The 282,617-nt window shown below is 38.2% G+C and overlaps 2 protein-coding genes, 1 long non-coding RNA gene and 1 other non-coding gene across 5 annotated transcripts; 3 read left to right on the plus strand and 1 right to left on the minus strand.

Moving 5' to 3' along the window:
* Window positions 1–18,600: 18,600 nt before the first annotated feature.
* On the minus strand, window positions 18,601–19,488 carry LOC132342946 (uncharacterized). Its single transcript, XR_009491503.1, has 2 exons — window positions 19,352–19,488; window positions 18,601–19,160 (listed from the first exon to the last, which is right to left on the minus strand). It is a non-coding gene; the product is annotated as an uncharacterized lncRNA (long non-coding RNA).
* Window positions 19,489–19,683: 195 nt separating this feature from the next.
* On the plus strand, window positions 19,684–125,462 carry NCKAP1 (NCK associated protein 1). 2 transcript variants are annotated; one of them, XM_024979807.2, is made up of 32 exons: window positions 19,684–20,081; window positions 33,569–33,586; window positions 34,619–34,729; window positions 57,433–57,525; window positions 57,683–57,739; window positions 58,461–58,603; window positions 58,686–58,776; window positions 61,390–61,527; window positions 62,547–62,595; window positions 67,321–67,477; window positions 70,092–70,148; window positions 72,782–72,878; window positions 72,954–73,060; window positions 73,784–73,916; window positions 77,739–77,820; window positions 79,466–79,524; window positions 85,859–86,004; window positions 87,897–88,029; window positions 90,623–90,742; window positions 91,389–91,528; window positions 92,021–92,152; window positions 95,121–95,339; window positions 95,526–95,656; window positions 95,895–95,992; window positions 106,366–106,459; window positions 110,720–110,802; window positions 111,225–111,305; window positions 116,858–116,951; window positions 119,482–119,598; window positions 120,174–120,283; window positions 121,457–121,546; window positions 122,534–125,462. In XM_024979807.2, exons 1-32 carry the CDS (start codon window positions 19,974–19,976, stop codon window positions 122,648–122,650), a joined length of 3,405 nt encoding a protein of 1,134 aa, XP_024835575.1. In that variant the 5' UTR covers window positions 19,684–19,973; the 3' UTR covers window positions 122,651–125,462. The 2 variants fall into 2 exon arrangements, with proteins under 2 accessions (XP_024835575.1, XP_024835576.1); XM_024979808.2 differs by lacking the exon at window positions 33,569–33,586.
* Window positions 125,463–182,031: 56,569 nt separating this feature from the next.
* Window positions 182,032–218,766, plus strand: FRZB (frizzled related protein). The gene is given in 6 exon segments (NM_174059.2): window positions 182,032–182,766; window positions 190,281–190,328; window positions 207,869–207,934; window positions 213,918–214,122; window positions 214,511–214,574; window positions 217,535–218,766. Coding segments are annotated over 6 exon segments (978 nt in total). The 5' UTR covers window positions 182,032–182,288; the 3' UTR covers window positions 217,652–218,766.
* A 5,878-nt stretch (window positions 218,767–224,644) lies between these two features.
* On the plus strand, window positions 224,645–224,751 carry LOC112443719 (U6 spliceosomal RNA). The gene has a single exon (XR_003032131.1). It is a non-coding gene; the product is annotated as a U6 spliceosomal RNA (small nuclear RNA).
* Window positions 224,752–282,617: the final 57,866 nt, after the last annotated feature.

The raw sequence follows: 282,617 nt of genomic DNA on the forward strand, positions 1-282,617 counted from the left end.
GAGGAAGCAGGTTTCCTAAACTGTTATCCAGACAACTTTAGGCAGAATTATGACACCATACATTTCCTTTGAGAGTAATTCTTACTTTAAGCCTAACTCTATGAGTAAGTTCCTTTTAAATTATTTCCTGCCTTTGGAGTCCCACATCTTCTCCCACTGACCTCTTGAATGTTGACTCTCTTTAGTGAAAGGAAGCTTCCTCTTTCTCTTATCAGGGAAGATATGTCCCTATAGCACACCCTGGCCAGACACCAAAATTATCACCATTATTTTTTCCTCCTAACATAGTATGCCCTTTTCTGTCTTACCCTCAGCATGAAGCTGCCTACTGACCTTGTCCATTCTAGCAAAGAAAAAAAGAGGGACTGGAGAATTTGTATTTACCTTTTGATATAAGTACATTTTAAAAAAAGGTCTTTGCAGTCAGTGGCACTACATTTTTTGGCTCAACTAAAAGATGATGGAGTAGATCAACACATGGAATGCATACAAAGGGGATGGTTTTGACAATGGCCTTTTCAATCTATGAAAGGAACAGCTTTGGCATTGGGCTTTGTGGGTACCACAGGAGATACAAAGACTCCTGAGGGCAAAGTTCATTTTGGTCCCCACAGGTTAGTGGATTTTATGCCTTAAAAGTCCAGCTCTATCAGCCATTGTCCATGTCAGCCATTGTGGGTCTGGAAACTGCTGTGGTTGCCTTGTCCTGACCCCTTGTCAGACCACCAAAGGTCCAGGTTGCACTATTTGAAGGTCTATTTGGCCGAAAACTTAATCTCAGGTTATGATCTTTCAAGGGGCTTGAAAGATAGTTTAGTATTTCCCTCACTTTCTCTCTTCTGCTATAGAATCTGAGCTGAGGAAACGTATTGCTCTAATACCTTGTGTGTTGTATATAATAACTAATATGAAGAGTACATCATGTGAAATATCGGGCTGGATGAAGCACAAGCTGGAATCAAGATTGCCAGGAGAAATATCAATAACCTCAGATACATAGATGATACCACCCTTATGGCAGAAAGTGAAGAGGAACTAAAAAGCCTCTTGATGAAAGTGAAAGAGGAGAGTGAAAATGCTGGCTTAAAACTCAACATTCAGAAAACTAAGATCATGGCATCTGGGCCCATCACTTCATGGCAAATAGATGGGGAAACAGAGGAAACAGTGGATGACTTTATTTTTGGGGGCTCCAAAATCACTGCAGACGGTGACTGCAGCTATGAAATTAAAAGATGCTTGCTGCTTGGAAGAAAAGCTATGGCAAACCTAGACAGCATATTAAAAAGCAGAGACATTACTTTGCTGACAAAGGTCCATCTTGCTAAGGCTACAGTTTTTCCAGTAGTCATGTATGGATGTGAGAGTTGGACTATAAAGAAAGCTTTTGGACTATAAAGAAGAACCGACGGTTTTGATCACCGAGAAAGGCTTTCGTATCTCTCCTTGCGATTCTTTGAAACTTTGTATTCAAATGGGTATATCTTTCCTTTTCTCCTTTGCTTTTCACTTCTCTTCTTTTAACAGCTATTTGTAAGGCCTCCTCAGACAGCCATTTTGCTTTCTTGCATTTCTTTTTCCTGGGGATGGTCTTGATCCCTGTCTCCTGTACAATGTCACGAACCTCCATCCATAGTTCATCAGGCACTCTGTCTATCAGATCTAGTCCCTTAAATCTATTTGTCATTTCCACTGTATAATCATAAGGGATTTGATTTAGGTCATACCTGAATGGTTTAGTGGCTTTCCCCACTTTCTTCAATTTAAGTCTGAATTTGACAATAAGGGGTTCATGATATGAGCAACAGTTGACTCCCAGTCTTGTTTTTGCTGACTGTATAGAGCCTCTCCATCTTTGGCTGCAAAGAATATAATCAATCTCATTTTGGTGTTGACCATCTGGTGATGTCCATGTGTAGAGTCTTCCCTTGTGTTGTTGGAAGAGGGTGTTAGCTATGACCAGTGCATTCTCTTGGCAAAACTCTATCAGCCTTTGCCATGCTTCATTCTGTACTCCAAGGCCAAATTTGCCTGTTACTCCAGGTGTTTCCTGACCTCCTACTTTTGCATTCTAGTCCCCTATAATGAAAAGGACATCTTTTTAGCGATACCAAGGGAACATTTCATGCAAAGATGGGCTCAATAAAGAACAGAAATGGTATGGACCTGACAGAAGCAGAAGATATTAAGAAGAGGTGGCGAGAATACACAGAAGAACTGTACAAAAAAGATCTTCACGACCCAGTTAATTACGAGGGTGTGATCACTCAGCTAGAGCCAGACATCCTGGAATGTGAAGTCAAGTGGCCTTAGGAAGCATCACTACAAACAAAGCTAGTGGAGGTGATGGAATTCCAGTTGAGCTATTTCAAATCCTAAAAGATGCTGTGAAAGTGCTACACTCAATATGTCAGCAAATTTGAAAAACTCAGCAGTGGCCACGGGACTGGAAAAGGTCAGTTTTCATTCCAATCCCAAAGAAAGGCAATGACAAAGAATGCTCAAACTACCACACAGTTGCACGCATCTCACACGCTGGTAAAGTAATGTTCAAAATTCTCCAAGCCAGGCTTCAGCAATACATGAACTATGAACTTCCAGATGTTCAAGCTGGTTTTCGAAAAGGCAGAGGAACCAGAGATCAAATTGCCAACATTCACTGGATCATCGAAAAAGCAAGTGAGTTCCAGAAAAACATCTATTTCTGTTTTATTGACTATGCTAAAGCCTTTGTGTGGATCACAATAAACTGTGGAAAATTCTAAGAGATGGGAATCCCAGACCACATGACTTGCTTCTTGCGAAACCTGTATGTAGGTCAGGAAGCAACAGTTAGAACTGGACATGGAACAACAGGCTGGTTCCAAATAGGAAAAGGAGTATGTCAAGGCTGTATATTGTCACCCTGCTTATTTAACTTCTATGCAGAGTACATAATGAGAAACGCTGGGCTGAAGGAAGCACAAGCTGGAATCAAGATTGCCGGGAGAAATATCAATAACCTGAGATATGCAGATGACACCACCCTTATGGCAGAAAGTGAAGAAGAACTAAAGGGCCTCTTGATGAAGTGAAAGAGTAGAGTGAAAAAGTTGGCTTAAAGCTCAACATTCAGAAAACTAAGATCATGGCATCTAGTCCCATCACTTCATGGCAAATAGATGGGGAAACAGTAGCTGACTTTATTTTTGGGGGCTCCAAACTCACTGCAGATGGTGATTGCAGCCATGAAATTAAAAGATGCTTACTTATGACCAACCTAGACAGCATATTAAAAACCAGAGACATTGCTTTGCCACAAAGTTCTCGTCAAGGCTATGGTTTTTCCAGTAGTCATGTATGGATGTGAGAGTTGGACTATAAAGCAAGCTGAGCACCAAAGAATTGATGCTTTTGAACTGTGGTGTTGGAGAAGACTCTTGAGAGTCCCTTGGACTGCAAGGAGATCCAACCAGTCCAACCTAAAGGTCTGATATTGAAGCTGATACTCCAATACTTTGGCCACCTGATGCGAAGGGCTGACTCATTTGAAAAGACCCTGATGTTGGGAAAGATTGAAGGCAGGAGGAGAAGGGACCAATAGTTGGATGGCATCACCAACTTGATGGACATGTTTGAGCAAACAGGAGTTGGTGATGAACAGGAAAGGCTGCCATACTGCAGTCCATATGGTCACAAAGAGTCAGACATGACTGAGCAACTGAACTGAACTGAACACCTTAAGTACCAAGAGTTTATGGTGTTACCCACATCTCATTAAGCTGTTGATCTACTTGTTTTCATTATAGGGCCTACTTTGCCTACCAAGGCCTACTTTGTCATTCTCAAAAGCTAATAGAAGACCAAGAACTTTTGTCAAAATCCCCAGCTAGCAAGAGATACACAGGAGATTTTAGTTAAGACCTGTATATCCATGTTTTCTTTCACTGACATGGAATTGCTTAGAATTTTCTTGTAAATATTTCCTACTATGAGAATTTAAATTGTATCTAATCTATTTTAATATGAATAGTATCCTTGTGCACAATTTTTTTTTTAAGATTTTTTTCCTTAGGGAATACATCTGGGAGCAGAATATATGAGTGTGAGGAATAAATCTACCATATGACCCAGCAATCCCACTACTGGGCATATACCCTGAGAGAACCACAATTCTGAAAGACCATGTACCCTAGTGCTCACTGCAGCACTATGTACAATAGCCAGGACATGGGAGCAATCTGGATGTCCATCAACAGATGAATGCATAAAGAAGATGTGTTACATATATACAGTGGAATATTAGCCATAAAAAGGCATGAATCTGAGTCAGTTCTAGTGAGGTGGATGAACCTAGAGCCTGTTATACAGAACGAAGTAAGTCAGAAAGAGAAACAAATATTGTATATTGAAGCATGTGTATGGAGTCAGGAAAAATGGTATTGATGAACCTATTTGCAGGGATAAAATGGAGACGCAGTTGTACAGAATGGACTTGTGGACACAGTAGGGCAAGGAGAGAGTGGGACGAATGGGGAAAGTAGCATCAACATATTAATATATACACTGTGCATGTATGCCCAGTCGTGTCTGACTCTTTCCCACCCTAGAGACTGTAGCCCATCAGGCGCACGTGTGAAATAGATAGCCAGTGAGAGGTTGCTACATAACACAGGCAACCCAACTTGGTGCTCTGTGATGACCTAGAGGGGTGGGATAGGGGGAGCGGAGGGAGGCTCATGAGGGAGGGGATATATGTATAATTATGGCTGATTTGCATTGTTGTATGGCAGAAGTCAACACAACATTGTAAAGCAATTTGCCTTCAATTAAAAAATAAATACAGAAAGGAATACACCAACAAGCTTTTATTATATTTCAAAAAATCAAATAATGATCCTTGATATAGAGAGAAGAGTATATAAATGTGTGTTCATATTTAGAAGGTGTGGATATTTTGAATGTTCTTTATACATAGGTTGAAATTAATCTTGAAAAGGGTTACAGCACTGCATGAAAGTGCGCTTTTTACTACAAGAGCAGTTTAAACTTATTTTTCCCTGTTTTCCAAAGTATGGAGTCTTGCTGCTCTAAATTTTAAAGACTTCTTTTCTCCCCCACATTGTAAATTCATGGGGAAAATGCAGTTTGGATTTTGTATGTTATAGAGAGAAAAAGGCACTTGAAACCACAAACAATATAAAATTATAAAGATTAATATTTCTCTATTTTATTACAGCATTTTTTCTTACAATAGATCTTAGGCTTAACCTAAAATTTAATAAACAAAAATTAAATGAAGAGTATATTAATCAAGCTTATCAATATAATAATATCCCCAAAGCTATAGCCAGTACTGACAGCTCTTCTATGCATAGAAGAGCATTTTTGCTGTCAGTACTGGCTATAGCTTTGGGGATATTAGAAAAGGCAGAGGAACCAGAGATCAAATTACCAACATCCGCTGGATCATCGAAAAAGCAAGAGAGCTCCAGAAAAACATCTATTTCTGATTTATTGACTATGCCAAAGCCTTTGACTGTGTGTATCACAATAAACTGTGGAAAATTCTGAAAGAGATGGGAATACCAGACCACCTGACCTGCCTCTTGAGAAATCTGTATGCAGGTCAGGAAGCAACAGTTAGAACTGGACATGGAACAACAGATTGGTTCCAAATAGGAAAAGGAGTACGTCAAGGCTGTATATTGTCACCCTGCTTATTTAACTTCTATGCAGAGTACATCATGAGAAACGCTGGGCTGGTAGAAACACAAGCTGGAATCAAGATTGCCAGGAGAAATATCAATAACCTCAGCTATGCAGATGACACCACCCTTATGGCAGAAAGCGAAGAGGAACTAAAAAGCCTCTTGATGAAGGTGAAAGAGGAGAGTGAAAAACTTGGCTTAAAACTCAACATTCAGAAAATGAAGATCATGGCATCTGGTCCCATCACTTCATGGGAAATAGATAGGAAAACAGTGGAAACAGTGTTAGACTTTATTTTCTTGGGTTCCCAAATCACTGCAGATGGTGAGTGCAGCCATGAAATTAAAAGACGCTTACTCCTTGGAAGAAAAGTTATGACCAACCTAGACAGCATATTAAAAAGCAGAGACATTACTTTGCCAACAAAGGTCTGTCTAGTCAAGGCTATGGTTTTTCCAGTGCTCATGTATGGATGTGAGAGTTGGACTGTGAAGAAAGCTGAGCACCGAAGAATTGATGGTTTTGAACTGTGGTGTTGGAGAAGACTCTTGGGAGTCCCTTGGACTGCAAGGAGATCCAACCAGTCCATTCTGAAGGAGATCAGCCCTGGGATTTCTTTGGAAGGAATGATGTTAAAGCTGAAACTCCAGTACTTTGGCCACCTCATGCGAAGAGTTGACTCATTGGAAAAGACTCTGATGCTGGGAAGGATTGTGGGCAGGAGGAGAAGGGGATGACAGAGGATGAGATGGCTGGATGGCATCACTGACTCGATGGACGTGAGTCTGAGTGAACTCCGGGAGTTGGTGATAGACAAGGAGGCCTGGCGTGCTGTGATTCATGGGGTCGCAAAGAGTCAGACACGACTGAGCGACTGAACTGAACTGAAATGAACTGATGCTTCTTTGGAAACAGAAAAAGGAGAAACTTTTCTTAGACTGAATCAATCAAAATGATTTTGTAATTTTTCTTGTCAACTAGTGCAAATATCTAGCAAAAATTTAACACTAGCTGAAAAAAGTTTTAATAAACATAACACCAGGATTCTGAAAATTATCTGACTTTTAAAAATTGTTTTTGTTTACACCTATAAGCCAGTCAATCTTAAAGGAAATCAACTCTGAATACTCATTAGAAGGACTGATGCTGAAGCTGAATTTCCAGTACTTTGGACACTTGATGCAAAAAGCCGACTCATTGGAAAAGACCCTGATGCTGGGAAAGATTGAAGGTAGAAGAAGAAAAGGGTGACAGAGGATGAGATGGTTGGATGGTATCACCGATTCAATGGAAATAAACTTGGGCAAATTCTGGGAGGTGGTGAGGGAAGCCTGAGGAACTCAGGGAAGCCTGGCACACTACGGTCTATGGTGTCACAAAGAGCTGGACACCATTCAGTGACTGAATGATGATAATGATACATCAGTTAGAGAGTTTTTTACATAATCAAATTCCCATAGTCAAAGTTGCCCGAGACCAGAATATATGAAATGAGCACTGGATGAGTGCCAGTCTTCAAAGAATTGTGAATCACCTAGAAGAAAAAAATGTGATTGTTCAGTAGGTGGTTTATCTTTCTCTTTTTCAACCCAGTGACTCAGTACAATGAATGCACTGTCTGCATTCTTCATTTGCTTTTCAAAGAAATCAAGATTTAGGAAGCCCGACTCATGCAATGGTGTATCACATGCTATTAGCTCAGCTTCAGTTTGATAGAGAGATATGTATTTAACTGAGCTTAATAAGTTTGACCACTTGGTTTGGCTATTGCTAAGCATGTTACTTTGATATTTATTCTTAGAGTCTCCTCTTTAAAAAATGTTTCTAAAAATTACCATCAAGCACCATGAAAATAAAGTTAACTGCCAATAAGAATTCTGTTTATAAGCCCAATTCCTTTCTGAAGGAACAATAAATAGTTGTCTTCTAAAAATAATTCAAAATGATCTCTTTCAAGAGTTTCCAATTATTTATGGTTTATATAATATTTATAATCTAATTATATATTATTTATTATATAGATTAAATAATTCTAGTTTCAATTATAGATACATTAAAACCCTTTACAGTCAAGTTGGGGAAAATGTTAAGTGTCAAAGCTGGATAATGAATATATATGAAGCCTTTATAATCTTTATATTTTTTATATTTGAAACAATTTGTAATATAAAGTTAAACTTTTAAAAATCTTACAATAAAGGTAGTGACACCACTTGAAATAAAAGAGATATAAAAGAAAAAGAAATCTTTCACATAAATTAAACTAAACTGTCACCCATGGAGATAAGAAAAAAATCCCTTAATCTTAATTTTTTATTATCTTTTTTGAAATGATCTTATTCCACGAAGAATTTGAGGCAGCTCACTTAACTCCGATAATTGTAGTCAAGTCCATTATTTTGTATCAAACATTTAATGTTAAATGACAGTGGTGGTATTTACTATATATTTACTTTTTGCCTACCTGAAAAAGCAATAGCAGTGTGGAACACAGGCAAATGTACACTGCAAAGAGGAATTTGCCACTGGGCATTGAGGTCAAGAGAGGGGACATTTCATTAATAAGAGTATATTGTCAGCATTCAAAAACATAAATGTCTAGGTATTTGAAAACTTAACTAATACTGGATTTTGTTGGAATTTATTGCTTTTTCCATTTTTGTGATCCTTTCTTATATTCTATGTCTTTTTCTTCGTCATGTTAAATTTTACTTCTTATTAATCCAGTATGAATAGAGTGTACCAGCGACAGATTTCCAAATGTGCTGCTTTATACAAAGCTGCTTTGAAGGCTGAAAAGCTGGCTGGGTCTGCTTTAGCAGCATGCTTCTGAGACTAAATTTACAATTTTTCTGCATTCATTCTGAGGCAGACTGACTACGGCTTATGTAATGTGCAGAAGCCACAGAATCTCTTTAAGACATTATATATTTCATTAAGGAGGCAGCCAATGCTATACACATATAGCAGTAAGAGAAAGGGAAAAAACTTAGAGCAAAATAGCAGTTTCCTTTGCACCAAGCTATTTAGTCAAGGTATTCAACTGAAAATAAAATCAAATCATTTAAGTTTCATGCGTTCAGTTCTTTTTCCTACTTTCTGTTGGAGGTGCCAAAGTCTGGCACCAGAAGGAGGCAGATAAAGCAGGAACTTGAGTAATCCAGCTACAGCGGGATATTTAGTCCTGATAAGGATGTTGACTACAAAGTCTACACTTTCATCCTGCGGAAAGATTACCAGAGAGTCAGTTGTTATGCATTGAACTCATCAGGAAAGAGACACTTTTACATTCTGAATGCTGGTCTGAACGTTTGTTTTTCAATATTTATGTCAGGTTAAACCTGGACATTTAACACATGATTACTTTGGGTATACAACTCCTCCTCCTGTAGCTTTTTGGATGGACTTGTTACAGTCCAGAATAGTTCTGAATCTTTGGTCTGTGGGCCTTATATAGGCTTTAATGAGACTGGAAGTTTGTTAAAATTGCACTAAAATTTTGTATATTTTTATGGACAGGATGCCTAGTTTTGTTAGATTTATGTAGCATCCATGATCCAAAGCTAATTAGGAACCTTAATTAGAATCAAGAATTAATTTGGCCTATAAAGACCAAAATGTAAGGAAAAGATGATTTCAGCTTTATTTTTGTTCTGCTTCAACTCCTTGGGGGAAATGAGTAAAGACGAGTTGTTAGCTTCATTCCGTTCTTCTGATTCAAGTCATGAGCCTTAAGTCTGTCACACCCTCTCTTAAAACAAGAGAGTGAGCTACACTAACTTTGTTTTTTCCAGAACTGGTTGACTACCAATGTCCCCTTCTGGTGTTTGGAAGTACTATAGTTTGTAATCTAGCAGTTGCAGTTTTAGCTAATATATTAGATAACAGAATGACTACCATTTTTAAGCTAATATACTAGATAACATAAATATTTTCTATTTATAAATACTTTCAACTTACAAAGGTCAAACTATTCTATAATTAAAATCTGACACATGAAAGTATTTACACATACATATGCATATGCTAAAGTTTGTTTGAACATTCTCCTAATATTGTAAATGTAGAATCTATGACATGAAATAAGTAAACAAAACTTGACACTAGCTGTGAAACATGGCTTTCTTCTTTTCACAAACTTAAAGTTAATTGTTCATCCTATTATTTCAAGTGTAGCACAAATAAAGACCACTGGGAATGGGAGAGATACACAAAGTGTGGAAAATTTAAATAAATTCTGATTCTAAAGTTTTGTGGGGAAAATAGTAATCAATTGAAGTAATTAGAAATAATGGAAGAAACGGGAAAAATGTACCATACATTTTTACCATACAAATAATCTAGGTAGGACAAATAATCTACCATACAAATAATCTAGGTAGGACAATGAATATTCATAGCTTTAAAGCAAGGAAACAGTAGCACCTTAGTTTGTATGATGGTGGTTAAGTAACACTGGATTTGAATTAAAGTGGGTATAGAAAGTTGAATTTAAGCATCAGTGAACACTTGACTTATTGTAAACATTTAGACTTCAGTGATATTTTAGTAGGGGAAAATCATCTTATAATGAGTTTATAATATTTAGCATAATGTATATTTTATAAGAAAAAATTTAATGTCCCTAACATTTGCATATAATCAACACTTAGAAGCTTAATGATTATGCTATATGTCTAACATGAAATAGAGGAACTGTCTTTTTCAGAAATTATTACTTTGAAATAGGAATTTGTCAAACAAAGCAATGCTAATACAATTAGACAAGTTTTTAAATTTTTTTGGTTGAGTCTTAAAACACAGTTAGCTACATTATTCTCTAACCACTACTCCCAATTCCTTTGCCACTTTTTCTCTCCATAGCACTCACCTAAAAACAGAAAAATCTACAGCTCTTCATTCCTTTTGTGCCACATACCAATGTAGAAAATCACACAACTGGGCAGGCTGGGACAATAATAATAATCACCATAGTAGTAACAAGAAACACTTATATTCACTGAATTACACAAGGTACAGTCCTAAAAATTATTCCATACATTCCTCAGACAATCTAATAAGTACAATAATCTTCATTTAAGGTGAAAAATTGAGGTTCAGAGTGCTTTAGTCACATGTCGAAGATCCAAGGTAAGTGTGAAAACCAGGATTCCAGCTCTGTCAGTCTGATCCCAGAACCTAGGCTTTTTTTTCTGCTAAACATTCAATATTTGTGACACATGACCTCCCTTTTATGCTGATGAACTACTTCTAATTATTGAGAAAATAGAAGTTATGAGAAAACTTTCCTATCTTTCCCAAACCAATTCTGCTGACCTACATCAGTGTTCTCATTAAGTGGTTAATAGCCTGAGCTTTGCCCCTTACCAGCTGTGGGCTTAGGAGCAACTTCTTCATCTGTTTAATAGGAATAATAAAGTGTTCTTATTTCAGAGTTTGTTATGAAGATGAAGCACATTAATACATGTAAGACACTGGAGCAGAGCATGACACAATGCAAGTACTCAATAAATGTTATCTAGTATCATTATCTTGGCTTTTCCTGGAACTCCCAGTCAAAATTAGTTTGTTTGTTTATCATCTGATTCCCCTTCATTTCCTTTCTTCCTGTTCTGTCAAAGCTTCTGTACCTTCGATCATCCTTTCTGTCTGTACTGAGTTATAAATCTCTCCCTCTTTACAGGATAATCTGACAACTTCCACTGAAAGTAAACAGAGAACCCTCCCTGGACCCCTCTGGCTACTGCCCTAGTCTCTGCTGCTAAGTCACTTCAGTCGTGCCCGACTCTGTGCGGGTTCCCTTCAAACTCCTGTTCAGTCTTCTTTGCTGACTCCACTTAACTGTATTTGATTCCTAAAGTCAGAGTTCTTCAGGGCTTTGGACTAGATCCTAATTTCCTTTTAAAAATAATCTCTCCAAAAATGATCTCATCTATTGCCACGATTCCAAATATCATCCATATTTTGATGATCCTAAGTTTGTACTCCTAGTCTAGGCTTCGTGGAGGTCCAGTTCAGTATGTTCGATATTCTTCCCAATTTTTGTAAACTATTTATCTTTCAGTTCAGTTCAGTCGCTCAATTGCGTCCGACTCTTTGCGACCCCATGAATTGCAGCACGCCAGGCCTCCCTGTCCATCACCAACTCCCGGAGTTCACTCAGACTCACGTCCATCGAGTCAGTGATGCCATCCAGCCATCTCATCCTCTGTCGTCCCCTTCTCTTCCTGCCCCCAATCCCTCCCAGTATCAGAGTCTTTTCCAATGAGTCAACTCTTCGCATGAGGTGGCCAAAGTACTGGAGTTTCAATCTCAGCATCAGTTCTTCCAATGAACACCCAGGACTGGTCTCCTCCTCCAACCAGGATGGACTGGTTGGATCTCCTTGCAGTCCAAGGGACTCGAAAGAGTCTTCTCCAACACCACAGTTCAAAGGCAGAAATTCTTCAGCGTTCAGCTTTCTTCACAGACCAACTCTCACATCCATACATGACTACTGGAAAAACCATAGCCTTGACTAGACGGACCTTTGTTGGCAAAGTAATATCTCTGCTTTTTAATATGCTATCTAGGTTGGTCATAACGTACCTTCCAAGGATCTTTAGGGTAGACTAAACGTAAAAATATAAGCTGGAAGTTGGATATCATCATAGGCTTAACCTGTAGTTTAACTCAAGCTTTGTTTTACCATTGTTTTTTGCCAATTTTACACATAGCATTCTAGTATTTTAAAATACTTAAGACCAAACACCAAAGATCAAGCAATTAGTGTGTGTATACACTGATACATCATCTACTATTTGAGTATGTCTAGGCACAATACATTTCTAAAGCAAAAACAAAAAACTCACGAATCCTTTGTACTGCAAAAAGAACCAAGAAGAATTAAAACCAATCATAAACAGAAATTATTCATTACATTAGAGTTTTTCCACAGAAAGAACCTGAAGTTCTTTGAGTGATTTTAAAAGGAAATTTAGTTTGCAGAGCAGAAGCAAACAAACATGTGTAAAGTGCATTATCAATATCTCGCAGGCTATAAGATGAATTTAATCGGATGTGAATGGTAAAGATCAAGGCTGTAATTAATTTCTCATTGTTTTCTTTTTGAACTTTTCAGATCAGTTCTGTTTTAGGCATGTCTTCTGCTAACTACTGGAGACATCTTCTGTTTCATTTAAACTTCTCTTGGTTACTCCTTTGCAATACCAAGTTGCAATCTCTGACTAAGTCCTAACTCCTTATTCACTTACTATAGATACTGGGATACTGTTGCTGCATCTTTCCCTGTTCACTTTCTTAATCATTTTCAGTTGTGTAATTTTCATACCTTATGGTCTTTGAATATGTAGAACACAACTTGAAGTATTGATTTAGCATGTATCTTATTGTCTATCCTTTTTATGACCATAGTTAAACTACAGTGAGATCTTCTACTGTCCTTTTCAAAGTTCTTCACCCAAAGTTGATTCTTCTGTCTACGGTATGGTCCAACTATATGCAATCTTTAGAACAGCTTAAAAAAGTAAAATTTCCTTGCAAAACTCCATTTGTTTCTTGTTTACATATGCCTAATCTTCCCCACAGCCTGACCCATTTTTCACTTTCTGCGCTCAGTTTTGTTCAAAGTAGGGGCTTCCCTGGTGGCTCAAAGGTTAAAGCATCTGCCTGCAATGTGGGAGACCTGGGTTCTATCCCTGGGTTGGGAAGATCCGCTGGAGAAGGAAATGGCAACCCACTCCAGTACTCTTGCCTGGAGAATCCCATGGACGGAGGAGCTTGGTGGGCTACAGTCCACGGGGTCGCAGAGTTGGACACGACTGAGAGACTTCACTTTCACTTTGGTCAAAGGTAGCAGTTGGTTTCACAAAAGGAAGGGATGGGGAACCGGCAAAAAAAACACTCTATGTCTACTGCTTTATTTCTAGGCTTCTCAGAGAAATTTGGTCATACATTTCTAGTCATATATAGCTACCTGGTTTGTATGTGAGGAAAAATGTTGCATTTGTCTTTAAGAATTAGGGGAACATTAATTTTGACAGGAGATATCCTAATCGAAGATCTTTACCCTAAGAACCTTGAAAGAAGATCTTTGTCAATCTGTCTCTCTTTCTGCTCTAAATAGGGAAGCAACAGAAGGCTGGGTGACTAAAAAAAAAAAAAAAAAAAAAAGGCAAACTGAAATATACTTCAGAATTAGGAAAAAGTGTCACAGAAAAAAATTACCAGAAAAATTAAAAAAATAAAAAGAAACAAAAAAATTTAAAAAGTGAAAAAAAAAGAAGGAAAAAAAAAAGACAAACTGAAAAAAAAAAAAAGAAAAAAAATTACCATTCTAGCTTCTGGAGGAGGCAAAAGCTAAAAAAAAACACATAAAAAACTGATATATTGGTGTGGGAAAAATATAGCCGAGTCTAGCAGTTAATTGAAGAAAATTTAACCAAGGGACTGTTTAGGAAGGTTTGGGCAGAGTTAAGGAACTCTCCAGAAACCACAGAATCTATTCATCGGATGCATGACAAATTTATGCCATCCAGTTTGCCGGTTAGAGCACAGTGGTTAAGAAGATGCATGAACTTTGGAGTCAGACTGACAGAATCTAATACCAGCTTTATCACTTTCTATGGGTATGACCTTCTGTAATTAAAAATAAAAAACTATCTGTATTTTAGTTTCCTCACCTGTAAAATGAGGATGATAATATCTCAAAAGGAATATTATCCTCTGAAAATATTTAAAGAATACCTGGAGAATCCCCATGGACAGAAGAGTCTGGAGGGCTACAGTCCATGGGGTTGCAAAGAGTCAAACACGACTGAGCACATTAAATTGAGAGAGGCAGATGAGAAAATGTAACTCAACTAGTAGCACCTGACACATAGTGTGAAAAACACATAAATACTAAATTGGATTACTAGTCCTTATTTTGGAGAAGGCAATGGCACCCGACTCCAGTACTCTTGCCTGAAAACTCCCATGGACAGAGGAGCCTGGTAAGAGTCGGACATGGGACACGGCTGAGCAACTTCACTTTCACTTTTCACTTTCATGCATTGGAGAAGGAAATGGCAACCCAGTCCAGTGTTCTTGCCTGGAGAATCCCAGGGAAGGGGGAGCCTGGTGGGCTGCCGTCCATAGGGTCGCACACTGTAGGACACGACCGAAGCGACTTAGCAGCAGCAGCAGCAGTCCTTATTTTACTCTTAGTAATGATACTATAATGTTGACCACAAGAAATATTATTTAGGATCAAGTTTGGTTGTGAATAATTAAAAAAAAATCCCAGCTAAAAGAAGCTTAAATAAAACTTCCTGTTTCACACAAAATCCAGAAATCGAACGGGGAGGTTTGGTATGATAGTTCTGCTCTAAGAAGCCCACTTACAGCTTCCATTTCTATGTTCTGTCATCTCAGAGTGGCCATTGTCTTCAGGGATTGAGATAGTGGTCTCTGTGTCCTGTTTCATGTGGCAGAATGAAATAAGAGGGGAAGACTGGCAAAAAGAGAACACAGCAGTCTCTTAAGGTTCTTGAAACTTATGTCCTAGTGGCAAGAACTAGCCTGCAAGGGAGACTGAGAGATGTAGACTTTATTCTAAGGAAGAAGGAGACACTGAAGGATAATTAATAAAGTCAACAACTATTTCAAATTATCTTTATTATCCTCAAGTTCTCAAAAGTTACCTTTAGTTTTCCCATTTTTTTCTATACTTCTTCCGCATTGAATTTTTTTTTCTCCTGCTTTAGCAATCACAGGCCTACATATTTTCTGTTCTACCTTCAACTTTATTTGTTCTTTCATGTATGTGATGGGCATTCGTTTTAGAATAATCCTTAGGAACTTTGGGCTTCACTGGTGGTTCAGACAGTGAAGAATCTGCCTGCAGTGCAGGAAACCTGGGCTCGATCTCTACATTGGGAAGATCCCTTGAAAGATGGGAATGGCAACCTACTCCAGTATTCCTGCCTAGAGAATTCCATGGACCGAGGAGCCTGGCAAAGAGCTGGACATGCCTGAGCAACTAAGTCATGTGAACAATACATACACACACGCTTAGGAACTTTAGGAACTTCAATTTGGGGCTCTTCTCTCTAGACTTCTCTCGTAGCCCTGTAGCTCAGGCTGCTTTATATCAGACTTCCTCGTGTATGTACAGTTCTATGCTTACCCAGTATGTGAGCTGAAAAAAAAAGTGAGTTAGTTGCACAGTTGTGTCCGACTTTGTGATTCCATGGGCTGCAGCCTTTCTTGCTCCTTTGTCCATGGGATTCTCCAGGCAAGAATACTGGAGTGGGTTACCATTTCCTTCTCCAGGAAATTTCCTGACCAGGGGATCGAACCGGGTCTGCTGCACTGCAGGCAGATTCTTTACCAACTGAGCCACTAGGGAAGCCCAAGTGAAAGTGAAAGTTACTCAGTTGTGTCCTACTCTTTGCAACCCCATGGACTATAGTTCATGGAATTCTTCAGACCAGAATACTGGAGTGGATAGCCATTCCCTTCTCCAGGGGATCTTCCCAAATCAGGGACCAAACCCAGGTCTCCCACATTGCACGTGGATTCTTTACCAGATGAGCTACCAGGGAAGCCCAGAATGTGAGCCAGGGAGCTTAAAATCTATACCTTACACAGCTTCATATCTCCTCTCAGAATAACATTATTTTGTACATTTTAAGTGTTTATTGTTCAAACATTTACATTTAAATCCATCCAGAATTGTTACTATGAATGATCAAATATTTTATAACACATATATAAAAAGCTATATGTCATATCCATGATTTGTTTCTGAAATTTTATAAGTAGGGTTTTATAACTGAATCATTGTAAAATATATTTGTGGGTCACAAAATATAATTCTATTATGAATTCTTCTATAAAGCCAAACTTATTCTTCTTCCAATTTATATATTTTCCAGTTTGGGTTTTCAAATGTTTACTTTCCTCACAGTGGGTACTTTTATACTTCTCTCAAGAAAAAATAATTTTTCAAAACACAGTTTTGTAACTTCTAGTCAGATTTATTGATATACTTTACATACAGTATATTCACACTTTTTAAGGCCTATTGGTCTACGCTAGCTAAATTTCTATGATTACTGCAAATAAAAAGCTATCATCTACTTTCTAAATCTCTCTGAAGCCTTATGTTCTAGGGACAAACAGCAGAAATCTCTTAACTGAAGTGAAACAATTTGAAAATCTTTAGGACCAAAGGAATTGTGAAGACTATGCTTTATATGATGAGGGAAATAAAATTGTCAATCACGCTTTTTAAAATTTATCTAATCTTTTCTAAGTTTCCTAATCATTTTTAAAAGTTTCTGCTTTTCCAGAAAACAGTAGGAAGAAAAAAATCTACAAGATGGGCAATTTTTATAATAACTTTATAGGCTGATTCACATGGTATGACGTATTTTCAAAGACTGAAATACTGAGAAGAAATATAAAAGGACATATACTAATTATACTTGCCATAAAATCATATATGCATAGGAAAATACATGATTATTACCTTAGCACTTCCAATAAACTTTATATTATGCGTGAGCTCAGTCACGTCTGTGGTGTTTGACTCTTTGTGATCCTATGGACTGTAGCCCGCCAGGCTCCTCTGTCCATGGGTTTCTCCAGGCAAGAATACTGGAGTGAGTTGTGGGGTCCTCCTCCAGGGGATATTCCTCACCCAGGCATCAAACCCAGGTTTCTTGCATTGGAGGCAGATTCTTCACTGCTGAGCCACCGGGGAAGCCCACTTCACACTACACATATGGGTAAACTTCAAAAGGGTTGGCTCAGTAACAAAATCCTTTTTGATGCAAAATGTAGAGAAATGCAAGAATTATGAATACTTCACTTACACCTAATATAAATATTCTATTCAATCTAGGACCAGTATGTCTAAAAGTTAGTTATAATAAAAATTCAACAATGAGACTAGAATCTACAGAGCTCTCCCTCTATCCGGTGCTTCTGAGTTATAAGCAGCTTCAAGTGTTCAAGTTCATATGGAATCATGATAGTTGCTTTTCTAAATGACAGCTGTGTTCAAATTTTAATGTGGCACCATTTTATTGTTCTCTCTAGACAGCACTTTTGAAAAACTGCTGCTGCTGCGTCACTTCAGTCGTGTCTGACTCTGTGCGACCCCACAGACGGCAGCCCACAAGGCTCTGCCATCCCTGGGATTCTCCAGGCAAGAACACTGGAGTGGGTTGCCATTTCCTTCTCCAATGCATGAGAGTGAAAAGTGAAAGTGAAGTCGCTCAGTTGTGTCCGACTCTTTGCTACCCCATGGACTGCAGCCCACCAGGCTCCTCCGTCCATGGGATTTTCTAGGCAAGAGTACTGGAGTGGGGTGCCATCGCCTTCTCCGATGGAAAAACTAGAAAATGATATAACCTTTCTATGTAGGACTCTAATTCTGTCTGGTTAAATTTGCCTTTGGTCCCTGAAAAAAACACATCTTTACTCCCCACCCCGCTCCCTACACCCTCTCCTTCCCAGGTCCGCCCTCACTATCTCAGGTTCCAGACTCTTACCTTCTCTAAATTAATATTTAAACTATTAAGTTGGAATGCAACCAGATAAATTAAATCCCCCCAATATGCTAATAACTAATACTAGCTCAATAGGTGATCTCTCTGAGGTGTTTGTATTAAAAAACCTTCATTCAAGTTAATTTTGTGTATAGGATTCCAAGTATAATGGCAGGTAGGATTTTTCGCTGAATGTAGGACTCTTTTCGAAGCTCCTTAAATCAAGTTCAGTCTACTGCCTTGATCTTGTAATATTAAAACGAAAATTTCTGAAGGAACTCTACATACACTAGATTTTTAAAAAGTTTCAGAATATATTCCTCACAATTTCCTTTCCATAAAGTGTTTTGATCAATCCAATGACACTTACTTTTGTAATGTCGTTTATTGAAGGTGGCAGAATATTTTGTCACTTACTTAAAAATTAATACATCAAACGAAATTAAGGCGAAAAAATCCATCAAAACAGCTTGACTCCTCTTTGCTGGAGTTCCTCACCCAAGTCAATGACATAAGTCCTTGGTTTTGCTCACTTTTGGAATCAGAGGGGGCAGCCTTCGGGTGTGACTGGGAGGTGTTTGATCAGGAAAAAAAGGAAAAAAAAAAATATGGAAAAGCAGAATGTTGCCAAGAAGGGGTGGGATTTGGGGTGGAGGCCAGAAAAAAAATAGGAAAGTTCCTTCATGCACTTGAAGAAACATTTATTTCTGCCTCCCTCAGGCCAGGGCCTCTTCTATTGACGTCTTCTCCGGAGGGGTAATCCCGTCGACAAATGTCAGATTCTGATTATCTGAGGAACTTGAGTCGCCCTCGCTTCCGACCCTCTCTCCCCTGAACTGCCTTGAAGCGGGGGAGATAGGCTGGAAAGGGGAGGAAGGGAGAGGCGAAGGCCGCCTCGCAGAGCACATCTGCTGTGTTCAGCCGGAGCGTCTGTCAAGCAGTGGGAGGGAAAAGCGCATGAAGCCACCAGCCCACTCGGGCGAAACTCGCCAGAAAAAAAAACCCGCCCTGCCCCCGCCCCCTCCCCGCGGGCTTCTGCTGGTTTCTTTAGGGAGGCGGTGGAAAGGCAACTTTTGGAAACTTGAAAGCGGAGGGGTGTGTGGCGGACAAAAAAACGTAACCTCATCAGGTCGGGCTTAGGCTTCCCGGACAGTGGGCGGGCCAGGCCGGGTTGGGTCGCGCGTGGAGCCGGAGCCGCGTCCCGAGCGGCGGCTGCAGCGAGGCCGCGCGAGGCGGGCCGAGGCCCCCACCCGCCCCAACTAGGCGCAGTTCCCCGTCCGGCCTCGCGAGGGCGCCGGCGCGGCAGATCAGGTGACCGACCGCTCGTCCGGGGCTGCGGGGAAGCGGCCTCGTTCTCAGCCGCCCGAGACGCCGCCGCCTCCGCCACACCTAGTGGAGGAGCCGGGGAAGGCGGCTCGGTGGTGGGGGCTGGGGCGGAGAGCGCCGGGGGTGGGGACGGAAGGGCGGCGGACCGAAGGCAGGACGCTGCCGGGGCACGGGCTGCGGCGGGGAAAGGGACGACGAGGCGTCCGCCGCGGCTCGCTCTGTCCTCCCGCACGGGATTGGGGCGCGAGGGCCATGGGCGCGCTCCCCTGAGGCGGAGGTCACGGGCGGGAGGGGAGGAGGCCCGACCGAGGTAGCTGCGGAGGCCGTGGGCCGGTGACTGGGTGCGAGGCCGGCGGCGCCGGCCCCACCATCGCCACCGCCGCCGTCGCCACCACCACCACCACCACCGCCGCCACCATGTCGCGCTCCGTGCTGCAGCCTAGTCAGCAGAAGCTGGCGGAGAAGCTCACCATCCTCAACGACCGGGGCGTCGGCATGCTCACCCGCCTCTACAACATCAAGAAGGTGCGCACGGGCCGGCGAGGCCTCGGCGGGGCCGGCGGGCAGGCGGAGGCGGGATGGAGGGCAGGGGAGGCCTGGGCAACGGGGGCGGCGGGCGGCGCCCGGGGCAGAAAGCACGGCCTCGCGGCCGCAGGCCCCACCGGGGTTGCCGGGATGCGCCGCGGCCTAATGCGGAGCCCTGGCGTCTCTCCCGCCGGCTCGCGGGCCGGCCAGGGGCGGAGAGCAGCCATTTGCCCGCTCCCAGCACTGGGAACTGGCCGGCCCGGCGCGGGGTGAGGGGCGCCGGCGCCGCTGCCGCCCCCTCCTCGGCGCCCTGGCCCCCGGGCCCCCGGAACTGGGTCTGCACGAAAGGGAGGAGGATGGATGAGATCCTAGGAGGGGGATAGGAAAACTTGGGTGTTCCATAACTGAGATCGAATGGTAGAAATCTGGCGGAGATGGTAGCAGTTTTTTTTTTTTTCCCCCCCCCTCAGTTCTTTTGGATGTAAGTGGGAATGTAAGAAGGGAATGGCTCATTTGGATGAGCCCTGCATCTCCACCACTTGGCCATTTTATTCTGGATTGCCAAATAAAAGCCATTTAAGAGTGTGTTGACGATTTAGAAGTATTTCATTTTGAAGGTGGAAAGGAGGTGGTAGTGAGGGTGGAACCAGTTTTCTCCTGAAATACTTTTGGGTTGTGAGTCACTAGGACAGGAATAACAGCCTTCTTCTCTCTTTTCTCTTTACTCCTCCTCATCTTAGTTTTTCCAACCATGTCGATAATACCGAAACATCGTTTCTTAAATTTCTTTACGTTCGGTGTCTATACAAAATAAAAGCTGTGATCGTGTTGCTATTATGCTGATTTTATGGTGTAGTCTGATCATTTGAGTAGCTCTAGCTAATAGGCCCATTGAACGTCTTTACATGGCTTTCGCAAGATTAAGGAATGGAAGGCTGAGTTGGAGTTAAGAAAAATAGGTTAAAAGAGCAAATATTACATTAATTTACTTTAGAAAAGAAAGACCAGAATTCTATTCCTTTTAAAGCAAAGTTAGTAAGTTTTTAGTAATTTGATAAAGAGAAAACTTAAGATTTTTTGATGCAAGTTAGATCCTGACAGTTTCCAGTGTGTATTTGATGTTATATCTTAATAATTATTTTTTTTTTGGCTTTTTAATGCATTCTGAATATTTCCTTTTAGTTTAATCGTAGCAGTAGAGTTGTAGCCCTTGTAAATTAGGGCCCCTGAAGAAAAAAATACTTAAAAATTCGTATGATGGGGTTCAATATAAAACTGACCTATTTCAGCAATTTGATGTAAGACACTGAAATTCTAGAGGAGAAGTCTGTCCTGGTTTAATAGGGATAAATTTTGTGCAGCGATGGCTGTGTTCCATTGGCATCCCTGAATATGAGGATTGGTTGACTTTAAACCTAGTGCACTCTGGAGAGTAAAATGCCTCTTCACACTTAATATTTTGTGTGACAGGAGCTCAGGGTCATTCCAGTGAAACCCTCTGCATTTACCGAGAAGAGACTTGGTTATAAGTTTATGTAAGTTTGTAATAATTTTAGATAGTATTACTTACAGGTTCATTGACCTGAACTTTTTTGTGAGATGCTCTTTAACTTGGAAATTCGTTCCTATACGATCTTTGTGCAAAGAAACAAGCAAGACAAACGTCGCTAAAAGTTACTAGACGTGTGGTATTGTGGTTAAAGGAAATGGTTATGATGGTTTCCAAAAGAGGAAGTGAGAGTAACATCAAAAGTGATTCGGGTATTTAGGCAAAATTCCTCTTTTTAAAGCATTCGTTACACATTTTTATGGCATGAAAATAGTCGGATTTTACAAATTTCATCTTCATAAATCATCTAAGATTAGACTAAATTCTAAGCGTTCAAATGCTTCAGTTCACTGCCTTTTCTCAAAAGCCTTTTTTTTACTTCCTCTTTTGAGAAACTTTAGGCTCTTGCATTATTGAACTAGTACAATTTAAAGTGAGTTAATCATTATATCCAAGTGTCTAATATTTTGAATTATTGAAATGTTATATTTCAGCACTTAACACATTTATAATTTCTTGAGAAATACTTCTACCTTGTCTGAGTGATTGTGAGTTCCTGCTCAGTGGGGACTGTGTTACTCATTTTTTAATTACTACCACTTGAGGTCTTATGTGGTCCATGAAGCTTTCAGTTAGGACTTGTTGAAAAGGATGAATACATTATGCATATTATGTATGTATGTATATGCAACATATATATGAGTGTGTGTGTGTAATCTTGCTCTAATTTTAATAATAATAGCTTTTGATCTGCCCTCCTCATGTGATTTTATATACAAATACATCAGATGGATTTTGAGTTTTTCAGCCTGTATAGAGCTGTGTATAAAGGCTGGCGTGTCTTCCTGGCTGACTGGGATTGAAACATTTGTTCAAAAATCTTGCCCCCAAAAGTGAATAAGATCTGTTTACCATGTGTTTATAAGGTTCGTGCTGTCTACATTTTTATGGCAGTATAAACCCACGTAATCTTTTCAATCTCAATCTCTTATAGTCCTCAAAAAAAAAAACAAACAAACAAAAAACCCTTCTACCGCATAATACATGTCTGCCAGTCATTTACCACATTTTCATTAATTCGTGTTTGCATTAGATTGTCTATCAGATCTGATTACTGTTTCAACTAAAAGTCTGCAATGGCAATATTTTAGTGAGCATATAGAGTGAAAAATATTTCAGTGACTTAGGCATCAATAAAATAACTTTGAGTTACTATAACCAAGAATAAGAGGCTTTAATACTTAGGGGAATGTAGCATGGCCCCTGAAAAATATTTTGCTTTTTGAAATAAAATTTTATCAATTGAGTAATTTTTGATATCTTAATATGTACAGGCTGGAGAAGGAAATAGCAGCCCACTCCAGTATTCTTGGCTGGGAAATCCCACCAAGAAAGGGGCCTTGTGATTATAGTCCATGGGGTCTCAAAGGAGTCGGACACCACTGAGTGATTAAACAACAACGAACAAATATGTACAGGTTATGAAAATTTTAAGAATTTGTAATCAAATCAGAGATTTAAGAAGATGTGAAGGAGGATTTTAGGGGAAAAAGGTAAAGGTGGTAGGTAGTTTACATTTAAATTTGTTTATTTCATAATGTCATAATTTTTTAAAAATTAAAAATGTCTTCCCTTTTTTGGAGCTAATACTACTACCCACTTATATAGTGACTTTTAACATTTCAGGCTACTTGTATATCACTCATTGTGATATGGCAGGGCAGTGTGGTGAAGTAGAGAGTATCAAGCCAGAAGTTAGGAGACCTGCCTTCCAGTCTTCAGTATGTCACTGAGAGTTTTATAATATTGGGTGGGTGTCTTGACTTCCTTGAGCTTCGTTGTTTTTCATCTGTGAGATGGGGGAAAATTAACTGAAAGGAGCACTCAAGTCTGTTCCAACTCTGATTATGTTATCTTTACAAAGTAGAAGTTAAGACCCATTTTAAACAGTTTAACTGAGCTCAGTTTAGTTTTTCTTAATACAGGGATGGTAATACATGATCTGTCTACTGCACAAGATTGTGAAGATAAAAAATTATAACAATGTGAAAATAGTTTAAAACTTCTATGAATGTAAGATGGTATTTGTTTAGGACTCTCAGTAACTTTTGGGAGCAACATTTGTTTTTTTCTGAAATTTTACTGCTGTTTAGCAAACACATAGACCAAAATTCCAAAAAGGAAACATTTTTTAGCTGAGCTTAATTTTGTGTGTGTGTGTATGTTTATTCCTTCTTACTTTTTTCTATTTTTTCCTACACCATCACCAACATGAACTTGATAATTCTATACCAAAAAGGTCTCAGTTAATACTTTTCGTATTTTTCATCTTGTTAAATTACTGCCTCAATTCTAAAGGACAGAAAGGTGAAAATACCTATCCAGCTATTGCAAACTTCTTTTTAATGGAGTATTTTTATTACAGGCTTTTGCCCGTGATTTTGGATAAATTTATTTTATGAGTAAAGAAGTTAATAGCAGTGTAAAATTGAAAGTCTTTACCTGATATCTGCTTATCTAATGGAGGTAAAAAAAAATGTATGTGAAGTATGCAATCAGGGTAAAGAAAGGGGAATCAGCTTTAGTCTTCCCTTTCAGTGTTACATTTCTCTTCATTTAAGGGCCTTACTTTCTGTGTGGGTTAATCAGGAGAAGAAAGCATGTTCAAAGATTGGATTCTGGCAAGTTGTAGAAGTACTGTTAGTACCTATAAGATTTTTTCCTCAGGGAGATTTTTAGTATCAAAACCTTTAAACATGTTAAGAAAGCATTGTCTCTCCATCATCTGTATTTAAGTTATATATATATATATATATATATATATATATATATATATATATATATATATATATATATATATAAAACGTATATATTTATGTAAACAAATCCTACTTCCTTACTTTTCAAGGAAGCTGCTTGTAAAAATGAGGATTTAATAATTCTGTTTCTTGTTATACTGGTTGGTAGGCTGAGGAGATAAAGATCACTGAAAAATACTTGGGAAAGAGGCTTATTTTTATTATTTTTAAGTGGCAGTGGTAAATTGTCCACCTTTTGTTTCCTTTGTGGAATTGTTAAATAACTTAAATAATAAATTTTTTAAATGATTACAGAAGGAATACTTGTTATTGTCAAAAACTCATATGACTTCAGAAATTCTTTGCCTGTTCATCTCCCACTTTTAAAAAATAAGCTGTGTATGTGAAGTGAAGTGAAGTTGCTCAGTTGTGTTCGACTCTTTGCCACCCCATGGACTCTAGACTACCAGGCTTCTCTGTCCATGGAATTTTCCAGGCAAGAATACTGGAGTGGGTTGCCATTTCCTTCTCCAGGAGATCTTCCCGACCCAGGGATTGAACCCGGGTCTCCCACATTGTAGGCAGACGCTTTACCGTCTGAGCCACAAGGGTATACATATACAATTTTTTGTACAAATGCTAACATATGTGCATGTATATTTTATTGTATTATGACTAAAATAGATTATTTCCAAAAATGAAGAAGCAGCATGGTACAGTTTACATATAAATGAAATTAGGATTCTTAATCTGTTGCTTGTATATTTATATTTTAAGAAAATTAAAAGGATGGACATATTTAGTTAGCTACATGCAATATGTGGAAAATGAGGAGGCTCAGATGAGAAAGTATTGGTATTGAAAATTTTTGTCTTTACTGGCAAGGGTGATTGAAAATTTAATTTGTATTCTTGTTTGATAATTTACTTGCAGTGTTAGTGTTAAGTAAATTCCAACAGTAATTTCAGATCATGTTCAGTAGGTGTACATTTATATGTTAAAAATAGTTTTCTCTCTTTGTTGTTGTTCAGTTGCTAAGTCATGTCTGACTGCAACTCCGTGAACTGCAGCATGCCAGGCTTCCCTTTTATGTCTTTCTTTAGCAAAAAGAACATGTAATAAAAGTAAAAGTAATGCTGGCTATTTATTGAATCTCTATTATATCCTAAATTAAAAATTTTTTTTCTTTTAGTTGTCTACAGATCTGTGATTTATTCTCTAGATCTGTGATTTATTCTCTAGATAAAGCGGTTGAATTTGGTTAACTTGTCCAAGTCTTACTCTGAAAAATGAAAGTTTGGATTGACTCCTTTCTTTCGTAACTGCTAAGTCTGGGCTCTTAATTTATTTTTGTCATTAGATTATAATCATTAGTGAAATTTTTCTGGCACATATAATTTTGAACACACAATAATCTTAACCTAAAAGAAATAGGCAATTATAGAAATAATTTTCTTATTTACTGTAGACTACTTTTATATGAACTTTGTATGGGTTTGTTATGAAAAGTCATTGAGGTTATAATTAACAGTCCACCAGTGATTATTAAAGACTTCTATTTAGCTTTGTAGTATATTGAAATGAGAAATAGTTTAGAATTGGGAAATTTAAAATTCAATTTATTGACATTTTGGGGAACTTGTAAATATTTTATATTTACTTTTTATATTATATGGATTTTTTTCTTTGTGATTATTTCTAAAATTAGCCCATGACATATTAAAAGCACAAACTGAGAAGACTAACCATAGGAATAACACTAAGAAAACTGAAAACTAAGAGAAACCCTTGCTTGAGGGAAGAGCACGTATAAGACAGGAAGAAGGTGTGAGCTCAGACAGTGAGACAGCGCTTACCCTCCTTCATTGTAAGGATGTGTACAGGCCTCTCTTCACTGAAGAGGCTTTGTCTCTTGAGATTTCAAATATACATTCTACATTTGGATTTTTAAAGTCAGATGGCAACTTTTTTTTTCCATTGAAAAACCTGCATGAAATAAAAGAAATGCCATTAAGGAAGTACAACCAATAAGTGTGTTTCTTTCTGTCTTGAACTTTACAAAATTAGTACTATTCTTTTCTGTTCCCAAGATGTGTTTTTTTGTTGACGGGTTTTAATGTTGTCATTTTAGTAAATGTAGTAAGATCTTCTTAATTTTGATCCTATTAGGAATTTGCAGTATTGTAATTATTAATTTTGACTCACTTAATATGACAGAGAATCTTCTAAATCATGTCTTTAAATACTATTGTACTGAAATGTTTTACTTCAATAAGTTAAACTTAACAGTCTCTTAAATTGCAAGTTTATAAGGAGAATTGAACAGCAGAAAATGGCATATACATCTTGAGAACTGAATGACAGTAACTTTTATTTGAATCATTAACATTTTTAATAATTTTGAAATATATAACGGGTTAAAGTTTTTGAAGGAATATCTTGTTTTAAGTATTGGAAAATATCTTCTTATTGCATACTTGATTATTTTAGATACTTGACAGTAATAAAATTATATCTTTAATAAAACTTTGGAAGTCATATGATGAGCTGTTCTTTCAGTTAGTAGCAAATATTGGGAGTTTTCATTCATTTGTTGAAAGGCTTCCTGGACACTGGGAAAACAAGTTACGATACAGTCTCCAGTGCCAAGAAATTCATATTGTAGTGGGTGAGACAGATGTGTAGATAATTAACTAAAATGCAGTGATTAAGTGTTGTTGTGGGTGTCTTGAGAACGGAGTTAAAGATTCCTGTCTGGGGAAGATGGGAAGAAGAGATAGTGACTTTAGTGCTTGGTTTTGAAGTATGAATAGAAACTTCAGCTAGGCAATGACAAGGAATAGTCAGTCATTCAAGATTCCAAACTTTTGTTCAGTAGAATATATAAAGATATAAAATATATAAAGTTTTAAAATCCTGTATTAATCCTTTTTGCTGGCATATAGACTCTAAACTTCTGTTTTTTTTTCCCCCATACTTGTAGCATTCTGTGGGTTGAGAGGGCTAGATTCTGGATAAAACCTTGGTACTTTGTTTTTTTTTTTTTTTTTTAACTTCGGACAAGTTGTTTAATCTTTCTGAGTTAGAGTTCCTTTATTTATAAATTGAGGAGCCCCTTGGTTCTTGGTCAGAAATACATAACATAATCATTTTAAAAGGTTTTTAAAAGTACATCTGGATCATGACCCAAATCTACTGAATAAGCAAAAGCCCCTGAAGTTGTTCTGAAAAACCACTGAAATAAGTAAAATTAACTTTTTAATACTTCTGATTTCTTTTTCTGATAATTGCAATGATTAATTTTGATTTTGAGGGATAACTAAATTCCTGGAATGCTCGGCTGCACATAGACTCTGTACTAGCAAAACCATCTACAGGGTGCTTATTTGCTCTCAGCTTCTCGTACACTTCAAGTTACATTTTTTGGTTTTCTAAGCCATGTTAGTCTTACTGACTCTAATTCTTGCAATCTTAGATATTCCTGTTTTCCCACATGTGGAATACTCTTTAATTAGCATTATAAAGTTGAGAATTAAATGGGTTAATTCACAAAGTGCTAATATAGTGCCTGGCACGAGTAAGACGTGAATAGATGTTGGGTATTTCTGGAGCTTGAAACATAGTGGGCAATTACTAAGTGTTCACTTTTTCCTAATAAATCTAGGTCTATACCATCTTTAGGAACATTACTTAGTTATTCCTTTTTACTGCCTGGTATTATAGTTTGATATCTACTTACTGCTAATATAAAATAAGTATTTGTTCTTCAGAAGTATGTTTCCCAGCAGTCTTTTAAAGACCAACTTCTTTTAGAATATTAACAGTGTAACCACATATAACCTTTACTCTTTGTTGGATATAAACTGAAATGTTTCTGTATATGAGAAGCTGAGAAATGTTTGAAAACAGTAACATAGACATCTTTTTGAGTATTGAATGGTAATTAGAAACTTTGATTTATTAAAATTTTTAATAAAGAATTTTGAAATATATAATGAGTCAAAATATTTATTACTTTCTGAGAACTTGTCCTTAGGAAACAATAATCATAATATTTATATACCTTTAAATCAGCTATTATTGACTCTATAAGAGATCATTTATAAAATTACATTAATTTTAAAGCATTTCCAGTAATTTCCGTTACTTTCCTATCAAGTTTTTTAATCCAAACTATAGAAGTGGGTTACTTTTTTTCTTTTCCTGCCCCCTTTTTTTTTTCACCTACCCAATCTCAAGGGGGAAGTTGCAAGCAGATTGATTGGCCAAAATGTGGGTGATATGCATGAAAAAAAAATGAAAAATTTAATCAGTATTATTAGAATTGGAGGCTTGTTTTGGTCTTGATAGGTTGTTTTTTTTTTTAGATTTTTTTTAATACTTACTGGAAAGTTGCACACTGAAATTCATTATTTTTAAAATTAGAAAATAAAAGAGTTATAGGCAAGTTGCTTTTACAATCCATGGTCTTAAGTGATGTCCATTTTTCCTCTAGGCGTTAGTATCAATTTGTTGAAGACTCAAGGGAGAATTTTAGTCCCCTTGTACCTTCAATTTTGCAAAACCTGTTTTAACACAGGTTTATTATTTCTTATTTGTGGAGTAAAAGTTAAAATCATCTTTCATCTTGATCACATTTTGTATTTTTCCCTTTCCTAATACAATTCAGGTGAGGCTGATTTCTTTCCTATACTCTCACAAATAGCCTTCTCATTCTGATCCCTGGCACTTTGTTCGTGTTTTTTTCCAATTAAGTTACTGTATTAAAATAAATTATTTTGTTCTATAATATTTTGGCAAAGGAATGTATTTTAAGGTAGAGTGGAAATTAAAAAATAAAATTGATTGAAGTAATCAGATTTTTTTCCTTTAATAATGATTACTTCAATAAAAATTTTGAGCAGCTGAGGAAATGGAACAATTTTTACTTATTTTTTTTGGTGTATATATTTTTCAGTAAATGTTTTTAGTGTTTTTTTGTTTGTTTTGTTTTTAGTGTTTTGAAATACTTGAGTACTCAAAGTTAGTAATCATAAAGCCCTGAGCAAGTCACTTAATTTCTGATGCTCCTTTTCTCTCTGTTGAGTAAAGATTGAGATAATTTCTAAACCAAGATGTTTTACATGCAACAGATGCCTAGTAAATGTTCCTTTTACTCTTGACTCTTATAATCCTTACTGTTTTGTTTTCTCTTGATTGTTGCTTAATCTCTTATGCATAGAGGACTGTTTGTATACTTTTAATTTTTATTTTTTAAACATCGTGGTAAGGAAGTTCTTGGAAAAATATGTAGCATTAACCATGCAAAGTTAAGCTGTGGTACATAATCTGTATTGTGACAACCCAAGGAAAGACCTTGGAAGGGATTTCAGTGGTAGATTTGGCAGGAAAATTTGTTGAAAAGTCATACTTTAAAACTATATTAAGTCTGATTTTGAGGTTTTTAATCAAAGATGTTTATTTTGTGGCCTGAATAAAATAATATGTGGTTTTCTGAAACGTCTTTGTTGTTTATTTTGGATAATAACATTATATTTGTGTTTTGTGAAAAAAATGAACTAAGGAATACTAAATTGACAACACTAACATTAATTTGGTTAAATGCATGATCTTTTTTGATAATTAGGAACTCATTATAGATATCCATCTGTTGTGAAAAGTTCTATTTAAAAAAAGAAGATAATTAAAACTTATAAGAATTTGTGTGTCAGGCACCTGGAATAAGCACTTTTTGTGTATTTTGTCTTTTAAAAATCTGAACAACCTACCTTATTAAGTAGGTAATAATAGTATCCTTAATTTATGGGTTAAAGTACTAAGGCTCAGGGAAGCAACTTGCCTAAGGCTGTATGGGCTGTGATCCACTTAGAGATAGTTATTGATTATTACATTTAAGTACTTCCTTTAACACTAGTATAATTTTATCTGCCAGATTAGTCTTAGCTTTGTTAAATTTAAAGATAATTAGAATATTCATGGGAAATAAAGTTTCAGTTCTGAAAACTGGAAATTTAAGTGTATAAATATTTAAATTTGCTTTAGATCTTCTGGAATTTTAAATTCTGATATTTATGCATTATGCATTTATGCATTATGAAATCATGCTGAGTAAAGATAAAATAAGGATTTAGAGTGGTGCTTTTTACAATTCTAAAATTACAGATATAGTTTAGTTTCCTGTTTGCTTCTTGATGAAATATCCCTTTTAGCCAGTTATTGTTGTTGTTTTAGTTGCTAAGTTTGTCTGACTCTTTTGTGACCCCATGGACTGTAGCTCTCCAGGCTCCTCTGTTCCATGTGATTTCCCAGGCAAGAATACTGGGGTGGGTTCCTATTTCCTCCTTTGGGGGATTTTCCCAACCCAAAGACTAAACCTGAGTCTCCTGCATTGGGAGGCGGATTCTTTACCACTGAGCCATTTGGGCAACCCCTTAACCAATTATGCAAAAGCTTTTTTTTTTTTTTCCCTCCTTTTGTAGAGCTATGAGATTCAGGGGTTTAGACAAAATTTTGTCCTTTACTCCCCTTTTGTTTTTTTTGGAGGGTGGGGTGATGGACAGGTTAGATGTACTCTAGTTTAATTGAATATATCAAACCTTTTGATTCAGTCTTTGTGGCAAGCCTTTCTGGAATATATTAGTTTAAAATATACTGATAACTAAGTATAGTAGTATATTCAATTTTTTTTTTTTTTCCTTTCTTTTTTCTTTTTTGGCTGCAACTTGTGGCTTGTGGGATCCTAGTTCCCCAACCAGGGATTGAACCTGGGTCTTCAGCAGTAAAAGCTCAGAGTTATAACCACTGGATTGCCAAGGAATCCCCTATCATTTTATTAAATATGTTATTTCAAAGGGTAATACTTTTAAGAGTGAAAGATGAGTTTTGTGTAATGTTACTGTAGGAGGAAGAGGTAAGAGTTTTAGGTGTACCAACTGCAGGCCGTGTTTTTAAAATACAGGTTATTATCTTATGATTTCTTTGTGTTGGTGTCATTAAAATGAAAATCTTAGAGTGAAGAAGATTTAATCTCTATAAACTGAGACATCTGGTTAGTTGGGATATTTGTATTGGGATATTTGCATTCTTTCAGTATGGTAGGACATTGTTCTTCAGTTAATTATTAAGAATGGCTTTTTGCCAAGATGTAGTTACCTAAATACTAGCTTTTAGTCAAGTTTTGTTTTTTTTCTTGCACTTTTTTTTTTTGCCTGAGTATTTGCAAATGTCTCTATTGGTATCTCGAGTAGGTTGATTTCAGAAAAAAATAAAATGGTGCCTAGTACTCTTGTATAGTGTCTGTGAATCTTGTTTTTTTATTGGCATTTTTTGAGTGAATGTAGTATGCCAGATACCCTTAAAAATTCTGCTCATATGCACACACACACCCATAAGCACCCACAGATACTAATCTAATGGGCAAAAACTTTTTAGGGTAGATTGCAATTATGATTTATTTAACAGATGAAGAAACTGAGGCACAGAAAATTACTCGTTTATGGTTATAGCTAGGAGCCAGGATTTGAACATGGACAGCCTATCTTATAACTCATGTTCTTAACTACTAGGCTACTCGTTTTCTATGAGTAAAGCAAATTTGGTTATGTTTAGACTTGGGGTATATAAAGAATAAATGATTGGAGGAAAGAATCTTAGTCATTATTTCTAATTCTGTTTACTATGATAAAGACTATTCAGTGGTTACTATTCACATAAGACTTTTACTTAGGTAATTATAATTGTAGCTATTAGGTAAATACTGATTTCCCCATTTACACATGAAGAAATTGAGATTAGGAGATGTGTCGTAATATATTCAAGTATGGATCGTCCCATGGATAGTAAGTGGTGAAGACTGAAATTTAGTCTTCTCTTCCGGGGTCTGTGTTCTTCATCTTTATGGCATACTGTCTCCCAGCGTAGTTTGTTTAAATATGGCTCAGTGAGGAGTGTGGGAAAAGGTTAAATTAATTCCAAGGAAAGACCATATAACCACTTATTTTTCCACTGAAATGAAATTCCATTCTTTTTATTTTCTGGGCAGTAAGGAAGAGCTGTTTATATACAGATATATCTTATTAGTTACTTGATTAAATTCTTACACAATAAAATTCGTGATCTCTGGGAATGGGTATGGTAGTCTATTATATTTTATTAGTTATTTCACTTATATTGTTAGAACGAATAACTGAATTTTAAAATAATTAGAGTATGAAAGATGATACATAATATTTAAAAAGAATTTGGAATCACTTTAGTATTCTGTACTACCTCAGGCATGTTCTTGAAACTTGGTTTTCATTTTATCATTGATACAAGGAATTGCTAATATGTAGCTATTTCCATTGGTACAAATTCTTAGTTATGTGGCTCTCAGTTATTCCTATATATAATATTTTGGGGGATGTGGGTTAATTGGAAGATTAATTTATGAGAAATAGTATTTTAAGCTAGTTTAAAAAGCTGACTCTGAGGAAAAGTCAGATATATTAGTATTTATGATATTGAAATGAAATTTATACAATAGCTTTGTGTCAGTCTGGTTAAAGATTATGAAGTTCTAAATTTCTTATAGTTAGTTTTGTTTTATCTAATTATGTTTGAGAATTAAGATAATTCTTACTCCATTCCTATTTCCTTTTGGAAAATATAGGAATTTTTGCATTGATTTTTATACTTGGGCTTGGTAAGGAGTTAGTTGATATTTGAAAAACAGTTGGAATTTGAGCTAAAGTGCAGAAGTCATCCAATAACGACTTATTTTTATTCTTGGCTACCGTTTCTTTTTAAGGTATGTAAAATTTCACTGATGGTTTTGCTCCTGTTTTTATACTTGCATGTAGTCTTTATTTTTCCTTCTAGTATTATTTTTAAGTTATTTAGAAAGAGCACCAAGAAACTGACATGGTTGTACACCTCACAGTAGTATTTAAATATATATGAATAATATAAACTCTATAAACTTACTGTGTACTAAAACTTGCTGCTTAGAATACCTTTAAAATTGTAGCACCATATAGTTTCCATCTTGTTTTGTTATTCATAGTCTGCAGTGCATAAGTTCTCTACTGAAACGTATGTCAGAGTTTGACAGTCATTGTTTACAAGTAATTTTCTCTCTTTTTATTACAATGCTTCCCCAGCAAGGACAAGTTTGGAAGGTTTGCAAAGCTTTTCACCTTCCCTTTGCCCGCTTGCCCGCTTTCAGATCAGTTTCATGTTTCATAACTTCTCTTTCTGCAATCCACAACATAGCTATAGTAAACAGTGAAAAATCATTAAATTACAGTATTGTATTTCCTCACACATAATAGATAACTTTTCAAAGGACATACCCTCTTTAAAATACAATGAAGTTAAGTAGAAATGTTACCATTTTAGTAATTCACTAGGAAGCAGTTAATAATGTCACAGAATGAAACTGAACAGTATTGAAGATTATTCTGTATTGCTAATAGTTCAGATAAAAAGTTCTTTCTAATAAAAATGCCTTACATTTGTACAATGCTTTACAGTTTAATACAGAGAAGGCTGTACTGCTGATGTGGTCAAAATGTAAACATTTCCATTTGTTCTGTGCTTATGAGATATAGAATAGATGTAGATTTCATTGTTTGAAGTGCTGCTGGTATGATGGAAAACAATGTTGTAACTCAGATTTTCGGCAACACAAGTTAATACTATAAGGCCAGTTTTAGCGCCTTCCAGTTCTTTTGAACTAGGGCTCTTGTATTTAAAATGTTTAGATTGAATGAGGAGAACATTTTGGAAAAGACATTTAAACATAAGCTTTTATTATATAACACATAGAAACATTTCTAGTACTCTTATTGAATATTTAATTTTGTCATACTTTATTAGCTTCAGATGAATACAATCCTACCTCAAACCAAGAATTTTTTTTTCTTTTTCTTTTCTTTTTTTTTTTTTAGGTTTGAGCTTTTTCCTTCACTGCTGTTCTGCGCTAACTGCTTTGAAACTTTCCATGCATTTTTTTTCAGTAGAAGAACATCTCTGTACTGTCTCCCATTGCATATTTCAGCTGTGACAATCCCTGCACTTTGCCTATTCATTTTATCACCTGCTCACCAAAAACAAGTATCTCTCTAATTTCTGATTACAGATTTGCTATTATTTTTTGGTTTTAGAAAAACGATGCATTTCACTTTTTTTTTATTACTGTTGTTTTATAGGCTTGTGGAGACCCCAAGGCAAAACCATCCTACCTTATTGACAAAAACCTGGAATCTGCTGTGAAATTCATAGTCAGAAAATTCCCTGCTGTAGAAACTCGCAACAACAATGTAAGTCATTTAAATTTATATATTACTTGATTTTAGCCATCTGTAGTGGAAGTAATGGTCAGTACTTGAAGTAGCTCTTATTTATCTAATTCTTTGTATTCTGAATATATAAACTATATACATTAAAGGCTTTTAGAGATAATATTCTTATCTCAGAAATTGGTGGAAAAAACAATTGAGCTACATTGCCATTTTATTATAGAAAAATAGGATCTTAATTTCTTACATATACTTATTCCCTTTCAAGTTGCAACAAAGAGTAAGGTAATAGATATGTATATATTTTCAAATATTAGTATTTGCATGACCAAGTTAGGGACTTTTTTCTTACAGTCATAGGTTTAACTTTGTCTTGAAGTTAGAAAATGTCTTCATAGAGCTTGTATTGTTTTTCATAATTAGCTGTTTAACTTTAAAATGTATTTCTTTTTATAATTGAGAAAAACTTGTTACATTAAATAAGATAACAAGCTGATGGTGTTAGGATCTTTATTATTCCATATTACATTTCCTCAGACGGTAAAGTTTTTCATAGTATTATATTGAAAGATGGTAACATTTAGAGTCTTGCCAATTCCTTCACATATCTTTTGGTAATTCTTTATAACAACTGCTGTGAATAACTCACTTTAGGAAATTAGGGTTATTTTTCACCTTACTGTGGTCTTTTCATTTAAATTTTGTTGACTTGGACTCTTTCTGCGTGTCTTCTCTTTTTCCTTTTTTCTCTGGTGGCCTTATAATTCTTTTCTCTTTTTCTTAATGTACAAACTTAGTCTAGAAATTTCCTCTTACATACAATCTCCCTACTTTTGAGAAGCTCTGCTTAAAAGATATTTTGTCATCTTGTGGTTTCTTCAGATCATGTGTATGTTCATTGAAGATTTGTATTTAGCCTGTTATTCAGCTTTCACTTAAAAATATTCTAATGTGAAGGAAAAATACCAGTCAGAACTAACAAAATAAGTCTGAAGTGCTTTTTAAATAATTTTTTAAAGTTTTATTTTAAAAGTTTTCTGTTTTTGTGAATATAGGTTAATAGAAGTCTTTCTTTTCGTTTCACAGAAGATTTTGTTTTATCATTGGTATATTAAGATATCACAGTTAGTTCCTGATTAGATATGAATAACTGAAAATGAACATGTCTTCAGAACACTATTATTGTGTGGAAAACTCTTTCTTCAATTGTTGATATTAGTTCGCTAACTCATCTGAGAGGTTATATATTCACTCTAAAAGATTTTATAATGAAATCTGTTTTACATTTAATTTTATGCTTCTCTTTCTCATGGCTTATGAAATCTGTGATATGAGCTCTTCAGAGAATCTTTTCAGTTTAATTTATATGTGTGTGAAAATTTCTGTATGAGAATAAGCATAGTTCCTTGATACAAGACCTTTTATTAGAAAATTAGCAAGATCTGATTAAACATATTTCATATCAGTAAAATTTTTTGTTGAATAAGTTGATAATCTTTGTTCTTGATTTGCTGGGCATGCTGTTTACAATAATACTAGGTTTTTGTTATTGTTGTTTGTTTTTTAATGTTTATTTTTCAACTTTTGTAGCACAAAATTGATTTTTAAAATAACTAGTCAGATATGATTCACATAGCATACAGTTCACCTGTTTAAAATGTACAATTCAGTGGTTTTTAGTTCACCCACAGAGTTGTGTGTCCCAGTGCCACAGTCAATTTTAGATCATCTTTGTCATCCCCACAAGAAACCCAAGACCCATTAGCAGTCACTCCTGCCAGTATCCCCACCACCCCAACTCTGGGCAAACATGAATCTCCTTCTGTATGCTTGCCTGTCCTGTAGATTTTATATAGATAAAATAAATAATGTGTCTTTTTTGACTGGCTTCTTTCACTTAGTATAATGTTTTCAAGGTTTATTCAGGTTGTAGCATATATCAGTACTTCTTTTTATTGCCAAAAAATACTCCACTGTGTGGATATATCACCTTTTATTTATCCATTCATCAATTGATGGATGCTTGAGTTGTTTGTGCTCTTTGGGCTATTACGGATACTACTACTATGAATGCTTGTGTAAAAGTTATATGGACATATGTTTTTTATTTCTCTTGGAAATATATACCTAGGAGTAGAATTGCTGGGTCATGTGATAATTCTATGTTTAACCTATAATATCAATTATACACCATTGTTAAATGTTATCTCTACCTGTAGAAGGTACTCTGGTTGTGTTGTTTGCAAAGTCTGAATTTTGTCCTACGGCCTTTACAGCTATTCTGTGTAATGCCCTTCTGCTGTTTTTTACACGCTAAAGTACTGTGTGTACTGTTTGTGAAGTTTGGTGATCTTAGTTTTAAGAGCTAAAATCCTCTTAAGTTCCTAGTGAGTTTGGGTTAGGAAATGAGGGGTTTCATCTTGTAATTTTTTAATTCTAGAGAAGTGGTTAATAGAAGTATAAGGACAGGGAATGACAGTAGTGTCTGGGATGATCGGAGCTTACCGATTTCTGGCTAAATACACTGAAGAAATGGTATTGACATCACAGTTGCCTTTTTTCTCTTCTTATTCCTGGTCTTTGGGCCATTGTAGAGATATGTGCTATAGAACATGCTTGTATTATCTCAGGGATCAAGGAGAATTACTGATGAGCAGTATTTCTGTTTTCATGCATGTTACACAAGCACCACTTGTCCTCAATTTCAGAAAAGGCAGTCACAGAAAGATTGTTTCAGTAGAAAATTCAGCAAAGTTTTTGCTTTCAAGTTTCTAAAATGATCCTTACAAAAAAGCCAGTCTTATTTTGCAGCGAAAAATTGTTGATTTTTTTTTTATTGTTTCTCAGGTATCTGCTCTTGTGCCAGCTCCCATACTTTTAAATCCAGTAGAAACTGGGAGCACACAGATATCTCGTATACAGTGAAGGAGGGCAGTGCCAACTAATAGGATTGGTTCCTAACATGGCTTCAGTAGTGATGATGTTGAATCTGTTGAGTCACTTTTACTGTCTTGTGTAGTTGTGACCAGTTGTAAATTTACAAATTCTATCCCACCCCCAATTTTGGACGTAGGGAGAGTCCATACCAAGGAATGTGATTTTTTTTCCTGGATCGTGGTGTTGAATTAAATGCCCTATATGCTTCAAAGCAGTCAATTAAATAAAATTCATATAAATAAAAGCCAGTTTTATTATAGCAGCTACTTAATTGAGTGTCTAATATATGCCGGGCTATATATATAAAATATATATGTGTGGAGAAGGACATGGCAACCCACTCCAGTATTCTTGCCTGGAGAACCTCATGGACAGAGGATCCTGGAGGGCCCATGGGGTCACAAAGAGTCAGACACGACTTAGGACTGAACAGTGTGTGTGTGTGTGTGTGTTTAATTAAGATTTATTTATTTATTTTTGGCTGAGCCAGGCCTTGGCTACTGTGAGTGAGCTTTCTGTGGTTGCTGCGAGCAGAGGCCACTCTCTAGCTGCAGCAGGCGGGCCTCTCACCTGGTGATTTCTTCTGTTGTGGCGCATGGGTTCTAGGGCAAGTGGACTCAGTAGTTGGAACGCATGGGCTTACTTGCTCCTTCGCATGTGGAATCTTCCCGGACCAGGGATCAAACCCATGTGCCCTTCATTGGCAGGCAGATTCATAACCACTTGACCACCAGGGAAGCCCCTGGCTATATATTTTAATAGGCTTTATAGATTTTCTTATTTAATTTAGATAAGGAAAACATTTCTGAGCTGAGAGGTTATTTGTCTATATCATATCTTCCATTATTTTGAAAGTATAACTGTCAAATGGATTTATGGTTTGTTTCTCATAGATTTCTTATGAACATATAGAGGGAAATCTGTTATTTCCCTGGATGAAGAAAAGAGTAGAAACTCCTTATTTTATCAATAGGTAAAAGTTGTTTTGCCCAAGAAATTCTTAAAGCTAATGTTCAGGTGTATATTAAAACTTTTAAGAAATTTTTTTCCTAAACTTCTAAAAACAATTCCCCCCTTTTTTCCTATGCTGTATTTACATCTAAAAGCTAGTTTAAAACTGTAAAAATATCTGGCTCAAAAGTATCATTAAGGAATTTTCTTATTTATTGTACATTTAGTATAAAACTTTGGATTTGATTCCCAAATTCAGGAGAAAATGATATAAATTACTGTCTTATGTATGTTCAGTTAGGTCTTAACTCCCTAAGAATGAAGACATTATTAGTGAGTGGGGTGGTACAATAATACAGGGATTCTGGACTTAGGTATAGGCCATTATTGAAATAATTTGAAGTTAAGCTTTCAAACTTAGAGGAATATTTGTGTTATACTTATTGTTTATTTCCTCTTTCTTGGAGCACAGTATTACAAGATGCTATTATATGTAACAAACATTTTTAATTAAGTAGCTTACAAAGTCACTCAAGACAAGACAGAGCAACTCTAAAAGTGTCATAATTTCATCACAGTTTGTTCAGAGGCACAGCGTTAAAGCCTGTTTTTAGACACCATTTTATCCCTAGTGCTTGGCTCATGAGAGACAGTAAATAACGATGAGTAAATGAACCTGATTGATAAGCTTTAACTTAGCTAGCTTTCATTTATTCAAATATTGTCTATAACTATGTCAAGATCCAAATTTACCAGCACTTTAAAACACTTTATATTATTAGCTATAAAAATAATTGTACTTTTTAGTGAAGCCCCAGCTTCTTAAAAGCATAAATGTGTTTTGGGGGTATGGGGAGGCTCTTGACACATGCACTGTGGTTTAGTCCGGAGTTAGAAGGAAAGGGTAAGGAAACTTGCTTATTCCTAGTTAGTCTCTAAAATGGGCATTACTTGTCTTGTCATGGCTGCCATCATGGTGATACTATATTGGTTAAAGGGATGGACAACAAACCAAAATTTGAGTTTTGGTTTTACCACTCAGCAGACTTGTGTAACACATTGCTTTTGAAAAATGGAAGCTTTTATTTATATTACGTCTCTAACTTTTAGGTCTGCTTCACTTTTTTTTCTACCAGCTGTTTTCATGTAGATATTTCTCAATGACCTTTTTTTTCACTTCCTGCAATATATGTATGTAAGAAAACATTTTACTTCCATGGCTTCATCTAAATAGTATATCATCAACTAAATAATACGCTAGATACTGTACTATCTAGTAATATACTGTGTATAGTTACACTTTGGACAGCTTCACAACCTGAACATCACACTTTGTGTCCAGTGTTGAACACATGGTTATCCTGCATTCTGTGTCTTTTCTGTATTCTTTGTTTTGAATCATTACAATTCACTTGGTTACCTAAACCTAGAACCTTCAGAAACCCCTCTAACTTTTATAAAATGTTACACTGGTCGTTGAGGGTTTGTCACTTTTAATACTGTCTTTTAATGTCTTCTGAATGTATCCTTTCAGATCTGTGAATCCTGCTCTGACAAGTGAAGTGCTGTAATGATCCCATCAAGGCTTTTCACGCCTCCCAGTCCCTCCTGTTACTCCCCTCCTTCCTTTCTTCCAGCCTCCACTAGGGGAAGCAAAACAAAAGTAATCTCTTTATTTGTGAAACCTCACTCCTGTTTTCCGTGCACCCATCTTTCAATCTTGGTCGACTTGGATGTAGTAGGCTAGCAAATAATACTTTGATTATAGAAGGAATCATCTTACAGTAAAAGTAATGTAACAGTTTTGATGATGTATACTTTTTTAAAGAAGTATGTGTGTATCCTCATGGAAACTTAAAAGAAATGCTTGATTTTGACTAAAATTCAAGAAATTTTAATACAATGAGAACTAACTTGTGTCTATATTCTTTTTTAAAAGTGTGATCAACGTTCAATTAATATCTCTTCCACATGTAATTTCTAGCTTAAATAAGAAAGAAAATTAATAAAAGAGTGAACCCCTCAATAGAAAAAACAAGTAAACCTTGCTTTGATATATTTAAAAACTATTTGAAATAGGTCAAGTGCTGGCAGGAATTGCATCAGCACTAAAGACCTACCTAAACTGGCTTTTTTTTTTTCTTTTAATTTTTACCACGCTAACATGAATATATCATAATTAAATAGTCTAGAAGAATTTAGGATGAAATGTGAGGGTATGTAATCCTATTCCAGTCTTTCCTATCCTGCTCATATTTCTCAGGGGAACCTATATTTTTAGTATATCTGGAGGTTACCTCCAGAACTATAAGAAATATGCTCATTCTTTTATATATTTATTTGCCAACTTTAGATAGCATCTGTTAATTCTTTGCTATAAAATATGAGGGTTTAGCTCATTGTTTCCTCCCCTCCTCTATCCTCTCCCCTCTTCCTGATGTTTGATGTTTTTTTTTTTTGGTTAATATTTTTATTTTGTTGGTTACTTCCTTTTTAAACTTTAAATAGTGTATTTCTCTATATTTATAACATCAACCTTGGTCATTTTTACTTTCATGTTTCCAGAATTGTTAATGCTGTCCTTTGGTCCTGTAATCATATAGTGTTCTGAGATTAAATTATATGCTGATTCTAAAAGTTAAAATAATTGGCAAAGACCTGAATGTTTGATTTGCGTTGCTTCACTCCATTATCACACTTTGGACTTTCTTAGAAGTCCAAATAATATAATATGTTTATATGACATGTATTTATATATATATTTATTATCAAAATGAAATGGATTCTGTCTTCCAGAACTATTTCACAGTTAAATTTGTTCCATAAATAAATATTATTACTTTCCTGAATTAGTTTTCTTTATAGAATATTAAAATTTATCCAGTCTAAAATTCATGCCACCTTTCTATAAGCTTTCCTTTTTTTCTGGAGCCCACTCTCCTATAACCCTCTGCCTTCCAACTTTCCTCTGGACAATTTTCATAAGCCTGCTGCATAGCTTTCATCCCGGGATATATTTCTCTTTATTATCCCAAGTGTATTGGTTCTCACAGAGCCTTTGACTGTGTAGATCACAGCAAACTTCGGAAAAGTCTTCAAGAGATGGGAATACCAAACCACCTTACCTGCCTCCTGAGAAATCTGTGTGCAGGTCAAGAAGCAACAGTTAGAACCGGACATGGAACGACAGACTGGTTCCAAATTGGGAAAGGAGTACGTCAAGGCTGTATATTGTCACCCTGCTTATTTAACTTATATGCAGAGTACATCATGAGAAATGCTGGGCTGGATGAAGCACAAGCTGCAATCAAGGTTGTGGGGAGAAATATCAATAACCTCAGATATGCAGATGACATTACCCTTATGGCAGAAAGTGAAGAAGAACTAAAGAACCTCTTGATGAAAGTGAAAGAGGAGAGTGAAAAAGCTGGCTTAAAACTCAACATTCAGAAAATGAAGATCATGGAACCCGGTCCCATCACTTCATGGCAAGTAGATAGGGAAACAAAACAGTGAGAGACGTTATTTTTGGGGGGCTCCAAAATCACTGCAGATGGTGACTGCTGCCACGAAATTAAAAGATGCTTGCTCCTTGGAAGAAAAGCTATGACCAACCTAGACAGTGTATTAAAAAGCAGAGACATTACTTTGCTGACAAAGGTCTGTCTAGTCAGAGCTATGGTTTTTCCAGTAGTCATGTGTGGATGTGAGAGATGGACTATAAAGAAAGCTATAAAGAGCGCCAAGGAATTGATGGTTTTGAACTGTGGTGTGGGAGAAGGCTCTTGAGAGTCTCTTGGACTGCAAGGAGATCCAACCAGTCAGTCCTAAAGGCAGTCAGTCCTGAATATTCATTGGAAGGACTGATGTTGAAGCTGAAATTCCAAGTATTTTGGCCACCTGATGCGAAGAACTGACTCTTGAAAAAGACCCTGAATCTGGGAAAGATTGAAGGTGGGAGGAGAAGGGGACGACAGAGGATGAGATGGTTGAATGGCATTACTGACTCGATGGACATGAGTTTGAGCAAGCTCTGGGGAGTTGGTGATGGACTGGGAAGCCTGGCGTGCTGCAGTCCATGGGGTCGCAAAGAGTCAGAGACGACTGAGCAACTGAGCTGACTGACTGATTGAACTTTCACACTGAATTTGATAGAGTTTGGGAATCCCCTGAAATTGTGTACAGAGTTGATGTGTCAGTGTATTTTTCAGCTTTTGTCATATTCCCAAGGGTGGTTCTTGTGATCCCAAAACACATATGTTTTAAAATCACCTTATTTTGTGTCTTGTGCATTGTATGTTCTAATTATACTAAACTACAATAATAAGGATGCTGTCAGTTATTCGGCAGATAAAAGGGCCAGTGAGCCTTGTCTTGGGGTTTCATAGCATAGTCCCCAAGGAGATGCATTCCTGCCATTTGCAATTATTTATTCATTTCCTTAAAATTTCCTAAAGTTATATCTTGTCAGTTTTTCAGCCATCTTCCAGATGTTGTTAGCTAATCCCTTTGACTGCAATGATGATTATGATTTCCTTCAAACAGCAAAGTATGTTACCAAACCTAGTGGTATTGTTGATCTTTAGTTTTGTTTTCTTGAGTCATTTCTTTGAAGGGGCCTTTGGCCACTTTTAACCTGGTATCCTTTGAGTACCTTTGACATGGTATCTGATTATTGTTTTTCACGGCCAGTCCAGTTTTACCTTTTGTCAAATCAAATTATTTGCCAAGCTCTAAAATCAAAGATAGCAAAAGGAACTATAAGGAAATAAATAACAGATGTTGCAAAATATTTGTTTTACTTTTGTTCTTCTTAGCACTCATCTTGGCTAATACTGTTTTAAATACATACCCTAGTGGTCTTTGGCCAGGAATATATGGGATAGTATACTGTGTTAGCCCTCATTTTCCTCATTGGGGGAATAGACTATTTTTAAAGCAGTATTTTATTTGGGGAGAGGTATTTGTACACTTTGATGGCACAAATTGTCATTCTTTCTCTTGTCTCTAGCCTTTTGTTATTTTTATTATCTAGAAAAATCTTTCTCTACCATATTCTTTGACTAGGCTAATTCTACTTGTCTTTCAGGTCTATCCTTAAATGTCACCATTTCGGAGAAGCTTTTTCTAACCCTTTCTAATTAGGTTAAGTACCGCTTGTATGTGTTCCCATAGTTTTATTTATTTAAAACATTTACTGGGTGCCTTCTATTAGCTGAGTCCTATTCTGGGAGAGGGAATCCAGCAGCAAATAAATCATATCACTGGTCTTGTAGGTTATACTCTTCTGGACAGAGATCGGTTAGAATAGGAATATATTGCCAGGTAGAGATGCGTTCTAAAAAGAACGAAGAGTGACAGTGCTGCTGCTGCTGCTGCTGCTAAGTCGCTTCAGTCGTGTCTGACTCTGTGCGACCCCATAGCTGGCAACTCACCAGGCTCCCCCGTCCCTGGGATTCTCTAGGCAAGAATACTGGAGTGGGTTGCCATTTCCTTCTCCAGTGCATGAAAGTGAAAAGTCAAAGTGAAGTCGCTCAGTTGTGTCCAACTCTTAGCGACCCCATGGACTGTAACCAGGCTCCTCCGTCCATGGGATCTTCCAGGCAAGAGTACTGGAGTGGGGTGCCATTGTGTTCTCCAGAGTGATAATGGGGATATGCTAATTGACTTGACCTGAGAAAGGCCTTACTGAGGAGACAGCAGGGCGGAGATTTAAAGTTAGGAGGATGTGAGGTGAGCTGGGGGAGGAGCCTTCTGTGTTTAGCGAGCAGCACTGGCAGAAGCTCTGGTGGAAGCATACCTGGCTTGTTCAGGGAACGGGAGGTAAGCCAGAGTGCCCCCTGGGGAAGGAGCTGGGAGATAGTGGTAGGAGATAAAGACGATGGTTGAAGGGGTAGGCAGATCATAAAGGGCTTTCTCAAACATAGTAAGGACTTTGGTTAGTTACTCTTGAGTTGAGATATTATTGTAGAAGAGTAATAGAGGAATGAAGTGATATACCTATGGTCACTGTGGTTGCTGGATTGAGAAATAGTCTGGAGAAAAAACAGAGGTAGAAACAGAGAAGCTGATTAGGCAATTTGTAGTCATTGAAAGAGCTGAGTGTGGCATGGCCTAGGGTGGTAAAGGTGAGAAATGTTCATATTCTGGATGTTTTGAAGACAGACCCTACAGTATTTGCTGATGGATTTGGTATGGGGTATATAAAACAGTGAGAAATTTAAGACCTAAAGTTTTTCGATTAGGAAATATCAGGATTTACTGGGATGATGAAATAAGATTATTTAGGGTTCGATTATAGAAGGGATAGTACTCAGTAGCTCAAAATTAGATATGTTAAGTTTGAGAGACCTACTAGAAGTCTGAATGGAGATGTTGAGTAGCCAGCTATATATATAAGGTCCGGCTTGCTGCTGCTGCTGAGTTGCTTTAGTCGTGTCCAACTCTGTGCGACCCCGTAGATGGCAGCCCACCAGGCTCCCCCTTCCCTGGGATTCTCCAGGCAAGAATACTGGAGTGGATTGCCATTTCCTTCTCCAGTGCATGAAAGTGAAAAGTGAAAGTGAAGACACTTAGTCGTATCCAATTCTTGGCGACCCCATGGACTGCAGCCAACCAGACTCCTCCATCCATGGGATTTTCCAGGCAAGAGTACTGGAGTGGATTGCCATCTAGGCAAGCATTAACCTAAGAATCAAGATGAAGAGGCATTATTGAGAGAGAGGAGGAGTCGCATAATCACTGAGGAGAGTTGGGAGAGGGAATTAATGGTGAAAATGGCATAATGTTGCAACTCATTTAGGGTTGGTGATAGTGAATTCAGGTTGAGATGGAGTCAGAGCATAGGTATAGGCTTTCTCCTATTGTGGGTTTTATCTGGCAAGTATGACAGAGGCAGAGAGTTACAAGGGAGTAATATAATGATGGGCCGGTTGATCTTAAGATGGATAAAAGGGGAGACTGAACATGAGATGGTATGTTTTCAAGAAAGAGTAGTAGAGTGTGTGGGTAGGAGCTCCCTCTGAGTTCAAAGAATTGATGAAGGTAGGGTACCCTACCCTGCCTGGGCTTTCCTTGTGGCTCAGTTGGTAAAACATCTTCCTGCAATGTGCGAGACCTGGTTCAATCCCTGGGTTGGGAAGATCCCCTGGAGAAGAGAAAGGCTATCCACTCCAGTATTCTGGCCTAGAGAATTCCATGGACTGTATAGTCCACGGGGTCACAAAGAGTCAGACACCACTGAGTGACTTTCACTTTCAGGGTATTAAGTGGGTATTAGGGTGGTATTAGAAAGTGGGTATTAAAAGATCAGGTATCAAGTGGGAATTATTCTCTCATTGACACCACTTCACGCTAACTCCAAAATCTCCCAAGAACATCAGATGTCCAGGAAGGTCAGAAAGAATGCAAGGCAGCTTAAGCATCAACTTTATTCCTCTTTACAGGCCTCCTGATTGAGGCAGTCTAATATGAGCCTCCACTCTCCGTCATCATGTAATCAAGTAACAAAAATAATCCTTGAGGGTAAGGCCCTCTTTAATTTTCTCCATCTTGCTCATCATCTTTACTACCCTTTGAAGCTCTGACCTTTCTTGTTGTAGTCTTTCTCATAGCATTTTGTGTATGGGTTGTTTTTTCCTTTAAACTTCTTTTATGTTATTACAAGTTGATGAGAGTCTCTGTCTTGAAGGGAAAGTGGGAATTAATCATCACAAATTTTCACCAGCTTTGAACCTTGCACCTGTAAGTTAGTTGTGGTATAACCAGATTTTAAAACTGTATATACCTTAAAAAAAGGAAGAGTTACCTGTAAACCTACATAAATATTCCTCACTAGATTGTATGTTCATTTAGGGCCAGGGTCAGCATTTTATTCATAGTTTTATCCCCAGCTCCTCCAACAGTGTCTGACAATACAGTATCAGGTTGGGGTATTTGCTGAATAAATACATAGTATATAATTGCAGCAACTTGACTCTTATCTAGAGGTTACTTTTCTTATCACATGCCTCTCTGAGTTGCACTTGAGAACTCAGAAGGAAGCAATACCACTTCTAGGAATCTGTCAAGAAAAATGAAAGTACTTTACATGTCCACACATGGCTATGTTTATAGCGGCATTCATTGTTCAAAATAGCTTAAAAATGAAAGTAATTCAAATGCCCAACAATTGATGAATAAACTAAATTGGTATATGCATTTAATGGATCACTATTTAGCAATTAAAAGGAACAAGCTACCAACACATGTTATAGCATGGATGAACTGCAGAAACATTAGGCTAAATGAAAGAAGCTGGTTGTAAAAAGTTTATATATGATTTCATTTTATAGGGTGTGTCTGGAAAAAGCAAGTTTATTGAGGCAGAAAGCAGATCAGTATTAGGACTGGAGGCGAGAATGGTATTAACTGAAAATGGGCACAAGAGAATTTTTTGGGATAATGTAAATGTTCTAAAACTGGGTAGGGTTGGTGGTTGTACAACTCTTTATGAATTTACTACAATTATTTAATTTTCAGTTATTTAATTGGTAGATGAATTTATGATATATAAATTATACCTCAGTAAACCTGTAAAAAATAATTATTTTGAGTAACCAGAAATAGTAGTTTATAAAAAGTGAAGTTTATTCAGAAATAAGCTTTTCGGTTCTCCCTGTGCCCAAGCTTGTTGAGTTTACCTAGGTAAAGTTGTGAAAAATATATTTTCCAAAGCATTGATGTTAGAAGGTACTTTCATCAGGAGTAAATGATAATTGATAGGAAAAGAAATAAAAACTTTAAAAGGTGAAAAGTATGGCTGGCGAGGACTCTGTAATGTGGTCATGCTGCCTTGCATATGTCAACAGCACATGAGGCTGTCTTGACATAAAAGTGCAGTATAATTATCCGTTACAATTATGACGTCTAACGAGTAAGAAAAGCCTAACTTATTTCTCTATACCTAGGTTATGAAAACAAGCTAATCACATATTTGAAAAACTTTTAAAGACTGTTATTAAAATTGAGTGTAAAGGGATTAGCTTCATTTACATTTTCATTCATAATGGAAAATGGTGCCTTTAGAATAGGAAAGACTAGAAATCTCTTCAAGAAAATTAGAGGTACCAAGGGAACATTTCATGCAAAGATGGGCTCAATAAAGGACAGAAATGGTATAGACCTAATAGAAGCAGAAGAATTAAGAAGAGGTGGCAAGAATACACAAAAGAACTATACAAAAAAGATCTTCACAACCCAGATAATCATGATGGTGTGATCACTCAGCTAGAGCCAGACATCCTGGAATGTGAAGTCAAGTGGGCCTTAGGAAGCATCACTATGAACAAAGCTAGTGGAGGTGATGGAATTCCAGTTGAGCTATTTCAAATCCTAAAAGATGATGCTATGAAAGTGCTACACTCAATATGCCAGCAAATTTGGAAAACTCAGCAGTGGCCACAGGACTGGAAAAGGTCAGTTTTCATTCCAGTCCCAAAGAAAGGAAATGCCAAAGAATGCTCAAACTACCGTACAGTTGCACTCATCTCACATGCTAGTGAAGTAATCCTCAAAATTTTCCAAGCCAAGCTTCAGCAATACGTGAACCGTGAACTTCCAGATGTTTGAGCTTGTTTTAGAAAAGGCAGAGGAACCAGAGATCAAATTGCCAACATCCACTGGATCATGGAAAAAGCAAGAGAGTTCCAGAAAAATATCTATTTCTCCTTTATTGACTATGCCAAAACCTTTGTGTGGATCACTATAAATTGTGGAAAATTCTGAAAGTAACGGGAATACCAGACCACCTGATCTGCCTCTTGAGAAACCTGTATGCAGGTCAGGAAGCAACAGTTAGAACTGGACATGGACCAACAGACTGGTTCCAAATAGGAAAAGGAGTACATCCATTGAGGCTGTATATTGTCACCCTGCTTATTTAACTTCTGTGCAGAGTACATCATGAGACATGCTGGCCTGGATGAAGCACAAGCTGGAATCAAGATTGCCGAGAGAAATATCAAAACCTCAGATATGCAGATGACACCACCATTATGGCAGAAAGTGAAGAAGAACTAAAGGGCCTCTTGATGAACATGAAAGAGGAGTGTGAAAAAGTTGGCTTAAAGCTCAACATTCAGAAAACGAAGATCATGGCATCTGGTCCCATCACTTCGTGGCAGTTAGATGGGGAAACAGTGGAAACAGTGTCAGACTTTATTTTTCTGGGCTCCAAAATCACTGCAGATGGTGATTGCAGCCATGAAATTAAAAGACGGTTACTCCTTGGAAGGAAAGTTATGACCAACCTAGACAGCATATTCAAAAGCAGAGACATTATCTTGTCATCAAAGGTCCGTCTAGTCAAGGCTGTGTTTTTTTCCAGTGGCCATGTATGGATGTGAGAGTTGGACTATAAAGAGGGCTGAGCGCAGAAGAATTGATGCTTTTGAACTGGGTGAAGACTCTTGAGAGTCCCTTAGACTGCAAGGAGATCCAACCAGTCCATCCTAAAGGAGATCAGTCCTGGCTGTTCACTGGAAGGACTGATGCTGAGGCTGAAACTCCAATACTTTGGCCACCTAATGTGAAGAACTGACTCATTTGAAAAGACCCTGATGTTGCAAAAGATTGAAGGCAGGAGGAGAAGGGGACGACAGAGGATGAGATGGTTGGATGGCATCACCGACTCAATAGACATGAGTTTGGGTAAATTCCAGGAGTTGGTGATGGACAGGGAGGCCTGGGGTGCTGTGGTTCATGGGGTTGCAAAGAGTCGGGTACGACGGAGAAACTGAACTGAATTGAGGTGAATTGTATTGTCCTTAACACAGTGTGATATCTTTTATAAAGATGTTAGACCTGACTGACCACACTATACTGGGGTATATAATTAGTGCTTTTCTAATACTTAAAATTAGTTTCATCAGTTTGCGTTATTTCAACCATCTTGTAACCAGAAATCTTAGATTTCCAAGATTTTTCCTGGTGCAAGTTATCGTGCTCAGGTAGTGAAATAAAGACTATTTTAATTTCTTTTATTAAACTTTATATTAGTCTTGTTTTCCTACCTAGTGCTATATAACAGACCACCTGAAATCTTAATAGACTTAAAACAGCAACAACTTATTTCTTATTCTGAGGTTGGTCAGGCAGTTCCTCTGCAGGTCTCACCAGTCTTAGGTCACAGCTGAATTCATCTGGTGGGTGGCTGAGGCATGGGGCCTGTTGGGATAGCAGCATGTTGAACCTGTCTTTCAGTGGGATACGATATTTCAAGCTTGCTCATGACACTTCAGGACAGTGTCCTAAAAAAGAACAAAATATGAAGCTATAAGGCTTTGTAAGTTATAAGAGTATCATTTTCCTTGTTTTCCATTCGTCAAAGCAAGTCTCAAGGCTCCCTGAGATGGTAAGGGTGGGAAAATAGACTCATGATGAGAGGAACAGGAAAGTTCTATTGCAAAGAGGCATGGATACAACCTTTAAGTTTTTTGGTGTTTCGGTTGTTTAAAAAACAAAACTCTGCTTTTCAGAATTGAACAGATGCCAATATATACTTGAAAAATGTTGCTTTAATGTATAAAATGAACAGGTTGAATTAGAGCTCTTAGAAGTTCAATCTGTGAGATTGATGAAACTACAATTAAATAGAAGTATTTTCTGAGAAGAAAATAGCATTAGCTTTACTTATTCCTATACTCCTTTTGTCATTGTATGGCAACTTGAATTTTGAAGTGTATTGAAGAGGTATGTTGAACTTTGAAATTTGATTATCTATATTAACGTATTACCCTTTTCTAGTCTGTTTCTATATTTGGAAAATGGTAAGAATGTGCCTTGATTGGGAAGATGACAAAAATTCTGGAGGTAGATGAGGGTGATGGCTGCACAACGATGCAAATGAACTACACACTTATCAAATATGACCTTAGTGATATATTTCATGCTGTGTTTTACCATAATTTAAAAAAATTGAACCTTGAAAAGCAGTTATGAAGATTGTTTAGTAACAAATATTAAACACTCAATCATGCATTTTTATTAGGTGTGTTAGGAAAACTTTCCCTAGAATTTACTTACTACCTTTTGCTCAGAAAAATGCATTTCTGAAATAGTGAATGCCAGTAGAATTATTTGTATATGATAAAAGGAAAGTTTGATAAGGTCCCATGAACCTTTTTAAGAAATGACTAATCTTTGTGTTAATTTGGATTTTCATGTACTCTTAGGAGATTTATGTATATTTGATATGAGTATGTAATTCTCTTTAGATGTTTCTCATTTTTTATCCTGTAAGGACATAATGAAGTATTTTACCCAACAGAGATTTATTCAGGGGATTAAATCACCACTCTGTATTAGGATACATGAACTCATGAGACGTGAATTGATACTGATATTGCATTCATTTATAGTTAGCACTGCAGTGTAAAAATTGATTTCGTGATTTTTCTGTGGAGAAACTTGATCATTTATTTATTTATTTAAAGGATATCTGCTACGTTCTAATACTCTAGACCTTGGAGATAACAGCATGAAATAAAACAAACCTTGCCTCTGTGGAATTTCAATTCAAGTTGGGATGTGAGACGACAAAGAACTAAAGTGAATAAATAGGTACTTGTATTTGGAGATAAGTAGTAGGAAGAAATAGAAAGCAGGATAAGGAATTAAGAGAGTAACGTGAGTGAGAAGATTATCTTAGATAAGTGCTCCACAATGGCTTCTCTGAAGTGAAAGATTGAGCTATGAGAAGTGAAGAGCATTCCAGACATGGTAACGAGCAAGTGCAAAGGTGTGGGGTGGGGCCAGCCTTGGTGAATTTATTTGATGAGCACAGCATGTGGACTGGTATGACAGCTACTGAGAGAATCTGGAGGAGTGTGAGGGGAGATGAAGTTGTGGAGACTGGCAGGGGTCCTATTTAGATTTTATTGAGACATTGATAAGGACTTTGTATTTTAAGTATGATGAGAGACTATTAGAATTTTTTTAAAGCTCTTTATTTTGAAATAATATTAGACTTGAACAAAAATAGTATAATGAATTCACGTTATACTCTTTACCCATTGTTAATATCTTGTATTGCTGTTGTTCAGTTGCTATGTCGTGTCCAGCTCTTTGCGACCCCACGGACTCCATTAGTTGCTCAAACTAATGTCCGTTGAGTCAGTGATGCCATCCAAACATCTCATCCTCTGTCGTCCCCTTCTCCTTCATTGGGATCCTCTCTTCAGGGTAGTGTGTTGCCTTGAAATGTCCACTCTCCTGTTGCTATGTGGAGAAGACTGAAGAGGCAAGAACAGAATACAGAGACCAGGCAGGAGGCTGCTGTGCTATGAGTGTTGATTACAGAGTGGTGGCAGGACCGTTCCTTAAAGGAGGTTTACCAAATAGTCTCTCTGCACTCTTATTTTAAAAAACCTGGTTTAGAATATCTACTAAGAAATTGAACAACCAAACTTCTGTACTTGGTTGTTTTTTTAAGAGGAATAAAATACTTTAGTATATTTTAGGTCAAGAAAAGCTGTTTATTATGCATAAGCAGTTTAGATGATGAAAGAATAATTGACATAGGTGAATAAAGAACTTGAGTCACTTTCCTTTATATTGAAAGTCTGTGAGTTAGCTCTCTTTGTCATTGGTTCCTTATCGTAATTTGTTAGTATCTTTTCTCTGAAAGAATAAAAGTTAGTAAATACTAAATTTCAATCAGTTTAAAAAATTATTTATTTGTGGTTGCACTGGGTCTTCGTTGCGGTGCACAGGCCTCTTCTCTCAGGGCTTCTCTTGTTGCGAGCACCAGCTCTACGTGCATGGGCCTTGTTGGTCTGTGGCATGTGGAGTCTGCAGACCAGGGATCTACTTGCATTGACAGGTAGATTCTGCGCCACCAGGGGAGTCCCTCTATCAGTTTTTAAGATACTTATATTTTGTGTAGAAAATGCTTTTTCATTGTACAAAGATTAATTACCAGTATTTTTCATTGAAGAGATATGATCTTATTTTGTGATCTGCATGGCTGTTTATCCTGTTTATTTTGTTTTTACTTTGAATTTTAAGAATAATGGTCCACAGTTAAAAACTTTAATGAAAGCACTGTACAGATATTTTGGTAATATATTTAACCCATGTATCCATGATATGCTTTTAAAGTGTTAGCAAATAGAATCTTACCTTCTCAAAATTGTACTTTTCTATGGTCTATTACTGATTATATTCTTAAACCATTTCCTACTTTTTATTTACTATGAAATAATGAGATGGGAGGTAGAGGACTTGTTCTGGATGTTGAACCTAGAAGTTAAATACTTTTTGGTAGTGTCTGCTCTCTTTCACTTTAAAAATGAAAATGGAATATTTTTTGCAGTTGAAGCTCAAGAGTTGTAGACACTTTTATTCTTTGTTGTTATAGTTGATTTTTCACGTAGAACTTTATGGAATTTATTTTTGATAAATAGGGAACATAATTGTAACTTTTTATAGAGATGTTGAGAGGATCATGTAAAATACTTGCACACTTTTTGGAACTACCTGCGAAAGAGAGCATGCTCAGTTAATATCAGCTCTTTTTAGGATACTATGAGTAGTATTGAGATTATTTTAAATAGCTTTATTTTTTGCTCATTTTGAAGAAGTGGTTTGTGAGTGTCTTCTGTTATTCACTTATGAATTAATGAGCAGCTTCTGGGTGCCCTGTACATTGTCTTGGCTAAACTGCCCACATCAGCTCCCATTTTAATATTGAGGGTATTAGACTGTGAGAGGTTAAGTTATTTAGCCATGATTTCACAATAAGAGGTGGGCTGGCTGGTGTTAACTTACTAAAATGTTATCTGACACTGCCATATAAAGGTCTTTTTCTTTTTAATTTTTAATTTATTTTTTTAATTGAAGGATAATTACTTTATAGAATTGTGTTGGTTTCTGTCAAACAGCAACATGAATCAGCCATGGGTATACATATGTCCCCTCCCTCTTGACCCTCACTTCTATCTCCCTCTGCATCCCACCCTTGTAGGTTGATACAGAGGCCTGCTTTGAGTTCCCTGAGTTATACAGCAAATAATGGTCTTTTCAGTTTGTTCTAATCACTCATTTGATAGATTTTATATTGGATATTTTTGTGCACAGCTGTATGATACAGGCTGTGGAGTTTGGCACACTGCCTCACAGTGCTGGAGAGAACTATGATACAAGGTAGAAAGTGATAATTATTAGAAACTGTACACATTTAGAAGAGGGAGGTGTTATTTGCATCAAGGGAAGCAGTTCAGTCAGGGATGGTTTCTTGAAAATGGGGTTAACATTTGAATTGAGTAATTTAGGAGTAGTGAGATTTGGACATGTATAAGTAGAGGAATTTGGACATATCCATAGAGGAAACAGTAGAGAAAATGTGAGATGTTTATATACAATAGTGGATAGTTTGTTTTAGCTACTTAGTATAGTCTGTGAATAGATGTAGGGGAAATTTAGATTGGAAGGTATATTTAGACAAAGGTATGTAGAGCTTTAAAAACTTGAATAATTATTTTGAATTCATATATAATTAGTTCAGTAAATTTGTTTTAACCAGTGTAGAGGCTTTGTTGATGTTGTTCAGTCCCTAAGTCATGTCCAACTCTTTGCTACCCATCAACTGCAGCATCCCAGGCTTCCTTGTCCTTCAGAATCTCTGAGTTTGCTCAGACTCATCCATTGAATCAGTGATGCCATCCAACCATCTCATCCTCTGTCGCCCCCTTCTTCTCCTTCCCTCAGTCTTTCCCAGTGTCAGGGTCTTTTCCAATGAGTTGGCTCATCACATCAGATGGCCAAAGTATTGGAGCTTCAACTTCAGCATCAGTCCTTCCAATGAATATTCAGGGTTGGTTTCCCTTAGGATGGACTGGTTTGATCTCCTTGGAGTCCAAGGACTCTCAAGAGTCTTCTCCAGCACCACAATTGGAAAACATCAGTTCTTCGGCACTCAGCCTTCGTTAATGGTCCACCTCTCATGTCCATACAGACATTGGACCATAGCTTTGACTATACGGACCATTGTCAGACTACTAGAAAAACCATAGCTTTGACTGTATGGACCTTTGTCAGCAATGTGATGTCTTTGCTTTTTAATATTCTGCCTAAGTTTGTCATAGCTTTCCTTCTGAGAAGCAAGCATCTTTTAATTTCATGGCTGCAGTCACCATCTGCATTGATTTTGGAGTGCAAGGAGAGAAATTCTGTCACTGTTTCTACTTTTTCCCCTTCTATTTGCCATGAAATGATGGCACTGAGTGCCGTGATCTTAGCTTTTTGAATGTTGAGTTTTAAGCCAGCTTTTTCACTCTCCTCTTTCTCCCTCATCAAGAGGCTCTTTAGTTCTTCTCTTTCTGCCATTAGAGTAAGTATCTGCATTTCTGAGGTTGGTATTTCCCCCATAATCTTGATTCCAGCTTGTGATTCATCCAGCCTGGCATTTCACATGATGTACTCTGCATATAAGTTAAATAAACAGGGTGACAATATACAGTAGAGGGTAGTTATATACAATTTTGGGGAAATACATTGTAATGAGAAATTGAGACCATGATGAGATTTTACTGTTAAAAAAGAAGATGGGAGTGGGGATGAAATCCCCCCACCTCCGTGTGAAATGGTAGGAAGAACACTTTATTAGGAGTATGGATGTGAAATTTTAATCCTGGCCCATTCATGTTAACTAGGTATAAAACTTTGGGGAAGACTCTTTTAAGTTCTGTGGGCATTAGCTTCTTAATATGCGAAATGAGAATTTGTATAAAAGATCATTAGGGCCCATAATAAGATGGTAATCTGTCATTTTTTGTTCAAACTAGACACCAAAATTGAAAGGAGGCACTATAAATATAAACCCAGCAGCAACCAAGTTGTATTTTTGCTTTTTATCCTGTTAGGAGTTTACTTTCACCTGTTACATTTCAAAATTAAAATTTAAAGTACTGAAAAGCAGGGAAAAGGATTGATATCAATTATAAATGTTAAATGTTGTTGAACAAGGTAAAGGTAGTATCATCTGAGGGAATAGAATCATTTTAAAATAAGTATCTGCTTGATGTTGTGAGTGGTAATGATTAAAAGTGTGCATGCTGCCACTGGTGCTAAGTCGCTTCAGTCATGTCCGACTCTGTGGGACCCCATAGACGGCGGCCCACCAGGCTCCCCAGTCCCTGGGATTCTCCAGGCAAGAACACTGGAGTGGGTTGCCATTTCCTTCTCCAATGCATGAAAGGGAAAAGTGAAAGTGAAGTCGCTCAGTCGTGTCCGACTCTTCGAGACCCCATGGTCTGCAGCCTACCAGGCTCCTCCGTCCATGGGATTTTCCAGGCAAGAGTACTGGAGTAGGGTGCCATTGCCGTCTCCAAAAGTGTGCATGTAAATATAGAATTGTTTTGAAACAGATATATTGTTCAAAATAAAATCAACTAGTAACACAGCTAAAGCTAGAACAGTTACACACATCACTGTAAGTATATACCTCAGTTTGCCTGGTTTTAAGGGGAAGTAGAGTATAACGAAGTATAAACTTTGTTTATACTTTTTTAAAAATGTCCTCACAGAGTCGGACACGACTGCAGCGACTTAGCAGCAGCAGCAGCAGCAGCAGCAGGGACTGCAGTATTTAGGGTACTGTATAGTAGTAGAGTCTACCAGAACGCTGTGCTTGCTACTGTAAATAGCCTTTTAATAGGTGTATTTTTAATCCTTTGATGTTATGCTTACTGTTAAGAATTTTCTGACTTATCATAATGTGTAGAGGCACCCCTACCCCCAACTCTCCTGTGTTAGGTGTCAGTAAGAACTGCAGGAGGGTCTTAAAACTGGATGGCCTTTGATAGCCAGTTTGATATTTTGAGCCATTTTCTCATATTTTCTGGTTTTTTCATGTCCTAGGTAAATTATATTTAACATGCATTCAGATCACCTGGGTATATTGTTAAATGGCAGATTCTGATTTGCGGTGAGGCTGAGATCCTCCTCTTCTAACAAGTTTCTACATGATGTGGACATTTCTATTCTGTAGACTACATTCAGAATATCAGATAGTTCTAGATGATTGTGTTGAAGTTTGGCAGACTTACGGTTTACTGCATACATGTCCAGTATGGCTGGATTCTATCAGAAGTTATATTAATAGTTGTTTTAAAAGAAAACTTAGGACTTTTGTAAATTTAATAATACAGTTGATTGAAATAATGTTTGTCTTTTGTATTCACATTTCCCTCTTCATATGTTTATGCGTCTTAACTCTAGTTTTGCTTCTTTGTCATTTCTTTTTTGTTGTTGTGATTTTTGCTTTTCTTTAATGTATTATTGTGTTTTGTGGATCTGGTCAGGGAACCGTTACTGTATTTTATGTTTGTATCTACATTTTATTTTGCATGCGTAACGTGGCTTTGCCTGGATGTTCTTTTTGGTAAGTTCCGAATTTATAAAGCATATTGTTTTTTGTAGTGTAAGTTATAATATTTTTCACCTTCTTTTCTCCCACTTTTAGTAATGTGATCACGCTTATGAGTTGCTTTCAGTTTTTTTTTAAGAGTTCATTTGATAGTTATTTTTTTCCTAACACTTTCCAGTTTTTCTTAATAGTAGTGCAGTTTGGTACTAATCCGCTTTGATTCGTTTTATAGCCTCACACTGTCAGTTGCTGGCCACTATTTAGAAGTTGCTGTTTCAAGTATTTTGGTTTTTTAAAAGAGCCTTAATCATCTAGAAATATTCTTCTAAAAGCTTGTGCTTTCATATAGCAATCATAAAAGAAGATAGTTTGTATTAAACGTAATAATTTTGTTCACAGTAAACAGTGCATTCTAATTTTGTTTTCACAGCAACAGCTTGCACAACTGCAGAAAGAAAAATCAGAGATTCTGAAAAATCTGGCATTATATTACTTCACATTTGTAGATGTTATGGAATTTAAGGTACGTATTTTAATACATACAGTTTAATATTTCAGAGATAAATTGGTATTTGTTAATTGTATAAAATGTTCTGTCACTTGTGGATAATAAAGTATGTTTTTTCTGAATTTAGTAGTAGTCATATAAGTAAAAGATTAAAATAAACTTTTGTTTTCAGGACCATGTTTGTGAATTGCTGAATACTATTGATGTTTGCCAAGTCTTCTTTGACATTGTACGTATAATTTTCAGAAAAATTTCTAATTCTTCTCTCTGCTTATAGTAGTAGAACTAAGGGGATCAAATGCTTTTCTTTAGAGATAATTTATATAATTAGTATATAAAATTTCAGCATTGAATTTGGCTTTATTTTTTAAGGTAAGGAGTTATACTGTATCTCTCTTTTTACTTATTTGATTGTCATTGAATATAAATCTTGTACATATTGGGAAATAGTTGTTAATTTTAGTATTTTATTTTAATAGGCTCAATTTTAAAAGGTTACACAAATAATTTTTTCTCCATAAAAGGCATACTTGATAAAATCTTTCTTAATAAGACAGTTTCTAGATATAAGAAATCAGTGAAAAACATCACTGAGTTAATGGTGAACCTATTCATTAACTTAATACTCCTTTTTTCTTACTTAGTGAGAATTGCTTCCATGCTTATTATTCTGGTTTTGGCTATTCTTTTAAATTGTTAGCAGTTTGAATAGGGTGATCACCAACTCTTTTTCATCTGTAAAATTGTGTTACAAGCACAAAACTATTATCTGTAACTCCCAAATTTTAGACATGTTTTTGGTGAAAGGAATTAGGTAGAATTTCAGAAATGGGGATAAAATAAATAACTACAGAAAATTATTAGCTTCCAGTAGCTGCCATGAAGATTCTTTTGTGTGTGCTTAAAAGTTTGTGAAATAAAAAGTTGAATTTAATGTTTTTTTCTCTTAGACTGTAAACTTTGATTTAACAAAGAACTACTTAGATTTGATCATAACATATACAACACTAATGATACTGCTGTCTCGAATTGAAGAAAGGAAGGCAATCATTGGATTATACAACTATGCTCATGAGATGACCCATGGGGCAAGGTATACCTGCATTAAAGAAATCTGTGTGAAGTTCTCAATTTGATGGCTTACAATTCAGTGATATTTATGTGTCTGTTTTAAGTGACCGAGAATACCCACGCCTTGGTCAGATGATTGTGGATTATGAAAACCCTTTAAAGAAAATGATGGAAGAATTTGTGCCCCATAGCAAGGTAAGAGCTGGGTTTTAGGTGTGCTTCAATAGGCATATGAGAGCTTTAGGGTGGATAGAGTGATAAACTGCTTCTAAGAAAGAAAATCTTAGTGAGATATGATTTATAGTTATGTATGGTTTTATCTAATTGTGAACCAGAGAACTCCTTAATTATATCCAGAATCATGAATGGAAAGTCTGGAATATATTGATCCATTGTAGTTTTTAGGTTCTCTATAGGATATAGAGTTAGTGAAGTTTAGTACCTGAGAATGTCTACTAGACTCATATCAGACTGCTTCGTTCTAATCCCAACTCTGACAGTTACTGTGTATTATTGGGCAGATTACTTAACCAACTTCACTGTATCTCAGTTTTCTTATCTATAAAAATGCAGTAATAGTAGTCCTACTCTATATGCTGTTATGAGTACTAAATGAGTTATTTTGTGCAAAGTGTTTCCACACATAGTATTTGATAAATCTTAGTTATGTTATTAGAATATAGCCTCGTAATGAGAAAAAATTGCAGGAGTTTGTGATAATTTGAAATGTCTGTCTTTTATGATATATTAAAAAATAGTTCTTAATGAAATAATTTTGGTTTAGGGTCATGCCATTATAATGGCTTCTCTGAGGGAGGGCTAGTTCCTTAGCATGTCAAGGAAGTTTATAGGTATCCTCATAAAGATAAGGAAATTGAGGACTGGAAGTGGTGTGATGAAGTAAGCCATTTGGCAGCAGTTGTGGCAAAACGAGGGCTGGGGTATTAGAATCTTGGTTCATTGTTCCCTTTGAATGATGGGAGTTAGGTTTTAATAATACAGTGTTTTATATGAATCTGTGCTTTATTTTTTTGACATACAGTTAGCAGCAAGAATTTTCCTTCAGTTTTCTTACTCCCATGAAAATTCTAAAGATGCATTTCCAGTTTAATTTCTCTGCAGAGCTATATTATACCCACAAATTTATGTAGATTTAATGTTTTAGAGTTAGTTGTACCATTAGCTTGGAAGAGTCTAGTAGATGATACCAATTTTGAAGTAAAAATCAGCATTGTAGATGGAAGTGTCAGGGTGTTAGCACTTTTCAAAGTGCTAAACAGATCATCACTACCTGTCTCTTTGATTTTGTTAGTGCTTTTACCTCAGCTACTCATCTCTTGTTTTTTCTCTGGATCTGTTTCTAACTTTCTGCCAATCAGATATAGCTTTGCTTTTAGTTACCCACTTCAAATTTGGCTCTTTTCCCAGTTAAATGATAAACATTTATTTTAAAGGCTGTTATATCTTTATTTAGGGCTTCCCTGGTGGCTCAGATGGTAAAGAATCTGCATGCAATGCAGGAGACCCAGGTTCAATCCCTGGATCTGGAATATCTCCTGGAGAAGGGAATGGATACCCTCTCCATTATTCTTGCCAAGAGAATTCCATGGACCGAGGAGCCTGGTGGGCTACAGTCCACAGGATCACAAAGCGTCAGGCACAACTGAGCAACACTTTCACTTTCACCTCATATATCTCTAAGTTCTCCATAGCCATTAGCACATACTAGACTGTTAATAATTACTTGAGGAGAATTGTCTATTTGGATTAGATCAGTATTTTCCTAATCTTGATTTTTCCAATATTCTATGATATCTCAGGGCTTTGATGTTAATAGAAAGTCACTCAGTTGTGTCTGACTCTTTGCGACCCCATGGACTGTAGCCTTTCAGGCTCCTTGGTCCATGGAATTCTCCAGGCTAGAATACTGGAGTGAGTAGCCTATCCCTTCTCCAGGGCATCTTCCCAACCCAGGAATTGAACCCAGGTCTCCTGCATTGCAGGCGGATTCTTTACCAACTGAGCTACCAGGGAAGCCCAAGAAAGACCACCATATATTTACTAGGATTTGTTCAAATTAATTTTAAAAATTATTCAAAATCACTTGGTGCAGTGATAAAAACAGTTCCTAGGTTTTACTCCCAGACGTTCTGGCTCAGGCAGAGCCCTGGATTTTCTTTTTCTGAACAAACTCTCCTGGCAATTTATGCATAGCCAGATTAAAGGACCACTCTGTACAGAATTTTTAGGAACCAGGAGTGACTAGCAAAAGAGTTAAAAGCAAGCAAGAAGCAAATGAGATGAAATCATTAATAGACTAAATGGCAAATAGAAATAATTTATTGAGATAAAGTACAGTGGATCATTTTTAGAAGGCATTCTTTGAAGAAATATGAAACATGTGGAGCTCTGTTAACACTTAGTCATATAACCTTAAGTACCACTTTTTCTTGCAGTGAGCACTATTGGAGTAGAAAGTGATACACAAAAGGGTGACGCTAGACTCTGTGTCATTTTTAAAGTAAAGATCACACGATTGCCCTACATTTTCACCTTTAAGAAAGTAACGTGATTTGCTGAGCTAAGCTTTAGCTGAGGAATGCAGAATCTATGTAACTTTCATGAAATTAAAACCAAAAATCTAGAGCATAACTGGAACCCACCTCAAGTGTCACATGGGGCATACTTATAATGAGGCTCTTTTTATGATGGTACAGTTAGAAACACACAGCACTTGTAGCTGGAAATTAAATGGAAAGTAAAAAAACCAACTCATTCTTCAACTTTCTGTTTTTCTGTTTTAATTAGTCTCTTTCAGATGCACTAATTTCTCTTCAGATGGTGTATCCTCGAAGGAACCTTTCAGCTGACCAGTGGAGAAATGCCCAGTTGCTGAGTCTCATCAGTGCCCCCAGCACAATGCTTAATCCCGCACAGTCTGACACTGTATGGTTCTGTACTTTCTTTTTTGAATGAAAAGAGTAAAATTTTTTTTTTTTTAAATCAAGCAATGCTGTTGCACTTTTTCTTCTAATTAGTATTAGCCTGTCAGTGAAGTTTATTGTAAAATGCTCATTGTTTACATTGTATTATTCACAGTTTTTTAATTTCTAAATGCTGATGCCGAGTACAGTTAGCAGTATGAGTTCTTTTAAGGCTTAAAAATTTGCTTTGTTTTCTTATGGTAGAAAATTTGGAAGATTCAGAAAATTAGAAGAAAACAAAAATCACCCCAAATCTTACAGACTTACTAGAGAAAGTCACTATTGTATTCTGTTAAGTTTCTTTTCAGTCTTTTTTCTGTGTATATAAACAGAGATGTTATGCATATGGAGAATAAACACACATAATTACTGACTTGGGTGATATAGTGAGCATCCAGGCACATACTTTTTTTTTTTTAATAAAATTTTATCCTTTGAAATACTGCAAACTCTGCAGTAAACTTGGGAAATTTGGAAGTAGTTATTTACTAAATTGAAAACAATTTAGCAACCGTGTTTTTTAAAGAGAAGTTTCAGTGTGTGTGAATTTGAAAGAGGCACAGCTTTCTTTTTTTTTTTCTGGTTTGGAAGCTTCCAAATTATGTTTATTCCAACTTACCCATGTATCTGTCTGGCCCTTGTCTTTAATTACAGTCCCCCTGCCCGCACCCCAAGGCACACACTCCCTTCTCCAAGTAGCTATGATCTTCTCGAATTGATGGAAACCCTGTGTTTTTCATTCAAACTTAAACTCTTCCAAAAGACTGTTCTATACATCTGAGAAAGAGGCACCGCTTTCATTGTCTTTTATGGACTGCGGGTATAAATATAGGTTATAAAACTTGCATCCAGTTTTTCAACTATGTTGTGGTGGTATTTGAACCAAGAATTGAGTAGTCAGACTTCTTAGAAGGAAGAGGAGGAGTGACTCAGTGCAGAATTTTTTCCGTTAAATCACAAATTTATATTTTCTTTTTTAAGATGCCTTGTGAATATCTCTCTTTGGATGCCATGGAAAAATGGATTATCTGTAAGTAAAATTGGTTAGTTTTATGACTGTTCCTCAGATTTAAGTTTTAGAAAGAAATAACAGTACATGGATTGCTTTAATACCAAGCACTGTGCTAAGCCTTCTGTGTGCATCATCCAGTCCTTATATTGATCTGGTTAGAGTAGGTTGGTCTAGTTGATAGATGAGGAATTAAAGTTTAGTCCACATGACAAGTAAGTGACAAAGAGGACTTTCAAGGCTCGTGGTCTACATTATATTGCCTCTCAACAAGGCCATCAAAAGTAAATTTTTATTTTTAATCATTTTCTTGGTACTGCATTTATTCAGTTGTTTTGGTTTTTAAATTATTTTAGTACATATAATAGACATCTCATATGTTTGCATGGGAAATAAAATTACTTGTTTGCATGCCTACAGAGTTCACAAACTATGAGAGAAATAGACACACAGATACCGTATAAATGAAAACTGCTATAATATAATTTTTTCTACCACCCCCAGGTCCACTTGCAGAGGGGAATAATTTTGAGCAGTTTGTACTTTTTAGTTCTTATAGTTCTTGTTTCTTAATTTATTAACATTTAGGTATTATTTGATGACTTTTTATTATACTGTTTCTAAAACTGGTGAATGACCAATTTTTCTTTCTTAGTGATTTTTGGACTGGTACTTTTTTATAAAATACATTGAAACTGAATTAGTGGAATTATCAGAAATAAAATAATAAGCAAAGATGAAATAAAAGCCTACATTTTAATTATTAGATTCAATATTTAAGTGTTAATCTAACAATTAAATATTTAATCTAACAATTTGATTGTTACTAGGTTTCTACCCCTAAGTTGCTATCAGTGAAAATTTTTCTAAATGAAAGTTTCTAAATACTCTGAGTTCTATACTTAATCTCATGCACTGGCGGTTTGAGTAATGCTGTTACTAGTAAGAAAGAGGAAGAATTTAACACACGTTGCCTGTCCTTAGCCATTTTTATTAATTATAACTTTTACATTGATCAGGTTTGTGATCCTTATATTTTTTTCTGTAATGATTGTTAAGGTTTTTATGCTTTTGTGGATTTAAAAAGACAGCTTTCGGAGTATTAATTTTGCTCAAAAGCATGGTGATCCTTGATTGTTTTATGTTTATGGATATATGGATGAAGAACCCATGTGATTAGTAGTTAGGTGGCTTGAGTGACCTCTGATGTTATATAGAACTATTTCTATCCAGTCTCTACCTTGAAAGTGTTCAAAGTGTTAGTCGCTTAGTCTTGTCTGAGTCTTTGCAACCCCATGGACTGTAGCCCATCAGGCTCTTCTGTCTATGGAATTCTCCAGGCAAGAATACTGGAGTGGGTAGCCATTCCTTCTCCAAGGGATCTTCCCGACCCGGGATTGAATCCAGGTCTCCTGCACTGCAAGCAGATTCTTTACCATCAGAACCACCAGGGAAGCCCAGTCCCACTACTTAAATGGGAGTAATGAATGCAAGGCTTTGTGTAATGAGCAGTGAGGTGAAGTCAGAAGGCAGAATACCCTAATGGAGGATGCCTGGGCATGGAAAAGGCAAATTAATTCGGGAGAGCTGCAACTGCCAAAAGTCAAGACAGTTTGCTCAGTTTTGCTGCTTTCATTTATTTGAGCCTTGAGTAGAATTTAATAGAGTTACATCAAACTTTGCACTTCTCTCTCCCTCCCACTTTTTTTTACTTTTCTGTTTTTGACACCAATTCCTGCACTAGAACTTTCTATAAAAGATAGTCTATTTTCTTTACAGCTTTGCTGTAGGTTAGTTGAAAGAGTAGTAGTATCACCTTGAAACTTATTAGATATGCGGAATATTGATTTCCATCCTAGGACTTCTGATGAAAAACTCTGAATGGATCCCAGCAACCTGTGATTTAATAAGCCTTCCCAGTGATTCTGATAGGAAGCCAAAGTTTGAGAATCACTGGTCTAGATTCTAGCCTGGGGCTAAGGGTTGTTGGGGGTTCCCAGGTGGTGCTAGTGGTAAAGAACCTGTCTGCTAATGCAGGGGACATAAGAGGTTTAATCCCTGGATTGGGAAAATCCCCTGGAGAGCATGGCAGTCCACTCCAGTATTATTGCCTGGAGAATCCCTTGGACAGAGGAGCCTGGCGGGCTACAGTCCTCAGAGTCACAGAGTCAAACACTACTAAAGTGACTTAGCACGTAGCATGAGGGATGTTGAGGGTCTGGAATGTTGAGGATCCAGCTCCTTTGAATGCGATTTCACAGTAACTTGGGGCTTCCCTGGTGGCTCAGACAGTAAAAAATCTGCCTACAGTGCAGGAAACCTGGGTTCGATTCCTGGGTTAGGAAGATGCCCTGAACAAGGGAATGGCTACTCATTCCAGTGTTCTTGCCTGGAGAATTCCATGGACAGAGGAGTCTTGCGGGCTGGAGTTCATGGGATCATAAACAGTCAGACATGACTGAGTGACTAACACAGTAACTTTATACAGTAACTTATCCTGGTACTCTTTTCAGGATTTGTTCTTACTTTATTGACTGTACCCAGATGACTCCTTATGGAAGATCTCTTTTTAAATTAATAGTACAGTCTTTCTCTCTTCAAAGATTTTCTCCAACTTTCTTGTTTAGTATTGATTTTGTCTTATTTCCTACATTTTTATGACTGAAAAAAAATTTTTTTTTCCGTCCTTTTGCCAAGAACTTAGTGGGGAAAGGAGGTTAATGTGTGGTTTAGTTAATAGACTATCTTCCTAATCTTGGGCTATTTTAATTTACCTTTTATTGACCTTATAATAAATGAATATACTTTATAATATAACCCATGTCTTATGTAAGTAAAGTTTACAATGACCCATAATGACACTGATAATATTCTCAGAGAAACTTTTATTATCAACAGAAGTGTTATGAGTCTAAGTATAAATTGAGGTACAAGACACTAAGTGAAATCTCATTTTAGTAAAGGGATTAGAGTATCATGTATCAGTGCATGAGGCAAAAATTTTCACAGAACTTCTCTTGAGGATTGTAAAAATTTCCATAAAGGTGTTTTGTTTCTTTGGTTATGTACCAGATCAAATAATTAGATTTGCATTTAGGGACCCTAAGTATAAAAAACATCTTAATATATTTCAGGGATTTTTAAGGAAGTTATTAATAAATGTACTTCTGTATGTATAATCCTACAATATATGCCTACCTAAAGAGTTAGTTTGCCTGTGTAGTGGCCCTTTGAAAGGAATATTTAAGAATAAAAGATGCAGGGCAAGTTAAATGTTAGTGATTGAGAAGTTTAAAGATTGAAATGACTGTTGAGAATCAGAGGGAAATCTTACAGAAAATAGAATTGTTCTTAACTGGCCCAGCATGATACCTAGTTTATAATAAGCATTGAGTACATGTTCTAGGAATGAAAGATGAGGTTTTATGGCTTTCCTCATAGCTCAGTTGGTAAAGAATCTGCCTGCAAGGCAGGAGACCCCGGTTCAATTTCTGGGTCGGGAAGATCCGCTGGAGAAGGGATAGGCTACCCACTCCAGTATTCTTGGGCTTCTCTTGTGGCTAAGCTGGTGAAGAATCTGCCTGCAATGCAGGAGACGTGGGTTTGCTCCCTGGGTTGGGAAGATCCCCTGGAGAAGGGAATCTTCTACTCACTCTAGTGGGTAGAATCTACCCACTCTGGTATTCTGGCCTGGAGAATTCCATGGACAGTCCATGGGGTTACAAAGAGTCGGACAGGACTGAGCGACTTTCACTTTCTAGGAATGAAAGATGAGGTTTTATGGCCTCTAATAGAGGGTCAGGGAAGACCTCAGTAAACATACAGGATTACACATTTTTGAAGAATTTCTAAATCAGATGACCGAAGGTAAGGTACTTAAATTTATAGAATAGAGAGCCATGGAACATACTGAAAGAATATTGGCCTTTAAGGGTAACTACTTGAGGAAAAGTCTGGTTCTAGTACTTTATTAGTGTGACTGTAGGCAAGTCACTGACCCTCATTTCTTCAGTTGTAAAAGAAGGATACCACTGGTCTTTCCACTCTGTGGTAATCTTATCAGATAATATATGTCAGAAGACTAAATTAGTACAAACTATAATTTGCTGTGAAATTGTGACATGCTATTTCATTTCCTGTAATGACTTAGAAGAGTAGCTTTTTTTTTCAGTTACTGTAACAACTGTAAGGATAATTGTATATATGTAAATTGGTAGCTTCTGATCTCTAGCTTAAAATACCTTTTACTCATTTGTTAAAGTCAGTTAAAAGCACTGGTTTTGCAAAGTACTACTACTACTAAGTCACTACAGTCGTGTCCGACTCTGTGGGACCCCGTAGACGGCAGCCCACCAGGCTCCCCCGTCCCTGGGATTCTCCAGACAAGAACACTGGAGTGGGTTGCCATTTCCTTCTCCAATGCATGAAAGTGAAAAGTGAAAATGAAGTCGCTCAGTCGTGTCCGACTCCTAGCGACCCCATGGACTGCAGCGCACCAGGCTCCTTCGTCCATGGTATTTTCCAGGCAAGAGTACTGGAGTGGGGTGCCACAAAGAACAGAAAATTATTGAAAAAGAGAAATATTGTTGCCATCTTGTATGTATATGTATTATTACCTGTCACTTAAAAGCCTCAGTTTAAGTGACTGTATTTATGTTTCTTATTTTTAAAAAGCTACCCTGTAAACTCAAATAACCTAACTTAGGAAAACTTTTTATTTTCTATTTCTTTTCCTTTTGTTTCAAGTTGGCTTTATTTTGTGCCATGGGATCCTAAATACTGATGCAACAGCACTGAACCTTTGGAAGCTAGCTCTTCAAAGTAGCTCTTGCCTCTCTCTTTTTCGAGATGAAGTTTTCCACATTCATAAAGCTGCAGAAGACTTATTTGTAAACATTCGAGGGTATGTCATTTTCAATTATTTTGTCTTTTTTGGAGAAAAGTAGTGAGTGGAATATGTGTTGATGTTCTAGGGTAGAGAAGACTCACATTATGTGAGAAAATACAATCTGTACCAACTTGTCAGTCAAACCAAGTATTTTTTAACAATGATCCTGATGTTTTTTACAGGTTACTTCACAGACTGAAGTATCTGGTGTTTCTGCTGTTTCAAAATTTGTATTCTAGGAGAAAGAAGATATGATCTCTTTTGTGTATCATTATATGGTTTTAGACATAAATATGACTGAAAGCACAATGTACATTTTAGGAATTATGAAGTTTTTAGAAATGTATTTTAGAATGCAGTGCATTTAAAAAAGTGTATGAATCAATCAAAAATACTTCATTAATTATTTATAGCCATTGCAGAAGTCAGACCACTGCAAAAAGGAAATCATGTTTCCTTATAATGAGGAAGTATTCCAACTGACTCATTTATACTCATTCCTTGTAACACAAATAATTCTTAAATTTGTTCCCTTGGAATTTTTAATGCTTGCTTTTTTTTCCACTTTTGGTTCTGTAGCCAGTATATAAAAACAAGTTGAACTCACACTTGGTAGCCTTTATAAAATCTTTTGAAATTAGGAGTATCTAAAATATCTTGGGATCTATTGGACCTAAAAATATTGAATAATTGGGTTGGGTTTGTCAGCTTCATGGAAGTGAAATTCCCCTACATTTATTTCATATCCGATTCAATAATGTCCTAAATGAAATTCAGATTTTAAAAAATGTATTAGTTATTAAAATGTAAAGATATGTCTAGTACTGACAGTGTAAGCCAGTATACCATCTCAGATTTTAGTATGCATATGAAGTACCCTGGGATGTGAATTAAAATCCAGGTTCCTGGGCATCACCCCTAACCTCCTAAATCCCCTGTATCTATATTTTGGAGAGGTAAAGAAATCTGCCCTTTTCTCCCACCGCCTCCCCCCAGTAGTTTATTGAGGTAAATTTACAGACAGAAAAATGCATAAATTTTAAATGAACAACTCAATAATTTTGTGTACGAATACTGCTGGTGACCCCTTAGATCAAGATACAGAATATTTCCATTGTCCCCAGAAAATTCTCCTGTGCCTCTTTCTGGTCAGTACTGCTGCCCCTGGTCCATTTTCCCCTAGCCTACACAGGTGGTCTCTGTTTTGATTTCTGTCGCCATAAGGGATTCTGACATTCTCATGCAGGTAGGCTCTCAGCCATAGTGTGAGAAACGGTACCCTCTGTATTTTTCAGCTCTCAGTTTACTTTTTATTTTAGATGGTGGAGTACCTGGAAATATCCTAGTTGTGAGCTTTGTCATTTTCAAAGTGATTCAGAACAAAAATCCTGAAACTTATGTCTTAGCATATTGACATCCTCTCTGGGGAATTATATTTAAATATATGTAAACACTTAGAACCAGAGAGTTTCTGAATATTGAGTGAGCCTAAGGTATATATGGTACAGATAAGTTTAATGGCTTCATGAAACCAATTGTCTTTTCATTATACCTTTTTTTTTTTTTTTTCCTGGCCACTCCACATGACTTGTGGGATCTTAGTTCCTAGACCGGGGATTGAACTGAGACCCACCACAGTGAAAGCACCAAGTACTAACCACTGGACCTCTTGAAATTCCTTTGCTGTGCTTTTTCTGTGTTAAATTTACCATTTAAGAATTTCTGTATTTAAAGTTGAAAAGTTTTAATTTTTTTTTAAATCGTGAATGAGTGATCCAATTTAAAATGTGGATTATAGTAATTAACAAGTCAGACCATAAGTATGAAAACTCATAATTTATACAGATCAGTGGTTACAGAATTACGGCATTTGCTTAAAGAATACACAAATCTTAGCATACTTAATTTAGAAATTGAAGTTCTTGGTATAAGTGGTTAGGAAGATAATTTTTCTTTAACATTTTAGGAATTTTGAATTTTTATGTATTTAGTAGCCAGGAAATTAGCATATATTTATTAGAGTTTATTTTATAGATGGCACCTTTAGACTATTTGATGCTTGTATTCAGTGTCTTCTATTTTAAATGTTTTTTTAATTTGAAAAAAATGTGCTTTTTAAAAAAAATGGTGAGTAATAATCATCTGTAGGTCTATCCCTTAAAATAATTTAAAGTAATCAAATGCTTCCCTGCTCCAGTTTTCTGGACCACCACAAAATTTCTGTTCCTAGTATATGTGCCTTGAGAAATTTTTTTATGCTTATGAGGTAGCATAAAAAGCCAGAAGTAATAGCTTTTTCAGCACTTGCAGTTTTTGGAAATCACTGTTCATTATTTTAGAAGTATAATTTAGTGTCCCTATTGGAGATTTAAGAAAATAAAAGTCTGCTTTGTGAATTTAATTTTATTACTGAATTTTAATGTAATACAAGATGTATTATTTTAGGAAGAGCCAATGGGGTACTTAAGGTGCTCAAAATGATGTGGGTAGACTTCTTCCATGTATTTCCAGTTTGAGAGCCAGTTTTTCTTGTTGATAATAAGACATTTTTAGTTGACTAGTATTTGACTAACTTGTTTTTACTGTTATTGACCAAAACTTCCAATTTTTTTTTTTTTTTGGCTCATAGGTATAATAAGCGTATTAATGACATAAGAGAATGCAAAGAGGCAGCTGTGTCACATGCGTAAGTGGTTTTAACTTATCTGTGAAACTTTTGATCAAGAATTCCTTTCTTAAAGCATTATTTTGCTGAAGTGAGTGCAGATTAATGGTGTGTGAGATGTGGCAGTAGAAGTAGAGGACTTTCAATCAATGAGAAACATGTTTATAACTGTATATAGTCATCTTGGTATTAGTATGGACAGATTTTTAATATTTTTTAAGTGTTAACATGCTCTTAAGGAATACCATACAGAGGGATTTATTTTGGTGTCATTCCTTCTCTTATTGCTCCTATGCTCTGGTACCAATACTTGGCAAGTTATGATGATTTTTGTACTACTTCATGTGCACTCCCCCCAATGGTGTTTATTTTTCAAAGTATGTAATCCCATACCTTTCCCAAATATTAGTAAATATATTTTATTAGAAAATGTAGATAACTTAAACTAGATATTAGTGTATTTAGAATGTTTGAACAACTTTTCAATTTTCTCAAGAAATAATTTGGTAATTTATTTAATTGTTACATGGTATACTTGTATAGAATATCTTCTTTAGTAAGTCTAGGTACAGTAGAGATAACACTGTCTGATCCATCAGTATTTCTACAAGGCAGAGAAAAGATAACACCACAGTCATAGGTGAAAATATAAAACTACAAGAAATTTTAGAATTTAGGCTTAGGCTATAACATAGATATTAGGAATTTAAATCATCTTTATTTATTGCTAACTGAACTGAACTGATAGTTTATTATTTCCTCATGCATGTTTTTCACCCAAATAAAGTGCTTATATAGTAGTAATTCTTATCATTCATTAACATAGTGTTTCTATCTTCTCTTGATGGTAATACTCCTTGCAGCAACCCTGTATAGTAAAATAATCAAAACATTACCCACTTACTATTTAGATACTACACCAGATGAGCTTATTATTTTCAGTAAGTAGAAAGCTTGTCGTTAGAATTATGCTAACATTGTGAAAGTACTGTATGTTAGATATCATGAAAGATACATCTTGAGTCAGGTGTCCTCATCCCTGTTTCTTGATGAGAGTCTGGAGCTTAAGAGAACTAGAACCTAAGGTCACATAGGTAAAGGTTGGATTTTAGTGTGTCTTCAAAATTAATCTGTGGTGTCAGAGTTAAATTTCTCGTGTTGCATATTTCTTTTCCTTAGAATTTTGGCATATAATAGATGTGTTGTTCAGTCTCTCGGTCGTGTCCAACTCTTTTTTTACCCCGTGGACTGCAGCACAGCCAGGCTTCCCTGTCCTTCACTATCTCCTGGAGTTGGCTCAGACTCATGTCCATTGAGTTGATGATGACTTCCAACCATCTCATCCTCTGTCACTCTCTTCTGCTCCTGCCCTCAATCTTTGCCAACACCAGGGTCTTTTCCACTGAGTCGGCTCTTAGCATCCAGTGGTCAAAGTACTATAGGAGCTTCAGCATCAGTCCTTCCAATGACTGTTCAGGGTTGATTTCCTTTAGGATGGACTGGTTGGATCTCCTTGTAGTCCAAGGGGTTCTCAAGAATCTTCTCCAGCACCACAGTTTGAAAGCATCGATACTTCGGCACTTTGCCTTCTTTATGGTCCAACTCTCATATCCGTACGTGATTCCTGAAAAAGCCATACGTTTGACTACGTTTGACTATACGGACATTTGTTGGCAAAGTGATGGCTGTGCTTTTATAATATGCTGTCTAGGGTGGTCATAGCTTTTCTTGGAAGGAGCAAGCGTCTTTTAATTCCATGGCTTCATTCACAAACTGCAGTGATTTTGGAGCCCAAGAAAATAAAGTCTGTCACTGTTTCCATTTTTTCCCCATCTGTTTGTGGGGTGTCATTTTTTTGCAACTATCTAAAGTTTAAAACTTTTTTGGAATGATTTATATTTTGAACAGTATGAGGAGTTGGAATATTTGGAATATTCTTTGATTTTTTTTGTTGTTGTTAATTTGTGAGAATAAATTTTTTCTAATTTGTATTTTATTTTTAAGATACCCATTACATGAATATTTATGATTATCCTTTCCTCATCTTTCTTTTTGAACAATAGCACCAAATAGATTTCATCCCAGTACCTTAATGAATATAGCTTTGATTTAGTCAGTTTTAAGTCCATAGGGTTGCAAAAGGAGTCAGACATGCCTAAGTGACTAAACAATGATATATTTAATAGCAATATACTTAATAAAGGAGGATATAGATAATCACTTATTTATTAAGGTATATTTATTGATTCTACATGGGAGTGACAAAAATGTATACAATAAAAAAAGTGCTTATTTTTAAGGATTTCACAGTCCATTTTATAGAGTTCTAGGCTATATGGTACTTAACTGGCAGAAATTCTTCAGGATTAGACATCTCTATATTGGGAAATACTTTTTGAAGAGTTGGTCTTGAAGTTTGATAGGATCTTAATTAAGAGGTAGAAGTGAAAAAAGTTACCATAGCAGCACAAGAAAGGCAAGGATAAAGACGAGATTGAAGAGTCATTTAATGACAAACACATAGAAGATATTTTTAAGGGTTTCTGTTTCCTAAGAAAAGTTTGGAAGTTGACTCTGAAATGATGTTAATTAATTGCCAGTAATAAGTTTAGTAGAAACAGATAAACTCTAATGGTGGTTGTCTTTTCCTATAGTGGTTCAATGCACAGAGAAAGACGCAAGTTTTTAAGGTCTGCACTGAAAGAATTGGCTACTGTCCTCTCTGATCAGCCTGGCTTGCTGGGTCCTAAGGTAATTGATTTAATTCTTGTTTCGGCTACAACAAATGTGCCACATTAAAATTAAAAATTTTTTTTTTCTTATCAGGCACTTTTTGTTTTTATGGCATTATCCTTTGCCCGTGATGAAATTATCTGGCTACTTCGTCATGCAGATAACATGCCAAAGAAGAGTGCAGATGACTTTATAGATAAGTAAGTTAGCAACATTAAAAAAATATATGTTTTGTATATTTGCTTTATGGGCTATGGAATTTAGGGACTAAAGTAAAATTATTTTGAAAAACTTGAAGGCTTTTCATGTTTGTCATAATGGAGGGAATATTTAAAATACATTGTTAGGTGATATGAATTAGAATGCAAAGTCAACTTTAGCTTTGAATTAAAGCTGAAATGTTTTATCACTAGAACTCTAGGTTGTTGCAGAGGTGTGTTTTTGTGCTATAGTATTTCCTATAGGATTCATGTTTCAGAATTATTTATTACACAAAAATTTGAATAATAATCCTAACGGAGTTACAGCTGTGTCATTTGTAATATATTTTTTCTTATTTTAGTCCACAGTCCCTCAACAGAAGTTAAATGAATCAGAGAAATAATAGCATACACAAAAATCTTACTTTTTCCTAATACTCTAACCTTCTTTTATTTATGACTTTTTAATGATACATTTATGAATTGTCTTAATTTTATTTTTATTTTGTATTTTCCTTTATCAGTTTTTTATTCTTGCTTTTTTGCTTTCCATAGTTTCTTTTTGTATATGAGATAATATAAAAAAGAAAGTAGTTGACACTAAATATTTAACAATGCTTTTTATAAGGAAAAAACTTGATGTAGCAATATCAAAGGCAATTCATATTTTCCTTGATAGTAAGTGAATTTAATTTTTGAAATGTTTTTTCTTAAATAAAAAAGGCACATTGCTGAATTAATATTTTATATGGAAGAGCTTAGAGCACATGTAAGGAAATACGGACCTGTAATGCAGAGATATTACGTGCAGTACCTTTCTGGCTTTGATGCTGTTGTCCTCAATGAGCTTGTGCAGGTAAAAAACTGAAAGCATTCTCCCTTTTGTTTCTTATTTCCCTCCTTTCCAATAATTGATTTATTTGCTCAGTAAACATTTACAAAAGTAATCTTGTGTCTCATGGTGAAGTCACAACTGTAAATAAGTCACGGTCATATTTTGCCAAGGGGATCATTATCTAGAGCAAAGAAAACATTTAGTTGTATTCCAGTGTGATGGGCATTATGCTTAAGGGTGTATAAAGCTTAAAGTGAACACATGCAGGGAATAATTCTTTACCTTGGTGGGTGGAGGTGTACAGTAACCAAATTATAGAGGATCTTCAAAAGAGAAGGTTAGTCATAAATCAGATTTAATATTTAGGAAAATCACCATGGCTTAGTGTGGATGAGAAATTACTGGGGGCCACATGAAAAGTCAGAGACAGCAAAAGAGCAAAAGACTCTTGAGAGTCCCTTGGACAGCAAGGAGATCAAACCAGTCCATCCTAAAGGAAATCAGTCCTGATATTCATTGGAAGGACTAATGCTGAAGCTGAAACTCCAATCCTTTGGCCACCTGATGCGAAGAACTGACTCATTGGAAAAGACCCTGATGCTGGGAAAAATTGAAGGCAGGAGGAGAAGGGGACGACAGAGGATGAGATGGTTGGGTGGCATCACCGACTCAATGGACATGAATTTGAGTAAGCTCCATGAGTTGGTGATGGACAGGAACGCCTGGCGTGCTGCAGTCCATGGGGTCGCAAAGTGTCAGAAACAACTGAATGAGTGAACTGAATCTAAAACTATTGATTTTCCCCAGAAATAACCATACTTTGAAATCCTCATTTTCTTTCAAACCTACCTAAAAATGCAAATAGGAAGAAAACTGTTCATGTAATTGTTTACCCTCAGTTATAAACAGCTTACAGTTTACTATCCTAGTTTATTTCTTCTTTTATCCACTAGATGGAGCTCATACGCTTCCTTTCTAGAATGTCTGTTAAAAGAAGGAATAGAAAAGCTGCTTTTATCCAAAGCAAAGTGTTACTGCTTTGCTGCAGTTGTTTTTAAAAAACTTTTTATTTTATATCACAGTATAGCCAGTTAACATGTGGTAGTTTCAGGTGGACAGCAATGCAGTTTTTAATTTTTTAAAAATTGTTATTAAGGCAATGGCACCCCACTCCAGTACTCTTGCTTGGAAAATCCCATGGACGGAGGAGCCTGGTAGGCTGCAGTCCATGGGGTCGCTAAGAGTCGGACACGACTGAGCGACTTCACTTTCACTTTTCACTTTCATGCATTGGAGAAGGAAATGGCAACCCACTCCAGTGTTCTTGCCTGGAGAACCCTGGGGACGGGGAAGCCTGGTGGGCTGCTGTCCATGGAGTCGCACAGAGTCAGACACAACTGAAGTGACTTAGCATAGCATACATACCAGATAAATCAAAGGCTACTGTGCTGTCACAGTCTAAAAAGTAAGTCAACTCCTGGCTTTGTGGCGTTTGAAGTTTGCTATGACTAACTGGATATTTATTAATTTTATAGATTGTGTTAAAGTATTAAAAATTTTAAGCTACTCCATGTCTTTTTGTGTCTTATATTATTTTAGCAATACTGAGAAAATTTTAGAAAATTTTAGAAAAGGCAGAGGAACCAGAGATGCCAACATCTGCTGGGTCATGGAAAAAGCAAGAGAGTTCCAGAAAAACATCTATTTCTGCTTTATTGACTATGCCAAAGCCTTTGACTGTGTGGATCAGAATAAACTGTGGAAAATTCTGAAAGAGATGGGAATACCAGACCACCTGACCTGCCTCTTGAGAAACCTGTATGCAGGTCAGAAAGCAACAGTTCGAACTGGATGTGGAACAACAGACTGGTTCCAAATAGGAAAAGGAGTACGTCAAGGCTGTATATTGTCACCCTACTTATTTAACTTATATGCAGAGTACATCATGAGAAATGCTGGACTGGAAGAAGCACAAGCTGGAATCAAGATTGCCGGGAGAAATATCAATAACCTCAGATATGCAGATGACACTACCGTTATGGCAGAAAGTGAAGAGGAACTGAAAAAAAAAGCCTCTTGATGAAAGTGAAAGTAGAGAGTGAAAAAGTTGGCTTAAAGCTCAACATTCAGAAAACTAAGATCATGGCATCTGGTCCCATCACTTCATGGGAAATAGATGGGGAAACAGTGGAAACAGCATCAGACTTTATTTTTCTGGGCTCCGAAATCACTGCAGATGGTGATTGCAGCCATGAAATTAAAAGATGCTTACTCCTTGGAAGGAAAGTTATGACCAACCTAGTTATATTAAAAAGCAGAGATGTTACTTTGCCAACAAAGGTCCGTCTAGTCAAGGCTATGGTTTTTCCAGTGGTCATGTATGGATGTGAGAGTTGGACTGTGAAGAAAGCTGAGCGCCGAAGAATTGATGGTTTTGAACTGTGGTGTTGGAGAACACTCTTGAGAGTCTCTTGGACTGCAAGGAGGTCCAACCAGTTCATTGTAAAGGAGATCAGTCCTGGGTGTTCATTGGAAGGACTGATGCTAAATCTGAAACTCCAATACTTTGGCCACCTCATGCGAAGAGTTGACTCATTGGAAAAGACCCTGATGCTGGCAGGGATTGGGGTCAGGAGGAGAAGGAGACGACAGAGGATGAGATGGCTGGATGGGATCACCAACTCGATGGACATGAGTCTGAGTGAACTCTGGGAGTTGGTGATGGACAGGGAGGCCTGGCGTGCTGTGATTCATGGGGTCGCAAAGAGTCGGACAAGACTGAGTGAACTGAACTGAGAAAATTAATTTCTTATTTTTCTGATACAGTAATAGTAGCAACAGCAATACTGATACTAGTATTAATAATGGACATTTATCCATAGTATATTACCAGCTCTGAGGGTAGGTATAGTGAAGAAAAAAGACCCTATGTGACTTGATCAGTATCGCACCGTTCATGAGTACATGTGTAATAACACATTCAAATAACACTGTTTAAATGTGTTAAATGCCTGAGCTTTTTACCACCCGCAAGTACAGTATTTACATGCATAGTTTTTTAACCATTTGCTAGGATTTAAATTTAAAACTAAGATAACTTGTGAAAATAGTTCATTGTAATATTGGCTAAAATGGTAACTTAAATTTAAATTTTAAAATTGTGGTAAAGATGTATGTAACATTAAAGTTGTCATTTTAACTATTTTTAATTGTACAGTATAGAACTCTGTGTGCATTTACATGGTTGTACAGGTCTTAATGTTGTGAAAACTATGGTTTTTGTGAGCTAATAAGCATATACTTTTTTAAAAAGTTTATCATTTAGCATCTACTTCAGATATAGTTTATTAAATACTCACTTTTTAAGCAATTTTCAGAGGGCTTTTTTTGGTGCTACTTTTGTTGAGGTAAAATTTATACATGATAAAAATCACTTGTTCTAAGTGTACTGTTTTAATTTGGACAGCTGTATACATTCATGTCACCACCACCAGTCAAGATAAAGAACATTTCCAACATTTAAAAATTTTCTTGTGCACGTTTGCAGTTGATTCCCTCTCTAGATCCTCAACAACCCGTTGTCTGCTTTTTTGTCACTTTTGCCTTGAAAAAAAATTTTTTTTTCATGTGAATGAAATCATCCTTGTTTTTCATTTGTTTTAGTTAGCATGTTTTTGAGTTCATCCATGTTACTGTATGTATAAACATTCCAGTTTTATTTATTGCTTAAAAAAATTCTAACTATGGATGTATCAGTTTATCCACCTACTAGTTGATGGACCTGTGAATTTTTTCCCAACTAGATGTTTTTAATAATTATTTTTATCACTTTTTTTTTTCCAGAATCTTTCTGTTTGCCCTGAAGATGAATCAATCATCATGTCCTCTTTTGTTAACACTATGACTTCTCTAAGTGTAAAACAAGGTAATAAGTCTTTTAAATTGAAATGTATTTTCTTGCCATTAGGTTTTCAAATTCTGTTAACGAGGAGAGGACTTAGCAGTTAGTTTTTATAGTATTACTTATCCTACTTTGGAGCATATTTAATCTCTTCTCTTTTGTTTTAACTTTGCTCTGAAGCAAAGGTTTCGAAGATGGATGTGTGGTGATATTTACAAGAAGTATAGCTTGACATTTCTTCATATTCAGCTGGAGGCAAAATGGTATTTTTGAGGCAAAAGGTATTTTGTAATTATAAAAAAGAAAAATGAGCACCCTATATCATAATAAAGTTTATATTACGGTCCAGGCATTACCTATGACAGTAATCAATGAAATGATTAATCTGGGCAAGCACTTTATATATATTATCTTATTCAATCTTCATCAATGTTAAAAAGTTGTTAATTACTTTTAACACATTTGGAAACTTAAGCCTTAAGGCTTAAGGTTAACCTTAATTCAACATGGTTTGCCCACACTTTTTTTAACAGATACTAAGTTCTAGAATAGGAACTTAAGTTCAGATCTGTCAATCTCAAAAGTTGGTGTCATATCATAGACTGCCTTTCCATTAGTTGAATACTCCTCCATTCCAGTAGACTGGATATTTTAGTTTTATATTCTTTAAATAAAAACTATCAGAAACCTTCAAAATTTCTGAGTAATAAATTTGTTTTATCAAACTTAATATTGATAAACTTATAACTTGATAAATTGATAACTTGATAAACTTATAAATTGATAAATTAAGTTAAACATACTTATATAATGAATCTGCTATAAACGTGCCTGATGATATTTGGTTAAAATAAAGTTACTTTGTGGGACTTCAGCATGCTTTCCAAAGTTTCTATTCACAGGATTCCTCATGCTCTGTTTTAGGTACTTTTGAGTTGACATGTAAGCAAAATGAGAATCACGGGGTTTAGAGAGAAATCTGTACACTACCCTTCTCTTAGCACAGCTGCCTCATCACCTTTATAGGATATGAGAATTATTTCACTCTTAGCTATCATTTTTAAATTGTCGTAAAATAGAATTTACCACATTACCATTTCTAACTATGTTTAAGTACTTAAAAGTGTACAGTTCAGTAGAGTTAAGTGTATTGACATAGTTGTGCAATAAATATTCAGAATTTCTCATCCCGCGAAATTGAAAATGTAGCTATAGAGTAACAACTCCCCGTTTTCCTTTCACCCAGCCCCTGGAACCACTATTCTACTTTGTTTCTATGAGTTCGACTATTCTAGATACTGCACATAAGTGAATTGTACAATATTTGTCTTTCTATCACTACCTTATTTCACTTAGCATTCCCTCAACATGTCATCCATGACATGACATCCATGCTACAATATTTGCTCCCTTTTTCAGGCTGAATAATATACCATTGTGTGTATATATGATATTTTGTTTATCCACTGTTTATGGACTTTTTAGTTACTTCTACTTTTTGGCTGTTGTGAATGCTGCTGCTGTAAACATTGGTGTACACAAGAACATGGGTGTATTCTTTTGTATATACGTCCAGAAGTGGAATTGTCCTAGCCCTTAAATTTTAAAGTGTGATTTAAGTTATTGGAAAATATTAATTAGCTTTGTAATCTTTTTTCTGTTACTGTAGTTGAAGATGGGGAAGTATTTGATTTCAGAGGAATGAGATTAGATTGGTTTCGATTACAGGTAAGAATAACATTAATTTTCATTGTCGTTCTGTTATTGAATACCTCAGTTAACATGAGAGCATAACTTAATATGAAAAAATATTCCTTGTATACCTATTGAAAAGACTTCTTTTGTATTGTTATAACTAACATAGTCTTTACGTCAAGGAAAAACCTTTTTTTAATGGAGATATTATTGACATTTAACATTATGTTAGTTTCAGGTATGCAGCAATGATTTCAGTATATATGTGTATTTTGAAATGATCAACAATAAATCTAGTAAATATTCATCACCATATGTAGTTACAAGTTTATTTTTTTCTTGTGATGAGAATTTTTAAGATTTACTCGCTTTACAATTTTCAAATATATAATACAGTGTTATTAATTATAATTATAGTCACCATCCTATATATCACATGAAAGACAATGAAAGTGTTAGTCACTCAGTTATGCCCGACATGGACTGCAGTCCAACAGGCTCCTCTGTCCATGGGATTTTCCAGGCAAGAATATTGGAGTGGATAGCCATTGTCTTTTCCAAGGGATTTTCCTGACCCAAGAATTGAACCCCAGTCTCCTGCATTGCAGGTAGTGTCTTTATCATAACAGGGAAGCCCATGTTGTTCAGTTGCTCAGTTGTGTCCAACACTTTGCTGTTGCAGCAAACCGGGCTTCCCTGTCCTTCACCATCTCCTAAAGCTTGCTCAAACTCATGTCCATTGAATCGGTGATGCCATCCCACCGTCTCATCCTCTGTCATCCCCTTTTCCTCCTGCCTTCAGTCTTTCCCAGCATCAGGATCTTTTCCAGTGTGTCAGCTCTTTGCATCCGGTGGCCAAAGTATTGAAGCTTCAGCGTAAGTCCTTCAAATGAATATTCAGGGTTGATTTCCTTTAGCATTGACTGGGTTCGATTTCCTTGCAGTCCAAGGGACTGTCAAGAATCTTCTCCAATAGCACAGATTGTAAGCGTCAATTCTTCAGTTCTCAGCCTTCTTTCTGGTCCAACTCATCACATCTGTACATGACTACTGGAAAAACCATAGCTTTGACTAGATGGATTTTTGTCAACAAAGTAATGTCTCTTCTTTTTAATAGGCTGTCTAGCTTTTCTTCCAAGGAGTAAGCATCTTTTAATTTCATGGCTTCAGTCACCATCTGCAGTGATTTTGGAGCCCAAAATAATAAAGTCCCTCACTGCTTCCATTGTTTCCCTGTCTATTTGCCATGAAGTGATGGGACTGGATACCATGATCTTAGTTTATTGAATGTTAAATTTTAAGCCAGGTTTTTCACTGTCCTCATTCACGTTCATGAAGAAGCTCTTTAGTTCATTTTTGCTTTTTGCCATAAGGTTGGTGTTATCTGCATTTCTGAGGTTATTGATATTTCTCCCCGCAATCCTGATTCCAGCTTGTGGTTCAATCCAGCCTAGCATTTCGCATGATGTAGTCTGCATATAAGTTAAATAAGCAGGGTGACAATGTATAGCCTTGAGGTACTCCTTTCCCAATTTGGAACCAGTCTGTTGTTCCATGTCTGGTTCTAACTGTTGCTTCTTGACCTACATACAGGTTTCTCAGGTGGCAGGTAAGGTGGTTTGGTAGTCCCATCTCTTGAAGAATTTTCCACAGTTTGTTGTGATCCACACAGTCAAAGGCTTTGGCATAGTCAATAAAGCAGAAGTGGATGTTTTCCTGGAATTCTCTTGCTTTTTCTGTGATCCAGCAGATGTTGGCACTTTGATCTCTGGCTCCTCCGCCTTTTCTAAATTGAGCTTGTACATTGATTTAAGTACTGTTGAAGCCTAGCTTGGAGGATTTTGAGCATGACCTTGCTAGTGTGTGAAATGAGTACAATTATGCAGTAGTTTGAACATTCTTTGGTATTGGAATGAAAACTGACCTTTTCCAGTCCTGTGGCCATTGCTGAGTATTCCAAATTTGCTGGCATATTGAGTGCAGCACTTTCACAGCATCATCTTTTAGGATTTGAAATAGCTCAGCTGGAATTCCATCAGGTCCACTAGCTTTGTTCATAGTAATGCTTCCTAAGGCCCATTTGACTTTGCTCTTCAGGATGCATATATTTATTTTGTAACTGGAGGTTTGTATCTTACGACTGCTGTACCCATTTCATCTACCCCTGACTCCCTGCCTCTGGGAAACACCAATCTGTTGTCTGTATATGTGAGTTTGGATTTTTCTTCTGTTCATTTTGGTTTGTTTTTGTCATTTTAGATTCCACATGTAAGTGAGAGATCATATGATATTTGCCTTTCTCTGACTTCTTTCATTAGGCACAATACCTTCAAGGCCCATCTATATTGTCACAAATAGCAAGATTTCCTTTCTCTTTTCATGGCTGAATAATATTTCTAGTTATGTGTGTGTGTGTGTGTGTGTGTGTGTGTGTGTGTGTGTGTACCCCATAATTTTTTTATTCATTCATCCATCAGTGGACGCTTGGGTAGTTTCCATGTTGTGACTATTGTAAATAATGCTGCAATGAACAAAGGGATATAGATGTCTTTTTGCGTTAGTGTTTTCCTTTTCTTCAGATGAATACCAGATGTGGAATTGCTGGAGCATATGGTAGTTCTGTTCATAGTTTTTGAGGAACCTCTGTACTGTTTTCCACAGTGGCTGCACCCATTTCCGTTCCCACCATTGATAAACAAGATTTCCTTTTCTCCACATCTTCACCAACTGTCTTTATATATTACCTTTTTTATAATAGCCATTGTAACAGATATGAGTTGATAATTAGTAATGTTTTAAGTAACTTCCCTGAAATCGCAGAGCTGATTAGTGGGAGATCAGGGAAGAATACTTGAGATACTTGAGATATATTATACATTATTTTCTTCTAGTTAAAAATAAAGTTTAGAAATTAACATTTTCTTGTTCAAAAAAAAACACGAAACAGTATGTAAGTCATGCTTATTAAATGACTGAAAATAGAATTACTGTGCCAAAGGATACATACACATTAAAAAATTTGAAAGTCATCGTCACAAAGTTTGAACTGTTTTCAGCCTCTTACTCTCAGTTTGTGGGAGTTCCTAAACCAACATTTATGTTCAGAGAATTTTACAGATTTAGATGACTTTCAAATACCCCTTATTGAATACTTCCAGAATTATTAGACTTACTCATTTGAAAAATTCACTTGAGAATTTTACCGTTGTCTATTGCAGTCATACAGCAATGTTTGAAGCTTTAGAGTGAGCATTAGGGGTATAGAGTTGATATATCCCTTTGTGAGAATGTTTTGTTTTCCCGTGGCCTATAGATAGAATGCTCTAATGACATCGCTCTCTCTCTTCACATCATCTTCCTTCTTTGTTTATCTCTTTGTCCAAATGTCTTCTTTTTATAAAGACACTGTTCATACTGGATTAGAGTCCATTTTAATGATCTAATTTTAACTTATGTCTGTTAAGACCCTACTTCCAAATAAAGTTACATTCTGAAGTATTAAGGATTATGCTTTCAACATATCTTTTTGGGAATGACAGTTCAATGCATAGCATTGCTCTCAACCATGATTAGGACAAATAGTCACTCAACTCCTTTCTGTTGTGTATTAGACTCTCACTTTATAGTGAGAATAGGTCAAAACATACCAAGGATGAAAGTAATGGGACATAAAACTAAGCCTTAACTAGGAAAAGAGGACACAAATGCAAGGTAGAAGGCAGTGTCCAGAAACTAGGATGTTTGCATAGATGACTAACAGCAAGTCAACTGTTAGGGTTTCAAGATCACAGACTAGGCTACAGGATGTGGGAGATAAAATACTGACAACTTACATAGTTGAGTATAATCCTCATTTGGATATTTTATACATCTGGCTTTGGAGACAAGGCATAAAAGATAGGGAAAAATTAAATGGTTTAAAAGCTTAAGTTAGAATGACAGAGTATGATTATCAGTACAGTGACAGAGTATGATTATCAATTAATTACAGTTTTCTTAGGAAGGAGAAAGTTGTTTTTTCAAGTGGAATTACTAGTAATGGCTTTGTAGAGAAAACAGCTTGTTACCCACGCATTGAAAGATGGGTCAAGTTGGAGTAGGAGAATCATTTACACAGGAAAGGGCAAGAAAAGAGCCTTCTTAATGTAAAATATTACTACAGGAAGAAAAATATCTTCACAAAAGATATGAATGATCTGAGTTTGATCAGTGATCTGGTAGAAGGATAAGAGTTACTAGGTGTAAGTGTATGGCCAGAGAGAGATGTAGAGCTCTGTATCACTTCTTGAGTAGGGCAGGGCTAGAAGAATAAGCCTTTAAGGGAATGTGATAGTACGCTTTGTTACCGTCACTGGGGTCTTTGGAGTCTTAAAAGAAGAGTTCTCCCTCTCTACATGTATTCTCTGCCATTTTTTCTCTTCCTAAATTAGGATCTCATTCTGCTGTTTGTTCCATTAGTCTCTTAAGTATCTTCAGTCACTGATTCTCTTTGCCTTCTAATTTACTTGGGTAGTTCATATTTTAGACTTTTATTTAAACCAGTTTTTTTTTTTTTTAAATGACGTGTGTTTCTTCTTCCACTGTTGTCAAGCATTTCAAATGAGTTTTTAATTAAATTGTCTCATTTTGTCACCATCCATTTCATCTGAATTTATTTTCACAGTACTTTAATTCAGAATTTTTAAAATTATTCTCAGCTAGTGGAAGTCTTTATTGAACTCATGGCCACTACTGGTTCCTCTTTGTACTTTAAAACTGATGAAAGGTAAATTATACTTCCGTTAGACTTAGTTTGTGATGAATGTCCAGAATACATCTTGCCATTACTGTATTGCCATCACATTCTTCATTTTCTCCCTTTTTCTGGTAGAAGACACAAACATCAAATTATAGAGCTCTGCTTTGTGATGCGCCTGCCTTAGTGAATGGTAACCTCATCTGTGTAGTGACCTTTTCCCACTGGAGAGACTGAGATTTGATTTTTATCTTACTTAAAAGGCAATAATTGTTTAGTCTTTTACTGTTTCATGGGTACTAGCAGAAGACATGGGGCTCCTGGATTAGAGACAGAGAACTTAATTCACTGCACAGGAAGTGCCATGAGCATCCAGATATATACATTATTTTTCCCTTGCTTTCATGTCTTTTGGGGGTAGTGCAGAGAGACCCAGATGAATGCTGTGTATGCATTGGGCACGTCTTAAGCTAAGGAGGACTGAGTTTGAGGAACCCTCTGTTTCATCATCAACAGGAAGCATATTTGCTCTTTGTTCCAGAGGGACACATTACTTTCTTTCTCAAGTTTGGTAGCTGTAAGGCCTGGAGAAATGGCTGAGATAGTGAGTGGTCTGGGCTGTGCTTTCTTGGCGTATCCAGCAAGGTGTGTAAGTACACGTGAGATTCATGAAAGAATGCCTCCCAAAAGCCAGGACCGTGGTCATCAACCATAATTCTTGTGTTGCCTACCATGTCTAGTCATTCCCCTGATTAAACACTTTTGAGCTTTACCACCCTGGACCATCTCATTATCCTGTCCGGATTGTTACCACCACTGCCTCCTAAGAAGCTCTGCCTCCTGTTCCCTCTCCACTCCTCTCTGTTTCCACCTCAGCATAGAACAATCTTTCTAAGCAGTTATTATCCATCACACAGACTCTTTGGTGATTTATCAAAAAGTTCAAATTCTTCAGCATGATATATGATGTTTATTCTGTAGGCATCCCTCGTATTGTTTTCCTTGCTTGTGAAATGTCCACCACCCAAGGGCAGGTTTTGTTTTCAGTGCGTTGGTACCTCTTAGTGGAATTTCTTTCCCTCACAACCTGTCCTGATGGTTTTGGTTAAGACCTGTCGCCTTTTTTATCAACTTAACACTAATTTTACCACCTTCAGAATGCTTCTCTAGAGTTCGTCAATTAGTACGGTGTGTTATGCTCTCCAGTTTTTAATGATTCAGTATAATCAAAAACCTTCCTGAGTCAACATGTGCAGTACTTAAGTTTCATCTTACTGTTTTGAATATGTGTTTTATCTTGAACTAAGTCGAAAACTTCTCTTGGTAGGGACACCATGTGACAATTCATTGTTTTGTATCTTTGATATGTAGCTTCACTTGCTTTAGGAGTTCAAGCTGAATGACCCATGTATTAGATTCTGTTTTAAGAATAGTATTTCAGTTTACTGTAATAAAGAAATTCTTGATAGGAATTTTAAGTTTGAATCACGGTAGACAGTTTTTAAAAGATGATGTTCTTAATAAACTTTAAATATTCTTCAATAGTGGGTATTTTTTCTTTTTTCCTATAGACTTGGTCTATACCTGAAGTCATTACCTAAACTACATTTGTTTCTTTCTTTACTTTTTCAGGCATATACTAGTGTCTCTAAGGCTTCACTTAGCCTTTCAGATCACAGAGAACTTGGAAAGATGATGAATACAATAATTTTTCACACAAAAATGGTAGATTCCTTGGTGGAAATGTTGGTGGAAACATCAGATCTGTCCATATTTTGGTATGTTGTAATTTTCTTTAAATTAGAATTTGAAATTTTTATTATCCAAAGATGTGTTTCTTGATTACGTTAGTGTGGTGCTTAAGACAGTTTACTAAGAGATTCTAAGAATCAAGGGAATAGAGAACAACCTGCCAGTAGTGAAGTTTACTATGTTGGGGTTTTATGTCTGTTTTTAATTCTCTATAGGAGCACCTTTTACTGATGTGAATTTGTTTTTTATGCTTTCTTTGAAGAAGTGAAAAACAATCGCTTCAAATTGTGTCATTAAAGGAAAAAAAATTTGGACTGGGGTCAACTAGAGCAAATGTTGGCAATTAAATACCACGTGGTTTCCCTCTGTAGTATTGTTAGATATTAATATTGTGATAATGTGGTGACAGTCCCCTCCACTGTGCTCCACTCTCCTTTGCTTCTGTTATAAGTTCTTTTGTTATTCTTAGTAGTCTGCAGCTCCTCCTTTTCTCCCCACATTATGTGGTTCTTGAAGGAGGTCAAGTTTTTGTTTCCTTAGTGTCTTAACAGAGTAAGTGCTTAATAAGTATTTCAATGAATAAGTGAACTTGATTGTGATAAAATTAATAAACAGTGGTGTCAGGACTCAAACTTAAGTATTCTGATTTCAAAGCTGTACAGTGTCCACTCTGTTTCTGCTTCTTGATCTTTTTTCCTTTAGGGAAGCTGATGAGAATAGCGTGGTAGGTAGGTTCCTTTAATTCTAAAATGCTGAAATACTCTCAGTGGATAGTGGTAGTAGTTTCTCTGTATTGAATAGATGTCATTATGAAAAGCTTGTGAATAATTTTGTTTTGGGGAGAAAACCAAAAAAAAAAAAAAAACCCTGATTTTTGCAGTTTGTAGTGGGGCTTTAATTAGCAGTTTTGCAGAAAAAATCCAAATTACTTGGCAGGGAAGACATAAGGATCTCTTAAAGGAACTCAGGAAATATAGTTATTATGTAACAAGTTTGTAAGAGTTTTAAGATTTGGAACCCTATCCTATTGTCTGACCCAGAGGCTACCTTGAAAAGAAAATGTAACATTTTATGTTTAGGTATTTTTGAGCTGTATATTGTAAAAGAAGGATACAGCAATTAGAAATTCCTCTTCTGGGGACTTCTTTGGTTGTCAATTGGTTAGGACTGCGTACCCCCAGTGCAGGGGACCCAGGTTCTATCCCTGGCCAGGGAACTAGATCCCACATACTGCATTGAAGACCAGAGATCCTGCGTGCTGCAGCTAAGAACCAGTACAGCCAAATAAATTAACTTCAAAAAGAAAAAAATAAATTCCTCTTCTCTTTCCTGGAAATAAGGCACTTTGAATAATGTTTAAAACTTGCAAATTTTCAGTCATTTAATTAATTTATATTCATACTTGGTCTTAACCACATTCTTACTTTGTCACATCCAAAATAAAGACATGTTTACTACTTCTGTTTGTTTTATTATTCGAAGTGTATTAAATCTATATTTTATCACCTCATACTCTTTTAGATTTAACATCTCTTCAATCTGGTAATAATTTAAAGTTGATGGTGTATTATTGTTTAATTGACAATATTTTTCTTAGTGGTACATAAAATAATGGTATTTCTTACAATTGATAGTGACTCAGCTTTGATGACTTTTGATGCTGTAAGGTTCGAGTGGTATATATTCAAATGCCATAGATATGGTTTATTTTCTCTTTAACTTTTATTTTTAAATGCGTTAATGTTATAGAAATAATATTTTATAACTCTGAAATGGTTATTAATATGTAAGAGAACTCTTTGGAAAAATAACTTTTCCTACGAGAATAAATGCTACAGTTGGTAATTTTCATTTACTTGAATCAAATTAAACTAACTATAAAAATTATGATTCTGATTTTTAATTTGTTTCCTTATAGTTTTTATAGTCGTGCTTTTGAGAAGATGTTTCAGCAGTGTTTGGAGTTACCCTCTCAATCAAGATACTCAATTGCATTTCCACTACTTTGCACTCATTTTATGAGTTGCACACATGAACTGTGTCCAGAAGAGGTAATTTCAGAGTAGTATTGGGATTAATATAGTATGCAGAATAAGCTACTCCAAGCATACAGCTGACCAAATTTCACAAAGACTCACAAAGTCATAATTACCTAACCTACTTGCCCACCTAATGTATCTCTGTGCAGAGTCAGAAGAATGCTTGATTAGGCATATGATGTAATATTTATTTAAATGATTGGATAAATACAGATACATGTTTCTAAGAACACATCACAAAATCACTTGTTATTTAGTCATTCAGTCGTGTCTGATTCTTTTGATACCCCATTGACTGTGGCCCGTCAGGCTTCTCTGTCCATGGGATTTCCCAGGCATAAAGCCACTTGAAATTAACCTTTATTAAAATAAATAGTGAGTCAGGCATTAATATTATGGTAAAGTTACGTATAATGAGTGATTTTTATATGCTTAGTTTTCTCTGAAATGCTCATTGAAAATACTTGCAAATTGAATGGAGACATTGCTGGCTAAATATAAGCATTTCAAAGAAGAATTTCACTGACTTGTTAATATAATAGATACAGTAAGTAAAATTGAGATTTGCCGGTGTTTGTAAGAATTCACATACTGGCACACACAGTTACTGAGTAATTAAAGTACTCTGTAGTTTTGCACATACCAAGTATCTATCAAAAATGTACTCTCAGTATTTCTTCTAATCGTCCAAGAAGAAAAATAACTCTTAGTGAGTATAGTAAGTATATATTAAAATTAAGTAGTATTAATGAGGTGGATGAAACTGGAGCCTATTATACAGAGTGAAGTAAGCCAGAAAGAAAAACACCAATACAGTATACTAATGCATATATATGGAATTTAGAAAGACGGTAACGATAACCCTGTATGTGAGAGAGCAAAAGAGAGACAGATGTATAGAACAGTCTTTTGGACTTTGCAGGAGGGAGAGGGTGGGATGATTTGGGAGAATGGCATTGAAACATGTATAATATCATATAAGAAATGAAAAAAAAATGATTATGACATGTATAAACCCCAAAGGACATGTCTTGGATTCTAATAAATTTCTGCACCCCTCAAAAAAAAAAATAGCTTAGTGTTGAATCCTTTTACTTAGAACTACAGAACTTATAGAAAAGAAACTTACAAAGAGCAGTAGCATTATTATTATCTTTACGAATTGTTACTGCTAAGTTGCTTCAGTCGTGTCCGACTCTGTGCGACCCTATAGACGGCAGCCCACCAGGCTCCCCCGTCCCTGGGATTCTCCAGGCAAGAGTACTGGAGTGGGTTGCCATTTCCTTCTCCAATGCATGAAAGTGAAAAGTGAAAGGGAAGTCGCTCAGTCGTGTCTGACCCTCAGCGACCCCATGGACTGCAGCCTACCAGGCTGCTCCGTCCATGGGATTTTCCAGGCAAGAGCACTGGAGTGGGGTGCCATTGCCTTCTCCCTTGTTTATGCTAGTGGCTCCTAAATCTATATCTGCAGCCCAGATCTTTCCTTTCAAGTTAGATTTTCTCTGTACTGCAACCTAGGTATTTTTAGCCATCTGAAGTGTAACATGTCCAGAATAGAATCATTAATTTTTCCACATCTACCCCAACTTGAAACCTTTTCTGTTTTTGGCTCTACTCTTACATAAGTATTCAGACTCCTGCCTCTTCTTACCTTTGAAGAAGCCCCATTATCTTTTGCCTGGATGATTGTTACTGCCTCCTATGTGGTCTCTGCATCTGCCATTATCCTGTTCGCAGCACAGAGCCCGAGTTATACTCTAGTTGTTTTGCTTTCCAGTCTCAGCATTTTTGAGCCATTGAAGAGAAGTAGTGAAGTCAGATCTGCATTTTAAATAAATTAGTAAGTTTGAAGCAATGCTAGTTCAAGTCCTTTTTTTCAGGAAGAAGGGATGTATTATCTTTCAGGAGTCGGAATTTGGTTAAACAAAATCCAAATGTCTATGGTAGGTTAGTTTTTATAAGAGATAAAAGAGATCTATAACATCTCCCATCTTCACTTCTTATGTAGGATAGACTTGAACCTTATTTTCTATGTTTATTTAAAAACTTTTAATTCAAATTAGTTCAGTCGCTCAGTTGTGTCCGACTCTTTGTGACTGCATGGACTGCAGCACGTCAGGCTTCCCTATCCATCACCAACTCCCGGAGCTTGCTCAAACTCATGTCCATCGAGTCCATGATGCCATCCAACCATCTCATCCTCTGTTGTCCCCTTCTCCTGCCTTCAGTCTTACGCAGCATCAGGATCTTTTCCAGTGAGTCAGTTCTTTGCATCAGGTGGCCAAAGGATTGGAGTTTCAGCTTCAGCATCAGTCCTTCCAGTGAATATTCAGGACTGATTTCCTTTAGGACTGACTGGACTCTCAAGGTCTTTTCCAACACCACAGTTCAAAAGCATCAGTTCTTTGGCACTCAGCTTTTTTTATGGTCCAACTCTCACATCCATACATGCCTGCTGGAAAAACCATAGCTTTGACTAGATGGACCTTTGTTGGCAAAGTAATGTCTCTGCTTTTTAATATGCTTTCTAGGTTTGTCTAGATTTGTTAATTCAAATTACTTTGTTATAATTTTTATTGTTTTTGTTACTATTTTTCTTTAACAGAGACATCATATTGGAGATCGCAGTCTTTCCTTATGTAATATGTTCCTTGATGAAATGGCCAAACAAGCTCGAAATCTCATCACTGATATTTGCACAGAACAGTGTACTCTTAGTGACCAGGTAATAATTTAAATGTTTCCTTACAGATGGGAAAATTGTCTTGAAGGCAAGAAAACCATCTCTTAGCTGGGTTTTTTTTTTTTTTTTTTCCCGTTTTTAATCTTATCCTCAAATTCTCAGTAAATCTCATTACCTCTTATTATGAAGCTCTGTTGTTAGGTTTTTAAGAAATGTCCCACTGTCTTTAGGGTTATGGTTTAAAATCCAGCCTCTAGCTTGGCATTCAAGTCCCTTCCCAAGGTAGCTCGAACATCTCTCCCCAGCATTTTATGCTCCACTACTGAGTCATTCTGATGAGGTTCAGAGCACATTGTGTTCTATCATAGTTTTGGTCTTCATAGGCCATTTTCCTTTCAGTAAAATGTTATTCCTCGCTGCCTGGTATTTTTTTAATTTGTCCTTGAACTGTAGCTTTGATATAACTACCTCTATGAAATGTCTCTTCACACAAGATTTCCCTGTTTCTGTGTTTTCCAAGCTGAATGGGCTCTCCAAGCTGGCTAGGTAAATGCTGCGTCTCACTTATTACCTCTGTTCTTAGTGCTAGTATATTTGCCGCATAGTCTGGGTTTAGCTAAGGTTTGTTTCAGTAGTTAATGTTTTCGGAGTAATTGGTATGTATGATTTCATTTATTTTTAAATTTAGTTATTGCCCAAGCATTGTGCCAAAACCATCAGTCAAGCAGTGAATAAGAAGTCAAAGAAACAGACTGGTAAGAAAGGGGAACCTGAAAGGGAAAAACCAGGAGTTGAAAGCATGAGGAAAAACAGGCTGGTCGTGACCAAGTAAGCCATCCACTATTACTGTATCTTTTTGTTACAGGTAGAAGAGGTTTTTTGGTTTTTGTTTTTCCATTTTTGTATGGCATTAGTACTGAGGAAATGCTAGTAATTGTAAATTCTTCATTTCCCAGTTGTTAATGTTTTTTGACATTTGTGAACTTGATTAGCCAGTTAGTGCTTATTTAATCCAAAAGTACTTATTTTGGATTTTTGAAGAAAATACATGTAATAGATGTCATTTTTTTAATATGTTGAATATTGAAGGCCAAGAATCTGTCTAAAAATTTGGAGGGGGTATACTATAAGCAATCTGTAATTTCAGTTTATTTGAAATTAGATGTCTGACACTATTTTGGCATCTTGTTATATATTGAACATGTCAGTTTAAGAGAGGAAAAGTTGAATTTTGCCATTACTATTCTGATATGAAATTAATTTCATATTGCTATTATGAGATGTTAATTTTTTTCTTTACTGTTTATTAATGTTTTTCAGCCTTGATAAGTTGCACACTGCACTTTCCGAGTTGTGTTTCTCTATAAATTATGTACCAAACATGGTGGTTTGGGAACATACCTTTACCCCACGAGAATATTTGACTTCTCATCTGGAAATCCGCTTTACTAAGTAAGAAAGAATATAAACTGTTTTTTGTTTGTTGATTAGATTAATGAGTTTTTTTAATTTATTCTTCATATCTATGCAGTCTTTACTTTTATGAGGGAAAGCATTAGTAGAAATGGTATATAAATTAGTAAAATTGTAGTATGAAAAAAATAACTGGTAAGTATGAAGAATAGTGAACTGGGAATTACTTAAATTACCCAGTCTTATCCCACACTTATTAACTCGTTGTAACACCGGAGAGGCTAGTTAATCTTTGTGAGCCTTAACTTCCCTGTAAGAAAAAGGACAGTTCAGTTCAGTTCAGTTCAGTCGCTCAGTCGTGTCCAAATCTTTGCGACCCCATGGAATGTAGCACACCAGGCTTCCCTGTCCATCACCAAACTCTCTGAGCTTGCTCAAACTCTCATCCATTGAGACGGTGATGTCATCCAACCATCTCATCCTTTGTCGTCCCCTTCTCCTCCTGCCTTCAGTCTTTACCAGTGTCAAGGTCTTGTCTAATGAGTCAGCTCTTCACATTAGGTGGCCAAAGTATTAGAGCTTCTTGAGCTTCAGCTCTAGCATCAGTCCTTCCAGTGAATATTCAGGGTTGATTTCTTTCAGGATTGACTGGTTTGATCTCCTTGCAGTCCAAGGACTCTCAAGAGTCTTCTCCAGCACTGCAGTTCAAAAGCATCAATTCTTTGGCGCTTAGCCCTCTTTGCTTCCTTTATGGCTCAGCTGGTAAAGAATCCGCTTGCAGTGCGGGAGACCTGGGTTCGATCCCTGGGTTGGGAAGATCCCCTGGAGAAGGGAACTGCTACTCACTCCAGTATTCTGGCCTGGAGAATTCCATGGACTGTATAGTCTATGGGATTGCAAAGAGTCGGACATGACTGAGCGATTTTCACTTTCAACCTTCTTTATGGTCCAACTCTCACATCCATACATGACTACTGGAAAAACCATATCTTTGACTATGTGGACCTTTGTTGGCAAAGCAGTGTCTCTGCTTTTTAATATGCTAAGAAAAAGGAGAAGATTGGAGCAAATTGGTATACGTCAGCTGGCAGGTGGCAGCCCAGTAGGATCATGGAATCAGTTTAGAAAGTTGTAGTGAACATTTAAAGAAAGAAAAAAGGGAGGAAAGGAAAGAAGGAAGCAGAAATAGGGGAAAAACTCAGTGCATTGCATGTAGTAAGTAGAAATATTGTTTCACAGAACTTTTCAGTTAGGTATATATTTGTGTGTACTGAGTTGGTGATGTTAGCCACATATCGTATAGCAGGTCACAGTCAAATGTGTGAAAACCTCAGGGTTGGATGAACACGAAACTCTTGTGAACTCCAAAGTATGCTGTTATGCCAATAGAATTCTAGACCCGTGAGGCACTCAATTCTAATTAGTTTAATAAGTTATGTTTCTTGATATTTTATGTAACAAGTCAGAAATTTTGTAAATGTTGCTTCAGCTTTTTTCTAAAGTTACACATTTATTTATTAAAGAAAATATTGATTGATTCAATACATTTTTCTTAAAGGCCTTAGAGCAATTTATGAAAGAAATTTTGCCAAAGGACTTTCAAAAGGTTTGGCTAAAGGTTGTGGTCACTAACAAGTATTTGTGCCTTATGTGTAATATTGTGTGAAGAAATATGAGTAATAATAAAACTGTATAAAACTCAGAGCTGCAACAACTATAGAAGAAAATAGAATATGTAAATAGGCAGTAAATTGAGTGTCAAGTCATCAGTTGCTTGGTGTTGAGCATCAGTCTGGTGTTGAGCAGAGTCTCTTGCTCTTCTTTAGTAAGGAAGGCATCCTGACAGTGAAACCAAAACTGCTTCAGCATTTAGACCATAGGACATTACGCTTCTGATACTTAGCACTCTCGGCTCGGTGGATTGGTACAGTGTTGTATGGAAGGTAGGGTTCAGTTTACAGCTCCCTTGTTTTCCTTCTGTAAACAGTTGGTCCGTTAATCCACAGAGAAGCAGATGTTCTTTTTATCAAACATCTACTTAGTGATCAGGTTCAAGGCAAGGCTGTATACTTGTTTACCTGGGAAATATTTTTATGCCAGAACAAATAGCTTGTGAGTATTAGTTGATTGATTTTTGCTGATCACTTGCACACAATCGTAAAGACTTAGTGGCTGTGTACAAGGACAGCAGTTTTCATCTTGAGTTGTTCTTCTGGGACTGTTACTAGTCATGGGGTTTGTCTGTTGTCTTTATGAATTTATCCTTACAGATTCAAGTCTAAGATCTTTATAAATCTAATGATTAGGGAATTTTAGGGTTTCCCTGGTAGCTCAGCAGTAAAGAATCCACCTGCAATGAAGGAACCACAGGAAACACAGGTTCGGACCCTGGGGTCAGGAAGATCCCCTGGAGGAGAGCATGGCAACCCACTTCCAGTATTCTTGCCTGGAGAATCCCACGGACAGAGGAGCCTGGCGGGCTGCTGTCCATAGGGTGGCAAAGAGGCAGACACAACTGAAGCGACTTGGCACACACGCATGCATGCACTTCCAAAGTGACCTTGATCAGTTTACTTGAGTTCTGCACCTCAGGTTTGTTCTTTCCTCTATGAAATGATGGTGATAACTGCATAGCAGGGTTATTAAATATGAAGACTGTAGGTAATATATTTAAGACCTAAAAACTACTGGTGTGTAACAGTGCTAAAGGAATTCAAGCTGTAGACTTGAATAGTCCATTTACTTGCTGGAGACCACATATCATGTTAAAGGAATATTTAAAACCCTCTTTCTTCTTAAATCATTTTTATTGCTGATGCCCTTAGTATTTTTTTAATCACTTGCATCCCCATTTCATTCCTGTATGTCTACTAGGTATATTCTTTTTTAAAGTTGTTGCTTTGGAAGTTAATGATAGTAGTAATTTCATGAATTGTAGATTGAATGGCCTATTTACAGAAATACAAGAATTAGAGCTTTTTAATTTTTTCTACCATCCCCGCTCCAGGTCAATTGTTGGAATGACTATGTATAATCAAGCCACACAGGAAATTGCAAAACCATCAGAGCTTCTAACAAGTGTAAGAGCATACATGACTGTACTCCAGTCAATAGAAAACTATGTGCAAATTGATATTACAAGAGTATTTAATAATGTTCTTCTTCAACAAACACAACATTTAGACAGTCATGGAGAACCAACCATTACAAGTCTGTACACAAATTGGTAAGAAACATATTCAGAAATTTGGAATGATAAAAAGTTTCTTTGTAATGAATGACTTACAAAAGTATTTTAAATGGATTAATGCTTGTTCATGTTATTAGTTAACTTTAAAATTATATGCAGTAATGTATACCTTAATAAATTTTTAATTAAATTCTCCAGTTGCAAATTTACTCTTCTCCTTAGGTATTTGGAAACTTTGTTAAGACAAGTCAGCAATGGTCATATAGCTTATTTCCCTGCAATGAAAGCATTTGTGAACTTACCTACGGAAAATGAATTAACATTTAATGCAGAGGAATATTCTGACATATCAGGTGAATAATACTCTGGCATATTTTAGAGAATGAAGAAACCTTGATTCTTTTGGGTTTTGATTCCATTATGACTATTTTCATTCAATTATATGGATAATCAAAAATTAATTTTAGACTTACCTAGGCCTTTATGTTCTTTCTTATTCTAGAGACTTTTCTTAGAGTTTTCAATTAATAATTTGCTTCTTAAATTTTTTTTTTTTGGTCAAAGTATAAAATTAATTCCATTTCCTTTCAGAAATGAGATCATTATCGGAGCTGCTTGGCCCATATGGTATGAAGTTCCTAAGTGAAAGTCTTATGTGGCATATTTCATCACAAGTTGCTGAACTTAAGGTAATACAGTTTTTATTGATTTGAGCTTTAAAATATTTCAAAAATGTGAACAAACAAACCTAGAGTGTTAATTATTTTAACCTGACATAAAGTTGTCATGAAATGAAACTATATGAATTTATATGAAATTTATAAATTATGCAAAATTACAGAGCTAGCAAGTTCTTTCAGTAGCATCTTCATTTGCTTCTGTTTTACAAATGATAAAGCAGAAAGCCTAGAGAGGTGAATTGACTGGCTAAAGGAGACTGAAACTCAAATTTCTTGACTGTTAGTCGTCTTCATTCTGTTGTATTGTGATGCCTTTCTTCCAATAACCATGTTCAAAGTTCCAGCCAGTCATCTGTTTAAATTTGTAGTTTGAATGTATTACTTTCCACAGATTCCAATATAAACATTGTTAGGTTTATTGTTTTTTTTTTGCTTTTTAAAAACTTATTTATTTTTAATTGGAGGATAATTGCTTTATAATACTGTGTTGGTTTCTGCCACACATCAACATGAATCATTCATAGGTATACCTTTGTCCCCTCCCTCTTGAACTTCCCTCCCACCTCCCACTGTTTGTTTGTTTTTTTATTATTATTATTAGCCAGTCTTTTAAATTATCTTGTGCCTTTTAAACTGGATGAAAAATGTGCATAGCATTTTAATAAACATGTGAAAGAGCTGAAGCAATGTTTTAAGTAATTCTAGAAGTCTTGTAAAAAGATCTCAGGGCTAAAGTGGTTTATACTGAATGAGTCTATGGAACAGCTATCTAGTTTTTTAAAGAATTTAAATTTGTGCCACCAAAATTTTTGAATTTACAGACAAAATAGGAAAGACACGTTTAAAAATACGGCTTTTTCTTTGTGAAAGTTTTTTGGTGGTTACTTGTGCCTTCTATTTTAAATTACTTAAGAATATGGTGTATAGGATTAATAAGTAGCTGGCATTTCAGGTGTAGCACCCGAGAAGTCTAAATGAGGTCATCTGATTTACTGAAAATTGGGCAAATAGACAGGTGAAGTCAATTCCTGCAAGATTAATGTTTTGCTGAGTGAGTAGAGAGCAAGACTCAGTATAACTAAAAGGAGAGGCAGTATTACTCAGTGGTTAAGAACGCAATCTTTCAAGTCAGGCTATCATGGATTTTGGTCCTGTCACTTAAGAGCTTTGACTTTGGGTTGAGAATCACTTTAAGTGATAAGTTTCAGCTGCTTAGGTACTCAGCATAGTCCCTGACTTAGAATAAGAACTGAGTAAATATTTTAGTATTCATCATGTCATTATCCTCTCACTTCTTTAAAAGAAAGATCTGCAATTCTTGGCTAGAAATCAGCCTTTAGTTATTTTATAATGTGGATTTTAAATGCACAGATATCATACCTTATATAGTTTTAAATACACAAACATTGCACTTCTAGTTTTGGTGCTTTGCTTGCTTTACAAACAGTGTAATTCTTACTTATTAGACTAATCCCTCTGTAAATTCATGATCTCTTTTCCATCCTCCTGTTCTCTGGCAGCACATCTGTCATCCCAGTCTACTTTCTTCTGCTCCTCTCAGGATGAGATCATTGCAGAATTATGGTCCAGTTATTTAGCTTTTGCTAACTGTTGTTTGTTTCAGACACTTCCAGAACTGTTAGTGTTTTTATTGTTTCTCTGCCATTTAATGTGGCAGGTTAAGCAGTATGATGTGATAATAAAAATTGGCCTATACATACCTGTGAGAGTTGAAGGCATCTGATGTCCTTAACAGTGTTGTCAGGTGCCAAGAGGATCTGGCCTTCCACTTTTTCTCACATTTTTTCACTCTTCATCCCAGCTGGCCTACTTGCTGTTGTGTCATCTCAAAGTACTGTTCCCTGAGATACTGTCTTATGTATCTATGTATCTATGTAACATTCATATATTTTTCAGTTATCAGAATATCCTTTCTTGACCACACTTTTAAAAATAGCAACCATTACTTTCTGTTCTTTTAATCTAGCTTTATTTGTGACCTTTCATGTCATGCATCTTATGTCACTTTCACTAGAATAAAAACTTAATTAAAAACTCTCTTAAAACCTTGGTGCTAAATTAATGTCCAGCAGATAGAGGTGCTTGGTAAATATTTGTTGGGTTCAAAAATAAAAACAGGTAGCTTTCCTGATTTTTTACTGTATTCTAGGACTTTTCTAAGCTCTTTACATGTATTTTATTAACTCCTTTAAATCCTTAAAACTGGTATTGTCCCTATTTTATAGATTAGAAAAGTAAAACCAAGAAAGATTAACTTGTCCAAGCTGACACGCTTAATATATAACTAAATAAATTTGATCTATATATAGAGTCGCCCTGACTCCAGAGCTTATACTAGTACTGTGCTCCACTGTCTCAAAACATGAAAGAGATCTTAGCAATCACCTAACCTACTCTTAGCTAGTGCAGAAACATACATTTTTCTAGGTGGGTGAGTTGATCTTGAAAATGAGGCAATCTCATCAATTACTCTATATTTCTATTTATGTTTATATCTAAACTTCCCTGGTGGCTCAGCTGGTAAAGCATCTGCCTACAATGAGGGAGACCTGGGTTCAATCCCTGGGTGGGGAAGATCCCCTGGAGAAGGCAGTGGCAACCCACTCCAGTACTCTTGTCTGGAAAATCCCATGGACGGAGGAGCCTGGTAGGCTACAGTCTATGGGGTTGCAAAGAGTTGGACAAAACTGAGCGACTTCACTTTCACTTTCATATCTAAATAGTAATTTTTGATTGGCCCTTACTGTTACCTCAAGACGTAGAGACTGCCTGTAATAAGATGACCCTTCACATGTTTAAAGCAGTTTTTAATATATTGCATTTCTCTTCTAGTCTCACTCTCTTCTGTCACAAATTCTCTTGTTGGTGTTGCTTATAGAGAATAATGCCTAGAACTGAGAATAAACTTCAACTTCAACTACAGATCTGATTAGTGAGAGTGCACTTACTTACCCTGGACACTGTACTTACTAGATAATGTGTAGCATCAGCACTTTATGTAGCTATAATACCATGCTGTTTTCAACTTGGAATCAGATACCTTTTTTTTTTCCCTTTCTCTTAACCCTTCTTCCTCCTCCTTCCTCCCCCCTCCCCTTCACTCCCCTCTTTTGTTTTCCTACAGTAACTTGAACCATGGCTTCCACATCTGTGTTTTTTTACAAGGTTGTTGTTCAGTCACTAAGTTGTGTCTATCTCCTTGCGACCCCATGAACTGCAGCACGCCAGGCTTCGCTGTCCTTCACTATCTCCCAGAGTTTACGCAAACTCATGTCCATTGTGTCGGTGATGCCATCTCAACATCTCACCCCTTCTCCTCCTGCCTTCAGTCTTTCCCAGCATCAGGGTCTTTTCCAGTGAGTCGATTCTTCATATCAGGTGGCCAAAGTTTGGAGCTTCAGCTTCAGCATCAGTCCTTCCAGTGTATATTTTCAGGGTGATCTCCTTTAGGATGGACTGGTTTGATCTCCTTGCAGTCCGCGGGACTCTCAAGAGTCTTCTCCAGCACCACAGTTCGAAAGCATCAGTTCTTCAGTGCTCAGCCTTCTTTATGGTCCAACTCTCACTTCCATACATAACTCCTGGAAAAACCATAGCTTTGACTAGATGGACCTTTTATAAGATAGACTTTATTTTTAGAACATTTTATGTTCACAGCAAAATTGAACAGAAGGTGCAGAGATTTTCCATACATGCCCTGCTTCACATGTGCATAACCTTCGCCGTTATCAACATCCTCTATCAGAGTGGGTACATATTGTCATCATCAGTGAACCTACATTGACATACTATCATCACCTGAAGTCCCAAATTTACATTAGGGTTCTGTCTTGATTTGTGCATCTTGTGGGTTTTAACAAATGTATGACATGAAAGTCACTCATTGGTGTCCAACTCTTTGCAACCCCATGGACTATAGCCCACCAGGCTCCTCTGTCCATGGGATTCTCTAGGCAAGAATACTGGAATGGGTAGCTGTTCCCTTCTCCAGGGGATCTTCCCGACCCAAGGATCAAACCCAGGCCCCCGCTTTGCAGGGGACCATCTGAGCCACCAGGAAAGCCCGGGAATACTGGAGTGGGTAGCTGATCCCTTCTCCAGGGGATCTTCCTGACCCAGAAATCAAACTGGGGTCTCCTGCATTCCAGGCAGATTGTTAACCAGCTGAGCTACCAGGGAAGCCATAACAAATGTATGTTGTCCTTTCAGATTGACTTTTTTTTTTATTTATTTTTTATTTGAAGGAAAATTGGTTTATAATGTTGTGTTGGTTTCTGCTGTACAAGGACACAAATCAGCCTTAATTATACATACACCCCCTCTTTTAAGCCTTCCTCTCCTCCTACCATCCCATCCTCTGGGTCATCACAAAGTGCCAGGCTGGGCTCCCTGTGTTCTTAGCAACTTCTCACCAGCTATCTGTTTAGTAAATGACAGTGTATGTATGTCGCTACTTTCTCCATTCATCCTACTCTCTCCTTGCGGACTCTCATCCGCAAGTCCCTTCTCTACATCTGAGTCTCCATTCCTTACCTGCAAATAGGTTCATCAAAACCACTTTTCTAGATTCCCTATTTGTGCATTAATATACAATATTTGTTTTTCTCTTTATTACTTACTTCACTCTGTAAAATAGATGCTAGGTTCATCTGCCTCACTGGATATGACTCAAATGCATTCTTTTTTATGGCTGAGTAATATTCCATTGGATGTATGTACTACCTCGTTATCTATTCATCTGTTGATGGACATCTAGGTTGCATCCATGTCCTGACTATTCTGTAAATAGTGCTGCAGTGAACATTGGAGTACATGTGTCTTCAGAATTGTGATTTTCTCAGGGTATATGCCCAGTGGTGGGATTGCTGGATCATAGTAGATTTATTCCTGTTTGTTTGTTTTTAAGGAATCTCCATGCTGTTCTCCATAATGGCTGTATCAGTGTAACATTCCCACCAATGGTGTAGGAGGGTTCCCTTTTCTCCACATCTCTCCAGCATTTATTATTCATAGATTTTTTGATGATGGCCATTCTGACTGGTGTGAGGTGATACCTCATTGTCGTTTTGATTTGTATTCTCTAAAAATGAGTCACGTTGAGCATCTGTTAATCTTAGTATATACAAGACATACAGATGGTTTATTGGCCATCTGTATGTCAGAGAAAAGTCTGTTAAGGTCTTCTGCCCATTTTTTGATTGGGCTGTTTGTTTTTCTGATATTGAGCTGTATGAGCTGCTTATATATTTTGGAGATGAATCTTTTGTCAGTTGTTTTATTTGCAGGGTTTTTTCTCCCATTTCCGCCCATTCTGAGGGTTGTCTTTTAATCTTGTTTATTAATAGTTTCCTTTGCCCTGCAAAAGCTTTTAAGTTTAATTAGGTCCCTTTTGTTTATTTGGTTTTCCACATCTTATATTTTGTATGATACTGTTTTTTAGACCTTTATTATTTTCATAATTTTTCTTGTTATTGTTCATTATTTTTGGATCTTTTTTGAGTTCAGATTTTTCTCATGGTCTCTTAGTAATCTTTTTATAAACTTAACTGTCTTAGCTATGTCCTTAATTGTTAATGTTATCAAGTATATTCTTATTCTTTAAATGGTAAAAGCTGATGTTTTAACATTTCTCTTTTATATCTCGGAGTGACAGTATTTTCTTAGATATTAAAATTTAAAGTTCATGTAATAATACTATAAATAATGTTGACTTCTTTTTGAATACTATGGGTTTTCTGACTCGCGTGTTATTTCTTGGCTGGGTTCTTTTTCAGATATTTGATAGTATTAAACCTGAGTTTAAAAGCTAGTCAAAAGAAACTTTTTGGGTAAGAGTTTAGATTTATTATCTTTGGAGATATATCAGTGTGAGTTAACTTGGGTTTCTCATTAAATGTAATATACCCCAAAACCAAGATGGTTTATAATACTAAAACTTTTTTTCTTTAAAACTTCTGATTTTAGTAATCTTCTTTGTGATTTTCCTTACTTGACATAAGTTTTCAGTTTACCTTCATAAAACCTTGCATATTTTATTAATTGTAAGACTTTTAGAAAAACTACATGGTTATGTTTTGCTGTTTAGGAGCTTTATATTTTTATTTTTTTGCTTCTCAGCACTAAATCATGATTTAGTTAAGCATTTTTCAGAAGCGTTCTTAATGTGGTCAGCCATAAATATGAAAGCTTTACATTTCCAGCATTGTGCCCGTTATCATTTAGATTTCTGCAAAACAAAGCTAGTCCTAAGGATTTAGTTATCTGGAATTGCACAGCACTTTACAGTGGTTTTCTTAGAGATCATTCTTACCAATCCCAAGTTGTAATTCAGATTTCTGTGAATGTAACCACTTGTGTATTATTAAGAACTGGAGGTATTATTCATAACTTTGTTTTCTCAGCCTCGGTGTACTGAGGCCTACTTAGTGTGTATTCTTATATTTTATTCTATAAGAAATATTATGGTCATAATATAATGGTGTTTCATATAGACAAGTTCAGTTTGTTTTACACTGTTGTATTTTATTGAGATAAATCTCCTCGTACTTGTTTATCAGTGCTGATTCTAATTTTATTTTGGCATTTTCAGTGTCCTGTAAAATTACTTTGCTTAGAATACTGAGTTTATAAAATTATATTAATAGAAATAACACAGATTTTTGCTTCCAGTACGGGTAGGCTAGATTATTTAGGTCAGTTCTTACCTTAAGGACAACTTTTTTTTAAAAATGGAGCTAGATAGAGGTAGGAAGAAAGGAAGGAAGACAGACATCTTCTAAAGAAGAGCTAAAAAGACAGTGAGGTGTTTATTTCTAGACCTTAGTTCCCCAACTAGGGATCCAACTTGTGCCCCCTGCAGTAGAACCTGGAATCCTTATCACTACACCACCAGGGAAGTGCCCCTGGAAGCCACTTTTGATGTGAAGACATTTGCTAATTTAGAAGTAAGATTTGTAAGATCCAGCTGTAGTCTTGGTGGTCTTGTGGAGCAAGGAGCTCTATAATCAAAACCCAAGACAAAGCCTACCCAAAGTGGGAGTGGAAAGGAATCCTGCTTAATTTGTCTTTCACCTTCTTTACCTGATATTCCTGAATGTAGCGTCCTCTTGTCAGCATCACTTGAGAAGTTGGGTGTGGAAGATGCCCCAGACAGGCATATAATGACCCTCTTGTTATCAAATCGAAGTCTTCCTTTCTATGCCACTGCCTACAATTTCTGAGCCCTCCCTAGGTTCCAAGGCTTCCATTAACTTGCCTTCTGTGCTTTATCTCCCTTAAAAGAACTTAACTACTCAAATTTCTCACCTCTACATATTCTTTGCTCCAGGTTTCGTCTTCTAGAAATTTGTTGGGCTGTCTCATTAGGTCTTGTTTCCTCTATTGTTTCCTTTGTTATTGTAGATTTATGCCTTTTTAATTTTTTTCCTCATTTCAGTGGATTTTTGGAAGAAGCAGAGTTTAGACATATATAGAGATTTTTCTACATTTAATCAGCATTTCATGAGGTTTACATACTTGTTTGAACATTTTTATAGGAAAAATTACAGATAGTGAATCAAAGAGTATGAATATTTACATTACTTTCTGATATTATCAGATATTCTTTGGAAAAGATTGTTAACTCACACTCTGCACGTTAAAGCATATTGGTGCCAATATAGCATTTTAATCTTTTTTGAAATTAATGAGTACATTGTTTTGGGAGATTGTAATATTTTTAAGATAGTTCTGTAACTTTTTAGCTTTCATTTTCTTTTTTTTTATATTTAAACTGACATAAATATTATGTGGCTGCATCTTCTTTTTATCTTTAAGTGAACATTAATTGACTTTTAGTTTCTGTTTTAGCTGAGGACCTTTTTGTTTCAGAAAAAGTTTGTGGGCCAATAAAATAAATTTAAGGAAAAGTTTCTTTGTATTTAATGTGGAAGTCGCTCAGTCATGTCTGACTCTGCGACCCCATGGACTATACAGTCCATGGAATTCTTCGCTAGAATACTAACGTGGGTAGCCGTTCCCTTCTCCAGGAGATCTTTCCAACCCAGGGCTCCCACATTGCAGGTGGATTCTTTACCAGCTGAGCCACCAGGGAAGCCCCTCTATATTTAATGGTTGTGAATAAATCATGTCAGAGACATAGTCAACACTACGCATGTGTACTAATGATAAAACGCATTTATTACTTTCTGTAGAAGAAAACCAGTCTGCATTCCTACTAAAATTCTTGGGGTATTTGGAGTTGTGCCCATCAAGTCAATTTCTTCTTCCAGTCCTGCTAGAAGAATTGTTTTGACATTTTACAGATCATTTCTTCTGTAGTTCTTCAGAGTCCTAGAAGGTGTTTTTTTTCAAATGAAGTAAGAAATTTAAATATGAATTGTGCCAAGAATTCAACACTTTAGAACAGAAAACCAGCATTTTTTTTTTAGTAGTCTTGATTTGTTTCACTTGATTAATCTCAGGTTGTTCCATATCATTTAGTTACAATTCCTAGTATTAGTTTTCCAGCTTTGGGGCCCTTTGTCAGAGATAATCATTCATCATGGCTTTAAATATATAGAAAACTCTGTTTCAGGATGCAATTGAGAGAGAGAAGAAATTTATATAAACTATACTTTGTCAGGAAGAGACATCATTAGCTTTTCAAGAGTAATGTGCAATTAAATACTTTATGCTGATTGTTTTTAAAGTATGGTATCCAGATCAGCAGAGGCAGCCTTGCTTTGAATCTTAATTAAAAACGCACAATTTTTGGTTCTTCCTAAGACCTGCTAAATTAGGACCTGTGGGGTTGGAGCCCAGCAAGTCCTCCAGATCATTCTGATGCACGCTGAAGATCAACAACCATTTCTTTAGAGTTTAAGAACATGGATTTTAAAATCAGACATACCTGAATTCAAATTCCACTGTTTAATATCTGTAACTTTGGGCAAGTTACCTAACCTCTCTGAGCCTTAGTTTTCTCAGTTGTGAAATTGTGGACTGTCACCTCCCTCATTTGGATCAGGGTAAATGGGATTGTTTGTAAATTGCCTAGTAGAGGAAGTTAAAAATGATCACCGTATCTATTTAAATATATACTATTTTGTTTTATTGATTCTGAAACAAAATTACCCTATATTAGTATTTCTGAAATTATATGTGTCTTATATGATTAGAAAATATTGTGTCAGTTTAATTATTAGAGTTTTTTTCTTAATGACACATAAAATAATGGTGCATTTAAAACTCAATGCTGTCTGTGATTCACTGATACATGATATTATGTTCAAGATGTATGAACACTGTCGAGCTTGGGCATATATTTGAGTGTGTATTGACTGATGAGACAAGTATTGAATTGGCCTCAGAGAGAGCAGGCAGTGTCTCTAATTAGACACTGTAGAGGTTGAATTTAGCAAACAGTTGTGACTGGAACTGATCATCTGAATATGAGTAAAAGCAAAAATAATCCAAAGTGTAACATAAAATTCATACTGGTATAAGAAAAATTATTTTTATAGATTTTCCATATAGTCTTTTTATGCTTCCCTTAAATCTCTTATCATCGGCCATTGGTTTTTAACACAATTCCTGTGGCATTTTAACAGTATGCTTGCAACATCTCCAAACCTAGACCTGCTGAGTTGACATATCCAGGCTTTCCAAATATACAGATCCATTATTTCTGCCAGAATAAAGTTAATTATATTTGTTTTAGTTATAATTTTTAAATGAAATTACTTTTTCCAGTACTGCTTTTAAGAAAAGAATTCTTTAATATTAGAGTTGTACTTTTCTTAATTAGCTATCCTTCACTCCCTTCCCTCTCTTCCCGTTTCTCAGTGGTCTTGGAAGAGGAGGTAGATGTTGACATTTCTGTTTAGTGCTGGGAAACTTTACTCTGTTTATAATTTTTATGAAGTGGTACCCTACCCCTATGGTTTTCTCCCTCTGTTTTTATGTATATCATCCAGTGATGAGCTCTAGGCTATCTTTAGCCAGCTTTAACTTTAGCAAGTTCTTTTTGTTTTGGTTGGAATTTATTGCTTTCTATATCCACTTTGGTGTCTGCTTTTTATTGTAGGTGCTGTACTGTGTCTAAGCATAAGATAATCCTTTATCCTACTCCTTATCTTTATTGCTTTTTCCTGAACTCCTCCCTTTTGAATTTGCAAGCTGAAGGAAAACATTAATTTTATTTAATTTTAAGATTCTTTTAATGAAAATAATAAAAACAAAGCATAGAGCATCTGGATTTTCTATATCGTTTTTTCTACTTGCCAGTTGTAATTACCAAGCATGTTCTTGTCTCATCAACCATAAGGAAGTCTGTGCCTGACCTAAGATCTTTCTTTTCTTGTTTTTTTTTTTTTTCTCAGAAACTTGTGGTGGAGAATGTTGATGTGCTAACACAAATGCGGACCAGCTTTGACAAACCCGACCAGATGGCTGCCCTCTTTAAAAGATTATCGTGTGGGTAACTCATGCTTTTTATAAGAATTAAGAAGATCCTGAAACTCAGTCTTTATTAGTTTTTGCTCAGATGTAAATACAAGTAGTAAGTTATGAAAAGCATTCTTCACTAGAACATTTTAGCAGTGAAAGGATCTTTTAAGTGAATGGCTTATCTGTTTCATAATTTTTTTTTACCATACTCTTAGTATCACATATTAAATATTTGATATCATTATCAGTTAACTCATGAACCCATTAAATAAGTTAATCTACATTAATTTAGACCAAAGGAGATTGAACTTTTGGGTCTGTAACTTTCTAAAAATCAGCATTATTGAGATATAGCTTGTATAAGTAAAATGTGCATTTTAGTGAACGAGTGTGATGGTTTTTGACAGATGTATACATCCACATGGGCTTCCCTCATAGCTCAGTTGGTAAAGAATCTACCTGCAATGCAGGAGATCTGGGTTCAATTCCTGGATTGAGAAGATCCCCTGGAGAAGGAACTGGCAACCCACTCCAGTATTCTTGCCTAGAGAATCCACATGGACAGTGGAGCCTGGCAGACTACAGTCCATAAGGTTGCAGGAGTTGGACACGACTTAGCAACTAAACCACCACCGCCATAAATCCACATAACCATTACCACAGTCAAGATGTACGTCAGTCTGTCAGTCAGTCAGTTCAGTCGCTGAGTCATGTCCAACTCTTTGCAGCCCCATGGAAGAACAGTCTCTTCACCTCAGAAAACTCATGATTCCTTGTAGTCAGTTTCATACCCCTTGACAATGACTGATCTCATTTCTATCACCATAGAAATGATAAATTAAGATTGCCTGTTCTGTTGTATAAACAGTGTATACTCTTTTGTGTATTTTGTTGAGATTCACCTCTCTTTGTTATGTGAATCAGTAACTTGTTCCTTTGTATTGCTAACCTAGGATTCATTGCATGAAAACCTGAGCCTCCAACTTAAAAAATTTTTTTACATATCTTCCTGATACTGATTCTTTGTTCGAGATATATTGTGAAATAACAGTGAATCTTAAGTGTTTATTAAAGTATGTTTATCCAGTTAACTATTTTAGATCCACTTCAGTTAATTTCATCTGCTTTTTGTCCTTGAACTCAGAGTTATAATTAAAAACTAAAAGTCACACTTCCTATTGATTCAATTTAAAAGCCTTTCCAACTTTAAAGACTTAGTGAAATCCTGAATAAAATACTTTCTATATTTGAGAAAACCAGAGAGTTTATTTTCCCAAATAAAAGATAATCCTGAAGTAAATTAAAGACATGGATAGAGTTTATGTACTTCCCCTTTGATATTTTTCTTTTAAGTGTTTTGCAGCTATATCAAATTTTATAAAACTATAAAATGACTTAGAGAATCACTTTTTTAGGCTAGCTTATCTTGCTTTTAAAAATGCAAACTTATTTAATTAAAATTAATATAAAACTAAACTACAGGAACTTCCCTGGTGGTCCAGTGATTTAAGAATCTACCTGCCAATGCAGGGACATGGTTTGATCCCTGGTCTGGGAGGAAGGGCCCACATACCATAGAGCAACTAGGCCCATACACTGCAGCTATTGAGCCAGTGCGCTGGAGCCTGTGAGCCACAACTCCTAAGCCCACACTCTGTAACTTCTGAAGCCCGCATGCCTGGAGCAAGTGCTTCCCAACAAAAGAAACCACGGCAATGAGAAGCCCAAGCACCTCAGCAAAGAGTTGCCACCACTCGTCGCAACTAGATATAAAGTCCATGCACGATAATGAAAACCCAGAGCAGCCAAAAGTAAATAAAAGCAAAAAAACGTCCCACTAAACTACATTTCAGGTTGCCTTTTACAGCAGATCAGCCTTTGCCATAGCTTTAGAGGGAAAGCAGCAAAAGAAGTTTTGGAGGTGATGAAACGTTGTCACTGTGGTGATGATGATAAGTAGATCTACACATGTTAAAAGTTTTTCCTAGAGCTGTACACTGAAAGGAGGAAAAGTCAGGTTTACTCTTGGGAACTTTAGGAAATGAAAATTTTAAAACAAAAAAGATTGACTTGGTAGCATTATACAGAAGAGGAGTGTGAATGAATACTATTATTTAAATCCCTATCTGATCTCTTTTCTTCATTGGTCTACTGTATACTTATATTTTCTAGTATGCTTTACTTTATCCTTATTATTTTTATTTTTCATGTTTCTTTGTTTTTTAAATACTCATTTGACTACCCAACTGGCCTTACTGGCCTGAATTTCATACTAATAAACAACATTCTGACTATATCATCTGGTTAGAGGCAACTAACCCACTGCAGGTCCAATTCATGTTTACTATTACTTTTAACTCTCCTATTTGTTGAAATGAAACAAAATATTTTTTGTGATTTGGAAAAATAAAAGGCCTGCTAAAGAGTGATCTACTTAGGGGATAGAGAAAGCTACTCTTTGAGTTGAACTATTTTCCAGAATACTCTTCTGTCTCTAATCTCGTTTTTACCTTTGTGCTAAATTGATGTACTTTTGTAGCAGTTTGATTTTCATAGTCAGCTAACATATTCTTTTAAATACCCTTAAAAAGAGAAAGCTATGTAATTTATTAAAAGTAGCTCTGGGAAGTTCCCTGATGGTCTAGTGGTTAGGTCCTTTCACCACTGTGGCCCTGGTTCAGTTCTTGGTGGAGGAACTAAGATCTCACGAGCCACACACTGTGGCCCCCCCCACCAAAAAAGCTCTGAATTGGGAGGCAGTCTGCAATTAACTTTTGAGTTTTTCAGAATTTCTGTGTGACTTGAACAAATTTATTTTATTTATTGAAACTAAATTAAACAAGATTTCTTACTGTGAAGTTTCTCAGAACTTTTAATATGTTATTGTGCATATTTAAGAGGACTTTATAGATGCAGTCTTTGCAAACTTTGTTAAATTCTGGGTAACATCCTTTGGGAAGTATATGATTGTATCACACTACTTATTTTCTGATTGCTTGCCTTATTCTCTGTATTCTTTTTTCTGGGTTTCCTGTCCTGTTTTTTTAGACTGGCATGCCCCTTTGTTCTCACTCTTCCTGAATGCCCATAAATTGGATGACATATTCTTAGAGAATCTTTTCTTTTACTCTCTTTCTTTCATCTTTTCTGGATAGTAACAACTTCCTAGTCTCATTTCTTGACTAATTATTTCATTAAACATCCTCTTGTGTTCTGGGTCTTAGGCACTCTGCTGAGTCCTATAGATAAAAAGATTAATAGGACTTTGCTCATGTGGAATTTGTATTTGTGACTTACATTGTTTTGTTAACACTGCTATTTTGATTGTCATCACATTTTGGTTTATTTTATGCTTTTTCATGTGTAGTAATAAAAGATGCTTATGGTAAAGATTTAAACAAACCCCACAGGAGGTAGGAAGTCAAAACAAAATAATTCATTCCTACTGCTCAAAAGTATAACTGCAGTTAACAGTTTCTCTATACATCTGTCTAGCAATTTGTTATATATATACAAATATGTGTGTGTGTATATATGTTTCATATAAATAGGATTCTGTTTTCTTAGTTTTCTTGACAGTGCCTTTAAATTGTTACTTAAGGTCTAGGTTATTGTTCTACTTGTATCTGCTTTCTTATTACATAGTATAGTGCCTTGTGTATGAGGAGTAATTCAATAAATGTTGGCTTTTTAAAAATGAAGGTATTTATCCTTCTAATCCTAATTTCCCTTGATTTTATTTAACCAAGTTTTAATTTTGAATATAATGGTAATAAACTTCAGAATAATGTTCTCTAACCAAAATGTAAATGATCAAATCCATTCATAGTCTTCAGAAACCTGGTCTTATTGCTTATGATCTACATAATTATTTTTTGTTTCTGGACTCGGGACCTCAACATGTAGCATCTCCTAGTTCCAGGGCCATTTGATTTTAAGGATCCACTCTGATACAGCAGCTTTTTCTTTCCCTAGTCTTTCTTCTCCTCCCTCCCACCTCTACGATTACTGTGATAGGATTATACAGGAGGCTACTTACAGGATTATTTCAAGATTCTGATGAACCATCTAAGCCATTTTAAAGAACAGTGTACTCCACTGAAAGTAAACAGTAATTTCCTTAGTTTTAATATCAACTTTCAATACCTTTGCCTTTTTAATCATTTGTTGTACTCAAATTGTTTTTAATTGTGCCTTTTGTCATGGGCTTTTATGACAAAGAGTTTTTCCAAGGTTAAGAAAGAATCCAATTCACTCTCTTCTCTTTTCTCCTTCCTTCACACTTAGCTGTTGACAGTGTCTTGAAGAGGATGACAATAATTGGTGTAATTTTATCCTTCCGATCACTGGCACAGGAAGCACTCAGAGACGTAAGAAGCCATTTTAAGTACATATTCTATAGCCAAATAGTCCTTTTTAATTTCTCAGAAATTAAAAGTAACTTTTACCATTTATAGTTGGCAGTATTATAACTAAAATTCCAGTTTTCATAGTTTATGTGAAATAAAGCATATAGAAATCGTAGTTACTATTTTTTGTTTTGGTGATATAATTCAGGAGATCCAACTTGCCTGGATATTATGCTACTTTTCCAACTTTTTCTTCATTAACGCATTTTCCATTTTGACTATACTCAATTTGCCATCAAATGCATTCCATTAATGGGTACATTAGAAAATCATCTGAAAATAGACAGTAAAATAATTGTTTGAAAGCTGAAAGTAGTTGAGTGGTAACATTTCATAAATTTAGAGATTGCCTTTAAGAAATAATTGCTTGTTTTCCTGCCTAGGTCTTATCCTACCACATTCCTTTTCTTGTCAGTTCAATTGAAGATTTCAAGGATCACATTCCAAGGGAAACTGATATGAAGGTAGTAAAACTTCTATTTGTATTTTACGGTTTCTAAAATGGCATATTTAACTTATATATGAAGTGAAATTTAGTAAATCCTAAGCTATTATAAAGTTTAGAGTAATGTGTTAACATTTTTGCCTTTGAAAATGCGTCTTTGAAAGCTCAGCACCAAAATACTATATAGGCATTTTGAAAGTCGGTCTTCCTTGATCACCTCTAGCAATGTAAAATGGGTTAATATCAGTCACCTTTTTTTTCTTTTCAAAAAACATATGTCATATTTCCTCTTTTATTATATAAATATCAGTTTAACCTTGTACTATAAGAATGTAAATGTTTTAAGAGGATCTTTGTTATTATTTATACAAATTCACAAACAGTACAATTAATTGATTAAGGTCTCTGGGTTTCTTTAACTCCATGGTCTCACATGTTGCTGTGGAGGATTCTAAAAAAATAAACAAAAAACCCCAACAGAAAAATATACATCCTACTCAGAAGTGATTTTTTTTTTTTAAAGCCACAAGTCCCAACCCCCATCAAAATAAAGAAAGGCGTATAATCCTCTATTTAGAAACAGAATTTTAAAAAACCCACCAACACCTGTTTTATTAACAGAATAGCCATAAGACATGAATTTCAGTCTCCTCCTCTTCACACCAGGGCCCCAGGCCTCTATAAGCCAGCTCCAGCCCCTCTGCTCCCTACAGGAAGCCTCACTGTGACTTTTTCGTGGGGAAGTGTGGAAGAGAGGGAGGGCAGGGCGGACGGAGGCTTTGCATATATAATCATCATTTTCAGGACACAATCTGCATCTCAAGACAGACCCCCCCCCAAAAAAAAAAACAAAAACCACAGTCCAACTCTCATGTCTCCCACACATTTGTACTATATAAATTAAGTCAAGATTTAGGAGCACGGTTGGGTCTTCAAATGCTTAGAAACAAGGAGAAAAAGAAAAATAAGAGCCAGAAATGTGAAGTGGGAAACACCGGATGGATGGGGTTTGGGAAGAAGCCAAAATGAAAAAGAAATACAAACCCAATGGGCATCTTCCTAGTCCAGGCACACAATGTTTCAGTCTCAAAATATCTCTCTTGTAGAACTCCAGGGCTTCAGAGAAAAAAGTAAACTAAAACGAGTTAGCCTGACACATGTGTGTGTGTGTATGTATAATTTATATAATATATATACTCAGTAGAAAAAGATAGACAAGTTGATGTCAAGTTTCTTAAAAAAAAAAACAAAAACAGACAATATGAATGAAATGAGTATGAGTAACAGAATGCTGTCAGGAGCGATGAGGCAAGACTGGGATAGGTTACAAAGTGTAAGAAGGGTGAAAAGGCTATTGTAGTTGGGTTTGCTTTTTTATATTTTGAAATAAAAACCAGATCACAGTATTCAAATGAAAGCTTAAGTGAAGGCACACATTTTCCTGAGCTCCCTAGGGCTGGAGGGATTGCTCACCCTCATCCCAACCCCCACTTCGAGGTGCACAGTAGCTCAGTCCCTCCTCCGGGAGGAGTGGGTGGTTGGCAGACTGTCCAGGAGAGGGGCAGGGGTTGCAGAGGTGGACACCCCCCCCCCCCACACACACACACAAGAAGTGGGGAGGGGAAGGGAGCCAGGGGCTTCCGGTCATCGCCCCACCGCGTCCGTGGCCGGAGGGCAAACTGGGCAGGCGGGACAGACGGATGCTGCTGGCCTCACCGGACCTTCTCACTGTCCATCATCACCAGAGGCCCAGGTTGATGCTCTCCAGGCCGTTCTTGGTGATGCAGGTCAGTCACCTTTTCCTTAAACTGATAGCTATTTATACATGGTCATAGTGAAGTGAAGTCACTCAGTCATGTCTGACTCTTTGCCACCCCACGGACTGTAGCCTACCAGGCTCCTCAGTCCGTGGGATTTTCCAGACAAGAGTACTGGAGTAGGTTGCCATTTCCTTTTCCAATACATGGTCATAAGCAGAATGAAAAAACCAATGAAATGAGAGTTGTTGTGTTTTAAATAAAGCTAAGTTCAGCTTTTTAAAATTGATGTTAAAAAGTCTTATAAAAGGATGTTAATTATGGGTTATAATTTTTAAATTAATATCCTGTTTTAAATAGAAAGGTTAGTAACCTTATGAGTCTTCATTTTGAAGATTTATTGGCAGCGAAATACAGCCACTGACTGAATCACAGCAAGTATTTACCAGTGGTTACACATCTAGAACAGGCTTCCCAGGTGGCGCTAGTGTGAAGAATCCACCTAAGAAACGCAGGTTCAGTCCTGGGTTGGGAAGATCCCCTGGACTAGAGCATGACAACCCATTCTAGAATTCTTGCTTGGAGAAGCCTATGGATAGAGAACCCTGGTGGGCTATGGTCTATAGGGTCACAAAGAATTGGACACAACTGAGGGGACTCAGGACACATGCATGCACACACATCTAGTAAGTGAGCTATTTTATCCATATTTTCTAAATTTTCATGTTTCTTAAAGATTATTATTCTTAAAGATTACTATTTCTTAAAGATTATTATCTTCATGTTTCAGAAAGATTATTTTGTTTTGTGTAGTTTGAAAAGCCTTGACTTTAAAAAGTTATTTCTAAACTTTTTGTCTGGTGTTCAGCTGTTTTCTCAAATTTATTTTTGAGGCTTTTATCACTTGTTCCATCCTTCTCTTGCTCGCCTCACTTTGTTACTTTTCCCCTCTTCTCATCCGGATCCTGTAAGATGACCAAATTTTGCTGTGTACCTTCTCACATTTTCTGATTTGCTCTGTAATTATTCTTCATGAAAATCCTGGCTTTTTATATTTCTGCCTTTTGAAATCTATTTATCTTAAAGCCTGATTCAATTGCCATCTCCTAAGAAATATTCCTGAATCCCCAAGTATTCATTTCTTCCTTTTCTTCCTTTTAGTATTATCAGAGAACTTTTTGTTTGTTCATTGTAAAATTAAATGTATTCAACCTTGTATTATAGCTGGGTTTTTACAGTTAAATTTATATTAGATTGTAAAGCTGTTGTAATATCAAAAGCAATCCTGTTTAGGTAGTTTCTGAACTGAAATGTTGAGCAGTCAGAATATCCTTGAGATCCATATGTGATACCAAAAAACACTAGTCATTAGAACTTGCTTTATACGGTTTTAAATTAGTACTTCTTTAAAAATTATTTTAATAAAGAATTTACTGTATTTAGATATACAACATGATTAGGCACTGAACTATGGTAATTTTTAAAGTATGGACATAAACATAAGGTCATTAATTTTGATTCATTTTTTTTTCTCATACCTTTTGGCTTGATCTTGCTCTTACACCTATGTTTCCAAGAAAAATAATAGGTTTAGAATGATTCTATTGGAATTTGTCACTGCAAATACACAAGTTTTGTTTGGCCTGATAGTATAAAGTTATAATCAGCAACACATACACAGTACTAAGTCAGCTGTTCACCGTAGTTCGTTGTACTGTATAGTTCCTTCTTCAGCCAAGTTTTTTAAATTCTCTAGAGGTTCATAACATTGTACAGGAGACAGAGATCAAGACCATCCCCATGGAAAAGAAATGCAAAAAAGTAAAATGGCTGTCTGAGGAGGCCTTACAAATAGCTGTGAAAAGAAGAGAAGCAAAAAGCAAAGGAGAAAAGGAAAGATACAAGCATCTGAATGCAGAGTTCCAAAGAATAGCAAGGAGAGATAAGAAAGCCTTCCTCAGCAATCAATGCAAAGAAAGAGAGGAAAACAACAGAATGGGAAAGACTAGAGATCTCTTCAAGAAAATTAGAGATACCAAGGGAACATTTCATGCAAAGATGGGCTCAATAAAGGACAGAAATGGTAGGGACTTAACAGAAGCTGGAGATATTCAGAAGAGGTGGCAAGAATACACAGGAGAACTGTACAAAAAAGATCTTCATGACCAAGATAATCACGATGGTGTGATCACTCAGCTAGAGCCAGACATCCTGGAATGTGAAGTCAAGTGGGCCTTAGAAAGCATCACTATGAACAAAGCTAGTGGAGGTGATTGAATTCCAGTTGAACTATTTCAAATCCTGGAAGATGATGCTGTGAAAGTGCTGCACTCAATATGCCAGCAAATTTGGAAAACTCAGCAGTGGCCACAGGACTGGAAAAGGTCAATTTTCATTCCAATCCCAAAGAAAGGCAATGCCAAAGAACGCTCAAACTACCACACCATTGCACTCATCTCACACGCTAGTAAAGTAATTCTCCAAGCCAGGCTTCAGCAGTATGTGAACCGTGAACTTCCAGATGTTCAAGCTGGTTTTAGAAAAGGCAGAGGAACCAGAGATCAAATTGCCAACATCTGCTGGATTATGGAAAAAGGAAGAGAGTTCCAGAAAAACATCTATTTCCGCTTTATTGACTATGCCAAAGCCTTTGACTGTGTGGATCACAATAAACTGTGGAAAATTCTGAAAGAGATGGGAATACCAGACCACCTGACCTGCCTCTTGAGAAACCTGTATGCAGGTCAGGAAGCAACAGTTAGAACTGGACATGGAACAACAGACTGGTTCCAAATAGGAAAAGGAGTACGTCAAGGCTGTATATTGTCACCCTGCTTATTTAACTTCTATGCAGAGTACATCATGAGAAACACTGGGCTGGAAGAAGCACAAGCTGGAATCAAGATTGCCAGAAGAAATATCAATAACCTCAGATATGCAGATGACACCACCCTTATGGCAGAAAGTGAAGAGGAACTAACGCGCCTCTTGATGAAAGTGAAAGAGGAGAGTGAAAAAGTTGGCCTAAAGCTCAACATTCAGAAAAGAAAGATCATGGCATCTGGTCCCATCACTTCATGGGAAATAGATGGGGAAGCAATGTCAGAGTTTATTTTGGGGGGCTCCAAAATCACTACAGATGGTGTTTGCAGCCATGAAATTGAAAGACGCTTGCTCCTTGGAAGGAAGGTTATGACCAACCTAGATAGCATATTCAAAAGCAGAAACATTACTTTGCCAACAAAGATCCAGTCAAGGCTATGGTTTTTCCAGTGGTCATGTATGGATGTGAGAGTTGGACTGTGAAGAAAGCTGAGTGTCAAAGAATTGATGCTTTTGAACTGTGGTGTTGGAGAAGACTCTTGAGAGTCCCTTGGACTGCAAGGAGATCCAACCAGTCTATTCTAAAGCAGATCAGTCCTGGGTGTTCATTGAAAGGACTGATGCTAAATCTGAAACTCCAATACTTTGGCCACCTCATGTGAAGAGTTGACTCACTGGAAAAGACTCATGCTGGGAGGGATTGGGGTCAGGAGGAGAAGGAGACGACAGAGGATGAGATGGCTGGATGGCATCACTGACTCGATGGACATGAGTTTGAGTGAACTCTGGGAGTTGGTGATGGACATGGAGGCCTGGCGTGCTGGGAGTCATGGGATAGCAAAGAGCTGGACATGACTGAGCGACGGAACTGACTGAATTGAGTGTTCTTATAGGCAACTCGAATTTAAACATTCTGTATTTTTTCTTACTAAAGTGAGATTTCTCAGAAATTTGTTGGTATGTTTCTTACTCTAGTTTTTATATTTTTTAGGTTGCAATGAATGTGTATGAATTATCATCAGCTGCTGGATTGCCTTGTGAGATTGATCCTGCCTTGGTGGTAGCTCTTTCCTCACAAAAATCAGGTAAAATACATTAGTAATTATGTAGTGGTCTTATTAAATAACCTGGGCAACACAAATATAGATGTAATACTTATCTGTTCAAGTGTCTGCTTTATATCAGTGAGTTTTTTTGTGTATTTTTTTGGTAGTTGGAATATATCAGTGCAGAAAATACCAAGATCCTTGTCTACTGGAGCTTATGTTATAGCACCGTCATCACAGAGATTAGATATTTAAGTATTAAGACTGGATAAGGTTATTAAGCCTATTTAGTATGCAGAGGTGAAGAGGATCAGAGTCTGAGTCCTGGGCCATCTTCATGTTTAAGAGTTCAGGGAGAAGAGGAGGAACTACCAAAAGAAAAACTGAGAAGGAAGGGCGTGTGAAGGAGAAGACAAACCAGGAAAGAATCACTTCCATTTGAGTGGAAAGGAAATGGCCAGCTGTGTAGAATTAATAGGTGTGACAAGAGCAGTGTCAGTGGAGTCCTAAAGGCAAAAAGCTCACTAAAGAGGGCTGAAGAGAAAATAGGAGAAAAGAAATTAGAAATAATGAGTATAAAACAACTCTCTTGCAGAGTTTTACTGTATAAAGGGGAGCAAAGAAATAAAACTGTAGTAGCTAGAGGCAAGAGTAAAATCAAGGGAAGGATATTTTTCAGATGGGAAAATAAGTGTCTGCTGATGGAAATCATCTAATAGAAACACTGTTGTCTAGAAAAGGGTGTCTTGGGAGTTCCCTGACAGTCCAGTGGTTAGGAACTATCCTACAAGCTGTGGCATAGCCAAAAAAAGAAACCGTAATATGTAAATTTTTTAAATGTATAAAAAATATGAAAGTATATCCTATTTTAATTGGACTAGAGCTACTTACCATAGAAAGTCTGTGCATTATTATGTAAATATTTAAAATATTTTAAGATCAGCCCTTTAAAATGTCTTACTCAGAATTCTAGTTTTTTCCACAAAGTAAAATGTTTCATCTGTTTCTGGTACTAAAATGCCTTCCCCTACTTCCTTGGATGTAACATGGTGTTTGACTAAGTTCATCAGTTCTTTTTTGATTTGACATTAGTTTTGTTTCATCACTTACGCAATATGTTAATTATAGTCACATGGATAATTATTGAGACTAGCTTGATTTACCAGGGCTGTATTTTTTATAATCATCCAGGTTTAAAAAAATTTTTATTAAAGTGTATATAATTGATTTACGGTGTTGTGCCAGTCTGCTGTACAGCAAGCTGACTCAGTTATACACATAAATATTCTTTTCCATTGTGATTCATCACAGGATATTGAATATAATTCCCTGTGCTATGGTAAGACCTTGTTGTTTGAAAGTGAAAGTGTTAGTTGCTCAGTCATGTCTGATTTTTCGAGACCCCATGAACTGTATGTAGCCTGTCAGGCTCCTCTGTCCATGGAATTCTCCAGCAAGAATACTGGAGTGGGTTGCCATTTCCTTCTCCAGGGGATCTTCCTGACCCCAGGATCGAACCTGGGTTTCTTGCATTGCAGGCAGATTCTTTACCATTGAGCCACGAGGGAAGCCCATCCCATGTTTTAGATTCCACATATATTATATGGTATATATTCCACATGATATCATATGATGTTTGTCTTTCTCTTTCTGACTTCCTTCATTTAGTATGATAATTTCTAGTTGCATCCATGTTGCTGCAATTGGCATTGTTTTGTTCTTTTTTATGGCTGAGTAGTATTCCCTTCATCTATTGATGGATATCTTTATCCACTCATCTGTTGATGGACATTTGGATCGATATCATGTTTTGGCTATTGTGAATAGTCATAATCAGCTAGATTTTTCAAATATATTCTGACTCTTGTCTTATGTTAAATTCTTAATTATATATAGTTAGTAGAGTGACTCTCAGGTGCCAGATAAGTGAAGTACCTGGATAACACACAGATTTTAGTATATGGATACAATAAATGTTTTAGATAAATTATTTTACAATAAATAATTAAAACGTTAGGACAGTGTTACTTATATTCATTTATGACTGGTTCCTCCTGTCTTCTAAAATGAAGAAGTTAGAAATCCAGTTTTTTTTACACATTTATATCTTTTTAATAGTAAATATCAGATCACATGTATATCTTTTAGAAAAAAAATGAAGTTTTTTGGATGATTTGGCACAGTAAGTTAGGAGATAAATTTTCTATACTGAAACATAGAGTTTTCCTATTAAATAATTTATTATTAGTTATCAAGTAGAAGATTTTAGGATTCCAGTTATTCTAAATATATTTTTAGTCCTGTAACCTTACAATTTAAAAAAGAAAAAGGAAATTTTGCCTTACTGTTTTTTTAGATGTCCTTGAAATATGCTTAACAGCTTGATAATGGCTGATACTATTGTGTATTATTTCTATGCATTCTATATTTCTTGTAACAAAATCATAATCAGCTCTATAGAGAGTAAAATACATAAAAATTAAAATGTGATTTTTCTGATTTAGATCATCAACTCTTAACTAATCTTGAAAGAAATACCTTGATGTTATTTGTAATTTTTCTGCCTTAGAAAACATAAGTCCAGAAGAAGAATATAAAATTGCCTGCCTCCTCATGGTGTTTGTGGCCGTTTCTTTGCCCACACTGGCCAGTAATGTGATGTCTCAGTATAGCCCTGCTATAGAAGGTAATAGTAGTTTGTTTTGTCATTGGGAGAGTTATGAGTTTTGATATAGTAGGTACTTTTCAAGTAATTGTGCATTTTTTTTAACACAATAAGAAGTGGATTAAGTTTTGCTACTTACTAGATGTGTGATCTTAAAAGACTGAATTTTTCTTTTTCTAAGCCCAGTTTCACATACACATATGAAGTGTATACATGTGAGCCTATGGGTGCCTGCATGTGTATGTGGCAGGGGATAGTGAAGGGACTATCCAACTCTTAGGATTATTTTAAGGATTGAATGGGGAAATGTTCTTAAAGCAGCTAAGCACTTAATAAGTTTCCAAAACAGTGTAAAACTGATGTATGGTTTCTTTTAGGGGTTTTTGAAAATGTGCCTGTTTAATACAGCAATGGTTGTTGCTCTCTTCTACACTGTTTTTAAAAGCACTAGTTCTCATGAAAGTGAAGAGAGGGCAAGGCAGGTTATGCTCCAACTGTTTTTAATCATGCCACTATTTATGTAGATTATAAAGTCATTAGAGATTTGATATTTTGGAGTCACACAGAAACCACAAACCCTATATGCACTTTCTCAGGGCACTGCAACAACATACATTGCTTGGCCAAAGCCATCAACCAGATCGCTGCAGCTTTGTTTACAATTCACAAAGGAAGCATTGAAGATCGGCTTAAAGAATTTTTGGCGGTATGTATAATCAAGCAAAATTCGTGACTTTTTTTTTTTTTTTTTTTTTTAGAGAAAATTAAAAATCACAACTTTGGGGTGTAACAAAGTAAATTCTCTTTATTTATTTTTGGAAGAAGAAACAGGTAAAAATAGGGTATTAAAATCAAGGAGCAGTTAGCTTAGCATTTTTCCCCTTTGGCTTAGCAGTCTCTTGTTTCTAGAGCTCTGCAATATGACTTTTTTTTCTGAGCTGATGTTTGGACTGCTCTAGAATTTTGCCTAGTGTTTGAAAGAGAACAAAACAAAACAAAGAAAGATAGAGGCAAAGGATGAATGTTCCCTTTAAAAGGATATATTTTATTTATTTCCATTTATTTGGAGAAAGTCTGTGAATGGAGACAAACTCTAAGAATACTACTCACTGCCAAAAGAAAGTAGTAATGCTGACTCTAGCCTCATGAAGTATTGCTCTTAGTTTCTGTGGTAGTGTAGCTCTTTCTTTCCTGTATCAGCATACCTTTTCATATTTTACTTAAAAGACGCACTTATGATATAAGAGCACTAGAATATTTGCATCTTTTCAAGTTACAAATCCTGTTAGCTTTTAAAAATTCTTTTTTTAATTTTTAAAGCAAATGTAGTACTAATTGGAGAATAAAATAACATCTATTTCAAAGAAAACAGTATTAAGAGTTAAAATTTTTCTTTTTCATTTTATTTCCTTCATTCAAGACCTAATGTCAATCTCACTGTAGTAGTATTAACTCAAACTCAGTGTGAAATTTTCTTATTTAGAAATTAAGAAATACAGTTAATACAGATGTTGGGCAGAGAAAAAGGAATTTAAATTGTTGTGGTTATTTTTTTTTTAACTTGTTCTAAAAAAAAATCAGTTTTAAAGACCAGTAAAAATATTTGATTAACCAAATATTTATTATTCCAATAATTATTATTGGAAATCATTCTAATAATTTTTCAGTATCATTTATTATCTTTGTGTCTGTTTATACCTTAATAGCTCTTAAATTGTTGCTTGAAAGTATGGAACCTAAGCTCACCTTGTTATTGAAATGTGTTGCAAGTTGAAGCGTACTGAAGATAAATACACTGTGAAAGTTTTCACTATAAATATATAGTGAAAGTTTTATTTTAAAAAAACTTATTTACTTAAAATGTATGTATACTTTTAAGCTTGCATCCTCCAGTCTACTGAAAATTGGCCAGGAGACAGATAAAACAACTACACGAAATAGAGAATCTGTTTATTTACTGCTAGATATGGTAAGTCTTATTTTAATTTTTGTTAATCACAAAAAGGTTCCAGTCACTCCTGATAGTATTTTCTTGGTATTTTAGTCATTAAATAGTAATAAGAGTTGATGTACTTTTTTGACAATTTATAGTCACTCCACCCAAGCCACACACTTTCTAATAATCGCTGAAAAGACTGCCATGTGGTAAGGATCTCAGAAAACAACAGAATGAATCACCATTACCTGTAGAGTGTTCTTTTATAAATAGTTTTTCAACCTATTGGGAAACACTCAGGCTTTATATTTTCCAAGTCTTCCTAGTTTCATCTCTTCCTAGTTTTCTGAATGTTCTATTTTCTGACTCCATGTCACCCATCTAATAACATTTCTTACAACCTTCTGTGCCTAGTCAATTCCTTCTCTTTACTGCCATGAAGCCAGCTGTGCTTGTTTCTGTAGTGTGATTGTTTCCTCACTTAGAATACTTTCCTTTATCTGCAGAGGTCTGTGTCTAGCTTAACAGTGGTTCCACAGCAGCCTAATAATGATTCCACGTACTTGTAGCTCAGATGCCTTTTTTAGATAGACTTTGATTACTTTAGCCTACATTGATTTTTCTTGTCTTTTGAAAACTCTAGAATTTAACAGCTTTCCACTTAATCATAGATGGTCTGAGGTTTGATTTGGCTTTTTAGCTTAGTGTTGTGTTACCAATTAGACTTGATGATATGGACCATATTTTAAATAAATGGTATATTGTTGAGGGCAATACAAGTGCTTGGTATTTCCTGTTGATTAACTGATTTAATTGAGAAGTAGTGATTTAAAATGTTTTAATGCATGCACTATGGCACATTTACATTTCAGATTTTAAAGTAAAAGTAAAGTACTTTAAAAGTAAAAGTAAAAATTTATGTGTTCCCAGTAAGAGCAATATAAAATTATTCCTTACTCATTGTCAGTAAATGTTTCCATTATAAATAACTTGAATTAATACATTTTTGGAATTTTTCAGATTGTGCAGGAATCCCCATTCCTGACAATGGATCTTTTGGAATCTTGTTTTCCCTATGTCTTGCTGAGAAATGCATACCATGCTGTCTACAAGCAAAGTGTTACATCCTCTGCATAAAAGAACTACTTATTGAAGACAAGCACGCATTTTTGTTGCCTCTGTTTTATCTGTAAACTGTGGAACTGTTTGACCTTAAGACCTGAAAAACAGTTTTGTGGATTATAAATTTATTTCATATGGTTGTATTTTCTGATCATCAATTTCTTAATATGGTTGTACTTCAGTATACTTGGTTGATTTAGGTCGCACATTTACGGAATTCATTGAAATTATTCTAATAATTTTAGAATATCATTTGTTTGAAAAACATACATTCTCTATGTTTTTGATATTTGATAATGAAAAAAAACCTTTGCTTGTTTATTTCTGAAAAATAATTGTATTTAGTGATTATTTTAGATAGTGATATTATAGCATTCATCGTGTGTAAATTATTTCATATAGGGAAGAGTTCTGACCTGTACCTATTATGGTTCTTATTGAAAACAAAACTGGATGTGCATTTCTGTGATGTTATGAATACATTTCTACTTTATTTTGAAACATTTGCCAAACTAATTACTATAACACTGTATAACATTAAAAGTGTTCATGGACTGCTTAGCATTAGAAGCAGACTGTGTCCCCAAATTCTAAAACAGCAGCAAATGATGTTGCTTGTATAAAGCCTAATAATAATTTTTAGACTAATTTCCACAGTGCCCTGTTGGCGTTAGCACTACCATTGTACCCTGCTGTATAATAAACAATCTTAGACATTTATCAACTGTTGATACAAATGTTAGTCCCTAACCACTTTTTATATGTTTTAAATTTTTGAAATTCAAGTGTACCTGCCGTAACAAAATAAACACTAGACTATCACATTTTGAATGATTTCTTTTTGGGATCCTCAGAAATTTATTCAGTAAAATGGAAGTTTTTTTGTTTAAACTTAGTTTAAAATAAACTTTAGTTTATTTTAGGTATATCTAAGTAGCACATTGATACTAGGTCACCTATTATAAGATTTGCTTAAATGTTTTGAAACATATTCCACTAGAAAAAATATTAAAATTAGAAAATAAAGTTGCATAACATTTTTTAAAAGTTAAGCGCTAAAAGGAAACTTGTGTGCCATTAGCTTGCTAATTTTTATCAGTAAGAAAATGGACAGATTTATTTGAAAGATTAGGGGAAAAACACGGAATGATCACAGAACTAATGAAAATGTTGAGAACTGCTATATCGGTCAGTAATGAATGAGAAACACATAAAGAGACTATTGCTTGGCAGCTGGCATGGAAGGCAGAGCACCTCATTTAATTTGAAAACTAAGTGGATGTTTTGCTCTTTGACTAGCATTGTAAAGACTTTCTCATGAGCTGTGTATCTGGATATCATAGAGCTTCTGTTGTTCACAGCTTCTTATATATACACTGGTAACTTGTGTTAAGATAAAAGAAAGCTACTGTGAACTTAGTTATAATTTTTTTGTAGTTCAGATACTGGAATGAAATTGAAGTGCCACAAGACTATATTTCTATTTTGTGTATGGTTTCTCCAGTTTATATTTAAAGCAGGGAATAGTTGTCACTATCTGTTGAAAATTTCCAGTGGTCAGGAATTTTTTAATGACATAGTTTTAGATTTGAAATAACCTAAATACACAGTAAACAGTTGAAAGTAAGATTAAATGCTGTTTGCTCTGAAATACTAGGATCCTAGAGCGGTAATAACTTGTCAGTAGTAATATCCTCGAAGGTAAAGCAGGCATTTTGAATATATACACTTCCATTGGGGTAGTATGTGGAAGGGTGAAGACATTATTTACCCCTCTTCAGGTGAAGAGAAAAGTCACTCTTTCATAGTCCTGTCAAGTTTATCTTGCCCCAGTTTTTTTCTCATATTCCTAAACTGACTGACTAACTGGTGTACTACGGGATTGTTCTTTGCAGAGAGTCTTTCTACTCCTCCCCCCAAACAAATTTTTAAATAAAGTTAAAAGTAGATTGACAACTCCTATTTTTAACATCTTGTTTGTCTTAACTTTTCTCATTTTCTTCTGAATTTATACTGCAACATACTGTTTTTGTTGTTTTCTCTACAGTAATGTAATCATAACATATATACTTGCCTGTAATCTATTTATTTCACTCAAGTAGAAAAAGTCTGCTATTTGATATTCTTTTTAATGCCTCCTTGTATACCATAACTAGTTTAAAAGTTTCTTTTGGATGAACATTTAGGCAGATTTCTTCTTGTTCATTACAGGCATACCTTGGAGATATTGTTGATTCAGTTCCAGGCCTCTGTAGTAAAGTGGGTATCACAATAAAACGAGTCACATGAATTTTTTTATTTTCCAGTGCATATAAAAGTTATGTTTACACTACACTGTAGTGTGTTAACTGTGAAATAATAGTATGTCTAAAAAAACACATACATTAATTTAAAATGTTTCATTGTTAAAATCATGCTAGCCATCATCTGATAACGCAGAGTTACTACCAACATTCAATTTATAAAAAATGCAGTATCCGCGAAGTGCAATAAAGGAAAGCGCAATAAAAGGAAGTATTCCTGTATTATAAATAATATCTTGGTGAACTTGGGCTTTTATCTCCTTAAAAATAGCATAATTTCTTACAAGTAAAATTGCTTGGTGGAAGGGTGTATACATTTTAAACATATTAAATTTCCCTCCAATGAGATTATATCAGTTTTACTCTTACAGTTGTGTATTTGAGTACAATTTCCTCCTGTGGTAAACTGTTGATATATACCAATTTTACTGTTGTTGATGCATCTTTGCCTCTTTAAAAGATGAAACATAAATGTTTTAATTTGCATATCTTTGCTTATTAGTAAAGTGGAATATCTTTTTTAAGTTTGTTGTTTTTATTTAATGGATTACTCATTTTCAAGTGGAATGGTCCAAAGATTTTTTAAAAATGCTAATGGGACACGTTTGCGTGTTATTTATGTGCATGTATTTAGAATTGAAAACACCCCCCCAAACAATATTAAGTATAGTGATATGACTATTAAAATATAGTGCATAATAATTAATGTTAGTATACAGCTACTCTGATTACTGAATTTTAATTGACCTTTAGGAGTATAAAGCATTATTTTCAAATCCGAACAACATTGCTATAAAAGGGTATATACCTGTTAAAGAATGAAGGGACTTCCCTGGTGGTCCAGTGGTTAAGACTCCAGGCTGCAATGCAGGAGGCCTGGGATTCAAACCCTGGTCAGAGAACTAGATCCCACGTGACGCAACTACCATACGCTGCAGTGAAGATTGAAGATCAGACCTGGCACAGCCAAATAAATAAAAATACATTTTAAAAAATGAAAATATATCCAATTTAAGTATATAAACTACAGAGTAGATTGAAATTATGCTAGGACACTAATTCCTTAATTCTAAATTTAAACTGTTAAACAGGTGCATTTTAAGTTACGCAGTAAGCTAATTCCAAAAGGTACTCTATATGTAGGAAACTATCTAAAAATTTTAACCTCATTTCTCAGATATGTCATTTTGAAAACTTTATGTTCTCAAGTAAAAACATCTACCAATCAATGACTAATTCATGTCAATGTATGGCAAAAACCACTGCAATATTGTAAAGTAATTAGTCTCCAATTAAAATAAATTTTAAAAAAAATTACCAATCAAAAGGTGAAAAGCTGTAAGGCTTTCCTTGCCTTTCATACTGATAGCCTGGTATACATACTTTAAAGAAAAAACACTTTCCCCCTAAATTGATATAATTAATACTGACCTTTCAAATTACCAATAAAATAGCCAATTAAATCACATCCTGTAAAGTTTACTTGTAAAGCTCTTTATATTTTAATGTGCTTGCTAAATTTGTGTTTCTATCATTCATTCCAGCACAGACTTCATTTTTTGGAAAGTTCCCTTTTTACGGAATACTTTGGAACCTAGGTAAAGTGGCCATTTTGTTATTAAATATTCAGAGGAAATAGAAATCTACATCATATATTAAATGTAATTAAGAAAGGAAATCACTCCTTAGCTGTCATTAATCCATCTTCTCTTTATTTACTGTAATTACTATTTTTTAGATAGAGCTAATGCAGGATTTCTGAGCACAAAGTGTCCTCTCTTCAGTCGGTTTGAGAGCACATGTCTGAACTGTTGACGATGAAAGAGATTACCCCTGCCTTCCAGGACCTTAGAGTGAACTTTGTACCGGTTTAAGTCATAATTTAATCAACTGTTTGTTCTATTGTGCTAGTGTCGCCAGTTTCTTAAACCACCGCCTCCCCCACCCCAAATAGCAAAATTACTATTCTCACTACCATAGGACTAGGGCTCTGGTGTTTATTCAGGAGAAAAAACAGTTGGGAACTTAGAGTTAAGGGAAGATTGAGTCCAGAAAACTAAGTCAGAACCTGGCTTTATGGGTTGTAATTGGCACAGTGCTATGGTGATAGTTGTGAGAGTCTGATGCAGTTGAGTAAGTATTGGCTGATGCTGTGCTTGGTGTGCTTAGTCGCTCAGTCATGTCTGACTCTACGGCCCCATGGGCTGTAGCCCACCAGGCTCCTCTGTCCATGGGGATTCTCCAAGCAAGAATACTGGAGTGGATTGCCGTGCCCTCCTCTAGGCGATGTTCCCAACTCAGGGATCAAACCAGGCTCTCCTCATTGCGGGTTGGATTCTTTACCATCTGAACCACCAGAAAAGCCCAAGAATCCTGGAGTGGGTAGCCTATCCTTCTCCACGGGGTCTTCTCGACCCAGGAATCGAACCAAGGTCTCCTGTGTTGCAGGCGGATTCTTTACCAGCTGCACTACCAGGGAAGCCCAGGTATTGGCCAGATGAGATCAGTGTAGTTTAAAGTAGCAATCCCTTACCAAGCCTGTGTTTCCTCAGTTATTACAACAGTGAAAAGTGAAAGTGTTAGTTGCTCAGTCATGTCTGACTCTTTGTGACTCAATGAAAGAGGGGCTTGAGGGGCTTGGCGGGCCTGGGTTGCAGAAAGTTGGATGTGACTGAGCAACTAACACTTTTCACATTAAAACAGTACCTTAGAGTTAAAATAAGGTGTTCCTTCCTTTCTGTTAGACTCCTATTCCTTTTGTTTATTCAACTTATCTCTTAATTTTCCCTTCCTTTTCTTTACAAGAGGTAACCATGGAACTTGACACACAGGCTTCCCATGACTTCCATCCTGGATTCTCCAGTTAGTCATTGGCAGTCTTCCTAATCATTTTCTTCTTTTCTGCTAATTAATTCATTCAGCAAATATATATTGATTCCTGGGTATAATAGCAAAATAAAGAAGTTTCCACTTTACACTTAAGTTCTCATCTTAACGATGATGGACAGAAAAGGAGGAAACTTCTGATGGTGATAGGGAAATATACGGGATGATGGGCTGAGGAATCAAAGAGCTGCTTGGGGGCACCACTTTGGAAAGTGTCATCTGGGAAGGCCTCTATAAGACCTGAAGGATGAAAAGAAACCAGAAATGGACGGAACAGTGAAGGTAAAGCCCCAGAAGGCAAAAACAAACTTGGCATACATGAGAAGTAGAAGTATACAAATTAGTATTTCATAAGGAGAGCTTGACAGAGCCTAATTTGGCTAGCTAGAGCTTTTCCTTTCTCTGGTCTGCCTGTCTTGCTTTGTTCTTTGATTGTATATTAAGAGTTTACAGATCCAATCAAGACAAGTAGGTTATAAAGAAGGAAATGAACTGAACTTACAAATGCTGTGTCATTGATACGAGAATGATAAAGTCTATTATATACCATCAGGTTTTCTAAGCCAGGCTCAAGTTCTATCAGACAGTGAACCATAATCTGCTAGTTAATGTGCATGAAATCATGTACACCTTTCTATTACAATGACTTGCCTCTGGGAGACTTCACCTGTGTTATTTGTAAAGACTTGTGAATGAATAATCCTTAAAGTAGTGTAACTCATGTATGTTTTTCATCCCTTTTTTATAGTCACTTGAGCATGAACCATCATTTCATTTGTTGTCTTGCCCTGAATTTCAAAACAGACACTTTGCTTTCTTTTTTCTAAAGGTACACTATGACCTCTTTCTCCCTCTTTGGGGAAAAGAATCAGTTTGAAATCTTAAATGTTTTAATCTTTAGTGAGAAATGATTTTTGAGTTATTTGGTCCTATTGAAAAATATTTATTGACTTATTTATATGCACAGTTCAAAAGCATCAATTCTTCAGCACTCAGCTTTTTTCACAGTCCAACTCTCACACCCATACATAACCACTGGAAAAACCATGGCCTTGACTAGACGGACCTTTGTTGGCAAAGTAATGTCTCTGCTTTTGAATATGCTACCTAAGTTGGTCATAACTTTCCTTCCAAGGAGTAAGCATATTTTAATTTCATGGCTGCAATCACCATCTGCAGTGATTTTGGAGCACCCCCCCAAAAAAAGTCTGACACTGTTTCCACTGTTTCCCCATCTATTTCCTATGAAGTGATGGGACCAGATGCCATGATCTTCATTTTCTGAATGTTGAGCTTTAAGCCAAATTTTTCACTCTCCTCTTTCACGTTCATCAAGAGGCTTTTTAGTTCCTCTTCACTTTCTGCCATAAGGGTGGTGTCATCTGCATATCCGAGGTTATTGATATTTCTCCTGGCAATCTTGATTCCAGCTTGTGCTTCTTCCAGCCCAGCATTTCTCATGATGTACTCTGCATATAAGTTAAATAAGCAGGGTGACATTATACAGCCTCCTTTTCCTATTTGCAACCTGTCTGTTGTTCCATGTCCACTTCTAACTGTTGCTTCCTGACCTGCATACAGGTTTCTCAAGAGGCAGGTCAGGTGGTCTGGTATTCCCATCTCTTTCAGAATTTTCCACAGTTTATTGCGATCACACAGTCAAAGGCTTTGGCGTAGTCAATGAAGCAGAATTAGATGTTTTTCTGGAACTCTCTTCCTTTTTCCATGATCCAGCGGATGTTGGCAATTTGGTCTCTGGTTCCTCTGCCTTTTCTAAATCCAGCTTGAACATCTGGAAGTTCACGGTTCACGTATTGCTAAAGCCTGGCTTGGAGAATTTTGAGCATTACTAGCGTGTGAGATGAGTGCAATTGTGCAGTAGTTTGAGCATTCTTTGGCATTGCCTTTCTTTGGGATTGGAATGAAAAACTGACCTTTTCGAGTCCTGTGGCCACTGCTGAGTTTTCCAAATTTGCTGGCATATAGAGTGTAGCACTTTCACAGCATCATCTTCAGGATTTGAAATAGTTCAACTGGAATTCAGTCACTTCTACTAGCTTTGTTCATAGTGATGCTTTCTAAGGCCCTCTTGACTTCACATTCCAGGATGTCTGGCTCTAGCTGAGTGATCATACCATCATGATTATCTGGGTCGTGAAGATCTTTTTTGTACAGTTCTCTTGTGTATTCTTGCCACCTCTTCTTAATATCTTCTGCTTCTGTTAGGTCCATACCATTACTGTCCTTTATCGAGCCCATCTTTGCATGAACTGTTCCCTTGGTATCTCTGATTTTCTTGAAGAGATCTCTAGTCTTTCCCATTCTGTTGTTTTCCTCTATTTCTTTGCATTGATCGCTGAGGAAGGCTTTCTTATCACTCCTTGCTATTCTTTGGAACTCTGCATTCAGATGCTTATATCTTTCCTTTTCTCCTTTGCTTTTTGCTTCTCTTCTTTTCACAGCTATTTGTAAGGCCTCCTCAGATGGCCATTTTGCTTTTTTGCATTTCTTTTCCATGGGGATGGTCTTGATCCCTGTCTCCTGTACAGTGTCACTAACCTCCGTCATAGTTCATCAGGCACTCTATCAGATCTAGTCCTTTAAATCTATTTCTCACTTCCACTGTATAATCATAAGGAATTTGATTTAGGTCATACCTGAATGGTCTAGTGGTTTTCCGTACTTCGTTCAATTTAAGCCTGAATTTGGCAAAGAGGAGTTCATGATCTGAGCCACAGTCAGCTCCCGGTCTTGTTTTTGCTGACTGTTCCAGACCACCTGACCTGCCTCTTGAGAAATCTGTATGCAGATAAGGAAGAAACAGTTAGAACTGGACATGGAACGACAGGCTGGTTCCAAATAGGAAAAGGAGTATGTCAAGGCTGTATATTGTCAGCCTGCTTATTTGACTTCTATGCAGAGTACATAATGAGAAACGCTGGACTGGAAGAAACACTAGCTGGAATCAAGATTTCCGGGAGAAATATCAATAACCTCTGATACGCAGATGACACCACCCTTATGGCAGAAAGTGAACAGGAACTAAAAAGCCTCTTGATGAACGTGAAAGTGGAGAGTGAAAAAGTTGGCTTAAAGCCCAACACTCAGAAAACGAAGATCATGGCATCTGGTCCCATCACTTCATGGGAAATAGATGGGGAAACAGTGTCAGACTTTATTTTGGGGGGCTCCAAAATCACTGCAGATGGTGATTGCAGCCATGAAATTAAAATATGCTTACTCCTTGGAAGGAAAGTTATGACCAACCTAGATAGCATATTCAAAAGCAGAAACATTACTTTGCCAACAAAGGTCCGTTTAGTCAAGGCTATGGTTTTTCCAGTGGTCATGTATGGATGTGAGAGTTGAACTGTGAACAAAGCTGAGTGCCGAAGAAATGATGCTTTTGAACTGTGGTGTTGGAGAAGACTCTTGAGAGTCCCTTGGATTGCAAGGAGATCCAACCAGTCCATTTTAAAGGAGATCAGCCCTGGGATTTCTTTGGAAGGAATTATGCTAGAGCTGAGACTCCAGTACTTGGGCCACCTCATGAGAAGAGTTGACTCATTGGAAAAGACTCTGATGCTGGGAGGGATTAGGGGCAGGAGGAGAAGGGGACATCAGAGGATGAGATGGCTGGATGGCATGCATCACTGACTCGATGCACGTGAGTTTGAGTGAACTCCGGGAGTTGGTGATGGACAGGGAGGCCTGGCGTGCTGTGATTCATGGGGTCACAAAGAGTCGGACACAACTGAGCTACTGAACTGAGCTGAACTGATAGAGCTTCTCCATCTTTGGCTGCAAAGAATATAATCCATCTGATTTCGGTGTTGACCATCTGGTGATGTCCATGTGGAGAGTCTTCTCTTGTGTTGTTGGAAGAGGGTGTTTGCTATGACCAGTGCATTTTCTTGGCAAAATTCTATTAGACTTTGCCCTGCTTCATCCCATATTCCAAGGCCAAATTTGCCTCTTACCCAGGTGTGTCTTGACTTCCTACTTTTGCATTCCAGTCCCCTATAATGAAAAGGACATCTTTTTTGGGTCTTAGTTCTAAAAGGTCTTGTAGGTCTTCATAGAACCGTTCAACTTCAGCTTCTTCAGCATTACTGGTTGGGACATAGACTTGGATTACTGTGATATTGAGTAGTTTGCCTTGGAAACGAACAGAGATCATTCTGTCATTTTTGAGATTGCATCCAAGTACTGCATTTTGGACTCTTGTTGACCATGATGGCTACTCCATTTCTTCTAAGGGATTCCTGCCCACAGTAGTGGATATAACGGTCATCTGAGTTAAATTCACCCATTCCAGTCCATTTGAGTTTGCTGATTCCTAGAATATTGACATTCACTCTTGCCATCTCCTGTTTGATCACTTCCAATTTGCCTTGATTCATGGACCTAACATTCCAGGTTCCTATGCAATATTGCTCTTTACAGCATCAGACCTTACTTCTATCACCAGTTACATCCACAACTAGGTATTGTTTTTGCTTTGGCTCCATCCCTTCATTCTTTCTAGAGTTATTTCTCCACTGATTTCCAGTAGCATATTGGGCACTTATCGACCTGGGGAGTTCCTCTTTCAGTATCCTATCATTTTGCCTTTTCATACTGTTCATGGGGTTCTCAAGGCAACACTACTGAAGTGGTTTGCCATTCCCTTCTCCAGTGGACCACGTTCTGTCAGAACTCTCCACCATGACCCGCCCATCTTGGGTGGACCCACACGGCATGGCTTAGTTTCATTGAGTTAGACAAGGCTGTGGTCCGTGTGATTAGATTGACTAGTTTTCTGTGATTATGGTTTCAGTGTGTCTGCCCTCTGATTTGGCAAAGACTCTGATGCTGGGAGGGATTGGGGGCAATAGGAGAAGGGGACGACAAAGGATGAGATGGCTGGATGGCATCACTGACTCAATGGACGTGAGTCTGAGTGAACTCCGGGAGTTGGTGATGGACAGGGAGGCCTGGCGTGCTGCGATTCATGGGGTCGCAAAGAGTCAGACACGACTGAGCGACTGATTTGATCTGATCTGAACGTTAAAAAATACCCATCATAGGATGTAAGTTCTAAAATACATGACTAAATTGTACTCCAAAATTATATTTTGTTATATAAATTGTATTTAAAAATTGTAGTTCACCTTTAGGAGTTTTATAGTTCCTGGTCTTATGTTTAGATCTTTAATCCATTTTGAGTTTATTTTTGTGTATGGTGTTAGAAAGTGTTCTAGTTTCATTCTTTTACAAGTGGTTGACTGGTTTTCCCAGCACCACTTGTTAAAAGAGATTGTCTTTAATCCATTGTATATTCTTGCCTCCTTTGTCAAAGATACAGTGTCCATAGGTGCATGGATTTATCTCTGGGCTTTCTATTTTGTTCCATTGATCTATATTTCTGTCTTTGTGTCAGTACCATACTGTCTTGATGACTGTGGCTTTGTAGTAGAGCCTGAAGTCAGGCAGGTAGATTCCTCCAGTTCCATTCTTCTTTCTCAAGATTGCTTTGGCTATTCGAGGTTTTTTGTATTTCCATACAAATTGTGAAAGTATTTGTTCTAGCTCTGTGAAAAATACCATTGGTAGCTTGATAGGGATTGCACTGAATCTATAGATTGCTTTGGGTAGTATACTGATTTTCACTATAATGATTCTTCCGACCCATGAACATGGTATATTTCTCCATCTGTTAGTGTCCTCTTTGATTTCTTTCACCAGTGTTTTATAGTTTTCTATATATAGGTCTTTAGTTTCTTTAGGTAGATATATTCCTAAGTATTTTATTCTTCTCGTTGCAATGGTGAATGGAATTGTTTCCTTAATTTCTCTTTCCATTTTCTCATTATTAGTGTATAGGAATGCAACCCGACAGAAATCACAGCAGGATCCTCTATGACCCACCTCCCAGAATATTGGAAATCAAAAATAAACAAATGGGACCTAATTAAAATTAAAAGCTTTTGCACAACAAACTATAAGCAAGGTGAAAAGACAGCCTTCAGAATGGGAGAAAATAATAGCAAATGAAGCAACTGACAAACAACTAATCTCAAAAATATACAAGCAACTCCTGCAGCTCAATTCCAGAAAAATAAACAACCCAATCAAAAAATGGGCCAAAGAACTAAATAGACATTTCTCCAAAGAAGACATACAGATGGCTAACAAACACATGAAAAGATGCTCAACATCACTCATTATCAGAGAAATGCAAATCAAAACCACAATAAGGTACCATTTCACGCCAGTCAGAATGGCTGCGATCCAAAAGTATACAAGCAATAAATGCTGGAGAGGGTGTGGAGAAAAGGGAACCCTCTTACACTGTTGGTGGGAATGCAAACTAGTACAGCCACTATGGAGAACAGTTTGGAGATTCCTTAAAAAACTGGAAATAGAACTGCCTTATGACCTAGCAATCCCACTGTCGGTCATACACACTGAGGAAACCAGAATTGAAAGAGACAGGTGTACCCCAATGTTCATCGCAGCACTGTATATAATAGCCAGGACATGGAAGCAACCTAGATGCCCATCAGCAGACGAATGGATAAGAAAGCTGGGGTACATATACACAATGGAATTTTACTCAGCCATTAAAAAGAATCCATTTGAATCAGTTCTAATGAGGTGGATGAAACTGGAGCCTATTATACAAAGTAAGCCAGAAAGAAAAACACCAATACAGTATACTAACGCATGTATATGGAATTTAGAAAGATGGTAACGACAACCCTGTATACGAGAGAGCAAAAGAGACACAGATGTATAGAACAGTCTTTTGGACTCTGTGGGAGAGGGAGAGGGTGGGATGATTTGGGAGAATGGCATTGAAACATTCATAATATCATATATGAAACGAATCACCAGTCCAGGTTCGATGCATGATACTGGATGCTTAGGGCTGGTGCACTGAGATTAGGGGGATGGTACGGGGAGGGAGGTGGGAGGGGGGTTCAGGATGGGGAACACGTGTATACCGTGGCAGATTCATGTTGATTTATGGCAAAACCAATACAATGTTGTAATTAACCTCCAATTAAATAAATTTATATTTTAAAAAATGTGTCTATAGTCGACCCTTGAACAATGCAGGGATTAGGGATGCCAACCCCTGCACAACTGAAAATCTATACAGCATTATAATCTGTCCTTCAAAGCAGTGGTTCCTCATCCACCAGTTCAACGTACCTTGGATCATGTAGTACTGCAGTAATGCATTTACTGAAAAAAATCAGTTTACAAGTGGACCCGTGTTGTTCAAGGGTCAACTGTATTTATATTCACAATAGCTATAGGAGCCCAGCAGAAGAACTATGCAAGGTAGTTTGCAGGGGGCAGTATCCAATGGTCACAGAGAAAGATTTTATTTTGAACTGTCTTTTTTTTTTTTTTGGCCATGCCATGCTGCATGTGGGATCTTAGTTTCCTAACCAGCAATGGAACACATGTCCCCTGCAGGAGAAGCAAGGAGTCTTAATCCCTGAATCACCAGGGAAGTCCATGACTTTGAACATTCTTGACTATCAAATTTCTATATAGGAAAGATTCAGAGTAGCAACTTAGGTGGTAATCAAGGCTACAGACAGTACATTCTGGAAACTGGTCTATAGAAACAAAGTCATCATCAGATTGAGAAAAAGCAAATTGCATTCACATTAATGGGATCCTATTTCAGAGATATAAAATCTGGGCCTTTTTTCTTCTTCATGCTATTTCAATTATTAGTTATCCATTTACTCAGCTTCTTCCTTTCACACTTTAAGCTACAGAACCAACAACCTGAGGATTTTAAACATATTTTGACAATGTATTACTTTTTAAATGGCTTATGGAAAGCTGATGGGCACCATCAATAAATCTGACCTGATCTCATAAGTTTGTCAAGATTAGCACTTAGGGGCATATTCCAGACTCTCCTAATTGCTTCACTTTGTCCCTTAAAGAAAAGGAAAAAAAAAAAAAATTAAACCATCTACTTTGCTTTACCGTCCAATGTTTATATCTTCCTCGTTCTCCTGCATGCTTTGCTTCTCACCTACCTCTTCTCAGTCCCTAAGGGTCCCACAGCATCTCCAGGATCCGGCAGCTGGAATCTGTGTCATCACTCTTTATTATATCCTGAAACCTGCTAGAAACTCACGTTTAACCACAGCTCTTGCTTCCAAAGCTTCAAAATCCAGGCAGCTCCTGCACTCTGAAATTAATAGGACAATGAAGCCCTCCTAATGATATGATTCATAAAAATGGAAATGTCATGGGGAAATTGCAAAGTTTTTAATACTACAGAGCAAGTGTCACAGAGCTCTGTGACAACCTGGAGGGGTGGGATGGGGTGGAGGTGAGAGGAAGGCTCAAGAGGGAGGGGACAGATGTATACCTTATGGCTGATCCATAGATATGCCATCCATGTATGGCAGAAATCAAAACAATATTGTAATTATCTCTCAATTGGAAATAATTTTTTTTTAAAGAAAAAAAATTGTAGTTCAGAATCATTTATTTCTCAGTTTTGTCAACTGCCCAATTGCTCCCAGCCTCATGTTAAACTAATTATTTAAGGTATTAAATAGTTACTGTCAGGTATACAGCAGAGACCAACTCATGATTAAGTTGCTATCACATCATTAACTCCATTAGTTAGTTAACAACAGTTCCTCTTTATCTCCTGGATTTAAAGTTTTGGGGATCAGTGGTGATGATAAAATTTTATTACTCTCACAGACTGAAACTGTGCACTATTGGATAACATTTTCAAAAGCAAACCTGAAATATGGTGCCATGTTTATTTTTCCTAATGTTTTTTGCATAGCTTTTTTGCATCACACATTTGATTGAGAAAACAATTGTCAGTAAATGTAGGTTCTAGCAATGTGGCAATGAAGCGATGTGACTGGCTGTCAAGATAAAAATATGGCTTTGGAATTTCAAGTTACATATCATTTTTAGTTGCATGCACATTCATACCAATTTCAGCATCTTCTCTGCAGTAGAAAGAGGATCCTTACAGCAAGTATCAAGTAAGAAATACTTGCATTCTAAATGCAAATCCATGCTTAAACTGATGGATAGAATTCAACATGTAAAGCACACGGGGAGATTTTCACTCCAAGTTACATCTAAAGTTTTTATTTGAAAGAGAACATTCAATGATTAATTATAAACCGAGATGCCATGCTAATTAAGTATGACCATAACCTTGTGTAATTAGTTACATAGTCATTGATTGTACACAAGCTCTGGGTGCCAGAAAGCACACACTGAAGTAGGCGTTCAGGTGTTACACCTTGCCAAGGCTGAATGTGGAGCAGATAAGGTACAAGTTCTGAGGCAGAAGCTGAACTTAGTTCATTCCTAGTTCTTACCTTCAGTCATAAATGTACAAGGGTCCTTGTGTGCAGCTGAAGCAAGGCCCAGCTGGCAAAACTTGAGGTGGGAGCCAAGAGAAAATTTGACCTTAACTGTTAATAGGGGCTTTGTCCAAACTGAAAATTTTGGCTAGGGTAATCGAGAGCTAATGTTTGCTGAGAGATCCCTGTTTACCAGATACTGCAGTATAAGTTTTATCTAATTTAAACCTCTAAGTATCACTCATTTTGTTTTCACAGTATCCCTACGTGATGATTATTCTCATTTACCAGTGTGGATACAGAAGCTCAGGGAAGGTAAGTAACCTGACCGACTCACACTGCAAGGAAGTAGCACGGCCAGGATTTAAATCTGGCCCAGAGCTGTACTCTTATCTTTGCATTGTCTCTGATATATGAGTGGGCTTTTGTTTTGTTTTTTTTTAATCCAAAAGTATTTAAAGCTTCACTAATTTAACTGCAGCTCAAGGAGCAGAAGAATAACCCTTACTCAGTGCTTACATTGTGTCACTCTCAATGCTAGGCGTTTTCATGTTCTTTAGTTATCTCATTTGATCTCCAAACCAAATTACTCAGTAGAGATTATTTTCTGAATTTTCATAAACAAATGGAAAGCTGTCTCACAGCTTTAAATCCCTGGCCCCGGTGTCACAAAATTATTTGGGTGACAGCACTAATAATTAAAATTATTCAGTGATGGCTATTGGATTTCTCTCCTATTTGTTACTCAGTTGCTCAGTCTTGTCTGACTCTGCAACCCCATGGACTGCAGCACGCCAGGCTTCCCTGTCCTTCACCATCTCCCAGAGTTTGCTCCAACTCATGTCCACTGAGTCAGTGATGCCATCCAACCATCTCGTCCTATGTCGTCCCCTTCTCTTCCTGCCTTCAGTCTTTCCCAGCATCAGGATCTTTTTCAGTGAGTCAGCTCTTCACATCAGGTGGCCAGAGTATCGGAGCTTCAGCTTCAGCATCAGTGCTTCGAATGAATATTCAGGGTTGATTTCCTTTAGGATTAACTTGCTGTCCAAGGGACTCTCAAGAGTCTTCTCCAGCACCACAATCAAAGGCATCAGTTCTTGCCTCTACTTCTACTATATTGTGCACTTTACCAAAACAGTGAAAACCATTTTTCTGGGTAAAGAACAGTGAGCTTGTTCTTCGTGGCATTTTCTGTCCTTCATGACAGAGTTTACCTCTACACTTTCTCTCTGATCCTTCATAGTTTAATCTCTACCAACCCTAATTTCTTTCCTAGTCTGTTTTCATGCTCCCCTGCCTCTCCAATATGTAATAGATAGTATGTCATATTTACCAATTTTGAAAATACTCATTTTCATTTTGAGGCTCAAACTCATGTAGTATTTATACTTTCTATGTTAAGAGAAATTATATTTTAGTGAATTTGTGATGCTAACCCAGCTATTGACATGAGATCCTACCTCGGAATAGTCAGCATTTAGTGTAGTATTACACTTAGTGTAGGGAACCCTGTAAACGTGACTGATTAAATGATTCTGCATGTATGAAAGATGACCTTATCTTCAAAATAATAGCTAACATAATACTTGAATGAAAAATATGGCAGTGGTTATAATAAAGGAGAATTTTAGTCTTTTTACCTAGATAAAGCCTTAGAAATTAGCTACTTCAAACTACTCAAGGGTTAAGTATACCAAAGTTGCATAGAAAAAGACTGGAACTAGGATACTGTCTTCTTGATTCTTGGCACTGTGCTCTTTGTGCTGTGTGATACTGCTTCATGTAGTCTTAATCATAATGAGCATTCACTGGTTCTTGGTAGGGTTTTAGGGGTTGATGTGTGAAGTGTGATACCATGTCATCAAATTAATCTGGGATTTGAATCCAACTCTCACTTATAGATGAATTGCTTGACTCTTCTGATTTTGTATCCTTAAATGTAGAATGGGGTTAGTAACTATTGTAAGAGCTGTTGTGAGAGTTAAACAAGATTATGTATACAAATCAATGACATTGGAGCCTGCCACACAGGAATTCAGTTAATAGTGGTTATTTCTCTGATATTATTAGGCTATTTGGTTTTGTTTCTTATGAAATTGCCTTCTGAGAGTTCACTTTTTTAGGAGTAGTATAACGTCACAATTTCCATTCATGAGAATGGATGTTTTTGTGTCAGGCTAAATTCTAGCTCCGGTTTGAAAGTCACTACATTGTCTTAAATGCGAAAAAAAATTTTCTTAATCTGCTCTATACTGTAATACTTTATACTGTATTTTTGTATACTACACACAACAGATGTAAAGCTTGTATTTTCAAATATCATTGCAACATCTAGAACAATTTCAACAACTGCTCATTGAAAGCCTCTATTTTTCTTCATGTTGTTTCCTATGTCTGTCTCTTATATTCATCACCTCCCTTTCCTTAGCATGTCATCCTCTCTTTTTAACCTTGTAGGTGCCTTTATTGTTTACTTACTTTATTACTTACTGAATCACATTGTATCTGTTGCATGCCTGTGTCTTCTTCAATTCTGGGAAAGCCTTAAGGTCAGGTCCATGTTTATTTCATCTTTCAGTTTAGTCATACCCCCAACCATGCCTAGCCTTCAGAAAATATGCTGTCAGATAGAAAAGACTGATGGCTAGACAGATACTACAGAACTCCATTGCTAATGATACTCTGCTTTATGATGGGTGCAAGTAGTTCTTTTCCTCTTGATTCTTATGGAGGAGCACAGCATTATTAGTTACAGTAGGTGGGGGTTTCTAGCACCCAGAGCAGAGAGAGCTCAATGGTGACACATAAAGTGGTTTCTGTGATTTCTCCTAATGAGGTGATTCACCTGTCCAGAGTATCTGGGGGAGAAGGAATCTGAGCTTCTTATATAAATAGGCATAAGAGTGGGAGCACTGGCAGAATATCAAAAAGGTGTTCCATGTTATAGGAAAAAAAAATTTTTTTTAATTTAGAAATTAAGTAAAATTCCAAGGACAAAGGGGTTACCCAGGTGGAGCTTGTGGTAGAGAACCTTCCTGCCAGTGCAGGAGACGTAAGAAACACGGGTTCAATCCCTGGGTCAGAAGATCCCCCAGAGGAGGGCATGGCAACCCACTCCAGTATTCTGGCCTGGAGAATCCCATGGACAGAGCAGTCTGGTGGGCTATAGTCCTGGGGTCATACAAAGTCGGACATGACTGAAGTGACTTACCACGCACACACCAAGGACAAAGAAGAGGGACCATCAGAGAAATTACAGAGTGACTGCTCAGGTCACTGTCCTGAAATAGAGACATGATCCTTTCAAGTGGTGACTGACCTCTAGCTGGAGTCAGTACTTCATAAAAGAGGCAGGAGCTTTGAGACACTTAATTGTAATCTTATCCCTTTTCAGAAATACCTCCCATACTCAAGCTGGTCTGATGGTCTTCTCATGTCACTATGCACAAGGATTAGTAGACCTTGAAATGTTATCCTATCGGTATAACTTCACATCTAGTCTCAAGATTGCACTGGCAATTAATTCCCTTGGCATCTGATCACACAGTGAGGACCGACCAGGCTCGTTTGCTTCCAAGACAGCCAAATACCCTTGAAGAATAAATGCCTCTGCTGCCGGAGGTCACAGCACCCAGAAAGTGTTTAGAGGAAGCAGCTGCTGACCTCTCCAGTGAGTTCTGCTATTCTTGTCATATCAGAGCCTAAGTCCAACGGTTGCTGGCAATACCATGACTTCCATCTGAAAGACCACACAACTCAATATATTCTCTTCTGGAAAAACAGTCTGCACATTGATTCTGCACAATGTGACAGTGGGAAGATAGTTGTGGTGTTTTAAGAACAGCTTCTGAGTCCCTCAGGCTACGCTATGTAAATCTCTGGTAGGAATTTTGCTTTGCTTCCTATATTAACCTTATTGTTCCATTGAGGTGAAAGTTCATGAAAAGTTTACACAGGATGAACCTTCATAATGAGTTTAAATCTCTCTGCATGTGAGAAGGAGGAGACACCTTAAAAATTACCTGTATTCCTAGGGGGTGGGGCGGGGAACACCCCCGAGTACGGTGGAGCATGTCTCTGCCAGTTTAATATCCGTAGAGAAAAATGGCTGATAATAATAGGCTACAGGGGGCGGGCGGTAGTGCCCCATGCGTCCTGAACCGGAGGCTGTTGTAGCTCTCTGAGGGGCATCTGTAGTGGGGTTCTTTCCCCCTGTTCCTTGGCGGAGCGCAGCCTCTGTCTAATTGCTGTGATTTCTTCCCCCTTCCCATCAGTACTCACCCGGAGAGGTGGATAAAATCCAGGCAGTCCAGCTGAGGTGGAATTCTGGGGGCGTTGACCAGAGGTCTCCATTGCTGGGATTGGAGCCTGCCGAAATGGCGGCTCTACAAACTCCAGGAGAGCTGGTGGAAGAGCAGTGGCTGCTGCAGGAACTTCACATTACCCTGGATCGGGCATTAAGGCGGCCTCCGGTCCTGGTGGAGCACTGAGAGGCAGGCGCGTCATTATCCAGTATGGGGGAGGAGTCAGGTCATCCCCATCCAAATCCTATAGAATTTTCTGTTTTATCATGAGTCAATTTTTTTGCCATTAATATTTTTCCCTTTCCTTTCTGGATACAGAACCTTGTCCAAGTAGGAGGGTCTTGAGCTAACCCTAGCCTGAGTGAATATATGGATATTGATCCAGGTGTCCTGGCTCTACTGTGACTACTGTATAGACTGCGTCTACTCTTTTTAAGTTCATGGTGTCCTCTGGTCACCATCCTAATCCCACAGGGGGCCATTCGACCTCACAAAGTATGTGGACGCGGTTAGGCATCATCTTCACCCCATTCGATTCAGTTCAGTTCAGTTCAGTCGCTCAGTCGTGTCTGACTCTTGTGACCCTATGAATCTCAGCACACCAGTCCTCCCTGTCCATCACCAACTCCCGGAGTTCATTCAGACTCATGTCCATCGAGTCAGTGATGCCATCCAGCCATCTCATCCTCTGTTGTCCCCTTCTCCTCCTGCCCCCAATCCCTCCCAGCATCAGAGTCTTTTCCAATGAGTCAGTTCTTTGCATGAGGTGGCCAAAGTACTGGAGTTTCAGCTTTAGCATCATTCCTTCCAAAGAAATCCCAGGGCTGATCTCCTTCAGAATGGACTGGTTGGATCTCCTTGCAGTCCAAGGGACTCTCAAGAATCTTCTCCAACACTACAGTTCAAAAGCATCAATTCTTTGGTGCTCAGCCTTCTTCACAGTCCAACTTTCACATCCATACATGACCACAGGAAAAACCATAGTCTTGACTAGATGGACCTTTGTTGGCAAAGTAATGTCTCAGCTTTTGAATATGCTATCTAGGTTGGTCATAACTTTCCTTCCAAGGAGTAAGCATCTTTTAATTTCATGGCTGCAATCACCATCTGCAGTGATTTTGGAGCCCCCCAAAATAAAGTCTGACACTGTTTCCACTGTTTCCCCATCTATTTCCCATGAAGTGATGGGACCAGATGCCATGATCTGTGTTTTCTGAATGTTGAGCTTTAAGCCAACTTTTTCACTCTCCACTTTCACGTTCATCAAGAGGCTTTTTAGTTCCTCTTCACTTTCTGCCATAAGGGTGGTGTCATCTGCATATCTGAGGTTATTGATATTTCTCCTGGCAATCTTGATTCCAGCCTGTGCTTCTTCCAGTCCAGCGTTTCTCATGATGTACTCTGCATAGAAGTCAAATAAGCAGGCTGACAATATTCAACCTTGACGTACTCCTTTTCCTATTTGGAACCAGTCTGTTGTTCCATGTCCAGTTCTAACTGTTGCTTCCTGACCTGTATACAGATTTCTCAAGAGCTGGGTCAGGTGGTCTGGTATTCCCATCTCTTTCAGAATTTTCCACAGTCTATTGTGATCCACTCTTCTTTAAATTTTTAATCATGCACTCCAATATAGTTGCCTTAGATTCACTTCCCCCCATCTTGCTTACCTTCTCGGACCTTCTTCTACTTTTTCTTTTCGTTCTGTCTACGAAGTTCTCAGTACCCTATGTACTTCTGATATTTCCACTCAATGACACTTAAATTGCCATTCTGCCTCCTTCCTAATTGGGGTGAGAAGAGCCTTACCTGCCAGATGCCAGAGGGAGAAGGGGGATCGGTGTGTCTTCACCTGCTGGTCAGCACAGCCGAACCAGAACACGTGATCCAAGACTGTTTCTCCTTTAACTTTTAAAGTCCATTCTGCCTTGGTGAGCTTGATCAGGTGTGAATGAAAATACAGATGGGTTAAATATCCCACGTCCCAGGCCATCTCTGGAAAAGCCAATTCGTATTCACTTATGTATCCCCCTCCTTCTAGCCTGACAATTCCGAGGGGGTCAAGAATTTCATAGCAGATGGAACACCTCCTTGGGGAGGACAGAATACGAGCACACTAAAACCAAGTTTCTTCTCCTAAAATCCTCTGGCAATTGCTTGGTAATAATTTTCCCCAAGACAGCGTGGACACCACCTCCTAAATGACCTTCACAAATTTCCTTCCTAAGCCCTAACACACTCGTCAACCTGTGTACCAAGCAATCATTGCCACCTGCCTATTCCAGGCTCCTGTGGGTCTGTGCCCCTTCTAATCCCTCCCAGGGGGGTTATCAGGCCCCCTTTTCCACCCTGCTGGGTGGGTTCCTCCTCACCTGAGCGCTCAGTTCCCTGCTGCCGTCCACTACCTGCTAACATGAAAGGTCCAGGCATTGAGAAGCAGAATCCTTCCAGAAGGGCGAGGCGCCTTCCCCCCTCTAGAAGATTCGAGCTGCAAGGCCTCGGAGTAGTCCCAAATGGGACTTGTCTCCGCAAAGTGAGGAGTTTCCCGGCCCATGCACCAAATGTTGTAGCCACGTGTTCCGGGAAACAAACTCAGAAGAACAATGCAGATAGTGGAGTGCAGTTTATTACACCAGCGGGCCCAAGGCAGAGTCTCCTCTTAGCCAAGGACTCTGACCAGTCTTTCTGAAAACCTTATATACCCTAAGTGTACATGCCCTAACCCACCTCCCCCAATTCCCTGAAACTAGTCTGAGCAAAGGAAAAGAAAGATACAATCAAAGTTAACTCGTGATTCATATGCCTTAAGCCTAGGTAGTCAACAGTGAAAAATTATCAATAGGCCTGTGGTCATACCCCAATAAGCATAATAGACTTTATGATTCTTTTCAGTTACACAGATAATTAGGGTATTCTTTTAGTTAACAGAGAGTCTAGGTATGAGCCCTGGGGCTCTTCCATCCGGGAGGCCTGGTTTTCCAGTTGGTATGTTGTTTCCATAGATACTGGGCATCTAGCTCAAAGTCCACCCAAGTCCAGCCCAAGATGGAGTCCTGCTTTCAAGATGGAGCCTGTTCTGTCTGTTTCCTCCTTCACTATAACTGTTAGAATATATATTATTTATTCAAGTGACTAAGGAGTGATAAGTATTTTATCAAGTTACACTGTAACATTCAGGTTTCATCTGTATTCTGGATAATTGGCCAAGAATTTGTAACTCCATACAATGGGGAAAAAGTGTATTAACTTGTAACAATAAATCACTGAACTTACTAAATGTAGCTTTCCTAATTCATATTTTCTGTGTTATGCCAAAAAAATAGTATCTCCCTCAAATACATGAGCCGTGCCATGCAGGGCCACCCAAGATGGACAGAGCATAGTGGGGAGTTCTGACAAATGGAGAAGGGAATGACAAACCACTCCAGTGTTCTTGCCTCGAGAACCCTATGAACAGTAGAAAAGGCAAAAAGATATGACACGGAAAGATGAGCCACCCAGGTCGATAGGTGTCCAATATGCTACTGGGGAAGAACAGAGAAATAGCTCCAGAAAGAAGGAAGAGACTGGGCCAAAGTGGAAACAATGCCCAATTGTGAATGTGTCTAGTGGTGAAATTAAATGTCCAATGCTATAAAGAAATTTATTGCATAGGAACCTGTAGTATTAAGTGCATGAATCAAGGTAAACTGGACATGGTCAAACAGGAGATGGCAAGAGTGAACATTTTAGGATTGGAATGTAAAAGTCAAGAGATATCTGGAGTAACAGGCAAGTTTGGCCTGAAGTATAAAAGTAAGCAGGGCAAAGGTTAACAGTTTTGCCAAAAGAATGCACTGGTCATAACAAATATCCTCTCTCAACAACACAAGAAACAACTCTAGACATGGACATCACCAGAAGGTCAATACCAAAATCAGGTTGATTATATTCTTTGTAGCTGAAGATGGAGAAACTTGATACAGTCAGCAAAAACAAGACCTGAAGCATGTGGCTCAGATCATGAACTCCTTATTGCAAAATTCAGGCTTAAATTGGAAAAAAAAAAAAATAGGGAAAACCACTAGGTCATTCAGGTACAGGTATAACCTAAATCAAAGCTCTTATGATAATACAGTGGGGGTGATGAATAGATTCAAGGGACTAGATCTGATAGAGTGCCTAAAGAACTATGGACAGAAGTTCATAGCATTGTACAGGAGGTAGTGACCAAAACTATCCCCAAGAAAAAGAAAGCAGGAAGGCAAAGTGATTGTCTGAGGAGTCCTTACAAATAGCCAGGAAAAGAAGAGAAGAGAAAGGCAAAGGACAAAGGGAAAGATATACCCCACTGAAGGCAGAGTTCCAGAGAATAGCAATGAGAGATAAGAAAGCCTTCATAAGTGAACAATGCAAAGAAATAGAGGAAAACAAATGAATGGGAAAGACTAGAGATCTCTTCAAGAAGATTGAGATACCAAGGGAACATTTCATGCAAAAATGAGCATGATATAGGACAGAAACTGAAAGGACCTAACATAAGCAGAAAAGGTTAAGAAGAGGTGGCAAGAATACACGGAAGAACTACACAAAAAAGGTCTTAATGACCAAGAGAACTGTTATGATGTAGTCACTCACCTACAGCCAAACATCCTGGAGTGTGAAGTGAAATGGGCCTTAGAAAGCATTACTACCAACAAAGCTAGGGGAGGTGACAGAATTCCAGCTGAGCTATTTCAAATCCTAAAAGATGGTGCTGATAAAGTGCTGTACTCAAAATTTGGAAAACTCAGCAATGGCCACAGAACTGGAAAAGGTCAGTTTTCATTCCAATCTCACAGAAGAGCAATGCCAAAGAATGTTCAAACTAGTGCACAATTGTGCTCAATTCACATACAAGCAAGGTAATGCTCAAAATCCTTCAAGCTAGGCTTCAGCCCTACGTGAACTGAGAACTACTAGATGTACAAGCTGGATTTAGAAAAGGCCAGAGGAAGCAAAGATCAAATTGCCATCATTCATTGGATCATGAAGAAAGTGAGGGAATTCCAGAAAAAAGCATCTACTTCTGCTTCATTGACTACACAAAGCTTTGTGGATCACAACAATTTGTGGAAAATTCTTAAAGATATGGGCATACCAGACCATCTCCACCTGCCTCCTGAGAAATCTGTATGCAAGTCAAGAAGCACCAATTAGAATCATACATGGAACAATGGCCTGGTTCAAAATTGGGAAAGGAATATGGAAGGCTGTATATTGTCACCTTGCTTATTTAACTTCTTTGCCAAGTACATCATGTGAAATGCCAGGCTGGGTGAAGCTCAAGCTGGAATCAAGATTGCCAGAAGAAATATCAGCAATCTCAGTATTCAAATGATACCACCCTTATGGCAGAAAGTGAAGAGCAACTGAAGAGGAGTCTCTTGATGAAGGTGAAAGAGGAGAGTGAAAAAGCTGGCTAAAAACTCAACATTCAAGAACTAAGATCATGGCATCCAGTCCTATCACTTCATGGGAAATAGATGGGGAAAAAAGTGGAAACAGTGACTGATTTTATTTCCTTGGGTTCCAAAATCACTAGGTATGATAGCTGCATCCACAAAATTAAAATATGCTTGCTCTTTGGAAAAAAAGCTGTGAAAACCTAGACAGCATTTTAAAAAGCAGAGACAGCACTTTGCTGACAAAGGTCTACATAATCAAACCTGTGGTTTTTCCAGTAGTCATATATGGATGTGAGAGTTGGACCATAAAGAAGGCTGAATGCCAAAGAATTGATGCTTTTGAACTGTGGTCCTGGAGAAGACTCTTGAGAGTCGCTTGGACTACAAGGAGATCAAACCAGTCAATCCTAAAGGAAATCAGTCCTGAATATTCATTGGAAGGACTGATGCTGAAGCTGAAACTCCAGTACTTTGGCTGCCTGATGAAAAGAGCTGACTAATTGGAAAAGACCCTGAGGCTGGAAAAGATTGAGGGCAGGAGCAGAAGCAAGCAACAGAGGATGAGATGGTTGAGTTGAGCAAACTCTGGGAGATACTGAAGGACAGGGAAGTCTGGCAGGCTGCAGTTCATGGAGTCACAAAGTCGGACACAACTTAGCAACTAAACAACAACAAATGCATAATTTTTTACAGATCATTGAAAAAGAATATTGTACAAAAGAATTGTTCAGTTCAGCTCAGTCGCTCAGTTATGTCGGACTCTTTGCGACCCCATGAATCTGAGCACGCCAGGCCTCCCTGTCCATCACCAACTCCCAGAGTTCACCCAGACTCACATCCATCGAGTCAGTGATGCCATCCAGCCATCTCATCCAGCATCATTTCCTCCAAAGAAATCCCAGGGCTGATCTTCAGAATGGACTGGTTGGATCTCCTTGCAGTCCAAGGGACTCTCTAGAGTCTTCTCCAACACCACAGTTCAAAAGCATCAGTTCTTCGGTGCTCAGCCTTCTTCACAGTCCAACTCTCACATCCATACATGACCACTGGAAAAACCATAGCCTTGACTAGATGGACCTTTGTTGACAAAGTAATGTCTCTGCTTTTGAATATGCTATCTAGGTTGGTCATAACTTTCCTTCCAAGGAGTAAGCGTCTTTTAATTTCATGGCTGCAGTCACCATCTGCAGTGATTTTGGAGCCCCAAAAAATAAAGTCTGACACTGTTTCCACTGTTTCCCCATCTATTTCCCATGAAGTGATGGGACCAGATGCCATGATCTTCGTTTTCTGAATGTTGAGCTTTAAGCCAACTTTTTCATTCTCCACTTTCACTTTCATCGAGAGGCTTTTTAGTTCCTCTTCACTTTGGCATAGTCAATAAAGCAGAAATAGATGTTTTTCTGGAACTCTCTTGCATTTTCGATGATCCAGCAAATGTTGGCAATTTGGTCTCTGATTCCTCTGCCTTTTCTAAAACCAGCTTGAACAACTGGAAGTTCACGGTTCACGTATTGCTGAAGCCTGGCTTGGAGAATTTTGAGCATTACTTTACTAGTGTGTGAGATGAGTGCAATTGTGTGGTAGTTTGAGCATTCTTTGGCATTGCCTTTCTTTGGGATTGGAATAAGAACTGACTTTTTCCAGTCCTGTGGCCACTGCTGAGTTTTCCAAATTTGCTGGCAAATTTGCTGACAGAATTGTTATAATGTGCTAAAAGATGGCATTTGTATCTCATTGGCATGTGGAGAACTAGTGTGAAACCTCTTTGATCTCTGCTGGCATTTTAGCTGAAAATATTTGGACATCTTTTTTGGCAGTAGCAAAGAGCACTCTAGTGGCTGTTTATAGTGGTCAGTTTTAAGCAACAGATAAGATAGTCTTTGCTGAAGTCAGTTCATTAATGCATAATAGGCAGTATGTTGCCTTAAAAGCAAATGCATATTTTTCTCATATCAAAAAATCCCCCTGGTTTGGCAACATCAAAGATATTTAAAAGTGGTCTACATTTTCTTTTCCAGTTGATTCTGTGTTGAGAATACTTCAACCCTTTGAGTTTTAGCAGTTTTTTTTTAATAAAAGGAATCGTTCATGATATAGTTGATACTGTAACTACTCAGATGTCTCAAACTTTCAAGGGCTAAGTACATTTGCTGATTTGTTTTCATTTCCTTTTCCAGCTATTAGAATTCAAATACATGAAAAGTCTTGTTGTGAAAAATGCATAAATAATGCAAGAGTCATCTTCAAGTGGGTTGTCAGAAAGGGTACAAATTATTTCTTTCTAATACAATTATGAAAACTTAAACTGAAAAAAGTATAACTGTCTCAAATTTATCCAGGCAGTAATAAAAGAGTACATGAGGGAAGGTTTCCCCTGAAATATGTTTTTTAATTCAATAACGTGTTTTCCCCCCATCTTTATTGAGTATAGTGACATATAACATTATGTAAGTTTCAGGTGTAAGAAGTATTGGTTTGATACACTTAAATGTTGCAAATGTATATACTGCAAAATGATTACCACCAGAATATTAGCTATCACCACCATCATGTCCCATAATTATCATTTCTTTTTTTGTGGTGAGAACATTTAAGATCTACTCTCTTAGCAACTTTCAACTACATAATACAATATAATTAATCATTAGATTCTAAGAATTTGTTCATCTTATAAGTGGAAGTTTGTACCCTTTGATCAATATCTCCCCTTTGCCCTGTCCCCATCATTGCCTGGTAATCACTATTCTAATCTCTGTGTCTATGCCTTTAGCTTTGTTAGATTCCACATGTAAGTGATATCATACAGTATTTGTCTTTCTTTTTCTGATGTGTTTTGCTTAGCATAATGCTCTCAAGCTTCATCCATGTTGTCACAAATGGCAGCACTTCTTTCTTGTGGCTGAATAATACTCCTTTATACATATACACCAGAGATTACTGTGAATAGTTATATGCCAACAAATTGGCTAACCTAGAAGAAATGCATAGATTTTTAGAAATATATGCCTATCAAGACTGACTTATAAAAAAAAGATAAACTAAACAGATCCACAATGGCTAAGAAGATTGAACCAGTAGTCATGCACCTATCATGCCATGTGGCTCAAAGTATCTCAGTTCCCCAACTAGGGATTGAACTTGGGCCATGGCAGTGAAAGCTCAGTATCCTAATCACTAGGCTACCAGGAAAAATCACTCCCTTTATCTTTTATGAATATGCTGTAGGTTTTTGCTTTGTGGCTACCATGAGGCTGACATAGACCATCTTGTACCATCATATAATAGTCTACAGAGATACCAGTTTAACTTCAATCACCTACAAAAACCCTTTTACCCCCCCTTTTATGTTTTTGATGTCACAGCTTACATCTTTTTATATTGTATATCCATTAAGAAATTACTGTAAGTATAGCTTTTTAAAAATATGTTTGTCCAGTATCTTTTCGATTAAAGTAGTTAACATACTGTTATAGTATTAGAGTATTCTGAATTTGACTATATGTGTAATTTAACCAATGTGGTATATACATATTTTCATATGTTTCATGTCACTAATTATCACCCTTTCATTTCAGCTTGAAGAGTTCCTTTCAGCATATTTTGTAAAGTAGGCATGGTGGCGAAGAAACTTCATTTCTGAAGGGCAGTTTTGCTGGGTCAGTTATTCTCGATTGGCAGTTTCTTTCTTCTAGTACTTCGTATACAGGATTTCATTCTCTCCGGGTCTTTCAGATCTGTACTGAGAAATCTGCTCTTAGTCTCTTGGGGTTTCCTCTCTATGTATTTGTCTATTGGATTCTTCAGTTTGCTCAGTGTATTCTCCAGCTCCACAATTTCTGTTTGGTTCATTTTTATGTTTTCTATCTTTCTGTTGAACTTCTCATTTTATTTTTCTGTTGTTTTCCTAATTTTGTTGAATTACACATCTGTGTTCTTTATAGTTCTCTGAGCATCTTTAGAACGATTATTTTGAGTTGTTTATTGGGCAATTCTTGTATCTCCATCACATTGGGGTTTGTTACTGATGGCCTACTGTGTTCCTTTGGTGGACTCATGACTCCCTGGTTCTTTATGATCCCATATAGGCTTTCATAGATGTCTCTACATTTAAATAACTAGTCACCTCTTCCAGACTTCATGGCTTGATCTCAGCAAGGAAAGACTCACCTGTGGGTTAGGGTGTACTGTGTCCCTGGGTCTAGTGGTACCGAGTGTGGGGACACATGGTGGCAGTGGGTCCAGGGCTGCATGATGTCTCTTTGGCTCATGCTGCTGAGGTCCACCACATGAACAGCTCTGTGGTCCTTGGGAACACTGTGGGAGTCTGCAGTGGCTGCCCGAGCTGTTGGGCTCCTCAGTTATCCCTCTAGGTCCAGAAGCTAGTGACCAGGCCAGACAGTGATGGTGGCTAGAGCCAGTAGTGTGCATACAGCTGCCTGCTGCAGGTGCCTGTGGAAAAGCTTGGTTCAGCTGCAGACACACACCTAGTGGTGGGGGCCAGGGTGGGCAGCAAGGGCTGGAGGAGACCCTGGCTGCTGGTATGCTCTCCTGTGACTACACAGTCTCCCCACTGCAGGGAGGACAGTACTGGAGGTCAGGCCAGGAGTATGCAGGTGCACAGCTAGAGGGATTAAGTACAGGTAGTGTGGTGCGGTTGTGCAGGCCAGGGTTAGAAGACAGGGCCTGACCTAAGACCACAAGCTGTTATGGGGACCTTGGGTGTCAGCATGCCCATCAGTGGCTGTATTGTCCCCCATTGGACGTGGATACCGGTGGACACTGGTGACAGGTGTCAGGCTAGTGGTGTTCAAATACAAAGCTGGAGTGGCTTTATGAAGTACACTCTAGGAAGAGGATGTAAGCTGTGGGGTCTAGGCTGGCATCTTGCACTCATGTAGCCACAGAGGCCTGGGCCGGCCACCAGTACAGTCACTTTAAACCATGACTGCTTTTCTTCCTTGTTCCTAACTGTCTGTATGTGTCTCAGCTTTGTCAGTCTCTGGGTGGGGGTGAAACTGAAATGGGACCTTCATAAGGTACCCCGAAGGCTGGGGGAGGTGGCGGCTCACTCTCTCCACTCTTCCTTTCCTGGTGAGGGGAACTGTTTCTGGTTGTCCTCTTTTCTTTCTAGAAGTTATCTTCTGGCTCTGAGTAATGTTATCTTGAGGAATGGGATAATGCAGGCAAAATGAAGCTTCCTTCCTTCCCTTGTGAGGTTATTCTCGAATTTTTGCTCTCCTACCTTGCTGAATGGACTCCAGTGCTCTCCAGAGCTGTTTCTGTTCCCAGAGAGCTGGCCAACTGCTGATCTTTATTGGGGAATGGAGGGTGGGGCTTTCTGCATCACTGTTTTGGTAAAATCTTTCTGGCCGTCACTTCAGAGAGTTTGTGACAAAGGCCCTGTACTTACACGTGTGTATGCTTTTTCCTAGAGAATTAATTCGTATTGTTCATCAGATTTTCAAAAAGGCTGGGGAAGAGGTTAAGAATGATTACACCATATGACATATAAAGTATTTCTTAAATGAATACTTGCATTGGACTCTATTTCTTCTTGAAAGATTTAATATGCACCATTTCTTCTAGAAAGATGTCTCCTTTAGAAACTCCTCAGCTAACAAAGGTGAAAGTCTGTTATTTCACTCTCAGCAAATGACTAAACATAAAAAAAAAAAAAAAAGTTTTATTTCCCATGAAGAAGGAATTCATAGGGCCTGGACTCCATCTTAGGCCTGTTCATGCTGATCATGCTCGGCCACCTTTCCAATGGACTCTGAACTCTGTGTTTAGTGCCTATGAAAACAACAACAGAAGGATAAGACCCCCTCCAGACAGGGGAACCTTGAAGATCGTATCTAGGTGACTCATTGCCTAAGAGAAAACATACGCTAATCACCCCTTCCTCCAGACAGGCCATAAATTTTTCTGTATCTGTCGGAGTGTAACCTCGGATTTATTGATTATTGGCTAATTGTTTGACTGTTTGAGCACATGAGCACATAGCACGTGAATGATGGGGTTATTGGGGTTGTATTTTCTTTGGTTTATGTAAGTCTCAAGGAATTTGGGGTGGTGGGTTCAGCACGTACACATGGGGTATAAAAGATTTTCACAAATGCTGGTCAGGGTCCTTGGCTAAGAGGAGACTCTGCCTTGGGCCCGCCGGTGTAATAAACTGCACTCCACTATCTGCATTGTCCTTCTGAGTGAGTTTGTTTCCCGGAACGTGTGGCTACAACACCCAGAGCTCCCTGCTCCCCTTTTCTGGAATCTTTCACATCTGAGAAGCAAAGTACTCCTGAATGTCACAGGGGCTACACAGACAAGCTGTGGCCCCAACACTTCAGGGTCATTGTCCCTCCAGATATGCAGTCCTGGCTGTGCTGTAGTCAGGGACACAGCCGTCTGGGTCTTCAGTCCACACAGGCCCAACTCTCGTGGGGCACTCTCTCTCATTTTTTAGTGCTTTGAGAGCAAATTTAATAAAGGATACAGAAAATTCCTGGTGGGCTACTCAGATCCCAGGTGCCATCTGTTTTGGTGGTCATGGGGCTGTCCACTCTGATGCCTACCACACCCTGCATGGTGGGGGCAGCCTCCAGATCCTGAGCAGCTCCAGCTCCTGTGGAGCTCAGGCTTCTGATAGGGTGTCAGGACTGCTCTCTCCAGCCTGTGCTGGATCTCCAGCCCCACTGAGGCCCAGGTCCAGCTGCAGAGCCTCTGGCTCCTCCTGAGGCTGTGGGAGGTTGAGGAGGGCAAGCACGCAGCAAAAGCAAACTCTGCCCACTCCTGTACTTCGGTGCTCTGGCACCTTTTGCCCCAACAGTCAAGCGTCCCATGGTTGAAAAAAAAAAAAACAAAACAAAAAACTCCTCCATTTCTCTCTGCAGCAGCTGGTTCCTCTTTTCTGCATCTTCCCATGCCCACTCTGAGCTCCTCAGCTTCATTCTGTCTGGCTCTGCTCCTCAGCCAGCAGCTCTGTTTCTTGGTCTAAGGAAGGAACTGGTGAGGAAGGAAGGCTAGAGGAGGGGGGGACAGGAGGTGGCATAGGCTGAAAGCTTCCAATTGTGATAACCTCACTGAATTGATCTAGAATGAAAACTTTTTTTCCTCCTAAGCTGCAAGTATTTGAAATGCTCTCTGGTGTCTTTGGGGTAGGAGATTAGCATAACTTCCTTTTCTCTCAGTCAGGTCTTCCAGCCTCCCAGTGGGGTTTCTCTTTGAAATAAGAGTCGAGTGTGTGGAAAAGATTCAGGAGCAAGGCTTGAAGGCCAAGAAGAAAAGCAACCAGCCTATTTCCCATCCAAAGAGTAACCAGATACAGCTGTAACATTAGACTGAAGTGCTTGGGAAAATGATTCTTATTATTATTTATTTAAGAAACAAATGTAGATTGCTGAGGACAGGGCCTAAATCTAGCTTTGATGATATAGTTCAGTATACTGTGTAAAATTTAACAAGCTAGTTGATTTATTTCCTTAGGGAAAAAACTTAAAATTAATCTTAAAAAAAACCAAAATGATTATATATCAATTTAGAAATACAAACCAGAGATTGTCAAACACCCAGAGGATACAATAGACTTATGGCCCATTCCTATTTCCTTCCGTATTGGCTACATTCAAGTTTGAGCAATTACTGAAGGAAGTTATAATTCTCTGGCATTTTGACTACCTGTGGGAGCTATAATAAGATCTCAGCTGAAACAGGAAACATCCTATAAATCCTCCTTGTATGACTGGAATTGAACGTAGTTTATGATGTTTGCAATAATCATGTAACTTTGTTGGGGGCAACAAATAAATTACCTTGTAAGTTACATATTACCAAATAGCCTCTGCTGAATAATACCCTGTTTTGTATATTTGTCACCTCTTTGTAACAGCAGCCTGTGTCTGCACTGTAGTTAACACACAATCAACTGTGAGATATTGAAATGAAGAGAAAAGAGGCATTTAACACTGAGTTTGTGAAAGGTTATATGTAACAGGATTTCTCATGAGCAAATTATACCAAAAAAGATACACTACATTTTCTTAGTTTGAATAGAAAAAAGTTAGGTGACTTAAAAACTAGGGACTATGTCAAGGGAAGGGAATATGGTTTATTGGCTCAATATATTTTTTCAAGGAATTATTATTTATGAGCCTGAAGGAATACTACCCCTTGTCTTTCTTTTAGCTCATTCAAAAGAATTTCAACATAGTTATTCTTTAATTACTATCCCTGGAAAACTAACCTTGAAAAAAGAAAGACAAAAATAAACTATTATATTTCTTGAGTCCAATTCATTTGAAAACCCTGTATTGGAGTTACCATATATGTGGGTTTGAACCAAACTCTTTTTGTTCAAGTCAGTCTACGCAGTTCAGACTCAGGATACCTGTAGTGCCAGTCCCGCCTGACTTTGCACCTCCAACCTATGACCTAAGCAAGTTGTTGTTGTTTGGTTGCCAAGTCGTGTCTGACTCTTTATGACTGCAGCACATCAGGTTTCCCTGTCCTTTACTATCTCCTAGAGTTTGCTCAAATTCATGTCCATTGAGTTGGTGATGCCATCCAATCATCTTATTCTCCGTTGCCCCCGTTTCCTCCTGCCCTCAATCTTTCTCAGGGTCTTTTCCAAACAGTCATCTCTTTACATCAGGTGGCCAAAGTATTGGAGCCTCAACTTCAGCATCAGTCCTTCCAATGAATGTTCAGGACTGATTTCCTTTAGGATTGACTGGTTTGATCTCCTTGCAGTCCAAGGGACTCTCAAGAGTCTTCTCCAGCATCACAGTTAGAAAGCATAGATTCTTTGGTGTTCAGCCTTCTTTATGGTCTAACTCTCACATCTGTACATGACTACTGGCAAGACCATAGCTTTGCTATATGGACCTTTGTCAGCAAAGTGCTGTCTCTGCTTATTAAAACTCTGTCTAGATTTGTCATAGTTTTTCTTCCAAGGAACAAGTGTCTTTTAATTTCATGGCTGCAATCATGGTCCACAGTGATTTTGGACCTAAACAAGGATGGATGTAGTTGAAATGAGTTGTGCAAGTGAAAAATCAGAATTTCAGTATCAGATGTGTTGAAACACAAATTCAAACATTTTAACAATCTGCATCTGTTTTCATTCATGATCCTTGCTCTGAGTGTTGTACAATTCTAGCAAGGGATTTTGTGAATCAGAGAACAGACTACAAAGCCCAGAAGCTACAGGACTGTTAGCTAATGGGTTCAGACTTAAGTAAAATGCTTTTCTGCAGAGTGTCGAAGGGATGCTACCTCATGACTGTATGCATTATGAATAAATTAGGGAAGGCCCCGTAAAAATAGGGGGAAAACCTACAAATCACACTCAAGAAAATTAAACAATAATAAAGAACCCCTTGCCTGAGACCTTTACACTGACCCTTTAGGATATCTGCATTTCTGCTCTATGTGCTGTTGTCTAGAGTATACCGTAGCTTAAATGATAACACAAAAATTCAGTAATGATTCCTGTATTATTTTGTGCATAACACCTAGGCCTTCTGTCGTTATCAGGCTGAATCCCAGTCTTCTATAGCTGAAAAATAACACTTTCCTATTTATTTCTTTACAGCATTCTTAAGAGCCAGCACTCTACAGAGAGGATATTATACTAGGAAAGCTCGACTCTTAATGTATTATTTCCTGGTGGAGATAACCACTTTTCCTCCAACTGAGGAGGCAGTCTTAGGCGGACAAAACAAGGAGGAATTGGATGCTAAAACGAGTTTTGCCTGTGCTCCCGTCATCAGTACTTAGGTGGACAGCTTGACCCCATTTTGCTTGCCATGTAAAGGTAGAGGGTAGAATTAGGGTCATCTTCGTTTCAAAAATCTAAAGATGTCTCCCAGGTGAATTTAGAGTACATAAAGCATCCACTAAATGCCCCTTTTATCATCTTTCAGCTCATGAGAGGTGCACATTTGTATGAAAAGTCTGATTCCTCAGGAGGTCCTAGGAGGTCAAAAGCTGCTAGTACAGGTCTTCCCTATCCAAGGCCTGGGATGGTGGCTGTGACTTGGTTCCCATGTCACCAGGCCCTAAGGCACAGGAGATCTACTCTGCCTGCAGCAAAGCCAAAAGGGGCATGAGACTACATTAATGCAAGTTGGGCTTGGAAAGTGTAAACACATAAAAATATGCACAATTTTTTTCTTTTAGAATAAGTATGGTACAGTCTGTTAATTGGTTAATATATGATTTTTCTTCTAGTGTATTCCACTTAAATAATTTTTACATGTTATAAAGTAATACTTGTTTATTGAAGGAAATAATATTTACTGAAGAAAATCCATATTTATTCAGGAAAAATACAGACAAGGAAAAAACACAAATGTTAAATCACCCTAAATTCCATGTTTATTAATATGGAATTAACATTTATTTTACATTTTTATCATTAACATTTTATCTAGATACAGATAAAAAAGATATCTATATATATAATATACATACACACGTGTATATGTTTTAGAGCTGTATGCATTTCTATATCTATATTATATCTACATCTACCCCATACATCCGTTGATCCATTGATCTCTTGATCTAATTATTTCAGTATCCATATGTACTTACTTGATATCACAATACTCACTGTTCGATAACTTTTTAAAACTTAACATATCATGAGCATTTTTCCATGTCATTTTCCACCACTACTGTGTAGTCTACTAAATCATTTTGAATGGTTCAATTCATAGTATCCCATGTGCCATACTTTTACCAATCCCCTGTTGTTTTATTAAGGCCCATCTGCAGAAGTAAGCCAACATTGTAAGGCTTTCAGCAACACTGTCCGCAAATGGTCTCTTCCTATTTCTGCTTCCACCTGCAGGATTTGAAAGGGCCTGCTTCCACGCCTTATTACTGAACATTGCTCTAAAACTCTTAAAAGGTGTTCTTGTCTGAACAACTCAAAGTATCACAGACATCCACTTAACAATGTCTTCTACTTAGGCAAGGGAGTGAAAAGGGTTGTTATTTTAGTGAAAAACATTCAATATTTGACTGAAGTAGGAACTAAGGGTAGGTCAAGCAAAGACCATGAATTGACTCCTGATCAGCTGACTTCCCAGTTATATTTCTTTCATTTTAGCTATATTGCCAGAATTTCAGTTAACTGTATATTCAAAGAACTGTTATTTTAGTTGAATGTCATGGTTCATTTTGTAGTAGTAATACATTTTTTCAGTTCAGAGTTTCAAAATGGATTCAAAATGGATTCTAATTTAGTTCAGGGCAACTTCAGGACGAAATAGGCTTTTAAGAGACCTGTAAAAAGAAACTAAAATAAATTCCTAGATATCAAAATACCCCTTAAGTCAAATTGGTGAGTATAAATTAATTAAAAAATAGATTAAATTTCTGACAATACCCACTGAGTTAAGAAAATTATACTGATTAGAAAATGCATTGAACTGAACACAAAATATTTGGAAAATAGCTTGAAAGTTTTGCGAAGTCTACAATATATCAGAATTTACTCAATCCTAATTTTGTTGCATTTTCAAATATTAACTTCTGGTATTTAAGAGTACCTTCACAAACTGAGAAGAACTATCTCTAAAGGGCTGCTATATAAAATATATAGTATAAATGCTGTGTACTGAAGGATAGATTTACTCTAGGAGTTACTGTAAAATGGAATAATCTGCATTTGATTGATATAGAATCTCAACAAAAACACATAAAAATTCAATATGGGAAGGAAGCATTTAACGATAGGGGTAGGCACAATCTGGGTGGAGATAGGTGTCCCCTGGTGAAGACCTGCCATTTTTGCATATGCACTTACCTCTATTCAGTTTGTCTTCTTTGATCCTCATCTCTGACTTCCTTCTTCTATTTCCCCTTTTCTATATATTTTAATCTTTTCTTGCTTTTTTCATGTCATTCTTTATTTTAGGTTATCGAGCTTTCCATAGTCTTTTCCAGTGGAGGAGAAAGAGGGAATATGCTTCTAATTGTGATTCCTTCTACTAACTCACTTTATCTCCAATGGAACATTCCTGTGTGTTTCTCTCAAACAGGTAAAAGTATAATAAATATAATAAATGAATAGACAGCATCACTAACTCAATGGACATGAGTCTGAGCAAACTCAGAGACGGTGAAGGCAGGGAAGCCTGGCATGCTGCAGCCCGTGGGGTCATAAAGAGTCGGACACGACTTAGCAACCGAACAACAACAAAATGTATAATGGAAGGAATCCTTAGTACCCTTTTGCCCGCAGCATCATCCTTCAGCTGTAGGTGTAAAAAGAGAATACTGTCCTAGAATTAGTGATATTAAATGGACTGGGTCAGGGGTCTGAAAGCCCCGCATCCAAATCCAAACCTACTATTCACCAGTTCCTTGCTAGGGGACTGACTTAAAACACAGCGTCTTAGAATTAAATAAGATAATGTAGCTCCAGCATTTAGCACAGACTTTGGCATACAGAAAAACATTTTTTAGGAGGTGAGATAAACAATCATTTGGGACTCTATTAAGTATGTTGACTCCACTAGGTGTTACTGGGAGTTACTTTGCCATCTTACAGTTAAACACCATTCCACTGACTGCAGAAAATCCAGTGTTTCCCCACAAATTACCAAGGAGCTTATGGTCATGGTGCCCTATGGCTCCAGTCTCAAGCTTCTGTCAAATTATGTTTTAGGGACTCACCATCCCATGAAAGCGTCCATGTTTTGTGACACTTTCATCCTGCTACCCAGTGATTTTTTTTTTTTTTTTACTTTGCATGCACACACAAAAATTACTCACAAAAGATATTTATTTGTATGTGGAAAGCTTGACTGAAGTTTCTGGTAAAGGGATTTATATTATAGACAAGTTAACTTACAAATGAATTGTTGGATACTCTTCATTTTGAAAGTTCCTTGGTCGTTTTTGAAAAATTGGCTTTAGTTTCTGTAAAATGATGATAAATAGTAATATCTAAATCATAGGATTGTGGTGAGGACCGAATGAGATTAACCATGAAAAACACTTAGAACAATGCCTGGCGGGAAGTGGTGAGCTACTGCTTCCACTCTTACTATTGTCATCACTGTTATTATTATCTGCCCAGCTGCCATGTGGCCTGGCCGTCCTCTCCCTTCTTTATCTTCTTTCTTCTGCACCCCCATTTATGTTTGTTGTCTTGGCAGCTGCTGACCTTTAGCTCTGGCATTCATCTGAGGTGGCTGTGAAAACATTTCCTAAACTGAGATAGTTTCCTTTCTAAGGAGAATTCTGCAGCTAGCTGTTAAGATAAATGCATTGGCAGTTTTTTCGCCTACAGCTTATATATTTTAAGCATATAGAATAAGTTTGTTTAAGAAGGTAGGCTCCAGATATAGTGTATATCAAGGTCAAATTCATCCCTGTTTCTTATACCTACTAAGTATTCAGTATATTTGTTGACCCAATAGTGTGTTTCCTATCTTTGTACGAGAGTGTACACTCTTTGATGGCAAGATTGTGTCTGACACATTCTGATCTGACACAGAGACTTTCATGTAGTGGATGTAATAAATATCGACTGATTGACTCCTTTCTCCACCATCATGATTGACTCTTTTCCTCGCTGTCTCTTTTACAAAACTTTCAGAGTCAGGTGATTTCTGGCCAAGAAACAAAAGCAGAATCATTTCATTCTCCTCAAACTTTACATGAAAATTCATAACACAGTCAGGTGAATCCCCAAGAGGAGACACCGATGAAGAACCAGGCTGAATCTATAAGGAATTGTACATCCGAGACTCACATTTATGGTGTATCAAGGTCACTAGCATTTTACCCTATCAAGCTAAAAAAATGCCACTACCAGTACAGTTGGACATATTTTATCGGGAAAATACTTTTTTTAATTTATGCCTCTGCGCTAATAGGTTGGTTCAGCAATAAATATGTGAAACCTATTGTATAAAAAAATATGAATAGATGGAACAATATTGAATATATATTCAATTCCAAGGAAGAAAAGTACTTTTAAGAAGAGCCAGCAATTTTTTTAAGGTAGCATGGAAGTTTTAATTTAATGGTTCTCTCATAGAAGGAGAGGAAGAGGTGATGATGACGATGCAGAGAGACCACCCATCTGCACCAGCTGAGCCCATCTGCAGAGGGCGTTCTGCAGATGCCTTGCTGCAGCTCAGCTCCCAGCTGCACAGGAGCTGAAGAGACCTGCATGGGAGCAAGTGGTCTGCAAGGTTTGCAGTGTGTGTGCGTGTCTGGGGGCATGCGTCTGTGTGGACGAGCATGTCTGTATGCGATGTGCAGCGCAGGGGTGGGTGGGTGTTGAGGAGGTGGGGTGAGGGTGGTACTCTTTTCATCCTTGTGTCTAGCTGAGCCTCCTTTGGACAGCTTTGGATGCATTTGGCATTTTAAAAACCTTGTAAGTCTCCTACCAGCCTCAGGCCTAATACAGTTTAGGGCATTTTATTTGAAAGAGGACATTTACATAATTCTTAGAATCCAAGGATTAATCTTTATCATCTGCAAAAACCAGGAATTTAACACGTATTCTGCTTTTCCTGACATTTCCTGAGATATCCATGATATTGCCTGAGATATTGCCAAAGAATGTTCAAATTACTGCACAGTTGCACTCATCTCACATGCTAGCAAAGTAATGCTCAAAATTCTCCAAGCTAGGCTTCAACAATACGTGAACTGAGAACTTCCAGATGTTCAAGCTGGATTTAGAAAAGGCAGAGGAAACAGAGATCAAATTGCCAACATCCGTTGGATCATTGAAAAACCAAGAGAATTCCAGAAAAACATCTGCTTCATTGACTACGCAAAAGCCTTTGACTATGTGGATCACAACAAACTGGAAAATTCTTGGAGAGATGGGAATACCAGACCACATTACCTTTCTCCTGAGAAACCTGTATGCAGGTCAAGAAGCAATAGTTAGAACTGGACATGGAACAGGAGACTGGTTCAAAATTGGGAAGAGTATGTCAACATTGTATGCTATCACCCTGCTTATTTAATTTTATACGCAGAGTACATCATGTGAAATGCTAGGCTGGATGAAGCACAAGCTGGAATCAAGATTTCCAGGATAAATATCAATAACCCCAGACATGTAGATGACACCACCCTTATGGCAGAAAGTGAAGAAGAAATAAAGATCCTCTTGATGAAGGTGAAAGAGGAGAGTGGAAAAACTGGCTTAAAACTCAGCATTCAAAAAACTAAGATCATGGCATCCAGTCCCATCACTTCATGGCAAATAGATGGGGAAATAATTGAAACAGTGACAGGCTTTATTTTCTTGGCCTCCAAAATCACTGCAGATGGTGACTTTAGCCATGAAATTAAAAGAGACTTTCTCCTTGGAAGAAAAGCTATGACCAACCTAGACAGCATATTAAAAAGCAGAGACGTTACTTTGGCAACAAACATCCGTCTAGTCAAAGCTGACTACTTTGACTACTGGTTTTTCTAGTAGTCATGTAGGGACGTGAGAGTTGGATCAAAAAGAAAGCTGAGTGCCAAAGAATTGATGCTTTTGAACTGTGCTGTTGGAGAAGACTCTTGAGCGTCCCTTGGACTGCAAGGAGATCAAACCAGTCATTCTTAAAGGAAATCAGTCCTGAATATTCAGTGGAAGGACTGATGCTGAAGTTCAAACTCCAATACTTTGGCCACCTAATGTGAAGAACTGACTCATTGGAAAAGACCCTGATGCTGGGAAAGGTTGAAGGCAGGAGGAGAAGGACGGAGGATGATATGGTTGGATGGCATCACCGACTAAATGGACATGAGTTTGAATAAACTCTGGGAGTTGGTGATGGACAGGGAAGCCTGGCATGCTGCAGTCCATGGGGTCGCAAAGAGACAGACATAACTGAGCGACTGAACTGGGGGGAAAAAAAGTGTAGAATGAGGAGTGAGTTATTTGTGTGGTGTTTCGTATGATAGAATAACAAATGGCACTGGTGAGGAGGAAAGTCAAGGAGAAAATATAGAAGGAAGGAAAGAAGGGAAGAAAGAAAAGGAGGGAAACAAGGAAGAAGGAAGAGAAAGAGGTATGTTGTGGGGGAGTGGGATTCTGGAGCCTGCTATGAATTTACTCAGTATTCACAGTGGTGAGAGTAGGGTCTGGGAATGGAAGGGGATCAGATATCTGGTTACTTTCTTTTGTTTTTTGAGATGTAATTGACATATAACGTGTTAGTTTCAGGTGTACAGCATAGTGATTTGATATTTGTATGTATTGCACAGTGATCACCACAATATGTAATTAACATCTGTCACCCAATATAGTCAAGATTCTTTTTCTTGTAATGAGAAACGTTCTCCTAGCAACTTTCAAATATGTGATACATTGTCATTAACTGTAGTACCGTGTTGTACATTATAGCCCTATGATTCACTCAATTTGTAACTTAAAGTTTGTATTTTTGCCGGACATTTTCTAATTATGGCATTGCTTCATTGGATTCCAAGGGCCACAGAATCCAGCTGTCCTGTCTGATCTGTTCATCTCTGTAAACTCCTGGACTAGAGCAGTGCCTACAATAGAGTAGATACTTTATGAATATTTGTCCAATGAACAAATTAAGTTTTTTCATAAAGACATCACTTTATCTTTGTTTCCCATATTTAAAATAAACAGTTCTCTTCACCCAGCATGCTAACTTGTGGCTGAAAGACTCACAGAAAGGGCTGAGCTGACCTCACTTTTCAGGAATCCCAAACCAGGGAGGGTAACAGGAATCCCTGGGCTCCACCTAGACGAGGCACAGATCACAGACCCGTTTACCCTTTCCAGTCCAGGAGAAACAAACAGCAGAAAGTCTCGGAGAGAGAATTTCCAATTTAGCTGTGCCAATCCCTCCACACACCCTTTGTAGGAAACATGAAGGTGATCTCCTTGGTCATGAAGGTACTGCTGGCCAAGGTGATTCATCCAAAGCCAGAAGTCACCTCATTGACAAGCAGTGGAACGATTATTACACAGAAAAATCTATTGTTAGTTCCATAAGTTTCTATGAAGATTATCTCTTACGCAGAAAAGAACGGGCAGTTATTAATTACTTATTTCCTTTGATGAGAAAATACCAGTATTGAGTTCAGAATGGGGCAGGTGGGGGAAATGTCCGTGTTATATGTGGGAAGAGCAGGTATCATTAAAAGAGAGATACTTGGACAGGTAATGTGCCCACCTAACAAAGGGGCGGGGCATTTTTAGGATGAGGAGAGGTACTTTCTCAGACAAAATTAGTGATCATCATAATAGCTAACGTTGATCAGACCAGGCACTGTCCTAATTGTTTACACATTTATCTCATTTAAACCTCACAGCAACCTCATGAAGCCAAATACTGTTAACATTCCTGTTGATAAGAGGGAGAATGAGGCTGAGAAGGGTTGACACACTTACTCAAGGTTACAGTGTATTGCTGGCCTCCTCTATTGATGAATGGGGGAAATAGGCAATTTGGTAAGCTCCAACCCCAGAAATATTAAAATGAAAGGCTAAGATTTTAGGCACTTAGGCTTCTATTCCAGAAGTAAGTTGGTAAGCATAAACCTGGGAGCATGACTCTTAGCAGTTGCCAACTTTGTAACCTCTGATGTTGCCTATTTTTGTTATTCCTCTTAATCCCTGTCAAACGTTCATTTTACAATTTTAAATGAAGTGAACTGGACAGCTTATATCTAGAAGCAGTAAGGAAAATTGAGCTTGGGACCAAGAGACAAGTTAGGGATGGTGGCTGGGTCCCTGGAGTCTGTTGGGCAAAGGAAATCACAGGCACAGGCATGTAAAGAGGCCGTGGAGATGAGCAGATAATTCCAGGACATGAGATTATGTAAATCATGGACGCAGACTCAGGCATCTTTGAGAGAGGTTGTGGAATACTCTTTTCTGAAGGTGTTTAGACTTGGGGCTTATTTCCTGGAGCTCTGTCTTTATATTATCAGTGAAAAGGACATGTGGTTTCATGTGTCCTGGCCACAGCATCTGAAATATTCTGTCCCCACACCCACTCCAACTACTCAGACATAGGATACTGCTTCCCCTAGACTTGCTTATGAAGCATTGCTAAGAGTGCTTAAAGAGCTGTAGAAACAAGTACTTTGCTTATTAAAAATTTTATTTGAAAAATGATGGGAATATTATGTAAACACTATTTATCCCATCTTTGTATCATCATGGTATAAGGTAAGCAGCTAAATTCCTCCTCCTGCTTGCACACACATTTAATTCTGCTCTCCAGGGGAAAATATTTTATCCTTTCCATTTTATCCTTTCGTCCTCATTTTATCCTTTTATCCTCATTTTATCCTTTCCAACTTGTTCCTACAGAGACTTGGATGTTTTTGTAGATGTTATTTTATCCTAAAACTGCCTTTTGATGTCAGAGGAGAAGGAACTATTATGACCATTTTACAGATCAGGATATTCAGGCTTAGAGAAGTTCAATGACTCACACAAGGTCATTATGTTGGTATGACATGGAACTCAAACCAGTGTGCCTTGCTAGTGTTCATATTTGGTGAGGGTACCATAGTAAATAACTTCTCAGTGTTACCATTCCTTTCTATAACAATCAATAAAGACTTCTTCACAGTCACTCATTCACTAATTCACACAACAAATATTTTTTGAGTGCCTTCTAGGTGCCCATTGTAGGTCCTACAAGAAATAGTCAGATCACTACCTGTGTTGAGCTTACCTTCTAGGGGAAGAAGATAGATAATAATGTAAATATATAGAGAGAATATTAACAAGGTGCTGAGTTAGGGAGAAAAAGAAAGCAGTGGAAAAGGGGGGATAAAGAGAGACACAGGATTGGGCATTTATCTTTTTAAATAGGGTCATCAGGGAAGTCTTCCTTGAGTTCACATGTAGGCAAAAACTTGAAGGAGGTACAGGACTGAGTCATATAGACATCTGGAGAAAGAGTACTCCAGACCGAGGAATCAGCAAGGGCAAAATCCACGAGTCAGGAGCATTTCCGTTCCCAGTATGTTCAGGAGAATGTTCAAGGGAATGTATGTGGTGGAGTGGAGTGAAGGAGAGAAAAAACAGTAGGAGATGAAGTCAGAGAGGAAAGGGGAAAGTAGATTCAGCTGGTCTTGGGGACTGCTGGAAAGATTTTGATGTTTACTTTAAGTACAAATGAAAGAAGTGTAACATAATCCAACTTATATTTATAAAGGGTTGCTTTCACTGCTGTGTTGTGATTAGACTGGAAGGGACAGAGTGGAAGCAGTGGGACTGGTCACAAGGCTGTTGTGATCATAGACTTGTTCCGCTGTTCTAACAGTTGAGGTGATGAGACGTGGTCTGGTTCTTTATATATTATTTTGACGGTAGAGACACAAGGTAAAATGACCCCTAGGATTTTGTCTTGAACCCGTGGTAGGATGGAGCTATCATTAACTGAAATTGAAAAGATTGCAAGTAGGCCAGGTTTTAAACTTTTTTTATTCTTTCCTTTCTTTTTTGGCATGGTAGTGGCAAAACATCAGAGCACAATTTGGGGCATGCCAAATTTGAGGTGTTTACTAGATATCGAAGTAGAAATGTTGAGTACATTTCAGGGTCAAAGTCTGAGCTAAGAGACATAAATCTGAGAGTCATCAGTTTCTAGATGGAACACAGAAGTTGTGAGATTGCATGAAACTGCCAAGGGAGTTAAATACAGAGGAAATACGGGGGTCAAGGACTGAGTCCTGAGGTCCTCCAACATTAGGAAATGAAGGAGATGAGGATTTCAAGGATCATCTCTCAAATAGAAAATACACCAAGACTCTCCTGGGTGTCCAAACAATCTGTCGCCATCACCTCACTCATACCACTATCATCACTTCCATGACCGTATACCTCTTCTATGATGTCGATCATGTGAACTGGATCTGCCATCGCAGTGCTGTGCAGAGCAAGTTAACGTCTCACCTCTTTGCCTGTCCAAGAGAGCAGTAAATTTGCTGAGTGGAGAAATTTCTTAACTGACATTCACATAACAAGGAACACCTCTGACTGTACTACTATCACACGTTGGTCCAGAAAGGGCTTTGCTCTGGATTAGCATGCCTCAAATAGAGAAGCTAGTAGAAAAACATTCTATTCTTATTTAGATTATGAATACTAATCATCTACTATGGGGCCAGCACAATACAAGGTATAATGGGGTACATGAAGAGATACTATATGGCCCTCAACCTTGAGGCATCACAAGCTATTACATGCCTCTATAACAAGGGATAATCTGATTAAGTGATGGAGTCATACGTAAGTATAGTCACTGGTTGCCAAGATTGGGGAAAAGTTCATGAAGGTCATCCTTATCCAACTGCCTTCCTGGAGCAGAGAATATGTATTGAGAAAGAGCTGTGTGTTGGCTTGGATGAAGGAGTGGGACAAGTTCTGTGTAAGGGACATGAAGAGACCAGGATCAAGGGAGTCTTGGGGTGGTGGTGGTTGGTGATGGGAGCACGGCTTGACTGATGGGAGAATGTCAAGGGTCTGGCTATCCCAGACTAAAAGTGTTATGACAAAAACTTCCAAGGGTAAGCCTCAGCTCCAGCCCACTTCTTCAGTTCAGTTCAGTTGCTCAGTCATATCTGACTCTTTGCGACCCCATGAACTGCAGTATGCCAGGCCTCCCTGTCCATCACCAACTCCTGGAGTTCACCCAAACTCATGTCCATCGAGTCGGTGATGCCATCCAGCCATCTGTCATCCCCTTCTCCTCCTGCCCCCAATCCCTCCCAGCATCAGGGTCTTTTCCAATGAGTCAACTCTTCACATGAGGTGGCCAAAGTATTGGAGTTTCAGCTTCAGCATCAGTCCTTCCAAAGAACATCCAGAGCTGATCTCCTTTAGAATGGACTGGTTGGATCTCCTTGAAGTCCAAGGGACTCTCAAGAGTCTTCTCCAACACCACAGTTCAAAATCAATTCTTCAGCACTCAGCTTTCTTCACAGTCCACTTCTCACATCCATACATGATCACTGGAAAAACCATAGCCTTGACTAGATGGACCTATGCCACTTTAAAGAGGGATTTGGGGGGAACTGGACATCAGGACTCTGGGAAGCTTCTGATGGTAGATGTGGAAGCTGAGTAGCACCACTGAACTCCTGGGTCTTCCCTTAAGTTCAGGATGAGAGGCACAGAAGGTGATGCTGAAGGACTGTTTTATTTCATCCCCTCACTCCCTACTAGTGTTAAGTTTAACCTCAGTAGGAAAATGTGTTCTTAATTAAAAAAAAAAAAAGCTTTCTTTTTTATATTGAAACAGTTTTGAAGAAAAAGAAAAAAAAGGTTGTTAAATTAGATAAAATGACACATATTCTTTGTTTTACTTATTTATTTTATGTACTCACCCTCACAACCTACATTTATTGAACATCTATTCTGGGAGATAGCGAGCTGAGGACACACGATGGATGGAGCATAATTGCCTTACTTCTCTGCAGGCCTCTGTCTTGTGCTCACATCATTTATCTTATAGTTGGAATATTTTCTGGTAGGAAAAAACCTCACTTGAGTGTGTGCCCCATCACATCCACTCTCATAACCTTAAACAGGGGTTCAGTTTAATTCAGCCACTCCCCGCACCTGTGCGCCTCAGAGGAGAAAGTAATGAGCAGATATTCTGTTGAATAAAGCCACGTTGTTCTTTTTGTTGCAGTCAGTCTCAGGGCTGAAACCGCCCTTGTGCTCATGCTCAAAGTTACCAGCCTGCAGAAAAATCTAGTCTAAACTTGCTTAGTTTTATAATTTTATTCCCATAACAAGGGATGTTTTCCATTGAGTGGGAAAGAGGCATAAGACATTTATTTGGTGGGATAGGTGGTTTTAAGACTTTTCTAGTCAAAGCATTTTGATTCCATGATTAGCAACATCAGATTTTCTTCTGAAAGCCTTATTCTGGGACGAGCACATTGAACTTCAGAATGTATTTTAAGTGCTGTAATTGCTCTAATAAAAAAAGATAAACACTGTGACCATTTCATAAGTTTCAGTGTTCACATTATTTCTTTGACACCCAACAAAGCCAAAAGGAAATAAATGAGCTCCAGAACTTTCGGCATACTTCATCTAAAATGTTTTTTGTTTGCTTTCTTAACACTTAGGACCATAACTTCTGTATTATCCATTTAGGACTAGGTAAGTGCAGCCACACTGACTTTAGCAAAAGCTCATTCTTTTTTTTTTTTTTAATTGAGATTTCTGGGTCATTTTCAAAACATTACACTAAGGAACCTTTAAATGGTAGCAATATAAGTGTTTTGTTTAAGCTTAGTCATTTGATGGTTCATGTCTGTCTGAAAAAGACTCCCTAATATGGGTCTACCAAATATCATCAAATACACAAAGTAACTTAAATTTGTAGTTCAGTATGCCATCTTAAAACAAAATGTCAGTCCAGGAGAATTCTCACGTCAATGTAACATTTTATGGGTTTCTATAAAATGTTTAATGTGAATAAGTTATTTTAAAGGCTTCAATTTTAGGTTGGCATATTAATCAAACTGTAATGGAAAGTCTAACTCTTTAAAATTTTTCTAATTAGTTTACTTTAAACCAAATGGACTTAAAATTGGTTGTTGATTTGAAGAGCTGTATAAATTACATGTTAAAAATCCTGTTTTTAAAAACAGAATGGAATAAAGAGTTGTATTTTGTTCATTTTTAATCCAATTGCAAGCCTCCTGTCTTGCTGCCAAGATAAAGGCTCTAGGCAGCTCTTAGCCACAGTTGATGGCATTATTCACAAGTAGACACTGTCTCATCTTCTCTAGAGGCCACAATAATGAGACACGGAATCTACTTCCATTTTTATGGTACTTGACTTGTCAAATCAGAGACATCTCATCAGGACTAGAAAGAGGGAAAGAGGTGGTGTTGATAAATGGCTGATGAAGTTGGCATGGAAGTTTCTTACACTCTGTTAGTGCAACTGATTGCAACCCTGGATAGTTTATCTGCAGGTCTCAATGACATGTTTTTTCCACTTCTTCCTTCTCCCCTAAATTATCACCGTCAGTGAAAAAATTAGTATATACTTTGGAGCTACTGGAACGATTTAAGCTATATAAATTTAGTTGAGAGTCGGTTTATCATTGAAAAATTGATTTAAAAAGCCCTAACACCACCCCTCAGAGAAGGCAACGGCACCCCACTCTAGTTCTCCTGCCTGGAAAATCCCATGGATGGAGGAGCCTGGTAGGCTGCAGTCCATGGGGTCGCTAAGAGTTGGACACGACTGAGCGACTTCCCTTTCACTTTTCACTTTCACGCATTGGAGAAGGAAATGGCAACCCACTCCAGTGTTTTTGCCTGGAGAATCCCAGGGACGGGGGAGCCTGGTGGGCTTCCGTCTATGGGGTCGCACAGAGTCGGACACGACTGGGGCGACTTAGCAGCAGCAGCAGCAACACTACCCCTAGACAGCCAGATAAGTAAAAATTCAAATATATTATTTTTATCTTCATTAGTCAAATTTGTTTATTAACATGTAGATTCAATCTAAGGGCTTAAAATATATACATAAAATTGATCTAAAATAAATAGAGAATATAAAAAGAAATATAAAGATATACCTATATTTGTGTATGTTTACTTACATATACTTGGTGAGAGAAAAAAGAGAAGGGGAGAGAAAGAACTCTGGGTCTGGCAAGAAAGTGGGGCTTGAGGGTCACAATTTGGAAGAGTTATGTGTCCTCTGGAATATTTGCAAATGTAAATAATTTCAGACCATGTCTGCTTTCAAGTACAGAGACACATTTTGAAGTTTTTAGTCTCCTTTTCATCTCTGCTTCTCTTATATTTTCTCTTCCCTTAGTTTGAAAGTTATATATTCTTCTGCTGTTTTTGTAGTGGTCACCTGAAATTTTTTTAAAGGATACATTTAACCTAACACAATCTAATATTAATGATTAGACAACCAAAGTATCAGTCCACATGATAAAGGATTTTGTAATATCTTAGCACCGCTTACCCTTTCCTTTGGAATTACACTCTATTGTTAACTAGTAAATAAGTATCTATGGGTGGACATTCTCTAAAAAAAAAAAGATTTGGGGGAGCTAAGAATTCAACAGATGTGCATTTTTTATAAACAATTTATAAACTAATTAATAGTGAAAATGTATAGGAACTGTTACCTCTCAGGCATTAATATCTTGTAACCATTATGTCTTGAGTTGAGCCTTAGTTCACAGGCCCATATGATCATGCTTGGAATTCATTACTTTTATTAGTGGGGAGTGGCAAATAAAAGAAGCAGGAGAGTCTTAGTGACAGTAAATGATAAACCTGGTGGGATATATGCTGAATTACAAGCAGATTTACACAGAAGCTCAGCGGTTTTCATGGATCTTACCCCAGAATCTTATAATATTTTATTGCTTTAGCCACAGTATAGATTGGATTCCTGAATAGTACTCATATCATAAAAAAGGTGTAACACAATTTTGGCCTTGTAAAAACATACAGTATGTCAAAAGCACTTTTAATCCTAGGCTTTTTCCAGGGGTAGGGAAAGGGTTATTCAGCACACCGTCTATTCCATCTTATATTTCTGTAGTACTTAATCTCCAGGGCATTTTTGTTTATAGGTAGGCAAAGAACAGGCAATATAAGAGGAAAATTGGTTGAGGGTCATGGCACACATGAGAAAAATTTAAATGGTGAGAGTTGAAGTTCTGGTAAATAGTACTTTATACTTACCATCTGTGACCTATTTGTTCTTTGTAATAATTTTTATAAAAATAAACAATGTTATTAATACGAGTAGGACTTTGATGTGGAATCATCTTTTTGGGGTTGTATCCCTTGTGGGGATGTACTGCTGGGGCACTGCACAGAGGTGTCATTCCTGTCCCTGTTATAGAGGAACTAGTGGGATGAAACTAGACACCGGGGAAATCTTGAAGGGGGTTAGTACACAAAGCCCTCTCTTACCAATCCAAATCAGGATTTCAATTAGAAAAAAAAAAAAAAACTTACAGAGCATCAGAAGAGAAACTGTTGGATATGATTACCAACAAAGTTGATTGGAGAACATGACTTTATATATAACTTTTGATTGCAGGACTAATAAGAATTAAATCCTCAGTCATAGGAGTGCTGGGCCATTGTAGGCCTTCCCTGCAGCGGCTGTACCACTCTAGAAGTGACCAGATTGGTCATCAGAGGGTTTGAAGATTTCCAAAGCAGAAGGAAAAGCCCAGAAGGTTTCTGCACTCAAGGTCACCAGGAAAGTGGCTCTTCTGGTCAGATTCCTCCTGTTTTCAGTCCTGGGGAGGAGGACAGTTCCCCCCTTTGAGGAATTATCTTCTTGTTTCCCCACTAGCATGAAGCTGATCCCTAGGATCTTTCCAGCCTGTCTTTGCTGCACCTCTTTTCATTTCCTTTGTTCTTCTTCCCTGCCTGGGGTGGAGGGGGGCTCCAGGGGCAGCTATCAAATATTTTTTTGTCTTAATAATTTATTTCAATCATGTAGCATGGCCTTAGGGATATATGCTATTTGTTATGTTGTTCTTTAGTCACTAAGTCATGTCCAACTCTTTGTGGCCCCATGAACTGAACCCCTCCAGGCTCCTCTGTCCATGGGATTTCCCAGGCTGGATCAGGTTGCCATTTCCTTCTCCAGGGAATCTTCCCAACCCACGTCTCCTGCATTGGCAGGTGGATTCTTTACCACTGAGCCACCAGGAAAGCCCCATTTATAAATGCAACAATGGAACATATACTTTGTATATTTTGAGATCTATATATGAAATCACACAAACCTTAGTTCTCTATAGTCAGGAAAGTTGAAAATATGGAATGTGTGAATACCTACATCCTAAACTGTTTAGAATAAGTTCATTCATAAAGAAAACCCACACATTGTTATTTCCCTGGAGGCAGCAATAGCTAGATAGAAACCATGGACTGACTGTCTATTTGGATACTTTTCTCTTTCTAAATGTGATTGAACTTTTCTATGTAAAGTAGTTTTTTGATTGCCTTAGTCATAGTCTTACTATAAATCAAGTGTTACAATTTTATGGTTTTCTTGGTTCTTCGAGTTGGACACGACTGAAGTGACTTTGCAGCAGCAGCAAATACCTTAGGGAAAATCTTAGCCTGTTGTTGGCTTGACCACATTCTTCAGAGAAAAAATGATCTCTCAAACAAAATGCATAGCAGATGTAAAGCATGCAAAGTTTCCCACCTAACCTTTCACCATAAATGATATTTTTAACACTAAGCAGCACCCACTAAGTGACTGATGTGGTGCTGCGTGACAGAGTTCCTTGAGGCGTGTACCACCCTGGCAATTATGGTCTTACAGATACTTCTAGTTAAAATTTTTTATACCAAGAAGAGGAAATGTGATCTTCTGTAAAAAGAATATCCATGGATGATGTGGGGAAAGAAGCGAAAACAACACAGACCTATAATTTGGTAAAATGAAACATGTTACCTATATGACAAAGAATCATTTCAAATGTACACAACTTAGGCTCTTATTATATAAAAAGTGACTAAATAAATATATACTGAGGTAGGAGGTAGATGCCCCACCCCCTCAGGATAAAGCGATTGGATATTCCCTGTGGACTGAAATTAGAAGACAAGAATAGCAGGACAATTAAGAGAGGAGGCTGGGCCCTGCCCAGACCATATAGTTCTCATTCTCCAAGTCAGGAGACCTTCCCGACCACACCCTCACAGAAAGGCTCCTTGGAGGCCAAAGCGGGTTGATGTCAAGGGATGTTCTACCCATAAACCTTTTCAGTAAAATCCATGTTGACTAAGAGTTGTGTGCACATACATGGGAAGACACTGAGATATAGCAACTATGGACTGTAAAACAGGCAAATCAAAATGATTGTCCAAAGGAGACTTGGAAGAAATACCTTCTAAAAGTAATTCAGACTTCCACGAGGGTGCAACTTGGGGACTCTCCCTCTGAGTCTGCCTGTCTATCCACACATATTGTACTCTTTTTCCTCTTAATGAATACTTTACTTGTTTCACTACTTTCCATCTTATGGGAATTCTTTTCTGCAAAACCAAAGGGCCAGCGCCTTGGTCACTGACCATTGGTCTAGTGGCTGGGATCTGGTGCTCTCACCACCATCACTCAGCTTCAGTCTTTGACTGGGAACCCAAGCACCACTCCAAGCCATTGCAGGCCGAGGTCACCCATGATCATATACCAAGCAGAAAATATGTTAGGGAAATGTAAGCAGTTTTTCGAGAGAAGTTTACAGGTACTATCAAAAATGCCAACTTAACTCATTTTCCACCTGCCGTTTGTATCCAAGCCTCACCTCCCAGGCCTCCTCCTTCCTCTTCAAGTTTGGGGCCCATCTGAAGAAAACGGTGATGTTTGTGGTTGAGCTTATAAGGTGGTGTCATCTAAACCCCTGGAAGAAGAAGGTGTTCTCTCTTTCTGCACTAAGGGACCAATTTCAGGACTTTATCAACCTCAACCCAGAATATCCTTCAGATCTAGTGTAAATCTTCTTTATAATGTTATAACTTAGTCTTTCCTCAGTTATGATATAGGACCAACCATTATATAGTTCTTTCCATTTTGTAGAGAAAACTTGTAACCCTGTACATTTTATGATGGCCCAGACTTTGCTTTGTTTATCATGTCATCTCTACAGCTTAAAACCAGCACTTAGAAGGCAGCAATATGTGTTCAATGAATGAATGGATTCATTAAAAGAACAATATTCTTTTAAACTTTAGAGATGATATTCTACCTCCTCATCACTGCCAAATAGAAGTTTCATTGTTTCCTCTTTATCCTGTTTACTTTGGTCCAATTAGACACAATATTCTAGACCTTGATAGCTACGTTGTCATTGTTAATCACCATCACTATCATCATAGTCAAAACCATCAGACCATTTATGTTGTTTATAAAACAGTATAAATGGACTCCAGTGGGCACTCTACTACAAGATCCTCTTAAACACCTAGAATTTGTTTTCATTCAAAGCTTACACAATTTAAATGGTTTTAGTTTCAAAATTGATAAAAAAGGAAATCTAAGAAAAGGGACACTATTTCTCACTCTTACAAAATATTTAAAGAATTAAATTGTTTTTGTTTGACAATTACTAGTAAAAACTAGTCAAACTCTGAATGTCTATCAAGAGAGATGAAGGATTTACCAAATGTCTAAGCTTAGAAGTATCTGGATGATCTGAATCGATCGTCAGGTTTTTACCTTTATCAGGCCAAGGGAAAGAATGGCTGATTTTATGTCCCTATCTCTGTAGAAATCTTTCAGCACCTATTTCTGAAATTCTGATGAGCATTTATTCTTCAAAACTAAAAAAAATATTTTTTAAAAAATTATTTGGCTTTAGTTAATTGATACAGTTGCCAAGTTGGCAGAATCATGTTCTCATTATTTATATACCTATGGAAGAAACTGAGTCATCTTCCAGCTTAAATATGATATGTACAGCTCACATTGAACAAATCATAGATGACAGAGGACTCGCAGGATTATCTGACCAGGATTTGAACCTTTGCCCTCAGCAGTGAAAGTGGAGTCCTAACCACTGGACTGTGAAGGAATTCCTGGGTTATTGCTTCTTATTGATTTTTTTTTTTTTTTGCACGATTTCTAATCTTGTGGGGATCATTTTAATGCCATTTTCTAATGTGGCCTTGATGGATACAGTCAGTTGCTCAGTTGTTTTATAAATAAGGTTGCAATGACGTGTGTGCTACTTGACTTCTCCATCACCATAAAGAGGGAGCTGAAGAGTAATTCAAGACGTCTACAGATAGAATAAGATGAAAGATGTAGCAAAACATGTGTGTCTATTCTAGAGTAAAATGATAGAAAAGGTATTCTAGAAATCATCTGCAGTTAGATATTGTCGAAGGGAGATTAGAAAGAAATCCAGGATCATTTGGATTTCAACTGACAGTAGGCACAGGGAGGGCAAGGAGGTTTCCTTGGAGGTGTCCCATACCGTCTCTTCTGGATTCCCAAATCCTTTTAAGCTGTTTGCAAGGTTTGTAAGATTTTAAGGGATTGTGTAAACTGATATACTTTATATAGGCACTTGGTGTTTTTAAATGAATGAAACACATACACGCTTTCAACAGAGAAGAGGATGGTGTAAAGAGAAAGAATATTGAACCAGGCACATTTAACCACCAGTAACTGAGTTCATGACTTTACATAAATGATTTTATCTCTGAGTTTTCCCTTCAAGTGAGATAGGAAGGGCTGGGAGGTTAAGGAGGAGGAGCAGGTGGGTGGGTGATGTTGCTGAGCTTCATTCATTTACTGAGATACTATGGTTCCTTCTGGAACTTCTTTGAAGCTGGATCTATGGTTCTTTTGTTGCAATCGGAATGGAATGGTGCTATTTTCCTTTAGAAAAGTATATTAGGGTCAGAAAGCCAGCTGATTTCATTGTCAGGCCTCACTGGGGCTCTGAGGACAACCTTTGAATAACTAACTGAGGCATCGAGTCCTCTCTACCCTCTACCTCTCTTCAGAGTGTCATTAGCTGTTAGGCTGCTTTATAGAAATTTTGTTTCAAAGTCTTTGTGACAGAAGACAACCAGGAGATAAAAATCATGAAATCTCTTTAGCATGTAAAGTTTGCTAAAGGTAAATCAGAGCTAATACCTAATTAAAAACGGTGATATTCACTGTTCCTGGACAGCAGTATCGGCATCACTTGGGAACTCGTTAGAAATGCAAATTCTCAAGCCTTACCCCAGAACTACCAGGTGAGAAACTCTGAATGGGGCTCAGCAGTCTGTGTGTTCAGAAGCCCTGTAGGGGATTCTGTTGCACATTACAGTTTGAGAGTCTCTGCCCTGATGTTGATATAGCTAACAGGTGGGGTGTCTTATTGGGTTGCTTGGAGACTGGAAAGGTCAGATCTTCCCAAAAAGGAATTACAAGGTCTGCAGAATAGCTCAGGTAGAGGCCATAAAGCAGGAAGTTCTCCCTGTTTGGAGCTCAAGGCTTTGCATTCTATTCCTGGGCAGCAAAGCCAGGGGTGGACAACCAATATGGCTGGGTTCAAACAGAGACCCAGGCTCACAGAGAGTCCTGTCTATCTTTCCCATTTCCCAGCTCCTTTCTGCCCAGGAAGAAGCTGGATTGTTGAACTTGTGAAGAGCATGGAATCAAGTCCCGCTTCCAACAGGCCCTTAGCCAGCTGTGGAAGCTTTGGGAAATTCCTTCATTCCTCTGAGCCTCAGTTTCTTCATCTATGGAACCTACACCTCCAGCAAAGCATGGTGTGGTTTACATGCCTCACTCATAGTAAGTACTTAATAAAGACTAGTCCCCTTGCTCAGCTCACACAGAATGAGAATGGTTGCAGTCATTCTGACTGCTCAGTGTCTGAGCTGCCCTAGTTGTTAGTTACTCCACACGTCAGCCCCACACTTTTCCTTAACAGGACAGCTGTGGACAGCCTTGCAGACTGCTCCTGGGATAAGTTTAACGTGTATTTAACAGATGAAAATAATGTTAACATTTAAATGACTGACAAAACAAGATATTGCAAAAATTGTTTTAATTGGTCAAACTTAAATTTTTGAAAAATGACTATTTCACAGTGATAACTTCTAACAAGATCTTTTTCTGATGTCTCCACAGGAACCCTTGTCAGGAAGTTAAATGGAATGGCATTACCGTGGTGCCAGAGGCATTTTAAGAATGATTGGCTGTAACTGTGCCTGAATATAGTTTCTAAGCAGTCATTGAGCCCTGAATTGATCCACAGGCTGAACTAGGTTCGAGGAGGCTGCAAGAGCCAGGTGCCACGAGGTTACTCTGAAGTGCCCTCATCCCTGGAAGAGACCCCTGGATGAGCCTTGGGGAGTCCTTCGAAGTCCTAGAATCTGGTTTTCATAAGATCTTTTTCAGCAAGGTATTGGTATCAACAAGTTGAATTTACCATCTTAATGACTTCCTCAAATATAAAATCCACTGCATAAAAGTGACTTTTATCCTTAGTTTTAAAATGTGAGTTGTTAAAGATCCCTATAGCTATGCCCATCAAAATATCATTTAAAAGTTACAATTCTCCAGCTTCTTCTGTGTGGCCTACAGATTATCTACCTTGAAATTTCTTCACCAGATAGGGAGAAATACCTCAAGCTGTCTTTCATGTACAAGCCCAGGAGCAGTTTTACACAAAGATCAGTGTTCTCTCAGTTAAACGCTGGTTAAATAAAACAGTGTAAAATAGAATCTGAGAGAAACAAATTACCTAAGACCTGTTTCCTCCAGGGCACCAGGTTTCAGCCTTCCTTTAATTTTCTCTTGTTGTTCAGTCACTCAGTCGTGTCCGACTCTTTGTGATCCCATGAACTGCAGCATGCCAGGCTTCCCTGTCCTTCACTATCTCCTAGAGTTTGCTCAAACTCACATCAATGATGCCATCCAACCACCTCATCCTCTGTCACCCCCTTCTCCTCCTACCCTCAGTCTTTTCCAGCATCAGGGTCTTTTTCCAATGAGTTGGCTCTAGTGTGGGCCAATTTGAAGGCACTCAGCTTTGGTGGGTCAGCTCATCCACTAGCGGAAATTATGCCATGTCTCACTTGTTTCTTTCATGTTCCCACTGCCTACTTTTCAAACTTGGCTATTGTAATTTACTCAGTTTGTACTGTACTTCTCTATAAGAGAAGATAATATTTAAAATATTGCATTCTAAGTTCCATCAACCAACATTTCTTAAATGACTATTTCTAAAGAAATAGAAGATGAAATCTCTTCTTAAAAAAGAAATACCTACTATTTAGCAAGACAGAGCACACCCAGATGGAATAATGAATAAAATTTTTTGAAGCAATAAATTGGCAAGTGCTAAAGAATAATTTGCAAAAAAATAAATAAATAAATAAATAAAGAATGATGTTCAAGGAGAACTAACTAGAAAAATGAACAGAACCAGGCAGGGTACTCAAAAAAGCTTTTGAAGGCCAGTTCAGTCAGTTCAATTCAGTTGCTCAGTCGTGTCTGACTCTTTGCGACCCCATGAATCGAAGCACGCCAGGCCTCCCTGTCCATTACCAACTCCCGGAGTTCACTCAGACTCATGTCCATTGAGTCAGTGATGCCATCCAGCCACCTTATCCTCTGTCATCCCCTTCTCCTCCTTCCCCCAATCCCTCCCAGCATCAGAGTCTTTTCCAATGAGTCAACTCTTCGCATGAGGTGGCCAAAGTACTGGAGCTTCAGCTTCAGCATCAGTCCCTCCAAAGAAATCTCAGGGCTGATCTCCTTCAGAATGTAGGCATATGAAAAGATGTTAGCATCTTTTCTTTGGGATTTTTATATATAATACACATAATATAATATAATATATATATATATATATATACACATATATAATGGAATACTACTTAACCATAAAAAAGAATGCAACATTGCCCGAAATATTGCCATTTGCAGCAACATGGATGGACTTAGAGATTACCTTACTAAGTAAATCAGAAAGAAAAAGACAAATACTACATGATATCACATACGTAGAAACTAAAATATGACACAAATGAACTTACTTATGAAACAGACTCAAAACCATAGAGAACAGACTTGTAGTTGTCAAGGGGATGGAGCTGGGGGAGGAATGGATTGGGATTAGCAGATGTAAACAATTGTATACAGAATGTGTAAACAACAAGGTCCTACTGAATAGCACAGGGAACCACATTCAATATCCTGTAACAAACCATAATGAAAAAGAATAGGAAAGAAGATACACATATATATGAATCTCTTTGCTCTATAGCAGAAAGTAACGCAACATTGTAAATCAACTATACTTTAAAAAAATTTTTTTAAAAGGCTTCTAGGAAGCAGTGAAATTTATTTTAGATTTTGACAAAGACAAATTTGGATTAGAAAAATGTTGTGAGGGTACATGTTAGACAAAGGAGATATTTTACTTTTGTGCAAGAGAAGGAAAACACACTTTATTTCAGATAATTGTAGAACCATTAAACAACTGGCTCATTCTTTTTCTCATGCTGTTAAGATATAAGATGAATAGAAAAATATATTTATCAATCTATTATATCTACTCCTCCCTTCTAAACTATTGAAAATCCCACCTACATTTTCTTTACAGAGCCCACAAATGCTCTAATATTGACTGTTTTTGTTTCTTCCCCTAAACGTTACTTGCTAAATCTTTTTTCATCTAATTTATTTATATAGTTTTTGGCTTACTTTTGTTAAATGATACAAAATAATTGTAGACCAGGCAAAGTTTGTATACTCACTTAAATGTCTCCCTATCTAACATCTGTTTTTTTTTTTTTTTCTTCTCCTAAATGGAAGAAACTTTCTTCTGAAATAATTTACTGCAGTCCCAAATGGCTGTTTATGGTCATTTTAGAGATAAAATTCCATAAATTCAAGTTAGCACTGACATTTTATAAGTGCTGTCATGTCAAAGCTGGGGAATGGAAACCATCTCACTGGGTTCTCTAAAGTGGAAGCATCTTTTGTCTGCTTATTACTGACTGTGAGAAATGGCCGGATTAAAGCCTCCAAATGTTTCAGTGATGCAGAGCAAAGGTGACTTCCTGTTTTGTTTTAGGGTTTGTTTCCTTCTCTTCTCAATGAAGGCTGTGTTTTCTGACATTCTGCAATCTTTTTGCTCAGTGATTTCCCATTGAAAGGGCAGGGTAGGAGGGCCTCTGCAGGTCATTCTATTTACAATATGCCCTGAAAAGGGAGGAAGCGGGGAGAGGGAGGGAAAGAGGAAGCTCATTAGTGGAAGGAGCAGACCAGGAGGGGATCTGTTTTCCATTTTCTTTTCTGGATTGAGCTCATTTGGATGGAAAAGATATTATTGTTATCCTTATCATCATTATCATTACCAGTGTGGTCTAATTTTCCTACACGTTTGTCTCAAGTGTGAGGTGAATTTATTGGTAGAAGAGTTAATAAGTGCCATTTTATTTTAGTAAAATCAGGGGTGGGTGGGTGGGGGAAGCCCAAGTACTTTAAAGCAGTTTTCACTTTGAAGCTTAAAATGCAAAACTCAAAAGTTTTAATTCTGCAGTGCAAAAGAAAAAAAAGAAAAAAAGACCTGTTACTTGCTTCTCGTGGCCTATTTGTAATTATGTACAGCGTTTCTTCTCTTTTTATGAAAGGCGATTTCCGCCCACACCCCCCCTACCCCGGTCCCCCACACCCCGCCACCACCTAGTTATTGAAAATGCAGACCTCTGCAGTCAGGAGTTCTGGATTGATAAGGCTCCATCATCGCTGCAGGGGTCCCTGTTTTCTGCGACTTGGACATTTTTCAAGAGACGTTGCTTAAGTCTTCCCCCTCAGGTCTTTCTGCAGAGCCGGTAATCACAGAGGCGAGGCTAGAGGTTGCTTAAAGGGAATACCTCCAGGGAGCGTGGGGCTAGGGTGGGTTCCCAAGTAGGGAACTGGGGGCACTCCTTCGTGGAGATTTGGGGTGGGCTCTTAAGTGAGAGGCTGGGGGCTCTCCTTTGGAGCCGGGGATAGCGGGGTGCGGTGCTTCCTGGTGTGGGTCGTCTCCAGTCCGCTCTGTCTCGGGTTATCGCATCCTCTCTGCTTTTGCAGGCTTCTCCTTCCTTCGCCTCAAAACCACAGACCCCTTCCCGGGAAGGGGAGCGGGCGCTTGGAGGTCTGGGACCACACGGGGGCGGGGCTGCCTCTCGCTCCTGGAGGCTGGAAAACCTAGAGCAGCGGATCCGAGGCGCAGACCTCCCGTCGCGGCTCCTCGGACGGGTCCCCTCCTGCCAGCGGCGGTCGCTGCAGCAGCCGCAGCTCACACCAAAGACCCGCAGCTGGGTCTTTTTGCTCAGCCTACCAGACTTGCAAACTCTTACTGCACCCTAGTCCTCCCTTAGGAGTCTTTGCCCTCTCGTTACCCCCTCCTGCACCCCCCCCCCCCCCCCGCCCCGTCCTCCTCCTCACTTGGGAGACCTTCATGCTTCTTTTAGCACCTTTTTGTAATCCAGGGGACGTGACACCCCAGAGCTCCAACTACCTCAGCTGAATTCTACTTTTTTTTTTTCTCCCTCGGTTCCTCTTGTTTTCGTCTCATCTGCGAAGTCGGACGCTTCTGCCAGAGGGAGCGAGGAATGAAATAGATGCCGCGGCCCCAGAAGTCTTAGACGTCGGCAAAGAGCAGCCGGAGAGGCAGGGGCGGCGGCGGCTGGCGCTCGGCGCAGCTTTTGGGACCCCATTGAGGGAATTTGATCCAAGGAAGCTGTGAGATTGCCGGGGGAGGAGAAGCTCCCATATCATTGTGTCCACTTCCAGGGCGGGGAGGAGGAAACGGCGGAGCGGGCCTCTCGGCGTTCTCCGCACTGCTGCACCCTGCCCCATCCTGCCGAGATCATGGTCTGCGGGAGCCGAGGCGGGATGCTGCTGCTGCCGGCCGGGCTACTCGCCCTGGCTGCGCTCTGCCTGCTCCGCGTGCCCGGAGCGCGGGCGGCCGCCTGTGAGCCCGTTCGCATTCCCCTGTGCAAGTCCCTGCCCTGGAACATGACTAAGATGCCCAACCACCTGCACCACAGCACCCAGGCCAACGCCATCCTGGCCATCGAGCAGTTCGAAGGTCTGCTGGGCACCCACTGCAGCCCGGATCTGCTCTTCTTCCTCTGTGCTATGTACGCGCCCATCTGCACCATTGACTTCCAGCACGAGCCCATCAAGCCCTGCAAGTCTGTGTGCGAGCGGGCCCGGCAGGGCTGTGAGCCCATCCTCATCAAGTACCGCCACTCGTGGCCGGAAAGCCTGGCCTGCGAGGAGCTGCCAGTTTATGACCGCGGCGTGTGCATCTCTCCGGAGGCCATCGTCACTGCCGACGGAGCCGGTGAGTCCGACACTGCCCAGCCTGCCCCGACTCCCCTGCCTTCCAACCGCTCACTTCTTGGAGTCCTTGTTACTCCCATTTACTCTGGTTCTGTGGATTCGGATCACTTCGCTTAATCTCTGTCTTAATTACGCCTCTATCGAACACGGTGCCTTTTTTTCTCTCTTCTCACCTCCCTTCTAAACCGATGAAGTCTATTCGTACAGGCGATCTGTCTTTCTAAAACACTCAAGTTCATTCCACTCCCATCACACTTCTGCTCAACACTGCCCCTTCACTTCCGCTCTTTACATGTCCTAGTAACCACATATAGGGTGCTATTTGTTTATAATCACTGAACGTTTGTGCGTTCTCAGCCATCAGTTTTCTCTATCCCTCGTGTTTAGCTACTTGTAAAGACTGTATGGTGAAAACAGAAAACTGAAGCACCGTTTTCTTCTTATCATTAAAAATGCCAAGATAATTTCAGTAACCTTACCCCAACCCACAGATGTTAGTGGTATGTGTTTGCTCAACATCCAATTTGAGCAATTACCTTCACCTTAAATTTTCCCCTCCTTTCAATGAGATAAATTGTTCTTCCATTCCAGACTGAAATAGCTGTGAAACATTGCTATGCACTGCTAATTAGCTTCTGAGACTTGCTCCAGCCACAAAGCTGGTGAAGTGAAATTGCTGGGCTCTTTTCACATTCCCACATGCCTTCAAGTCATTTTGTAAATGACATATGGATGAAAGGAGTTATATTTAAGGCATGTTATCATCATACACTCATGTAATGTTATTTTTAATCTCACCCCTTATCCCACTCTTATGCTCTGCAAATAATTTGTCTTCAGTACCTTTCTGTGTGTGCATCAACCACAGATTCCTTTCAATCTTCCCCTACTGTAAAACCTTATTACAGTTCTGTGTTAAATGGAATCAATCACGAGTTGTTTTCTCACTAGTGTTTGATCTAATTAGGACAGTCATAACTCTTAAGAGTCCAACTAAACCTAGTTCATTATGGTCCATTTAATTCTAACTCAATGTCATTCCTACCAATTACCCGAAACTCGAAAACTTCACCCTTCACATACTTTAAATAAACCCCATCTTTTATGACTGGTCCTCTTTCACACCCTCCCCAGATCAACTCTGCCCTTAGGTACCTCCTTCTCTGTTCATTTCTTGGGCATCAACTTTTTCTTCTTTTGCCTCTCAACTTGTTCAGCCTAAGCTCATGTCCTTAGTCCATTCCTAGGTGAACAGTTCTTGGTCAAGGAATTGATTTGGAAGAAATGCTTTCTGTGCACAGTGACCCACTTAACATAGAGGACTAGGGAGGGGAAAAGTACTAGTACAAATAGCTGCAAAACCAAACTGAAAAGAAAGATTTCCAGATTTTTTTGATGGTCACCTCAATTTATCACCTTTGACTATACCTATTGTTGTCTTGATTTTAATAATCAACAACTGATTAAACAAATCACAAAGAAATGTGTTTCTTATTTATCTTTGGGCTAAAAGAGCACTTGAGCTTTTATACTCATTAATGTTATAGGCTGTACAGATGCTGGGAAAGAGCTGCCCTGGTCTGTCAGGCACTTAGATCAGTTAAATGCAAACACTCCTCTCAGGCCAAGGGCTAGGAATGCGGTGGCCACGGTTCACACTGAAATGCATTCCTCCTCCTGCTCTGAAACCTCTCCTAGAGATGGAACTCAACTGAGAGAGGTTTGGCAAAGTTAGGGGCTCTCAAAAGCCATGGTCAGTATGGATAGGGAGCAGTTTCCTCAAGTGTCCCTGAATTACCTATCATCGTGGACCAAATGTAGAACAATTGCCTCATTGAAGCACTCAAATAAGACATGCCTGGAAACAATTTGTCAGTCCATGGGACCTGATTACTAAGCTGCTTTAAAAGGCTGTAATGTGCTTTGCTGACAGTTGCCCTTGCTAGAAAAAGAAGTAGGGGTAGGTGGCAGTTGGAACCGTTTGTTGGTGATGTTCTCCCTTCTCCTTCCCCTATCCCCCAATGTGAATCAGAGACTGTGGTGGCAGGAGGGAGCTGAAGGGGAGGGGGCAGGGAACGGAGTGGTGGATTCTAGCCTGAAGGGTCCCCTGGCTTCCAAGGCTGCAGCTTGCTGAAAATTACATTCCCTATGCTGGGTCAAACTATCAGGCACCTGGAATTACTTAAGAACTACCACATGTGGCCAGTTTAATTTACGATGCAATATGCGCCTTGCTTCAGTGGGATATGATAGTTCATGAAGCAGGATTTTTTTTTTCCTTCCTCTAAGTATAAACAGAGTTCCTATGTCTTATGCCTAGAATCTAGCAGAATATAAAAATGAGGTCTCCCTGAATAAAATAGAACCACCTTTTACATACCTTCAATGTCAAGAGGATTTTCAAATCCTACCATTTACACAAATCTGTTCCCTTGTAGGGTATTATGACTCCACCAACAAGTTTAAGGACATTTTACAAAGCAGAATTTTATTGAATGGGATATGGCTTCAGTCTACTTTTTGTTTTGAAGTACTAAGGGCAAGCAGGTTTTTATACAGAAAATATCCTATCCTCTTGATGATTACTAATAAATTCACATTAAATTTATTTTTTCTACATTTTGTATTTATTGTAGACCTGTGACTGCATGTACACCTGCTTTATCTGTGATTTCAGTTCAGTTTAGTCATTCACCCAGTTAATAGTCAAATATTTAATATTGTATGATGAATAAAGGGTATGGGCGTGGAGTGGGAAAGACCAGATGTTGAATCTTGACTCTGCCTCATATCAGCTATTACTATAGGGCAGTTGTATAGCCTCTCCAATGCAGAGTTTTCTAATCTGTGACATGGGGACATACTGCCTACATCCCATGGAGATGGTGAAGATGGAGTTAAACAGCATCTGTAGTATCTCATGCATAGTTAGTCCTCAACAAATTGCTGCTGTTGCTATTGCTATTTTACCATTATTATCATTGGTATTAAAATTTATTTTTTTGTTTATTTGGACAAACCTAGTCTGTTGGTAAATGCAGATAGAGCTTAGAGCTTTTGTCAGTTCAACTCTGGGAAACAAGCTTCATACTGAGAACACCCTGGGTAGGCCAGTCTTATTTCTTCTGAATATAAACTTAGTATTTCATTTTACACGAATTGACCTGGACCTTGGGCTCAAGAACAAATCCCTTTGGGAGCAATAGGAATAAAGAATGAGCTTGACGGATGTCTGTTAATTACAAACAGTTTATCTCAGAAATGAAGACATTGAGTGTTTAAGAAAATGTATGGTATGATATTTCACCGCAATTATACTGCCCCCTGGGTTGCCATGCCAAGGGCTTTATAATCGCTCCTCAGTCACTGCTGCTTTTTGTCCCCCAGCTCTTGAGCAGCACATTTCTCCCAGCCCTCTCTCGCCTGGCAGAGCTGCGCCAGCTTTCACATGCATGCACTGCTGTTTAATCATTTCTCCACTTTCTGGGGAACAGGCAGCCTTTTCTTTAGCCCTGGTCTACAAATATTTGAGGGGCCAAATAGCAAGAAGGGAGAATTATTTAGTGTGATATGAGGAGGAAAATGGAATGGAAAAGGGGAAATGGAAATTTTAGGGTAAGACTTCATTGTGTGAAGTTTTGAAAGGCACTCTGGATGGGGCTAGGAAGGAGTACCTTAGAATACAATGATATTAAATTATGTTTATAGCTAACACAGTTATCAGTGGTAATGGGATCTTAGGTAGTCTCCAAATTGTATATTAATAATTCTTTTCTATCTTGTTTCCACAAAATTCTAAATAGTTGCTTGCTACACATAGCAAAATTGACTAAGTTATATTTGTCCTTTCTCCTACTAGGTGTATGGAAAGAGGAGACCAATTACCACCATATAGATAGAGAGTTTTGAATGATTAAAAATTGGCCGTATGTCTTCAGTTTAAAGAAAACCAGTTTTAGAGTTTTGGCCCTTAGTTGGAATCCCAGATTTGCCATTAATGGTATACTTTGAGGGACTTCCCCTGGTGGTCCTGTGGTTAAGACTATGTGCTTCCACTGCAGAGGGCGTGGGTTCGATCCCTGGTCAGGGAACAAAGATCCCATATGTTGCATGGTGCAGCAAAAAAAAAAAAAAAAAAAAAAGTTATACCTTGAGCAAGTCGTGTGGCATTAACATAGAGACTGTGAAGAGCAAAAGAAATAGCTATATGAAGTGAATGATAAAGGGTAAGACAACAGCAGTGTGATTGGGAAGACATCATTCTCAGACCAGGAATCATTACTGGCCAGAGAATAAGAACTAACAATACTTAGTATGTGGCATGTGCTGCTTAGTATGTGATGCATATTAATTTCTTTAATTCTCGTAATAACTACATGGTAGGTACTATTACTCCTATCTGCAGAAAGGGAAGCTGAGGGATATAGAGAAGCTAAGTGATTCAAGTCCATAAAACTATTAATAGAAGATTCAAACCAGGACCTGTTCTAAGTTATACTTCCTCTCTTATGAAGAAACAGGTGATGTTAACTGTACAGAGAATCGGTGTCTTTTGACCATCAGAAGTGCTTCCCTGATAGCTTAGTTGGTAAAGAATCCTACTGTGAAGCAGGAGACCCTGGTTCAATTCATGGGTTGGGAAGATCCGCTGGAGAAGGGATAGGCTACCCACTCCAGTATTCTTGGGCTTCCCATGTAGCTCAGCTGGTAAAGAATCCACCTGCAATGCAGGAGACCTGGGTTCAATCCCTGGGTTTGGAAGATCCCCTAGAAAAGGGAAAGGCTACCCACTCCAGTATCTTGGCTTGGAGAATTCCATGGACTGTATAGTCCATGGGGTTGCAAAGAGGTGGACACAACTGAGCGACTTTCACTTTGACCATCAGATTTCAGTTATAGTAACCCTTTTGTTTTCATTGTATTTTGATTTATATGTGGCTTTAGAGAATGGAAGGCAACTCTGGACAATGAATTCCAAGGGATAAGAGATTAGTACTTCTCTGCACTTCTGAGACAGGAGAGAACACACATTCTGTACGCTCCTGTCTATCCCTGAGCTCCTCCGTCTCTGCAGTCCCCAGAGTGAACTCCTCATTTCCTTACCTTCATAGGGCTGTTCTCTTCTAGTATTTTCTATATTGTTAAGGGGCACACCCACCCATATTCCAGGTCTGAAGGCAGCCTTGCTTCCACCTTTTCTTTATGCCCCACATTCAGTCGGTATCAGGTGCTTTAGGTCAACTCTGAATACAATTCCCTCCCCTTCTTCTCTAATGCTACTTTCTTTGTTTGGACCTCACCATTTCTTCCATGGATTGTGGAGCTAGAATGATAATGGGCTTGCTGACCTCCAGTATGGCCCCTCCATGTTCCAATAGGGTGATCATTATGAAATACAAATCTATTGTTTAAAATTTTCTGGTATCTGCCACTAGCTTTCCTGATTTCATGCCTTCTTACCCCTCTAGTTTCCTTTCAGTCTACTTTGCTCTATTAGCCCCATTGGAAGACTTGTAGGTCCCTCCACTCCACGAGTGCTTTGGTTTCTCGCCCCAGACTCCGGCACGTGCTATTTTCTATTTGGAAAACCCTCTCTTTTTCCCCCAGCTCCTTCTTAGAACTCTTCTTCTGGAAACCTCTATGACACCTACTTGAAATCCGTGGGGCATTAAAACCTGCTAGTAATACCTACTATTTTAATTTAGGATAATTTGTTAGAATTCCTAAGTTTAACTTTCTGAAAACAGGCTTTTTTTGGATTAGTTAGAATCAGAAAACTTTGGCTTTCTCTCTTCTAATTCTAATAGCTGATGTCTAAGCACTTTAAAAAAAATGTAGAAACATTTTCCTATGAATAAGAATGAAAGAAGAAAACCAAACTCCTAGGATCAGCTGCTTTAAAGGGGTTTTCATTTTCCGAGAGAAGAATTTTTTCAGTTTTATTTGAACTTGTTGACATTAAACAATTACTTTACATGTGGGTCAGTATACTTTTTTAATTCACAGAGAGATCATCTTTGTATAAATCATGTGCACATTTTCCTAGGATATAGCTTTTTCCTTATTTTTTATTTATTGTTAATTTTTGGCTGAACTAGGCCTCTGCTGCTGCATGTGGGCTTTCTTTAGTTGTGTCCAGGGAGGCTGCGCTCTAGTTGCCGTGCGTGGGCCTCTCACTGCGGTGGTCTCTCTTATTTTGGAGCGTGGGCTCTGGACGCCCCAGCTCAGTAGGTGCAGCGCGTGGACTCTTGAGCATGTCCGCTCCAGTAGCTGTGGTGCACAGGCTTAGTTGCCCCACAGCGTGTGGAATCTTTCTGGACCAGAGATTGAACCCTTGTCCTCTGCATTGGCAGGCGGACTCTCAACCACTGGACCACCAGGGATGTCCTTTTCTTATGTTTTTCTTTTTCGTTTTTGGCCACACTGCACAGCTTGCAGGATATCAGTTCTCCCACCAGGGGTTGAACCCTGACCACAGGAATGAAAGCCCAGAATCCTAACCACTAGGTCACCAGGGAACTCCCTAGGATATAGATTTTAAAATACCAGCTGATGATTACTAAGCCTGGGAAAGTAATCCATTAATTGTAGTTTTGAGTGTTATTGTTTTAAACTGGTGTTATACCTTCTGGTTTCATTTATTCATGATATGACCTATGAAGAAAAAGGACAGAGGAAGAACATTATTTTCTACTAGGATAAACAGAGGCATTAAACTCATTTAACACAAGGTATTAATGCAAATGGAAAATGCTGGTGTAAGTGTACTGAATTGTACTCACTTATATGTGAGTAAGAACATATAATTATGTACAGCATAATGCTTTGTTGGGGCAGTCAGTATTATTCATTAGAGGCTGCTTTCTTAACTAGAACAAAGAAGAACTTAACATAATCACCATTTTCATTACCATTAATCATGTTACCATTTTCTGGGATTTGGGGATCTTAAAAAGAGTCAATGGCAAATTTCCAATTATTATTATGTCTATTAATTGCACTGGCTTGAGTAGTCCCTTGATGGTAGACTTCCTTTCTGCTAAACACCCGTTTAGTGTGCGCTTAACCAGGAGCACAGGAACACTTTCTGCACATTTTCCTTAAGCACTAAGAATTAAAATGTATGCCAGTAAAGTGTGATACATCTATTATTGAAAAGGTGTATTTAGTTATTGTAGCCATCACGAAAGGTGTTGGGTGAGTACCTAGTATATGCTTAATTGTTGGAAATTTTCATGAAACTCAAAAACTTTGTTTATTAAATCCAGAAATGTATCCACAGTTGACAAGGATTCAAGAGTATATCAGCTTTCAATCACATGAAAGAATGCATCTTGTCCTTATTTGACCTACAAAAGATAGTGTCAACCTCACGACGCGAATAGGAATCCATTTCTTTGAGACACCTGGGTTGTTATCCAAATCAGCTTGTGACTGAATTAGATTTTAGTATGAGAATTCTTGAAATAATAATGAATGGTATGACTCTTACTGTACTCTATCATCTCCTTTCAGATTTTCCTATGGATTCCAGTAATGGAAACTGTAGAGGAGCAAGCAGTGGTGAGTATACCAGAAAGATATCTGGTTTTCGCTTGTGGTCAGCAGACTAGTCTTGATGTTACCTAGATATTTAAACCTCATTTGGGGACGTTTGTGCCCTGCATGGGCTTCCCTATTAGCTCAGTTGGTAAAGAATCCATCTGCAATGCAAGAGACCCTGGTTCTATTCCTGGATTGGGAAGATCTGCTGGAGAAGGGAAAGGATACTCACTCCAGTATTCTGGCCTGGAGAATTCCATGAACTGTATAGTGCCCCACATATTAAATGTAAACTTATTAAAATGTTCCTTTGTTTGTGTTAATTTTATTTTTTAAATTAATGATAAAATTTGATCTTTTATTTCGGTATACAGTTCTTTGAATTTTAACACATATTTAAATTTGTGTAACCACTAATCAGGATACAGAACAGTTCCATAACTTCAAAACAAACAAAAAACTCAATTGAGCTCATCCTATTCCTTTATGATTACAAGCTTCTCCCACCCTTAACCTCTGGCAATCACTAATCTGTTTTTCATTGCTATGCTTTTGTTTTTTTGAGATTGTAGTGTGCATGGAATGATAGAGTATGTAACTTTTGGACATTGGCCTCTTTCACACAGCAAAATATCTTTGAGATTTATCTAAGTTTTTGCATGTATCAGTAGTCCATTCCATTTTGCTGCTAAACGTTTTATTCCTTGGATATATTACCATTTGCTTGTCCATTTATGTCTTAAAGGATATTTGGGTTGTTTCTAGCTTTTGGCAATCATAGATAGAGCTATTATAAACATTTGTGTATAGGTTTTTGTGTAAATGTAAGTTTTCATTTCTTTAGGGTAAATATCTATGAATAGGATTATTGGGTTAAATGGTAAGGGTATGTTGAACTTTATAAAAGAACTGCCAAGCTGTTTCCAAAATGACTGTTCACTGTTGCACTAGCAACACTTAAGCGTTCCAGTTGCTCTGCATCTAAGAATGGCTCTAGCTGCATTTCACAAATTTTGAAAGGTTTTATTTTGGTTTTTCTTCAGTTCAAAATGTTTTATAATTTCCATTTAGACTACCTCTGTGACTCATGCATTATTTAGGATTGCATTGTTAAATCTGGTGCTGTTTGGAGTTTTTTCTGTTCTTATGTTATTAATTTGTATTCTAAATTCCATTATAGTCAAAGAATATTATTTGTATGATTTTAGTTGTTTAATTTGTTAGGGTTTATCATATGACCCAGGATATGCTCTATCTTGATGAATGCTTCATGAGTACTTGGGAAGTATGTATTCTGCAATTGTTGGATGGAATGTTCTTTAAATGTCAAGTAGATTATTTGATTCTTGTTAGTTTTTTGTCTACTACGTCTATTGATCACTGTGAGAGAAGTGTTTACGTTTCCAAATATTGTAAATTTTTCTATTTCTCTTTTCAGTCTGTCAGTTTTGTTCCATGAAGTCAAATGTGATACTATTTTGTGTGTATATATTTAATATTTGTATGTCTTATTGGTGAATTGACCCAATGATGTACTGTTCCTCTTTATCTTTGGTAATTTTTCTCTTTTCTAAGTCTATTTTGTTTTGTGTTAATATAGCCACTCCACTTTTCTTTTGGTCAATGTTTGCAAGGTATATTTTTTTCTATTCTTTTTCTTCTAACATATCTGTATCATTCTGTTTTAAATAAATTTCCTCTAGACGTAATATAATTGGTTTTTAGGTTGGTGTTGGTTTTCTATCCATTCTGTCAATCTTTGCCTTTTGATTAGTATGTTTAGATTATTTACATCTGCTGTAATTACTAATATGTTTGCGTTTAGTGCCTTTATTTTATTTGTTTTATGTTCGCTCCCTCTCTTTTTCATTCCTGTTTCCTATTTCCTAGCTTTCTCTTGGGTTATTGGAATGCATCTCTCCATCTTTCTCTCTCACCCTTGTGAGTGTGAGTGTATACACACACACAAACACATCCACGTATGTGTCTGTGTGATATATATCTTTCCATAGGACAATGTTATGCTTTCTCTTACAACCATTAATGTCTGTTTCAAACATAAATATGTCTAAATAGCTCAAGAGGAGAAAAATGGCCTACTGTATTTATACAGATGTTTATAATTTCTATTGTTCCACCTTCTTTCCTGATGTCCTAGGCTTCGTTCTGGTATCATTTTCCTTATGTCTGAAGAACTTCCTTTATACTTAGAGCAGTTCTGCTGGCAGCCAGTTCTATCAGTTTTCTTTCATATAAAAATGTCTTTATCTCATATGCATTCCTGAAGGATATTTTCACTGGATATAGAATTCATTTATACTATTTCAATTATTTCTGTCCTCACTGTTTCTCATGGGAAATTGGTTGTCATTGAAATCATTGTTCTCCTGTAAGTAATGCATCAGATTTCTGGCTGCTTTCAATAATTTTTTCTTTGTCTTTAGTTTTCAGCAGTTTGATTACAGTATATTTAGACGTTGATTTCTTTGGGTTTATACTATTCAGGGTTAACCTAACTTCTTGTATCTGTAAGTTTATACCTTTTCTCAAATTTGGGAAACTTCCAGCAGTTATTTTTTTCAAATATTTACTTTTATAACACATTCTCTTTACTTGTGAGTATATGGTTATATGAATTTTAGATCTTTTGGTATTTCCCATAGGTCCCAGAGGTTCTGTTCATTTTCCTCCAGTCTTCCTCTATTCTTTAGGTTGGATAATTTCTGTTTGTATTCCTTCAGGTTTATTGACTTCTTCCTTGTTATCTCCATTTTGTTGCTGAACTCATCCAGTGTATTTTAAATTGTCAGTTATTATAATTTTTTAAATTAAGATTTTTCTCTTGATTCTTTATGATATCTTGAGTTTCTTTGAGTCTTTCTATCATCTGCTTCATTGCAAGGGTATTCACCATTTACTTTTTGGAGAATTTTTAGAAAACTGCCTAAAGTCATTGTTGGATAATTTCAACATTTGTGTCATGTGATTTTTTTTCCCCATACAAACTGAGATTTTCCTGGTTCTTCATATGCAGAATAGTTTTTTCTTATATCCTGGACATTTTGAATATTATGTCCTAAGACTTTGGGTCTTTAAGATCATATGGAGAATGATGCTATTTTTTTTGTTCTGGCAGCAGTCAACCTAACTTGATTTAGGCTGCAAATTCTGACTAGTCTTCTGAAGACTGGTTTCCAAAGGCATTTGTGGTGCCTTTCAGGCCTATCCCATGTGTGCAGACTATTCAGTGGCCAGTGTGAGATCAGGGCAGTGATTTGTACCATAGATCAGTTTTCAAAGTCCATTGTATACTTTTTAGTGTCAGAGTCAGCATACCCAGGAGTGAGCCCAGCAGTTCATAAATATTTCCATGGGATCATTTCCCAAGCTCCTCCCTCTCCATAATTGTCTCAGTACTCTTCAATTTTGGGGGGCTCCCCCTTTTGGATCTTTGGCCAGAAGGCTGGGGCTTTGTGTATCCCACTCTGTGATGTACTTCCTGTGACTTCTTGCGTATCGGGGGCCCAGTGAGGACAGAGCGCTGGGGCTCGCCCCAGTCGGAAAGGAGGGCTCTCCTCCGGCAGCGTTCTAGGCGTCTGAGGACCTCCCTTGCAGCAGCTGCTGCTGCCACCACTGACCCAGGATTGCTTCACAGATGGGATGGAAGCACTGGAGTGTTAGGAGACCCCTTCCCACTTCCTGAGTTAGAACCGGAGGGCTTTTTCTAGAGGACTGTCTGCATGATATCTACTTCCAGGCCGTGTTGAAACCAGGTGGGAAGGTACTAGAAGTGGAAAGAATGGCAAATGCACCATCGGTTTGATGGTGCTGGGCTTCTTTCTCAAACTTTCTACTCCTGTTTACTTTTCAGAGTCCTTGAGGAGCTACTTCTCAAATTCTGTTATATAACTGCGTTCAGTGGGAGAGATGGGATGGAGTCTACTTACTCCATCTTTCCATAAAATAAACCCTTAAATGGAGTATAGCATATGTGCAGAAGAGGAACAAATCCTAAGCATGCATCCCAGTGCATTTTCACAAAGTAAACACTCTTATGTGGCCACTGCACAGATCAAGATGGGTACCATCACCAGAAACACTTCCTTGTGCTATCTCCAAGTCACTGATCCCACCTTTCTTCCCAGAGGTAACCTCTGGCAGAAGTTCTAGCAGCAAGAATAATTTTGTCTGATTTCAACTTTGATGAGAGGCATCATTATATACATATAGAAGTGTGTCTGTGTGTGTGCCTTCCTCATAATACTCATTATGCTGTCTATAGCAGAAGTTTTTAATTACTGTATAGTATTCTATCATACGAATATGCCACTCTTCATTTATTCATTCTAAGGGTCCTGGAAATTTGCATCATTTCTAGGTTTTTTCCTTCTCCTTTTTTTTTTTTTTAAAGCAAGTATGACTAATGTTGCGTTTGTTTCTGCAAAAGCATTGTAACCACAACTAGTTCTTTTTTACTTTCTTGAAATAGTAATTTGTACTGATTTGGTCTGTAAGTTGTCATATATGGAAGTGGAATCTTTATTAAGTTGTAAATAAGTTTGAAGCATCAATTTTCATTAGACTGGAGCAGTTTCACTGTTGATTTCCACTGTATCTTATCAGAGTGACAAGTATTTGACATAAGGCAGTGTGCATCAAAGGTACCTCAAACAGCTTTTAAAAACAAAAGTGAATTAAAATGCTTTATTTAGAATTATGTTGCTTTTGAATGCAACTGAGAGTGTTTATAGTGTCGTAAAATCAGCTGGAAATCCCTGGTGTCCCACAGTGGTGCTATTTTGAGGATTACTCCTGTTACGGTTGCTCGAAACAAACTGAAAAGCTCATTTGTGTTGTACATAGAGCACTCAGTGAGTCAAAATTTCAGGCCAAGTACGTGCATGCTCTATCAATTTGTCTAGAACTTATGGTTAGAATAGTATAGCACTTCACTGTGTGAAAGAGAAAAGACATTAATGACAAATTAATGAATTAAATGAATTAAATACAAATATAGTTCGATGTGTAAAAGCGAGAGTGAATATGTTGTTCCTGTGTTCAGTGTTTATGTTCCTCTTTATAAAAGAGGAATGTTTTCCTGTTCCCTGGTTAATAGGAGTGATAAAAACAAGGAGACAGGCAAAACCAAGCTCACTTGCTTGTGGAGAAACACACTGACAGAGTCACATGTTCCAGGAAGAAAATAAAATCTGTTCACACTCAAAATGTCATACTTTGGAGTCATATAACAGCTGAAGTTGATTATGATAAAAGACATGAGGAAGACACACAAACACTGTAACCCTCATAACCCCTCTTTCAAAAGTGTCAAGCTGTTTACGTCTGGAATTTGGAAAAGAAATTCTTTCACTCCAGTTAATTTATCCTTTGCCTCAAAGCCTAGCAGTCTTCTTTTTTTTGGAGATAATGACTGTCTGAGCAGCTTCCAGTTTATGAGTGTATTTTGCTCTTGTAAATCCACTATCATAATAAGGGGTGCATTCTCTCTAGTTTTCATAACATGGAATATGGAGAAAAACAATTTTAGTTCTATTCTGCTGAGTCACTTGGTCTGGTCAAATCAACCCAGAAAATTAAGGCAGGTATTCAAATGGTGCAGTGAAAAGATAAATTGTTTATTAAAACAGTTCTGAAAAAGAATCCCCCTCCCTTGCCCCAGTTTTCCACGTGGTGATGATGACCAATTTATGGACTTTTGTATTTGAAAACTACATTTTCCCAATGAGGTGATGATAATTAGTAAATTTTGACGCTAATTAAGTGTATGAGCATGACCAAATTACTTAACCTGTTATTCTGGGTCTGTGTTTAAATATAAAATCAGATAATTTTGATTGCTGAGTTCTGATATTTATTTCTGGTATATTTTCAAATTAGGGAAACATGAGTAATATCTGCTGGGCTTTCCTAGTGGCTCAGACAGTATAGAATCTGCCTGCAATGCAGGAGACCTAGATTCGATCCCTGGGTTGGGAAGATCCTCTGGAGAAGGGAATGAAAACTCACTCCAGTATTCTTGCCTGGGGACTTCCGTGGACAGAGGAGCCTGGCGGGCTACAGTGCATGGGGTTGCGAAGAGTTGGACACCACCGAGCGACTAACACACACACACACATACACACATACACCACACACACACACACACATACACACACACACACACGAGTTGGATACTTTTGCAGTTTTAGCTAACGCCTTTCTGGTCGTTTTTCAAAGGTGCTTCTAAGGAGCTGAGTGACTAGCGATACCTGACTTCCTGGACCTGCTAGGGCTGCCCTGGCCATCACCCCACTCTGACCTCCCACCCTCTGCCCTGCAACAGCCAACCTCCTCTTACTGAGCTAACCAATGCCTAGCTTGGGGAGTATGGACCCATTCTCTCTCTTTCCTTCTCCAAATTTGTTTTTGTTCAGTTTCTAAGTGTCTGACTCTTTGTGACCCCATGGACTGCAGCATGCCAGACTTCCCTGTCCTTCACTATCTCCCTGAGTTTGCTCAAACCCATGTTTATTGAGTCAGTGATGCCATCTAACCATCTCATCCTCTGTTGCCCACTTCTCCTCCTACCCTCAGTCTTTCCCAGCATCAGGGTATTTTTCAATTTATTTCCTACTAACCTGGGGAAGGATTCCAATTTTTTTTTCCTTTGGTGCAATGTTTGTTCACTATAAAGTCTGAATTAATTTGTGGTAACTTCGACCCTTTATTTGAAAATAAAATTAGGATAGATAAAAATAGTATTTTGTAATTACATAGTAGCTTACCTGTAGCTCAGTCAGTAAAGAATCTGCCTGCAGTGCAGGAGACCCGGGTTCGATCCCTGGGTTGGGAAGATCCCCTGGCGAAGGCAATGGCAACCCACTCCAGTATCCTTGCCTGGAAAATCTCATGGAGAGAGGAGCCTGATAGGCTGTAGCCCATGGGTCGCAAAGAGTCAGGTCGCAAAGAGTCGGGCATGACTGAGCAAATAACGCTTATTTACTTACTTACAAATATATGCTTTTTTCACTGTTTTCAGTATTGGACACTTTGGATGAATACTCATTCCTAAGAATCCTTCTCCCTGGGCTATTACCCGAATTGTCCTAGTTCTTCTCTTCCTGTCCCCTAGCTGTGGGCGTTCCCCAAGGTTCTAGGCTTGGCCTCTGCTCCTCCTTACAATGAGTTCTTCCTCTTGGAAGTCATCCAGCGACATAGGCTGGATGCTGCATGTTTCACCTCCAGTAAACATTTCTACCTGGGCAATCTGTTTGTACTTCAAAGGGTATGTATTCAATAATTTTCTTTTCATTAAAATTTTACCCCTTGCAACTTTTGTTTTAATATGTGGCACCATTGTTTTCCCAGATCCTCAACACTTACACTTCATCGTCCATCTACCAATAAACTCTTTAGTCCATCCGCCCCAACCATTCATCACAAATGTGATGACCACCCTTGTACTGGCATACTCAATGCCATGAACAGGGAGGGAGTGAAGGAGTGAACAGCTGATTGCACTTTTCTCCCACCTCTTTTCTGTGTGGCTGGCATCGGGTAGATGCATGGTGTCCTGTAAGACCTACTTTGCTTTTCTCTTAATTGACCTTTGTTGTTTAGGGCCATGCCGTATGACTTGCAGGGATCTTAGTTCCCTGACCAGAGATTGAACCTGGGCTTCAATAGTGAAAACTTGATGTCCTAACCACTGGACCACTAGGGAATTCCTTCTTAATTGACTACTTTAGAGTACCTGTACAGCATAAAACTAGCATTTCAGATCTCACAAGAGAAAACAGGCATGTTGCATTGGTTCTCTACATTTTGTGTATCCCGAATGACTCTTGGATCCAGAAACCTTCTGAAAGGCAGTTTATTTAAAAATTTCCAAAGATAGAAATACTAAAGAAATAAAACTAAATTTCCTTTTCTTTTTAATATAACGTTAGTTCCCTCAATCTTAAGCAATTCCCTTTTACAAAGTGCAAATTACTATGAATTGAGACCTTTATTGCAATATTTGAGGTTTGTTTTTTCAGCTAAATTGAGCAAATGTTAGTTTTGCTTTTTAAAGCTTTATTATATTACCTGAGTTCACCAATTGACTTAATTGCATTTTCCATATACAGCTCTAATCCAGAATAAAATCTAATATGATATTCTTTGCCTAATGTGTATGTTTAGGAAATAAATATTAAACACGTAATGAACAGCTGCTAAGTCATGACACACTTTAATTTATGGAAAAATGAAAGGAATTCATGTTAATTTACTTACAGTAAAATGCAGAATTCTTAAGTGTATGGCATATTGAACTTTCACAAATATATATACCTGTGTCTCTATCACCGAGATCAAGATAAAGAACATTTCCATCTCCCTTGAGAATTCCCTTGTGCCAACTCAGTCACCCACCCCACCATGAGTTGAGCACAGGTCTGATTTTGATTACCATGGATTAATGTTTGTTCTTCAGCTTCATGCAGGTGGAATCATACAGCACATACTCTTTGTGACTGGCTGCTCTTGTTTTTGTATAATGCTTTTGAGATTTACCCATTTAGTTATGTGCATCATTTTATTGTGGAATAGTTTGCCTTTGTGTGAGCATAATACCAATATGATTTCTAAATTCTATTTTTTATGCAGTTCCCCCCAAACTAAATATAATAATCTAAATTAACTTTGTATCTCCAGGAAAAATTTGGCAGATTTTTATCCTCAAACTCACAGATTTTTTTTTGTTGGAAAATTTTCTCTTCTGTTTCATAAACTGCTCTTAAATTTGCATAAAGTATTTTCTGAACTTTTTGCTTGTTTATATATAACTAGTACTACTAGCTAGCATCCAATGAGTGATTAAATACCAGGCTGTGCGCCAAATTCTTTATGTGAATTACTGTTTAAATTCTTATAATAACCTGATGGGGTAGCCAGTGTTGGTTTGGGAATGGGTATTGTAACTTGCCCAAGGCAACATAAGCAAAGAGGGACAGAGCTGGGATTTAAACTCATGTGTCCTTAATCACGGAGAAAGCAATGGCACCCCACTCCAGTACTCTTGCCTGGAAAATCCCATGGACGGAGGAGCCTGGTGGGCTGCAGTCTATGGGGTCGCACAGAGTCGGACACGACTGAAGCAACGTAGCAGCAGCAGCAGTCCTTAATCAATTTGCCATACTCTCTTGCCGAAGAATTGATGCTTTTGAACTGTGGTGTTGGAGAAAACTCTCGAGAGTCCCTTGGACTGCAAGGAGATCCAACCAGTCCATTCTGAAGGAGATCAACCCTGGGATTTCTTTGGAAGGAATGATGCTAAAGCTGAAACTCCAGTACTTTGGCCACCTCATGCGACGAATTGACTCATTGGAAAAAACTCTGATGCTGGGAGGGATTGGTGGCAGGAGGAGAAGGGGATGACAGAGGATGAGATGGTTGGATTGCATCACTGACTCGATGGGCATGAGTCTGGGTGAATTCCGGGAGTTGGTGATGGACAGGGAGGCCTGGCATACTGCGATTCATGGGGTCACAAAGAGTCGGACACGACTGAGTGACTGAACTGAACTGAACTTGCACTAATGCTTATTATTAATATAATGGCCACATATATGATCATTCTGGCTTGCTAACTTTGATTCTTCAAATTTTGGAAATGTACATAATAGTTCAAATGGACTTCCTACATCAGGACAGAAATTAGCTTTGTGAACTTGAAGTAAAATAGCAGAGTCAGGCACTTTAAAAAAAATCCTATTATTTTGCCTGCTTATGGTAGGTACCACAGTTCTTGCAGGTGGCAAGCAGCCTTGGGAAAATATTGCTTCTCTTACTCATTAAATGGTCTTTACAAATGAAGGATTGGGATTCCCAGTGAATCTTAGGCAAAATTAAATCTGACGTTTATGGGCCATTGTGTGCTGCTGCTGCTGCTGCTGCTAAGTCGCTTCAGTCGTATCCGACTCTGTGTGACCCCATAGATGGCAGCCCACCAGGCTCCCTCGTCCCTGGGATTCTCCAGGCAAGAACACTGGAGTGGGTTGCCATTTGCTTTTCCAATGCGTGAAAGTGAAAAGTGAAAGTGAAGGCTTTCAGTCGTGTCCGACCCTCAGTGACCCCATGGACTGCAGTCTACCAGGCTCCTCCATCCCTGGGATTCTCCAGGCAAGAACACTGGAGTGAATTGCCATTTCCTTCTCCAATGCATGAAAGTCAAAAGTGAAAGTGAAGTCGCTCAGTCATGTCCCACTCTTCACAACCCCTTGGACTACAGCCCACCAGTCTCTCCATCCATGGGATTCTCCAGGCAAGAGTACTGGAGTGGGGTGCTGTTGCCTTCTCCCCATTGTGTGCTAGGTACTGTGAAAGGTATTTTATGTTTATTATTGAATTCTCTCAGTAATTGTGCTGATCTGGTATCTAAAAAGATACCACTTTTTAGATATTAAAAGTTACCTAAATAGTAAGGCATGGAGCCTACATTCACATCCAGCTGTGTCTGATCATAAAAGTCCATCCTTTTATCAAGGCATTTTCTGAACTCTGCCTCAATGGTATAGACCTAGTTAATGGTATAGATCAGCATGGTTCCTGATTCTGTAAGAGATGCATTGTTGTTCTTTTAAAAATTTTTCTGGACTTCCTTGGTGGTTCAGTGGCTGAGATTCCCAGGTTCAATCCCTGATCAGGGAACTGAATCCCACATGCACCAACTAAGAGTTCACATACCACAACTAAAGATCCTGTATGCTTCCACGAAGACTGAAGACCCCTTGTTCCACAGCTAAGACCTGGTACAGCCAAATAAATAAATAAAATAAACAAATATTTAAAAATAAAAGTGTTTTTTCATCATTGAAATCAGGACACTAGGGTTCTGTTTTCTTGTCTGTTTTTTTTTTTTTTAATGCACCAGGAATAATAATATCCTTTAGATTTTCAATAAAGTATCCATTTCATGACTTGTAATTTTGGGAAGAGAGAATGTAGTCCTAGGGCTAGAATCCAGGCATGTTTCACTATCTGTTTTTAGAAGGGTAGTGAAGCTGATTTCTGGAAGGTCTAGTGATAAATTGCCTATCCTCCATTAAGCTCTATCTGTACATGTTCCATAATGCACCCATCTCTGTTGCCATTTTGATGACTTTGATGATAAAGATCACTCATTTAGTGCACTGACTTATTTACTTCACTAACCTGTTTGTTCTGCCCCAGCCATCTAGTTCCAGGGGCACATTCTGCACCTTGCCATCTAGCAATAGTGCCAGCTCTGTAATCCTAATTTCAAGTATACCCTTCTTTGCCTACCATCTCTTTTCATCCCAGCGGATTTGCTCTAGTTTCATCATTGCTATAATTTTGCTCCCCTGGGACTGCCTATTCATCATATACCACTTACTAATATTGTTCAACCCTAACCTCCTTGCCTACCTGAGATTTCATGATCTATTGTAATACTCATTCCCTTGAAAATACCTTCAGTTCATTTGCCAATCTTTTCTTCTGCCATAGTCACCTGACAAATTCTCAACTCTTGTTGCTGGAGAAAATTACTTAGCTGGGGTGACTGGCTTTACTTTAAATTCAAGATAAAATTCGAATACATAATCAGCATTGCCTAGCAGTACTACCTTGTATCTGTAGAAAGTTTGCCTTCCACTCAGTAACTGTTTTATACTTTGACTTCTGTCCTTACTCTTCCATACCCTGCTTCTGTTAGCCCCTCATTTCCTGCAGCTGATAATTTCATCCTTTAATGAGAAAGTAAAAGCTATCAGAAGGAATTTTTATCACCTTACCAACAGATTTATAAGCTGTCAACATTAGTACCCCTTTCTCCTTTTTCTTCTTATGCAGTGGATGGAGTGTTCCTCTGATTTTCACCCATCTTTTCCTTGCCAACTAATTTTATTTTTGGCATGTCATGCTAAATGATCTTAGTTCCTTGACCAAGGATCAAACCCATGCCTCCTGCAGTGAAAGTACAGAGTCTTAACCACTGGACTGTCAGGGAAGTTCCCTTGCCAACCGAAATTGATAGACCTCCTTTTCTCTTAAGTCATTTGAACTTTGGGGTGTTCTCCTCAAAGAGAGCTCACCTTTTTTCTTGAAACACCATCTTCTTTCAGGTTTTTTTTTTTACTACACTTTCTTGTGTTTCTTCCTCATTTCTGGATGCTCCTTCCCAGTCTGCTTTATGACTTCTTCACTATCTTATACATAAAGATGCAGTTCCTACCAGGATAACAGCTGATCTTTCAGGTTTCAAGCTTTAATGCCATTTCCTTAGAGGACTTTGAAGACCAGACTAGTGCAGGTCATCAAGTTGTATGTTCTGATGACACATTGTACTTTGCTTTCATAACATGTATTATACATGAACATAGATTATTTTGTGTGTGATTATTTGTTCAATGTCTGTATCCTGTTCTGAATTGTCTGTGTCGCTCATCAGGTGTCCTATATGCCTGGCACAGAGCTTGGCATGTAAGAGACGTGCAGGAAATATTTGTAGAATGAATGAATTATGTAAGTGACTCAAAACATTCAACAAATGTTAATTCTCTTTTCCTTTCCCATCTCATATTTAGAGAAACATAGTTATCCCAGGGTAGTAGAGTCAGAAAACACTCTTTCTGTAGAAGAAAGGCAGTTCTATAATGTGATAGATATTGACATATGTTTAAATTATCTAAGCCATGCTCATAGATACCATTTATAGGCAATGGAAAGTATAGATCTGGATCTCAGTAAAGAAGTCAGAGTTAACGATCATAATATTTAATTTTTTACATCTGTTTTTAAAAATTGTTGTGGTCTGCTCCTATGTGTCTTAAAATGGAGTGAAGTGGGCTTCCAGGATCAAATACAAAACATATATTTCATTTCGTACAAATTAAAATTATTTAAACTCTGACCCAATTAGAAAGAACCAATATTAAGAGTTATAATAGAAATTGTAACACAAATAAAATTATATTTTCTTTTTTTCCCCTACTTTTTAAAAATAAATCTTGAGCACAGATCTAAGACGTTTTCCAAAAAAAGCAGAAAAATATTCACTAACTAGTATTCTGAAGTCATGGGACATGAAAAGTTATAGGGGTTTTGGAATCTGCCAAAGTTAATTATAGTCTTACAGCTCTGGAGGAGACCCAAGAGAAGTCAGTTTCAAACAAAGGTCAGGATTAGTTAGAAAGTTGTATCACACTTAAGCTTGAACTCAAACAAGGTTGCTCTAAATAGTGGAGGTCCAGTGGGCATCAAATTTCAAAATTGTCAGATACTTATAACTTTTAGATCTTGTAAAATTATAGAACCCTTTAAAAAAAGACTGTTGTCCTTGTGTGTTTTCAATAGGTGAGCTGATTTTTATGTGTAAACAAATGAATAAAGAAGGATGTGGTGACTTCTACTCAGAACTGTCTCTAAGAAGCCCCAGTGTTGAGAGAGTGAGGCTGTTCCAGCTCAAGCACTGCAGTGCACACACAGTAGGGCAGCCCCCCAGAATTGCAGACCAAAGTGTATGCAGCACTGGGCATATTAATTTTACAGACTCACATTCACTCTAGTGGGGTAAACTCATGTTCATACTAGGATAATGAACAGCTTTCAGTTTCAGTAGCAGAGAAGTAGGCAATCATTGATTCTAGAAGAGTAGCTGAGAGAACCCAGCTAGAGGACTGAGGAAGAGCTGCCCACGAGACTTTCCTGGTCCCGCTCCAAGGATGCTGTGGGATATAGGACCACATGCTGTTATGCGACTCAAGGGAGTTGTATTTAATCCTAGACTGGAGGCAATGAATTGCTAATATAAAACCTTCCCCGCATTTGAAGAACTCGTGCCACTTTATTTTGTCGCAGCCAGCCTCTTTAAATTTTCCGTATTTTTCCTTAGATAAGAGCACCAAAGCAGTTCCTTTATATGTTTTTCTTCTCAACAGTGGAATGCAAGCAAATCGATACCTATTGGTCTTTGTGCAAAGCTCAGTAAAAAATAGATTTTACTTTGCCACGACAGCAGAACAAAACTTAGACGTTGTGCCATTTGGAAGCTGGGGGAGGAAGACTACTGGCAAGATTATTGGTGAATTAAAGTACATATGATGGTGATGCTGCTGGCCCAATACAAATCAGATATCAGCTATTGGCAGTAAACAAAAAGACACTGTTGCAGTCTGATTTAGGGTGGCTAATACATGCAGCATATGCCTCCATGATTTTTTTTTTTTTTTGCCATTTCCCAATTCTTGGGCTTTCAGGGATATATATGTAGATGTGAATAGAAATACTTTACAAGAAAGATAATCCTCCAGAACTGTTGATGTAAGATATACTTTTCATGAATACCCTCAGATATGAATATGTTTGGGTTGAGTCAGCATAAATAAGTGAAAGAAAGTTCTTCTGTATTTGAGCCTTGTGGATATAAAATTCCATCCTCCTTTTTACTCTGCTGTTTTATTGAACTACTAGATACTTCAAGCAGACGGATATTTGCTTCTAGCAAGAGCTAGGGATAGGCACACAGGAAAGGCCTTAAGTACACAGTATGGCATTTCTACCTCTGAGGCCAGCAGGAGAAACAAGTGCAGTGGGAGGAACAGAATTCAGTCCAAAGAACATAATGGATATATTAGGTCATTAGCTATTAGGAGTCTAGCTAGTATATATAGTTGTACATATGGTTGTGCAAATATCTACTTGAAAACTTCCTAAGTTATTTTACGATATAATATTTTGGAAAAAATCTCTACCTGGAAGTTTTGTGGAATCCATTGTTTATGCTTCAAGTAATCATATTAGAATCAATCCAGTAATAGTTGGTGTATTTTTCTAAATCTATTTAATGGGCAGTTGGTGTATTTTTGCCAAGAATTTTTTATTAGAACATGTGCAGATTTCTGAAGAATTACAAATATATAGATAATTTATCTTCATGTATTATTTTTAGTGCTGCTACTGCTAAGTTGTTTCAATCGTGTCCGACTCTGTGCGACCCCATAGACGGCAGCCCACCAGGCTCCCCCGTCCCTGGGATTCTCCAGGCAAGAACACTGGAATGGGTTGCCATTTCCTCCTCCAGTGCATGAAAGCGAAAAGTGAAAGTGAAGTCGCTGAATCGTGTCCGATTCTTAGCGACCCCGTGGACTGCAGCCTACCAGGCTCCTCCGTCCATGGGATTTTCCAGGCAAGAGTACTGGAGTGGGGTGTCATTGCCTTCTCCAATCTTCTCCTTCTCACTATTTTTAGTGAGTAGTATCTATTTTTAAAGAGATAGAAAAGCACAAATCCATATCTATATGTAGGTGAGGATAATTTGTAAGTCAAAGACCATAGCATTTATTTCTTTGGAAATAGTCTCATCTTAAGAATCCCTCTTTTAAAAATGTGTAACATTTTGGTACAAAAGAAAGCAACTGTACGGTAGAACTAGATAACTTTTCAGTTTGTTTTAAATGGGAATACAAACGCTTTGTTAATAAAAACGTCATTTTTTGAGGAATCTTCTTCAAATAGCAACCAGCATTGATATGACCTATTGTCTATTGAGATCGTTATTCCACATAAACAGTGTTAAAAATTATGTGCAGAATCAGAGCGCTGCTGTGTGTAGCTCTGAGGACACCCTCAGCTCTCTCCTGGGTGAGAACAGCGGAGCTGCTGCTCCTGCTTTGGAGACCCGTGCTTGTCCCCAGGAGAGATGCTTATCTCTAGAGCTGAAAAGTGGAGAAGGTGATGGCACCCCACTCCAGTACTCTTGCCTGGAAAATCCCATGGACAGAGGAGCCTGGTAGGCTGCAGTCCATGGGGTTGCGAAGAGTTGGACACGACTGAGCGACTTCACTTTCACTTTTCACTTTCATGCATTGGAGAAGGAAATGGCAACCCACTCCAGTGTTCTTGCCTGGAGAATCCCAGGGACGGGGGAGCCTGGTGGGCTGCCGTCTATGGGGTCGCATAGAGTCGGACACGACTGAAGCGATTTAGCAGCAGTAGCAGCAGAGCTGAAAAGAGGGTAGTGAGGTGCTGTTCTCCTAAGGACTGCTACTTCAAAGCACATTATCCGTGAGTTCAGCTGGAAATAACATTTATTATGATAAGGAAGGGCTTCCCTGGTGGCTCAGATGGTAAAGAATCTGCCTGCAGTGTAGGAGACATGGGTCCGATCCCTGAATCATGAAGATCCCCTGGAGAAGGGAATGGCCACCCACTCCAGTATTCTTGCCTGAAGAATCCCATGGACAGAGGAGCCTGGTGGGGCTACAGTCCTAGGGTCACAAAAAGTTGGATGTGACTGAGTCACTAACACACACACAGACACACACACACTTAGAAAACACCCAGAGGGATGGTATGGGGAGGGAGGAGGGAGGAGGGTTCAGGATGGGGAACACATGTATACCTATGGCGGATTCATTTTGATATTTGGCAAAACTAATACAATTATGTAAAGTTTAAAATTAAAAAAAAAATGTCAAATTGTCAACAAAAACTTCTGCTTTTTACTGGTCTCCATGCTAACATAAAACACTTTTAAACAAAAAAATTTTTGTTGGCTTCTTTTCTGTGATTCATGTGCCCAGAAATCTTTACATAAACAAATGCTTTCTCAGGTAATTGTGTATTATTTTCAATTTTTATGTTCACTTTAATGACTAAGATTTTATTATGGTTATGATGTATACATGAGGTGTATTTCTTAGCCAAGTAATCTATCATAAACAATGTAGTAATCTACTCTCTAAGATGTTAAATGATTTATCCTATATATGAAACACTTTGAGATAATTAAAACGTTTATTACATATGCTTGTATTATATTAGATAGAAAATGTTCTGGTCACTACTCACCAGATATTTAAAAAACACAGAGCATCTTATTTCAAAATATGTATACAGTAACTTCCTCCTGTAAACATAAAACTACCATTGAGTTTAATACCAGTTATTCTGCCTATAGAAAGTGCTCATGAGAATCACTCTGTTGTACACCTGAAACTATTATAATAATGTAAATCATGTATACTTCAATTAAAATTTTAAAAAATTAGATCCAAAAATGAAGGAGGTCATGCCTCTTAAGAACTTGAAAAAGTCCACTGGGTTATAATAATATGTGCTTATCTTATTGTGTTGATTTTAGATCCAAAAGCTAATATTTGGAGGTGCGTTGCATAGTCTGTAAAATGTCTGTGAGGACAGGTGGCCTTGAGCAGGGGTAACTAGTTACTGAGCTTAAGCATGACTTGCCTCTCGGGTGGCACTCATTCAGCTGCCTGAAGCGCTGAGTGTGTCTCTTTCAGGGTTCTGGGGGCATGCTCTCTTCATGCATGGTGGTGAACAGGGTTTCCTCAGGATTGGGACCTTGGACATTGAATAGGCAGCTCTGTAGACAGAACAAATGTGAATGTAGTTTCAGGAGAAAAGGACCAGACACAAAGAATATGAGCTTCCTTTGCTACTAGATTTGGGTCTGATCTTACCAAAAAATGTGCATAAACAAAAGAGAGCTAATGTTGAACTTTTGCTCATAATAGATAAAATGTTATGTTTTTTAGAACGCTGCAAATGTAAACCAGTCAGAGCTACACAGAAGACCTATTTCCGAAACAATTACAACTATGGTAAGGATAACTCTGTGATCGACTTATGAACTGCTAGGTTCGGAAAGGGGTTTGTGTGTATGTGTAGATTGATAGAACAACTTATGAATAAGGCTTAAAAACAAACAAGGACAGCTTTTAAGAGCATAATCTCTCTGTTCTAAACAATTGAAATGTCTCATGTGGGCACTATTCTTAACAAATGCTTGATTTGGGGGATGCATTTCAGGCAGCACAGCTGGCGTCTTAGAACCATGCAGTGACATACACAGGCAGTTGAGAGGGGCTCTTCCCTCTTTGATCGGCCGGCAAGGATATGGAGCTGTAGTGGGTCATCGGTTGTGACTCATTGGGGTCAACACTCGGGGGGTAAACTGAGCACTTCAATGCATAAGGAGTGGTTAAAAGAGTCAAACTGGATTTTTCCAAACATTCTATCTCATGGAAAACATTGACAGAGTTGGAAAGTAACACGGAGTTTGTTAGTATTCAATGCAATGTTGTGTTCTTTGAAAAAGTATTCAAGGAAATGTTTTGTTATCTAGCCTGACCTAGACATGTGCTGTTCTGATAAGCAAAGTATTAACTGAAGAGCTACCAATCTAAATGTAGCTGACAAATTTAACTGGAGGAGGAAAAGCTTCTGTCTCTGTTCCAGGTAATGTGTTAGGTGGTTTCCATACACTGTCTTAGGTGATTTTCTCAACTGCACCATGAAATGTTACATTATCCCTATTTTATCAGTGATTACTGAACCTAAGTTATCCTTCCTTTAATTATTCAGAATGTACTCTTGGATATTCGAATGCTTCAGAGTCACAAATATCAATCACTGTTATACTTAGAAGGGTCAATTAATAGAGTTTTCTAGTTGATAAAATAAGCAACAAATCAGTATTTGCTGTATTCTGTTGGCGTTTTATTATGATTCTTCCACTCTGGCATTTATGAGATTAATAAAGTTCATGTTACTATCTCTGCCAAAGACTGTCAGTGTTGAGTAAGTGAATAAACATGGCAATTAAATGGATTTATAAAGTGCCTTCATTACTAAAATGAAGGCTTTATTATTCAGTTTACTTTAGAGAATATAGCACACACACAACAGAATTATTCCTCCTTTTCTATTATTTGGGAATTGGAAGGAGAGAAATGGATAAATCTCTGTAAGAGTAACCTTTGATATCTTTGAAAATACTGTATATTGAAAGATATCAAGTAAAAAATTCAATGTAGTTAAATCTCTTTAAAATAAATATACCTAGTTCCTCAAATTTTTCTTCAATGGATTCAATTTTTATTTTTTGTTTACTAATTATCTTTAGAGGAATCTATAGTTTCTCTTAGCCAATGGTAGACACACTTTCTAAGGTGGAAATGTAAGAAATCAGATGCCTGGCTGCTGATCTGAGGACGCTATCCTCTATAAATTGATGTGAAGGGGGAGGAGCCAAGATGGCGGAGGAATAGGACGGGGAGAACACTTTCTCCCCCACAAATTCATCAAAAGAGCATTTAAACGTCGAGTAAATTCCACAGAACAACTTCTGAATGCCGGCAGAGGACATCAGGCACCCAGAAAAGCAACCCAACTCTTCGAAAGGAGAGAGAAGAAATACAGCTCCACCCACCAGAACACCGACACAAGCTTCCCTAACCAGGAAACCTTGACAAGCCACCTGTACAAACCCACACACAGCGAGGAAACGCCACAATAAAGAGAACTCCACAAACTACCAGAATACATAAAGGACACCCCAAACGCAGCAATTTAAACAAGATGAAGAGACAGAGGAATACTCAGCAGATAAAGGAACAGGATAAATGCCCACCAAACCAAACAAAAGAGGAAGAGATAGGGAATCTACCTGATAAAGAATTCCGAATAATGATAGTGAAATTGATCCAAAATCTTGAAACTAAAATGGAATCACAGATAAATAGCCTGGAGACAAGGATTGAGAAGATGCAAGAAAGGTTTAACAAGGACCTAGAAGAAATAAAAAAGAGTCAATATATAATGAATAATGCAATAAATGAAATTAAAAACACTCTGGAGGCAACAAATAGTAGAATAACAGAGGCAGAAGATAGGATTAGTGAATTAGAAGATAGAATGGTAGAAATAAATGAATCAGAGAGGATAAAAGAAAAACGAATTAAAAGAAATGAGGACAATCTCAGAGACCTCCAGGACAATATTAAACGCTACAACATTCGAATCATAGGGGTTCCAGAAGAAGAAGACAAAAAGAAAGACCATGAGAAAATACTTGAGGAGATAATAGTGGAAAACTTCCCTAAAATGGGGAAGGAAATAATCACCCAAGTCCAAGAAACCCAGAGAGTCCCAAACAGGATAAACCCAAGGAGAAACACCCCAAGACACATATTAATCAAATTAACAAAGATCAAACACAAAGAACAAATATTAAAAGCAGCAAGGGAAAAACAACAAATAACACACAAGGGAATTCCCATAAGGATAACAGCTGATCTTTCAATAGAAGCTCTTCAAGCCAGGAGGGAATGGCAAGACATACTTAAAATGATGAAAGAAAATAACCTACAGCCCAGATTATTGTACCCAGCAAGGATCTCATTCAAGTATGAAGGAGAAATCAAAAGCTTTTCAGACAAGCAAAAGCTGAGAGAATTCTGCACTACCAAACTAGCTCTCCAACAAATACTAAAGGATATTCTCTAGACAGGAAACACAAAAACAGTGTATAAACTCGAACCCCAAACAATAAAGTAAATGGCAACGGGATCATACTTATCAGTAATTACCTTAAACGTAAATGGGTTGAATGCCCCAACCAAAAGACAAAGACTGGCTGAATGGATACAAAAACAAGACCCCTACATATGTTGTCTACAGGAGACCCACCTCAAAACAGGGGACACATACAGACTGAAAGTGAAGGGCTGGAAAAAGATTTTCCATGCAAATAGGGACCAAAAGAAAGCAGGAGTAGCAATACTCATATCAGATAAAATAGACTTTAAAACAAAGGCTGTGAAAAGAGACAAAGAAGGTCACTACATAATGATCAAAGGATCAATCCAAGAAGAAGATGCAACAATTATAAATATATATGCACCCAACACGGGAGCACTGCAGTATGTAAGACAAATGCTAACAAGTATGAAAGGAGAAATTAACAATAACACAATAATAGTGGGAGACTTTAATACCCCACTCACACCTATGGATAGATCAACTAAACAGAAAATTAACAAGGAAACACAAACTTTAAACAATACAATAGACCAGTTAGACCTAATTGATATCTATAGGACATTTCATCCCAAAACAATGAATTTCATCTTTTTCTCAAGCGCACATGGAACCTTCTCCAGGATAGATCACATCCTGGGCCATAAAGCTAGCCTTGGTAAATTCAAAAAAATAGAAATCATCCCAAGCATTTTTTCTGACCACAATGCAGTAAGATTAGATCTCAATTACAGGAGAAAAACTATTAAAAATTCCAACATATGGAGGCTGAACAACACGCTGCTGAATAACCAACAAATCACAGAAGAAATCAAAAAAGAAATCAAAATTTGCATAGAAACGAATGAAAATGAAAACACAACAACCCAAAACCTGTGGGACACGGTAAAAGCAAAATAAAAAGAAAAAATAAATAAATAAATAAATAAATTGATGTGAAATATAACAAGGAAAGGAAACTTCTAATTTTTAGGAGATTAACTTTGTAAGATTGAAAAATGCTATATGAACTTTTAAGTTAATGAAGAGTTGTGTTAAAGACAAAAACATGAAAAATTTTATATTGGGAAATTTTACTTAGTTTGTATTTGTTTTACTTATTATTAATTTTTACTTTATCCAGTCTTAGAGCTGCAATGGTTAGTGTTACTATTTTTGTTAAAAGATAAAATGGTTACTAATGGTTACAAGTCATAGGAAGAGAAAATCTTCCAACAAGGTAGCCGAGTGAGTATTATAACAGAAATAGGATACAGATCACAGGTAGTGGAAAAAAGATAATTTCTTTCTCATGGTTAAACAATAACCAGATTTCCCATAATTTAAGAATTTTCACTTCTCTAAGTCTTACTCAGAGCTTCTTTGAGGAAGACAGGCACTAAAATTATAAAAGAGAAGGAAAACTCCTGAAAATATATTTTAAACTTTAAAATATGTTGATCTTTATCTTTCTTAAATATCTACATGTGTCTATTGAGAAAACAAACTGGAGGTGGGAGCAAATTGATAATTCAGATGAAACCTCTGCTTCATTCAGATTAATTCAGGTAAAAGCTCTTGAGCTTTGACAAAATTACTTGAATAATAAAGTAAGCCTTGTAGAGAGGTATTTACTTTGGAGTGGGTACATGTGCTAAAAATTTCTAATGAAAATAGTAGACGCACTGGGTAAATAAATCATTAGTTTGAGAACGTTTGCACAGCTCACTAATCTCTAATAGCTGATGAATGCTATGAAGCACATTCACATAAGCCAGGACACACAAAAATGTGTGCTAGCCGGGGCTGTGAATCTATCATCTGGTTCTCCCAAATGACATTTCAAAAAGGGCAACCTTATCTTTTGTTAAAATAAGAATAGAACACTCATAAAAAAAGACCCCTTCACTCAGAAATCACACCAAGCAGAGAGGCTGGCAGTTACATTTTGTTTGCTATAAGCCCTCATACTTGAGACAACTAATTCTCTGAAGATTGAAATACCTGTGAAGCAAAATTGAGGTTTTGTTCTAAAGTTTTTCGAATTAGTAGCTTAATTCTTATTGTATGTGTGTTGTACTGGTGGAATGTTATTGAATAAATTTCTGTATGGAATTGGGGCATTGATAGAGGGCAATGGTTTATTAGCTGGCTTTATATTTTCATGGATTACTTTTTCCTTTGTAGTCCAAAACCCCTAAAATATGTGGGAAGGAACTCAGATGAAAGTGGTTGGCAGATATGTGCCTAAGAGGCTTTTAAAAAGTACATTCATTTGGATATGTTGTGTTTTCTTCTGTATAAAGTCCATGGATATTGAACTAGAGCAATGAGGCTGCCTGGGCAAAAGCTGTTGGCTTCTTACTAATTGACATTTTTTGCTTCTTCCTAGGCCTTTTCAAAATCCCCTTAGGAAAAAAAGTAAAAAGCTCATTTACCCGAAGTAGGAATCTAAAGAATTTGGCTCTTCCAAAGGAGAGAAATACAGAAAAGAAGCAGAACAGTACTTTCTAGATTCTGAGTCAAATGTTTTGAATTTGCAGCTGAATATATTCTTTTTAAAGCAGTTTTGTCTTTATTTTGAGAAGTCAAGCCCAACGTTAAGAGATAAACTGGCTGCCAGAATACCCACCGAGACAGTAGATTAATGCAATTGATGTGTTAGACCGTATTTCATAGCACATGAGTGGGACAGTTTTTATTCAAGTAGAAAATGCTGTATACATAAACAAGAGTATGAAAGATAGTCTGTACTGAAACAAAGGAAGAAAGGAGCTGATGTCTGAACAGTGAGCTAAGATGAAAGGGTGGAAAGATTGCAGAACTAGCCTGAGAACATCATAGAACAGGACAGCTTTATGACACTAAAGAAAACCCTAACTGGTTAGAAAATCTATTAATAGACCTGATGGAAAAAATGCCGACAGTGAAACAAAGCATATTTAGGTGGTGGGTCTTTACATATAGTGAAACTAACATGGTTTAAATTCCTCTTGGCACAATTGAAACTGTACATATCTAAACAGTTCTCATGAAATACACACACAAATATAAATGTACATGCAAATTTGCAGGGGATCGGGGTGAATATTAAGGGGGCAGGTGTGCTGTAGAGTGTGTTACTCACTACTGTCTAAGGAGACTATATCTGCTTTATTTTTTCTCTCCATTCATTGAACATCAAATGGATACGAATTGACTAGAAAGAAGTCTACTTGTCTTTTTTGACTGGGGCACCTATAGTGTGTCATATTGCCATATCGGCTTTATTGTTTTTTTATCCAGTCATTCGGGCTAAAGTTAAAGAAATAAAGACCAAGTGTCATGATGTGACTGCAGTAGTGGAGGTGAAGGAGATTTTAAAGGCTTCTCTGGTAAACATTCCAAGGGAAACTGTGAACCTTTATACCAGCTCTGGCTGCCTGTGTCCTCCACTTAACGTTAATGAGGAGTATCTCATCATGGGCTACGAAGATGAAGAGCGCTCCAGGTAATTCACTCCTTAAGAATTCAGAATAATTTCTAGGCACATCCTATTCTTACTGCATTTCTATAGAGATCTGACTCTGGGGGTTGCTCTTTGGGATCTGTCTACCTTCTGGGGAATTAAAGATCAGTTTTAGTTGGAGCCTTCAATTCATGTATTAGATAGGAAAGTATATGTGGGAAATTTCTAGGTGTGCATTTTCCTGGGGAGAGGGATCATAATTTTGTTTGTTCTTAAACAGGTCCATGACTCCCAATAGTTGAGAATTACTTTTCTAAAACATGGCTGTCCCTTTCTAGTATAAACAGTATGTGTTTCTTGACAATGATTCCTTGTATTTTTCAGTAATATGTTTTAATTTTTCAAAAATGACTGCTTCTTTAAAATACAGATTACTGTTGGTAGAAGGTTCTATTGCTGAGAAATGGAAGGATCGACTTGGTAAAAAAGTTAAGGTAAGCCTAAATTTTATTTTATTATTTATTTATTTAATTGTAATTTATTTATTTGTTTATTTGGCTGCATTGGGTCTTAGTTGCCTAATGGGGATCTTAGTTGCTTGAGTAGGGATCAAACCTGCATTGGAAGGTAGATTCTTATCCAGTGGATCACCAGGGAAGTTCCAGCCTGAATTTTATATTGAAAGTGATATGCAGAAAATTAAAGTAGAAAGCCAGCCATTTGTCATTTAAACAAAATAACTACCTTCAACTACATGAAAAATATTAAACCCTGATATGTGTGTGTGTGTGTCTGTGTGTGTGTGTATTACAGACATTACAAAGTCAGGTTTTGGAATATTAAATATATATATATATATATATATATTTTTTTTTTAAACCCAACTTTGTAATGTCTGTTTCATTTAAGGAGCACATTCTCTGTATGTGTGTCAGAGATCTAGCTATGGATACCTGACTTCTCACAGTGGGAAATCTAGCTGTAGTTAGTCCAGCCTTGTTCCTGTGGCTTCATATTCTCAGTAGAGCTCCAGGCTCCTTCTAGCTTATTCTTAAATAAGTTAGAAGATATTGTCATTTTTAAAGATGTTGCTTCCACCATCAAGTTTAGCTGGAGGTCATAGCATGGCTGCCACACCTCTACATCATACCTACATTTCAGGGAAAAAGAAAAGGAGGTAAAAAGAGATTCCAAGCATCCTACCCAACCACGTATTACTTAGGACTGGGTCCATCTCTAGCTGCAAGAGAAGCTGGAAAATATAGGGTATTGTTTTATTTTTTCGCTGGATATGTTGATTCCTTGAACAATTGCAGTTCTGTGACTCAGAGAAGATGCAAAGAATAAAGCATGAGCAGAAAACTGTGGATATTGTCCCAATGTATAGACACCAGTTCCTATGTACAAAGTGTAGCCACAGTCATCTGTATATAAGAGATCTGACCAAATTAGGTTCTTAGAGCAGTAATGTAGCTTTATTTTAAAACCAATGACTCTTAGATTCTGCAAGTGATGCATTTAAAAAAAATACAGTAAACCAGCTTATTATCATTATACATATAAACCACCATATATATCAGAAGGTATCATTTCCTTTTACTAAGTAAATCTGTTTCAACAAAAGGAATGTGGGGGAAGTATTCAGAGGGATAAAGAATCAAAAAGGGTGTGTGTGCAAGGGTGTGTGTGTGTGCGCGTGTGCAGGATGGGGAGGGGAGAGTAGGAATTGTACTAGACATAATACATCCTCTTCCTTCTGTGAGTCTGAAGGCTTGGGAAACATTTATGGGGTAAGTTAAACACCCCTGGGCAGTTTATCTTATACATCTGGCGCTTGACACAGCAGACACATTTCAGTTTAAGTGACCTACAAAAATACAGAGGGCATTATTTTGCAGGGAGAAAAAACCCTCTAATACGCTCTTTTATTCCCCTCAGTATTAATGTCAAAAGTGTGATGTATTTCAAGTTTACTTACGAGAATTCTCTATTTGTGTCTCTTTTCAATTTGTTTGGTGTCTGTTAAAAATGGCTCTTCTTTAGTATGTGGGAATCTCTTACTGTCCTTTTAATTCGGTTTTCTGCTTGCTAATGCAGGTAGGAATTTGTCCTAAATTCCTGTACCGGTTGGAAAAGCTTTCAGCATCATTGCTGCAAAGCATGTAACATGGCTTGCTGCTTCTCTTTTGGTACCAAAACAATTATCATCATGTAAAGATACAGGACATCATGGCTTGTTGGTCCTGTTCCTTAGTTGGGCAAGCATTTTTTTTTTCATGGGTTTCTACAGGGAGCTCTCAGTTATTATTGTGAAATCACTTATAGTTTCATCTGGTTGCTGATGGGAAGAAATAACTGGAGTAATTTTTAATTCTTACTGTGGTTTTCCAGTCAATTTTGAGGATGTAAAGAAGAATTTTATGGAGGATATTGTTTTTTTTCCAAATAAGAATTGTCCTTCTCAGCTGATTTTTTTTTTTTTTTTTTTGCTCTCTGGGATAGATCAAGAGCAATAAAATTTTTTTTTATGGTCTTGCCATGCAAAAAAAAAAAAAAAATTAACCTAAGTCTCTTTTATGTTGTTCCAATCAAGATGTTTCACTTGCCTTGGGGAGTTGAAAATCAGACTTTTTTTTTTAAAAATATGGAAACCCAATAAGATTGTGGAGTAAAAATGTGCTAAAATGAAGAATTACTGAAAGTAATTGAAAATTGAGAATTTGTTATGTACTAGGAATTTCATATATAACTCTTATTCTTATTTACTACCTATAATATCCATAATATAACTTCCTTTTAATTTATTAAATTACATGTGAACATTATTGAAGTTGTCAATATGAAATATTACTAAACTTGATTGTAGTTATTAAAGCCATTTGTGATGTGGTCCTTTATAAAACTTAGAATGAGGGCAGAAATGTGTTCTGTTTTGTTGTACTTGGTAGATGTAACTTGGAAAGATATTTTTAAAGTACCCCATCCTCTCTTCCCACTTTCATTTTTTTCACTGCTCAAATCACTTAGGTTTAAAAGGCTGTGCTCTTATGTGTCACAAGAGAAGAAAATAAAAAATAGCACTTTCTTCAAATTCTCTATGGAAATCTCATATTTGTTGATCACCCATGAAGTACCAGACTTGTGTACGTTACCTCAGGAAATACCCACAGATATCAATGTTTATTTGTGTCACCATTTACTGACATGGAGATTTTAAGTTTAAAATTTGATATGAAACCATTACTGATATATTATAGGTGGCCAGTTTTTCAAATTAAAGTAGGACATTTACATAGCTTCCACCTCATTGCTACCCCTGGGATATAGATTATACTTTTGGAAAAGTAGTAAAATGCTTTTGAGATCTGATTTTGCAGTCCTAGTTGTTAGAATAATAGAAATGATGGCCCTGGTAATATGTGCTTGTGACTGTTCTCTGTTTTAAATTTCACAGCGGTGGGATATGAAGCTCCGTCATCTTGGACTGAATACAAGTGATTCTAGCCATAGTGATTCCACTCAGAGTCAGAAGCCTGGCAGGAATTCTAACTCCCGGCAAGCACGCAACTAAATCCTGAAATGCAGAAAATCCTCAGTGGACTTCCTATTAAGACTTGCATTGCTGGACTAGCAAAGGCAAATTGCACTATTGCACGTCATAGTCTATTTTTTAGCCACAAAAATCAGGTGGTAACTGATATTACTTCTATTTTTTCTTTTGTTTTCTGCTTTTCTCCTTCCCCCATTCCCTTTTTTGTGGTCTGAGTACAGATCCTTAAATATATTATATGTATTCTATTTCACTAATCATGGGAAAACTGTTCTTTGCAATAATAATAAATTAAACATGTTGATACCAGGGCCTCTTTGCTGGAGTAAATGTTAATTTGCTGTTCTGCACCCAGATTGGGAATGCAATATTGGATGCAAAGAGAGATTTCTGGTATACAGAGAAAGCTAGATAGGCTGTAAAGCATACTTTGCTGATCTAATTACAGCCTCATTCTTGCATGCCTTTTGGCATTCTCCTCACGCTTAGAAAGTTCTAAATGTTTATAAAGGTAAAATGACAGTTTGAAATCAAATGCCAACAGGCAGAGCAATCAAGCACCAGGAAGCATTTATGAAGAAATGACACATGAGATGAATTATTTGCAAGATTGGCAGGAAGCAAAATAAATAGCATTAGGAGCTGGGGATAGAGCATTTTGCCTGACTGAGAAGCACAACTGAAGCTAGTAGCTGTTGGGGTGTTAACAGCAGCATTTTTCTTTTGACGATACATTTGTTTGTCTGTGAATATATTGATCAGCATTAGAGCAGTGGATTGTGACCAGACATCAGGTGTTATCAGCATAGCTCTGTTTAATTTGCTTCCTTTTAGATGAACGCATTGGTGTCTCTTTTTTCTTCTTTTAAAATAAATCTCCCTTGCTGCATTTGACCAGGAAAAGAAAGCATATATGCATGTGCACCGGGCTGTTATTTTTAAGATATGTAGCTCTATAAAACGCTATAGTCAAAAGATGGTAAAATGTGCAAGATTCTGGGTGTGTGTATTAATGTGTGTGTGTCCGCATACACTCACACTCAAGCTGAACTGAACGACAGGCCTGTGCACTGGCCTGCACTTTATCATTTGGATTTGTGCTGTTTAATGCTCAGTAAAATATGCTTAATAAAAGGAATTATGGTTGTCAGGAGAGAGGTGATTCTGACTTTTGAAACAAATGCTCACTCTCATTACCCAAGGTGCAGTGGGATCCCGCAGGGACCATGGGGAACAAATGATGCTCTTACTTCTTCCTCCAGTAGGGTTCTTTAGAGCCTGTGCCCCAAATCTGAAAGTCTCATTCTCTTAAATTTATATAGTTGATATTAGTAGAACCAAATTTCTAAGTTGTGGGGTGCTGGAAACACTTAGGAAGCAAATGGTTTTGTTTCCTTCTATAAAAACAAACCTGCAAGAATGCAATTCATTCCTGAACAAGTTTCCTAAAATAGTAGATAACAGTGCATCCAAATACTCTCTTTGGAAAGGAAGAGAACGCCCCTGCCTTCTGACTAACTCCCAGACCCCAACACTCTCCATGATCCCAGAAGGAGTTCTCACCTTTGCAAGGCCACCTAGTCTTTGAGCTGCCATATGGTCGCTTTGAGGTATTGTCACCACCTGCCTGTTGGGCTTTATTCTCAGGTGGCTAAGACAGGTCATCTGTTTCCAGATGCTGATGTTGTAGCCCAAAAAGGGGAGTTTGGGTGTCATCGATGGTAGTGAAGTCCTGTAGAGGAAGTACTGCACCTCAGTGTTCATTCTGACTTCAACTTGAGCTTCAAGGACTGAGGACTGGAAAACAACGCTTCTGCATTCTGCTGTTTGTCTCCTGCCTTTTTCATGTTACCGATGGGGAGAAGGGCAAGCAATCACTGCAGGAGATTCAAAGGAATTGGTTTCTCAGATCCGCAGAATGTCATCAGCTCTTCCAAACCTTAGGAAGAGGAATTTAAGTAGCAAAATCTTTTGATGTTCAGTGAAAGCCACAGATGTTTCCAGCTCCTCCAGTTTTCTTTTTCTGGGGAGAAGGAAATAATATTTGTGTAGAGATTTGATACAATTTATGCTCAATACATATACAAGTATGATATTTATAAGCAAAAGAGGACCAGAATTTAGGATTCAGCAGTGTTTTTTTTCCACTTTCCATTTGGCTCATCAGTGTGGGGCTCTGCCAGTTACGGTTTTTAATGGTATAAGGTCCAAGAATAAAACACATTTGCTTTTGCAGTTTGGTAGTTGCAATGTCTCCATTAATAAATTATGGATAGGCCTCTTTTGAAGGTGTCATGATTTTTTATCTTAATGGTCACATTTCTAATCAGATTGCAAAATCATTTCTACTCTCTAATTGCCGTATCAGAAATACATTTAATTAATGCCCCTCCATGGGCTTTTCTGACAGGTATTAACTTTCAAAGCCACTAAAATTTTAATATACACGTTTCCTTGTCAGTAACCTTGAGATTTACAAATTTAATATAATACTTCTTTGGAAAATCTTGTTCACCTTTAGGATTTTGGTTTTCCTAGCCAAATAACAATATCAAAATGATGTTTTAGATGCAGGCTGAATAAACTAACAAAATTAAGATAACAGCAAACTTGGATTCTCTTCACGGATATGTGAGTATTTCACTGTGTCTCAACCAGAGTGTAATCTGATTCAGTGCCATATGTTGTACTGAGCATTTGGGGGTGGGGTAGGACAAAGCCATGTCATTCCACATCTGCTATAGATTAAGAAAGCAAATACAAAAATTATAATCACTGCGAGTAAATAGCACTACTTACTGTCTTCTGCAAGACATTATTTGCTATTATCTTTCAACAAGTAAAATTACTGAAAAGAATTTCAAGAGTGGTATTTATTTAGACAGAATTTTAATATTTTAATCATACAAACTTTCAGAAACCTGGGTGAAAATGAGGTAAAGCAGAGATTTCTAATACTGTTATTGAAATCCAACCGATAGGATTTTAAAATATGGTTGCCAGCTGTACTAATATTACCAAAAACAGTATAGTTTTACTTTTGATAATTTTCCTCTTTAGGGTAATAATGCCTGGTAGTGGCTCAAGCACTCTACACAACACTGGCATGTATATTACCTCACGTAATCCTTGCAAATCTGTGAAGGAGGAATTGTTATTTCCATTTCACAGAGAAAGCAAGAATTTAGAACTTCAGAGTTACGTAAGTAGCAGAGCTGGGGCTCAGACCATCTTATTCTTATTCCCCAGTTATATGTTTTTCACCATTGCAATTGCTAATAAAAAAAAATAAAGAGTAACACTGAAACATACTTATTACCATATGTAAAAGTGATAGCCAGTGGGAATTAGCTGTGTGATGCAGGGAGCTCAGATCCGGTGCTCTGTGACCACCTAGGTGGGTGGGGTGGCGGTGGGGGAACCCGTGTAATGGCTGATTTATGTTGGTGTATGGGAGAAACTGGGGCTTGCCAGGTGGCCCAGTGGTAAAGAACCCACCTGCCAATGAAGGAGACATGAGATACACAGGTTTGATCCCTGGGTTGGGAAGATCCCCTGGAGGAGGGCATGGCAACACACCCCAGTCTTCTAGCCTGGCGAGTCCCACGGACAGAGGAGCCTGGCAGACTGTGGTCCATAGGATCACAGAGAGTCGGACACGACCGAAGTGGCTGAGCACGCACGCATGGCAGAGACTGACACAGTGTCGTAAAGCAATTACCCTCCAGTTAGAAACAAAAAGAAATGTGCTTCCTGACGCTGTAAACACCCAGAGCCATCAGCCTGGAGCTAGAGCAGCCCACGCTGCTTTCTCCTTGGAGACACTGCGTCATTCAAAATGGCCCCCTTACCATACCTTGAAAAGAGGTTTGCTAGGGCAGCTGGATTCAAATTCTGTCTTTGTAACTGACTGGCTGTTTAGTGCACGCTCCACATTCTAAGATCAGGTGAGCTGAGCTGGCTGGAGCCTGTTGGGCAGTGCCTAGAGCATGGGAGTTGTCAGAACTGTTTCACCTTTTTCTTCTGAATACTCTCTGTGAGGTACTCAGTCCTCAAACAGGGCTCTCCCGAGTGCTTAACCAGAGAAGAAAAGTGGCTTCCAAGAGATCCTATCCCCTGCCTGCTCTCTCCTCCATCTTTAAGATGCCAGACTCAAACCTCGCCCCCACCCCTGCAACTCATCCTCAAGTTGAAGAGAATTGAAATGGTTTTCTTTTTCCTCCTCCAGCCAGGCAGATGTGCTTAGAAAGTAACATGATCAGGAGACAAGATGAATACTTACTCAGTTTTTTACAAGATAAGATTTTGTAAAAATAACATAGTGCTCAATTCTACAAATGTATCACTGGTATTTCAAACATGATTAATTTTGGAAACCAACCAAAATACTTTTTCAATCACTTTTAAATACAGAGGATGGTAAACCTATAGAAAACTTCTATCTTTGTGCTGGTTATCTCAATGGAGATGTCAGCTTCTAAACTAATTCACTTAATCTTTCAATGCTAAAGTGGAATTGGGCTTTTATACTTTACTATTATCCATTATAAGCATGAAGTAAGAAATTACTTCAGATCAAGGGACAAAGCAGGTCAAACAGTTTTCTCTTAATTATTGGTAAGAGTTTGGCTCTCCAAAAAAGTTATTGTTCATGGTTTAGGTGAGCAAGGGGAGACCTCTGGCAAAGATACGTGTTCTCAGTATGAGCTGAATTCTGTCAGAGGAGCTTCTTGGTGTTTTTTGTTTCCTGGGGAGTTCCAGAAATACTAAAATTATATCAAGACAAAGTGTTTATGTTTCAAAAGTGCAGGCTCTGCATTCCAGGCTACACACTGAGGGTTCTCAAAACAGAGGCAGCTTTTATTGAAACTTGGAAATAAGGATAACTCACAAGGACTTGGACTAGTACATACTGGAAAAATAGAAGATAACCCAAGAGCCAGCTAAAAAGGGAACAAGCTAACCCAGGAGTTTCATGGTAAATACTTAAGACTTTGTGGGTCATGTAGTCTCTGTTGCAAGCTCTGCTACTGAGGTTCAAAAGCAAACACTAACATTACATACATGAGTGAGCTCTGTTCCAATAAAACTTTATTTACAAAGACAGGAGGTAGGCTGGATTTAGCCTTTGGGCTATAGTTTGCCTGTCTTTGTGGATCTAATCAAATGCTCCCCACCTAGTGGGAATTATTCCATCATTTGTTGGATTTAATTAAATAGATGGTTTTGGTAGCATAGAGAAATTAACTACTAAGAAAAGTTAGATTTGTGCTTAAGGAGAACTTTGCTTAAAATTTTACCATTAGAAGTTCGGTTTATGTGTTGAACATTATTCTCTTTAGGAATCTGCTTAAAATGCAAGGGCTTAGGAAATATATCCTTAGTATTAAGTACTAACTAATATATTAATTAGTATTAATAACTAATATTAATTAAGTACTAACTAATATATCCTTAGTATTAATTAAGTAGCTAGGGCTGAAAGAGGCCCTAGAAGCTGCCAGAGAATACATAGTACCTAGCATAAAGAAAAGAGGATTGAAAGGGGAGAGCCATGAAAGGGAGGTGTCTGTCTCCTGGCTTTAAACAGTTATTCATAGGATCCATTTGACCATCCAATAATATTTTTTTGTTGTTGTTCCTGCAAAGGCACATTCTTTAGGAATAAAGTCCTGCATGAATGAGTGCTCAGATATCCAGACCGAGGGTGCCACTTCGTTCACTGCACACCCATTCAACAAACACAGATTTTGTTGCAAGGCTTAGGGCTAGGAAATGAAGGTAAGAAGTGGAATAGGATAATCCAGCAGGGAAAATCCACATATAATACAAAATGGCAGAATCTACAAAAGAAGCAAAACAAAGGGCAATTCTTTTTAAAAGTCCCTCAAACTGCCGGTCTCATTTCTCTCCGGCCCTCCCTCCAGTTCATTCTAGTTCCATGTATTGAAATGTGTTCCTAGGGCTAATTATTCCTTATTTTTAAAGCTGGTGTGACAGTAATAGTGAAAAACTATAAATATGATGGTTGGTAGTTGGTATAAACCTTACTTACTCCTTGCTATTTCCTTAACATTTCCATTTAAGTTGCTCAAACTAGAAAAAGATACTAGGAAGTGTTGCTCATGCATTAAAACCCCCTTGTGTGTTTAACCCATTCACCATAAGCTTGATTTACAACAGCTTCCCTTGCTTGATGAATCCCACATGCCCCATAATTTAAACATCTTAATGTGCCTCTCACTGGAGTGCCTTTTTATTTGAATTTAAATTGATTCTGAAACTGCTCCCAGTCAGAAGTTTGTGTTTGGTAAGCCGTAGCTTACAGTGGAATATGGTCACACCAAGGTCCAATCTGCAAGGTATCGGATGGAGGTTCAATTGCTACCGTAATTAACCTAGTTCAGGTTAATTTAACCATAGAATATATACTCCAGCGACTGTTTAATCTGCCACAAATAAATGAATAGCAAAGATCCTAAGCCACTTGACAACTGAAATACAGTTTGTTCATATAAATATAGAAGAACCCCAAGTTCATTTCTGAATTTGTGCAACTTATGCTTTTTTAAAGAATTTTCAATAGAATGCAGACAAGATTTTTGTAGCATTCTAAACTTGAGAGCAATCATCCTTGTCTAGTCCAGATAAAACCAAACTTAAACCATTTTTAAAAAGTGGTTTATTATTTCTGCTATTCAAAAAGAGTATGCTGGAAGTCATTTAATGATTCTTCCAGTGATATGGACAGGCTCGCAAACAAAAATGGGAATATAATGAGGCAACGGGTGCACAAAGCATCCAGAGAGGAGAGGCCTAGACTGCTGAGAACCCAGGGCTCCACAGAGGCTGCAGCCCTGGCCCCTGACTAGCATCACCACAGCCATGTTGATGCAGATCCTCCCCATAAAACATAGAGGATGGTGATTCTGATCCGTGTAAACAGGCCCACCCTCTTGGACAATTGATTTTTTATCTCTGGGAATTAGGTGGCCTTAAAAATTCCTCAGGCTTGTGCTTGGATGGGCAGCATATATACTAAAATTGGAACAATACAGAGAAGATTAGCATGGCCCCTGGGCAAGGATAACATGCAAGTTCATGAAGCGGTCCATATTTTTAAAGAATATTACAAGAGATAATGAAGGACACTACATAACGATCAAGGGATCAATCCAAGAGGAAGACATAACAATTGTAAATATCTATGCCCCCAACATAGGAGCAACTCCATACATAAGACAAACACTAACAGATGTAAAAGGAGAAATTGACAGTAACACAATAGTAGTAGGAGACTTTACCACCCCACTCACACCAGTGGACAGATCATCAAAACAGAAAATTCATAAGGAAACACAAATGTTAAATGACACATTAGATGAGATGGATTTCATCCATAGCTTCAGGATATTCCATCCAAATGCAGAAGAATACACTTTCTTCTCAAGTGGACATGGAATATTCTCCAGGATAGACCCCATCTTGGGTCACAAATCAAACCTCAGTAAATTTAAGAAAATTGAAATCATATCAAGCATCTTCTCTGACCACAAAGCTATGAGTGAAAGTGAAAGTGAAGTCGCTCAGTCGTGTCCGATTCTTTGCGACCCCATGGACTGTTTAGCCTACCAGGCTCCTCTGTCCATGGGATTTTCCAGGCGATAGTACTGGAGTGGATTGTCATTTCCTTCTCCAGCGGATCTTCCAGACCCAGTGATGGAACCCAGGTCTCCCGCATTGTAGACAGACGCTTTACCGTCTGAGCCACCAGGGAAGTCCATCAATGCTATGAGACTAGATATCAATTACAAGAAAAAAAACCTGTAAGAAACACAAACACATGGAGGTTAAACAACACATTTCTAAATAACCAACAGGTGACTGAAGAAATTAAAAGGGAAATCAAAAAAAATTTCTAGAAACAAATGACAATGAAAAAAATGACAACTCAAAACCTATGGGATGCAGCAAAAGCAGTTCTAAGAGGGAAGTTTATAGCAATACAATCCTACCTCAAGAAATAAGAGAAACATCGAATAGACAACCTAACTTTACACCTAAAACAACTGGGAAAAGCAGAAGAAGAAGAAGAACAACAACAACAACAAAAAAAATTAGGAGAAGGAAAGAAATCATAAAGATCCAAGCAGAAATAAATGAAAAAGAAATGAAAGAAACAATAGTAAAGATAGTAAACTAAAAGCTGGATCTTCGAGAAGATAAACAAAATTGACAAGCCTTTAGCCAGACTCATCAAGAAAAAAAAGAGGGAAGAATCAAATCAACGACATTAAAAATGAAAAAGGAGAGGTTACAACAGACAGTGCAGAAATACAAAGGATTATAAGAGACTATTCTGAACACCTATATGGCAATAAAATGGATGACCTGGAAGAAATGGACAGATGCTTAGAAAAGTTCTATCTTCCAAGACTGAACCAGGAAGAAACAAAAATTATGAACAACCCAATTACAAGCACTGAAATTGAAGTTGTGATCAAAAATCTCCCCCAAAAACAAAAGCCCAGGACCAGATGGCTTCACAGGAGAATTCTATCAAATATTTAGAGAAGAGCTAATGCCTATCCTTCTAAAATTCTTTCAAAAAATTGCAGAGGAAGGAACACTTCCAAACTCATTCTACAAGGCCACCATCACCCTGATACCAAAACTGGACAAAGATGACACAAAAAAGGTAAACCACAGGCCAATATCACTAAGGAACATAGATACAAAACTCCTCAACAAAATTTTAGCAAACAGAATTCAGCAACACATCAAAAAGCTCATACACTATGATCAAGTTTGGGTTTATTCTAGGAATGCAGGGATTCTTCAATATATGCAAATAAATCAATGTGATACACCATATTAACAAATTGAAAGATAAAAACCATATGATCTCAATGGATGCAGAAAAAGTCTTTGGCAAAATTTAGCAGCCGTTTATGATTAAAACGCTTCAAAAAATGGGCATAGAAGGAACCTACCACAACATAGTAAAGGCCATATATGATAAGCCTACAGCAAACATTATTCTCAATGGTGAAAAATTGAAAGATTAAGATCAGGAACAAGACAAGGGTATCCACTTTCACCACTATTATTCAACATAGTTCTGGAAGTCCTAGCTACAGCAATCAGAGAAGAAAAAGAAATAAAAGGAGTCCAGATTGGAAAAGAAGTAAAGCTCTCATTGTTCACAGATGACATGACCCTGTACATAGAAAACCCTAAAGGTAGTATCAGAAAACTACTAGGGCTAATCCGTGAATTTAGCAAAGTTGCAGGATACAAAATCAATACACAGAAATCACTTGTATTTTTATATACTAACAATGAAATATCAGAAAGAGAAATTAATGAATCAATCCCATTCACCAGTGCAAGAAAAAGAATTAAATATCTAGGAATAAACTTAACTAAGGAGACAAAAGAACTGTACACAGAAAATTATGACAATAATGAAAGAAATCAAAGACAACATAAAGAGATGGAGAGATATTCCATGTTCCTGAGTAGGAGGAATCAATATTGTGGAAATGACTATACTACCAAATGCAATCTACAGATTCAATACAGTCCCTATCAAATTACCAATGGCATTTTTCACAGAACTTGAATAAAAAATTTCACGATTCATATGGAAACACAAAAGACCCGGAATAGCCAAAGCAGTCTTATGAAAGAAGAATGGAGCTGGAGGAATCAACCTTCCTGACTTCAGATTATAGTACAAAGCTACAGTCATCAAGACAGTATGGTACAGGCACAAAAACAGAAATACAGACCAGTGGAACAAGATAGAAAACCCAGAAATAAATGCATGCATCTATGGGTACCTTACTTTTGACAAAGGAGGCAAGAATATACAATGGGGCAAAGACAGCCTCTTCAATAAGTGGTGCTTGGAAAGGTCAGTTCAGTTCAGTTCAGTCACTGAGTCGTCTCTGACTCTTTGCGACCCCATTAACTGCAGCACGCCAGGCCTCCCTGTCTATCACCAACTCCCGGACTTCACTCAAACTCACATCCATCGAATCAGTGATGTCATCCAGCCATCTCATCCTCTGTCATCCCCTTCTCCTCCTGCCCCCAATCCCTCCCAGCATCAGAGTCTTTTCCAATGAGTCAACTCTTCTCATGAGGTGGCCAAAGTACTGGAGTTTCAGCTTTAGCACCATTCCTTCCAAAGAACACCCAGGACTGATCTCCTTTAGAATAGATTGGTTGGAGCTCCTTGCAGTCCAAGGGACTCTCAAGAGTCTTCTCCAACATCACAGTTCAAAGGCATCAATTCTTTGGCACTCAGGTTTCTTCACAGCCCAACTCTCACATCATACATGACCACTAGAAAAACCATAGCTTTGACTAGACGGACCTTTGTTGGCAAAGTAATGTCTCTGCTTTTGAATATGCTATCTAGGTTGGTCATAACCTTCCTTCCAAGGAGTAAGAGTCTTTTAATTTCATGGCTGCAGTCACCATCGGCAGTGATTTTGGAACCCAAAAAATAAAGTCTGACACTGTTTCCACTGTTTCCCCATCTATTTCCCATGAAGTGATGGGACCAGATGCCATGATCTTCCTTTTCTGAATGTTGAGCTTTAAGCCAACTTTTTCACTCTCCTGTTTCACTTTCATCAAGAGGCTTGTTAGTTCCTCTTCACTTTCTGTCATAAGGCTGATGTCATCTGCATATCTGAGGTTATTGATATTTCTCCCGGCAATCTTGATTCCAGCTTGTGCTTCTTCCAGCCCAGCGTTTCTCATGATGTACTCTGCATATAAGTTAAATAAGCAGGGTGACAATATACAGCTGGAAAAACTGGACAGTAAAAGAATGAAATTAGAAACTTCCTAACACTGTTCACAAAAATAAACTCAAAATGGATTAAAGACCTAAATGTAAGACCAGAGCTGTAAAACTCTTAGAGGAAAACATAGGCAGAACGCTCGATGACATAAATCAAAGCAAGATCATCTATGACCCACCTCCTAGAGTAATGGAAATAAAAGCAAAAGTAAACAAGTGGGACCTGATTAAATTTAAAAGCTTTTGCACAGCAAAGGAAACTATACGCAAGGTGAAAAGACAACCCTCAGAAAGGGAGCAAATAATAGCAAATCAAACAACTGGAAAAGGATTAATTTCCAAAATATATAAACAGCTCATACAGCTCAATGCCAGAAAAACAAACACTCAATTAAAAAGTGGGGAAAAGACCTAAACAGACATTTCTCCAAAAAAGACATACAGATGGCTAACAAACACATGAAAAGATGCTCAAAATCGCTCATTATTAGAAAAATGCAAATCAAAACTACAATGAGGTATCACCTTACACTGGTCAGAATGGCCAGCATCAAAAAGTCTACAAACAATAAATGCTGGAGAGGATGTGGAGAAAAGGGAACACTCTTGCACTGTTGGTGGGAATGTAAATTGGTACAGCCATATGGAAGACGGTTTTTTAAGACGGAAATTCCTTTAAAAACTAGGAATAAAACCACCATATGATCCAGCAATATGACTCCTAGGCATGTATCTGCAGAAACCAGGGTTGAAAAAGACACATATATCCCATTGTTCATTACAACACTATTTATAACAGCTAGAACATGGAAGCAACCTAGATGTCCATTAACAGATGAATAGATAAAGTTGTGGTACATATACACGATGGAATATTACTCAGCCATAAAAAGGAACGTGTTTAAGTCAGTTCTGATGAGGTGGATGAACTTAGAACCTATTATACAGAGTGAAGTGAGTCAGAAAGAGAAAGCTAAATATCGTATTCTGGTGCATATATATGGAATCTAGAAAAATGGTACCGAAGAATTTATTTACAGGTCAGCAATGGAGAAACAGACATAGATAATAGACTTATGGACATGGGGAGAGGGGAGGAGAGGGTGAGATGTACGGAAAGAGTAACATGGAAACTTACATTACCGTATGTAAAATAGATAGCCAACGGGAATTTGCTGTATGGCTCAGGAAACTCAAACAGGGACTCTGAGGCAATCTAGAGGGTTAGGATGGGGCGGAAGATGGGAGGGAGGTTCAAAAGGAGGATATATATATATATATATATATATATATACACACACCTATGGCTGATTCATGTTGAGGTTTGACAGAAAACAACAAAATTCTGTAAAACAATTATCCTTCAATAAATAAATTAAAAAAGAATATTAAACAAAAAAAATTCTTGAGGCTTGAAGTAGATAGAGAGGATATAGCAATTGTTTCCTCCACACCAGGAATTATGACATATTGTAAGGTTCTTCTTATCATGGGAGAGAGGGACAGAAAACAAGCCTGCTTTGATCAAGTGCCGATTTAAATTAGTTCTTTACATTTGCTGCTGCTGCTAAGTCGCTTCAGTCGTGTCCAACTCTGTGCGATCCCATAGACGGCAGCCCATCAGGCTTCCCCGTCCCTGGGATTCTCCAGGCAAGAACACTGGAGTGTGTTGCCATTTCCTTCTCCAATGCATGAAAGTGAAAAGTGAAAGTGAAGTCGCTCAGTCGTGTCCGACTCTAGCGACCCCATAGATGGCAACCCACCAGGCTCCTCCGTCCATGGGATTTTCCAGGCAAGAGTACTGGAGTGTGTTGCCATTGCCTTCTCCTACATTTAGCTAGCATTGTTAATTGTTAATGGACATTTTGTCACCCACTCATTCAATGGCACGTTGATGCAATGTTTGCGGTAGGAGTTTTTGCAAGGTACCCACCCTGCTGGAATGCGCAGTCTGATGCTGGAGGCAGACAAGACACCTGACAAATTGTGAGAAGTGGTAAGAAGGGTAAAGAGGATTCGCTGATACAGGCCATGGGCTGGAGGTGAGGGTAGGGTGGAGAGGACCCACTTAACAAGGGTAGTCATGGAGTAAGAATCATGGTGAAGGTAATGATCTTAATTTAGAGTCCTTCACTTGTTCCAGCCATGGAGCCCTGTGATCATGTGTTTTTTAATAAGATTTACAAATTTAAGATTTACAATTTTTCCTTCAAAAAATTTCTCCCAAATTACATAAGCTTCAGAGCTTGCAACACCTGAATTCATGCCTGGTGGTTAGGGAAGGTTTCTCTGAAGAACAGACATTTTGGTTGATTCCATTAGGATAAGGAGACTGCTGTGCTTGATGTGAGGGTAGTGGTTCTGTTGGGTTGAAGGGCCATTTGAAAATCTTGAAGCTGGAAATTGCCCAACCACTTGGAGGAAGTGTGGAGGGAGGAGAATGGAGAATGCAGAGAGTGGGAGGAGGCAAATTTGGAGAAAGTAACAGGGGCAAACCCTGGGGGGTCATGGGGGTCACAGGAGGGAGTCTGGTTTATGTCAAAGTGATACGGAAAACCACTGGAGTGTTCTGGGCAGGCAAATGACACAATCAGATTTATATTTGTAAAAGATTTCTCAGAATTGATATAAGGTTGGGAGCATGATTAAAGAAAGGAGACTGTGGCAATATTCCAGGTGAGACGGTGGTTTAGATTAGACTGGTGATTGTAGTGGTTATGGAGGGAAGTGGAAAGATTTAGGATACGTATCAGATTTTGAAATCATAGCTGATGGGTTGGATTGTAGGGAGCTGGGAAGATAAAAGAGAAGAGATGACCTAATAGATATTGGAGGTGGGGCAGAAATATTGCCAGAAGGTTGCAATAATCCCAAGTTGTGTTAGGAATATCTAGGAAGGCACTTATTAATATAATGGCTAGGGCTTTATATATGTGAATATGGCAATGCTGACATCTCTTTGAAGGTGATGTAAGAGCAGGATTACGGAGTTAGACATGATTCTGCGTTACTTAATCCCACTCGAGTGCCCAGGAATGAATTAGGTATGTGAAACATGTATACCATCTTCATAAATCAGACTTTAACTTTGTTATCGGAGTTCGTTTACATTTCTTAGTGGCCTGTGGGAAACAATTACATGACCGCTACTGAATCATTCCAATCAATGAACAGACCAGCCTTTGAGAGCTCACATGAAATGTGGCCAACATTGTGTTTGCCTGTGGCTTAAGACCTTGACTTTAGGAGGTTTCATTAGGAGATGTTTTCCTAGAGTTAGAAACACATTTTTGCAAAAAAAAAAAAAAAAGCAGTGAAGAGAAGTATTGGCTAATCTGGTTCTCTAATTTCTTCCAAGTATAACTGAAAATTCTAAGGTTAACTGTAATTAAACACAATCTGAGGGTTTAGGATCCTAAAAAAATCCATATTTGTGTGTGGTATATACAGCATGAGAGACAATTCCAAAGAGCTGGGAAGAGAAAACACTGTAAGCAGAGAGTAGTTGCTGTGTTGGCCTTAAGAAAATTCTTACCCTTTCCTTAGGGAATATAAAGCAATAAACATAACTGGGTAGTTGCAAATGCAATGAAAGTCATATTATTCTTAAATAGTCATATAATTCTTAAATTATAATTATTCTCATATTCATTAATTAGGCTTTTAGAAAATAGAGGTATTGAAATAACCTTGGAATTCAGGAAGGAGATCATTAGGCTGCAAAATAAGTTTCTTAAGGACTGACATCTCTAACTATGTAATGTGAAGAGTGGCAGTCAACGTAGCATTCAACTCTATATAAAATCTTCCAAGACGGATTCTGTATAAATGAGTTTCTATCTTATTTCAGAGCCCCTTTCTTTAGATTCTTCTCTGTTTTTTGATGAGAGTTGGTGATCTAGGAGTTTTTATATCTTGTCATTATGAGACTTCTGCCCTTCACTATCCTCACACACACAATTTCTGAAATACTTATATTGAAGCCTAGTGTCTAGGCTTCAGAGAAGCCTAATTTGACAAGAAGTCTAATCTGGCGGGGGGCGGGAGGGGCGGGGGGAAGGAAGGCATGAGAAGGTAGCAGAAGACAAATGAGCCTGACAGGAAAGACAACGTAAGACCAGTAGGGGTGAAATGAATACTTTTGGGATTGCTTACATTGCAGTGTTAAACCCTGAAGAAGTGCAAAGTAGGTATGATAAAAACATTTCCGATAAAGGTAGGAAAAGAGGCAAAGCGATGCAAGAATTAGAATGGAATGATTCGGGAGACCTTGCTGATGGTGCTGGAAAGAAAAGTAATGTATTCTGAAATTCTGCCCATTGCAGAATTTTTGGTATGTAAACAGCAAGTAGAACAGCCTATGCTGTTTCCTTGTGAGGTCTCTGCCTCCAGCTCAGACTCTCTGTTAGCCATCAGCCAAGAGTTATGTCCAAAGTCAAACTAAGGCATCAGAATTAAGTGTTAGCAGGAATTCCCTGGCAGTCCTACGGGTAGGACTCCAAACTTCCATTGCAGGGGGCACAGGTTTAATCCCTGGTTGGGGAGTAAAGATACTACAAGCTGTGCACCACAGTCAAAAAATAAGATAACCGAAGTGTTAGCTTAAAAACATGAGTGTTAGTATGTGGAAAGCCGATGCCACCATGTGTGAACTCTGAAAAGTAACCCTTCCCACCTTCTGGCTGTGACATGTCAAGGACCTGAGGGTCATTCCTGCTGCTGGAGCCAATCTCAGCACCGACTCCTGGAGATGCAGCCGTCACCTCCGAGCCCTACCAGGCATCCCGGGGAACCAGTGTTACATGGCTTCTGGAGAGTGGCTGCACCAGTAGAACATGAAGCATCTGGAAACTGCCCCAGATGCACTCCCAGAGCCAGACTGCACCCAGGAGCATCTCCCACTCTGCGCCTGGAGTCCTCTCAGCTGACCTGCCTACATGTAGCTGTTGGCACTGTTTGGGTTGTTTCACCAGCTACACTGGACTACCACTACAAGCAAACAATTCAGCATGCTTCTGGCTACCCCTGGGTTGGCAAGATCTACTGGAGAAGGGATAGGCCACCCACTCCTGTATTCTTGGGCTTCCCTGGTGGCTCAGATGATAAAGAATCCACTTGCAATGCGGGAGACCTGGGTTCAGTCCCTGGTTTGGGAAGATCCCTTGGAGAAGGGGATGGCTACCCACTCCAATATTCTGGCCTGGAGAATTCCATGGACAGAGGAGTCTGGCAGGCTACAGTCCATGGGGTCGAAAAGAGTAGAACACAACTGAGCAACTTTCACCTTCACTGGATGCCCCAAAATGTCATCGCTGGATGTGTTGTTCATAAAATACCCTAGTTTTGTCGCTAAGTCATGTCCGACTCTTTTGCAACCCCAAGGACTGTAGTCCCCCAGGCTCCTCTGTCCATAGGATTTTGCAGGGAAGAAAACTGGAGTGGGTTGCCATTTCCTTCTCCAGAAGATCTTCCTTACCCAGGAATTGAACCCATGTCTCCCACTTCTCCTGCATTGAAAGCAGATTCCTTACCACTGAGCCACCTGGGAAGCCCTTATATGATACTTACTCTGTTTGCCTTTGGTTAAAAAAAAAAAAAAAAAAATCACTTTTTATTAAAAGAAAACCCTGAGTGAATATGAGGTCTTTATCTCATTGTTGCCAAGTATGGTATGGTTTTTGTTAAAGCTTGAAGAGTAAGAAAATGGATGACTTTAATCAGCCACTAATGGGGAAAAATGAGCTTAAATATGTGACTTTCCATAGATTAAAATTTGGGAAAACTGGCTAGACTTGCCCCTGTCTGTTGTGTTCTTCAGTAAGTACATGACAAAAATACACGGCAGCCAGGTTTGCCCCTCTGTTTTGTGTATTAATAAAATTAGTCGTTGTGCAGTTCAGTTGACCCTGCCTTCTGCAGGCTGCAGCTGCTTTGGCATGCTAATTGAATTGTCAATAATAAACACAGGAAAAGAGGCACTTCAAGCTGCCATTTCAGGGCCACAAAACTTTCACTTAGAGGCTGCCTGCTGTTTCTCCCAACTGTGCATGAAAAGCAATTAAGAAAACTCTTGTGTAACTGTAGGCTGCTAAGTCAAGGATAAACTGTATGTTGGAACTAACAAAAGACGCACAAAACGCCTGCAAATCTTCTCAGAACCAAACTGTGTGCAATGGTGCTTGTAAGAATGTGTGGCCCAATTAATGGGAAAACACTGAACTAAAAGTTAAATTGTCCCGTTGCCTTTTGCCCCATAAACTGGTGTCTAGCCTCAAGCATGGGAACCCTCGCTGAATGCTTATTTTACCAAGATGGAAACACAGTGAACCAGATATGAACCAGTCTAATAACTCTACCAGACCTGGGCCAACTATTAATGCTCAGAATTTATACTGAATGAATGCGTGCTTCTTTGTTATTTCTAATTGTGTTGGTGAAAAGGTTACTAAGTTCCCACACGTGATGATACAAAAGACACTTTATGAACACAACAGCTCCATTTGACACCAGTGGAAGCAGGGACTGCAGACTCCTAGGCTGAGATAAAAATAAAATAAAATAAACTTTACATTTGTTGACAAGTAGATGTGCCATGGTTATGTAAATTTAAGTTGCTGCTGCTGCTGCTGCTGCTAAGTCGCTTCAGTCGTGTCCGACTCTGTGCTACCCCAGAGACGGCAACCCAACGGGCTCCCCCATCCCTGGGATTCTCCAGGCAAGAACATTGGAGTGGGTTGCCATTTCCTTCTCCAAATTTAAGTTACTAGTTTCTAAAATCTTGTGAAGTCATTCTCTTGTTACTCACCAGTTACAATTTTGACATGTATGTTATCACTGAAAGTTATTTATAAACTGTTCTAAACTCCTAAGGCATCTTGGTTTGAGGTGTTATCGATATAATCCCTGGACTAGAACACCTATAAGACTTATATTTGACCTCTAAAGCTGTTCCTTGGGGGTAGAGTGTGTGTTACAGTGAGAGATAACCACACAACCTTGTTAACCCAGGAGAGGCCGTGAAAACTGGCCCACAGGACCTGGAGAAATATTTAAAGATACCAGTCAACAATTTTCTTAAATGTAAGATTTTGAATATACTGAAGTAAAAACTTGAAAGCTGCTAAAAGTAGACATGCTGCAAAATTGTTACCCCATGAAAAAACATTTTAACCCTACATTTAAAATTAAAAGTAAAAAAAAAAAAATTAAAAGTAAATATTTTACAATCATTGTTATGTTAATGTACACACAATGAAAGTATATACAAGCTTTAAAATGCTGACTTATCAAAGTTTTAAAATTAACATACAAGGCTAGAGTCTGTGGGAGTGTAAATGTGTGTGTATAGCTATTTATTAGAAGTAAAAATAGTTTCATCGGCTCGTTCAAACTTATCCTTAATTATGTTTTAAAGATTCGAGGATGATATATTATAGTAATTTAATTTTTTAAGGGTTATTTTTGTTTCCTCAACTGTGCCTTTACTGTAGACACCAGCATTCTTTGTTCTGTGAAGTAAAAAACAGCTGTAATAAGATTGGGTTCTTTGCTTCTGCCTCTATTTTTAGTAAATCAAGGATATGTCCTGGAGAATGTTTCCTATGATCTGTTTTTTTCTTACAGTGTCCAGTCAATCTGTTGTAGCCACGCCTTCTGGGAAACAAACTCACTCAGAAGGACAACGCAGAGTGGAGTGCAGTTTATTGTACCCGCGGGCCCAAGGCAGAGTCTCTTCTTAGCCAAGAACCCTGACCAGTTTTTCTGAAAACCTATATACCCTAAGTGTACGTGCCCAAACCCACCTCCCCAAATTCCCTGAAACTAGTCTGAACAAAGGAAAAGAAAGATACAATCAAAGTTAACCCATGATTCATATGCTTTAAGCCTAGGTAGTTAACAGGGGACAATTATCAATAGGCCTGTGGTCATACCCCCAATAAGCATAATAGAATTTATGATTCTATTTGGTTACACAGATAATTAGAGTATTCATTTAGGCAACAGAGAGTGTAGGTATGAGCCCTGGGGCTCTTCCACCCAGGGGGGGGCTGGTTTTCCAGTTGGTATGTCGTTTCCATAGATACTGGGCATCTAGCTCAAAGTCCACCTAAGTCCAGCCCAAGATGGAGTCCTGCTAAAAGATGGAGCCTGTTCTGTTTCCTCCTTCAAATCAACTTTAGGAAAATTAAAGTCTAAATTATATAACATGTTGATCCAAATTCTGTGGATTATGTGGGCAGAATAAATTTGGTATTTCTTTCTGATAACAAAATGGCTGCAACTACATATTAATATTATGATGAATGAATAAATATGATACTGATAATCTGCATCTCTCTCTCTCACCATCTCACTCATAGAACCTTTCTTTGTTTAATGAATTGTTTCAGGTAAAACATGGTGCATATTAGGAAGAGTTTATAAACCTAAATGGTAGGAAAAGTTTTTATTTCATTCTTGCTTATAAAAATCCTGTGGCAAGAATTACTGGTATCCAGAATATATCCTCTGAAGTTACTATTCTTACTTACCGACATGAAGCAGCTGTAAAACCTGAAGGAATCCCATGAGTTTCCAAACACTGCTGTTTAGAAGTACCTATGACATATCTCGGAGAAGGCAATGGCACCCCACTCCAGTACTTTTGCCTAAAAAATCCCATGGACAGAGGAGCCTGGTAGGCTGCAGTCCATGGGGTCGCACAGAGTTGGACACGACTGAAGCGACTTAGCAGCAGCAGCAGCAGCAGCAGCATGACATATCTCGGAGAAGGCAAAGGCACCCCACTCCAGTACTCTTGCCTGGAAAATCCCATGGATGGAGGAGCCTGGTAGGCTGCAGTCCATGGGGTCGCTAAGAGTCGGACTCGACTGAGTGACTTCACTTTCACTTTTCACTTTCATGCATTGGAGAAGGAAATGGCAACCCACTCCAATGTTCTTGCCTGGAAAATCCCAGGGACAGCAGAGCCTGGTGGGCTGCCTTCTATGGGGTCTCACAGAGTCGGACACGACTGAAGCAACTTAGCAGCAGCAGCATGATATATCTGGCATGGTCAGAGGGCTGTTTTGCATTTTGGGGGTAAAGCTTGTTGGGCTCCTGGGTTCTCCTTAGGCCTCGGTGAAGGCTGTGTAACTCTAGTGTGTACTTTTGAAAATATTCAGAAACCAATGTAGAAGGTTAGCAAAGAAAAAAAATTCAGCCAACACAAGACACTGCCCCGAAATGTTTGCATCAATTAAAGCCCTGTTCAAGGCCAGGCTGGCATTCCTCCAGCTGCGGTGTTCCATGTAAAATAAAATGCTGCCAGCTGTGGTCAATTATTTGATTTCCCAGTGAAAGACGAGAAACGTGTAATCACTGTTAATATGGTAAAAATTGATCAAGTGTGACAGGCTATATAATTTACTGATTGCAATACCCTTTTAGGTACCAACTCTGAGACCAGTACCTGCTGATTAGTTTCTAGATGTCTAGAGCTAAGGTAAGAGTTATGGTAACTTTAATTTAGCTTTATGTCTGTCACATGACAGAGGATTGGTTAAAAGATTTACTTGCCTGAGAGAATACTACCAATTATTCAAACATTTTTGCAAGAGAGTTTAATAATGCAGTAAATTCTTGTGATATAATTTAAATGAGTAAAGCAGGACTCAAAGTTACCATAGATGATTATAATTGCCTAAAAAAAATAAAAAAATCTGAGGTTAAAGAAATGCTAGAACATCAAAATATCTTTTTTCTGTTCCCATTTGTATTAAGCCAAATGTATTGATTGAAAACATGAGTTTGAGTAAACTCCAGGAGGTAGCGAAGGACAGGGAGGCCTGGCATGCTGCAGTCCCTGGGGTCTTTAAGAGTCTGATACGACTTAGCAACTGAATGACAACAACTGATTTAGAAAGTATAGTTGGCAGTCAGGATATGATTTGAGAAAGACACAGAGGGAAAAAAAGATACATTTAAAGCATCAAAAATTGTAAAGTACCCAGAAAATAGTGAAAAAAGGGGGGATCTGAAAGCCCAGCACCTTTCACCTTTCACTTTTACAACTTATGCCAAGAAATTCATTCTCATACTACATGTGTTTTGGTGATAAACATCCTTGGGGATCTTAATACACTGGTTATCTTTGGAGGAGGTCGTAACGATAGGGCAGTATAATCTGTCTGGTCAGGAGGGTGAGCTCAGAATTCAAGTTCTATCTCCCTACAGCGTTTCTTCCAACTTTTGTTTTCCCGGAGTTTTGCAAATGATTTGAAAGACAAGGTCCAAGACTTTATGGAATTCTCAGCAGGTAGTTTTTGCAGTGAGTATCCATTCCCAGCACTGTTTAGAATATTGTGAGCAAAAGAACAGATGTGCTTTTCCTCGGAGGATAACCACAGTGCTCCTCTTATGTGTTTCCTTTATGCTCATTGAGCCTCTACTGCACGCACAAAATAGATATTGTAAATGTTTTATTGTCATCGGGCACAGAGTGAGGCTGGCAGTCAAGTTCCCTGTAAGTGACATGTGCTTTTAGTAATTCTCCCTGAACTGCAGCTCGATCATTTTTTGTGGGGTAACCAGATAACACACAGGATTTTGGGATGTGTTGTAACTGATATTCTAATCAAGATAATTCATGCAACCAAAATGAAAATACTAAAACTGAATATGTTGGTCAAGTTTTATGTTCCTTGCAACAAAAAGGTTATACTACTACTAACTACAATGCCAGGTGATTACTTAAATTGAAGGAAAAAGGACCCCATGTCAAATCAGTTGACAGCAATAGAGGCAGATGAAACCAGAAAAGGTAGGATTTGTGCAATTGTGTTATTTTATCGAAACATAAACTTCACTAGTGAACTCCCAAAGCAATGTCTCATTCCCATTTGGAAAATCGCAATTGGCATTTTTTTCCATTGTCTATTTTGGTCCTTATGAAAAGAAAGTGGAAAAATGGCCTGATGAGGTGGCATAATGCTTAAATCCACACCCAGTCTCTAACTTTTTCCCCCACGGGGTTCAGTCTACAAAGTCTCTAACACTTGCTGCTATTAATAAAAGCTGAATAAAATGATGCCTTTGTCTGAAGACATTAGCAGAATTGTAGTTGTGTTCCAAAGGATCAGGGGGCTGAGAAGAGGGAGGGAGAAGGCCAGCTGCCCAGGGCACCAACCTGAAGGGTTGCTAAATTTGTTAAGGGGGAGGGCACCCAGCCAGCCATCAAGGAACCGCAAGTGCTCTGTTGCCAGTGTAGGTGCCCATGATGCTCAGAATAGTTCTGCTTATTTAAAGCAGTTCTACCACATGGGCTCAGAAACTCTAACGATCGTTTATGTTTTTTTTATTGAAGTAAAATTTTAAAAATTGGACATGCAGTCTTGCTCCATACTCAGCAACTACTTTAGAGTTGAGGTTATAAAGACAGCTAAGTATTTTGAACGTAAACCAGGAAACCACCACCAACCCTTTTCTCCCCCACCCCGGAAACTCTCCAAAGTATTAAAAAAAAGTTGTTTCCCTAGTTGGTTCTTATTTGAGGATGCTGCAGTGTTACAGCATCCTGGCCAAACAGTAAAACGGCCTAGAAACTCTGAACCACATCGTAGTCCAATTGAAACTGCTCTCTGGGGGTTGGACTTGAACGCTCCCCTGGAGTTCTGATCTACACTCACTATGTTGAATGACAGCCACCTGACTATGGTTGCTATTAGACCCTGAACGCTTAGCTCACATTAGAAACACCTGGAGGGTTCGTGAAACTCACTCACTGGGCCTTAACCCCCAGAGTTTTTAAGTAGGTCTCGGTGGGATCTGAGCGTTTCTGGCTCCCTCAAGTTCGGTGCTTGTTGATGCCGTCCCAAGGACAACACTTTGAGAACCACAGCCCTCAGGGAGATCCTGCGTATCCTAAGGTACTTTCACTCCTGGAAAGCTTTCGGCAGTGTTTCTGTTGTTGAAGGGGAAGATGTGGAGGAGGAGCGCAGAGTTGGTGCCAAAGGACAGGAAGTAGAGGGAAGGGACTTTAAGGTTAAGATGAGTGTTACCCAAACTGAAGATGGGAAGGTTTGAACTTTTAAAGTCTGGGCTAGGCAGAGAAGTTTTGCCCAAGAAGTTTGAGGAGAGCAGACTAGGGAAGCCTTAATGCATATAAGAAGATTGAAAGGAAATTTTAAAGAAGCGTTGTCAAAGTCTCTATTTTTCCCTCCATATGATGAGAAATGTAAGCGAAGGACGGTTTTTGGTTGTGTCAGATCTCGCCAGTGCCGCGTCTCTGCGATGAACCGTGTGTGTCAGGCTTTTATAAGCATGTGTGCGTGCATGTGTGCTAAGTCACTTCAGTTGTGTCCAGCTCGTTTCGACCCTGTGGACTGTAGCCCTCCAGGCTCCTTTGTCCATGAGATTCTGCAGGCAAGAACACTGGAGTGGGTTACCATGCCCTCCTTCAGGGGATCTTCTGAATCCAGCGATCAAGCCCACATTTCTTAGGTCTCCTCATTGGCAGGCGGGTTCTTTACCACTAGTGCCGCCTGGGAAGCCTGTAAGCATTACATCCCCTATTTTTTCCCCTTCATTCTCCTCTTTAGGAGAACCATAGCAACCTAACTTCAACTCTGTAAAGAAACCAGAATTAGAAGCAATTGGGACTTAAAGACCCAAAAAACTGTGTTTTGGGGGCTTAAGGAAAAAGGCATTTGCCTGAGTCCAGGAGAGACTACGTTCAGGGCTATAAAATGGGTGTGGAGCAGAAGGTGGAAAAGTGTATTCCATGGCTCCCACTGGGAAAGAGAGATTCTAGAGTGTGAAAGCCCCTGCCCTTCAGCTGTGTGTGTTTCTGGGGGTGGGGCGGGAGTGGGATTGACAAGGTACCCAGGAGGGCCCCTATTGGCAGGGTGCTTTGGTGGAGGCAAGTGTCCAAAGCAGAGGCAGGCTGCCCCTGGGGAGCTGTAAGGGTGGACACAGCTCTGGGACAAGATGTATTAGGCCTGAGAAATCCTGAGGGTGGTGGAAGAGGTGTGTGCTCTGGGTGCTGGTGGAGTGGGTGACGATGCCCACACAGAACTCTTAATTGCTCATGTGACGGTAATCTACACACAAAACAAAACCCAGCCACAAATGCTAATAAGCCATTTGTTTCTAAAAGTTTTCTTTTAGATTTACTAGCTCTGTAAATTTAGCAGACCAAGGCAGACTCCCCTTCATTCATAGAGTCCATGCTCACTGCAGGAGACATTAAGGAGCAATAAAAAGACCCTAAAGCAAAATGGGAGTGTGGGCTCTGCTTATCAACTAACAGGATGCAGTCTTCTGGATTAGTGAAAGTAGCTAAGACTGAAATGAAGAAAAAGTGAAATTCAGAATTTATTTTAGAAGAATCAGCTGGGATACACTGTCCCTTGGAAACACAATGTTTTAGCCACGTATATTTACAAGTACTTTAAAAGGGCACCCACAAGCAGTGGGAAATAAAGTGTGCTTAGACTCAGAACACCTGAGATCTAGCTCTAACTTTGTTGATAACTAGTGGCAGGAGGTCAAGTCACTGACTTCGTGAGTCTCACTGTTTTCTTACAAATCGGAGATCTCTGAGGCCCTGAGAAAATACCCTATGAAAGAGATGAAGAATCCTATGTTAGGGCTTAGTTAGGCACCTAGTTCTTGAAGTGTAAAACAAATTTGTATTTTTTGCCAGTCCTTAACTAAGATTGAAATTAGGTAAAATTCAGATTTCTTTTCCTTGGGTTACGGGTGAGGCCAAAATAAGATTTTATAAAGCACAAAGAAATCAGTACAGCCTTGTCCTCTAGGTAGGAACATACAGGACAAATGTTAGGACAGTTCAGTTTCAGTAAACAAGAAATTTGGCTACCTTAGCACAATGCTGGAGTAGAGTTTAGTAACTGTTAAGTTTCTTTTTTTTTTTTTTTTCTGGAGGTGGGGAGAAGTTTACATTCCTCAGAGGACATGCACTAAAATAGAGGAAGACTTAGACTGGAATTTTTTTTTGTAACAAACAATGAACCTAATTTCCTAGTTTCTTCTGTTGCCCTCTGTTAGTTTTGAAACTGCACAGCAGAACAATTTCTTTTAAGAGGGTTTAAGATTCAGACATTTATTTTATGTGAAAATTAAGCATACTTCTTCTTTATTCCTGGTTTTATTCCTGTCTCACTTTCAAAGGTAATATATTTTATAGATAAAGTAGAAAGTTTTTCTAAAAATTAAAATTCTGATGGAATAAGAACAAGTGACAACTGAGTTGTTAAGAATTTCATCAGGAATTTAAAATCAGGTATATTGATAAATATTAGCTATTTCTCATAACTGTGTGATTAAATCAGTAAGAAACTAGTATTATAAAATAATTAAAAATCACCCTTTACAGATTATCTGTGGCTTATCAATGATATTCTGCCAGTCTTACAAACACTTAATTTTCATTGTATTATCGATATAAGATTCATCCTTTCGCTAGTTTCTGAGCCCTTCTACCCTCTCACCGTGGTTTCTCCTTCCAGTGTCCCAAAGCTCTCCCAATTGGGTTATTTTTGCCTCCACATATAAATGTGCTCAGTAAGTTCTAATCTTAAGCAATTAGATCCCATCTACCCACCATCTAGTCAAGGCTATGATTTTTCCAGTAGTCATGTATGGATATGAGAGTTGGACTGTAAAGAAAGTTGAGGGCTGAAGAATTAATGCTTTTGAACTGTGGTGTTGGAGAAGACTCTTGAGAGTCCCTTGGACTGCAAGGAGATCCAATCAGTCCATCCTAAAAGAAATCAGTCCTGAATATTCATTGGAAGGACTGATGCTGAAGTTGAGGCTCCAATACTTTGGCCACCTGATGCGAAGAGCTGACTCATTTGAGAAGACTGATGCTGGGAAGGATTGAAGACAGGAAGAGAAGGGGATGACAGAGGATGAGATGGTTGGATGGACATGAGTTTGAGTAAATTCTGGGAGTTGGTGATGGACAAGGAGGCCTGGCGTGCTGCAATTCATGTGGTCGCAAGGAGTTGGACACGACTGAGCAACTGAACTGAACCCACTGCTGCATCTTTCCTTGCTTGGCTTTCTCTTCTGTCCTTTCCTTTCTCTACTTTCTATTTTTCTCCTTATCTATCCATTTATCTCCTTTTTGAAGAAAGTGGGGAAAACCACTAGACCATTCAGGTATGACCTAAATCAAATCCCTTATGATTATACAGTGGAAGTGACAAATAGATTCAAGCAATTTGATCTGATAGAGTGCCCGAAGACCTACAGACAGAGGTTCATGGTATTACACAGGAGGCAGTGACCTAGAACATCTCCAAGAAAAAGAAATGCAAACAGGCAAATGGTTGTCTAAGGAGACCTTACAAGTAGCTGAGAAAAGAAAAGAAACTAAAGGCAAAGGAGAAAAGGAAAGATATACCCGCCTGAATGCAGAGTTCCACAGAATAGCAAGGAGAGAGAAAAAAGCCTTCTTCAGTGATCAATGCAAAGAAATAGAATGGAAAAGACTAGAGATCTCTTCAAGAAAATTAGAGATGTCAAGGGAGCCTTTCATGCAAAGATGGGCACAATAAAGGACAGAAATGGTATGGACCTAACAGAAGCAGAAGATATTAAGAAGAGGTGTCAAGAATACACAAAAGAGCTATTAAAAAAAAAAGTCTTCAAGACCCAGATAACCACAATGGTTTGATCACTCACCTAGAGCCATACATCCTGGAGTGTGAAGTCAAGTGGGCCTTAGGAAGCATCACTATGAACAAAGCTCGTGGAGGTGATGGCATTCCAGTTGAACTATTTCAAAGCCTAAAAGATGATGCTGTGGAAGTGCTGCACTCAATATGCCAGCAAATCTGGAAAACACAGCAGTAGCCACAGGACTGGAATAAGTCAGTTTTCATTCCAATCCCAAAGAAGGGCAATGCCAAAGAATGTTCAAACTACCACACAATTGCACTCATCTTACACGCTAGTAAAGTAATGCTCAAAATTCTCCAAGCCAGGCTTTAACAGTATGTGAACCGTGAACTTCCAGATGTTCAAGCTGGATTTAGAGAAGGCGGAGCAACCAGAGATCAAATTGCCAACATCCGTTGGATCATAGAAAAAGCAAGAGAATTCCAGAAAAACACCTACTTCTGCTTTATTGACTATGCCAAAGCCTTTGACTGTGTGGATCACAACAAACTGTGGAAAATTCTGAAAGAGATGGGAATACCAGACGACTTGACCTGCCTCCTGAGATATCTGTATGCAGGTCAAGAAGCAACAGTTAGACCTGGACACAGAAAAATGGACTGGTTCCAAATAGGAAAAGGAGTACGTCAAGGCTGTATATTGTCACCTTGCTTATTTAACTTATATGCAGAGAACTGTGGTGTTGGAGAAGACTCTTGAGAGTCCCTTGGACTGCAAGGAGATCCAACCAGTCCATTCTAAAGGAGATCAGCCCTGGGTGTTCTTTGGAAGGAATGATGCTAAAGCTGAAACTCTAGTACTTTGGCCACCTCATGCGAAGAGTTGACTCATTGGAAAAGACCCTGATGCTGGGAGGGATTGGGGGCAGGAGGAGAAGAGGGCGACAGAGGATGAGATGGTTGAATGGCATCACCGCCTAAATGGACATGAGTTTGAACAAGCTCCAGGAGTTGGCGATGGACAGGAAAGCCTGATGAACTACAGTCTATGGGGTCACAAAAAGTCGGACGTGACTGAGTGACTGAACTGAACTGTCTTTCCCTGTCCTCCTTCCCCAGCCTCTCCCTTTCATTCACCCACTGGGGAAGTGCTTTTGAGGGTAGGGTTAGAGCTTTAAATCTGGTGAAGGAGACAGACATTTGGTAAAGCAGCAGGCGAGAATCATCACCTGTCCTCTTCGTCTCCAACTATTGCAATTCAGCTTGAAGCTCCAGCCCAGGCCTTCAAGCACCAATCAGCTCCAGACAATAGACTCCTTTTCCTTTTATTTACACTTTCCATTTCTTATAGGCGTTTATCACTTAATTCTTCTGGAAACATCTTTCTCCTTCGCCTTCTAGTCTCCTTTTTCACTGGTTTTCTTGTTCCTTCTTATCCCCTAGGCCCTTTGGTACCCTTTCCTATAAATGGGTGTCATTTCATAATGTTCTCCAACCAGTCCCTTTATGACATTTCTAATTTCCTGAGACAAACCCTCCTACTCTCCTGCCTTCTGTTGCCCCCTATGCACTGATAACCACATGTTCAATCGTATCTCTTTCCTATTCAGTCGAATGTCAGGTGGCATCCCATCTCAAACTCAAAAGGTTCTGAATTGAACTCTTTTTTTTTTTTTTGCAAAACTGTATCCTCCTCGTGTGTTCCCTATTTTAGAGAATCGCCATACACACAATCACCTAAACAAGACTTACTCTTGTAAATAAGAGCAGCAGGATTTTCAAGACTGGCTTTTTTAGACAATATTCAAATTGAGATCTAAATGACTTTAGGGAGCCAATCACACAGATATCTGGAGGACAGAGTATTCTAGGCAGAGGAAACAGAACGTGCAAATGTGGAAAATGATTGAGGAGTTCATAGGACGGAACAAAGACCAGTGTGGCTGGAGGGTATGAGACAAGACGGGGGCGCAGTGCCAGACGAGCTTGAGAAATTAGCAGGAGTGTCATCACCAACACTGATGTAGATCATGGGAAAGGTTTCATTTTATTCTAAGTAAAATGGGGTGCCACTGAGGGATTCTGCAGCCAGAGAGTGACTTTTAATTTATACTTTGTAAAGATCACTTCTGCTGCTAAGTCACTTCAGTCGTGTCTGACTCTGTGCGACCCCATAGACAGCAGCCCACCAGGCTCCCCTGTCCCTGGGATTCTCCAGGTAAGAACACTGGAGTAGGTTCTACTACTCTATAAATAAATTTTGGAAGAGCAAGAATACAGACACAGGGTCCAGCTAGGAGGCTGTTAGGCTATCTAGGCAGGAGACGCTAAAACCTGGAAATAAAGCAGTTCCAGGGGAGGTAAAGGAGGAAAAGTCAGGATGTATTTTGGAAGTGGCATCAGTAGACTTCCTGATGAATTGGGTATAAAAGGGAAGGCAAACAAAGGCATTAAAGACTATTTCTAGATTTTTGGTAGGAGCAACTGTGGAGCCATTTCACTGAGATGAAAAGACAGGGAAGGGACGGAAATTTGGGGGGAAGGTCAATAGAAAGCTTTGTTTTGATTATGTAGTTTGAGATGCCTTTAAAATCTGAAAAGAAAATGTCAAGGTGGATAAAGGAAACTGGAGTCTAGAAGAGAAGTCAGAACTGGTGACCTAAATGTGGGAGTCTTTGACAGATAGATGGTCTCTAATGCCACGGGAACACATAAGATTGTCCAACAAGTGAATGTGGGTGGAGGAAAGCAGAGGGCAGGGGGACTGAGGATGGAGTCCTGGGTTACACTAATACACTAGTGTTCAGAGGTCAAGCAGAAGAGAAATAAGCAGATTAGTTGAGCAGATGAGTGAGGAAGGGGACCAGGAGAATGTAGTGTCGTTGAAGCTAAGAGAGGAGTTTGCTTTACTGGACAGTGATCAGTGTCACTGAGAGATCAAGCAAATGGAGAGCAGAAAAGGATGTTAGGATGAAGTCTGACAATGACTCTGACGAGAGCAGTTTCACAATGCAGGGTGCCCTGCCTTTGAGAGTGACCACTTCACACTGACCTGATATACTTTATTTCTTGTATTATTTTTCATTAAGCTTCTGTATTTTTATTCTTCATTAAGTGGATGTATTAATATTTCTACAGTCCTTTATGACAGGCTTCCCTGGTGGCTCAGACAGTAAAGAATCTGCCTGCAATGCAGAAGATCCAGGTTTGATTCCTGGGTCAGGAAGATCCCTTGGAGAAGAGAATGGCAATCCACTCCACTATTCTTGCTGGAGAATTCCACAGACAAAAGAGCCTGGTAGGCTACAGTCCATGGTGTCACAAAGAGTTGGACACGACTGAGCAACTAGCATACTTATGTCATAATAGTCATTATTGGTGAGAGCTTATTAGAATAGTGTGTGCAAAGGCATAGACACATAAAACATGATACACACTTTCAGGCCTGGGCATTAGTTGCACATGGCCAGAATGTATAGTACATGGGTGAGAATGAAGGTGGAAAGGATCAAACAGAGTGAAGGTAAAGTTGGACAGGTAGACAGGACACAAAAGAGGGGAATTTTACAGTTTGGTGGTTTTTCAGAGTTTTGCCATTTTCTTCTTAGAGATCTTGTATGTATTTTGTTAGATTTCTACCTAAGTATTTCATTTGGAGGGGTGCTAATATAAATGGTGTTGCATTTTTTAATTCAAATTCCACTTGTTCATTGCTGACATACATATCTCAGAGACACTGCAGGTTCAATTCCAAACCACTGCAATAAACTGAATATGCAATAGAGTTACGTAAGTTTTTGGTTTCCAAGTGCTTATAAAGGCTATGTGTATACTGTACTGTAGTCTATTAACTGTGTAACATAGCATTATATCTAAAAAATGTACACACCTTAGTTTAAAAATGCTGAGCTCTGTAGTGAGTTGTAAGCTTTTTGCTGATGGAAGGTCTTGGCTCCAAGTTGATGGATGCTGACTGACTAGGGTCGTGATTGCTAAAGGCTGGAGTGGCTGTGAAAATTTCTTAAAAGAACAGGAAAGTCTGCTGTATCGATTGATGAAGCTTTTCTTTGCACAAATGGTTTCTCTGTAGCCTTTACTGCTTTTGATTATCTGTTTACCTACAAACAGCAGAACTTTTGAAATTGAAATCAGTCCTCTCAAACCCTGTTGCTGTTTTATCAACTAAGTTTATGTAATATTCTCCAGAAACTGACATTTCTTTAGCAATAGAGTATTTTTAAAAACCGCAAACTTTCAATTAAAAATGTGATTTCTGCAAAATGCAATAAAACAAGGTATAATCTGTATAGGAAAGTGATTGACTTTTGTATATTAACTTCGTATCCTGTAACTTTATGATAATTGCTTATAAGAGTTTCCTGACAAAGGTTTTCTGATGCTGTTGACTCTTTGGGATTATTCTGAAGAATGTTACCTACAAACAAAGTTTTATTTCTCCCTTCCCAATATCCTTTTCATATTCCATTAGCTAGGATTTCCACTGCAATGTTGAAAAGCAGTCTTGAGAGGGAGCATCCATGTCTTAGTCCTGATCTTAATAGGAAAGCATCAAGTTTCTCATTGTTACATGTAATGTTAGCCATAGGGCTTTTTGTGCAGGGGTGTGTGTGTATGTATACTATCTGAGGAAGTTCACCATGATTCCTAGTTTACTGAGAATTTTCATTATTATGGGTGTTGGCTAAATTTTTGTTTCTGTTTCCATTGATATGATCATGTAATTTTTCTTAACAACAAATTGATGTGATGGATCGCATTTTTTACTTCTAACTTTTAACTTCTAGGTAGCTTTTTACTTTTAAGGAGCTTTCACTTTTTGCTTTCACTTTCTCACTCCTACTTTCTACTTTTCTTTTAAACAACCACTTTCACTTTTTACTTTCACTCCTGCTTTTCACTTTTATTTTTAACCTATCATGCTTAGTTTTTGTTTTCACCTTGCTTCTACTTCACTTTTTCTTTTTATTTCTACTTTTACTTTAAACTTTTACTTTTTATTCTCTTCACTTTCATCTTTTACTTTCACCTTTAGCGTCTACTTTGTACTTTCACTTTTTAGTTTTCCTTTTTACTCCTCACGCTTATACTCTTTAACTTTACTTATTTGATTTTGAATGTTAAATGAACCTACCTGGAATAAATCACACTTGGTTATGTAATTCTTTTTCTAAATTGTTGAATTTGATTTTCTAATATTTTATTGAGGATGTTTATATTTATGTTCATGAGAAATGTTGGTTTGTAGTTTTCATATCACATTTTTGTCTGGTTTTGGTATTATGGTAATGCTTCATAGAATGAGTTAGTATTTTCTCTGCTTCTGTCTTCTGAGAGAGACTGTAGAGAATTGGTATAATTTCTTCCTTAAATGTTTGATAGAATTCACCAGTGAACCTATCCAGACTTGGCACTTCCTACTTGATTGTGTCTTTCAAGGAATGGTTCCCCTCATATAGGTTATCAAATTTGTGGGCATACGGTTGTTCACAGTATTCTTTTTTATCCTTTCAAGGTCTCTGTGCGTGTGTCCTTAATCGCTCAGGAGTGTCCAACTCTTTGCGATCCCATGAACTGTAGCCCACCAGGCTCCTCTGTGCATGGAGTTTTCCGAGGCGAGAATACTGGAGTGATTCGCCATTTCCTCCTACAGGGGGTCTTCCTGACCTAGGGATTGAATTCATGTCTCCTACATTGGCAGGTGGATTCTTTACCACTGAATTCTTTACTACCTGGAAAGCACTCAATGTCTCCAGGACATTGTAATCGTTTCACTATATATATGTGTATGTGTATATACATATATGATATAACATATGTATATGTATAATATTATATGTATATATATTTGTCTTCTGTTCTTTTTCTGCCTTTTGTGGCTGGAGTTGGCTGTTTCCCTTCCCCCAAGTCAGTTAGATTCTGACAAAATTTTAGCAGGTTAGGCTCTGTTTAAATTGTTTCTCCTGAGGGCGGGTCTTGTTAAGAACAGGATGTTCTACTGTATTTCAAAATGATTTCTTTTTCCTCCCCCTGCTGGAAGCATGAAGAGATTTTTCTCTGATACTCACTGTGAGAACTTAGTAGAGTTTCAGGAGATAAAACACAAAAGTGTGAGGCCCTTTAAAGATTGGATCCCCTTGGAGTGGAGATTTTCTCTTTGACTCTTGCCTGGAAAATCCCATGGACAGAGGAGCCTGGTAGGCTGCAGTCCATGGGGTCGCTAAGAGTCAGACACGACTGAGCGACTTCACTTTCACTTTTCACTTTCATGCATTGGAGGAGGAAATGGCAACCCACTCCTGTGTTCTTGCCTGGAGAATCCCAGGGACGGAGGGGCCTGGTGGGCTGCTGTCTATGGGGTCGCTAAGAGTCAGACACGACTGAAGCGACTTAGCAGCAGCAGCAGCAGCAGCATCTAGCAGTTCATCAGTTATAGTTCAGGTTCTGCTACTCCTGCATGGGTTCTCATGGGGGCTTTGTTTGTAGGTTTCTGGCCTGGTAAGTTGTTGATTCCCTGCACTCACTTGTTGGTCTCTTGAATTTGGGGGACAGTGATTGTCCCTGTGATCAACACTTCCTTATGGATCTAAGAAGAGTTGATTTTTTAAAGAGCAGTTTGAGGTTCATAGCAAAATTGAGAGGAGGTTATAGAGATTCCTGTATACTCTACCCATGCAGGTGCATAGACTCTCCCCATTGTCAACGATCCCCATCAAAGTGAAACATTTGTTATAAATGGTGACCTGCATTGACACATCATAACTCTCCAAAGACCGTAATTTACATGAGGGTTTACTCTTGGTGTTGTATATTTATGACTTTGAACAAATATATAATGTCATGTATCTATTATTACAATATCATACTGAGTATTTTTGCTGCATAAAAATCCTCTGTGCTCCACCCAGATTTTTCAGGTTGCTCAGTTTTTTCTTTGTTTTTAGGGTAGTAACTTCTAAACTTTTTATATATCAGACTGGAAACCTCTTAACCTTATTCAATTTTTTAAAATAAAGGTTAAGAGCAAGAACTTTCTATTTAATAAGAACTTTGAGTCAATTTGGAGCTTAATCAAGGTTTTATTGTATCTTAAGCCAGTTGAAATGATTCTTCTGAAATATGTATTGCAGCTAACAACACAAAGAAAAATCTGCTCATAGTGGAGAAATATTATTAAACTTCTGTTATCAACCTCATAACTATTGTTTTAGCTTAGAATTATTCACATCTGAACTTTAATTTCCTGGCTTGCTCAATTTTCAAATCTCTAGTTCTTTTGAATCTAGAACACAAAACCACTAACATGCCCCCAAATGGCAGTCCCATAGTGTAGTTTTCCTGTGACTAAATAGGAACAATAGGCTAAATGCGCTTACTTGAAATTATATAGTTTTCATCACAATAGTCATTGTTGTTTGAAATTGAGAGTTTAGATTGAGGACTGTAATTTTCACTGTTTAGAAAAGAATATCGTTTTTGTTTCCAATACTTGAAACATCAAAAAAGGGTGACTGTTTCATGACACTGAAGTGTTTCTGGCACTAGGCTTAAGGGAAATTTGACAATGGAAAAAAGAAACAGTCTTGGTGTATGTACCACTTACCATGTTTCCCACTGTCTTTGTACAGATCTAGCCACTCATACACTGATAACCTAAAAACTGGATCCAGGGTGCTTTATGAGGAGTGCCATAAAGATCAACAGAAAACTTTCTCTCCTCATATTTTATTTTTAATTTATTTTAAAACTGAAGCATAGTTGATTCACAGTGTTATGTTAATTTCTGCTGTACAGCAAGGTGACTCAGTTATACACATGTACACATTATTTTTTAGGTTCTTTTCCATTATGGTTTATCCCAGGATATTAAATATAGCTCCCTGTGCTATACAGTAGGATCTTATTTCTACCCTGTTTATATCTAATGATTTGCATCCGCTAACCTCAAATTCCCAGTCCATCCAGCCCCACCCCTGTTTTGTCATATTGAAGTGCTTTACTGGCATATCTTAAGTAATTATCCTGGATAAATCATATTGCTGGAACTCTTGTATTTTGCCACCTTTGAAAACTATAATTGCTTTTGTAAGTCAGGATCTCAGTAAGAGCGGACATTTACTAATGAGACATTAAACAACTAAAACATCTCATTAGTGTAGTTTTTATATAGCAATACAAAAGACAGAAATATGCAAGTGAAAAGTATAGTGGCTGGTTTGCTAAGGATGTGAGGAATTAAAGTATGTTTCCCTAGTAATATTATATTATGATACTGGATGGAATCACATGATGACAGGAAATCTTGCCCTCAAAAACACATTAGAAAATTTAAAAAATGATATGAAATATTTGAAATTACTATCATATTTGAGATGGGACATTTTATAATTATTGCTCTAATTTTATCTTCATCTCATCCAATTATAAAACATGCAGTAGACAATAAATATTTGAATTAATGAGTGATATTATTTAATTGTCATGATTGAATGAGTGGCATTATTGAATGTCACTAATGAATGAGAAATATCATTTTAAAATACTTATTTTTATTGCTCATGTGAAGTAAAAAATGCTACTGTGGTTATGTTAATAAAAACAATCTGTACCTCAGATACATGTCAAAATATAATCAATTCTCATTTTTTGTGGATACATAAAAATGTATTTGCAACCCCTAAGTCAGTAGTCATGATGCTTCTGCGGCCATTTGCAGACACATGTAGAGCAGCACGAAACTGGGGTTGCCCAATGCACACGTTGCAGATGAGGCTGAACAAAGCGGCCTTCAGCCTCCTGGTTTCAGTTCTCACACAGTTCTCACTTGTAAACAAGTGACCTCACCGTGTGCTTAGTGCCATGTTTTTCACATTTTTGTGCTTCCTGCTGGTTATTTTGGCCTCTGAGTGCAGTGCTGAAGTGCTGTGCAACGTTTCTAGCTATCAATATAAGAAGACTGTGATGCAATGTTACAGAGAAGAAAAACTTGCATTAGGTAGACCACTTACAGTTATGAGTTATGATGTTGTTGACCTTGAGTTCGGTGTTAATCAATCAGCGTTATACTTCAAGTGTCTTTAAACTGACACCCATAAGAAAAGCTATGTATTGACTAGCTGCTCACAATGTGACCAGCGGCTCGTAGGAAACTAACCCTTTTTCTCGCCCATGAGTAGTGGATTAGTATTTGCTAATTCAGTGTTTGTGATGAATTTATAGAAAATAACCAACCAGAAAAATGAGATTTGATGCAATTTACTAATGAAATGAGGCAACAATCTGGGGTTTGCTTAAAAATAATTCACGGAGGCACAGGGAGTTGAGTTGGGGCCTAGATGGAACACAGTGATGAGCTAAAAATTGGTGAAGTTGCAATTAGCTGCTCATTAGATGGCTTTCTCTATTTTCATACACGCTTGGCTTTTCTGTAATAAAAACTTGTCTCTAAAGTCCCATTCTAAGTATTTAAAGACTTAAACTCCAAATACTTTTTTATGGATGTTTGCTGTCCCCAATTTCAGTACTCAACTAAAAATTTTCCTAATTTCCCCCTTCCTCTATCATTGTTTCTTCCACGTTTACGTCATTCTACTGTTTTGGGTAAGAGAAAATGGAAGGAAGTTAGAATGCAATCTAACTTCGAAAAGGGCTTCGAAAAGAGTTCAGCTGAATTTTACAGACCCAGAAAAAGTAAATTATGTCTTGCAGGGTTCTGTTCACTTCTCCAGAACAGTTGACACATTAAACAAGCAAGCTGCTGCTAGGGATTTTATTTGCACAGCTCTCTTCCTACCTCAGGGACTTGGGGGCATCCTTTGCTTTTTTGCTTTTCTCTATAAATAAATTCTTCAAGGGAGCTTTCCTGTAAGCATTAACCCCTATAACCATGTCTAGCAATGATTGGCTGAGAGAGTTTGTTTATCTTAAAGGGAAGAACAGGTTCTTTTCTGGTTTCTTGTTTACCTTGACTCTAGAGTATAGAGGATGATCTCAGGACTGCTCTTGAAAGATGAAGAATGTATGGTGTTCTATGGTGCTGGCTCACAGAGAGGGAGGAATAGGCCACCAGCCCTCTTTGTTTATTTAAAAACAACAACATCAAAAACCAGACAAAAAACCAATCAGAACTGAAAGAAATGGGAGAAAAATACAAGGAAAACAACATACCTTGTGTTTTCCTAATGTTTCTTGCCTGTAGGGCTCAAAAGTCTCTAAATATTAACTCAAACACCAGTAGCTCCAAGCTACAGACAGGGCAAACATTATTACCCTCTTCTGAAGATGAGATTAGGCAGGGCAGGGAGTCCACAGAGCCAAGATAAGGACTCAGAACCTGACTGCTGTTCAACAACCAGCAAAGTGACTCCAGGACTCCCTGTTCCTTTTTCTGAGAGGTTTTTCTTTCTCACCTGAGTTGTAATCCATCTGCTGACCATATGTTTCCCTGATGGCTCAGATGGCAAAGAATCCACCTACAGTGTGGAACACCTGGGTTCAATCCCTGGATTGGGAAGATCCCCTGGAGGAGGGCATGGCAACCCACTGCAGTATTCTTGCCTGGAGAATCCCCATGGACAGAGGAGCCTGGCAGGCACAATCCATGGGGCTGCAAAAAATCAGACACGACTGAGCGACTAAGCAACACCCAAGCACACATCTGCTGACCACAGAACTTGTGTGTTCTCTCTTGTCTCATCAGTGAGGCCTTCCTGGACCACCCTGTCTGAGTAGTGTCGTTCCTCCCAACCCCCATCAAACAGTGTCCTTCTCTAGCAATATGGTTTCTTCTTGACCTTATTACCTGGCATATTGGTCATTCCTGGCCTCCCTTCATTACGATGTTCCATGAGGGAATACTGCAGAAGTGTGCCTCCCATGACTGTTGAGCCCAAAGTGGGTGCTGAATAAATATTTGTTGACTAAGTCCCTTCCTTTATTAAAACTTGCTTTTAGTTAAAAATTCAATAGTGTTATCTCAAGGTGGTCGAGACAGCTTAATATATCCCCTAGGGGTTACTTTCATTACAAAAGGAGAAACCTTACTGTGATTTAGCCAAAGGAACAAAGCTGTAAGTCATTGCAACTAAAAGTTTGAAGAAAGTATTTTTGCCCAGCAAGGGATCCTTTTTGATGATCCCTGACCTATGCCCAGGGCCAGTTTTCCCAACAACTGTCATCAGAGATGGAGAGTGAGAAAAGTGGATGAGAAACAGATTTTGTATAATGTACATCAGTTGTGCAATTTAAATTGTGGAGAAATAAAACAGCATTTTATTTTAACTGAAGTATATTTCAGTGCAGAAGTAAAACCTTTCAGGGCTTTTAAACATCCTTTTCTGTCCCACATCTTTCTTTATGTCAGGTATCTTTTTTTAATATAAATTTATTTTAATTGGAGGCTAATTGCTTTACAATACTGTATTGGTTTTGGCATACATTGACATGAATCGGCCACGGGTGTACATGTGTTCCCCATCTATGTCAGGTATCTAACTTTCATTTTATCTGAATAAATGATCTCCACACACACATGGGAAAAGAGGCCTTGCCTTGTTAGCAGAGCATCGGAGAGATGCTTCTTTAGAGTCCAAACCCTCATCAAATCAAGGATAAGGCAGAGAAACCCCTTTCCTGCAGGTCTGTCCATTGATTGAGTTCGTGTAGCTTCCCAATGACAAACTTTGAACGGTTATGTGGTATGAAAGGTGAGCCTTTTCTCATAGAAACCCATCATCAAGACAAATTGTAATTAGGAGCAAATCAGAGTGTAATCAGATTTCTGGTGGTTTCCAAAAGGTTTGAGGGCCAGGTTAAAGTCCATCTAGATGATAATCCATATTGTAGCTATTGTGTGAGTTTATTTTTATAAGAATCAATATTTTCAAATTGGTTATTTCTAATTTATTCTCAGTTGCTTTATGCATTTTTATTTTTATTTTTTTACACCCAGTCTTGGTCCAGGAAACATTTTAAGTGGTTTACATACACACACACACACACACACACACACATGCTGCTGCTGCTGCTAAGTCACTTTAGTCGTGTCCAACCCTGTGCGACCCCATAGACGGCAGCCCACCAGGCTCCCCCATCTCTGGGATTCTCCAGGCAAGAACACTGGAGTTGGCTGTCATTTCCTTCTCCAATGCATGAAAGCGAAAAGTGAAAGTGAAGTCAGTCAGTCGTGTCCGACTCTTCACGACCCCATGGACTGCAGCCTACCAGGCTCCTCTGTCCATGGGATTTTCCAGGCAAGAGTACTGGAGTGGGGTGCCATTGCCTTCTCCGACACACACACATACATACATCTACACTAAGAAAAAAAGATTACATTAAAAATTGGTGGGAGAGGAAATCAATACAATGGAAAAGTGAGAACAGGTCAGATGATATAAAAATAATAATGTCTAAACGTGTAAAGAGTCAGACGTGACTGAGTGACTAACACACACACACACACACACGCACGCACAAACGTATACCATTTTCTGGGGGGAAGGTAGGCACTGTTCTAAGCACTTTGCATACATGGGCCCATTTCATCCTGACTACATCCTCACAAGATCAGTGCTGTTATTCTCAGTATTTTACCAATGAGGTAACTGAGGCATGGAGAAGTGATGGACACCATACAAATGGTAAGGGGTAGAACTCTGCGCCTTAAAGCTGGGTACTCTGGTTCCATCATGCCTTACTGATTCAACAATAAAGCTGGAAATAAGATTAATGCACAAAGTAGAAATTGTAAGGTCCCACCGTCCTGCTAGAGGCTGACCACAAATTTACCTCTAAGATTTTTGGCAGACAAAATCGAGAAGGAAAAACGATCAGTACATGATTCACAGTGTTTAGGAGATAAAAAACAAGCTAGTTACTCAAAAAGTAGCGTAATTATTTCTGGTTGGGAGACCAGGAAGAAAATTCTCTTGTAAACACTCACAGAGAAGTCACTATGTGATGAAGTGGACACTATTCTCCAATTAGGCCGTCGGGTTTTCATAGGTCTGTTTTTTACAACATCCTTCAGTATGTCATAATGTATAATCAACCCCAAAGCCAAGTTAAGTAAAAGGTAATTCTGCAAGGGTGGGGGATTTCTGAAGATGTGGCCAGGTTTGTGGATCTCTGCTGGTCTGGCTTAATTTAGGAAAATATTTTAGGCTATTTAGAGGGAAGAATGGACTGTAGATTCTGCAGACCACTGTCCATAATTATTATTCCTTTCAATTGAGCTTTTGTAAAACTTTGAGTGGTAGCAAGTTTGAGGTTCTTTCCTGACCGGTACCTGGGGTGCAGCCTTTCTGTGCTGTTGGTTAAGTACAGAGCTTTAACTTTAGTGGCCAACTGAGCTGGGCAAAGGATAGCTTTGCTCGTAAAAGCTGAGGGAATGTGAAGAGACTCTTTGAATAGAGGGCCACCCCGTCTGTATGTATAGCTTATCCCTGGTGGCTCAGATGGTAAAGCATCTGCCCTCAATGCAGGAGACCCAGGTTCCAGCCCTGGGTTGGGAAGATCCCCTGGAGAAGGCAGTGGCAACCCACTCCAGTACTCCTGCCTGGAAAATTCCATGGATGGAGGAGCCTGGTAGGCTACAGTCCATGGGATCACAGAAGAGTCAGAAATGACTGAGCTACTTCTCTTTTTTTTTCTTTCAGTCTGTATAGCACCGTATTCAATGAGATAGAATCTGGGGCCTTGGTCACCCCCAAAATACATGGAGCCAAGACGACTCTGTGGGGAACTTTTTGATCCCTACAGGGAATTTCAATATGGATTTCTTACAGCAGGTGTAACCAAATGCATACCTTAGTGATTAAAAAAAAAAAAAAAAAAACTCAGTAAAGGACTCCTAAAAAATTTAAACTTAAAACTGAAGAAATAAAAATATAAATGTAATTTTAGAAATAAAATAGTGTAAAGAAACTTAACCAGAAAACCAATCATCATTTATAGCAGCCCTCTCCTCTCCTGTTTCACTCACCAAAAGTTACCACTTAAATTTTCTGTTGTTTTTACCTTTTACTCAGACTTATAATTTAAAAAAATATTCTGCCACATTTACTTTATCATCAGCTCACTTTATATACACAGATAGATATAGATATAGACATATGATTAACTTTTTTGACCATTTGAGAGTACTTTCAATACATCATGGCACTTTACCCTTAGAAACTTGTGTGTATTTCCTAAATACAAGCTGAATATTCTTTTACAAAACCACAGTATAACTCTCAAATTCAGGAAACTTAACATTTGCTCAATATTTTATCTTATCTATAGTTCATATTACAGCTTCATCAATTGTCCCTATAATGTTCCTTAGAGCAGCAGTTCCCAAACTTTTTGGCACCAGGAATGGGTTTTGTGGGAGACAAATTTTCCATGGACAGGGAGGGAGGCTGGTTTCAGGATGATTCAAGGACATTACACTTACTGTGCACTTTATATCTATATATTATATATCTATATATATAAATATAATATATATATATATATATATACAGCAGCTCCACCACAGACCATCGGGCATTAGATCCCAGAGGTTGGGGACCCCTGATTTAGAGCATTTGTTCTCTTTAAGTGCAAGATTCACTTCAAGATCAAGTACTGACTTATTACTCCTCTTAATCTCCTCCATTCTGAAATGATTCCTCAGCCTTTCTCTTTTACAATGTAAACACATTTTTACATTTAAAAAAATTTTATTAGTGAGAAAATTGCCACTCAGTAAACTATACATAAGTTGTACAATTTGATAGGTTTTGAAATACATATGAGTTTCCACATGTCCCATTGGAATTTTTCTCTCCAGCCATCCATCTCCTCCATTCCCGACACAACCACTGATTTGCTTTCTACTCCAGGAGTTGGTGATGGACAGGGAGGCCTGGAGTGCCTCGATTCATGGGGTCACAGAGAGTCGGACACGACTGAGCGACTGAACTGAACTGAACCGAACCAGATTAGTTTATATTTTAGAGTCATGTAAGTGGAAGTAGATGGCACCCCACTCCAGTGTTCTTGCCTGGAGAATCCCAGGGATGGGGGAGCCTGGTGGGCTGCCATCTATGGGGTCGCACAGGGTTGGACACGACTGAGCGACTGAACTGAACTGAACCAGATTAGTTTATATTTTAGAGTCATGTAAGTGGAAGTAGATGGCACCCCACTCCAGTACTCTTGCCTGGAAAATCCCATGGACGTAGGAGCCTGGTAGGCTGCAGTCCATGGGGTTGTGAAGAGTCAGACACGACTGAGCGCCTTCACTTTCACTTCTCACTTTCATGCATTGGAAAAGGAAATGGCAACCCACTCCAGTGTTCTTGCCTGGAGAATCCCAGGGACAAGGGAGCCTGGTGGGCTGCCGTCTATGGGGTCGCCCAGAGTCGGACATGACTGAGCGACTGAACTGAACTGAACCAGATTAGTTTATATTTTGGAGTCATGTAAGTGGAAGTATAAAGTGTGTACTATTTCTTTCAGCTAACTTTGTGAGATTCATCCATGTTGGTGCGTACATCAATATTCCTTTCTTTTTATTGTTGACGTGTTCCTTTGCCTGGATATGCTATAGATTGTTTATCCATTTACCTGTTGGTGGACATTTGGATTGTTTCCAGTTTTTGGAAATTACATATATGAAACTATGAACATTCATGTACAGGTCTTCTATGGACATATTTTTATGTCCATATGGACATAGGGACATAAAGATAAAGACCTATAAGGAAATAGGTGAATTATACAGTAGGTGCTTGTTTGATTTCTTAAGAAAGTGCTGAATTTTCCAGTGATTGTACCATTTCTCTTCCTACAGCAGTGGATCAGATCCTCCAGTTTCTAGTGAACACTTAGAATGGTCAGTCTTTTTAATTTTAGTGATTCTCATTAAGTGTGTAGAAGTATCTCATTGTTGTTTTAGGCGTTTCCCTAATGACTATGCTGAGCACGTTTGGTGCATTTGTTACATGTATATCTTCTTTGGCGAAGTGTGTTTTCAAAAATTTCCCTTGATACTGAGACTTAGAAATCCTATTTAATTATTTACTTTGGACTGTGCTGGGTCTTCACTGCTGCACGCGGGTGTTCTCTAGCTGCAGCGGAGAGGGCTACTCTGTACTTGCTGTAAGTGGGCTTCTCACCGCGGTGCTTTCTCCTGTTCCGGAGCTCAGACTCGAGGGCTGGCAGGCTGCAGTAGTTGTGGTGTGTGGGCTTACTTGCCCTGCAGCATGTGGGACCCTCCCGAACTGGGACTCGAACACGTGTCCCCTGCATTGGTAGGTGGATTGTTAACCACTAGACCACCAGGTAAGTCTGATATTAAGACTTGTGAGTGTTTCTCAGTTTAGGTTTCCCTAATGTTTCCCCCATTACTCAGGCTGTGCATACCCAGCTGGAATAACATAAACATAATATTTCCTTCCTAGAGCATCTTATCTGCAGGCACTTTCTCTCTCCGCTCTGTGTTGTTAGCATAATCACCAGGTGAGTGTGTGGCCTGGTCTTCCTACCCCATACTTTCAACTAATAATTTGTGGAGAGAGACTTTGAGACCATGGAAATACTCCTGTTCCTCATGAAATTTCCCCCTGATTTTTAGTATCACTTGATGACTTCCTGAACCAATCTTAACTAGTATTGTTGCAAGGTGTTGATTTTTACGATTTAAGCACTCCTACATTTATCAGTTCAATGCTACTATGAGACAGCCCGTCTCTCTCTCTCCCTCATGGGAGCCTGGTGGGCTACAGTCCAAAGTGTTGCAGAGTCGGACATGACTGAGCACGAAGTATGAAAGGCCCTCTATGGTCTGGCTCCCCATTCTCAGTTCCTCCCCAAACCTAACTGCTCTCCAGTACCTCACTCCACTGCAGCCACAGTAGATTCCCTATTGTTGCTTGAACTTTTCCAGCATGTGTTAGAGCCTCTGCTTTAGCTCTTCTCACTTCTGATGTGCTCTACCCATAGATAACCTCCTTCAAAAGCATATACTTCAGATGATGCATTTAATTCTAATGAAAACTGAAAGATCACAGCACAGCATTTAAAGAACAATTGCTCATTGGTGGTTTATATACATTTGTGAGAATTGCTTAAAAGTGGACTTGTGTACCTATTTTTTCTTTCCTTCATTTATTCTCCAAAAATGTGTTGAACGCTGAATCCATGGGCTCAGAAGTAAATAAGGTACAGTCCTAGCTTCAGGGTTCATGCAGCCTAGGGCCAGGAAACAGACAAGCTATGAGACCTAAATTTCCACAGCGAGTGTTAGAGTCCAGTTTTCTGATTCTCCAGAATACTGTTTAGAGTTTAAGTATTGATGATGTGAATTTCAAATTAGTCAAATACAAAATACAATTTACAAAAACTTCAAGCATCCACTGTTGAAATAAAGAGGCACTTTTGACTGTTGAACATTTACTTTATACCCATGTTGCAATTAATTGAAACATGACTCTATGAACTCTAACTACAAGTCTTACTGCATCTTATAATGATTATATTCCTGCTTTTGAAGGGTCTTATCCACATTATATTTGAGTGTCTCAAAACTCTGTGTATAATATGTATGCCTGGATGCTGGATTTATTAAGCAGAAAAGAAGAGAGAGGAGATTATAGTAGTCATAGATGGAGCCAGGTCCCACGCATCAAGGAAAATCTCATGGAAGAGGCCAGTTTGAAGAGGATCTTCAGGATGAGACATGGAATTGGAGCAGTTTGGGCCAATATTCTGTTAACAGCTATATGATCATCATGCTCAAGTCTATTTCCCCCTGCATGATGTCACAATACACAATGACTTTTAGCCAGGCTGAACTTTTACAGTTGAAGAGTTTATGCGCTTTTAAAATTTCACTTGGAAGCAACTCACTTGATACTAATTTGGCCAAAATGGTTTTTAAAAATACTGTGTATACATGGCCACCTGAATACATTTCTCTCTCAAATTCTAACTCTTGAGACTTGGTGAGGAGTTCTTATGTTAAGGCTTATTCACACCAAGAAATGCCAACTTTTGTTGCCAACTAGTTATGATTCAGGAGGACTAAAAACTAGGCCCTAGAGTTTTTTTTTTTTTTAATTTAAATTGGAGAATTACTGCTTGGATTCAGTTTTTATGGCTTGATTCTGTAATGGATGCATTGGCCTACTTCTGAGGGAACACATTTCTTGTAGGGTAGATCTGTGTGTGGTATTTATCCACTATATTTATACAGTGTACATTTTATCCCAAATGAAGAACAGTAAAAATACTTATTTGAAAATGAGTCATAAAAGTTAAATAGTGAACAAGGGACAAAGATTAAAGATAGACAGAAGGGGAGGAGGGATACAGTTACTTGGAAGAAGTAAGATAGAGAATAAAGCAAAGACAATGTCAAAAAGCAAGTCAGCTTAGCTGGCAATGTAATTGAGATATTAAGCAACTAAAGTTATTTTGTAATTGATGTATTGAGCAAGTAAAGTTATTTGATTTTAGTGCTGGAAGGCATAATTGTTACTGTTGTAATTTAAGAAAAGAGAAAACATGCTTTATTAGATGATACTTTTATAATTGACACTTTATTTTTTTACTGATGTATAGTTGATATACAATGATGTGTTTCTGGTATACAGCAAAGTGGTTCAAATATATATGTGTATTTATTCTTTTTCACATTCTTTTCCATTATAGTTTATTACAGGATACTGAATATAGTTCCCTGTGTTATATATAATAGGACCTTGTTTATATATTCGATATTTTGCATAGCATATTTAAACACATCTAAGTATTGTTCAATTCTATAAGGCCAAAATATATACTGAACATTTTGCAAACTTCTCAAATTTCACATGTTGTTTTCACAACCATATGAATGTACTTAATACTGTTGAACTCTACACTTAAAATGATTGGTAAACTTTATGTTACGTGTATTTAACCATGATTAAAAAATTTAAAGGAATCAAGAGTTGTAAGGATGATACAAAATGACCTTTAGTAATTTGAAACCTCTTTCTCTCCACAGATAAAATCTAGACATACTTGATATTCTTGCCATAGTTAGTAGATACTTCTTTAAATAAAAAATAGTTGACAGTATTTCTCATCTCTGTGTTCTAGTGAAAAACAGTCACTAAATGTAAGTGATCACAAAGTCTCAGAATGCAAGGGCATTTTAGAGGACTTCTAAATATTCTATTCTTGCATTTTCCCAAGAAGAAAGTTATCTAGTTTTCTCCTAAGATAAATCAAAGTCCCTTGTGCTCAGGAACTATTAATGGCTTGCCTTCCTTCTCTTTGGAGAAGGAAATGGCAACCCACTCCAGTACTCTTGGCTGGAAAATCCCATGGACGGAGGAGCCTGGTAGGGAACAAAGAGTCGGACACGACTGAGCGACTTCACTTTCTTTCTTTCTTTTCCTTCTCCTTTAGGACTAAAGAACACAGGACTGACTCTATGCCTAACCATAACTTGCATGTGTGTGTGCTAAGTTTCTCAGTCGTGTCTGACTCTTCACGACCCTATGGACTATAGCCCGCCAGGTTCCTCTGTCCATGGGATTCTTCAGGCAAGAATACTGGAGTGGGTTGCCATGCCCTCTTTCAGGGGATCTTCCTCACCCAGGGATCTAATCCACATCTTTTACATCTTCTGCATTGGCAGGCAGGTTTCTTTACCACTAACATTGCCTGGGAAGCCCCAAACCATTACTTGCAGAAGGACTTATACTATCCATTGTTAGCATTTTTCCTTCTGAGATAATATTTTAACTCTCCATCCTTCCTAGATATATTGTGACTTTAAACACTTATTTATCTTTTCTTAATTTTATCTAGTTTTCTCTCATTTTCCCCAAATAATGGCCCTTGAAAATATTTAAAATACTTAGATCTGAGATTACAGTAAAAGATTGTGTCTTATTTTTCTATTAATCTAACTTCAACATAGAGGCATCTAACTCCTAGGCGCTCTTTGACTATTAAATCTTATATGACTACCATCATTCCTATACCCATTTGGACTACATTAGATCTCTTTGACTTTTTCAATTGGCAAGACCAAGCATGTAAGCCTTCAGTAGTGGTCTTGCATGAAAATGAAAAGTGAAATTGTTAGTCGCTCAGTCATGTACGATTCTTTGCAGCCCCATGGACTATAGCCCACCAGGCTCCTCTGTCCATGGGATTTCCCAGGCAAGAATACTGGAGAGGGTTGCCATTTCCTTCTCTAGGGTATCCTCCCAACCCAGGGATTGAACCTGGGTCTTCCACATTGCAGGTAGATTCTCTACCCCTGAGCCACCAGGGAAAAGGCCTAAATCTAGAGTCTGTTGCATTCACCGGGAAATTTTTGTTCTAACTCATGGACTGTTTGGTAGTACACCATGGGTTTGTCTGAACTTCTTGAACAGCAGAACTCGAAAACTATTTGGAAATCAAAACACCCGGTCAAACAGTAGATAAAGTAGATATTTCCTTCCCCAATTTCTAGAGCCTTAAGAACCAGAGCCCACCACCCCCACCCCAAACCAGTGGGTGATGTATCCCTTGCTGGAGCTGGACTGAATACAAAAGCGGTAACACTGTGACTGTGGATCATCCCCCATGGTGTTCATGTAGCTGGTGGGGCTGTGACAGATTTGGATATAGGACTGCAGTTGTAGGAAACACTTAAGACTATGCTTAAGGTGAATCTGCTCCTTAGTTTGTCCCAGCCAGTATTTTTTTCAACGAATGAGTTTTTTGAGATAATTTTGTTTCAAATTGAACTTTATCATGTTCGTACCACCTACTAAGTACCACTCCAGTTTAATGTTTTTTGTATTGCAAGAGGAGATAGGTGATCATTATCCAATTACCGCTTGTATATTCCAGAAGAGAATCCATTTGAATTAACATTTCACATGTTAATTATACAGTAGTTTATTGCTTATTGCCTTTGATATACCATGTTCTTAGATGAATAATATTCAAAGGTATGAGAATCATTTGAGTAGATGCTGCACAACGCACAAAACTCTCTTACAAGGAAAAAGTCTAGTTTCTCATAAACACAAGTTTTTGCATAGAAGCAGTACTGAGAGAATAGCAGGGAACTGGTGGGCTGCAGAGAGAGAAAAAGATCAGTTGATCCAGGGCAGGAACGAGAGATTCAGTTCAGGAAAGATCACCCCCGAGAGGATGAGCCACTGATGGTTGGCAATTCAAAGCTGTGGTATCCATCAAGGGCAAAGGCTAGGTGCTGCCAGCCATGGAAATGACCCTTGGGAACAGCAGAGATGGCCTGTTTAGGGAAATGATGTACCCTGCCCCTTCAGGTCACCCTTGCAGAAGATGGTGAGACTTCTGTGTATCATTAGTCTGGTTTGACTAGACAATCTCTAGTCAATTCTTTCTGTTTGAGAATTCAGTTTTATGACCTGGGCAAGGAAACAGCACCATGATTTTCAGGCACTCTGACAGCTTGGGCCCATGACATAGGCTCTAAATAGTGAAATGGCTCGTAGGTTCCAAGCTGGGATGGAATAATGAAAGGAAAATGAAATGCACATATTCTCTTTCAAAATAGTCCTACTTGGTGCCAACCAACTCCATCTTTATCCTGTAGTAATTTTCCTGCTACTGCTGCTACTCCTAAGGCTTCAGTCGTGTCCGACTCTGTGTGACCCCATAGACGGCAGCCCACCAGGCTCCCTCTTCCCTGGGATTCTCCCGGCAAGAGTACTGGAGTGGGTTGCCATTTCCTTCTCCAGTGCATGAAAGTGAAAAGTGAAAGTGAAGTCGCTCAGTCGTGTCCGACTCTTAGTGACCCATAGACGGCAGCCTACCAGGCTCCTCTGCTCATGGGATTTTCCAGGCAAGAGTACTGGAGTGGGTTGCCATTGCCTTCTCCGAGTAATTTTCCTACTTTCCCTAAGACAGCAAACTGATTTATATCTGACAAACAAATGATTATAAATTTGTCACTTGGGGTTCTGCATAAGATTTCAATAATATCGTAGTTATAAAGACAGTATTTTGCTCTTGCAAAATTAAACTTAGTTATTTAAAAACTTTATTATAGAACTTTTCAAATTTAATGTTTAATTAAATATTAATTCAATTTCTATTTATATATTATTCAGCTCCAATTCTTAATACTATATCCCAATCTTGTTTTATTTGAAAATCACTTTCAGCCTCTGGATTATTAATCCCCTTGCCTTTGGTTTTGTTCTGTTTTCCCCCACATCCTAGTCACTGAATTATTTTCAAGAAAATCCTGGACTTATCAGTTTGTAGATACCATTGTTGCTAAGTCACTTCAGTCGTGTCTGACTCTGTGTGACCCCATAGACGGCAGCCCACCAGGCTCCCCCGTCCCTGGGATTCTCCAAGCAAGAACACTGGAGTGGGTTGCCATTTCCTTCTCCAATGCATGAAAGTGAGAAGTGAAAGTGAAGTCGCTCAGTCATGTTCGACTCTTAGCCACCCCATGGACTGCAGCCCACCAGGCTCATCCATCCATGGGATTTTCCAGGCAAGAGTACTGGAGTGGGGTGCCATTGCCTTCTCCATAATGACCCCATGGATTGCAGCCTAACAGGCTCCTCCGTCCATGGGATTTTCCAAGCAAGAGTAGATACCATTAGCATACCTGAAAACAGTAATTCTCTCTCATGGAAGAATACTTAGTTAATATCAAATATCCCCTCAATGTTCTAGATAATCCCCCACTGTTTCATAAATTATTTTGCAGCCTCTTTTTTCAAATCAAAATCTAAATAAAGTCCACACATTGCCTTTGGCTAATGACTCAAAAGCCCCTCTCCAACACCTCTTTTAATCTATAGATTACTCTTCCTTCTGTATATTTCTTGCTATTCTTTTAAAAGAAACCATGTCGTTTGTTCTACAAAATTTCTCACATTCTTAATTTCTGTTGCCTGCATAGTTTTTTAAAAACCATGTTATCTCATTTTGTCTACACAACTACCGGATGAGGTAGATAGAAGAGAGAGTTTCACCATTTAGCAAAGGAGTTGATCAGGGTGCAGAGAGAGAAAGCAGTTTGTCCAAACTTGTAGTAAGTAGTTAAACCAAAAGTAGAATCCAGGAAACACATTTCTTAGACCAGAGAGCAGCTGTTTTTATCCAAACATTGAGCCTCTTATTTCATGAATTAAAGCAGTATTAAAACACCAAAAATCCTGAAGAGGCTTTGAATTAAAAAAAAATTAAGGTATTGACCTCCCTGGTGGTCCAACGGGTAAGACTCTGCATTTCCAAGACAAGGGGAGCAGGTTCGACCCTTGGTTGGGGAACTGAGATCCTACATGCTGCAAGGTGTGGCCAGAAAACTAATTAATATTTTAAAAATTAAGGTATTAGTCTAATTTTAATGTTTTGTGATTTCTTAAAAGTAATCCATGTACACTGTTATTTAGGCACCATATTTCATGAATGAGAACCACTGAGCCTCAGTATATGTATATATGTTTACTTGTCTATAGTATATGTGCCTATATGACCATCTTAAAACTTATTCTTTCATATCATACACGTTTGAGTATTTCTATACTAGATTATAAACTTTTAGATGCAAAGTAGTGTAAGTTTCTTTGCAATTTCTCATAGTCAAACGTATGTGACTCATATTCAGGATTTTTGGTGTAAAACAAAGATAAAATAGACTGTGTGAATTCTCTTTCCATACTGGAGTAGAACAGAATTTTCTGAGTAATGAAATACTCAGTATGTCTCTGCTTATTTCTCACTGCCATCTACTGGTGCCTGATGTTATTTCTGATTAAGTTGTTTCAGGGAAGTCTATCAGGGACTTAACGGAGAAAAAGAAGTTGTTGTTCGGTTGCTAAGTTGTGTCCGACTCTTTGCGACCCCATGAACTGCAGCACTCCTGGCTTCCCTGTCCTTCATTATCTCCTGGAGTTTGCTCAAACTTACGTCCATTGAGTCAGTGACGCTATCGAACCATCTCATTCTCTGTCACCCCCTTCTCCTCTTGCTCTCAACCTTTCCCAGCATCATCAGGGTCTTTTCCAGTGAGTCAGTTCTTTGTGTCAGGTGGCCAAAGTATCAGAACTTCGGCTTCAGCACCAGTACTTCCAATGAATATTTAGGGTTGACTCCTTTAGGGTTGACTGGTTTGATCTCCCTGCTGTCCAAGGGACTCTCGAGTGTTTTCCAGTACCATAGTTTGAAAGCATCACTTTTTCAGCACTCAGCTTTCTTTATGGCCCAACTCTCACATCCATACATGACCACTGGAAAAACTATAGCTTTGACCAAATGGATCTTTGTTGGTAAAGTGATGTCTCTGCTTTTTAATACACTAAGTTTGTCATAGCTTCTCTTCCGAGGAGCAAGTGTCTTTTAATTTTGTGGCTGCAGTCACCATCTACAGTGATTTTGCAGCCCCCCAAAATGAAATCTGACACTGTCTACTTTTTCCCCATCTATGTGCCATGAAATGATGGGATCTGATGCCATGCTCTTCATTTTTTGAATGCTGAGTTTTAAGCCAGCTTTTCACTCTCCTCTTTCACCTTCATTGAGAGGCTCTTTAGTTCCTCTTCACTTTCTGCCATTAAAGTGGTGTCATCTGCATATCTGAGGTTCTTGATATTTCTCCTGGCAGTCTAGACTCCAGCTTGTGAATCATCCAACCCAGCATTTCATATGAGGTACTCCATATATAAGTTAAATAAACATAGTGACAATACACAGCTTTGATGTACTCCTTTCCCAGTTTTGCACCAATCCGTTGTCCCAAGTCCAGTTCTGTTGCTTCTTGTCCTGCACATAGGTTTCTCAGGAGGCAGGTAAGGTGGTCTGGTATTCCCATCTCTTTAAGAATTTCCCAGTTTGTTGTGATCCACACAAAGTCTTTAGCATAATCAATGAAGCAGAAGATTTTTTTTAAAAATTCCCTTGCTTTTTATATGATCCAATGGATGTTGGCAATTTGATCTCTGGTTCCTCTGCCTTTTCTAAATCCAGTTTGTACATCTGAAAGTTCTCGGCTCACGTACTGCTGAAGCCTAGCTTGAAGGATTTTGAGCATATTCTTTCTAGCAAGTGCTATGCTGTGCTTAGTCGCTCAGTCATGTCTGACTCTTTGTGACATCAGGGACTATAGCCCACCCGACTCCTCTGTCTATGGAGATTCTCCAGGCAAGAATACTGGAGTGGTTTGTGATGCCCTCCTCCAGGGGATCTTCCCAACCCAGGGATCAAACCCAGGTCTCCCCAGTTGCAGACGGATTCTCTACTGACTGAACCACCAGGGAAGCCCAAGAATACTGGAGTGGTAGCCTATCCCTTCTCCATGGGATCTTCCTGACCCAGGAATCAAACCTGGGTCTCCTGCATTGCAGGCAGATTCTTCACCAGCTGAGTTACCAGGGAAGCCTGCTAGCATGTAAAATGAGTACAGTTGTTCGGTAATTTGAACATTCTTTGGCATTGCCTTTCCTTGGGATTGGAATGAAAACTGACCTTTTCCAGACCTGTGGCCACTGCTGAGTTTTCCAAATCTGCTGGCATATTGAGTGCAGCACTTTAACATCATCACCTTTTGGGATTTGAAATTGCTCAGGTAGAATTCCATCACCTCCACTAGCTTTGTTCATAGTGATGCTTCCTAAGGCCCACTTGACTTCATACTCCAGGATGTCAGGCTCTAGGTGAGTGATCACACCATCAATGGTTATCTGGGTCATTAAGAGCTTTTTTGTACAGTTCTGAGTATTCTTGCCACCTCTTCTTAATCTCTTCTGCTTCTGTGAGGTCCTTCTTATTTTTGTCCTTTATTTATTGTGCCCATCTTTGCATGAAATGTTTCCTTTATATCTCCAGTTTTCTGAAAGAGATCTCTAGTCTTTCCCATTCTATTGTTTCCCTCTATTCTTTGCATTGTTCACTTAAGAAGGCCTTCTTACCTCTCCTTGCTATTCTCTGGAACTCTTCATTCAGTTTGGTATATCTTTCCCTTTCTCCTCTGCCTTTCTCTTCTCTTCTTTTCTCAGCTATTTGTAAGGCCAGCTCAGACAACCACTTTGCCTTCTTGCATTTCTTCTTCTTGGGGATGGTTTTGGTCACTACTTCCAGTACAATGTTACGAACCTCTGTCCATAGTTCTTCAGGCACTCTGTCTACCAGATCTAGTCCCTTGAATCTACTTATCACCTCCACTATATAATCATAAGGAATTTGATTATGAAGTCATAAAAATTCTTTGAGAAGGCACCTTTGAAATGAAAAGGTGCTTTCTTGATAAGTAAAGCTATCTTACGTGTAAAATAAAAACGACTACCTTCTAAAAATTTCCATAATATCTATGACACCCTCTAAGCATTATAAAAGTTGCTAAATAAATTTATCATCTGCTAATACTTTTGAGGCATAAAATGAATACAACTTCTAGCCAACAATTCTTATCACAGTTGAATTACTGGCAAATGAATTTTAGCAAATTTAACAATATAGAATGATACTTCCATTTTATATCTAATATAAATAATGCATGCTGCAATGAATATGGGGGTGCAGATATCTTTTTGAGCTAAGTGTTTTTATTTCCTTCAGATAAATACACAGAGGTATGTTTTTAATTTTTAGGAATCTCCATACCACTTTCCATAGTGCCTATGCCAGTGTTCATTTCTACCATCAGTGGATGAGGCTTCCGTTTTTCCTACCCCCTCATCAGCACTTGTATTTTTTGTCTTTGATATCATCTCACATCTATTAGAATGGCTATTATCTCACTGCCGTTTTGATTTGCATTTCCCTCATGTTAGTGATGCTGAGCACCTTTTTATGTACTTGTTAAGTCAGTCTTATATTTTCTTTGGAAATATGTCTATACAGATTCTTTGGTCATTTAAAAAAATTTTTTTTTTGGCTCTTGAATTATATGAGTTCTTGATATATTTTTAATATTAACCCCTTATCAGATAATATGATTGCTTGACATTTTATAGCATTCCATAGGCGCTGGAGCAGGGAGCAGCCAAGAGGAGCAACCCCATGTCCAAGGTCAGGAGTGGCAGCAGGGAGGAAATACCCCACGTCCAAGGTAAGGAGCAGCGGCTGCACTTTGCTGGAGCAGCCGTGAAGAGAGATCCCACGTCCAAGGTAAGAGAAACCCAAGTAAGACAGTAGGTGCTGAGAGAGGGCATCAGAGGGCAGAGAGACTGAAACCACAATCACAGAAAACTAACCAATCTGATCACATGGACCACAGCCTTGTCTAACTCAATGAAGCTACGCCATGCCATGTAGGGTGCCAAGATGGACGGGTCATGGTGGAGAGTTCTGACAGAATGTGGTCCACTGGAGAAGGGAATGGCAAACCACTTCAGTATTCCTGCCTTGAGAACCCCATGAACAGTATGAAAAGGCAAAAAGATAGGATACTGAAAGATGAACTCCCCAGGTCGGTAGGTGCCCAATATACTACTGGAGATCAGTGGAGAAGTAACTCCATAATGAAGGGACGGAGCCAAAGCAAAAACAACACCCACCTGTGGATGTGACTGGTGATAGAAGCAAGGTCCGATGCTGTAAAGAGCAATATTGCTTAGGAACCTGGAATGTTAGGTCCATGAATCAAGGCAAATTGGAAGTGGTCAAACAGGAGATGGCAAGAGTGAACATCGACATTCTAGGAATCAATGAACTCAAACGGACTGTAATGGGTGAATTTAACTCAGATGACAATTATATCTACTACTGCAGGCAGGAATCCCTTAGAAGACATGGAGAAGCCGTCACAGTCAACAAGAGAGTCCAAAATGCAGTACTTGGATGCAATCTCAAAAATGACAGAATGATCTCTGTTCAATTCCAAGGTAAACCATTCAATATCACAGTAATCCAAGTCTGTGCCCCGACCAGTAACGCTGAAGAAGCTGAACAGTTCTATGAAGACCTACATGACCTTTTAGAACTAACACCTGAAAAAGATGTCCTTTTCACTATAGGGGACTGGAATGCAAAAGTAAGAAGTCAAGAAACAACTGGAGTAACAGGCAAATTTGGCCTTGGAGGACAGAATGAAGCAGGACAAAGGCTAATAGAATTTTGCCAAGAGAATGCACTGGTCATAGCAAACATCCTCTTCCAACAACACAAGAAGACTCTACACGTGGACATCACCAGATGGTCAACACCGAAATCAAGACTGATTATATTCTTAGCAGCCAAAGATGGAGAAGCTCTATACAGTCAGCAAAAACAAGACCAGGAGCTGACTGTGGCTCAGATCATGAACTCCTTACTGCCAAATTCAGACTTAAATTGAAGAAAGTGGGGAAAACCACTAGACCATTCAGGTATGACCTAAATCAAATCCCTTATGATTATACAGTGGAAGTGAGAAATAGATTTAAGGACTAGATCTGATAAGAGTGCCTGATGAACTGTGGATGGAGGTTCGTGACATTGTGCAGGAGACAGGGATCAAGACCATCCCCAACAAAAAGAAATGCAAAAAAGCAAAATAGCTGTCTGAGGAGGCCTTACAAATAGCTCTGAAAAGAGAAGCAAAAAGCAAAGGTGAAAAGAAAAGATATACCCATTTGAATGCAGAGTTCCAAAGAATAGCAAGGAGAGATAAGAAAGGCTTCCTCAGCGATCAGTGCCAAGAAATAGAAGAAAACAATAGAATGGGAAAGACTAGAGATCTCTTCAAGAAAATTAGAGATACCAAAGGAACATTTCATATAAAGATGGGCTCAATAAAGGACAGAAATGGTATGGACCTAACAGAAGCAGAAGATATTAAGAGGTGGCATGAATACACAGAAGAACTATACAAAATAGATCTTCACAACCCAGATAATCACGATGGCATGGTCACTCACCTAGAGCCAGACACCCTGGAATGTGAAGTCAAGTGGGCCTTAGAAAGCATCACTATGAACAAAACTAGTGGATGTGATGGAATTCCAGTTGAGCTATTTCAAATCCTAAAAGATGATGCTCTGAAAGTGCTGCATTCAATATGCCAGCAAATTTGGAAAACTCAGCAGTGGCCACAGGACTGGAAAGGGTCAGTTTTCATTCCAATCCCAAAGAAAGGCAATGCCAAAGAATGCTCAAACTACTGCACAATTGCACTCATCTCACATGCTAGTAAAGTAATGCTCAAAATCCTCCAAGCCAGGCTTCAGGAATAAGTGAACCGTGAACCTCCAGATGTTCAAGCTGGTTTTAGAAAAGGCAGAGGAACCAGAGATCAAATTGCCAACATCTGCTGGATCATCAAAAAAGCAAGAGTTCCAGACAAACATCTATTTCTGCTTTATTGAGTATGCCAAAGACTTTGATTGTGTGGATCACAATAAACTCTGGACAATTCTCAAAGAGATGGGAATACCAGACCACCTGACCTACCTCTTGAGAAATCTGTATGCAGGTCAGGAAGCAACAGTTAGAACTGGACATGGAACAACAGACTGGTTCCAAATAGGAAAGGAGTATGTCAAGGCTGTATGTTGTCATCCTGGTTATTTGACTTATATGCAAAGTACATTGTGAGAAACACTGGGCTGATTGAAGCACAAGCTGGAATCAAGATTGCCGGGAGAAATATCAATAACCTCAGATATGCAGATGACACCACCCTTATGGCAGAAAGTGAACAGGAACTAAAAATCTCTTGATGAAGGTGAAAGAGGAGAGTGAAAAGTTTGGCTTAAAGCTCAACATTCAGAAAACTAAGATCATGGCATCTGGTCCCATCACTTCATGGCAACTAGATGGAGAAACAGTGGAAATAGTGGCTGACTTTATTTTTGGGGGCTCCAAAATCAGTGCAGATGGTGACTGAAGCCATGAAATTAAAAGACGCTTGCTCCTTGGAAGGAAAATTATGACCAACCTAGACAGCATATTAAAAAGCAGAGACATTACTTTGCCAACACAAGTCTGTCTAATCAAGGCTGTGGTTTTTCCATTGGTCATGTATGAATGTGAGAGTTGGAAGGTAAAGAAAGCTGAGCACTGAAGAATTGATGTATTTGAACTCTTGAGAGTCCCTTGGACTGCAAGGAGATCCAACGAGTCCATCCTAAAGGAGATCAGTCCTGGGTGTTCGTTGGAAGGACTGATGTTGAAGCTGAAACTCCAATACTTTGGCCTTCTGATGCAAAGAGCTGACTCATCTGAAAAGACCCTGATGCTGGGAAAGATTGAGGACAGGAGAAGGGGATGACAGAGGATGAGATGGTTGGATGGCATCACCAACTCAATCGACATGAGTTTGAGTAAACTCTGGGAGTTGGTGATGGACAGGGAGGCCTGGTGTGCTGCAGTCCATGGGGTCGCAAAGAGTCAGACACAACTGAGTGACTAAACTGAAGTGAACAAATTTTAAGACTGGTTGTATTGCTCTGGAAAATGTCATTGGAATTTTGATATTGCAGAGTCTACAGCTTGCTCTGCATAGTATGGACATCTTAACAATATTCTTCCATCCATGAGCATGAAATGTCTTCCCATTTATCTGAGACTTTTCAATTTTTTTCAATATAGTTGTTAGTGTACAGGTCTTTCACCTTCTTGGTTAAATTTATTCCTAGATACCCTTTTTTGATGCAATTGTAAATGGGATTGTTTTCTTAACTTCTCTGACAGTTTATTACCGTGTAGAAATGGAACTGACTTTTGTGTATTCATTTTGTATCCTTCAATTTTACTCATTTATTTGTTCTAACAGGTTTTTTTTTTTTTTTTTGGTACAGTGGTTTTCTATATATAACATTCTTGCCTAATGGCTTTGGCTAGAGCTTCCAGTGCTGTGCTAAATAAAAATGGCAAGGGTGAGCGTCTTTATCATGATCTTGATCTTAGAGTAAAAGCTTTAAACTTTTCACCATTGAGTATGCTGTTAGCTTGTCATACATAGCCTTTGTCAAGTTGAGATACTATTCCTTTGATACCTACTTTCTTGAGTTTTTTAAATTAAGAATAGATGTTGAATTTGATCAAATGCCTTTTCTGCAACTATTCAGATGATCATTTTTGTATTTCATGTTTTAAAATGTGATTTGTAGATGATTTGCAGATGTTGAGCCATCCTTGCATCTCTGGAATATATCCCACTTGATCATGGTATTTGCTCATTTTACTGTATTTTTGAATTAGGCTTGATAATCTTTTGAGGATTTTTGCATTTCTCTTCATTAGGGATATTGGCCTGTAATTTTCTTATATTGGCTTGTAACCTTCCTTTCCTTGACTGGTTTTTGTATCGGGGTAACACTAAACTCCTAAACTGAGTTTGGAAGTTTCCCTCTTCTATTTTTCGGAAGAGTTTGAGAAAGGTTGTCATCTGGTCTTGGACTTTTGTTTGCTGAAAAGTTTCAGATTACTGAGTCAACCTCCTTACGTGTAATGGGTCTGTTCAGATTTCCTGTATCTTACTAAATGGTATGTTCTAGGAATTATCCTTTTTTCTCACTTATTCAATTTAAAGTTTTATCAATTTTGTCTTTCCAACAAACCATCTCAGTTTCTGTTGTCCTTTTAGTCTCCATTTCATTTATTTCTGCTCTGATATTTATTATTTTCTTCCTACTACTCTTGGACTTTGTTCTTGTTTTTCTAGTTCCTTTAGATGTAAATTAGGGTGTTTGAGAATTTTGTTTCCTGTTTTCTTTTCCTGTAGGCTTTTTATCACTGTTTGCTTCTTACAACTGCTTTTGCAGCATCCCATGACTTTTGGTATTTTGCAGTTCCATTTTCATTTGTCTCAAGTTTTGATTTTCCTTTTGATTTCTTCTTTGACCCATTTGCTGTTCAGGAAAATGTTGTTTAATCTCCACACATTTGAGAATTTTCCAGTCTTCCTTTTATACTTGGGCTCTAGTTTCCTACCATTTTGGTCAGAGAAAATGCTTGATATGATTTCAAACTTCTTAAATTTACAAAGCCTTGTTTTCATGGCCTAACATATGATCTACCCTGGATAATGTTCTATGTGCATTTGAAAAGAATGTATTTTTCTGCTTTTGGATGAAACGTTAACTCCATCTACCCTAACGTGTTGTTTAAAAGCCCAATGATCACATGAAATGTTTTCCTATCCCTTAGGTTTGTAAAGTAATGCTCAAAATCCTCCAAGCCAGGCTTCAGCAATACATGAACTGTGAACTTCCAGATGTTCAAGCTGGTTTTAGAAAAGGCAGAGGAAACAGAGATCAAATTGCCAACATCTGCTGGATCATCGAAAAAGCAAGAGAGTTCCAGAAAAACATCTATTTCTGCTTTATTGACTATGCCAAAGCCTTTGACTGTGTGGATCACAACAAACTCTGGAAAATTCTGAAAGAGATGGGAATCCCAGACCACCTGACCTGCCTCTTGAGGAACCTGTATGCAGGTCAGGAAGCAACAGTTAGAACTGAACATGGAACAACAGACTGGTTCCAAATAGGAAGAGTATGTCAAGGCTGTATATTGTCACCTTGCTTATTTAACTTCTATGCAGAGTACATCATGAGAAAAGCTGGGCTGGAAGAAGCACAAGCTGGAATCAAGACTGCTGGGAGAAATATCAATAACCTCAGATATGCAGATGATACCACTTTATGGCAGAAAATGAAGAGGAACTAAAAAGCCTCTTGATGAAAGTGAAAGAGGGGAGTGAAAAAGTTGGCTTAAAGCTCAACATTCAGAAAACTAAGATCATGGCATCTGGGCCCATGACTTCATGGGAAATAGATGGGGAAACAGCGTCAGACTTTTTTTATTTTTTGGGGCTCCAAAATCTCTGCAGATGGTGATTGCAGCCATGAAATTAAAAGACTCCTTGGAAGGAAAGTTATGACCAACCTAGACAACATATTAAAAAGCAGAGACATTACTTTGCTAACAAAGGTCTGTCTAGTCAAGGCTATGGTTTTTCCAGTGGTCATGCATGGATGTGCGAGTTGGACTGTGAAGAAAGGTGAGCGCCGAAGAATTGATGCTTTTGAACTATGGTGTTGGAAGACTCTTGAGACTCCCTTGGACTGCAAGGAGATCCAACCAGAACCAGTCCATCCTAAAGGAGACCAGTCCTGGGTGTTCATTGGAAGGACTGATGCTGAGGCTGAAACTCCAATACTTTGGCCACCTCATGCAAAGAGTTGACTCATTGGAAAAGACCCTGATGCTGGGAGGGATTGGGGGCAGGAGGAGAAGGGGATGACAAAGGATGAGATGGCTGGATGACATCATCGACTTGATGCACATGAGTTTGGGTGAACCCCGGGAGTTGGTGATGGATAGGGAGGCCTGGCGTGCTGTGATTCATGGGGTCGCAAAGAGTCGGACACGACTGAGCAACTGAACTGAAGTTTGAGACTACCTGTGTCCTTAAGGCTGAAATGAGTCTCATCAGTAGCATATAGTTGGGTCTTGTTACAAATTACATTTTTTTATCTGGTATATCCATTAGGAAATTATTCTAGTTCATTATGGTTACTTTTAACCTTTACAACTAGATTTGTAAATGATAAATTCACCAGTGTTAGAGTATTCCAAATTAACTATGTATTTACCTTTACCAGTGAGATTTATATTTTCATGTTTTCCTCTTACTAATCAATGCCATTTTGTGCCTGTTCAGTCATGTCTGACTCTTTGTGACCCCATGGATTATAGCTCACCAGGCTCCTCTGTTCATAGGATTTTCCAAGTGAGAATACTATAGTGGGTTGCCATTTCCTTTTGCAGGGGATCTTCCTGACCCAGGTATCAATCTTGCATCTCTAGCATCAGCAGGCAGATTCTTTCCACTGTGCCACCTAGGAAGCTCTACTGCCATTTTAGTTCGGCTTAAAGAGCTCCTTTAACATTTGTTATGAGGCATATCTAGTGGTGGTGATGTCCTTAGCTTTTGCTTTTCAAGAAAACTCTTCAATTCTGAAGGACAACTTTTGCCAGTTTTTTTTCCTTTCAGCATGTTGAATACACCATGTCACTCCCACATGGCCTGCAAAGTTTCTACTGAAAAATCCATTTATAGTTTTAGTGGGGTTCCTTTGTAGGGAACAATTTTTTTTTTTTTTTCCTCTTGCTGTTTTTAAGATTCTGTCTTTTGCAATTTAATGATAACTTTTCTTAGTATGGGTCTCTTAGATCGTATTTAGAACTTTGAGCTTCCTGGATCTGGGTGTCTTTCTTTTCCCAGGTTAGTAAAGCTTACAACCATTTCTTCAAAATTTTGTCCCCTTCTCCCTTTCCTTTCTGGGACCCCTGTAGTGCAACCTCTGGGTTGCTTGATGGTGTCCTATAAGCTATCTTCACTCTTAATTCTTTTACTTTTGCCACTCTGATTGAATTCCACCATCTGGTCTTTGACTTCACATAACGATTTTTCTTAGTCTACTGTTGATCCCTCTGTTGAATTTTTCAGTTACTGTATTCCTCAGTTGTGTAATTTTTATTTGCTACATTTTCTATTTCCATGCTGACACTCTCACTTTGTTCACGTGTCAGGGAGTACCTTTATGGTAATAGCATTTATTTCATTAAGATCTCTTTCTCAAGTTTTCTCGTGTCCTTTGTTTGGAACCTAGTCCTTCTTTTCTTCATTTTCCTTGACTCTGTGTTGGTTTCTCTGCATTAGGTAAAACAACCTCTCCCAGTTTTAAAGGAGTACTTTTGTGTAGATAACGTTATCGTTTAACCATGCCCTAGCCCTTGGCTCTAATACCTTTGTGATCATTGAAGCAGACTTTTTTTCTCAGTGGCTCTCAGTAGTGGAGGTGTACCAAGACCTGTCAGTGTCCCAAAGGGGAGGGTCTTATTCAGCACTTGGATGCAGGCTGATTGGAAACTGTATTCTCTGGCAGCGGACTGTCGAGTATACAAACAGACCACTTTTATGGGACGATTGGGAGGCGGTCTTTGCTCTCTTTGCACTGAGGCTTGAAGGGACAGCGCATTATGGACTGTTTGCTACAGTCCTACAGGATCCACAAGCACTGCTGCCCCCAGAGCCAGGTGATCAGTCCCATGGGTGGCAACCACAATAGCTGGGGCACCAGATGTTTGCACAAGCTCCTTCCCAGGAAGTTCTGGTGATCTGGTGTGAGGTAGAGGGACAGCACATGCCTGCACCGTCCACGGTCTCTGGAGAGTAACGAAGTGAGCCCTAAGAAGCCTGTTCTTCAGGCTAAAGCATTTAAGATAAGCAAATAGGCCTGTTTTACATTAAGACTGGGCAGCTTCAGAATATTTGCTTTGGGCTAAACCTTGGGGGATTAGCCTCAGTGAGTCCATACAAGCCTGTGAGGAACTGCTTCTCAGATTGCACTAGCTCGCGGGTCTGAGAGAAACCCTTGCTGGCTTTCAAAGCTACATTGTTTTAGGGGCCCATCTCTCCAAGTCTTAAAAGCTGCAGCACCAGCTGTGGGGTCCAAACCTTTTGATCCTTAGGAGAAACTTGTAGTCCTGAGATCCCCCTGGTTGGGTCACTGTGTCAGGTGGGATTTATGGTGAGACCATGTCTTCAGCCTCTCCTACCCATTCCAATGTGGGCTTTTGCTCATCCACCTGATGTGTAAAAAGTTACTCAGCTAGACTCTGGATTTCTTTCAGAGAGAACTGTTCTGTATGTAACTGCTATTTAATTTGTCCATGGGAGGAGGTGAATTTGGGAGTCATCTTGTACTGCAACCTGCTGATTTTTAAAAAAAAAAATCCTTTACCTCCTCAAAATGTTTGGAATAGCAGTTATTTAATGAATTGTTCATCAGTAGTTAAATAACATATAATAATATTTTTGGTGAACATTAGCACAGACTCTTAACAGGACTTGTTGGCCCAGAGGGTGGACTGATGAAGAGCATGTTTCTGGGTTTTCCTCTTTCCTACTGTGTCTGGTCATGATGACTAATCCTTGGGTGCTGTTAAATGTGCAGTTGTCTCAGGAGTCCTTGATGGAACAAGTTTCTCGACATACCAGGATCCTTCTGTTGGACTTATTTTTTCTACTGAGCTATTTTACTCATCCACTTTTGAATCTTAGGTAAATTAATTTAGAGCAGAACAGATTGTTTCAAATATGATTACGAATTTTCAGAGCAGACTGCTAAATCATCCACTCGTGACAAGATAATGCAACCAAATGATCAAGACACCACATTTTGGGATTTATTATTGATATGGCCCTGTTTGACATCAGCTTCCATCCATTATTCTGGTGAGTTACTGCTCACAAGATATACCCATCAAGGAGACTGGATGATAGTAGAGCTGTCCCTTGAATAATGTGGGGGTGAGGGGTGCCAAGCTCCAGCAGAGTCAAAAACCCATGTATAACTTCAGAGTTGGTACTATGTATCTGAAATTCTGCATTTGTGGATTTAGCCAACCATGGATTATGTACTGTAGAACCTATTTATTAAAAAAGATCTGCATGTGACTGAACCTGTGTTATTGAAAGGTCAATTGTTGTTGAGTCACCCAGTCGTGTCTGACTCTTCGTGACCTAAATGCAAATCGCGTGTTAAATATATATATAAAAAAGGACTCAATATTTTTATATATGATCAATAATTTATACTTAAGTCACTTCAGTGGTGCCTGACTCTGTGTGACCCCACGGACTGTAGCCTGCCAGGTTCCTCTTCCATGGGATTCTCCAAGCAAGAATACTAGAGTGGGTTATCATTTTCTTCTCCAGGGGACCTTCCCAACCCAGGGATTGAACCTGTGTCTCTTACATCTCCTGCACTGGCAGGTGGGTTCTTTACCACTAGCGCCACCTGGGAAGCCCCAAAATATGGAACAATTCATGAATTTGAATGTCATCGTTGTGCACTTGCAATTAAAACCACTGTCTTTAAATACCGAATGATACTGATATGATTGCAGAAAATTCTGATGTATGTTACTTTTATGATACATATTACTTAATATGTCTCCCAGGTAGCCCTGGCTTTTCAGCTAATTAATTCCACAGGCACGCACTTAGGCCTAATTATGGGGTAGATAATATTTACTATTTCATTTACTGCCTAAAAGATGTTTCTCAACAAGTAAGTCTGGAATTCCTTATATAGATAATACTACAGGTACCTATAAGCTTGTTTATGGATTCTGTGTCAGAAATGTGAATGGACAGACACTAAGGAGACAGGGCTAAGTCTTGTGATTAGTTTACTTTTGCACACTCCTCAGTGTCCAGCATGGTATTGTACAAGTTCAGTAAATATTAAAAAAAACTTCTCTAGGTATTCCATTTTGGAATTCTTGTAGAAACAAGTCAATTTTTGAAAATCTTCTAGTGTTTGTAAATTTAATAAATGAAATACACTTGCCATTACTAATCATAAGTTAAAAAAAAAGCTGATGTAAGATTAAGGTTAGAAGTGACTGTCCTATATGTGCTTACACATATAAAGTGGAATTCAAGAGAAGTTAAAAGATACATGAGAAATTATATGGGAGAGAATATGAAGAATAAGGTTAGACTTGATGAAAAAAAAAAACCTGATCACTTTTTGGATAAGTTGCACTTGTAAATTAAACCTTTATGAGGACATTTTGGGGAATGGGGTAAAGTGATATTAAAAAAAACCACCCAAAACTCCCAATATAATAAAGCATAATTCAAATAGGTTTTGGGGAAATTTTAAGTTTTTTAAATAATTTGTTGACCTCTTGATTAACTGGGATTTTTACCATTCCATATACTCTGCAATATAACTAAATAACTACATGTTACAATGTTTTGTTAACGTGTAAGGAAAAAGTAATCAGATTCTTTGACTCTGAACAACTAAGAAATGAAAAGATCCCATTCTTAGATTTTTATATTTGATTTTCTTACAGAAATAACTTCAGTTATTATGCCAATATTTACCTGAAAATGGCAGCCTCCAACAGTAAATAATTGAAATAACCACAGTATCATAAGGAGCTATAGTGAAACAAACAAAATTTTTCCTTCTTGACCAATAAAGTTTTGAAGAATGAAAAACCACAACTATGAAGGAAAAAAGGCAAATGTAAATGGAGGACACGCATCAAAGCCCAGGAGCTAAAAATGAATTATTAGAAAGATGCTTCAAAAAATCAATTACCATCACAGGGAAAAACTATTATGAAAGCAGCTCAAAAAATAAATGAACACTTACCTTTAAAACAGAAATACTTGAGATAGTTTACAATGCCCAGTTAATTACTATATATATTCTACCCCCTCAGATATTTATGAATACTGTATAAGTCAAAAGGATTTGTTTACTTACTGTTAGAAAATTTTTTGTCATATGTGAAAAATTACAACCAATTCTTCAACCATTAGAAAGATGGTTTTCCCACATTTTGAATGTTTTTTTAAATGAAATAATACATGGTCAGAGCATCAATCTCAGAGATTTTTTAGAACAGGTGACTAAAAACCAAGTTCTCCTTATAGGCCAGCCCCAAAACGTTAAGTGATAAAATACACTTTTATCTCTTAGGCCAGCCAGCCTAAACACCTTTCTGGGAGTCAGCAATCTGTGGCCCACAGGCTGAATGT

Source organism: Bos taurus, chromosome 2 (assembly GCF_002263795.3).
Source record: "Bos taurus isolate L1 Dominette 01449 registration number 42190680 breed Hereford chromosome 2, ARS-UCD2.0, whole genome shotgun sequence".
Classification (NCBI taxonomy): Eukaryota; Metazoa; Chordata; class Mammalia; order Artiodactyla; family Bovidae; genus Bos; species Bos taurus.

Bases quoted from the DNA above. Each gene is read 5' to 3' on its own strand.
- NCKAP1 (XM_024979807.2), top strand. From the start codon at position 19,974: ATGTCGCGCTCCGTGCTGCAGCCTAGTCAGCAGAAGCTGGCGGAGAAG. The intron at 73,061-73,783 runs GTAAGTTAGCAA...TAAATAAAAAAG, and splicing joins GCAGATGACTTTATAGATAA to GCACATTGCTGAATTAATAT. The intron at 77,821-79,465 runs GTAATAAGTCTT...CTGTTACTGTAG, and splicing joins TTCTCTAAGTGTAAAACAAG to TTGAAGATGGGGAAGTATTT.